At 39.6% G+C, this 273,064-nt stretch overlaps 4 protein-coding genes across 11 annotated transcripts in view; all 4 read right to left on the bottom strand.

The window, feature by feature from the left end:
• Positions 1-6,635, bottom strand: part of yme1l1a (YME1-like 1a) — a 12,383-nt gene extending 5,748 nt beyond the window's left edge. Inside the window, exons 1-9 of one of the 2 annotated variants that reach the window (XM_017700328.2) lie at positions 6,471-6,635; positions 4,646-4,789; positions 4,148-4,331; positions 3,094-3,189; positions 2,456-2,565; positions 2,115-2,262; positions 1,757-1,864; positions 253-426; positions 1-147 (exon numbers count right to left, since the gene is read on the bottom strand). The exon at positions 1-147 is cut by the window's left edge and continues 6 nt beyond it. In XM_017700328.2, the coding sequence (XP_017555817.1) occupies positions 1-147; positions 253-426; positions 1,757-1,864; positions 2,115-2,262; positions 2,456-2,565; positions 3,094-3,189; positions 4,148-4,331; positions 4,646-4,789; positions 6,471-6,503 (1,144 nt within the window). In that variant the 5' untranslated portion in view covers positions 6,504-6,635. The remainder of the gene's footprint in view (positions 148-252; positions 427-1,756; positions 1,865-2,114; positions 2,263-2,455; positions 2,566-3,093; positions 3,190-4,147; positions 4,332-4,645; positions 4,790-6,470) is intronic. The other variant, XM_017700329.2, reaches the window with a different exon arrangement.
• Positions 6,636-7,085: 450 nt separating this feature from the next.
• On the bottom strand, positions 7,086-21,880 carry LOC108428940 (cytochrome b5 reductase 4). 3 transcript variants are annotated; one of them, XM_017700326.2, is made up of 17 exons: positions 21,630-21,873; positions 19,106-19,224; positions 18,567-18,720; positions 16,681-16,781; positions 16,358-16,442; positions 14,425-14,460; positions 14,221-14,293; positions 14,041-14,098; positions 13,834-13,927; positions 13,707-13,739; positions 12,685-12,807; positions 12,442-12,582; positions 12,091-12,231; positions 11,789-11,939; positions 11,035-11,121; positions 10,694-10,855; positions 7,086-9,271 (listed from the first exon to the last, which is right to left on the bottom strand). In XM_017700326.2, exons 1-17 carry the CDS (start codon positions 21,742-21,744, stop codon positions 9,217-9,219), a joined length of 1,728 nt encoding a protein of 575 aa, XP_017555815.1. In that variant the 5' UTR covers positions 21,745-21,873; the 3' UTR covers positions 7,086-9,216. The 3 variants fall into 3 exon arrangements, with proteins under 3 accessions (XP_017555815.1, XP_017555816.1, XP_037393249.1); XM_017700327.2 differs by lacking the exon at positions 14,425-14,460 and having other exon boundaries at positions 21,630-21,876; XM_037537352.1 differs by lacking the exons at positions 7,086-9,271; positions 10,694-10,855; positions 11,035-11,121 and adding an exon at positions 11,137-11,561 and having other exon boundaries at positions 21,630-21,880.
• A 42,500-nt stretch (positions 21,881-64,380) lies between these two features.
• Positions 64,381-88,747, bottom strand: sim1a (SIM bHLH transcription factor 1a). Of its 3 annotated transcripts, none has more exons than XM_017708222.2 (13): positions 88,449-88,747; positions 88,081-88,161; positions 87,609-87,982; positions 81,747-81,829; positions 80,836-80,925; positions 80,586-80,694; positions 80,418-80,503; positions 79,826-80,025; positions 78,590-78,696; positions 77,288-77,435; positions 69,806-69,971; positions 67,634-68,039; positions 64,381-67,205 (listed from the first exon to the last, which is right to left on the bottom strand). In XM_017708222.2, the coding sequence occupies exons 3-13, from the start codon at positions 87,781-87,783 to the stop codon at positions 66,514-66,516; spliced, it is 2,262 nt and encodes a 753-aa protein (XP_017563711.1). In that variant the 5' UTR covers positions 87,784-87,982; positions 88,081-88,161; positions 88,449-88,747; the 3' UTR covers positions 64,381-66,513. The 3 variants fall into 3 exon arrangements, with proteins under 3 accessions (XP_017563711.1, XP_017563710.1, XP_017563709.1); XM_017708221.2 differs by having other exon boundaries at positions 87,609-87,992; XM_017708220.2 differs by having other exon boundaries at positions 87,609-88,161.
• A 2,601-nt stretch (positions 88,748-91,348) lies between these two features.
• On the bottom strand, positions 91,349-241,217 carry ascc3 (activating signal cointegrator 1 complex subunit 3). 3 transcript variants are annotated; one of them, XM_017708223.2, is made up of 42 exons: positions 241,139-241,217; positions 236,879-237,026; positions 235,639-235,789; positions 232,915-233,498; positions 223,868-223,988; positions 213,428-213,626; positions 208,936-209,071; positions 208,175-208,300; positions 194,558-194,761; positions 193,974-194,114; positions 179,566-179,730; positions 171,945-172,121; positions 171,780-171,851; positions 153,542-153,676; positions 137,691-137,882; positions 136,994-137,218; positions 135,527-135,646; positions 135,135-135,299; positions 134,431-134,517; positions 133,073-133,249; positions 131,485-131,710; positions 130,270-130,424; positions 128,275-128,373; positions 119,286-119,454; positions 118,002-118,222; positions 117,819-117,904; positions 117,256-117,422; positions 116,338-116,483; positions 115,260-115,380; positions 114,944-115,086; positions 112,046-112,183; positions 111,748-111,868; positions 111,531-111,663; positions 110,628-110,753; positions 104,951-105,062; positions 104,015-104,149; positions 99,587-99,811; positions 96,489-96,640; positions 94,621-94,771; positions 93,501-93,707; positions 92,606-92,781; positions 92,254-92,401 (listed from the first exon to the last, which is right to left on the bottom strand). In XM_017708223.2, exons 2-42 carry the CDS (start codon positions 236,966-236,968, stop codon positions 92,254-92,256), a joined length of 6,624 nt encoding a protein of 2,207 aa, XP_017563712.1. In that variant the 5' UTR covers positions 236,969-237,026; positions 241,139-241,217. The 3 variants fall into 3 exon arrangements, with proteins under 3 accessions (XP_037393101.1, XP_017563712.1, XP_037393100.1); XM_037537203.1 differs by lacking the exon at positions 241,139-241,217 and adding an exon at positions 240,833-240,936; XM_037537204.1 differs by lacking the exon at positions 241,139-241,217 and having other exon boundaries at positions 91,349-92,401; positions 236,879-236,968.
• Positions 241,218-273,064: the final 31,847 nt, after the last annotated feature.

The following is a 273,064-nucleotide window of genomic DNA, read 5'->3' on the forward strand; positions in this document are numbered from 1 at the left end:
GGTTCCTGATGCGACTTGCTCCAACACCTACAAACATCTCATCAAACTCTGACCCTGATGCATAGTAGAATGGCACGTCTGCTTCCCCTGCCACTGCTCTGGCAAGCAAAGTCTTTCCTGTACCAGGGGGGCCCACCAAAAGGACACCTGTAAGCAAGTTTAGAAATGGAAACAAATAGAAACTATGATTTTTCATCTTTTAAGAAAAGAGAACACACCTTCTATTCCGAGGGTATCGTTGGGTACCAATACCTTTGGGTAGCTTTCCACCAAGTGCAGTGAATTTTTGTGGATTCCTCAGGAACTCAACAATGTCCTGAAGCTCACTCTTTGCCTCTTCGACACCTTTAACATGCTCAAAGGTGACACTCTTCATTTGGATAGGATCTAGCGCAGAATCCAGACCAGATGTAGTACGGAATCGAACTGTTAACAGAAGAAGATATAAGCAAAGGAAAACAACAGACTGCAATATGGCAAAGAGACATGTTTCAGAAAACATCATAATATGATCTGCAGATACTGCAAACTTGGTTGGTAAAATCTTAATAACTAATTAAAAATCCACTAGGGGCTAATCAAGACAACAGTACCAGCCAACTGGCAGACAAGTTCTAGATCAGTTCAGTGGAAATTTGTTTTACAGCAAGATATACTAAATATACAACACAAAAATAAAAACATCATCAACACACAATAAAGCTCATACATTAAATCCAATAATCTAAAACAAGACCTTTCACAAATTTAATAGCCCTATAGCCTTGGGTATGAAAGAGTTCTTCCACATATTACTATTTACTATTGAGAGCCTATATCTGCATCCAAAAGGAAGCTGAAACTCTAAATTAAGTGGATGTTCTGGAAAACTCTATCAATCTCACTTTCTGAGTAAGGTGTCATTTAAATGAGCTTTGACAACACCAATTATTGCCACCTTAATGGCTTGTAGCAGGCTAAAAATCACTAACACCTGATCAAATTCAAGAATATATCTATCTTGGTACTGACTTCTACAATCATTTGTATAAAGAACATACAAGAGAGGAGACAAAACACAACCCTATGATAAGCCAGTTGAAGAGAGAAAGGTTTGAGATAAATTAATAAATATATCAACCCTAACTTGCTGTAGTCTATACATTAAAAAAATCCATAATTCAGGCTGCTAGGCTAGAACCAATATTAAATTATACTCAGAGTTTATTCACTAAGATTTGAAGTTTTACTGTGTTAAGGCATATGAGAAATCCACAAACAATAGTGTTGCATGAGTCTTTGGACCTTCAAGATGTCTATAAAGAAGTTTCAGCAGAGTAACAGTAACACTGTCTATGCCCTTAGCATATAGAACCGATAAGTGGAAACTTAGCCAGACAGTAATGATGGACTACACACAGCAAACAGAAGACTAGTAGGGTTTCCAAAGTAAATTTTATTTTTTATAATTTCTTGAATTATTAATTAATTTCTTTAATTACTAATTATTCTTTATTTAATTATATTTGTTTTCTTTCAGGCATACTTAAAAAATTAGCAAGATAGATACTTTGTATACATGAATACAGTGTATACAGTGAATGTTGTTTTGCCCACTCTCTACTTGCAGCAGGGATATACATCCGGTTTGTTAGTACAGAAAAAAAGGTCCAGAGCATTATAAAGAATAAGCACTATTTTTTCATCAAAAATAAATGATTCAGCATAAATATGATATGCATGCAAATATAGGGAGTAAATGAAAAAGGAAACAAACCAGTATCAGAAAAGGAGCCTTTACCCGAGAGAAAGGGGGTTCTTGAGAGACCATAGATGCCAACAAGTAAGAGGACAAGCAAAATGAGACGGGTCCTCTTAAGTGAATCTGTCAGAGGAAAAAAAAAAAACATAAAAATATTGGTTCCCTTCATTACTTTCATTATTTCCTTCATTGGTTTTGCTACATTTTATTCATTTGTAAAATCAAAGAGCTCCCATTACCCATTTATTACACAAAAATTCCTTTGCAATTAACTTGACCACAACCTATATCTTACTCTGTTCAAAAGGGTAAGGCCACGAATGGAAATGCACACATTTATGACACCACAGAAAAAACAGAATAGAGAACATGCCTTGTGTTCTCTGCATTAGGACTTGAGATTTCATAAAGCCTTCTGTGAAACCAGTCTTAAAGGCATCTTGTTGCTTCTCAGGAAGATTCTTCTGCTTCATTAACTGGTCGAGGCTTTCTGCTTCAGTTTTATCCCTCATGAGGAGACTCTGATAGAGAAAAACACACCAGGATGAATAAAGGACATAAAGACTGCCAAAACTTAAAAAAAAAAAAAGAGAGATAGGTTAACTCTTCTTTGCAATCCAACATCAAAGAGTTATCACATAACAATTTACTATCATATATAAAAAAAAGTGTTTAAATATCTGACAGCTCTACACCACAGAATGGGTCACTAACCTTCATGAATGCTGGAGTGTAGCCCTCAGGTTCTGCAGGACTCTCATAGCTAGACTGCAGCCTCTTAGTCTTGGACCTCAGAGTCTTGAAACCTCTGCTCTGGACACAAACTTTACAAGGAAGAGGAACAAAAATGAACTATATTACATACGCTCAGTGGCGGCTTTTGTACACCCGTTCAATAATAAATAGCTGACCGAGTTGCACGACTTACTGCATTATGGCTATCGTTTCAAACCGAATCCAATACAGCTGATGCTGATAATAATTTAATTTATTTTATTTTATTTAAGAGACCCTTATTAGTCTCACAATGGGGAAATTTCACCTCTGCATTTAACCCATCCATGAAGTGAAACACCACATACACTCTAGTGAGCACACACACACACTAGGGGGCAGTGAGCACACTTGCCCGGAGCGGTGGGCAGCCCAATCCGCAGCACCCGGGGAGCAGTTGGGGGTTAGGTGTCTTGCTCTAGGACACCTCAGTCATGTGCTGTCGGCTCTGGGGGTTGAACCGGCGACCTTCCAGTCACGAGACTGGTTCTCTAACCTCCAGCCCATGACTGCCCCAAGTATCTGCCAAGTATCTGAATATATGGGCCAGGGGTGTCATAGTTCACAGTTCACATTACCTTGTAAACGCTGAAGATCTAAGCAAACTGCCTGAAGTGGACTTTGTCTATGGAATAGAGGAGAACTGAAGAGTCCTGGTCTTCTGTGAGAGAAGCCTAGTAAAACATAAGTATGGACTGTCACTTCCATTAATGAAATAAGTAACTCAGCAAAGTCACTATGACCCTACTTTTTAACAGTGAAATAATAAAATTATTTAATGTGAAATAATAACAGTCATCAGTTACCCCATTACTCAAAACATATGTTAACATGTAATACTGCACACAAATTATTCACTTACAGGTATCTTTCCTCCCCACACAAATCTGTGGAACATATTTCTACTTAACTGTCACATAATGCATAAAGTCACATCTCTGAAAAACATTATGACAACACTCTATATGAGAGAGAGATAGATAGAGAGAGAGAGAGAGAGAGAGAGAGAGAGAGAGAGAGAGAGAGAGAGAGAGAGAGAGAGAGAGAGAGAGAGAGAGAGAGAGAGAGAGAGAGAGAGAGAGAGAGAATACTTTTACTGGTAGTGCCTGTCCATGCAGCATTAAATATCTGATCAATGTCACATGTCATTTGAACACTGCCTGACCATAGTAATGTAATGCTAATTGTAATGCTGTTCAAACATGCTTCAACACTTTAAAACTTGTTTTATGCTGAGTTTAATATGTTGGGGTGAAAAGAAGTATGTGCTATAACTTTTACCCAGGCAACATTTTATGTAGAATGATCTAATCAACAGAGTTATCATAGTAGAGCACAACCTATACCCTTATGTGCTCTCCCATTTGTCTGCAAGTTCTTTTAACTGCACATGTGACCTAAACATTTGTACCAGGATTTACATATACACAAACAAGCAGAGCTTGGAGTACAAGGTATAAATAACTTTATACTTGTCATCAGACAATGCATGTTAATACTTGGTATGATTAGGGTCCAGAACACACTTATGTGGCCAAATGTTAATGGAATACGGATAAATAATTTCTGGACATTAAGTGGATATGAGATGCAAAAAAAGCCAAGTGTAAATAGGCTCACAAAAAATCATACCATGTTTATTGTGAAAGAAGGAATCTGTAGAGATGTGAGATGTTTTCCATCTTGTGGACAGATGGCACACACTAGATTCTGAGCTTTCCTCAGAAGCTAGTGTGGGTAGCAGCCTGTTCAGCAGCTCATTTGCTCCATTCAGTCTCAGCTCTGACAAGCCCAAGTCCTTAAGGTTTAGTTTAGGCTGGAGGAAAAAAAGTCAACCACAGTCAGGAACACCAGTACCTTGTGAAATCATTACCGTTCATACACAAAATCAGAAACAAACTTATGTATAAAGAAATGTTCCCATTACTGTTATATTCTTGAAAAGCACCAAAATCTAACATCATGTATGTATTGACCACATCTGTACATCTGTGCTTGTCCAGGTTAAACTGTTTGTTTATTAATTCTTATCAGCAATAAATAAATACATTTTAAAAACCCAACAATGCTCAATCAGCAACTACAGAATAAGCAGTCTCAATTCACAAGATGTTTTGTGATAAAGCATACCTGTCTGTCAGTCTTGTTAAGAAGCAGTTCATGCTCTGGTGAAATATCTCTCTGTAGACTCTGAACTGAGGTAGTAGCAGCAGAGGTGGCTGAAGTTTTCAAGGAGTGAAGGGCGTTGATAATATGAGTCAATGGCACAGTTACCTAAAAGGCAGATTATACATGGCATAAATGCATGAGATCATAATCCTCTGGCCCTTGAGTACACAAAATAAATATTTTTCAAATATAATTACACTAAACACATGCAATCATCATGAACACTGGGAATCAGAGCAAACAGGACATTCTGATCTGCGTCTCACATTCTAATGAATGAGAGTGAAACTGAACATATTATTATAACTACAACACGCTTTTCAAAAGCCATAAATCAAAAATATCAATCTCTCTATTGTTTTGTATGGTTTGTTATCACTGTTTTAGAAGATCAACATTTGGCACAGGGACTGTTCACTATGTAATATGTAGTTTTTAAGTACCTTTCTAACCCGAACATCTGTAACTGTCATGACATAATTAAAAATCTGTAATATTAAAATATTTACCACATAAAAAAACTCAAAAATGGTCCAGAAACAGAATATACATACTGATCAGCCATAACATTTGTCACCTCCTTGTTTCTACACTCTATCAATTTTATTAGCTCTACTTACCATATAGGAGCACTCTGAAGTTCCACAATTACAGATTGTAATCCATCTGTTTCTCTGCACACTATGTTAGCCCCCTTTTACCCTGTTCCTTAATGGTCAAGACAGGACCACCACAAAATAAGTATTATTTGGGTGGTGGATCATTCTCATTACTGCACTGACACTGATGTGGTGGTGTGTTAGTGTGTTGCATTAGTACGAGTGGATCAGACACAGCAGTGTTGCTGGAGTTTTACACACTGTGTCTATTCACTATCCAGTCTATTAGACACTCCTATCTTGTTGGTTCAGCTTGTAGATGTACAGAACACAGAGTACAGCTCATCTGCTGCTGCACAGATTGTGCTGGGCATCTTATGTGTATGATCTACTTGTGCCAGCGCAACACACACTTGCACACTACCACTACGGCAGGTTCACTGCAAAATACACCCGCTCTGTGAGGATTCTGCCCATCAAAGATCAGGGTAGATTGGGTTAACACAGTATGCAGAGAAACAGAAAAAACTCGCTAGCGTCACACACTTTTCTCCAGCTTTTTAACTAGTTAAATTTCATTCAACTGATTGGAAACTGAAAGCGCACTGCCACTGTCTTCATGTAGCTAACCTACGTTACTCAACACAATGTTAGACGCTGAAATGTCTGAAAGCCTCCACGAACCAAAATATATGCCACAATTTAAATATGTACATGGCCAGGAATACAGTAACGCTACTTTCCTTAGTTGGTAGTGTTAACGCCAGGCTGTTGTGTGTTGCATAACTGCCGTAACTGTAACTACTGGCTGTTCCAGATAGCTGAACTAACGTTACGTGCCAGGACAACTTCGCTAGTCAAGAACAGGACAAAGCTAGCGACTGAGATATGATATACCCAAGGACTGTTTATCTTCGATAGAAATAAGTTACTGTCATATATGTAAAGCGTGTAGAAAGCAACACATTTGACGTGAAACGTAACCACCTACAGAGCTACTTAGACAAAACCTCATGATGGCCAGGTTACCGCTAAGTTAGCTAACCTAGCTAAGTTAGCTAACGCTAGCTAGCAGACTCATGTCTGGATGCCGCTGCTAAGCGCCAGCGGTGGGTGTTATATTATTATTATTAATCTTCAGTCAATGTGTACAGCGGGCTAAAATATAGTTTAAGATCGTACATTACCTGAGGCTGAAAATACGTCGTTAAAAAGAACATTATTCAAAACGGCGAGCTAACTCCTCGGGAAAAAATGAACGTCCCTCAGTCTGCCGTCCTTTGGTTTCCCCTTTAAACGGAGCTAACCCGCTAATGCTAACGCCGCCGTCAGCCTGCTTCTGCTGCTTTCGCCTCAAAACCCAACAACAAAAACACTGCCATCTACTGAACAACAGCGCCCGCATGACCCCAGCACTTCACTAGAACCTTCTCTGAGCAAACTTCCTGCCCTCCGTTCTTTTTAGGTTCTTCCCTTCTGTTTAGTGACCACATTCATTTTCAGAAGTGAAAAGCAAAAACACGAATAAGAAAAACATACAAAGTTACTCAGGTTGGAAGGAAGGCTTTCTCCCCTCCAGTAAAAGCGCGAAAGCCTCCCTTAAAACGAATGAAAATGACTCAGCGAGCTGTAGACTGGATAAACTTAGCCCCGCTGTGCCAGATCGTTCTTCTCTTCACTGCCACAATGAAACAATTTACTGTTTTGGGACTCTGTCTCCCCCAATTTTCCTAGGTTTATTAAAAAGAAAGTGTCCCATAACCCCAGCCTCACTCAACAATGTGGTGCACCAAGCAAAGATGTAAACTTTATTACGAATTTATTGTTGTTTTTGAACAATTGAATATACATACAAAGAAATGTAGAAAAATAAATTCTAGTGCTTTTAAATGGAATTACACAACCTGAATCACCCAAAAGAGCCTCTAGAAATGGTTCTACTCACAAGTCAGTGACACACCTTTTGCAATTCTCTGCCAGTTTGTAAATTACACTGCAGCTCAATAAATATTTAAATAAATGAAAGTAAAACCAAGATTAAAGCATTAAGTGTGATTTGATTTGAAATCGCTAAATATAGAGAAACTTACTTAGATTTCTTTACAGTGGTAGTGACAAGACGTCACAATGTCTACTATGCAAATACAGCCATTTTACTATCCAAAAACTACCAGTGAACCTACATATATCATCACTGATGTACGCAATGTTTTACATTTCTCTAGAATTTCACATCAAATCGTTCTCATCAAGTTTTTAATTATGCACAAATGTAAAAACAAAACCTTTAAAATCTCCTTTTAAAGTCAGAGAGAACCTTGTTTCACAAAAAATACAGTAACCCTCATCATTTCTCATCAGCAAAATGAGCCAGGATGAACTTCTATTTTCAACATCTGATCTTGAACTGAAAGCTCTACTTATGTTTCTAATCACTGGATAATTTTACAGCATTTCTATATTTCCATATTGAAGTTTCCTTGTCATGTTGCAACTTATTTTTTAATTAACCTCCTAATCTAGTCTGAGTTTCAATTAATACTTTTGAAATGACCACCACCCTACATTTTCTCATACAACACAAACATGTCAATACATGCCTTATTTTTCCCACTCAAAAAATCCACCTTATTTATTACTTTTAATTGTCCAAACTCCTCGCAACCACACAGATAAATAATTTAATAGATAACAGAAGATTTACACACAAGGGAAGCATTGCAGCATTCAGTTACTGCACAGCATAGGAAATAAAAGAAAAAGCAAATTTACAGTGATGACTGGCCCACCTATGCTCATATAACGCACACAAATAGGCCAGCCAAAATACACAGTACAGTACTGCATGTTTATTGTACCACCCGTTTACTGTTGCTGGCAAATGTTACCCAAGCACTTCTAATATGGTGGGACTAAGCACACTGCGTTAACTGGCAGTGAAATCTGTCTGAAACAGTCTTCAGTGGAAAGCGAATATTGGCAATATTGGTATTTATGTCATCCTTGCCTTTGGATATGGGCACGTAATAGATGCATTTTAAATAGTTTAATGTATTGCCTCTGGCGTCTCTATGACAAGCTTCACTTTCTTCACCTGGATCAGCTGCTAGATGTTCGCAGGCTGCTGCCACAGTATCTGTGAGTTAAACAAAACTGGATGCATTCAGAATTACGGATTGACTCTAAACTATATAGCAGGAAACCCAAGGAACATCACTATGTCTAAGTAATCAAGTCCCCGATGTAAAAAAAAAAAAAAAAAAAAAAAAAAAAATTTGCAAGCTGTTAAACACTAGAAGTTTTCAAGCTTTTGATGCATCATAAATAAAGTCAAAAAGGTTTACAAATAAAAAATAACAAACTAAGTTGTTTAGCTCCAGGGTTTACTGTGCAAGATTATGCTTTTCTCAAAAAGCTCATGAGCTGCATTTTAGAACATGGCCTACATGTACCACAATTACATCTGTGAGTATGTAACTGCAAGCCATACTTTTGAGCAGACCAAGAGTAAATTAATTACTGGATAAATTACACTTTATGAAGCTTATTCACGTTCTAATTGCAATTATTTATAATTCCACTTTCAGTGAGTATTTATAGCTTGCATGGGTTGAGTACTTTCAAAGATTGACAGATCTGACAGATTAAAATACACTTTGAACCAGTGCTATACAATTTCTTCACATGAAAAAATAAGAAATAAACATGGGATGGAAGAATGGACAACAGCAGCCTGAATTGCCCTCTCACATTGTTCCCCATTGCTTGGTGCACAGAAGTTCAAGAAAATCATGCATTATGTAAGACAGTGCCTTCTGCTCTTCAGTGGAAACCTCACATCAGTCATTGTGAGATATGAAGTGCTTTTTTAGTCTGATATGCATAGAAATGATCAGCACTACAACAAAGCCGCTGTACACTTGAACACAGGAATCATCCCTGGAAAGCATGTATCTCCTCTTCACTGAATCCCTGCTGCCTGACCAACCTGTAAGAAGATCAGATACAGAGAGATGTGAGGGCAGATATATGAAGGCTTAAAAGGAGATGTTGAAAGTTTACATGTTTTTCATGTATTTATAACACGGTTATAATTCCAACTTATCTTTATCTCTAAAAACTAAATAGGCTGCTTTTGTTACTGCACCTTTAATACAATCCCTGTTCTGACTGGCTGTCCTGTAATGTGCCTCATTCAAAAAGCAGTCCTGACAAGCTTCAGTGTGAATGGGTGGAGCTAAACTGAACAGGTGGATCTATGTACTATTTTGGTTTTCATGACATCATAAAAATAATTAATTTAAAACAGGCTGTTTTTGCAGCTTAGTTTCCATTTATGGACTGAGGAACAAAGTGTCTTTATAATATAATAAGCATCATTATAATAATCTGTTCACAAGAAAGTGAGGAAAATTTGTTTTCCATGATATGAGCCAAATAAGTCTAAATGAGTAGAGTGTAAAATGAGCTTGATGTTTCTCTGTGCTTATTTGGAGTAAACAGTTAAGGAACTACAAAATCTGAGATGCAGGCTCTACATCGACCTTTAGGGGAGTACAGAGTTCAGATATCTTATGGTTCTTCATAGAATGCATTACGTTAGAGACAAGCTTATTAACACATTGAAAATCTTTATTTACTGTATTTTTAAGCCTTTAAACTACTTAAATATTCATTCTGCAGCAATAAGGCATAAGAGGCAGTGCATTTCTGTGATTTTCCCACATCACAAAGTAAATCAGTGTAATAGCCTGAGTGGTTTACTGGTTTTTATGCAGTGAAAATTTCACATTAATACAAAAACACGCCTCAGTGTTGTGCTAAAACTGAAACTTTCCATTCTATAATTATCAATTCAGAGCTCAGGAAGAGATGATAAAATACATGCATGTGTGAAAATGGCATCAGAAATGTATCTCTTATAAGAACCAAAACAAGTCTGTAGAGAGGAGCTGCCAGAGATGATTGATGTCTGTGGCATGCCCCTCTAGGCACTGACGGCAACTGCGAGAGCCTGCTGGAAGGTGGGGCCTGAACATCGAGCGGCAACGTTCCCTCTCATCTGGAGCGCTAATAAGGATGCTGCTCAGGACTCGCTGCTTGCCCTTGTGCCTCCTGTGGCCGGCACTGTCGTCCTCCTCCTCCTCTAGCCCTTCTTCAGCGGAGCTCCGGATTTGCAGTCTGTCCCCCACCCACTTGTGGCTCTCTGCCTGCTATCCTTGCCGGGGTTCGTCGCCGCTTGGGCCCTGCCTTCTGGCAGGCTCTCGCAACTGCTGCCGGGGCCCAGGGGGGCGGGCGCACACCACAATGTCATTGGTCCATAATGTTAAAGACAAATACAGAAATCACACCACAGTTAATTTAAAAGTGGACCAAGACTGAACTCAGAGTTATGAATTGTGATACTCACTGTACTGCTAACTCAGTGAAACCAGTGGGCCCGCACACACATACTAAGCACTTTGAGTCTTCTGGTCTATCCAGGAAACCCTGTAGCATGGTGGCCTCTACCTGTCCTCTTCTGCCCATCCACGAGCCTGGAGGCTCTGAGAGGACATATTCAACCTGAAACCTGACACAAATGCAGTGCCATGTTCAGTAATTTTGGAGCAGTCAAGATTAGCATGGGGCTCCCTATAACATAGGAAGCACTGGTACTTCCCAAATGTAGTCACACATGCAAGATGCAGTTAATCACTAACAGTTGTTTTCTAACTGTTATTAAGTGAGGTGCTAGTCAATGGCCTATACCTCTCCTCCTCTGCACACAGCTGCTCCAACTCAGAGTGCCATAGTATGTCCCTCTCTTGACGGTTGAAGAACATGAGCTTGGTTTTTCTAAAAGGGCAACAAAAACATGTATGGGCTTAAGAGTTTGATTACGTGCTCTGATGGCAGGAGAAAGAGCAAAGGTAATTCGAAAAGTTCAAATGACAAAAAGATAAAAAAAAAGTTTAATACTAAAAGATAGCAACAACAGAAAAAGAGCAAAACAGCTACAGAAACTACAAATATCAAATAAAATTCCTCAAATCCAAAAAAATAATAATTTTTACACTTGCTTCAGATGAATAAAATTTTGATGACAAAAAGATACGCAATAATACACAAAGGAAATGCATTTGTAAGTGTGAATAGAATAAGGTCACGCTTTCTCCTGAATGTATTGGCTTTTGCTCAGCTGTAGTTATAAAATATGACAAAAGGCAACAGGGACCAACTGACTAATGAAGAAAACAAAGCACACTTATCTTGTTAGAAGAAGAAACGTAACAGTGCTTTTAGACAAACAGTGACAAAACAGTAATAAAAACAAACAGCAAAAAGAAGTTGCTCAGTATTAAAGATTTCTTTGTAGATTGTGTACACATTTTGCTAAACTGTTTTACACTCTACAGATGTAGAGTGTTATTCTCTTCTACAGAGCTTTTTTGTGACACTTCAATTTCATGCATGAGTTTAACTCAGCTGAATGGAAACCTGGCATATCTACGTAGCATCTAACCTGACAGAAGACAGGTCCTGTAGAGCCAGGCGAAGGAGGCGAGCCATAGGTGTGAAACCAGTGCCAGCAGCTAAGAGGTACAAATGAGTGACATCACGCAGGCTACGTAGCGTAGAGGGACCATCTGGACTGCTGATGGACAGAGAAGCTCCTAAAAGAGAACATACAGGTAGGCTGAATAATGAACGGTACAGCAACATTGTCCCAAATGTTTACTATTACACAGATGGTAATCTAAAACTAACATTTATAGATAATTTGGCTGTACTGCTTGTGCACACATGCACAACCTTGTGGCTCACCGATATCAAGGCTGTCTAGATGTGGGGTGAACAATCCATCAGGATAAACTTTAACCATGAGATAAATATCAGAGCTCACTGTTTTCTTCTGTGGCATAAGCACCTCATCTACTGGTGTGTAGGGTTTTACAACATCGCTACCTGTGTACAAGGAAAAAACTTTCACAACTCAAAATATTTAAGTAAAAATCTGTTTGAGTGAAACAAGCAGAATATGTATGACAGGCGTTCAAATGTTTAAGTACAAAAAACTTTTTGTTTGAGCAAATTTTGTTGTGTATCACAGAATAAGGTATGAATCTGACAAGAGCCAGTCTATCTCAGTAACACTTGGCCTAAGTGAGGCATTACCCTGAATTGAGGCTTTGAGGTAGACATGTCTCCCAACGGGGACATGCATGTGCGTTCCAGGAGGTAGTCGGAAACAGAAGAGTTGAGTATCATGTGTAACTTCTTTTTTTGAAACCAACACACAGTCTCTGTAGAACAGTCCTGCATTCAGATTACAAAACATTTCAGTTATTTGTAACCAGTGGTTGCAAATTAGCCAGAGTTTCCTTTTTTTCACATATGGAGCAGTAAACTGGCACTTACCACGATCTTTACTCCGAATAAATGAATCATGGGACTCTAGGGGTTGGCCCACCTGTGTCCACTTGGCATGGACCACTTTGCGCAGGCACACCTGAATCTTTCCAACCGAACTGACTGTCTTAGCTACAACCACAATGGGAATGAGAGAAAAATATTAGGACACATCTTTGTCACTCATTTTTCAAATACTGATATACCTTCAAACAGATTACATAAATATTTACTGTCAACAGTATTTTCTATTACTGCAGCTCTTCATTAAAGATGACAGTGTAAAAAACTGTGGGTATCAGTCAGGGCTGGGCAATAAGACAATACTTACTGTTATCATGAGAAATGACTTCACAATATGCTTTACATTTCATGGATATCATCAGTACTTAAAAAAAAAAAATATATATAAAAAAAAATAAATAAAAAACACTTCTCAAATGCATGTTTAACAAAGAGTACAATTAGTGTGGATTAATTGGAGTTCATGCAGCTCACGATATAAAATGTTGCATACAGATCACTGTATTCATAATTTTCAACAATATTTAAGGCAGCACAATTGGTTCCTTTTTGTCAGCTTCAACTTTGTTCAGATGCCAAAAAAATACTGTGTAACACTGTATATTATGAAAATATGTTGAAGTATTGTGATACTGTATTTTTGCAATATTGCCAACCTCTGTATTACCTATATGGCTAGGAATTTGGGGAAATTTTGGGGAAAAGGAAGTTCAGCTTCGAGCCAATGAGTGTAAAGCTGTTTTTTTTATTCTCCACACCTACTTGGTCCTTGATTGAAATTTGCACTCTGTCAGCTTGGGACAACAGTACAGAGCCTAAAATGCAGCGTCAAACATTTTGTAAAGCTCTACATAAGCAAGAACAATACATTTATTTCTGTCTAGCCAAATTATAAATAGAAAAATAGATGTTGGCAATGGCATTGAACACGTAAGCAAATAATTTGAAAAGCTAAATTCAAATCCCACATCTTATTATTAAGAAATGTAAGAGGAAAAAACACTCACTGGCAACAATTTCTTCTACTTCATGAGAAAGGCCTAAAAAGAGACATGTTCAAGATTTACTTTATTAAACACAAGTATATCCAATGTTATTTAAGTAAAACAGTCACAAACTGATTGAAATACTAACTCCAGTGAAGCAAATATGACCAACTTCCCAACAGTATCTCTATTCGTAGAATGTTGCCTTGAAGGTCCACCACTGAACAGCCAGAGTTTGGGATCTGACAAGGACAGAGAGAGAAGAGACACAAAAAAAAACCAAAGAGAAAGACATAGAGTAAGGTTTAAAACATGAGAGTGGATCGACATGAAGCATACTGTAAAAACACCCTACCTTCCGCTTGGTATAAACAACAATAGTAACTGTTTCATCTGTTTGAAACCAGTCATATCTGTAGGAAAAGGGGAAAAAATAGTTAAGATAATTACTGAGGCTGCTCCCTGCAATATGGAAATACATCTATTACCTGACACATGATAATTTTTAGTTCTGAAATATAGAATTAAAGAGTACCGAGGCCGATGGTCTTTAGCTGGAAGTGGGACTTTTGCTGGCTCTGGCAACAGAGGAGGAGGAGGGGTGATCCCTATGAAATAGATTGTTAACTCTTGGTAAATAGCAATTTGGGAAAAATAAATAAATCATGTAAATATTATATATATCACACACACCCCATATGCAAATATGTATTCTTAAAATGGAAGTCTGTGGTCGTACCATTTACATGTGTATGCTCCTTTTTTGTTGGCTGAGCTGTGAGAGCATGGAAACATACAATGAGCTATATGTACTTAATACAGTACTATAATTAATCTATTTATGTTGTTATAAAGGGAAAAAGTACAATTCAACATCTTGTTTTGACAAAAAAACTACACAATGCAATATATTACAACAACAATAATATTACAGTTGCTATAAATAAAGTTGTATTTCAATATTGCAATGTATTACAGTTCATTCAAGGACAACAGAGTTGTAACACCAACACTAAACTGAACTAACCACAAAAGGATTTGCCAGCAAAAAACAATCTGTTCTGAATAACAAAAGCAAACAGTTATCCTATCAAACAAAACATTACTCCTTTGATACATTCAAAGACTCTGCTATGTCACCGTTACCCTTTGTAAATCTGCCCTCAGAGCTAAGCTACATGCATAACAAAACTGGCCATGGTAAACAAGTAAGCACTTCTTACTGAATTGTTTAATCAAGGTAACAATAAACCACAACTCATGCAACTTCTATTCCCATTCATGCATTTTCTTCTCCAAAAATGTTTAAAAAAATAAATAAACAAACAGCAAAAAAGGCTAGACAAAAAATTAATATGACGAATAGTCAGCTTTGTTAGACCATGTTCTTAATGAATCCAATGAATCCAAAAATTTACAAGGTAATGGAGAGGAGTATAATAAATGGTAGAATATCTGGTTTTTGTTTAGGCCTTAAACGGTTAAAGACAGAAAAGAAAATACTAAAATGTCTAAGGATAAATTAAGTGTGCTGTGTCAACAAAAATGCTGAAGAAAGCTCTAATTATGGCTTTTGATAACCCTTTCCTTTTGATTACTGGGGCCCCCGGAGTGCACTGCATGGTATTTTCAATTAGGGATTCATCCATACCAGTTTTTTCAGACCGTGTATGAGTACGAGTACATACTTTTTAGTACTCGCTGATACAGAGTCCAATACCAAACTGAGTAGCCTACTTAGAATTACATAGTTGTTGGTTTACATGAGTACAATGTACCTTTAACATCTTAAATCTTTAAATTCTAGGGGAGGGGAGGGCTGAGAAAAGCAAGGAAGAGACTGAAAGGTCCCAAAAAGTATCTTGTCTTAATCTGTCTATGGGCTGAGAAGCTGAGAGGTTTTTGTGTTGTGTATAAATAAAACACAGCTCTCGGTCTCCACACCTGCTCCCAGCGTCCTTACTCCACCCATCCTTAAAGTTGTTACAGCAACCTCTACACACAACTCTGTCTACAGACTGTGTCATTTAAACCAACACGCTGTGTGCTGAGTACAGAGCAAAGTGGCTGAGAAACTATGCAGTGCTGCTAACATGGTGCACTGAAGCTAAAAGCCAGACACTGATGTACAGGGTAGGACAACACAGTCATTCTTTATCTTGTTTAAAAAAAGTCACCATATTAATATTTATACCTCACTCCTGTTTTCAATTAAAAAGACTAAAGTTGGCATACAGGGACTTCGGTAGGAAGTGCTGACTTCTTTTCAGTTAAGTTGACCTATGTGTCTCCACCCATACTAGAGATGCAGTGGTAACTGCGTTTGCCTATGTGTTTAAAACGTTATAAAATCCTGCAGTGTATTACTGGCGAGAATCTGTCCAGGCAGAATGTTTAAAATGACTGACAGGTATGAGTCAGACTGTCACAGAGTCTCTTCTAACTCTTCTCTCTGTGAGCAGAGCCTCCTTCACTGTGTTTGTTCATTAGCGTAGCAGTGCACACTCGACTTACGTCACAACTGGTGTCAGAATGTTCATATCAATGAATTTTTATTTAGTATGAGCAAAGCGTCGGATACTAATATCAGTACTGAAGCATCCCTAGTTTCAATGCTGAAAATGCAGCTAATCTCTTTGCAGATAAATGACATTACTAAGGACTTGACGTACCTTTAAGGACCATGCTGGCCTTCACCACCATTTTACCCACAAGGCACTCTTTCAGCATGGACTCATAGTTCACCCACCGGTGGACCTGTCAGTGGATATTATTTCATTAATTACTAATTTTCTTATAGGCAAAATGTTGATGTATCATCAATTGTCTTTGTACCATTTATTAGTAAAGCTTTGCATGCACAGTATTCCTATTTATTTAATACACATTTGCTCTTCTGCAACTATTTAGCAGCTTAGCATGCCATCAAACTGGGTAACAAAATATATTCACATCATATTCTTATTGGCTAAAACTTAGCTAGTTCATTATTTACCTGGTCAAACAGGTCAGTACCATCCATCCCAGCAGCCCTCATTAGTTCCTCCTCTCCACCAGGGTGGAAATCCATATAGGCACTCACATTATACACCATACCTGAAACATAAACACCCACATACAAACCATGACACAAGACCACACCATGACCTCATTGACAAGTACAAGCTTGTCAAAAACAGAACATAACAATTATTCTTATGTTATTATTTATGACGTTATCAAACACAAAACATTTTTGAGTCATAAAGCATGAAGGCTAATTAGAAGTGCGAAATCTGTACGTTAAGCTTTTGTAGGGTTCAGAATATTTAGATTCAGTAAGGCAAACTCTCTGTGTATTTGTTTAGTTTGGTTTATTTCAGAAGCATGTTTTAACAACATAATGTGTAGGCTTTAATGACCATTGGATTATTGAAACTGTATACTCTACTCCTTTGATAAAATTACACATGGTATACTTTTACAGGGCTTCTTAACCATTTTCACAGTGAGACCCTTTTTTTTTTTTAGTTAAAATTATTTGGCGACCCCCTTTTTGCCAACCCACCTCCTTAACCCACATAGACCAGTATACTCCCCTGCCGAGTATACTCCCACCAAGTTTCTTAGTGTTCACCTAGTAGAGAACCTCATCTGGATCCTGAACACTAGCTTCATAGCCAAGAAAGCCCAGCAGCATCTCCATTTCCTGCGGATTTAAAGGAAGCTCATCTCCCACCCACCATCCTTACCAAATTCTACAGAAGCACCATAGAGAACACCTGTATTACTGCCTGGTTTGGTAATTGCTTTCTCTCTTCTACCATCTGGAAAAAGGTACTACAGCATTCGGGCCTGCACAGCCAGACAGTGCAACAGTTACTTTCCACAAGCCATCAGATTCCTCAACTCCCACAGAATGAACTGAAGGACACTGATATAGACACACACCCATATACAATAATTAGGAGTCCATCTCACTCTCCACTTTTTGCGGTTCCACTTTATGTCTTTGACGCGGTATTTAAAAATAATTATTGCATTTCACTGAAATACCTCACTTGACATAACTTATATACCTGATGTTGGTTCTTTTTTTGACGCCGTTTTGCACATTTTACTTCTATTACAATATTGGCAGCTAGAATTACTGTATTACTGCTGCTACCTCAGTGATTGCTATGTTCACTATGCTAATCTGCTAATATGTCACAGTATGTTACATCCTCCTTAATACAACTCTATATATTCTCAGTACCGAGTACTTATCGTTTTTCATATTTATTACACTGTACTGTCTGCACTTTGTATATTGTGTTGTTTTACACTTGTGTTCCTGTGTTGCACCATGGTCCTGGAGAAATGTTGTTTCGTTTCACTGTGTACTTGTATACAGCTGAAATGACAAAGCCTCTTGAACTATATACACATTACAAAAATTACAGAATAATAATAATAATCAAATTGTAAATCTACTTACTTACTGGGTCTGTGTTCCTTATCTAGCACTTTGCCACAAAAAAAAAAAAAAAAATATTTGGTGGCACTGAAAGAATGCCTCATGACCCACCCTCAGTATTGAGCTTACCCAGTAGATATTGCTAATCTACATTCTTTCTTCCATGGCCTGTAAGTGTAGCCACTCAGCAGAGCTTATATACACTCATCAACATTATTTTCTCTTTGTTTGTAATGTACAGGTCTTGTAGCACCTAGAAATACAATGGTTTTTAGATGAACTTGTCTTTGTGTCCATAATACAAAATTAGGTATAAGAAGAGAGGAGTGAAGCACACAGAAAAAAGTCTTGAAAGAAGGAAAACAAAGGGTCCTGAACTAATCAAATCAAAGGATTCTTTCAAATTGGTCACACAGCTTGGTTGTTTGAGAGAAAGCCTGTACCTCTGATGCATGTCCAGCAGTCATTTCTTGTGTTGTGTTTCTTTAGTTCCTCCTCTGTGACCTCAATCAGTCGCCCTTTCAGTCCAGTCAGATCGCGTCCACTTTTTGTAAGACGTATCCAGTCCATAAGACTATGGCCTGGCTTCAGTGCCACCTACATCAAAGCACACGAAACCTTCTTAGTGATGACACTCCTCACACGTGTCTGGAATCAACCTAAAATCAATCAGGCAATCTTCAAAAGTCACTGTAAGCTTACACTTGACTGAATAGTACAGTCCGATTCAAATGAACTTTAGAATGTCCTATAGAAAGTGTGTAGCATTTACTGCAGTGCACTAATTAATAGTATTTGTACTACAGTACAGTCGTTTTCTTATGGGTTCCCCTTGAAGCCCAGATAGATGGCAACAGGTCTAGAACCAACACCAAAATAGCTTCAGAAAATTGTCCTATTTAATAGACATTCTGACAAACCGTTTCCTAACAGGACAGAGAGGCTGGCACAGCACTAAATGATCAAATCTAAGCAGGAGGACCTTGTTTCTCGGCTGTCCTGACGGAGCGACGCGCTGCTGAGAGCTCATTGAGGGAAATGACTGGGGCGGGACGTTCAGCATCTCTGCTCTCCTAAAACAGACCAGACTCCGAAGAAAACCTGTAAAGAAAACTTTGTCAATAACCAGCTCTGCGGCTACTGATTTTCTCCGGAAGAGTCATGTCGAGGCTGACGACAGGCTGCTTCCTCTAAAGCAGAAGGAGAGGCGGAGCAGCGTTTGTCCATGTTTATATTATCACCGTGAGTGAGCAGCGCAGCTCAGCTCAGCTCAGCTCAGTCTGCCGCCCAGCACTCTCAACCGACCGAGGACTGAGGACCAAAACCAACAGATACTGCAAGTACACGTGTATATGAAGTTTACCACCTTCTGACACCTCAGTCTACTCTTCCTAGAAACAGCAGAAGTAAATAAATTAAACTGCTGACACAACCGCAACACTGTTTTGGTGGGTTGGTATAAATGTCGCGCAGATATGACGACACGCTACTGCGCCCTCTAGAGTATGGTTGCAGTATAACAGTGCAGTTTTATTAACTCGTTCATGTCTAAAATGATTTTTTGTCAACATCTCTGAGCTTTTTTGTCAAATCCTTGAAACTGATAGGACAAAAGTCAGTTTTAATCACTAAATTTATTATACTGATTAATTTTAGTTGAAGGGGAAAGGGGAGTACTGATTTTAAGGGGGGAAATGAGCATGAGTAAAGGTTAAAACGTCATATGTAGTCAAAGAAATTAAATTACTGTTAGATGATCATTCAAGGTACAAATACAACCTTTCTTCACTTTGTACCAGGGGTCTGTCAGGAGTCAAAGTGCTCAGAGAAGACAAAATTTCTTTTTAAAATGTATTTTATAACATTATACTATATTTTGTTATCAAAATGTCTAAAAATAGGGAAATAGAGAATTTCATTCAAAGTTATATATAAAATTAGATATAACATATAAATCTGTTCTCTCATTGAGTGAGTCAGTGAGGTTAGGGTAACTTTGTGACAGGCTAAATCGACCATCCTCATGGGCCAACTTTGGCTTACAGGTCACGCTTTGGGCAGCCCTGATTTAGACCAGTCAGAAGTTCTGTGATATTTTTTTCTTACCATAACAAATTTAGTTTTTGAACATAAATGGGTTAATCATAGATAACTTTGTTGTTTACAAGTCATACTGTTTTACAGTTGTATATATCCTAAACCACTATATCATCAGTAGTTTGATTAGAAGCCACATTATTACTTTTTAAGACTGTGATTCATTCATAGTACAAGTTGTGTGTGTATGTGTGCACACTGGCCATGTGGTGGGGGATCTGTGGAATATTTCGCTTAACAGAATCTTAACAGTTTCATCTCAGCACAGGTGGAGACCATCTGGATGACTGAACATTTGATGAATCAGACAGTGAAACTGCTCTCACGACATTGTCCATAAATTGCCCTTGTTATTTTGGCCTCTGTGCTGGAAACACACTTCATTTATGTCAGTTGACAAAGACATGCTCAGAAGCACCCATATGCAATCTGAGATAAATGTTATAACAGCTTTGAAGTGAGATGATTTACTTGATTATCATCATTCAACTTGATCGATTAAGTGTGTGAAGAAGAAAAACAGCTGTGTAGTATAAAGAAGAAGAATAGAAAAAAAATGTGCTGTCCAAATAGAACAGTAGGCTTAGCTTTTAACTTTTTCTCAGAATAGATTATTGGTTGAGGAATGAAAAAGGAAAAAAAGACAAATAAACAAACTTAAAAGCAGGGTATGAAGAACCTGATGAATGCAGTAACATTAATTTCAGTATGACATTTTCACACCACGATAGACTAGGGGTGGGCTATTTGGCAAAACTGTAATATTCTGAAGCTTAAAGACATTTACTGATGTGGGCTTTAGACTAAAAAAATCTCTCTTTTATGCTTTAAGTGACCCTGTAACTGTATTATGTTTATTTTAATTTTAAATGTATAGATTATTGAGCATTCCACTTTGCCATTATCAAAACAATCATGGCACTAACGAAACGATTCAGTAGTGAAAATATTTGCCAACTCAGAAACGCTAGCCAGTGCCTTACTATCAACTCTACACACATGTGAAATCATAATATTTTTCATGAATGTTTTGATAGTGACAATTCTTAATGTTGTACACTGATTTTCAGACTTTGGGACACATTTTCTTAAAAACAATGAGATATAACTGCTCACCATATGGCCAAGATAAAAGGGATGCAGTTCCCCCCACCCCCCCATAGATACCCCTTCCCTGAGGGTCACTATTCCTCAGTCTTTCCTGATCTAACACGCTGACTTTCAAACAAAGTAACTATAGTTGTCTCAGGCTGGAGCACATAAAACATTGACATATGCTTTGTAGTAAACACTGCTGTGGTTTATCCTATTTAGAGGTAATTGCTGAGTAAAGGCTGATTTACTGCTAAACGATTGTTTCACGCTGTGCATGAAACACTGAACAAAGGTAAAAGAACGGTAAAAATTACCTGACATTGTATTAGAGATGAAAGACAACACAAACGATAACGTTCCTCTTTTTTCATCTTCATAATCTTCCTCTTCCTCCTCCTCATCATCATCTTCCTCTTCTTCTCTTATCATTCCACTATTTTTACTAAATGGCCTCAATCCACCAGGATGTTACAGGTACAAAGTGCTAATCATCAATTATTGTGGATTTTACCAGTCTTGTCTCACCAAGTTTGTCAGTGTGCTGTTACCAATTACTAAGTGTCTCATTATAAATAAAGATTAGATAGTACGCCTGTAAACAATGCTTTTCTGATCACTTGCAGACCCTGCTGCAGTGCTAATCAGCTTACAAGTGTCACCAATAAGATGTGTGCGACAAAGCCTCAAAGAGAACCTTCAATGTAAAAGTCCCTAGTGAACTTTCAATAGAAAACACTATTGCCCCAACCGCAGTAGAAATTCTATTGCTGCAACTGCAGTGTATATTCTGTTGTTGAAACAACAATTTACATCATTTTACTGTAAATGCAATATAAATTCTATTGCTGATAAAATAGAATAATTGATGCCACTGCAGAATAAATTCAGTACCTACAGAATTTATGAAAAAGCAATCATTATTTGTAAGAGAATGGGGCTAATTGGTAACACCCAAGCTCTCTAATACTTGTTATTACACAACAGCACAGCATTTTGCGTCCAAGTTCTCGAACAACACATTTATTGCAGCACAACATGGCAACGTAAGGCAGAAAGTACTTGGCGAATTCTTCTGGCAACTTCTGGTATGTATGGTGATTCATAAAATAGTGCAGCGGATATGGTGGAATATATTTTATAGATGACTCTGCAAGACTGTACAGATATCTGCTCTGAATCCTCATACACAGTATGACTTACCCTCTGTGTTCATTTATGAAAACTAAGGAAATTTATGACTGATGTTTCTTACTGTAATTTCACTGTTTCCATTTCTTCCTTCAGTTCTTCTTACAAAAGTTCAAATGAATAAGACAGGACTATTTTACCAACTGGTAACACACACACACACACACACACACACACACACACACACACACACACACACACACACACACACACCCGCACACACACACATGCGTGTGTAAGTAGATGTGGGTGATAGCTCATGAATGCTCTGCTGGACAGTAATGAAGAGGAACGTCTGCTGACGAGAGAAGCACCTGTTCACAGCAAGGGGGCAGGAAGACCCAAGCCTGACACACAGACATACATGTCCAAACCTTGCTGCAACACACCAAGATCATACATTTCAGACATGAGACACTAACTAAGAGGATATCTGTCCACTGCATGGTAACTTTAAAAAAGGATCAAGCAAAGAAAACATACATTCACTGGGCACTGTATATGTTCTGGAGTTTTAGTCAATGTGTTCACTCACTGTCCACTCTATTAGATTCTCCTAACTTGTTGGTCCACCTTGTAGAACATTATGGGTAGAGCCATTAAACCTAGTCCTGGACTACACAGTATATTTCACTTGAAAAAGAAAATATAGATTTGTAATAGGCTTTTCCCCTAAGAAATAAAATTCTAAAAAGAGATTTCCTAAATAACTTTGTAGTTTCTCCTAGACAACAGTAAGAATCTGATGACCCAGGAGCCTTTTGTTCAAGTCTCCTACTCCTCCGATATTTCTCCTGAGCAAAAGAACCCAATAATCTCATGTGTCTCCTGTTGAGTTTTAATAGAGATCTAATATTGTGCTCAGATTTGCCAAAATTGTAACACTCATGTTTATTTACATCAGTAGTAAAAATAAGAACTATTTCTCATCCAACACTAAAAATCTTCTCAGTTTTGATGATGCATTGTACAATGATAACTATAACTATTACTATTTTTAATCTGCACAAGAAGTGTCTAATGCTCTTTCTCCTAATGAATTAGGAGACACTAACTAAGAGGATATCTGTCCACTGCATGGTAACTTTAAAAAAGGATCAAACAAAGAAAACATACATTCACTGGACACTTTATATGTTCTGGAGTTTTAGTCACTGTGTTCACTCACTGCCCCATTAAGACATCAAAAAGCAACGTTTGACCAATAAAATGCTCAAGCACTGCTTTTACATAGTCATCCACTAGATGGCAGTAGTCCTCTAATTTCCACAATTCAAGGAATTCCACTATATGCATGAGATGGCAGTCAACCATTGCAATAAAGAAACACTTCATTTCATGGTTGAGATGATTTTGAAATCCTCTTCTTAGCCAGCCCGTTTTGCGAATCATTGTTCTGAAGAATGTGAGATTTTCTATTGCTTTGAGAAAGGATTTCTGGGATCTGTGCACTGTTGACTTAACCATGACGCAATATTGAAGATGAGGGGAAGAGGGAGGCAAATGTGTGAAATAAGAGGCAAATAGGGGCCTCACAGCTACAGTTAAGTTCTGTGAGAGAAGATAAAAACCTTCTAACGTTAACAGTTTGTATGTTGTTTATGCGTCTTTATGGGTTGCTTGTACCTGGATCAAATGGTCGGTGAGCTGATGAATATGCATGACTTTGCAGTGTTGTGCCATATTGGAAATATAACACACCCGGGGAGGCTTTAGTGGGTTTTTGGAGGCTGTTCTTTAGCACATTCTAAAGTGCTCAAGCACCACTGAGGGGAGTAGCACAGGTAACAGTGTGATTGGTCAGGTCAAGTGTTTACGCTAGAGAGAGCAAAGCGAGAGCAGTCTTTGCTCAGCATCCTCTTTGTCTGCACTTAGTCAAAGATCAATGGCTCAGTGATGAAGCCTGCTATATTCATCCCAACAATACTGGTGGCACCTCTCCATAGTGGGGAACTTACATGCTTTTTTAGGAGGGGATAAAAAGCACTTGTTTGGATAAAACGCTTTACATTGTAGCCTCATATTTTCTCTCTCTCTCTCTCTCCCTCTCTCTCTCTCTCTTTCTTTTTGCCTCTCTGTCTCTCTCACACACACACACACACACACACTAAATCTAAGTGCAACAGCACAGGGTAGATAATTACAATTTCAAAACCATTTGCCAGATCATTACCACCTAATCCCCTGTTTCATCTGATGAGTCACGCGTCTCATTTAGCATGGCGCTGGACAGCTCAGAGCTTTTTTTCATAAACACCACTGTCCCTCGCCTTTCCGGCCAAAGGGGGCCGCGGGGGCAGGCCAGAAAACGCATACACATATGTGCACACTGATACATGTAGTTACTCACAAAGTAAAGATCTGGTAAGACTTGACACAATTCTCTTTCATTCTGAGTTCTTAAGTGAAATGAGAAATCAGGAGAATGCTCCATGCCTTCTGTTTCATTTAAGGCAATTCGTGACTAGTTCCAGAGTGAGTGCAATGGCATACAATGGTTTATTAGTATTTATTTTTCACCTTGTTGAAGTGTATATTTTCCAATGAGTCAATTTTAAAGCATTTTAAAAGGATTCACTTCAGTTTCCACTCAAATCATTTTTAAATTAAAGAGTTTAATTCCAAAATGTTGCATATACATTTTTTCTAACAAACACAGGTTTGAAAAGGACTTCGTCAAAATATGCATGTGACAATAAAGGCTTCATCATCATTTTTTCTTTAATGAAGTAATAAAGGTGGTGTTCATTGTAATAGAACATTGTTATTTCTTGTATTTGTAAAGCCCACTGCCAACAATGCTTATCAAGAAAAAAAATAATGAAAATTACTTTTAATGCATTTTGTAAACCCTTTAATTGTAGCTTGGAGTCAGTGTTTTCTCATCTGATATTATCTTCTTAAAGCTTTCACCCAACAAAATTAGAACCTGTTGAATGTGATGCATCAGCGCTGACTACTCAATCGTTCACCATATACTACATGTGCCTTTGGTCTACCTTGTGTTCAAGCATGGACAGAGTCTCCATAGCAACAGTGCAGAGCAAATCAAATTTATGAAAGGGCTGGCAGCTTCCACCAGTCAGTGTCCAAATATTGTTGAAAATATTTTCTATTGTCTTTTCAATGTTTGACAGCATCAATAATCTTCTTGTCACATTCGTGTTTCCTGGTCTGAGAAGGTCCATTTCAGTATAAGGCCGTCAGTGACATTAAACTGCCAAGGCCGTTTTCTTATTCCACATCTGAAATTAGTATAAAGAACGTGACATGAAGCCATGACAGATGGCGTCTAAAGCTCATGCTTCTTTGTAAAAACAAATGGAAAACAGAAAACATAAGACTTAAACAAAATACATAGACAAAACAACAATTAAATCATATTAATCACTGGCAAAATATTCAGAAAATGCTGTCCCAAGTTTTCATATTACTACAAAAAACTAAAGCTGTATCCAAAATTGTTCACTATTTATAGATGCTGCCATTTTGCCGTTTAATAAATAAGGTAGAACCAATGTATCCAAGGGGATATAGGATACCCATAATGCACTGTGTTGTTTGGTTTGAAGATTCACAAGCAACTTCTCTGAGTAGGCTTAGCAGCCCAGCTGCACAGGCAATGTCTCCACAGAGCTCTCCTCAGACCTGTTACGTATGTCAGCGTTCCTCATCAGATTCCGCAGTTATATTTAGTGGACTAGGGGCACAATGTTTATAGTGTTTACTTGGCATAGTGTCAGAAATTGTTTTGTATATATATATATATATATATATATATATATATATATATATATATATGTGTGTATTTTGTTCCCAATAATATACAGTAATCCAAATTTTCTAATGTAGGTTATAGTGATAGGGGCACAATTTTGGACACAGCAAAAGAGCTTTAGTCCATAGGCAGAGCGTTATTTTAGTCACACCCCTGCATTTTAGAGCAGAAAGTGAGACTGCATCCCTGTCCCTCAAGACCACTTAGAGAGCAGTTAGATCCCATAGTTTTGTGGTGAATGTGTACCAAAGTCTGGAAATCAGTGTGTAACCTTAAGAAATGTCACTACCAAAATACACTTTTTTGTGTTTTAAAGAACAATATTATGTTTTTATGTATGTACAATCATCTACTGCCTAGCGTTTTAAGCTATACTCACAATTAGCTAAAATACTGAAACAGTCACAACCAAAACATTTAGTAAATGTTCAATAGGGAAATGATTGCTTTGGTAGTGACAAAATAGATTTATTTTAATAAAATAAACATAATTAAAGTATAAGGTAACTAAAAGCAAAAGGATTTTAGTCTAAGTCAGTTGAATGTCCAAAATGAGTTTTCAAATCTGACTTTGAATCAAGTCAGTAGAATGATCCATTTTTTATTTCTGTGATGAAAAATGTTCACATCTCAATAAATCAATGTGACTATATATGCCTACAGGTGTAAACATCCTTTAAACATATTCATCACTTTCATCAGAGTCTCTCAGTATGACATGTTATTGTTAGTCATGTGATCAGTCAGTAGGAAATTCACAAAGGGATTTTGCCAGCCTCTCACATCAGTAGCCCACGTTTCACTGGCCTCCACTTTGACCTCTTAACCTCCTCCTGAGTGACCATGTAGACCAGACCAGTGTCGCCACCATGGCTGTATAGGCCCTTTGAAACGAATGGCTTCAGTCCAAAAGGGCATAGCGGACCCCGAAGCTCAGTAGGTCAGAACTCAATAAATCACATTTGACTTGTGACCTAAGGATCAGAGAGGAGAGAAAGAGAGATCAATGACCCGGTCAATTATGCTGTCCCTCAGAACTGTCCACCTTTGCTCTAGGTTGCATTTTGTTTGTGGTGTCTAATCTGAGGAAACAATGTTTGAAAGTAATCGATATATGACAGGAACCTCTGTCTATCTCATGTTCAAACTGTGTTGCGCTGACACTCATCACACTCATCTCAATGATAGATACATATAGAACCAGAGACTGATGTGGTGGAATTCATTGCTCTTCCATGGGGAGTTCTACAAGAATGTGTTAGTCCTACAGATGACCCTGCACACCATATATAATGGAAGAGGAGGAGCCAAGCAAGGCTGCTACAGTTTGAAACTGTAAATAAACCTCTAAAGTCCAGTTGAGTTGAGTTGAGACTGTGTAGTCAGTGTAACACCCATAATAGTAACTCTGGGTCTATGCTGATTTTTCTCTATGAGAAAAATGAATGGCTTTTTTGAAAATGGCTGCTTTTTTGCCCTGTGGTAAAGAAAAATGTTCCAAAGCTGATGCGTTTTGCTGTGCAGACACTCTGAATGTTGTCAGATGCGCTGAATTATAAGGTAATTGAGGAGCCAAGATACGACCAGTGCTGTATGTAAACTAAAACTACCAATCTCACCAAATATACAAACCAGCAAGCTTTGTTAATTGTGGTAGTTGGGTTGGTTTAACATTAGTAGCCTATAATGGTGTAAATGGTGTATGGTGTTGGTGAAGTGAAATAGTGGGCTTATGTTCATGCAGTGTCATTTCAATAACGTGCAGGAGCGCTAACTTGCCCGTCGCATGTATGTTAGCATGTATGCTAAACAACATCAGTATTCAGTGGGTCCAGTGAAACTTGGGTAAAATTTACACAGGACAAAATGTATCAAGTTTTTCTATACCATAGGGTACAGAGGAGGCCATTTTTAAAACGCCAGTTCCTATATTGCCAAGCTGCCGAGAGTGATGCACAACTTCAGAGGTCTATGGAATTAAATGTGTATTTCAAGAACTCAATTTTTGTGCAACATTATTTTTGTTAGGCTTGTTTAGCATTTTACAGCTAAGTATTTCTAAATGTCATAAAGGTATCTGAGCATATGATAGCAGACTTATGTTGGCTAGCATATACTAACTACTTAGTAGTGATTCGATAACATAAAGTACTGCAGAGTAACTTTCTCATTTAGTGTTCAATTTGAGATGAAACAGCCCATCTGAAATGCATGGTGCATAGTGTAAGAACATATTGCATAATGCCTAAATTGAGAAACATGGATGGTGTATATGCCCACAGAAAACTGAGCCATATCCCCTATAATTCACTACTGCTGCAGCTGTAGTGTCCAAGCTAAATGAATGGAGGTTAAACAGCACAGGATATGAGGGTGAAGTTATGATTGCAGCCTGATGTCAAACATCTTCTAACTATGACAGAATTTTTTTCCATGAGTTACAGCTCAGAAATGGGATCAGAGCAGCCATTTTTCACCACTTCTTGTCATGTACTGGAAATTATTGTCTCCCATTTGGTGCTGCCCGTCAAAGAATGTTGGGGCATTTCAACAATATGTGGCTATACATCCTGCAAGTATATTTCCACAATTTACTCAATTATATTTTATTCCTGTACCAGAAGGTTTAATATTGTTTTTCTCCCAAGACAGACAGACATACTGGTTCACACAGTCAGACACACACACTGAGTGTTGTAGGGTTCGATGGGTTGAATAAATAGTTATGTTTTGTTGTAATCCCTGTAAACCCTGCCACAGCCTCGGCGCTCTGTAGAGATGAGAGCTGTCACTCACTGCCTTAATCTTCCTCTCTCCTCTGCCACCGGCTGATCCCCTTCCTGATGTAGCTAATTTCCTTTGTGTGTGTGTCGGTGTGTCAGAAGAGGAGAGGGAAGTAAGGAACGGCAGTATTTGCAGAGAAGAAGAGTGATTGTACATAATGTTTTTTGTCATTATTATCTTATAAAACAGGCATAGGGGAACCCTCAGATCCTTTTAGCCAATGAGAAAAGGCCTAAAGATTTCAGGGAAACAAAAAATACAGGTCTGTAATATTTAGTTTATTTTTGTTTTAATAGAATTGTAATGTCTGTTGTATTTATATTCTGCACATATTGTAGTAATACTAATTTATTTAATTCAGGTGCATTTTGGCTGAAAATAATAAGGTTAAAATTTTAAAATGCTTAACGTAACATTGTCAAATCAGGAATATTTCTTCTTGTAGTATCTAGGTAGATACAGCCAAGTAAGCTCTCCTATTTGTTATGCCTTCAGGAGCAGGACAGAGTTTTTTTTTACATATAAAGCATAGCATAATAGCTAGCATAGTAACTAGCATCATTTAGGAAGTGGCAGTGGAGTCACATTTTGATTTCCTATGACTGGGATCAATTTCATGAGAGAAAAAACTCACTCTAAGCCTTCTGGGAGTCTAGAAATTTCAGCAGGTAGGTTTCTGTTGACATTTGTATGCATATTGTGGTGCATTGAATGAAAGAAATATGTGGTAAATATCAAATAAAATTGCCAAAATTCATATTTATGAATAGAATATTGCATGCTTGCTAGAGATGCATACATATTTTGCAAATAAAAAAGAAATGCAAGAAATAAAGATGGAAACTAATTTGCTGGATAAATCATGTAAATGCTAATAAAATAAAGTCATATGACTGATCAGATGTTTCTATTTTTGCCTAGTATAAGGATTTTAGAGCCATTACATTTGTGAATACATTCTGTGTCCATGCTCTTTTGATGTAAAATACAACCATAAAATTAAACGTAACAGCCACAGAGAAGTTGCTCAGCACTAAAGATTTTTCTGCAAACTCAGTCCATAGTTTACAAAAGTGTTTTTACAAATGTGACATAGAGAGTTTTATTATCTTTTAAGGAGATGAAAGGCATCACCTTATTCCCATATTTTTGCAACATTTTTACTATCTGGATGTATAAAAATTTGGCTACTGGCTGTAAGTATGAATTGTATTCTAAACTTCAGTCAAATTTCAGTCAATTGTTGGAAGTAAAGAAATCCCATACTACACAGGGCTCTTTCTGAAAAAGTCACTGTAAAACTGCTGCACACAAGGGAAAATTAACATCTGTTGAAGCTCCAAATACTTATGCAATGTCTTTTTAAAGGTTCAAATGTCCATATTTAATCTAGAATGGTTAAAACATTTACATGTGCACAATCATTAACTTAACACTAACATACTATTATAAATCACTTATGGGCACCAGCAGAAATAAGCATTATCTTAAAAGTGTTTTTCCTTAATTTTTTGACATTTATGGCCCTTATTTAAGGTCTAGCTCCAATAGTAAGCGTTTGCTGGTGACTATACAACACTGTAATTGTTGCTGTCATAAGAAAAATGTTTTTGAAATAGAAACTTTATAGGAGAAGGAAAAAATCTCTTGGCTTTAATTTACAGGAATGTTGTGAAAATTTCTTATGGTCCATTTAGCATGTAAAGGAAAGATGCCATTTCCAAAAAATGAAATGCCATTCCCAAAAATTCCAAAAAAGCTATCCTACATTTTATTTACTTTGTTTTTTCCCTGCTGGCCACTTGTGATGTTTGTATAGGTTTATTTACCAAAAACATAATTTTTTTCATCTAAACTCAGTTTAATCCCTTCAATTGTTTTGTTTGTTTGTTTGTTTGTTTGTTTTTTTGTTACTGTGCCTTTAAGATTCATATGTAAATGAGCTCTGTACTGATTGACTGCCATGTTTTTTACATCATTCAAAGAACAATCTGGATTAAAACACTCCTTATAGCCTCACCATTAATGCTGTAGACTGAATAGTTGGATGCATGTAGATGTATTGGTTTTTGTAACATCAAAGAATTCAAAATAAGCTGTTTTTGCAGCTTTTTTTCCATAGATGGACTGTACTGACTGAGGAGTAAATAGTGTGTTTTGAAACTTTGACAATGTCTGCACATGACAACAACCTAATTTATTTAAAAACACATAGGAAAGAAAGCTACACATTACATGTACACTAGAGCTAAAAACATCACTAAGCTACTTTCCTAGGTGTAAATGCTGTCACTGGCATAGAACACTCAAGGGTACACAATCAGTATCTTTAATTGTTTTCAGTTATTCCTGTAACTGAATGTAAGTCCTGTCTTAAGGTATTTTCTTTTATTTAAAAAAACATTTCACTTACCACTGAAAGTACAAAAATGCACCCCAAAAATGTAATATGCTTTGTTTTGGCAGTGTAGGGGCAGGACTGCCCACTGACCTCTGCTTATCACAACCCTGGAACAGTGTATAAGTCCAGCATGGGATTGACTTTTCCACACTGTATTCACACTTCACAAATTATTAACAAGATGAAAATTCTTTGCAACATTCAACAGTATACTTCGGTACCTGTTATATTTCAGATGGGTTCTTTATCCCTTCATTGATGCAAAATACTGGAGAGTCTGTGAAGGGAGGATTTCATTACTGTAAAATCCCCTGAGGAATCACATACTACTGTCATTTGTGGTGATCAGATAAATAAAAATTAGCTATACTACCAATGAGATGTACTTCGGCTTTCTTGAAATTTTACTGTATTGAGTAAGTAGTGTCTTGGCCTCTGCCTGATCTGCTAGTAGTTATGAGAGATGAATAGAGGCCTCGCCTTCTGTGAGCTAACTTTGATTCTGCTGTATGTGTGTGTGTGTGTGTGAGTACTGCAAAGGGTTAAGGCATATGTTCTGAAACAACAGATTGACACTGGCCCCTGGGGAAGATAAAAAAAAACGACTTTACGGCCTCAGTAAATGCTGGCATCGTGTGTTTTTATTTACAGAAACTTTCTTTGAACTTCAACTGCACATACTGCGAACATCCTACAAAAGCAGCCTGAGGCACTTTAGTTTTAATTAATGAAACGAAACACCAAGGAATTACAAAGCAATAGTCATATCACAACCAGCAGGATTTAATTGGCCATTAAAACATAGATATGATAGATCTATTAGTAGCACATTCAGAAGAAAACGTCTAGTTAACGAGAGCGTTTTATATTGACGTTAAATAGTATACAATATCATTAGTCAAACAGTATGACCTCCTTAAATATTCAACTCTCATGCTAATTAGGTGAGGTTGACAAACTCTGTTGTTTAGAGTGGAACGTGCATGCCTGCTGGCAGGCCTAATCAAGAGCAAAGGGCCTAATAATCAGTCAAGCTAATGCTATTATCCCTCCCACACTCTCCCTCATTAACCTACCTTTAGGAATGAGAGATGCCATTCAATGTGCACAAACAATATGGGGCAAAAAACAAGGAGAAAAAAAAGGAGCCTCTCGATTTGGTGTGTTCTAATGAAGCACAAGCATACAGCCATTAACTGTAATTGTTTGACCCATTTTTTTTTTAACTTAGCATTTCAAATCATGGGAGGGAAAGAAAAGACTCATCTGGGAAAATTGTGCTGAGCTTTGAGTGCTTCATGTGGTTGAGAACATGTTGAGTACACATGGTTCAGGGAAGTGGGTAAAAGTAAATTAAAGGTGCATTACATCCTTTTAAAATGTTGCATTTTATTTGCAAGAAATAATCTTAAACTGCAGAAGTTGTCGTTTCTGCAGTTTAAGATGCTGTCATATGATTCCTGGTTTCATGTGTATTGTTGTGTTTAAGTATAAACAAAAAGCTGAAATTTAAAGAAAGAAGCATTTACATGCAAATTTAGTGCATATCATGAATAGATTAGTCAAAAAAGGCAGATACCAAAGGTAAAGGACCAGCAGTTAGTATTAAATTATATGAGTATGCCAAATTTTAGCATATAGTACATATTAGCAATGTTAGCAATTTTGAGTAAAATCTAACTAATTGAAATGTTCTTAAATGGCCTATAAGAGAGAATTAATCTATAAAACATACTAAACATATAACATGTATATAATGAACTGTAAATTGCCATGAAAAATAATAGAAATATTTACTTATTGCAGTAGAACAGTTTTCATAAGCATATTATGACTGAAATTGTTTTCCAGTCTCAACAGTATGTGGTTTGCTGCAGGTTGGTTTGAGCATCAGTTATATATGGTTTAAATGACTGCTTAACTTTAGTTTAGTCAAACTCCAACAAGCTGTTTAAAGCTATTCCAAGCTAATTGCAGTTTACAAAGAACATATACAACAAAGTTTTCTCTTTTCTACAGAAGAGTACTCTTCAATTAATTGTGAAATTAATCATTTGGTGTGCCCACTTTCTCCAAATTACTCCCACTGGATCTCTTTTGGTAAAGTAGCAGAGCGGATTGAAACCGCAGAGCAGTCGTCTACCCAGACGTTTGGGGTGAAATGTAAATCATTTGCATTTAAGTGCAATAAATGCACACAGATGGAAGTGCTTGCATGTACTGATCCAATGGCCACATTGTTTCACATTTTACTTCACTCCTTCCCTTTTTTCATAGTAAAGGTTTTCCTCACTTTTGTTACCAAATTAATCTACAGTCTTATACCTAAAAATGTATTGAACATTTATACATCCTTCCTTGTGCTAGTGAATACAATGGAAAGTATGCTGTTGTACTGGCTGAGGTAGAGCCAGCTCTAGAGTTGAGATTTATGCCTGGAAGGCACGGAGCCAAGCTGAGTGTTAATGTGAGCGGTGTGGAGTGAGAGTACGGCTGGCAGACACTCTTTATTGTGAAAGAAACAAACTCCTCCACTGGCTGTTCAGTAGAACAGTAGCACTGTACCATAGCCCACAGCTGATAAAGAGATCAAATCAGAATCATGTGTATTTGTCATAAACATTAAGGCTTATTATTTTCAGCCTAATATTTTGCTCACTTTAGAAAGGGAAGACATCACACATGAATAATTATGTAGTGACCCATGTAGTGAGAATCTAAATTTTTTTCTATTTTAGAATCTTAAAAGTAGATTTTTGTACCTCATGTCAACCTCTCTCAAACAGCTTCATGAAGAGCCACTTGGAATGGTTTTCCAAAAGGACTGAAGAAAACAAACATCTGCAGAGACCATGTTGGGTGCTATGTTTTGCAGCGCATTCTACAAAGACAATATTTAAAATATTTTCTTCATGGAAATAAATTCATTCATGCCCTGCACCATTAAGTACAAGTTCTTTACATTTCAGGATCAGGAGAAAAAAAAGTATTGTCAGTATTCAGTATTTTTCAAACTTATTGTGTTCACTCAATGTCTTTATTACAGCTTCCATTAATTTACATAGTATTTGTTATCAGTTTAAACTTCCAAAGTTCAGTCTATTTTCTGCTTCTCAAGATCCAGGTACTCCCAAACACATTCAGCAATGTTGATGTCTGGACTCTGGGGTGGTCAGTTCATTGTTCTAAGAACATCAGCAGCTTATTTGATTGATTGGCAAAGTTTCTTCTTCTTTGCCGATTTCCTTTACTCAGTAACATCTTGACAGCTACACACTCTTTCAGACTCATAGTCTTGAGGTGTCTTCTCACAGTGGAAAGATGGACAGAAAAAACCTGTGGATTTTTTCAGATCTGAAACAAAAGTGCCACTTTAATTTCTCCTCTCGCTCAAATATGGAGGCTTTAAGTAATACCAGGTCTTACACAGTTGTTAGGAGTCCCCTTTCCTTTAAATATTTTAATCATTATTTTGAACTCCAGAATTAGTAAAACGCTAAATAAGTTTATTCACTTATTTTATCTTCCCCTTCTTTATGCAAGTCGATTATCATAAATAAAATCTCCTTAAAATGTATTCTGGAAAATTTTGTCCATTTTGACTGAAAATTAAATAAATAAACAATAAATAAATAACTTTTGCATAGCGCAGTATATAAAAAAGTCTCATGTTTTGTCTGGTAATGTAAGTATAATGAGAAAATTTCTGATGCAAGAACCAGAAATGACAATGATAATGACGTTACAGTGCAAGATATACTATTAGCAGGTTGACTTTGTATTTTGCCTACATGCAGTCTAGCCAATTTAATTAATAAGAGAAGCTGCCTAATTGGCTTTGCCCTGCCTGCTCTGCAGATACATCTAAATAACCACATATATGCTTAGGGAAATTTCACACCTATCTCTAAATGCACAGAGGCTCCCCATACTCAGGCTGTGAGTGAGAATGTGCAGGTAAACAGGTTGACACTGTGAGCACAGCTGAGAGTGCTTAACTCCGCTCTTGCTCTCTGCACAGGCTCACTATTGTTCGCCACCGATGCCTGTGGCTGTTTTCCTCATGAAAATTAAACCTCATTGCACTACATGAGGCACCAGCTAGTACACCAGCAAACAAGCCCCCCTCCACCCCCTGCACGGACTGCTCTGTCCCTTCACGTGTACGGCTCTTTTCTTTCTTCTCCATACTGAAGCTCTCCTCTTTGAAACCCTTCTATTGAACACCCCTAACTCAACACTCAGGCCGAAAGAGAAGTGTATGTTGGCTGACTGTGAAGATGATTGTGGTTCTGCAGTATAAGTCTTTCTACATAAAGAAGCAATGACTGATTTGCAGTTCTTATTTCTTTATGTAGACTGCAAACACTGTTTTTTGAACAATTTATAAAACATTGAAATAGCCGTTTATCACATAACAAAAGAAATGTAATATAATTGTGAGCCAAATTTAGTTTTGAGTTAGCAAAGCTCTAAAAGAGTTATTTGTTTTCTACTGTTGGGTAATCTGTATATCAAATTATAGGTTGTCTTGTTTTCATATGAATGTCTTCACATGATCAGAGCTGCTTACTTCAAGTATATTTTTAAGAAAAATCTGCATCAGAGTTCTACAAAAGAAAGTAAAGACAACATGGACAACATCTACAACTGCCATATTTGGTACATACAATCTTTAAAGGATATATCAGTGATATTTTAATAAGATTGTACAGTCATTTTTTAAAAATACATTTTTATTCAAGAAGGAAAAAAATATCCCAGTGAAATCATACATTTATGAATGTCTGAGGGTGTGGAATAATAAAGTAAAATGCATATTTATACAAGTGTTTTTGGCTGGTTATTATTCCTAGTAAGACTTTCCAGTGGGCAAGGTCTTGGAAGCGTATACTACACTTACATTTAAAGTCAGTTTGCAGGGAATACCTTATTAAGGGATTCCAAACTGTAAAAATGTATTGGTGCTCTTCTAACTGCGCATTTTATCTTTTCTCATTAAAAAATAAATAAAATAGCATCAGGTCATTGAGTCATGTTGATGCTTTTAGTGGCTTGGGTGATTTCCATTAAAGTAGTATTCTAACCAACAGAGAATTGAAGACATTTTTTTTGCATTTCATCAGTCAGTGATGTATCACACTGCTACATGTAAATCATCCTCACAGGAGTTACATCCTCTGTAGCTTCCCACTAGTCATAATTGTGACCAAAAATGAAACTTATATTTTACAAAACAGTTTGTGTCATGAGCCTGTCCAAAGATTAAAATTAATATAATTCATTAGTGACGATTTTTTTTCACTCACTGGCTTATTGAACAAATGAAGATCTTCTGTCAAAGGTACAGATTAATTTTTTAAAGAAATATTTTATCATATCATGAATTTGAAACTTATTTTTTGCCTTGTAGAAAAAAAGCTAGAAGTGCAGATTGGTGAGACAGGAAGTAAAGTTAATATACATGTAGTTCATTAAGCATATAATTACATTATTGCAGTTGAATAGTATAAGAAAACAAAAGTAAGAACTCTTGGCTTCTAAGTGTTAAAGTCTTTGCTCTAATGACCTGATGCTGTTAGTAGCCATAGAGGAGAGCCTCCAGATGTTCTAGCCAAACATTAAGGTCAGCAAATTGGATGACAAGACTTAAAGAAGTTCATCATAGTTAGTGACTTGAAACGTGTTGCTATGGCATTAATAAACTCAATGTTGAGCTCAATGAAAGCTCCCTAAAGAAAGATCCAAACTCCATCTCCATTCTTTACTCTCTGTGTAATTATAAAAGTCAACACGCTTCTGAAACAACTACCTGTGACAGAGACGAGTGGATACAGGGCAGTGCAGAGGTTATTCACTGACACAAATGAAATGGAGCTTGAATGAACTTGTGCAATTCAAATGTGTCAGTCAATCACACCTAAATAAAATAAATCAACATGATTTATGTCTTGTGGCAACTGTGTTGTTTTAACACATTTTATTATGTGCAACTGAGTGACACATTTGAATCAGGCAAATTTAAATGCGGATGTATAACAATGATCATTAGTGAGCAGAAACAAAGGCACAGATGGTAGATAAGAGTCAACTACTCTTAAGTCTTGTACCTGTTTAAAGAACAGTGTGGTTGATTGACAGCTGTCTGCCAGGCTGGCATTCCGCCCACATACCACCATCTGTCCGCCCTGGCATTTTAGAGAGCCACTCCTTCTTCTGTAAGCCCACTATCCCTCTCTTCTTCCTCATCCATCTCTCCACTCTTCCTCTTTAACAAATGTCAATTGAAACAAGTAGACAGATGATACCAAAGACACTGCTACCCCCCCTCCCCACACTACTTCACACACCCACACACACCCACTCATCCAACGGCTCGCTGCACCCCAGCCCACCTCAGCCCAATAGCAAACACATGCCTGGCTAATCAGCTTAGTGTTTAGGGCCGACACTCTCTCTTTCTCTCTGTCTAAGCTGGCCCCTCCGCCATCCCTCCAGTACCCCCCACCACACCAAGACGCACACACACACACACACACACACACACACACACACACACACACACACACACACACACACACACACACACACAAACTCCCTGCAACACTTTGGTGCAGGATTAATATCTAATTATGTCAGGTCACTCGTCCAGATGGACCCTCGTTCGTCCCTTTGTGTCCCATTCACCTCTCACGCGAGCCCTCTGACCTCCCATGTCGCTGTGGCAACGTGTCTTGATGTCCCTCCATGGCCAGGCTGGTGGGGATGAGCCACGCAGGACCCTCTCTCTGAGGGAAGAGCACTGAAGCCCCCAGTAGTTGGTATTCTGGGCCCATCACACGCCTGGTTAAGCCCCATGAATAGATGGATCTGCAAGGGAGGGTGGCCATGGCCATGGCTCTCTGTGTCTGGTGCCAGACAGATGGTTCAGAACACAGAAAACAAGCATTCGTTTGAAGAGCATCAATGCCCATAATGTGCTCTTTTTTCTCTCATTAATGATGGAGAACATAATAGTAGAGAATTAGGCGATCGTGGTGTGAAAGGAATACGTCTGTGAGAATTTGCACACTGACATGAAAAGGCAGAACCCCCCTCTTAATGCTGCCGCAGTGCTGCCTGCATAGACGCACGGACAGACGCCCACACACCCACACCCATACACTTAAAAGATAAAAGACATATGTGTATCCCAAAGGACATATGTGTATTCCGTATTTCTGCAGTTACGTGTAAACGTCATAGCATGCTGACTATAAAATAATTAAAAACAACTGTCTAATGCCAAATGTCTTAAACATCTATTCACAAATAAGATTCGGTAAGTCAGAAAGAGCACGTTTACGTTGGCATCCTTATCAAAGCAACATACTGATGTAAGTAGGCGGCTAAATGGGTCAAGAAACAATGAACTAAAATATTCCATCTGAGCAAATCAAAATGGCAATAATTCAAATGAACCTCATACGGCTCTAAAATTTGAAGCAAATGTTTTTGGTAGGAAAAACCAAGTTGACCACACATTTGAAATAAGAAAGAAAACAAAGCATAGTATGGAAGTTATTCTTGGACTCATTACATTGCACACTGCATGTTACTGCAGAACACTAAAGTATCATTTGAGTAGTTTGGAATAAAACTGCCTTTCATTTTCTTTTATACATTTGTTACATTAAAGTGCACTTGCTGCTTTGAAAGTACATATTTGGGCACATTTAGAGGAAATTTAAGGACATTTGAGCTGCTGTTGTCTCAGATGTGATCTGCTAATGTAGATTTTCAGTATGGTCACTATAAGAGAAGCAAAAACTCCTGATTTGGAATGTATAAATAAACTGGATGGATGGATGGATGGATAAGTAAACATTAGTAAATCACATAACTGGGAAAGATTTTGTCAGTAAGATCCACAGAAATCAAGGTAAATTTTCCCTTGTTCTCTTGATGAAAAACAAAGTAGAGTATTATGTAAACAAACATTTGTTAAGCTCCTTATCTAAAAATTAAGCATTTATTTGTCCACTAACAAATAAACATAAACAATACATTGTGGTTTCATGTCTATCAGCATGTTAGCTTTATCACTTCCAAACCTTTCCTTGATGAAGTCTAGTTTTTACTGTCTAGTACCTGCCTCAGCTAATCAGTTCTTCATTAAATTAAATCAGGTATGCTGCTGACATCCATGCAGCAGCTGGAGAGTACTGAGACGTCTGTTCTTCTAAACAATATATTAAACACTCCTGTATTTTAAAAAATCAGGGGACTTTTCATCACATTTAGATTTATTTGTATTTGTTTGGTTTTACACATACTGCACAGTAAAATAATTGTAAACCATTTTCTCAGCTCTCTTACACTTGTGCAGAGTACTGTACTGTAAATGTGCAACAGTACAAGAAGAAGAAGAACAATAATTTTAGATCATCGAAGAAAATAATTTACATATACAAATAATTTATCAATAAGCAATTCTTTAGAATGAATGCAAAAAGTTCACTTTATTTAAAAGTGCGTTTATGCTAATAGACATTAGATGCTGGCAGATATCAACCTGAGAGGTCTTTTGGAAATGTATTTGCATTAGAAAAAGCAGACTGTTTCAGTTGGAAGGTTGGAAAATATCTCCAGAATGTGGCCATCAGTGCTGCCAACTACCAGCATTACAACACTGTGGTGTGCCACCGAATTCAGTCATTACTGTCAATGTCATACTCATTAGTAAAAACACCAAAGACTTCAAATGTTCTCCAAATGCAAAACCAAGACATCAGATGCTTTGTGTATAATTCTTAAGAAAATAGTCATTTACTTCTACCAGTGGGTATGTAATACAACAACCAGGGAGCATGTAGCTATTGGGCCAAGTGGAGATTTTAGAACCACAGACTGATACTGCAAATAAAATTATAACTGAATATTAGTTTAAAGCAGGAGATCCACTGTCTCATAAATGAATAATGAATGAGTAGCTATGACACTCTCTGTGTTCATCTATACCAGTTTATTAGAAAAAATAATCAATCAATCAGGTATATACACACAGTCTGAAATTCTGCACTGCAACATACTTGCAGTATGACGTGTTTTTTGGACACTGTGAGCTAAAAAAGTAACAAGTAGGAGAATGAAGGGATGAAAACAGTCATTGTGGTTTAGAGCTTCTCCAGCTCTGCATCACACAAGTTTCCAAATGTTGAAGCACAGAAGCACAAAACGGATGGGGTGAGGTGGTGGGGGGATGCAAGGGGGGAATGCTGATTTCTAAACCATCAAGCATTATGTAGGTCTACAGCTCCGTGGACATGCCAAGGTTAAAATTTCCATTGCTAATATGAACTTTGCATAAGTGCTTATAATGGTAGCATCCCGTCTGCCTGGTTATTGTTTTTCCACTAAAGTAAAGCAAAGCCCTGAAAATTCCTGGGCAAATATAAACTTTGCTTAAGTACTTATATGGCTGTTTTTCTCCCCCATATGGCGGCCAAAGGCACAAGGCCCAGAGAGAATACAAAGCAGCTCAGCTAAGCCAGTCTCCACCCCCACACAAAAGACACAGCTCTTCAAAGGAGCAAAGTCCCTTTAAAGAGTTAACAGGAGCGCTCAAGTTCTAAAACGTGACAGTGTTTGAGAATGCTTTGCTTCACTAAAGGCCTGGGAGCTCAATCACTTCATCTTAGTACTGAATCTAACATAACTGAACTGGAGAAAACGGAAAGGATGTGAACCACAGTAAGTTTGGCATATGGTTAGTTTTGGTCCTTCCTTAAAGGTGTGGGATACTGAAATGACAAGATTCACCCCAGTGTCTCCAGAATATTCCAATACACAGCTTATATTCTCTAAAATCTATTAATTGCAAAGGATCCAGAAAAAAATATATATATATATTGAATTCATATTAAAGTATGAGCTGTTCATAATCCTTATCGAACACGAGGGCTTTAGTGTGTATTTTGTTTGGTTTGTAGATGTGCTGCCAACCCAAATAAAAAAATATTTCTTCACTAGTTTTCTTATTTCTGCTTTTACTTGAGAAATATTTCCTAATTTTATATATTTATTCTTAGGTTATTTTTTTTTAATTCAATGATTAATGCTAAGTTATCAAAATGATGATGTTATGTGCCTAAATCTGCCACCTCCTTTGTGTTTATTATATACACATGCATTATGTAAATCCTGTGACTATAAGATGTGGTTTTCTCGCTACTCTCAGGTTGCTTGTTTTCATCAAAGCAGCTTTGTCATTCAATTCATCATCCAGTTACCCATCACCCAAATATCAGTTATAACATAAAGAAAAGGGAACATTTTACTTTATTTTCTGACATATCAATAGCACAAAAGCAGAAGAATTAGTGATGCTGGAGAAAAAAAACGATGAAGCGGAGTACAAAAAAAGGTTGACACTGAATGAGCATATGTGTCTTTCTGTATGTATGCATGTGTTCCTTGGTGCCTGTGTGCAGATAAAAAAAAGATTAGTATTTGCTGATTTTCTGTTTGGTCACATCAGGTGACAGGTCAAGGGAGATACATCACATCCTGATGGGTACATGTATTTTTCCTCCAGCAGAATTAACATTGTGCAACATGAAGAAAATGATGTTGAATGATCCAGTTATGTTTAAGCAGCAGAACTGAACCTGATTAATAGCAACTAGAATCTGCTATTTTTAATTTTTATCATTGTTAACTGTTTAACCGTTATCCCATGTACAGATAACAGAAATTGCCTGGTTTAAAAGTTCATAATGATCGTCTAACTTATTTTCAAGGCCAAAATGAATGACCACATTATATGGTTTATATTAAATTGTTTACATTTAAGACAAAAACAGCAGCTAAATTTAAGAGCATGCATATGTGTTGGACACATAGTCACATCATTTCATGTAGAATTCAGTCAGCAGCAGTAGCTGCAATGTTGACATGTGCTGACATTAAGCAGTGAGTGTTGATTGTACTGTCTACAGTATAACAGTGAGAGTGAGATGACAGCCCGTCCCTCTTCCTCAGAGAGTGTGGTAATTACCCTGTTAATATATTAGTGCACTGCATCGATTACCTGGCTAATCCGATCACAGGCATGCCATTGATCCCTCATTGAGCGTGCCAACAATAAGCACTTTCAGCAGAGCACCGCTCAATAGTGCTCACACAATGGGCTCTCTCACAGCTAATTGGCTAAAATAAGCCAAACATTTTGCTTTCTCTAGCTGGGCTTGGATCAATGGAGAGCATGAGCGCTGCATTCAGATGACTTTCTTAACCATCCATGGCCTGTCTTCCTCTCTCTCTCTCTCTCTCTCTCTCTCTCTCTCTCTCTCTCACATTTTCTCCTCTGTCTTATTTGCTCCTTCCCTGTCTCTTTTGCATGCTCTCTCTCTTGTCTCTGTCTCACTTGCTCTTTATTTTTTCTCTCTCACTCTTACTCTTACTCTCTTTAACTCTTGCTCTCTCTCTCTCACTCTTACTCTTACTCTCTCTAACTCTTGGTCTCCTTCTCTCTCTCTCTCTCTCTCTCTCTCTCTCTTTATCCCCCATTACTTCCTTCCTTTATCCATTCAAATCTCTTCCCATGTTCTTTTCAAACTTTACATCTCCTTTCTTTCTCTCTTCTCCCACTTGCTCTTGCTCTTTTTCTCCTCCTCCCCCTCCTTCTCTCATTCTCTGAGAGGTCCATGTGATGTGCAGCTGGCAGCTGGAGTGGTTGGAGCAGCTGAGAGCCATAAATCAGGTACAGGCAGAATTCCATACGTGGCGTTGGCATGCGCACTGTCAGCCATGAAATAAAGACGTAGCGGAATAGAGGGTCAGAGGTGCCAGGGCCACACCAACCCCTTCCCCCAAAGAATCTCACAACAGCCACCTTCACTCTCGACTGCCTGCTCAGCTCCAGTCCTCCTCCCCTGATGCCGTGGTCACTGCAGGTAGCCGGATCAGGCTTCCAACCCCTGTGGCTCAGTTTGTCTGCTTCACCATACAATAATTCACAGCTTGTAAGTGGTCTGTAGTCTCCCCAGTTTTAGTAGATCCTGTGCTGTCTGAGTGCAGGTCACCCTCACTATACGACAGCAACCTGACACTGAGCCACAGTGTCTGTAATGATGTCAAACATGCTTTGCTTACAAGTGTTCTGCTCTGATATACTGCCAGAAAAAAGCTACTGTCTAGGTACATTTTGTTTATTAATGGAAAAACAATGTAAATGAACCCTAAAAGTTACAACAGTGGTTTTAAGTTCCAACTGTTTACCTTAAATAAACTTTCCCAATGGAAAGGTATGTATTCGTGCCATCTTATGACCTATTTTATAACCTGTTTTAAAACAGATCTATAAAATAAAAAACATGCAGACAAGATAGGGTGTGGGGAGACAACACAGATTAAAAATATAATTATAATGGAATATAGTACAATTCTTTTTTTCATAACTGAAGATACGAAGACATACACTTGAGGTTTAGCACCTTTTTTTCTGAGAGTGTATCACCTCCTTGTAGAACAAATAAAATCATTACTACAAGCCTGTAAGGGAGCTCTATCAAGAAGGTATAATAGGAAGAGTTGCAGAACATTATTTTTATATATATATAAAATGTTGGCATTTTTCAGTTTTTTACATAATTTGAAAGTATCTGTTATTCTTTACATTTGTTTGTAAAAGTTACGCAAAATGACATGGGAAAAATTCTGGTTCCATTGACTTACATTGAAAGTGAAGTATGTTTTTTCCTTCTCCTGTAAAGTTTCTATTTTGGAGATACAAGGTATATATATATATATATATATATATATATATATATATATATATATATATATTTGAGTGTATACATCTGAAGGGGTTAAATAAGGTATATTTAAGGGGTCTTTTGAGGGGTCTTTGAGAACTTTCAGTTTTAATCTTTGGCCTCTGAAAGGCTGTTTTTAGTCAATACTTTGAGAAATGCCTCAAAACATGCTTATTTAATGAAAATATTGAAAAGTATGAACTATCCTGCCTGATGAACGTCATTATGAGCTCATGAGATGCAAGTTTGATCAATCACATCATTCATGGTGCTGTTAGATTGATAAAGGATGTAATTTGGTGGTGTGTAACAAGGAAAGAAATTGTGTGTACATTTCAGTCATGCTTTTCTATGTTTGTGTAACAACAGATAAAGGTAGTTTCCATTTTAATTCGAGGTGTAAATAAAAATAATGAAGGAGCATAAACAGAAGATGGTATTCTAATCATAAATTTACACAAAGAATGAACAGTTACCGTCCCAAGACCAAGGATAGCATTGATTTTTCAACTCAACTGCTGGTTTTGCTTCTGCATTTTCTGTAAGATAATGAAGTAACCTGCAACATAATTATCACACATAATGAAATGATTACCAATATTTATCTGTGCAGTGATAAAGCACATGGTGTTTCTCACACACTCATGCCAACACTTTTCAGAAAATCCACAACTCCAACTATCCATCACTTTCTCTTTCTGCGGAGGTTTTAGTCCAAGGGTTTGGTGGTTGTCTGAGTGGGGTGAAAGGTCAGGGGTTAAGGGTCACAAAGGGCTTTGTTTGTGTTTGTCCACTTATTGTCTTTGTGAGCCTGTTTGTTGTCTACGTCTCAGGAGCTGAGTGTAAACCTACAAAGAGTGATAAGAAAAATGGCCACAACCACAAATACATACAGGCATTTATCTGCTCACTTTCCCTTATCTCTTTAACAGTGTTTTCTCTGTCAACTGCATGCCATTAACATTGTACTCTCTCTCTCCATGTTTGCTTCTCTCAGTCAATCACTCATGCATAAATACACATGCGCTCATATATGTATTACACACTATGAAAAGCAAAAATGTGGATAAACAACATAAACCAAGTCTATGAATAATAAGTGACTCTTATTGTGGTGTTCCATGTTTGTTTAATTGTAAACAATAAAAGTCACACATTTGTAGTCCATCCAATTATGCATTAGAGGTCTTGTTTTGATGTGTGCAAAAAAGCTGAAACTAGAGAACTGAGAACACTTTAAAAAGTGGCTTGTCAGATCTGCTTAAAAATTGTTACATGTGGTAACAAGCAATTGAGCTTTTAATTCAACTCAACAAATTACTTTGAAAGAATCACCCATTCAAAGTATTTATTTAGGTTGAATAAAACTAGTTAATTTACTTGTTACCACATGAAGTCATTTTAAGTAGATCTGATGAGTCACTTTTTACATGTACGGTTATCATTTGAAATATAACAGTATTGAACAATATATATATATATATATATATATATATAAATACATAAACTGCCACCCCAAAGAAGGCTGCAGCAACTGATGATAGGGACATTGCTAAAGTTGTGATGGAGAAAAAAAGAAAAAGAAAACAAAACATCCAAAGAAATAAAAGTCAGTCTACAAAGTGCAGGGATGAAAGTATTAATATCCACCATTTGAAGAACACCTCAGGAGAAAGAGAATACTACATTAGGTAACATCTCACCAGCACCAGAAACAGAAGGATGCCAGGCTGGAATTTGTAAAGAAATACACAGATGAGCCAGAAGAGTTCCACAGCTTTTTAGACAGATCTAAGTCCAGGTTTTTAGACTGATGATGTAAAGATTTATATTTATCAAACTCATGGGAATAAAGTGTGGAGGAAGAGAGGGACTACAAATAATCATAAGCACACTGCTTCATCTGTTAAGCATAGTGGAGGGAGTGTCATGACTTAAACAGGTACAGATGCTTCTGGAACTGACTCACTGCTCTTCATTGGTGATGGTAACAGCAGAATGAGTTCTGAAGTGTAAATTAACGTCGTCACAAACTGAAAGAGATTCTGAATGTCTGGTGCTGAAGTCACAGAATTGAGGCAGATCTTACAGGTAAAGTGTTTATGATCAAATACTAAACTTAATTTTGCTTTGAATTTATTTATCCCAATACATATGAGAAGCTGAATTTGAAGAAGTGAACATAACCAATAACATTATGAATGATTTATGCTGTTTGGAAAACATTGCCCAGATTTGGAATACAAATTATATCTATATATATAATAAAATAACATTTCACTTTTGTCCCAATATTTCGCATATTGTTGCTGTCCAAAGGAAAACATGTATCTGTTTATACAACCCCAATTCCAATGAAGCTGGGACATTGTATAAAACATAAATAAAAACAGAATACGATGATTTGCAAATCCTTTTCAACCTATATTCAATTGAATACACTACAAAGACAAGATATTTAATGTTCAAACGTAGAAACCTTTTATTATTTTTTGCAAATATTCACTCATTTTGAATTTGATGCCTGCAACACGTTCCAAAGAAGTTGGGACAGGGGCAACAAAAGACTGGGAAAGTTGATGAATGCTCAAAAACACCTGTTTGGAACATTCCACAGGTGAACAGGTTCATTGGAAAGAGGCGAGTGTCATGATTGGGTATAAAAGGGAGCATCCCTGAAAGGCTCAGTCGTTCACAAGCAAGGACGGGGCGAGGTTCACCACTTTGTGAACAACTGCGTGAGCAAATAGTCCAACATTTTAAGAACAACGTTTTTCAATGTGCAATTGCAAGGAATTTAGGGATTTCATCATCTAGAGTCCATAATATCATCAAAAGATTCAGAGAATCTGGAGAAATCTCTGCAAGTAAGCGGCAAGGCAGAAAACCAACATTGAATGCCCATGACCTTCGATCCCTCAGGCAGCACTGCATTAAAAACTGACATCATTCTGTAACGGATATTACCACATGGGCTCAGGAACACTTCAGAAAACCACTGTCAGTGAACACAGTTTGTCGCTCCATCTACAAGTGCAAGTTAAAACTCTGCCATGCAAAGCGAAAGCCATATATCAACAACACCCAGAAATGTCGCCGGCTTCTCTGGGCCGAGCTCATCTGAGATGGACTAACGCAAAGTGGAAAAGTGTCCTGTGGTCTGACGAGTCCATATTTCAAATTGTTTTTGGAAATCATGGACGTCGTGTCCTCCAGGCTAAAGAGAAAATGGACTGTCCGCATTGTTATCAGCTCAAAGTTCAAAAGCCAGCATCTCTGATGGTATAAGGGTGTTTTAGTGTCCATGGCATGGGTAACTTGCACATCTGTGAAGGCACCATTAATGCTGAAAGGTACATACAGGTGTTGGAGCAACATATACTGCCATCCAAACAACGTCTTTTTCAGGGACATCCATGCTTATTTCAGCAAGACAATGCCAAGCCACATTCTGCACATGCTACAACAGCGTGGCTTCATAGTAAAAGAGTGCGGGTACTAGACTGGCCTGCCTGCAGTCCAGACCTGTCTCCCATTTAAAATGTTTGGCGCATTATGAAGCACAAAATACGACAACGGAGACCCCGGACTGTTGAGCAACTGAAGTTGTACATCAAGCAAGAATGGGAAAGAATTCCACCTACAAAGCTCCAACAATTAGTGCCCTCAGTTCTCAAATGCTTATTGCGTGTTGTTAAAAGGAAAGGTGGGGTAACACAGTGGTAAACATGCCCCTGTCCCAACTTCTTTGGAACGTGTTGCAGGCATCAAATTCAAAATGAGTGAATATTTGCAAAAAACAATAAAGTTGATCAGTTTGAACATTAAGTATCTTGTCTTTCTAGTGTGTTCAATTGAATATAGGTTGAAAAGGATTTGCAAATCATCGTATTCTGTTTTTATTTATGTTTTACACAGCGTCCCAACTTCATTGGAATTGGGGTTGTACATCATTTGAGCAAAGTGGCTGTCCTTTACATTCATGATGAATGGACCAATATAAATGCTCCAAATTCACTTGGAAGTTAAGCTTTACATTAAAGATTCACAACAGTATTGCCTTGTCCTGTAAAGTTCTAATTTTGGTGATACATTTTTCTTTGGAGAATGATAATATACAGTGACAGTGTATGATCTTAGTACAAAACAAAGAAAAAAATATTGGTACATACATTATAGATTAGCCTTTTTTCTCTGCTTTTATACAAAGTAAGGTATTATTGTCTTGAAAATGTATAAAAAACCCCCACCCCCTGACACACACGCACACACATGCGCACACACACACACACACACACACACCTGTTATAGTTTCTGCAGTACTGCCAAATGCCAGTAACACTTCAAAGACTAAAAATCAAACAATGACTAAGAGCATGTCTCCAGTTTAATGGCTGGTGGTTTCAGCTCATGGCTGATGATACTAAGTCTAAGGCCTGCAAAACTGGAGGTTAACCCCACATTGTAAAACACACTCTGTGCTCCTCTGTCTCACGCCACCTTTGAATGTGAACAAAGGGCCAGCTTGTCCAGGGATAAGTCCAATCAGCCAGGGCCTTCCTCGCCCACCCAGGCCGATGACAAAGCAGAAAGATCACATACACACAGCGACCAAAATCTCACAACTTACATAATCCCTCTCACTTCTGATACTGCCAGTCATGAAAACAAAAGAACAATTTCATATATGTACTTAAACTGCCTTGTCCTCCCAAGAAAGTTCAAAGTTTTAATGTCCCTCTCTCCAACTGGCCCTCTGGGCGGAATAAAAGAGACAAAGGTAGGGAGGGGGGAATTCTCTTTTAAAGACTACCTTGGCTGTTCTTGTAGACTGTTCATGGAATTAAGGACATGTAGAAAAGTACCCCTGCAGGGCAAATCTGATGATAAAATGTCACTGACAGTTTTATTGTGATCCAGGAGTGTCCTGATCCAGCACTTCCCTCACCCCGGCCGTGCAGGCCGTGCAGCTGTTATTATGGTGGCAATTAATGGCTGCTCACATGGCCAGCGCGATTCGATATGTCTCCCCAAGAGAGAGGATCAGAACGTAAATAACAATGTTTAATGAGCCCTCTGATTTTAATAACTCATGCACATACTCTCCACATCTGCCAAGTCACTCACAGCAGTGCCCTGTGTGAAACAGTAAGGCTTCCATTACAGGTATAACAAGGCAGACTGCAGTCAGCTGTATGATGTCTACTCCACAGTACAGAAGTTACAGTGGCAGTTAGGCCAACAAAAGAGGACAGCTATCTTCTATCCATAGGTCTGTACTCATTTAGACATGAAAAGTACTTAAATCTGGTGTACATACTGTAAATTCTCTATATTGTCTTAAATTATTAGTAAAGTGTTTATTTTTACATAAATGGCTGCAACTGTAACAACTGCAATTTCCCCCTGGGATCAATAAAGGAATCTGAATCTGAATCTGAAAAGAAGAAGCTGATCCACGCTCAACATTTTCATTCGAAATTTGAAACTCTATGCCATCTAAAACACAGAGAAAAGTCTAAGACTTCTCTTTAGGCTCAAGGGATAAAAAAGGCAATGAAAACAACTCAGATTTCAAGAACAGACAAAACAAGACCTTGTCCAGTGCAAGCAAGATGCATGCATAAAGCACCCAGTGTGCTCAGGTTCTGTAATTCTGCCGTTAGTAACACTAAGTGAGTTACTTTAGTTCGTAATAAAATGCTTCCAGAGAACTCTTATGACTGAATGACTTACGATCTACTTCCCAAGCCTAAATCTCAATTGAATTTGCAATGGAGAGACAGCTTTGACATTTCAGTTTTGTCGAAGACTAGACTTGATCCATTCTTGTGAGGCCAGATGTGATCTAGTAACGAGATCTTCCAGGGACAACCATGAGGTATTTTGGGCTAAATGTGGGTTGGATTGTAAACTTAATATGATGGGAACTAAGAGTAAAATTTCTAAAGGCATCCACCATCTCATGAAGACAGAGCTTAAAGGATTCAAGGATTCAAGGAGATTTTATTGTCATTCGCATCACATGGTACATGAGGTGGAACGAAATTAAGATCTCATGGTCCAGTTTACACCCAAGAGCTGTTATTAAGTAGGGGGCAATTATGTGTTCATCAACATGTTGGGCCTGTCATTAGCTCCTGGATGTAGCTTAAGTTAGCATGGTTAAAAAGTCTGTCAGAAATCTTCAAATAAGCATGTAGAACACACTAATTGTGGTAAAAATAAGCAGCACCTTTTAAAATGGACAGTTCTGTTAGGTAACATAAGCACTGTGTCATTGATTGTATTCTAGGTGTCAACTAGAGGAATTTGAGGTGGGTGAGGTGTACCCACGTTACCCATGTTTGCCACAATCCAGCATCAAAAGCCAATAATGTTATCATGATAGTCAAAATTATAAAGGAATAGTTTATTTTCCTTTTTCATTCTAATCATTGTGTAGCCTAATTCCCTTGTAAACAGAAGAGTCCTATTTTGCATTGTGTGAGGTCAGTCCCAGCACATTCCTTTGAAATGGACTAACAGTTCTTAGGCAAACAAACTCAGACAGTGTTTGTAGCTGTGAGTAGCTGCATAGTTGTGGTTAGGTTGAACCAGGCTCGCCAGTGTTGATTAGTCTCACCATCCAGTCACTATGTGTGCAAGACTCTCAAAAACATTTTTCACCTTCTTTTATTTCCAACTCATAATCTATCACATGATTGACGGTGTTAAGGTGATATGATGCAATCAGGTCTGTGCAACTTTGAAAGATATGTACACGGTCTGTTCTTTCACACCAGTGATGAGGAATCAATCAGAAACAGGACTCCTTCAGAGCTGGGTCAGGGCAAGCTGGCCTCTCCAGAGGTGGTGACAGGTCCACACAGCAGACAGTACTGATCAATGCACCTGGAATGAGGCCTGGATTGGCAGGGGGGGTGGCAATTGGATTGAAGAGGATAGGTGGAGAGAAGCGAGGGGGAGTGTGATGTCTCTATTCTGTCTGAGAGGTTGTCAGGTGTGTGACAGTGTGGGAGTCGCTGGCAGGCCTGCCTTAGACACCCCCCATATCAGTATCACATGCACAGGGGCTGAGCTGGGGGGAGGGGCCTAAAGCAGGAGATTGATAACTGTTAGACCACATGCAGGGCCAGCTATGGAATGCGCCTGCAATCTACACCCCAAAGATACATAGCCACCCAGTTACTTATTACAGGGATCCGGCTACTAAATCACTCTCCTCTCATTTAAGCTGAGCCTAAAGATATTCTAAACACTTTAACTTATTCATGAAGTAATTGCAGTAACACAAACACTCACTTTGCTAACAAATACCAATCACAGTTTTAATTTATGCAAATAATTAACACTAATTGAAATCTTTAAACAACTGTTGCAAAACCTAATTTAAATTCCTTGCCCAACACACACATTACTCATCACATGACATTTTTATATGCAGACATTTAAATCTGTTTTACATTTTCTTTTTATTTATTGTGTGACCTAAATGCATCCAGTATAACTTAATGGTAAACATGGCCAAGGACCCTGACCATTCTCTAAAATAAGCTATTAAATTTGATCATCCACACATTGATAACATCATAAGATCATAATCCATGCTAAGAGATCTTATATTACTGTGTTTTCTTGCCTTTTCATGTATTGCACAAGAAGACTGCAGGGGTGAAAACATATGGACAACCAAAATAGTCTGTACATACCTGTGTCTTGAGTGTCAAGTGTATATGTCTATACACTTACAACTAAAGTATTTATAATTTCTCAGCAGCCCATGGATCATAAACGATTTACCAGTTCACCAAATACATTATGATGCTGCATTCCATACTCATGCTTCAGGAATATGCATACATTTATGTATATGTTTATTATGCTTTGCCATCATGTGTATATGTGTTCTTTTAAAGTGTTAATGCTTTAGCATGTGTAATCCATGTTCGTGATGTGTAGCTGGCTCTTGCCTTGTCAGTCCTCTGAGCAATGCAGACATCCTGTCTATAATGGAGCATGTCAGAGCCAGGAGGGGTCAATTTCCCCTTGTGACCTTTTTAGCACCTTACAACCTTCTCAAAAAAGTCACTTTTTCAAAGATTGCACGCAGTGACTGACACATGGGGAAGTTATGATTCTCTGAAGAATCTGCTCTTCTGCCCATCCAAAAACAGATATATTGAAACTGTATTCCAGTATGTTCTATTTATAGTTTGGAATATGCTGACAAGCTATAACAATATATTTCGTTTTCATAGCAGTTGCTCACGCTCCTAGTGCCTCTGGTCCTACCAGTAACTTTCTTCTTCTGTTTCCAGAAGTCAGCCTCCATCCACCCAGTCCTTTTCTGTTCTGTTTAGCCCCTTCACAGGATTCTGATTTTCTGTTCAACTATAGAAAGAACAAAGTGATAGAAAAACAAGGATGAGAAATATACAGTGTTAATTTAAGTTTAAAGTCCATAATGAATAGAAATCTAAAACAATCAATGGCCCAGTTGCTAAGTGCATTATTCAGTAAGCATTATATTAACTAGGATGTTGGGATAAAGTCTAAATGAATGAATAAGTTAATGTTTCCATTCATTCATTCGTTCATTCATTTTAGTTACTCAATTAGTTAGGTGTCATGTTTTTTTCTGATGATCAGAATCTAGGGATACATCAAAACTTGCCATGGAAATGATATATATGTTGTTTTTTTTTTAAACAAAAATGTCTGAGAGGGGTCATGAAGTGCACCCATTTTATGAGGCGTGGAAATTACCACCTAACAATTACATCTGAAAAAAGGAATACTTTCTTGAAGTAAGAACTAAGAACTTAAAACGATGCTGAACATTTTGACTGCACGGGTGACTTTCTGGCCTCTTCTGCTCATTTGCATGACATCTTATGTCCATCATTTCTCTATCCTAGTAGCTAAGAAACGATCCCAAAGAAAAGCAAGAACAGAACTTTACTCAGATTTGCCTTGTCCTGAGAGAAGTAAACATGTTTGTCATAGTGCCCATGTGGGACATATGCTTGGAAGTGCATTGGGTTATAGACATTGTGTGCTCTTGTTAGCAAAGTAAGCTGCAGCAGTAGCAGCAGTTTGGAGATTATTTGCGCAGGTGGGAGCTTCTACTGTCATTGCAGACATAAATCTGCCAAAGCAGGGTACATCTGTATACTCAGCTCACATGGCCAGTTAAGCACCATTGCTACTACCTGACCTCCAGCCCAGACATTTGTACTCATTCACATTCAATGCCCAGTAATAGGAAAAAATAAACAAGAACGTCAAATACCTTGTGAGTGAGTGCACTTGTTCTCTCTACATCTTTAAAATAAAGCTCTCACTCAGCCAGGTTCCTCACATGATTGTATGGAGCAGATCAGGCTGAACAGCCTGAAAAATATTTCCAAACTTCTCCTCATGGCAGCCCAATATTATCTGTAATCATCATTCCAGTACCTGGTTTGGCTAATCAATGCTTCTTTATGTTAAAACAGGCATGCTGCTGATGTAATTTAACAAATGCATATGATGGCTGGGGAACATTGAGGAGAACTATAGAACCAAACCTTTTTCTTCTAGCTAGCTCACACCATAGCAACTACTTTTTGAAAACAAAAAAAAAATATTATTGTTTATTTTATGACATTGCTACATGTATTCCAATGTTATGTAATGCTTTAAATACTTGCTGCTGAGATGAAGTACTATTTGCTTAAGTGCCTAATACTTGCACATTACTGCATGATCACTTATTTATCCAGCAATTTAGCCCTCTGTTCATGTTGAAGTTATAAGGAGTGTTTCAGCCCAGACTGCTTTATGAATGAGGCACAATAGAAGGTATCTAAACAGTCTTAAAGTCATAGTAGTGAAAAAGGCTTAAGGGAAAAAGAGAGGTTGTAAAACTGCACACACATCTTAGGAGAAAAATAAAACATAAGAAAATGCACAGTGTGAGCCCTTTAAGATGTCTTGTTGTCCACAGCCCTCTGAATAAGAGAGCTACAATTATTTTGTCAATGTTATTGCTATTTATTCACACATTTGCTGTTGTTGGTAGCTTAGCAGAGTTGGAGGTGGAAACACCCTGTGGTGCGAGTGACCTTAGGTTATGCAGTCAATAAACCCCCACACTCAGGGCAAGCCGTAAAACCCATTTACACACTTCCTGCTTGCACTAATGTCTAACTCTACATATTAACCTCCAATAACAGGCACTTAAACAGGCTTATTCTTGACCATTCCAATGCTGATATATTTTAGTACGTGTTGGTCGCTGAGGTTAAAGCATCTTTACTGCTGGTGTTTCATGGCTGTACATGACAAAATATCAGGGTCAATTTGGGGACCGCCTCAGGTGCTCAATTCAGAATGTAATAGGTGCTTTCTGCTTACTGTTTGTGCAATGAGGTATTCACCCATTTGTAACTGTGTGTGAGTATCTCTCCCTGTACACACAGCTGGTTGCAAGGTGTGTAGAGGGCAGCCATGGGGAGCAGCTAGAGTAAACAAGGGCAGTGTGGGGCAGCTCACCTCCCCTGTCTTACCTTTCTTGTCCAGCGCTAACAAAGCAAGACAAGCAGATGGTCCCACATCTGGAAGGGCTCTGCTAAGAACCTTAATTGACTTGCAGCAAGCCTGTTTGTCTTCTTCAAGAGGCTGCACCATTGCACACCCTAAGCGAACTGTAGAAAGACAATGGGGATCAAAAAGCATGGTGGAAAAAACGTCAGTTTTATCTATCCAATCAATGTCTGTGTACAGAAGTACATTTGGTTTCTGTTGATAACTGTTCATTCTTTTGATGGAGATGAATGATAAATCCTTCGACCAGACGCTGATAAGGGCATTGCTGTAGAGACGTTACTTCCTTTTACATGAGAACTTTAAATAAATGAGGAAAGCGAGCTTGACCTGCAAGTGTTTTGAAAGCATACTAAACATTCTTCAGTGCAGTGGGTTCCCAAATCACAGAGCCTGTGTACAAAATGCTGCTCAGTGTTATATCACTATGGTGAATGGACACTATAGTGTTTGCCTGAAGATAAGAATAAGTAGCAATGGTTTTAAGTTTCAAGTATTTTAAGCCACAGAAAAGGAGCTAAACAGTGTATAATTCTTGAAATGAAATTCTTGGTAGCAAGTCCTAGAACTGCATAAATATATTACTGCATGAAGCAAGGGACATTAAAAACAGTAAATTGTTCATACCTTACAGTATAACACAGGAGAGTGCATACATTGTGCAATACATTGTCGCTGTTGGAACAATACCTTATATTTTCATAAAAGTGTCTTTACATGAGAAGGGAAAAAAAAAATTCTTGACTTTTATTGTAAGCTAACACTGTAAAACATTAAACTGTAAATTACTGGCTACCAGTTGCTTCACTTTCACAGTAATTTACTGTAGAATTTTACAGTAAATAATAGTTAAACCATGTGTGACTCCACAGTTATCAGGACAACAAGATTACTGTGATGTAGTTGTATTCTGCTGTACACTTATGGTAGCAAGTTGTTATTAAAATACAGTAGTCTTCTGTAATTCTACAACAACCATAAATGTAGTGCAACTCAGTAGCCAGTAATTTACTGTAAATTTACAAATTTTATGTAAAATACTAAAACTTGAAGTCTCATAATAAAAGCACTTACTTTTTGTACAATACTGTACAAAAAAAGGAGATACATTTTGTTCTGACAGTAAGGACATTACCCACCCACAAAATACAAATAATATACTTATTATTATTATAATTATTATAATATACTTAGTTTTGATATTTTAGGAATAGAGATTTAAAAAATTACAACTGTATTGACTGTTAAAATTTTAAATGGATCTAATGCAACCAATCCAAATGAGTTGATAGTTTTATGTAATTGTTACTTTTTTGAAGGTGAGAAAGGTGGCAAATAATCGACTCCTTTTTTAGCAGATGAAATCAAAAGGAGAACATTCAGAGAGTGAGCAGGGAGGCTACAGTCTCTAATGGACGAGTGGAAAAAAGTAAAGTGTGCCTCCCGGTTGGAAACCCACTTGCTGTCAACGTTAAAATGTAAACCACAAAGGCCTCTGTGGCGGCCAGTGAAAAAAAGCCCTTAATGTGATGCAATCTCTGTAGAGCTAATCTCTAACCATAATCAAAGCGAGGTGTGGGGAGGGGGCGAGAGAAAAAAAGACTAAGAGCTTTGAACAAGGAGCGCCAAATGGTGTGTGCAATTAATCTCAGATCCTCCAACACAAAAAAAGCAATTTGTATGTTAAAGAATGGGAGTAGTGGGCCACCAGTACTGGTGAGACTCGAGGGATGACCCCCAGGTACCCTCAGCACCAATCTGTTGCCTGCTGAAAACTGCCTTTAATAAGGCGCCATGTGCCGCATGAACACTAAGAAGCGGCTGTGTCTCAGTTGGGAAGATAGAGGAATCTATCTAGTCTCTCTCTCTCTCTCTCTCTCTCTCTCTCTCTCTCTCTCTCTCTCTCTCTCATACACACACACAAGCTGTATGGATACGGGCTTACAGGCTGTGAAGACCACTTGCTTTTGTTATCCATTATCTACTTTCTCCTCATACAAGCAAGGCTGCTCTGACTGCTGTCACCTACTGCGCTCTCGTGGTGTTTGTACAGACAGATGGCCACGAGGACCCTCCACCCTCTCCCTCACCCTCACCCTTAACACTTACTACAGAGCCCAATTTTCACACATTTAAATTAACAAATGTAGATCACAGTTAAACTTCTAGGAGAGTCAAAATTCACATATTTATATGCTTGATAAAATTCTTGACTCTAAAGTCAATTTTTGAGTAATGACCAATCTGTTACGTGTTTAAAAATGTCTTTAAAACCTCTGATTACATACTACACAGATTGGTTTCGCCCAGAAAAAAAAGGAAATTAGCATGGAACAGTGCAACCGACCTGTAAGCAATGCAAAATCTGAACGGCCTGTCTTTCTTAAAACTGAAATATCAGCATCAAACAGTCCGACTCTAAACTGAGTTTGACTCTAAGCATTAATTAGAAGTTACTGTTTTCATCTTTTTTAAGATTTCACATTTAATTGATCATTAACAGTGATTCAACAAAAGTCCTTCAGAAGAGACCAAACACGGCAAATTGATGATAGATATAGATTTCAATGCACTGTTTTTGAATGTTCAATTTTTCAGTTTTTCAAAACTCATTGTATGAAAGTTTAACCAGCTTCTGACTAAACTATGAAAAATATTCCTTCATATTTCTTTGAAAGACTGAAAACAAGTCTTCTGAAAAGAATGGAAACTATAACACTAAAAATTGGATATTATATTCAGGCTTGTGTGTAATTTTCGGAAAAAAAATGTATATTACTTTTTTCTGACATTGAAAACATGATTAACTTAAGGTTTTTGCTTTGGCTGGAAATTATATGAAATGAAAATAACCTTTGCACAATATTATATTCATATTGTATTTATGTGGGTTATTCCCATTCACTGCTGATGAGTAACTAAATTCTCTCATGTAAAAATATAATATACATTTCAATATGTTTCATTAATGTTTTCTAACATATTGAGAGCAATTTCCAATACTGCGCCCTTATATGCACATTTCAGCAACTAGATTCAACTTTGATTCATTCAGACACAGACTACCACAGTAACGCCCTTTTTCTTCTCATCTTTTATCTTTTTTTTGATGACTGAAAAATGATGATGAATTTGGTGAACATATATCTGCGACTGCACCTCATCAGAGATGCCCATACACTTCTCTTTTAATTAAAGCGTCACGGAATAGAGACCAATACAATTAAAAGAGGAGAGGAGAGCCTAGGCGAATCAGCCACCGCTCGCTGTGCCTGCCATACGTATGAAATTAGCTTAGAATAACCCTGCAGTGCTAACTTTAATTAGCTTTGAAAATGGCTTGACCTGACAATGTTTTCTTCCATTTTCTGGCATGTTTTGATCCACACTTTGCTGCGGTCAAGGGGAAGGAGGTGACTTTTCTTTTCTGTCTGTCACACGCCCACTCCTGTGCTCTCTCACCTAAGCAATCCTCAGCTAATATAGCTCCAACTGAAACCAACCCATCTTTGTGTCATAGTAATTAAGAAGTGATCTCTCACCATGAGGAGCTCCACAGCCAGACCTTACCCAAGCACGGCTACAGCAGCCAAGACAGACAGCAAAGCTTTTACGTAGTGGGCGGCACACTGGTAGATTAGCGAGCCATCAGTGTCACAATCAATTCTTTTACATTCATCAACCTGTTGTAACAACAGAGATTAATTGGTGTGTAGTGACATTTTACACAACCCAGTGCATATGGTGTATGCCAATGCCAATGCTTTCTTTGGGTTTGATTTAATTAGGCAATAAACGGCCCAGCAACACCATCTGATATTTTTTACAGATCAGTTTTCCCGTTTGTTGCCTTGGAAAGGTCTTTACGGACAACTGACATTTAAAAGAACCATTTATTACTGGCATTTGGGTAGACATCTGCATGACAGTGTAAGTAGGAGTAAGTGTCCGTGATTTGGATCAGATTCACACAAGTGGTCTTGTATAACTGGCATGTATTTATGGCATTGCTCTTGTTTTATGAATAACATCGTGCCCATCCCATCCATGAGGGCTCATAAAAGCAAGGCGAGCGGATGAGAAAGCTTTGCCTGTGCTGTCAGACTTAAGCTTCGCTTACATGTGATGAGAAAGAGAGAGAGAGAGAGAGAGAGAGAGAGAGAGAAAGAAAGAGAGATGAGCCTGCTCTGCCTTGAGAAAACACAGTGACACACATACAAATGCACGCACACACACACACACACACACACACACACACACAGCAGGAAAAGAAGGAAGGTGTTCCGTTTCAGGATCGGCCAGTATTAGAGAGGAAAGGTTGTGAAAATAACACCCAGGCACAAGCTGTTCAGAAATCGTGCGTGAAATTGTGAACAGAGGGATTAATGGGACTGTAAAAAGAGCATTTAAGTCAGGCGCGCACACACACACACACACACACACACACACACACACACACACACACACAAAGGTATGCATGAGCCAAGAGTACTGTAGCTCAAGAACTGCATATTATGGCTTGGTCAGGGTGGTCAGGGTGGTCTTCTGGACAAATAAAACACAAATAAAACAGACAAGATCCCAAAAAGAGGCACCAGCAAAAATAGATTTACTCTTATTCTTATATCCAAAAGAATAATAGAAAGGATAAGTATAAGAGATCACAACTGAAATCAGTGATCCGTACGTGTTTTTTGAGGAATAAGTGTTCCAGGCTGGATCCTTTTAGTCCTCTGCTCACCATGTGGCTGTTCTCAGCTCATCAATCCATCAGCATGAAAGAACAGTTCACATCTGCGACACACCTCTTGTGTTATCTCTGTTGGCAGTCCACCATAACATATTGCTATCATATATGTTATTTAGTTTTATGTATCGTTTCACACATTTGCACATTTGACTGTGTGTACTTACATATACAAGTACTATTTTGATACAGTTGTACTTTTCAAATGATTTCAAGTATATTTGTGTGAAATTAATCTAGTAATAGAAAGTACAGAAAAAAATGGGATGAAATGGGTTGATAGGGCAGGGGATGAAATTGACTTCATAGACTAGTTTTAGACTATGGTAATTTAGACTCACTTAAACTGTGCAAATTGTATTGTGGCAGCAGAAAAAAAAGCACACACACAAAAAGAACCTATAGCTCTGTCTGTCTGTCTGTCTGTCTGTCTGTCTGTCTGTCTGTCTGTCTGTCTATCTATCTATCTATCTATCTATCTATCTGTTATATGTATCACATGTATATATAATAAGAATTTTCAAAGTGATAAGAGCTCTAAACAAAATCCTATGCTTAACCCCAGTAATTGAAAAGAAATGTTTTTGTCCAAAAGTGCTTTATGAATCAGGGCCATTTTGCTAGTCTTGACATTGTAAGTTATCTGTATTTGCCTCTGGTTGCCCTGAAAATGCACAAAAACAAACACACAAATACACACACACATGCGTGTATATACATACACGCACAAGCATTCTTAACGGTAACAGCAGGGGCTCACCTGTCTGGGCTGAGCTACAACGAGCCTCTCTGGTTTCGGACCAGGGCATGCTTCTAAGCCTGGCAGTAAACAGCATGGGATTAGTCAATCTGCATTTGCGCCTTCTTGTCTTTCTTTGGGGGTGACAGCACAGAAATGTACACCTTCTGTTTGGCCACTCTGGGCTTTTTGGCAACTGTGACAGGACATCATGTTTCCACTTCTAGAAGTCAACTGACAGAAGGAGGATGAGGCCTTATGTTTGCACGAGATTACATCACAAAGCATGAGAGAAGGAAACGTGCATTAATTGCATTTTGTTGATTTCCTAAAGAAAATGAAGTTGGAGAACTTAATGTGGCATTTTTCTCCATATGTTGGTGCACAGTTTCTATTTATTTGCTGACTTCAACATATTATACATATATTACATATCACACACACATACTCATGTGTATATACATATACAATATATATAATTTCAGCATATGTGAAATTTTCTAGTAGAAAAGACAAAATGTGCACAAAATGTGCATAAATATTTTCTCAATCCAAAATATACATGCAATACATGTCAACATTTGTGATGTTTTACCATATGTACCTACCTGTATCAAAATATGTATAGGTTCTAATAGGGAAGAAACATACAAGTTAATATGTTTTCCAATACCCAAAATATATTTGCAATATATGTGAGTTCTTGTCATATGGAAGGCAATATATTTCCCCCTATTCAAAATATATGTACAATACCATATTTTACCACTAAAAAATTCAAAATAATTTTCTTTCTCTGACATTTACCTTCATGCTTCCTTCTTCCCATACATTTCAATAATTTAATATATTACATTGAAATATATTGTTTTCTGAGTTGATAAATTACACACAATTACACACAACTAAATTGATTATTATTAAGCATCAACCTCTCATGAAACAAAAGGCAAATGAGGATAAGCTAAGACGGGTAACCCTGCAGGCCTGGGTGGGTTTTTGACGACGCTGTAAAGGTTTCACCATTAAAGCAGCTCTGTGAATGATTACAGGATTGTGTCATGGATGGCTGAATGTGGAGAGGGATTCATAGGCTCTTCAGGCAAAGGTGAGAGAGAGGAAAGGGCTGCAGCTCTGCCAGTGAGAGCCTTAACGCCCCGCTGATTCGCGCTGCTGCCTTGCCCATCCACACGGGATGGGAACAGGTTACAATTGCGCCCATTTCCTCTCATGTGCTATTTTTCTGAGATTACAATCTCCTGATTCATTCAGTCAGAACACTGAATGAGTATAGATAGCGGCCAGCCACTGAATGGAGGAAGTGTACTGTAACTGGGTTTCATTTCTTGAAACTAGGCTTCTTGGATAGAAGAGCGGGAAAAGCATTCAGATCTTGGAGAGCTCACAGGTATTTATGTTAATGTGTGTAATGTTTGCGTACGAGCAAAACAAAAACAAAAAACACATTCAACTTTGAAGAAAAGCAGCTTTTTTCACTTTACCAGATGCCAGTGGCCAAAGCCAGCAGTCCGACGCAAATACTAGATATTCCAATAGTGTTCCTGGCAAAGACCCAGAGACAAATTTCCTCTTCTACGGGAATAAATTCTAGTGCATATGGTGCAAGACTTGTCAAATGCAATCACATCGCTGTTGTAGCTAACAGCCAAAAATCCCTCAGCCAGCGGCAGCGGCTCAGCCCAAAACTTACAAACATGAAAACGACCTTTCCCCCAGACATTGTTCAACAACCATTGAGACATTGCCTGCTTTTCAACAACACCCTGACACCAAGTCTCAAAATTCAGTCGGCTTTATATAGCTCATGTTAAATAATTCATCCTTGGTCCCCTCTTTCATTCATGCTATACTGGTGACAAACCTAGCACTTTTCATCCATATTGAAACATTTTCCTGCCCGTTTATTTTTAGTCATATTTGCAACAAAGGGGGATTTCTAAATACAGCTGATAATATAATGTGCATCCCAAACATCAACTGCCACTAACATTACAGACCTGAGTCAAAACCTACCACATTCCCCACATTTGAAGGGCTATTAATCCAGGTTCTCTAGTGAGCTCACATTCAGATTTCCTGTTCTTACAACACTCACAGGCAGCTGTTGTTGAATGACTGGGTCTCAATATGCTATGCATTATATACCACGGGACTTAAGTGGTCCATGAGGGGCTAAATCACGCAAAGAATGATTTTAGCACATGAGCAGTTAAACTATGTACATTGCTTTATATGTTTATCTATATAAATAAAGCACATATATTGTACTTACTCTGCCATGGTACCTTACAATATACTACAGCTTAAGTGTGTCATCATGCACAAAACACACCAGATCTCACTTGTGGAGTAAAATGATAATGAAACAAATGCAAAGCATTGGCTATTTTTACCAAAGTGCAGCTCTTTCGAATTGGCAATAAATGTGGGACATGTGAAAGTGAATGAGATGTAGACTGAAAAGGGAGAGACCAGAAGGAGGCTCCAGCTCCACCAGCTGTGAGAGGAGACAGGTCAGAGGTGTGTGTTAATGCTGTCTGTGTTACTTGCAGTTGCCTGGCAACACATCTGTCAGGACAGCACAGGCTACCTTCGCTTCTTTCACATTACACATGAAATATGGAGCAAAAAGCATACAGGCCACAATAGATGACATTCGACAATAACGGTTCAGGCTGTTTTTTGGAAAGCTTTTCCCTCAAAAACGCCCTTGTAATAAGTGCTCTGAAGGAGTGTAGATTCATGTGATGGGGTTGGCAAAAATCACTACAGCAAACAGTAAACATCTATCAGTGGACAGAAGAAAACCCGCCCTTCTTTGTTGACCTCTCTGATCCCCAGTTTAGTTGAGCCTAATTGGAGATCCTTCTGTATCGATTTTCATCTGCTCCTTTATTTGAAAAAGCAGCCACACATAACCTGGGGCCATTTATCAGGCTTCCAGCTGAAATGGACGGCTCTGAATCTTCTCAAATTGTTTGCCAAAAAATGATTAGAGTGAAAATATATATATCATTTCCAGTTTGAGGTATTGTTTTTTTTTTTTTAGGAAGCAGAAGTTTCTATTTTCTCTGAAGGAAAAAACTATTTACCTGCTATTTAGATTTAGTAGAGGGAGGAAAATACAATCTCCAAATTAATTTTCCACTATTTCTTTTAAATAATTTGAAATATCGCCATAACACTGATGCTGATCATTTATATTGACAAGCAATTATTGGTTGCTTATTGTCAGGGTTTTGACAATATTCATACATCATGTTTTTTGCACTGATTTGTTACAGATGTGAAGGGTGAAGATTAATTTACTAAAGTAGCTTGGTATTTTGCACAGGTTACAAGGGCATCAGTGTATTGCTGAAGGCCACATATTTACAAAATGTATTATGTTCATATTTGCAAAATTGATTATGTTCTAATGCTGTATTTGTAATTCAGAAACATCAGTCTAGCAATTAAATATTCATGATTTTTTTTTTCAGAAAGTGCTGACTTTCATACTTTCATGCTTGTGCTCTTACCATATATATGTATATTTCATACATGCGCATTTTCACAAATATATAATTATATATTTATATAGTTTTATTTTGGTATTTGTATTTCTGATTTTGTATTTAAACAGTTGTAATTTTCATTTGAACTAATTTGAATGAGATCTTTTAAAGTGCAGTCACACATCTTAGAAAAAGTAAAACTTCACTGAACATTTCTGCATGTTTGTCTTATTCAGCTGGAAGGACGGGTTAAAATGCTTAAAATGTCTCTATCACTACCCTAATTCCTTTGTCCTCTGTCTTTTTCAAATGTGCAATCAATAAAACAAATAACCCTACTAATGAATATATTATTACATATTATTAGTACAATTATCAATATATATTTGAAAATTGTTGTTGTAATTACAATATAATAAATACTTTATAGTGATTAAAAAAATAATTCAAGAAGACACACTGGTTTAATTGGAACTATATTTAAAACCAAAATGAAAACCTTTTTTTTTTCATTCACATAATAAATACATTTGCCACTTGTGCATCAAAACATATTTGAGCATATTTACATTATAAATAAATTTAGAGAAGGATTTCTCTTGCTGTGGAAAAAACAAACAAACAAAAGAAGTGAGCCAGTTTCTCCCACCCAGCAGGCAGAGAGCAAGGGAACCTCAGAGCGCTCCCCTATAATCGTCCATCTGCATCAGTCAGTCTCGCATCCCCTTGGCTCCCTAACATGTCCCCCAGCAGCACGCATACTGCAACTCCTCCAAGTGAGTCCTTCGGTCCTTCTGTCCTTCATCACTTCACGCTCATTCACTCCAGCTCAGCAGACTGATTCTCACATCCTGCCTCATCAGCTACAACCTGCAGCCACTTCATAACTCACTGAAGAGCAGTCCCCCATCATGCCATGAGGGTGAAATAAAAGAAAAAGAGGTCTTTACAATTGCATAATCTTTGTTGCCCTGCTAATAACTGCCAAACACAAACTGCAGCTTCAGAGCTGAATTTCCAGAGAGTGATTTAAGTGGGGTTGGCTTGGTTTGGGGTAATGCTGTGAAATATATTTTGAAGTAAAAAAAAATCCAGTTTTCTGATACTTATTTTAACACCCTGCACAATGTGTGAATCTGACATACAGTTACCACTCACACGCTTCCACAGGGCACAGAACAACACGCAGGGTCAAAATGGTTTTGTACAATTATGAGCATAAAAACAATTCAAGAACATCATGCCTTTGGGCTATTGTGCCAATTATAAAGAGTATTTTCCTTTTTCTATTAGCCATAGTAGTTTCACGGTTACTGGTGTTTCTGTGCATGACAGGGAGGAGACTACAGTTCACATGCTCAAATGCAGTGGAAAATAATGATGTATAGAAACGCATCACTACCCACCATACTGAACTGAGCACATAACAGAGAAATAGACCAGGGTGGATTCTTAGTGTTCTGTTCTTTATCAAGTCTTGCCATAAAGTAGAAAGAATAGCACTGTAACTATATTAACTATACTAACTATAGGTGAATACTGTATTGCAGCATTAGTGGTACACTGCAATTTCCCTTTTACATATAAAAATCCCTTTTATGGTCTCATTTCATGACCTATAGAAGCTCATGAGTGGTAATTTTTGGCTAAAAATATTTTTTGTGGAAAAAATAGAATTCTCCTTTAAAGTCATTATCTAGCATCTTGAACTAAACAGTTTTGAAAATCTTGGCCTAGTGTTACATCTATAATTATGGCAAAAGTAATGATATTATAACCTTCCAGTTAAACTCATGAGAGAAAAAAATCAAAAAGCTATTGCCTACTGTAAACAGTTTAAACATATTTGATACTCCTTTGTATATTTATGCTGCTTTTCAGGCAAAAAAGATGTTTGTTCTTGCAGCAGTAAAATTTCATGTCTTAATATCATTCTCCTTCATACCTTGAAGGGGGGTTAAATTAAGACAATGATTAATTGTCAGGGAGAAAGACTAAAGAAGACATGAAGGCTTTAAAATGGTAGCACTCAAATGCATAATACAAAGGAAATTTGACACATTTGTCAAAAAATGGAAAATGTGACCTAAATCATTATGATCCTTTGAGACAATCAGGTCATTCATTCTCTTCTTCATGTATGGGAAAGATGAAAGCAGCAACAGTGGCTGTAAAGACATGGTAAATGCACTAAAATTTTTGTCAACTCACATTCAATGTAATAACATACTAACATTTTAATTATAGGTTTGTCTTTTCCCCAGACACAGGTATTTGGAAAAAGTCAAGCTAATTACTCTGACCAGTTCCTTCCTCTACCAGACTGTGTACAATTTGTTGCATTAAAAAAAAGAAAAAATAACCACATTGTTTCTGCTTCGCTTGTAAAATAGTGGTTATGCAGTGTAAAATATTGATTATTTAAAATATTTGAAGTTCCTCTGAACTGCCTTTTAAATGCATGAATGGAGTTCCCTTAATATCCTTTAATACTGAAATCTAGAATTCATCTACAGCAATGCAAATAGGAACATAAAAGCTCTCAAAACAGACAAACAAACAAATGAACAAACAAAAAAACAAATTCCTGTTTAGTTCCGTGGGGGAAAAAAAACAGTGGGGGCGAGCCCAGTCACGGCAAGTGTGTTGCTAAGCGTCAGCTGCCGTTCGAGATGATGACGGAGGTCCCTTTATGGCTGGGCGGCTGCTCGGCTTGCATGCGCAAGTGAGAGGCCATTTCATAGTGTGAGGAGCCTGCACAGCCCAGTGAGTAGCCTCTGAAGCTGTCTGCCTCATAGAGGTGCTCCAGTGTGTAGCCTGTGAGGGAATAGGCTGCGTGTTTGTCCAGGTACTGGCGGGGGTGGGAGGGGTAGAGTGCTGGGGTGGGGGACGTGGTGCAAGACCCAGTTAGGGCTAGCTGGTGCTGGTGCTGCTGTGGAGATGACAGCTCAGTCTGCAAAAAGTCTTTGGCTTTGGCCAGCCGCTCAGAACCAGGGCTGCTGAGGCGGGACAGAGGGGCAGGACTAGGTGCAGGACTGATCACCTGAGCCGGCCCCCGACACACAGAGCCCTGCAGGGCCGCCTGGGGGAACTCTGGGCTGAAGCAGGAGCCATGGCTCTTAGCTAGGCCATTCGCAGGGCCCAGTGGCTCTGCGTTGCCCTTTCTCAGCTGTAGTCGGTTTTCTTCTTCTTTTATCATCTGCTGCGTAGCCCGGATCAGTGTCTCAATCTTGCTGGGCTCCTGAGGACTCGAACGGAAGTGGTCCCCACGGTACCGGTCCCCTGAATCACTGGCCGAGCCACCATCAGGTGAGCTGACTGCACTGTCCTCGTCCCAGTGGCCCCTCACTGCAAGCAGGAAAAAGAACCATTATCTCTGTGTCAAAATATATGTTCGCAGGATTGAAGAGGCACAAAATTCCATATCGCAGCCTCAGATGCTCTACCTTCCAGTTAAAAAACAAACATAAAAAAGCAATTGATTACTGTAAACAGTTTGAACAGGCTTGATACACCTTTGTATATTCTACTTTGTAAGTAGAAGATTTTTATGCAAGAGCAACTGAAGGGAAAATCAAAGTATATAAAGGTTTTGGATATGAAACCTACCAGACTCTCTGATAATAGAAGTCTGATCCGTGAGACTACAAACGTGATAAACATGACACACATCTGATATTTGTGTGAATTTACAGTGTGAATACAAAAACTCAGATCTTATTACATCACACTGGAACAAATTTCACACCTTTAGACTCACTCTGACTTAAACTCACCATGCAGGCTGTGGATGGATGCGATGTGAGGCATAATACCTTCATACCCATCTCCATTCTCAGGTGGAGATTTGGGTAGAGGCAGGACTGAGCGGGCTGCACCCCACCACGCCTCTCGCCCGGCTTGAGGAGTACCCAAAAAGTACCTGCCAGCCTCACATCGCCCCCGCTCGCAGGCCTGTGAATGGTTGTGGCTCTGGTGGTCAGCAGAGGCATGGTGCTCCTCAGAAAGAGGCAGACTGTAGCAAAGTGATCGTGGCTCCGGGAACTGGCGGTAGACGCAGGATGCATCCATGCTTTCATTCTGCTCCAATAGCTGAGGAGAGGCGGAGTCAGTGAGAGGGCTCCCGCCCCACGGGCTACTGTCCTGATCAGACTCAGAGCGCTCTGTGTGGAAGCCTGGGTACTGCACAAAACCACACAGACAAACAAATCAACACTCACTGAAACCCATCACTAAATCTGCATTGTACTGCTTATCTATGTTCCAGCCCATATCTATTGTTCCTATAGAAAAATGATTCCCAATTGTGGGTCCATAATTATCATACTTTTCAAAGTATATATAAACACACCTATGTAATAATTTATTGGGAAATATTCCCATGTATTTCGTTACATCCCATGGTATTCCCATGTATTTAGTTACATCCCAACCCTGGAAACATCACTGACTGAGCAATGGAAAACAACATATAAAATTAAATAAACGCTTACATATGTGTTATTAAATCTAATCAGAGGGGAACCCTCAGGTCTCCACTATAAATCTGTAATTTTTTATTTAATAGAATCATCATGAATTTTATATTTAAACTTTGGTGATACTCTTATATAATTGTTACATTTTGCTTGGAAATAAAAAGTTTAAATTCTTGAAACCCCCAACAGAAAATTACACAATTAGGATTTTTTTTTTCTCTGTGGTATCTAGGTAGATAGAATCAAGCAAGCTCTCCCATTGGCTAGAAATTTAGGAGCAGGACTGAAGTCCTATAATATAATTAATCAGTGACAGTGGAACCAATCATCATCATCATCAATCACATTTTAATTTACAACAGGGGGAACCAATTTTGAGAAGAAAAGATCAATGAATACAAAAATGAATACAAAATTCTTAACATTATTTTGACTCTTATCACCTGCCTCAGCCCACCACTGCTTCTACACTTCCACTGCCCTTTCATGACCTAAGCCAACAACTCACCAAATCCCAATTACAAAATTTCACTATTAAGTGAGTAGCTATGCGATAATTTAGTTAATGGCATGAATATAATTTGCCACAGAATGCGTGCACAAGTCCAAACACCAAAGCTAAGCTTTTCAGTCAACCCTCAAAGGAGTTTATTAACACATAGATTAATAACTGGCTCATCACAGTGATCTGTCAGTCTACTCAGGCTTATCTAAAAATGTAAAAAGCAACAGTAGTTTGAATTCTGCCTTTACAAAATGTAGCTTGGACCAAATACAGATACTTAATTTCTGTATTTTAGATATGTATTCACAATACTTGTATTCCATTACATTCCAACCCTGGTCCTAGATACATCAATAACTGTGTCAAAACACACAACAGTAGTGTGTCAACAGTAGTGTGACCAGTGCATTTCACTCATATGCTAGTATTGGAAAACTACATGCAAGATAAAATAAGTGTTAACATGCATGTTAGGAGCTTCAAATAAAACATAGAATGTGTTTTACAATCTTCAAATGTCCATCTTTAATCTAGAATGACCAAAAAATGTCCATGTGAATCACTGCTAACATACTACTAGAATCCCATAAGGGAGTGTGCAGAAATTAGCATTAGAGTTATTTTTACCTATTTTTGACCAAATTTGTTTATTTGTGGAATGAGCAGAAGGTGTAGCTCTAACAAACCTGGTTTGCCATACCTAATCTAGTTGACTTAACCATGCTCAGCTCAAAAGTAGCCACTGTTGCAAAGTTTGTATAAGCTTTACAGAATGTTGCCAAAAATCTCAGTCAACTTAATGAAACATTTCAATATCAGTTGTCAGGTTGGAGATACCAGGGACAAATTTGTCACTCTACTGTTAACCCAATGATACAAAAAACAACTACCTTCAGAAAAAGTTGCGTATTTATTTACGAGAACTTTTGCCATGTCATTTTCATACAGTTTGAGTGTATACTCACATGTGAGTAGGGGGAGAGTCGTGTCTTAGGTTTGGTGCGGGACACCCTACTTTTATTCCCTTTCCTGCTGTCGCTGATGGGGTTGGAGGGGCTACTGTAGGTGAAGGCTGGCTTGGTGGACGTCGCTTGGTCTAAGGATAGCTGTAGACCTTTATACTCTGTGTCCCTGTTGAGAGAAAAGACAACATTACAGCTGAAGCTCAACAGGTATTGCACTCAGCAAGATTAAAATCAATACTTTCATTACACGAAGGCAAGGTCTCCGGCAGAGTGGTGTGTGATGTTGTTTGTGCAAGTGTGTCTCCAGTGTGTTTTTGTGTACCAGGGCATTTATTTCAGCTCTTTCAATGCTGTAAATGTGAGCCAACATCTGTTTGGTAATTAAGACGCAGTTGCTCATTTGTGGGACAATGACGTGTATGTATGTGTGTAAGAGAGACAGAGAGAGAGTGTTTGTGTGTGTGCGCACGTGTGTGTGTGTGTGTTTGAGAGGAGGCGGTGCAATTGGAAGCCATTGTTTCTCCTGTAGGATTGGTGCAAGGCTTTTACAAACACATGGCAGAGGGCAAGCGTCTCCGTTCAAATACACAGTGAGATTAAGAGCTATGTCTGGCTAAATCAAGCTCACAAGCAGATCCCACATGAGGCATAACTAGGAAATGGGAATTGATTTCTGAGTAAAGTGTGGTATGGATTTTGCTCCCTATGATGAATCAACTCGCAGACAAAGAAAACTGTGTCCAGAGAGCACGCCAGCCAAGGATGGAGCCATGTCCTCCTCTAGAGACCCTGCAGCATCACTCCAACAATATGTAGACACGTAGCAATGAGCACAGAGGGAAACATCTTGAAAGGAGACAGAAATACACACAGATGCAACAGTTTTTCTACAGAGTCAGAGCATGGGATCATACGTACACTGTTCAAAAGTTTGGAATCACTTTGCTGTTATTTTCTTCACTTTTAATTTAGACACTGTAGACTGAGATACTACAAGCTAGAGGTATTTCAATCTGTTTTACTCAACTTTCAATTATTTGAGGTGTAAAAAGGAAACATTACTAAATGATAAATAATAGAGTGTGATTATTTATTTCTGGTAATTTCTTGCTACATTATTTGCCTTGATTGGATCACCTCTAGACATGTGCCAATACAAAACATGCAATATCACAATAATTACTTAACACAAAAACTACAATTACTTGTCATTTTATAATGGTTTATGATATCACAAAATTGCATTAAGTAAAAAAAAAACATACATAACACGTACAATTTTGTAATCTTGATGGACATCATATCTTTGATTTACCCTTGATTTTTCTTTTTTTCAGGCTGGGTGGAAGACCTTTTGTACTCTAGATAGCACTGAGAGTACATTTAGCATGAGCTGTGAAGGTGCTCAGATGAATAATACACTAAAACAGCTGTGCATCAATTCACAATACAGTCACAAAATGCAGTGACAGGATTTCGAAGTGCCCAAGATCTTATTATTGAATATGGACACATGTTTACTCACTATCAGTATTCTGGGCACTAATTTTAGTATAAGTTCATTCCCAATGTTTTACTGCTTTCTTAGTCAAGGAATCATCTACGGCTTTGTTTGTAATTCTGGACACATCTAAAGTTTCAGGTCTCAAGTAGCAGCACCATAATAAAATGATTTAATGTGTTTATCTGCAACAGTTTTGCTTGTATTTTATTGAAAATAGTGATCTCAAACTGTGAATTGTGATTCCAAACTTGTGAATGGATGTGTTATGTTTTGCAGGAATTTTCTAACCCCAACAAACTTTCCCAAATCTTCTCTAAGTATTCCAACTTTTCACTAAATCTATGTCTCCACCAAAACTCTATCCCTACCTCTCAGATTGTTAGTTCTGACTGTAAAGCTGTTTGGTGACAATCTTGCCTGTAAAAAGCTCTATACATGTTGAATTTAACTGAACCTCAGTATCCAACAGGACATGTTTTGCCCTTTCAGTGTGAAAACATGAAATATGCAGGGCCACTCATAGGAATTTTGGGGCCCCTGAAAATTTCATGCATGGGCCCTTTGCTTAACTTGCCTTAACAAAATCCGTCACAACATTAAAACGTGGCATAGTTCACCTAACGCTACCTTTTTGTTTTAGCTCCTCAATTCCAACTATTACCGTCATCTGTAGATACAGCAAGTTGAGAATTTAAACAACATGCCTGCATGAAACTGGCTGAAATAATGTTTTTCTATGAAAGTATGCTTCTCTTTAAAAGCACCGCATCTTTGCTGTCAAACCATAATTCTATAATGAACTGTTTCTGCATAGTATAGAACTCATTTATCCAGCTATAAATCACAGTTAAATCCTAGAGTTTAGAGATACTCTGTTTTTCAATTTTTACTTTATCCATGTCCAAAGATAGAAGAGGAGATTGCAAGGTTTCCATAGCATACAATGTAAACACCAGATTACTTTCTACACCGCCTTCTACACCTCTATACTTTTACAATAAAAATAAATAAATAAATAAATAAATAAAATACTTATCAAAGTCAAGACCCTATTTTAGACTTTCACACTATAGGTTACTCCTGCTGTCAGATTTTTGTCCTGAAACTATATCGAAACTCATACTTACACACTTACATATGTACACACACACCTACATATCCTCTAAAAAATGAGTGAGCCATAGTCTCTTGGTAAATAGGGATCTATATCTAGGGTCACAGGCCATATACAGAAGTCAAAACAGTCAAAAGATTTTGCAATAGAGTGGCCAGTCTCAGTTTCACAATACACACACACACACACACACACACACACACACACACACACACACACACACACACACACACACACACACACACACACACTCTGACTTCACACCTCCTACTGCAGTCAGTGAGTGAACAAGCATACATTCTGATAAGAGTCATGATAAGAGGCCAGACACATTCACCTTATTCTGCAGCAAACATAGATTAGCTTTGCAATTATGAGACAACACATGCACACATGTGGAAGGGTCAAATAGGGAGCAAGTCTCGACATCATCGCTTATACTCATGAGAGCAAACCCTTCCTGAACAGACTTTCTCAATGGAATAAGCGCACTGATCCATGAATCAAATGCATGCATATCATAATGGGGAAGGAAAAGAACTCTCAGCAACACACTTAGCAAGCTGTGCGCTATAAACACTCATCATCTTTACAGCCTATTAATTAAAGCTCATAAACACTTCGTTTTATGACTGTGAGCTTGGGGAGGTGTGTGAAGCTGTTGCCAGCCTCACATCAGTGTGAACATGCACCACCTCTATTGCTTAATGGAGGCTTTTATGGACTGCAGTCATTTACATCTGCAACAAGGAGGCTGAATAGGCCCAAGCATTGGCACTGGTTCCATAGTGCTTCCTGGACGAGTGAAGGCAAAAACACAACGTTTCACTCATCCATGCAGCCCTCACTCTCTTAGCTTGACATGAAGGATGGCTCCTCTGCCAGAGCCTCTTCATTCTTTCCGGAGAGTTCCAGTGGAAAGTTTGTAGTGATAATGCATCTGCTTTATCAGAATGAATGCATGACAAATAAATCAGCCCTGACTCCCTCCCTCTGCCATATAATTTGTGTATGGAGCAGACACACAGCTGGGCATGTTGTTTTAAAGAGAGAGAAACTTCCCACCTGAGAGCAAAGCACTATCACAGCCACACCATGACCCTCTCAACAAAGAGCTGAGGGAGAAAGCTATGAATCCTGATCACTAGCAGCACAGAAGGGTTCTAAGAGTATTGCAAATACCTAACAGTGCGTTTAATTTAATTATGTAATCACACTGCCCAAATATGACCAGGATGTCATTTTACAACAAGTTCAAGTTGGTTATTATTACTTTTCCAAATATGTTTTTAAGAGCTCAAATGTATCATCTCTATTTTAAAATCTTGCAACTCTGAGAGTGTAAACACATTATAACAAATTGACCGATGTGAATGTTCCAAACGGAACAATGTTTTGTTGTATAAACTAACAGCACTGTGCAAAAGTCCCAGACCACACTTCATTTAATTGCTTTGGAGTCAAACGAGCATTGAATAGTATAGAATAGAATTTACCACCATTTGTCACTGTGTTTGCAATCTGTGGAATTAGACCTCTGCATTTAACCCATCCATGCAGTGAAACACATTTACATTTACATTTATAGCATTTAGCAGACGCTCTTATCCAGAGCGACTTACAAGAAGCATACACCCACGTGCATGCACACTAGTGAACACACACACCAGGGGGCAGTGAGCACACTTGCCCGGAGTGGTGGGCAGCCCTATCCATGGCGCCTGGGGAGCAATTGTGGTTAGGTCTTCAGTCGTGGACTGTCAGCCAAGGGCTGGTTCCCTAACCTCCAGGCCACAACTACCCAATTACTAAATGTGTTTTGGATTATTTTGATCAAAATAAGTAGAAAATGCAACCAGCTTTTAAGACTGAACTTTGGAACTGAAAAATGTCCTAAAAGAAAACATGATATACTAAAGGTAAAAAAGTGTAATTTTCTGTTACATGTGTGTATGTTTTCTCTGTTCTTTCCTGGTGCTCAAAAATGAATAACTTGTATCTTATGGCCATTTTGAAAATAAACGATACTAAAAGAGACAGAATTTACAGCATTTGGCAGTCGCTTGTATCTAAAACAAGTACATTTCAGTCTTGTTATAGAGGTACGCAGATTTAGTATTAAGAGTCTTGCTTCCAGACTCTTATTCGCATAGCCTAGTGTGCTTATCTGGGCTGGGAATCAAACTTCAGTCTGCTGTGTGGAGGGTAATACTGTTACCAACTATGCTACTTCGAGAACAACGATATGTATTTCATAAAGTATGTTTCCTACTTAACCATGTCCAGATCCCTGTGTTGGAAGCCTCTCGCCACACAACAGCTCCACTAATGTAGGGATTAAAGGCCAATTCAACTTCTCCAATGTGTGTGGAGCGTGCGGCTGCAAACTAATTTATGCTGCTCATGCCAGCAGGTGTGGGCAAGGTTGCATGACCAGAATGACGCTGACAAAGCGGAAGTGTACACTCACCACCAAGTCTGCACCAAGCAAAGTTTTAAAGCTAGAATCATGTTCCAGAGTAGCACATAGTGCAATTAGCTGACAGGAGGACACATCTGGTGGGTTACTGGGGGTCATCATGGCTTCATTTTATAGGGCAGTACAGTTGGTGGTCTCTCTTTTCTCCTTTTGAGGCAGCTCTGGCTCTCTACAGTACGGCAGTCATAAACTGGCTGGAGCACCAGGCTTTGTCACGCTGACTCCTAATCAGTGGACTCTTGGGCACAAACAGTACTTGCTACAGTTGGGACTCAAGCATACTTATTATTACTTATTTGCACATAGACAACACAATGGCTTTAACCAGTGATGCTTCTATACATAATAGTTTGTCTCTATGTACATGCATTAGCACTAATTAGACCAATTCAGGCTAAGCACTCTTGAGAAAAGAAAAGAGATATACAAATAAACAAACAAACAAACCTGACTGAAAAACTGGAACACAAAAGCAATCAGACCAAGTGAGTAATCCAATATATTACGCTACTAATTCAAATTTTATTTATGCAGATTATAATCAACACCTAATTCTGTTTTAGAGATAATCAAAGTAATGTAAAAATGAGATATATGGTAAGCATGTTGCATTGCTGTATGGATGATAATTAACATATATGAAGATATAGGCAGCATGCACTCATTGTGAAACCCTCCCAAATACCCACTCATACATCTACTCATGACGATCTATAAAATATCTCATAAATTGGTCTAAATGTGTTTGAGCAAAGAAAACACAAACATTCAAACGTGTACAGCATGGGCACAACAGGACTGGGATTATGAAGCAGTAGACTAAGACTAAGCAGTCTTTCATGGAATTCTGCATATACAACATTTGATGGAAAGTGTACAGATATCCTTTGCCTAGACTATATTTACATATACAATTAAATATTTATTAATAAATATTTAACTCCATTTATGAGCACTCAGCTAAAGTTGACACCTGCTCTGTGGTTAGAATTAGGCTTCTCATGGAGGCAATGGGGTAAGAAAGCGTGCACTGTACTATTGATGCTATACTTAGTCCTGACTCAGTCACAAGTTACAACTGTTCATCCATAATTCCTTATAGCACCTATAAAGTTGCTGTCCCTTATACAGTGGCTACTGAGCATTTATTTTAGAGGCTTGCACAGCAATGTTGTCATACTAACCTAATATATAACATAACATAAATTACTTTAAAGGTCCTTATTCTATATTTTTATTATATTTTATTTCTTCCTCTGATGTCCACTTTTAATGGCTGCATAGATTTATGTACCAAAAACAGTCATGATTCATTTCTACATGACCGTGTCTTGACATGTTAACTCCAAAACTCTTAAAGAAAAATATATGTAAATGATCTCTGTTTTGATTGGCTGTCTCATTCGAAAATCAGTCAGAGCTACAATAAATCTTCATAACACAGCATTAACATCAATGGAAAAGAGTTCAACTGCTGTAGGCTGAATAGATGGATAAATGGAAATGCGCTGCTTTATGATATCAGAAAAACTGAATTCAATTTGGGATGTCTTTGCAGATTAATCTTCATATTGATGCTGTCAAAAAAATCTCCAATGCAGTAACATTACAGGAGAAGACAACATGTTCTTTACATTTATTGTAAAGAGATTTTATTCTAAGCAATTTTGAAAGCATTTCTGTTAATCCATTCACCATGAAATTGTCACAAAATGTAAAAACAGCTGCTGTGTGCAAATGGTGTGGAAAAAACCCTGGAAAAATGAAGATACTTGTTGGAGAACAATGATATAGTACAATATTAAATATATTTACAGATAACTTCCATGTATCCATATACCTGTATTACCATAGGACGTGGAGTATTCTTCAGGTTTTGAAAGACTAAAGGTTTTCAGGTCATCTTAAACTCCAGATTCTCTTTGATTTCACAAACAAACACATTTTTTATAACATGGGCTCTTTGTCTCTTTAATTTTCTATTTCTATCTTTAGCTGTTAGGCAGAAGCGAAGAAAACCATTATATTTCAAATGCAAAAATACTTCTGAAACCAAACCAGGGAAACACATATTAAATCAGGGATTACAAATGGATTACGAACTTGTCAATCTGCATGACAGCTTTCTAATTACGCAATTATCCTCCCTTAATTGCTTAACAACGATGCATCAAAAAAGAAGAAAAAAGGTGGTGCAAGCGCTAATTAACTGTAACTGCAGGAGAAAAAGTAACCACGAATGAACACTTTTGGAAATGGGGTATAAGTATAAGTGATCCTGATATTCTTTGTTCAGCAAGTTGTTTCATTTCTGAGACACAGATAAAAAGACTGTGCAGGTGTGTTTTTCAACAGCAGTAACAGTAAGAGGTGGGCAGTACTCACGTTAGGACATAGTTTACGCTGACGATACAGTGAGGTCTGGAGGATCTGCTGTTGTGCACAATTGTTGCATAGCTCTGGACCCAAACCCAGCCCCCCTCCTTAGCCAAGAACCTGTAGTACTTTGTAGTGACCTGACCTTTCACCAACACTGCAGAGAGAGAGAGTGAGAGAGAGAGAGAGAGAGAGAGAGAGAAAGATGAGAGAGAGAGAGCGAGAGAGAGAAAGAGAGAGAGAGAGAGAGAGAGAGAGAGAGAGATGAGAGAGAGAGCGAGAGAGAGAGAGATGAGAGAGAGAGCGAGAGAGAGAAAGAGATGAGAGAGAGAGCGAGAGAGAGAAAGATGAGAGAGAGAGAAAGATGAGAGAGAGAGAGAGAGAAAGATGAGAGAGAGAGAGAGAGAGAGAGAGAGAGAGAAAGATGAGAGAGAGAGAGCGAGAGAGAGAAAGAGAGAGAGAGAGAGATGAGAGAGAGAGCGAGAGAGAAAGATGAGAGAGAGAGAGAGAGAGAGAAAGATGAGAGAGAGAGAGAGAGAGAGAGAGAGAGAGAGAGAGAGAGAGAGAGAAAGAGAGACTATATTATTAGACACAATCCTGTACAGTTTGTATGTACAGCTCTCTCTGTCTTAATCTCTGTCTGTGTCACACACACAGAAGTAATCACATATATTGTTGCACCATTTCCTTTTTTTTCTTTCTTTCTAGGTTTGTTGTTTTTTTTGTTGTTGTTTTTTTTGCACAAAAATTTAAAGCTGGACTGTAAAAATGAAACAAGATGAAAGATGTTGAAACATTGTTTGACAAAAATGTATGAGCTAAATAAAACATGGTTTCTTGTTTCAATATTGAGTACATTTATAGAACTGATAAGCATTTATTACAGTATATTTGACAAAAATATGACATTTTATATTTCAAGGCACTGAAGAAAAAGGCACTGGGAAAAAAACAAAGCTATTAAAAAAGAACAAATATGGTCATATACACAAGTTTGAACACACCTGGCCAAATTATATGGGATGTTTTGTTTTTTTATTTTTTTATTTTTTGAAGTTTCTAAGTGATTAGTTAGCACATGTCTAACTTTCATCAATTTGAGGGCACAATTTATACATTTTTATAGTTTTTGCTGCGATTAACATAGTGGAAAACAACTAAAACAAACAATAACATTACTGTATTGTTTTATTTTTTCCAATATATTAAATTCAGAAAATAAACGCAATTGTGCATTAAAATGTTGCTGTGACTGGAGTGTGTCAGGGCCGAAGACAGCGAGAGGAACGAGCAAAAACAAACCTAACTCACACAAGTGGTGTGCACAGCGTAGGTGGAAGGTGTCACAGCTGTGGACGTGATGGTAAAGAGTCTTCTCTATTAAGTCCTGTGGCTCATAGCCAGTAAGCTCTGCCACCCTGGCAAACAAACATGGAGGATAATAATTATGCTGCCAATGTGCACACAAACACCTGCACACACGCACACACACACACACACACAGTAGGCCAAATTTGTACAGATATCAGCACAAAATAACAGGTGCACATGCACATAGATGACGGAACACAAATATACAAAGAAAGCTGCACACACAAAAACAAACAAGCAAACATGTATGTTTGCACACAGAGCTGAATATCTGTGGCCTTGAGAACTGTATGACACACATATATTTATATGGTCTATTATGATCTGTATTGAGGTGCAGCATTCTTAAACCCCAGAAGATTGTACAGAACTGTACACAAGTTGTAGACAGCCATGAAAATTGTCTAAACTATTTATGCTGACAGTAAATGTTTTCTGCCTGTAAAAACAAAGTACAACCCTAAACATAAATACAGTAAAGTATGACAAGAGCAGTCAAGAACTCCAGGTTGGCTCTTGGTTGCTTGCTACACTCCAGCCAGTGCATGTGCTTCCTAAATTCCATCAGCAGCACTCCTGCTAAGTTTAATAAAGGACTGATTAGCTGAAGCTGGATGGCAACAATAAATACTGGAAAAGATTCAGCTAACACCCTGAGACACGTTAAATCACAATGCAATGTTTCTACATTTATTTGCATTTTTCCAATGTATATTTTCATAAATTATTGTTTACTGCCAAAATTAATGGCTTTACATCTCAGGATTTTTTTCAAATAGCAAAGAATTTTTCACAGTACTCTAGATGAACCTACAATTCTGCAAGGCCTTCTAAACAAAACCATGGCTTCTGAACAAAACCATGCATCTCCAAAATGACATTGCAATTTTTTTCTGTAAATTAATGTAAATATTTTTTCCCCCAAAAACAATTCTAGACCGTTTCTGTTGGTCAATTCATAACGAAATGTTCACACAATGAAAGGAGCAGCCACGGTGTTCACATGACATATAAAAATAAAAGAGAAGCTCTATGGTTTTGATATGACAGCGATGATATTAATTTCACAGCAATTACTGAACAATTTATAATAGCTACTGAATAATGACTCTTAGGATTAATATCTGAATAACAGCCCTAATGCTCATAGTTAATAAGATGGTGAGTGGAATCTACCTGGAGTCCAGGAAGATGAGCTTCATGTCCAGGCTAGCTCTGAACATGAACATGTTGCTGTGGAGCTTGATCTCTGTCACTGCACTGGGGGGCAACGAGTGGCCCACAGCTACCAGCCCCACGTTCTGGTAGCAGCCATCAAATGGAGACATGTCCAGACTGTACTGTCGTATCTTTAGGTAGCCACTGCAGTGGATCACCTGCAGGAGTAAACAAACACCCCCCACGCACACACACGGTGAAATAACATACACAAGCTCACAGCAAATCCCACCTATACACACAAATACAATACATGCTGCTGCATCAAGCAACCACTGCTGGATCTCTAGCTTCATCATGAACACTGATCTGCACCATTCACAGTTATTGATCTCTGTTTTGCCTAGAATTGTTTCACTGTTGAGCCACAAGAATGGTTACATGATAGTATCTTCTAGATTCATTTATCATTTTATTATAATTCCAGTTTCATCAGCAGAACTATATTTTTCCATTGCTGTAATTTTCTGAAGACTTTATTTTTTATTGTAACTGAGCAGTTAAATATAAAGATCTCTAACAGGTGGAAAAATTCAAATTTCGAAACTACCTTATATCCGCCACAGGTGAGACCTGCATTCCTCTTGGCAAGGACGCATTTCATCCTCAGAAAGAAAGAGCGCTCCATTTCATACTCTATGAGAGAGTCGGGGGGGGGGGGGGTTAGATGATGAAGGGGGCTCAGGGAGAGTGTGTGTTTAGTGTGATCGCTCTCTACCTTGTACGAAGTGTGAGTGGTAGGGCTGGTGCGCGGTCAGTACCGCGGTCATCTCATCGTGGTCAGCAGGGTGAATGTACTCATAAATGCTGTTCCCCGTCAGCTCTACCTGTTAAAATGAGCCTCTGTCATCCCAGTCAAACGCGCAGCGCGCGAGCTTTGCGATTAAAGTACAAATAATAAAGTAGGAGCCTGTAACGGAAACTCAGAGCAGCGCTCAGAGCAGAGGAGGGCAATCAGAGCACTTTACCTGCGATAGCCCCAGGTGCACTGAGGCGGTCTCAGAGATGTACATGATCTTCCCATCAGGAGCCACCACGAAAATAAACCCGTCCAGGGTCTGAAACACACACACACACACACACACACACACACACACACACACACACACACACACACGCACACGCACACACACATATTTATACTCAGTATTTTGAGTATCAACAGAAACGCGCAGTAACGCGGCAAGACAGTATAACAGTATAACAGTATAGCAGCAAGGCAGCAAGGCAGTAAGACAGTATAGCAGCATAACAGTAAGGCAGTAAGGCCGCCGTCAGCGGTTTATTTTCCGAATCAAATTTCCATCTAAACGTGGCAAAATACATTAGTAAATAAACTTAAAATAAATCCCAAACGTTGGCAAATATCCCCAAAAAAGTCAGAGCTCAGGCCTCACAGGAGAGATCCTCCTGTATTTTTAGCTATTAAAAATATTCCATTTTGAGCAGGTTTGTCTGAGCCTCAAGGCTGATACACAGACAAACCAGCTCAAAATGGAATATTTTAATAGCTAAATTGGCTTTGAGCATTATTTACGAATCCTAACAGTTCATAAAGATTTATCATAAACACTTGCGAAAAAAAACATAAATAAATAAATAAATAAATACTCAGCTAATGTTAAACGTCTTGATTTGCACGTCTACAATGAAATGGAACTAATAGGCAGAATATTCAAAATACATAAAATACTTAAAATAATCCTCCAAAAACACACAGAAAAAACAACAAGAAAATGTTTATTATTATTATTTTTATTTAATAATAATAATAATCGTATTAATAATAGTAATAATAATCGTATTGATATTATTATTATTATTAATAATAATAATAATAATCATAATAATAATAATAATAGTAACAAAGCTCTCCTACCTGTAGTAGATGTGATCCCAGCTCGCGGCCTACATTGTCCAGAGAGCTCGCTCTGCTCACGTGCCCCCATGATTCCCCTAAACCTGCAGCGCATTATTCATTACACAATTACACATCACCTGTTTCTAGAGGCCGGTAATACATTCAATCATCATCATCATCATCATCATCATCATCATCATCATCAATATCAGCACTATTATATTATTAGTGATTTATCATCTCCGTGCTGTTCTTGTTGCTGTTATTATACTAGTTCAGTTAAAGAGAGAACTCGCTCCAGAAGCCTCTCCGGCTGCTTTAGAGGAAGAAGGCGGTATTTTGGTATCAAATTGACTGTAAACATGATTGTAAAAATGCAAATGAACTCAGTAAACCCGGAGGAACCAACAAAACTCGATAAGACAAACAGGGAGCTGCTGTCCGCTCCATAAGCCCTTCCGCAATCCCCATTGAAATGCAAATCTCTGAAAACAAACACGCGCCGTGCGAGGATCACAGCAAAGCTCCGATTCCCATTTTAATATTAACCAAATATACACTTCAGGTTTACACAACAGAAACAATCTAATTATTTCTTAACCACAACTCAAACACGGCCTGCGCGCGCACCGCCCCTCCTAAAATATCACACGGTACCGAAAAGACAGCGAGGGGACAGCGGGGAGACAGCGAGGAGACAGCGGGGAGACAGCGGGGAGACAGCGAGGGTACAGCGAGGGGACAGCGGGGTCAGTCTGTCAGACTGTTTGTGCTACAGTCCGGTGTCTAAGCCTCTCACAGGCCTGTACATACAACAGAACACTAATAGGGCAGTACTTAGTTTAGTGGACACAGCTGGGCATTAAAGTTTCAGCTTTCTGTGGAACCTCGGGCTGCAGGTTTTGTAGCCTTCTGTTAATTTCAGGTGCTTTTTGAGGGCCTTTTTGTTGCGGGTCGCTGACTCTCTGTAAGTCCGAGTGCATTTTTTTCTTTTTCTCTCTCCCCTGTCTGACCCCAGCAGGAACACGGAGCGTCTGGACACGAGAGAGTTTAGATAAAGAGTAAATGAGCTTTTGTAAAGAGAGGAAATCAGATGAGAGCGGCTCTCAGGCTGAAGCGGTGAATGGAGTGATCCACTGAAGCTCTGCACACGGAACCTTTCAACTGCTCGCAGCGCAGGAAAATTGCATCCATCTTACAACTTACAGGTTGTGCTGGAAAGACTCCAGCTCGGCTATAATAACTTAATTGTGGGCACCAAAGCAACCACCGCGCTGTTTCTGTTAACAGTGCGCTTTAAAACAGCTGCAGCGCGTTCCTGGAGAAAACTACATTGAGGGGGGAAAACTGGCGTCTCAAAAAACTAAATCAACTCGCTGCAATACAAATTTGGAGCTCGCTGAATTCCAAATAACGATTCAGCAGAACGTACAACGGATTGATTTTCTTCTGTTTACTTACAACTTCAATTAACTCAGACACTAAAACGATCTTGCAGTGTATCTGTTGGTTCAGTCAGCAACATCAAAACCAGGCGGGAACCATTAAATTCGCTAATATTGTGCACCGAAAATGTAACCGTTAAATACTTAAACGCCTAAAAACAGGTGAAAACATTTAAAAGGTCTCAAAGTGTGAGCGCGGAGTGTGGCGTGTTACAGGGAGTGTGTGTGTGTGTGTGTGTGTGTGTGGTGAGAGGACAGAGCGGTCAGAGCGGTCAGGTGAAGAGCAGGGAAGGTGAGCGTTAAAAGCAGCCCATAAATAACAGCCGTAAAGCAGCCGCGCCTTCCTTTAGTTTTCAAATAAAATTTTAGTGGCAATTACGCAGAACATTTTCCTCCGACTACTAGAGGAGTGTCCTTACACAGAGAGTTCGTCACACTTCAGCAAAGCCGCATCACGCGCATTGTGCACGCGCTGTGAAGGGGAGGAAGAAGATAGGGAAATGATGGCCAAAGCACATGCTGCACAAATCTGTCCGCCGTAAAATGTGATACGGATGGCGCTCTCCAGCGCGAGACTCTGTCTGCAGAGCACCCCCGACACACACACACACACACACACACACACACACACACACACACATACACACACACACACACACACACACGCACCCACACTAAGTATTCAAGCACGCGCTTTTTACCTGCTGCACTCTCACCTGTTTATTACCGATCAGGAATGTTACTTCAAATGTAGTTTAAATACAATAAAAATATCTTTATGAAACTGAGGCAGTTTATCAACGTATAGTAAAAACTCTTTGTTTATGTGTGGGTGTGTGCGCACGCGCGCGTGTTGCACTCGAATGTACACATTTTAATGTAATATCATTAGATTCTTATTTTATTATGTTTAATAGAGCCACACGGCGCTGATGAATTCATCCAACTACTTACCCTTATGAATACGCTGTGCTGTAATAATGTAAGGAACTATAAATAATTCTATAGTGCTGTAGAATAATATTACTATATAATATTTTCACCTCAATAGAATATTAATGTAGCACTATAAGACACTACTACATCAATATTCTACTGAGGTGAAATTATAGGCTAATATTATAAGATTATGTTACTTAAGATACATTTTCTGTAATTAACTATAAATCGTCTGAATTTACTGCATGAGATTCCATTTGAAATCCTGTAGAAATGAATCAATTTACTGTTTTTATATAACCCCACTGTCTATAAAATACACACGAAACGAGGGAATACCGACGAATACCGACGAGTCGTGTCAGAATAACATTCTAATAAAAATAAAAGGAACACCTGACAATTATATACTATTATAATAATAATAATAATAATAATAATAAAAATAATAATAAAAGAAAGACGTGGGAAAGAAGCTCCCGCAGACTTCATAACATTTATACTTGAAATAAGAGCAGAACCTTTGTTTAGTTGACGGACTTGCTGTTACTGAGGAGTTATTCTGCTGTTACTGAGGAGTTATTCTGCTGTTACTGAGGAGTTATTCTGCTGTTACTGAGGAGTTATTCTGCTGTTACTGAGGAGTTATTCTGCTGTTATTGAGGAGTTATTCTGCTGTTATTGAGGAGTTATTCTGCTGTTATTGAAGAGTTATTCTGCTGTTACTGAGGAGTTATTCTGCTGTTATTGAGGAGTTATTCTGCTGTTACTGAGGAGTTATTCTGCTGTTACTGAGGAGTTATTCTGCTGTTATTGAAGAGTTATTCTGCTGTTACTGAGGAGTTATTCTGCTGTTATTGAGGAGTTATTCTGCTGTTACTGAAGAGTTATTCTGCTGTTATTGAGGAGTTATTCTGCTGTTACTGAGGAGTTATTCTGCTGTTACTGAAGAGTTATTCTGCTGTTATTGAGGAGTTATTCTGCTGTTACTGAGGAGTAATTCTGCAGTTACTGAGGTGCTATTCTGCTGTTATTGAGGAGTTATTCCGCTGTTACTGAGGAGTTATTCTGCTGTTATTGAGGAGCTATTCTGCTGTTACTGAGGAGTTATTCTGCTGTTATTGAAGAGTTATTCTGCTGTTATTGAGGAGTTATTCTGCTGTTACTGAAGAGTTATTCTGCTGTTATTGAGGAGTTATTCTGCTGTTATTGAGGAGTAATTCTGCTGTTATTGAGGAGTTATTCTGCTGTTATTGAGGAGTTATTCTGCTGTTACTGAGGAGTTATTCTGCTGTTATTGAGGAGTTATTCTGCTGTTATTGAGGAGTTATTCTGCTTTTACTGCTAGGTTTTTCTGCAGTTATTGCTGCGTTTTTCTGCTGTTACTGAGGAGTTATTCTGCTGTTATTGAGGAGTTATTCTGCTGTTACTGAGGAGTTATTCTGCTGTTATTGAAGAGATATTCTGCTGTTACTGAGGAGTTATTCTGCTGTTATTGATGAGTTATTCTGCTGTTACTGCTAGGCTTTTCTGCTGTTATTGCTGAGTTATTCTGCTGTTATTGCTGAGTTATTCTGGTGCTATTGCGGAGTTATTGCGCTGTTATTGAGGATTTATGCTGCTGTTATTGAGGAGTTATTCTGGTGTTATTGTGGATTTATTCTGCTGTTATTGCTAAGTTATTCTGCTGTTATTGCTGAGTTATTCTGCTGTTATTGCTGAGTTATTCTGGTGTTATTGCTGAGTTATTCTGGTGTTATTGCGGAGTTATTGCGCTGTTATTGATGAGTTATTCTGCTGTTACTGAGGAGTTATTCTGCTGTTATTGAGGAGTTATTCTGCTTTTACTGCTAGGTTTTTCTGCTGTTATTGCTGCGTTTTTCTGCTGTTACTGAGGAGTTATTCTGCTGTTATTGAGGAGTTATTCTGCTGTTATTGAGGAGTTATTCTGCTTTTACTGAGGAGTTATTCTGCTGTTATTGATGAGTTATTCTGCTGTTACTGCTAGGTTTTTCTGCTGTTGTTGCTGTGTTTTTCTGCTGTTATTGCTGAGTTATTCTGCTGTTATTGCTGAGTTATTCTGCTGTTATTGCTGAGTTATTCTGGTGCTATTGAGGAGTTATTCTGGTGTTATTGCGGAGTTATTGCGCTGTTATTGGGGATTTATGCTGCTGTTATTGTTGAGTTATTCTGCTGTTATTGCTGAGTTATTCTGGTGTTATTGTGGATTTATTCTGGTGTTATTGTGGATTTATTCTGCTGTTATTGCAGAGTTATTCTGGTGTTATTGCAGAGTTTCTGCCTTGATTCAATCATGGCCCTACAGCTGTCAGGCGCTGAAGACCCACAGTGTGATGGAGCACCGCGAGACCTCATGAGATCTCTGCTCCACTACGGTAAAGTAAAAATCACCAACATCACATGTTCCCATCTCCAAATTCTCCCTTCTGAGAAAAAAACCCTGAAGGTCTGAATGATCTCTGACTGAGGAGTGAGAAACGTTCTCTGGAGTCCCTTTCTTATCTGCACGGCCGCGTTTCTTTGTCTTTTTAAGGTGTGTGCTGTGGGTATGTGGGGGTCTCTGCTGTATGTTGGGGGGAGATGAGCAGGTTGGATCGGGCAGTGCTAATTGGCGAGGCTCGGTTTCAAGCACGTAGAGAAAGCAGGCCTGTGAGAGCACAGCAGACCTGGAATATGACCACTAATCGCCTGTTAGGAGCTGTATGACCGCCTGAGTCTGAACACCACACACACACACACACAGCACGCTTATATTTTTATCTTTTATATAAAGTAAGAAAAATGTGTTTTGATATACTTTTGCGATGCTTTAAAATGCGTCAGAATACATTACGTGTATTATTATTAAATACACATTATTCTCCCAGTGGCATTATTATTATTATTATTATTATTATTAATAATAATAATAATAATAATAATAATAATCATAATGCCACTTGGAGAATAAAGGAGCTGAAAGAGATGTCACTGAAAACACCAGACAATAAGTTTAAAAGTAAAATACAGATTACAAATATAATCTGTATTAAAATATAATTGTAATATACATTAGTCTATTACAAATCAAGAAAGAAAGCTCCCTGTTTACCGTATCGAGTTTTTCTGTTTCCTCCGGGTTTAATGGGTTTTAATTAGCATTTTTACAATCATACGCCTCTGATCGTTATGATTATTATAATAGTTGTTGTTTATAATAATAATAATAATAATAATAATAATAATAATAATAATAATAATAATAAAATAATAATAATAATCATAATAATAACAATCCGACAACAAAACAATAATAATTCATTCCAGTGTTTAGTTTCTAAATGTAAAGATTAAATGTAACTTTTTGAACACACTATAATGTTTGCATTTCCGAGTGTTTAAACTCTCAGTATCACATTTCTGCACTGTTTTGTGTGAGGGTGTGCGGGATCCTCTGAGCTGAGCCCCTCAGACGGCTCGGGTGGAGCCTCCTTACCTTCAGGAAACACTATTCTCATTTTCAGGTAGCTGGTGGTTAGGCGGATTATGGAGGCTTTGTCCAGCTGAGATGTGATGGCCGAGGGCAGCGGCAGCAGCTTGGCCAGCTCATAGAACTCGCTGTTCTCTTTCTCCCGCCGAGTCCGGGCGGCATTTTTCGACTTCTCTTTCATTGTCCTTGGAGCTGAAGGGTGTGTGACACCCCTCCAGTGTCTGGATCAGGCTTTTCCACAAACCGACAGCAAACCGCACACATGCACCTTCAGCTTTCAGCGCAGTTTCACCATCATCCTGTGACCGCACCGGCGCCCTTCACTTCTGACCACGCAGCTCACACATCCTCCAGCGCCCTCCAACAAACACCCAGCCACTCTGAAAACGACTAGTATTAAACACAGAGCGACACTGAAACCTCATAGCGAAGGAAAACCGCAGTGTTTAAAGAACTTCATCCGCTGCGGGACGCTCACTTCTTCACTCAGGCAAATCCACTCAGGCCCAGCGCTGCTTCATACGGGGAAAACATCCATCCTCAGAGTAACAACACAGCCCTGAAACGAGAAAACAAGCCCAGAAAGCATGTCATTTCAAATCGTACATTCCAGCATAGCTCTGAAAGAATTTAGCGTGAGAATAAAGAGGACAACAGATATTACAGCAGCTAGTTACTCATTAGCCTTCACGAGTCCACTTCTCTAACTACACTAACCAATGGACATGTTTCCTGAGAGGACACACTAGAAAGCATTTATAAAACAGTCGGAAACACACAATAACTGTCTAATCTGTAAAATAACCTTTATATATCAACAGTTTTACAGAGTGTAAAAAACTTCACCTTTCCTTCCAAGTCAAACTCTCATTTCCTCCTTCTTGCCAGACCGTCCCACAACACGGAATATCCACACTCCCGTTTCACGGCACACAATTCCAAGACAAACGCCGGAAAAAAGGGCAACATTTTATCCACAAATGTCTGTTGGAGGAACGCGAGAGTGTGTGTAAGAGAAAGAGCGAGAGAGAGCGAGAGCGAGAGCGAGAGAGAGAGAGAGAGAGAGAGAGAGAGAGTTTCGTGCCATTCACTGCCCCAAACTCTCCAGCTCGTTTCTGCTGAGCGGTCCGCCCCCCGTTTCTCTCCTACCAAGTCCTGCTCTTATTGGGCAAATACGGCCTTGTTTTTGTTTTCCTACCTGTATTCTGACAGGCTCTGTTGACTTCACTGGGATTGGCGCGTATTGTTTCGCCTCTCTGCGCTACGATTGGTCAGTACTTCACACTCAGAAGCCGTCCGCCCAATCAGGGCCAAGCCGAGCGAAGAGGGCGGGGCCTGCCTGGAAACAGGTGGGGAAAAAAGAAAGTGCCAGTCCCCAGTGTGCGTTCAGATATGAGCGCTGAAGTGAAATGTGGGTTTGTGTGAAAGGCGAAATCCTCTCCTCTGCGCCGAAATACATTTGCGTCTAATATTTAGGCGCGCGCTCTTACGCTAATGGTCACCTCAGAAGCGTCGACATCAGGTCTAGAGGGGAACGTCTGCAGCAGTGAGGGACCCTGAAGGTCGCGACCTGCTGCTGATTCCTGTCATTCACTTCAGAACCTCCAGTGCGCTGATGGCTTCACCAGCGCCTGTTTAGGTTTGCTTGTTTGTTTGTTTAAAACGGAGGGAAAACATAATAATAACAATTGTCTTATCAATAAGTTTGCCCTAATTTTACCCGGTAAAGACAAATGTTGTCTTTTTGGAAACAATATTTTTTTAGCTCATCAAAAAAGCGGGCGAATCGTTCTTAAAATAAAAATAAAAATACAAATAAATACACAACAGGGTAACGGGTATTCGTTCAAAAAAGCACTAAGACAGAATTTAATATTAAAAGTATATCTAAAATATATAAATATATAATATAAAAATTACACTATTTGATATATTTATAATCACACACACACACACACACACGTATAGTGGTGGTAAGTCGTGCGCAAAACCTGAAGTTTGCGCATCCCTTGTGTTGATTTTCTAAGTGACAATATGTTAACACATCTTCTAGAGGGAACACACTTCGATATGGCATTTATGTTGACAAACAGATTTATCAACTACACAACGCAGGAAATACAATATGCTTCCAAAATCCAATATCCCCAAAAGACAAACTTTATTTAGACCTCTAGCGCACAGAAACGGAACGTCTGCTAAAGGTTTTTCGCTTTAAGGCAGGTTAGTCGAAGGGAATCCGCGCCGTATTTAATTTGTGCATTCTGCTCGTGTTAGCGGCGGTCTTATTTGAGGAGAAGAGCGCAGAAGCAGTGATTAGGTGAACAAATTGCAGACTCCCCTCCTCCTCCTCCTCCGCTGCGCGCTGCTGAAGGGCTTTGTCTTCGGGCTGCTTTCGATACGGATGCCCCTGCGCTAGGAAATCACCTGCAGGGGGGAAATGAGGCGGGCTGCGGCGGACACACGGCCGGGCCGCGCTGCCTCACCTTTTCCTAAAGCCTCAATTTACTGGCAATTAAACGCGCCGGTGCAAAAGAGAACAGTTGAAAACAGTCGAAAATATGAAGTCTGGAGGAGAGAGACTGGCGGCGGCGCGGCGCAGGAATTAGATGATGGCGACACTTTAGCTCGCGCTTTGCCACTCCAGCCTTTAATTGAGCGTAATGAGGAACGGCCATTTGCATCTGTTACCGAGAGACACCAAAACACAGAGTACGAGATAGCAGACCAGCGCCATTCACAACCAAACAACCAACGTCGGCGTTAGAAAGTTGAGTTTCACCTACAAACACTGGAAAGCGTTTCAGAGATCAGGGCCAGATCCTTTATTCCTGCAATCAGGGGGCGCGGCTTTGCACGGTGACCCACAGCTTCAGCTCAAAGGTTGCAGAGTTCTTCTGTTCCTGTGTCCGGAAAAATGCTGTGGTTTGAGACTAGATGTGTGTGTGTATGAGACTTTACGATTACTGGTCACAGCGCACACATGGCCCTACAGTCAGGGAAATGCGGGTCAGTGTTCAGGTGATGGACACTGACCACACTGAGATTCTTTAGGGAAAAGTTAACAACTGCAGGAGACTCTGAACCACCACAGCTTCAGCTAAACGCGGACACTAAATGAATCACTGAGTATCAACACCGCACAACTGCGGAAAGTCACTGAATAAAAAACTAACACGTCAAATAAATGAATGAATGAATGGAAGCGGTACGCTTTTTCATATACTTACACCAGGGACATTTGCTCAAATGCTCCATGATTTTGTCACTAAGTTATGAAAGCTAGTTATTTAAAAACTACTAATGATCACTGTATGATCATTGTGGATGCTTTGCAGATGCTTTCTTGCCTTAAGTGACATTCAACTTATTCAATTTAACTTTTCCCCAACTCAACTGGGATTCACCAGAGTGTTAATAGATAAGATTAATTTAGTGAATATATATTAGAACATTTACTATAAACTTTATGAAGCATTACCACTAATTAATATAAATCTGTGGTATATTATTATAGAAACCTGATGCAAAGCTGTGCAGGACTAGTTTTTCTGTAAATATCTTTAAGATTTGTGTAACAAACCAAGAAACACACACTTACCAGCAATTTTCAAAACAGCCTATCAACAAATAAACATGATGGCCTTTCTGTGCATGAAAATGCAAGGAAAAACATGAACACCTTCATGATACATTATTCTATTATAACACTGCATAGTACAAGTCAAAGAAGACTATTAAACAAATGCATTCATATCCCTTTATTTCTCAAGCAAAATTATTAGAAAATTTTGAAGAATATGCAAAACATCCTAAATTATAAAGAAAAAAATGAAATATGAGAAATGTTTGGTAGTTTAGCTCTGAAACCATCAACTTGACAGTACATCTATATAACATTTGTCAGAACATTCTTAAATGATTTAAGGCAAATTATTTTAGCCATTACTTATTCTAAACCCCTGTTGGATGAGTTTGGCACTTGTATATCCCAGAGGTTTTCCACAGCAGGGTGTTGAAGGATACGGGAATGGAGAGGGATGGAGAGAGAAAGTCGCAGAGAGAGAATGACAGAGAGAGAGCGAGAGAGCGAGAGAGCGAGAGCGAGAGCGAGAGCGAGAGATAGATAGATAGATAGATAGATAGATAGATAGATAGATAGATAGATAGATAGATAGATAGATAGAGAAAGAAAGAAATTTCACAAAACAGATGTGACAGTCTGGCAGTGGTAGAGTGCAGCAGTCACTCACAGAGGAGCATGTTTTACACACCTGCACAGAATTCCTGACCGCCTGCTCAAATAAATTCTCTCCAGAGGCCTTCTGCTCTAACAGTGACGTCATGTCTGCTCCTGCCCACCTCATGCTCATATGCATGCCTTCTCAGTGTCCTCAAAGCTGGATTAACAGGTCCAGCAGTATCATACAAATGAATAAGAATGATGCATTTTGTGTCATAACGGCAAAATGCTAAGAAAATCTTTCTATTCTAATACCAAGCAAACTCACAGTAGCTTTTGTATTAGTTTAGTTCTAAGGCCATCTTGGTCAGCCCAGCCCAAGTTCGGTCACACCTGTGATGCTTTGTTGTCAGAGGTCTTCAAGGAGTACTGGCCTGTGCCAGAACCACACGTGTTCCAGGGTGGAGGTCACTTAAATGACATGCTGCTCATGCTATCAGAGACCTCAGTGTTGACCTGGGCAGAAATGCTGGCGGGGATCACATTCAAGTGGATGTCATACTGCTGATCCAAGCCCAGGTAGCTATCGCTCATCAGATACAGTGTGTAGATACACCTGCAGGAGAGAAGAACATTATGTTAAAGAGAATTGGACTTTATTTACTATTGATAACCATTTGTCTACTGCTAACCTTTATGTCTGTGCTAAATGTTCCTGTGCTACATGGTCCTCATGCAACACATAGCTGTGACAATAAGGAATTAATAAAAAAAAAAAAAGTTTGACACTGCAGGTCTGAGGACATGTAAAGCAACTTACTTCCGGGTCTGCTCAGGCGTGAAGAAGGCCACAGATGCTACGCTCCGGTTGCGAACATATCCTACACGTTTGACTGCCAGAAGCTCCTTTTTCTCCACCTCTCCAAGCACCAGGAACCAGCCTTCATCCTTGGGCTTAGGAAAACGTGGAGCATGGGCTCTAGTGTCCTGTTTCCTCTGCAAGTGTTCAAAAAACTCAATCATCACAGGATATTCAGATGTATTTTACAGTCACAAGCAAAATGGCCAAAAACGAATGATGTGACGTATACTGTCCTAAGAACACACCTGCCTTATGTCTTTCCTTTCATACTATAGTACAGTACATTTTTCTACAACAGTTCTCTACATGAGAACTTTACAGGAGAAGGAAAAAAATTCCTTTTTAAAATGATTTAATATAATGAGATTTTCTTCCAGGAAACTGACCATTTCTATCAACATATTTGTAATAAAATGTCCACACAATGTAAAGAATACCTGGCATTTTCAATTAGTGACAGGAGTCATGAGGTTTTGATACAACAGTGACAATGTATTTAACGCATTAACACGCCAGATCTATTTCTCACAATCTCTGATAGATGTCTAAAATTAGATACTGTTTTACCTTCTGGATTTCTGCCCTGTACATTCTGCCTCTGTTTATCTCATTTGTTTAATCACGACTCTCATCTCTTTATGGGTTGCAGAGGAAGGATTCCCTTTATTGAGTCTCGGATTCTCTCAGTTCCTACTTCAGGCTTTTAGAGACTTTTTATGACACTGTTGCCCTTGGCTTGCTCATTAGGGGCTTAGACTTGGATTTCTGTAAAGCTGCTTTATGAAACCATCTGCTGTTTTTTTTTTTTTAAAAGGGCTATATTAATAATATCGAATAAAGAGAAAGAACTCACTCTTTGCTGGCCCATGTTAAGTCGCTGCAGGGACACCTGAAGCACATACTCCTGGTCAGCATGAACGGGCAGCCAGCTGCTCTGCTCCCTGATGTTAGTGATGCTAGTGGACAGAGCACGCTCAGTCTGCTCCTCACAGCCCTCCCACCAGCCTTTTACACTAAGACTCACCTCCACCACTGGTAGGTGAGCCAAAAAAATCCAAGCCTGAGAGGGAAATAAAATAAAATACAAATCTAAGGCTCACTTAACCTGGAAAAGGGTTTCCAGATTTAACAAGCGATGTTTCAGAATTGAGAATTATAATGAAAGGCTACAGCTAACAGCATAAAAATCTGTTTTTTGGTAATATAAGAAAACCTCATTCATCATCTATGGACATTAAACAGGCCATGTCATACAAAATTTAGAAGGCCATCATATTAATGTCATTTGTGCCTTATGTGATGATGCTAGTACCCGGGGAAACAGGAAAATAATAAAATATTAAAAACATGTGCTTGTTGTGTGAGACAGCCTGATGGAGAGTGACAGTGCTTGGTGGCGGCAGCTCTGTCAGTATTAGAGACATGAGAGGGGGGGAAACAGCACAGATTCACCCTGCCAAAGCTATTTATGCGAGGATTACATTTCCTCAGCGAATCAGACGAGGACGCGGCGGCGCATGTGCTTATTTAATTAGCAGGGCCGGGGGTGCTGAGGGGTGTATGGGGAAGGAGGGGGGTGGCTGGAATACTGATGGGGAATGAGCACTGGGCTCGCCGCTGTGCCCGGACGCTCTCATTACCGCCACAATTAGCACTTAGATTGGAGCGCTAAACCCTCTCATTTGGGAGGTAATTGGGGATCCTGGTGCTACCTGAGACCACCGTGACCGTCTGCTGCTTCCTGCAAATCACATGTTTGTGTGTGTATGTGTGCTCTTTGGTATGTGTGGATATCAGAAACAACCAGGAATAGCTTCAATTCGTTCAATTATTCAGAGGCCAACATTTTGTCAAAGTCTCTCAAGGTACCACAAATATCATGGCAGTGAAGGAATCATCTAAATGATGGGTAATGTCTAAATGACCATGTCATTTTTGGGTCCAGGAGTGCAAAGTGTGTAAAGATGTTTTACCTGAGAGATCTGTTGTGGTTGAAGCTCCTCCCTCACCATAGCTGTGAAGATTTCCTCTCTTCCCTCACAGGCAGCCATTAGTTCAGGAAGCACTTCGATTGGACCTTGATAACCCCTGCCTCCACCCTGCCCACCTCTGGAGCTCCATCTCCTATTGTCAACAGCAAGGGGAAAGGGCAGTCACATGACCATCTTTCTGCCAATCCTCTGAGGCCAGCTAGGCCCCGCCCCCTCATCCTGCTGTCTCAGCATGGCAGGAGATCCTGCCTGGCTTGATCCTCCTCTTACCATTTTTATTGTGTTCCTACAAAATTACACTTCACCGCAGGATGCAGCCAAACTGAAACGCATTATGTGGGTAAGAGAAAATCCAATGCCAACCATGGCTGTGTGTGTGTGCGCACGTTAAAAAGAGAAAAACTACACTCAGGCTGTGTTTGAGGCCGTCCGGAGGACAGTGCCTGCTGATAACTGATAATAATGGTGTTTGTAGAGTCTGATAAGAGACAGTAGGGGGATTAGCCACTACGTCATGCAACAAAGCCATAATCAGAGCACCACAGGTGAGAAGTAGCTCCCCTGAGGCCACTGCTGGCAGGAAGTGAACATACTCTCTGCTCTCTAGCAGGAGCAGCAGGTAAGGCTATGAATAAGTGCAAATTTTCACATTAAAGCAGAATTCCCACTGCCAGAGAGAGGTTTAGAAAGACTGTGACAGTAATGCCTGTTTTTTCAACAACAGAAATGCAAATTTTTACATTTTCCAACTGAAGTCAGAAGTCAAAGACCCTTCATTTATTTAATTTATAGTCAAAACTGCCAATGAGCACGTTATTAATTTTTTTATATATACGATTAGATATTTGCTAGTATCTAAGATTAGATCCTATAATCTACTTGCTTAAGGAACAAAAGTCAAAAGAATAAAGGTTCAAAAATGGAGTTCAAAAAAATAATTAACAGGTATAGAGAAAATGAGACTTTTAACAATCATGTTATACCTGTTATACTGCCAGTGCTTTCATCTTTGAAAGATAGAAGAAAATCAAGCTCCACTTTCGCTTCAGACCCACAGGTCTTTCTGTTCATCCTTCCACTGTAAAAAGACAACTCACTGAATTGTATCAAAGGATGTGTAGCTGTCTAAAAACTGTTACTGAGTAAAGGAAACAGACAAAAAATAAATAAATAAAGCTTCTGATGTCCTCAGAACGACAGACTGAACTTTGGGGGTGTGGAAAAATACTTTGTATAGATGTGTCCAGACACCTCTTGTAATGAATAAATTCAACTTTAAGGTACACTTGCTGCTGACACAGGCTTTTAGCTGCACACATACAGCTTGTACAAACTCTACAGAAAAGCACTGCCATTAGAATGGGACCCTCTGGAGCAGCTACACATGAGCCTAAGGTCAACATGTCCAATGCTAAGCATCAACCAAAGGGACATAAAGCTACCCAGCACTGGGCTGTGGAGCAATCTAATTGTGGTCTCTGGAGTGATTGAGCCCCATCCAGTAGTTTTGAGACGAGTTAGAGTGGTGTTTTGTGATCCGGAACTGATCATCTGACATCAGCACCTGACCTCACTTATGATCTTGTGGCTGAAATGCAATCAAATCCTCACAGCAATCTTCCAACATCTAGTCTCCCCAGAAACTGTTGCTACAGCAACGAGGGGGACAAACTACCTATCAATTCCGTTAATTTCAGGAGAAACATCAAATGAGCAGGTCTACAAACTCTTGGGTATGTGCAGCATTAATTTCCAAATTCATTTTTTAATACTCTCAAAATAACAATTTCAAAGGTCAACTGGGAAACAGTGTTAGAGGTGGACTGTAAGCTAATTTGTGGTCTACGCACCTGAAGAGGTAGAGGTTCTGTTGTTCAATATGAGGCAGGGTGAGCAGAGAGGAGTCATGAAGCCACCTGGCCTGAACAATCATCTGTACGAGGTTACAGATGCTTAGAGCAGACACCAGCCAGCCCTCGTTCGCTGCCACGTCCAACATAGCCTGCAGAGGCAAGATAGAAATTACAGCTGCTTTCTTGAATAATAGGACTAACAGTAGGATACCCATACATACATACATACATACATACATACATATATATATATATATATATATATATATATATATATACACACACACATACATATATATATATATATATATATATATATATATATATATATAATATGCATGCTATTCAACTCATAATTAATCGATTATCTAATACTCAGTACTCCCTTTCATGTCTATCCCTCTTGTCCTCAGCATAAGGTTAAAGTTTGCTGAGCTCAGCTGCACTAACAAACTTAATTAATCAAAAAGTCATTTCCTCAGTAACTATGTCTAAAAAGCACCTTGAGTGCAGCAGCAAGCCCAGCGAGTTAATCAAAATGCTAATGCAGTACAAATTAAAGTTGTGATTAACATTTCACAGTAGCTGCTTGAGCAAACTGATGACAGCAATGGGCTGATGTCAGCGGAGCCCCTGAGAAGGAGGGGTGGCCAAGTGGAGAAGTGAGTGTAAAACCAGAGAGAATAAACGAGGAAGAGAGAGGATCACACACAAGCACTGGGTTTCCATTTAACCTGTCCACTAAAATTCCTCTCCAATGCTGCTGGAGGAAAAGGCTAGAAATCTGCAGCCCTTACAGAGCTGGAAGCACTAGCACAGCCTTAAAGCACCTCATTAGCACAGAGATGACAGGAATTATTCAGCCAACTATCAGCGATCCACTTCTCAAAGCCACCACTAATCTGAGACTGTATGCAAAGTGTGTGACATGTGACGTGCAAATTTGTAAAGGCTTGTGAAAGCTATAAAAATAGCTATATGTTAAAAAAAAAAATAAAATAAAAAATACAATAAATAAAATAATAATATAAATATAATAATAAAAATGTAAACAATTTAAATTAAATGTGAAAAAATAATCAATATGCAACTGAATCACTATGTGATTGAAATTCTTTAAAGATTAATTTCAGTTGCTTCAAGGTAAAAACAGGAAAAAAGACTTCATTTTTGAGATGGAGAAGCACACCATCTCGTAGTGACTGTATACTGACAGAGAATACCGGTATACTACATTTTGATGGGGCACAACAACACAAGTGAACGCAGTCAGTAGAAATGAAGACAAAATCATATCCATCCAGACTAGCTGACAAGAAATTGGCTGGACAGTGTAGTCGACTGTGCTGGTTAATCCTTAGACACCACTCCATAGTTAGCTCAGCTGTTTGCTAGGAAAGGCTAGCTTGGATCCATGCTGGGAAGACAGGCAGCTGCTGGCAGAGGAGCTACAACCTGGCACAGCGGGAACCCAAAAAAGTAACCACATGGACAAGCATAGCCAATCACTCTCAGACTCACACACACACAGCCTGTGGAGAATCACCAGTGCATCCACAGGCATGGACAATGGCTAACAGATTCCCAGACCAGAGCTGTTTCCAGAGCACGGCTGCCAGCATAACAATCGCCACAGCACACATCCTCAGAGCAGGCATAGACAATTGCCAGCAGATTCACAGGCGTGCCATCGGGCATGAACTATCAACAACAGGTTATTTCACCAGCAGTGGTGTGGAGGACTGAGTACTGGTGTGGTTAGCCTTTGCTTTGGGTGCTTTTATAATGTAGCCAGAAATCCGACGACAACACTGCAATAAATCATCTCTGCACCTCTGCTATATTTCTTTTGGCTCACTGCAGTGTTCAAGGAAGTTGGTGTGCATGTATACACTGTGCCAAGAGTTTGTTGTGGTCTTTCAACACAGTACATCATGTTTATAACCACACCAACACATTCAATCAAAGCAGAAAACAAAATAACTTTAGCTTTTCATGGAAGTAAAAACAAACAAACCAACAAATCAATAATTGAAATATATAGACTTATACCATATGTATTAAAAACCCTTTATGGATATGTATTTATGATATATATATATATATATATATATATATATATATATATATATATATAAAAATAAAAATATATGTGTGCGTGTGTGTGACATTTGCCTCAGCAGGAGGAGGCAATGAGCTGTGCTGTTGTTTTAATGCACATTTGATCTGTGGAGGGAGCCTGCTGTTAAACGCTGTGTTGTCTCCAAGGTGCTGTAAGTGTCTGCACTCACACTGTATTTATAGGCCTCCGGACCCAGGCATACTAACAACATCATGAACCAGCCACATGAATAATTGCCTCTTAACAGCAAGCCTGGACTTCCACAGGGAAAAGAGTGACTGCATTTAGTTTATGTAAAGAAATAACAAACAAAATCTCTTATACATCTAAATAAACATAACAGATTAATTACAGGTCTTTATTAAGCAATGCTCATCTTTAACAACTTTCCTTTTGTATCTTTAAATATTACAAGAAAGGAAATTACCCAGTCGCTACAAGGAGGTACTTTTGTGAAATAAGAACATAAAATTCGCACATATTTTATCACATGTGGTGAGACAGGTCTTAAACATATGTTTGATGGCTCTTTATAGCTAACTCTGGATCAGCATAGTGATTGCTGAGTGGACTTTCAGACATCATCTAGATGCCCTCAGTTCACACAATGATAGACAAAGCCTGATAGTCCAGTTAAACAGACTTAGGTCAGGTCTCAGCTGTCAGAGGGGATGAATTTTCCTTCCTGATGGAACATCCAAGAGGTCTTCACCAACACATGGAAATGTGCTCAGCTCCATCGTCCCCAGGCCTAGCATTGATTTTATGATGTATGAAAGCAAGCAAATCGCTTTGATGGCAATGAAAGCCCCCAGATGACGGAAGCGAGGCTGCAGGACAATGTATAGGGGCTTGGATGGGCTCCATCACTATTCTACATATGCCAAGAGGACGCACAAGACTCACAACAACAATGGAAAGCAGACATCATGCACAGATCATACTGCAGTAACAAATCCACATGAACACTAACCTGGCAGATCCGGATGGCGTTGTCCAGGACGGTCTTGGTGTCCGTGAGGTAATCGCTGCAGGGGACCTGGGCGCGGCTGAAGTGGGCCTGCAGCAGCAAGTGGGTCTTGGTGTGGGCGCTGTCGTAGGAGTGTGGGTTGACCTGCAGGGGGAGCCGCTGGGCCAGCTCGCTGTTCAGCTGGTCCTCATTGTGGCGCACCGGCAACTCTGCGTACTCCTCTGCATCCTGAGTACAAAAGGAAGGGAGGAGGGCAGAGGTCAGCTGAGGGGGACAGTCTTAGGCTTGGCAGATGAGTGAGAGCATCGGAAGGAACAGCTGCAGCCATAGCATACGGTGGATCAAATCTCTCTGCTTTTATCATACAAGTGCTCGATGCTGCTTTTATATCTAATGTGAAAGACAGGCCTCCCCAGCCTTTTCTGGTCAGATGATACTAGGTTTAAAATTGCAATATGTTCAGCATGGAATTAATCCAAGAAAATTCCCTCTTGCCTCTAAAATATGTGAGAGTATGGCATGACAAAGAATACCTTCAAGGCGATTACATGCAAACTCTGCCACCTTTTGGAAGAACTTGTCATTAGCACACAGAGCGCATACATGGAAAATGTTAGCTGAACTCAGTACAACGTGCCAGTACAGCATGAGTGCAGTGTGCTTGCTTGCTGCTATAGGTCATATATGCAGACGCACGAGTTCTTGTGTAAGGCAGTTCTTGTCCAGCTTTTCTAATGCACACTTGTAAGTAGAGGCAGTGGGGCACATTAGTCACAGCTCTGTGCTCCTCTACCTCCATCCATCAGCGCTAAAGCACTGGGCTCAAACGCCTCAGAGCTGGGAAAGTGAGAAATGGTGGAAAAACTGAGAACAAAAGAGCATATCGCTACATGATTTATTTGCTGAGGGCATTGAGCTCGCATACAGATGGACAGAAGATAAAGGGAGGGAGCTTATCTGTAAACAGAAGAACTGACACCAAGCTCTCGCACACACTTCTCCATCTCAGGTGACACTTGCATACTCAAAAAGTTGAGTAAGCGTTTTTGAGTTTTTACTAAGTTCAGATTCTTTTGACTTGCTGGTTTGATATAACTCGTCCTTGGAAAGCAATATTTTTGAACAGTGGCATCATTAAACTGTACAAGCATTCACTGACATTTAGAAGAGTAAATAGACTTTAAATGCAGGAGGAGGGAGCCAGGTTGAGACGGCAGCAGGCCCCTCAGAACAAGAGTTATTGTAAAAGAGAAGCAGTGGAAGTAAGCGATCAGTTGGGTGTCTCATTATGGCCACGCCACAGTAATTAGAGGACATTGAGGGGCGGTAGGGTTTTTGTGCGACTGAAAGGGGGGAGTGATTTGAGGGTATTGAACCCCCCGGGCTGGGGTGGAGTAGGGGCTGGCAGAGGTTCAGCCTACCTCATGTCATGCTTTTGTTACCCGGTCTGTGGGAGGCTTAAACACAGGGAAATGTTAAGGGACAGATAGCTGGATAATAAAGCAGTGCACACTTTAATTGGAAGATGTGACCTCTCCCTGCAACCCAGCTCATAATTAACACAGCAACATGTGCACTCTCTCTGCCATTGACAAACACACGCAGGGTTCATAATCATATACACCAATAACACTTCCACTGCTCACAGCACAAGTAGTTTTCATTAAGTCAGACAAGACATAATTTACGTTTGTTATAATGCAGATTGTAACATTAAACATTATTTTCCAACATCACAAATAAACATCATTTTGTAGGCAACATCTTTTATGAGGAATGGTGTGGATTTGATTTTCATTCAGAAATCAGCCATAAAGAATGCTTACAAGAATTTTATGGTACTGTGAATTTGTTTTAATTTAGTATATTCTACCACTGCAGGATTAAACAGGGTATGAATGTTGATATATAATTTAAGTGTAAAACATTACACAGTCTGTTACAGAGAACATCAGTAAAACACTGACAAAATACTGAACTCTGACTTCTTATAGGCCACTTTAGTTCCAAGGTTACACATTATATAAAAATACAAATGTTGCATTTATACAGTTAATTTGTATAATAATTACAGTTTCATGAATAACATCACAGACAATTTTCTACAACACATGAAGCTATCATTAATTTTATCAAAAATATATTTCGCTAATAGTGGACTTGACTTAGTAATTCAAAAACACCTTCCATTTTTTTGCCCAAAATGACATTTGATTTCTGTAACACCACTGACAATTTTTTATTCTCAAAAGAAATGTATATATATATATATATATATATATATATATTTATAAAATTATTTAAAAATAGGACAGATAACAAGTTGAATTCAAAATTATTATTTCACATTAAAAAAAGATTTCAGCATTTGAGAAGTCACTGTTGTGACATGCTGGTTTTCACTCACAACATATGACTAAATCACTACATAAAAAAATTCAAAGAGAAGTGATCAGATTTTGTGAGTTAACTTAGAAATAGAGCAAAAAATACACAAACATCAACTTTCTGCACTTTATTCGTATTTTGATCTCATTTTTATGGCTTTAAATTTGTGTGACTTTTTGCCACCACAATGGTAGATTGACGCATCAACAGAATCACAGCAGGAAAAACAATTAAAAGTTAAAAAAAAAAAAAAAAGCTGACCAACTGATGTGGATTTGAGAAGTTATTTTGCAAGCTGTCTCAAACAAAGTATTTATAGAACATCGCACAGCAGCTCTGAATGTTTGAGTAGTCTCGAGAGAAAGCACTCGTGCTAAATTGCAAATGCGTCTCATTAAAAACAAAAACAAAACTTTCCCCTTGCAAACTCACAATAAATGAACTAACTCAAACACAGGCCAGATTGCATCCAAAATAGATGCCCTTATGTATTCATTCAAGGAATGACTGAGTTTATCCATGTGCACATGTCTGAAAATTCCATATCAACAGACAACTTTACTTAAGGTTTCCAATATAGACTGCCATTCACTAAACCTTCCTATTGCTGTGCTTCCTATATGATGTGTTAAAAAGTAAACTGCTTTTCAAACAGAGCTCTATGATGCTGGTAACGAAACATAAAAACAGGACTTTTAAAGTCCAACTTAGCCATTGCATCATGCTGCCAGAATGAATGTGCTTCGTCCCTGAAATCACACAGACACATGATACTTTAATTTCAAAAAAGATTTTGGCAATGTTGTTTGACAGCTTGCCTGTCGATTGGCTTCTCTTTCAGCAGAACTCCTACTACACGTGTGTGTGTGTGTGTGTGTGTGCGTGTGTGTGTGAAGTGAGACAGATGTGATGTCACTGGCCACCGGTGAAGTGTGAAAGCGCTTTATGTCCCAATTATGTCAGCAATCAGCGGAGAGGAGCAGAGCCCCGAGAGGACCAGCCCACAGAGCAGGAGGAACCGGTGCTCTAATGAGGCGAAAGTAAAGATGTAATTTTCACACTAGCATGGAGAGCTGCAATTGTGGCTGAGTGTGTGAGTGTTGGCTGTGCTTATAATCCTCACTGAGATTGTTGTGGTGGAAATAATCATTAAGCAGGATATTGGCTGGAATGTACCACTGAGCTGTGGTATAAAAGAGCAGCATGTTATATCATATGTCATATAAAAAATATGGAACTTTTATCCATTTTTTTTTTCTTCCAACATTTAACTTTGTCAGTTTCCCTTTACATTATGTGAACAGTTTATGATGGATGGACTAATAAAAATGGTCCAAAATAACTGGAATCAAATCTAATTAGAGTAAAACAGAAAAGTTAAGAAAACCTAAAAGTTAAGAATGTTACTTTGCCTCTTCTACTAAGTCACAATTTCAGATTGTTATGACAGCGATCATAAGAAGAACAAGAGTAACACTTGTAAGGCTGTGTAGGATTGCACAACACATTAATATGCCCTATATGAGCATGTAAAAATATTTATTTCAATATTTATTTATTTATTATGTACTTCTATCAGGTGTCATTTGTCACAAAGGTTGTATTTGCCAGCATTGATGTCAAGTTGATATGACGTCTACATCATTTGACCCTGATGTGTTTCTGACATTAGCTTGTGTTAGGACACTTTCTGGGGTGGAATGACAGACTTTGTAGCTCAGTATGTGTCACTGACACAATGCTGATATGACACAGCCTACCGAGTCAGACTGGCTGAATGAAAATGAGCATTGTCTGTAGCAAACTGTTTCATTTTACCAATTCTAAAATGTATGCTATGTCACATCTTCAACACTATGTCAACTGTTGTAATGTGAAATCATTTCATCCTCAAAAAAGTATCGTCATAACCTGATGTTAGAAAAAAAAATCCACGTCATCTGACATAGATATTACATCAACTTGACATTAAAGTGGTGCCCTGTCACCATTCCCTGCCTACGATGTGTTTATGCAGAGTCTATAGGCTGCGAGTTCACTCACTGTGAGGATGGTCAGCAGCTCATGGACCGGAAGCTCTGGCTTCAGTTTCTCCTTGAACATGCGAACAGTCTGATGCTTCAGATAATAGTAGGAGGCAATGCGGCCGTACGTGAGAGGTACAATGGTGCGCTCGTCCTGGAGGTGAAGACAGATGTTATAAACAATAAGCAGTAGTTGGGCAGCAGAGGCTAAGTGGGTTAGGCATCTACACCAGAATGATACTACTTTCAGTCCCATCAGGGTGATTTGCAAATTCTAAAGACATGATCTTCCACCAATAATGAAAGTATTATCCAAGACCTAATCAGTTACACCCCTTTTACTCAAGGGGTTTTGCTACATAAAGTGGAAGCTTTAGTTTTTTCAAAAACAAAGGATTATTGTGTGATATACAAAAAAATGAATCACAGAGAAATCTAATATGGCCTTCCTGGGTACAACAGCTTGAGCCCCTGAGGACCTGGGCTCAGCAAAGTGCATCTGTTAAAAAGATGTTCAATATTTTTTCCATCAAGACTGATTGGTCCACTTAGTTGGACATCTGTCCATCGATCATCTGTGTTTTGAAGTCAATCACATAATTCTAGACCTAGTTAGGATTTTGTCATTTTTAAACCCAGATAGGGAGATTGCAATGTACATATGACATACAGCTACGGACAAAGCCTTAACACTGGTTAGAAGAGAATGATCTACTCCAAAATATTTATAAATGGATGAAAAGTCGGTTAATGGAACATTTTGGTAAAACTTGGTACTATTTGGTAATATTAAACTGCTAATAATGAAGTAAAGCAAGTAGGTGATATACTATGCAAATAAAATCACTTTATTAATCAGTTGTTATTGGCCTTTTCCCACTGTAAGCTATGCTGCTAAATGTATGCAAAGTATTCCATTAATAACTTCTTTAATAAAGTAAGTAGACACACATACCTCTTGTATTTCCATACAGTAGGAACATTCCAAATCTCTCAGGCTTCGTTCCACAAGATTGGACAAGAACTTGTTTATAGTCTCATGGCTTGTATCATCCAGATTGTAGTAGCTTTAGATAATGGAGGGGAAAAAGCATTAAGTGTAACCCAAACAAAAAAGCCTCAAGCAGTATTTATCTTTAAACAAAATGAGAAAAACTTTCATGAAGATTGTATAACTGTTGTTCAAGTTTTACTGACTTCTGAGCCAATAAACAACTGAATGAATAACTAATACACCCTTGAATACCACTTTTACAATTTTACTTAAAGCAAAACAGCTGCCAGCTTTTGCAATACTAGCTGGCTAGCACAAAATGCCACACATATTTTGCAAGACCCATGACCAAATCCAGCAAAAATGTAAACTGCTATCAGGTCATCTAATAATATCTAATACAATACTCTGAATGCATCTGTGAGTAAATATTTTTTCTTTTCAGATTTTCTGAAAAATACTACTAGTACTATGACTGAAAAATTACTTGGGACAAGTACTTTTACCCTACATAAAATATTAATAAGGTTAATTCTAAATTAAACCAAATTAAATTTAAACACTTTTTAAACAACAACAACAACAACAATAATAATAATAATAATAATAATAATAATTCATTCAAATAAATGTAAAAGTTGGAAAACAGCATTTGACACATTTTAGTAACAAATAAGGACTCTTGGTTTTCACAGATATGCAGAGACCCCTGGAAAAAAACCTAAACATTAATATAGCTGTTGTCTGAAGAAAACCTCATATCTCCATTTCTGACTTGAAAATGCCCATTGTCCTTGACATTGTATGTAAATTTCATAATGAATGGACTAAATGAAATGACCCAAAATTATTTGGAAAAATGTGGTTCCATTGACTTACATTAAAACTAAATAAATAAAACAAATAAAAATATAGCCGCAAGGAGCGATGAGCGGGTCCAAGCACTCATAACCACAAGTAGCCCTAACTGGCAACTAGGAGCAAAAGCTGTTCATAGATATGAAACAAGCAAGGCAAGTCCAAAATTTGTCAAGATTGTCCATGAGAAAGAGAGAATGAGGCTGACCATTGGTGAGTTTTACCTGTTTTTGTTCATCTGCAGTCCAGAAGGATTTGTTAGCTTCTGGCAGCCATATTGCTTAAGGATATTCAAATGTTTTTGATAATTATTGCACAATCCTCTTTTCTGAATAACGTGACACTAGTGTTATGAGGATCAGTGAAGAACTCAGAGACTAGATTGCAAAAGGAGGTTTTGCACATTATGCAAATTAGCTAAACATATGAAGAAGAAATGGAATGTTTTTGTAATCTGACATGTTAAGAATGTCCCAAACAATAAGTCCAAAAAAGAACTTGAAAACTCATAACACTTGGAAATGCGCCCCCGTATGGCCAACTGGAGGAATTTTTATTTTTATTATGTTGAGGGTTGCATGATGACCTATACATACTCTTACAAATGTGAATGAAGTTTTGTGATAATCAGAAAAGGCATTTATAAGTTCCAGTTCTTTAAGTAAATTGTGTTCTAATCCAGAAGGGTTTGTTGGCTTATGGCGGCCATATTTTATTGATAATTATTTACCTAGACACAATACTGAATATTTCTAGATTAGTTTCAAAAAGTTTGCATCAAAAGCCAGAGACTAGTTTGTAAAGCATGGTTTTCATATAGACATGTGATTCATATAGACTTTTAGACAAATTTGTAATTAGGTCTTAATAACATCCTCCCAGTGGCCAAATCTGTTGGTTGTTAGAAAGTGCCTATATAGAGACACTTTTCAAGTTTCATGATGATTAGTCAATGTTAAGCCTGTCAAAGCCCTGCCGAATGCTGATTGGCTGATGGTGGCCATTAATTTCAATGTATCAAATTGGCCTTCAAGGTTCACTTACAGTATGTGTAGTAGATGATGCATGCCAAGTTTCAGTTTGATCGGATGCACAGATGCTGAGAAACAGTTACAATTGGCAATTGCCCCACCCCCTAAAGACATATGCCCACCAAAATTGAAAGGCATCCATGGAATCTTGTCTTGAATAAGCATATGAAGATTCAATGTTTTTTGGCTAAATAATTATTGAGTTAGAGTCTTAAGTGAATTTGTATTTTTGTCAGAAGGGCTAATTAGCATTTGGCAGCTATGTTTGCAAATATCAAGATTTTTTTGATAAATACTGATAAACAGACTTTCTTCTGAGTTTTCTGATACCAGAAAATTGAGTGAAAACTGTAGGACTAGTTCGCAAAAGTAGGTTTCACATTTTATGCAAATTAGCAAAACATTTAAGTGGGCGGAGCTAAATGGTACCAGTGGCAAAGTTGTTTGGCTTGACTAGGCATGATGCACAAAAATTTTTTTTGTTTTTTGTCTGTGAACATCTCGGTTTAGAAGTTATGAAGCAAAACATGTTTTGGTGCTCTATAGCGCCCCCTTTGGCCAATCTGGGTCATTTTTGCTGCCTGGTGAGATTTACAAATTACACCTACCCACCAAGTTTGATGTCTGGATGCCTTACGGTCTCTTCTCCACAACATGTTTTTCAGGAGAAAAGGAATAATAATAAGAAGAAGAAGAAGAAGAAGAGGAAAAATCTGAGCAAATGCAATAAGGTCCTACGCACATGCGTGCTTGGACCTTAATTAAATTAAAAATTACTTATCCATACAATGTACAATTGTTAACACAGCTACCAGCTTTAATTAATGTTTACCATTAAGGTGATTGATAAAAACTATTTCTCTTCTTGTCTACAGGGCTGGTTTGGAGAGGGAATTGTTGCGAGAGCTGAATGAATGATGGGCAGCATTCAGCTTGCTCTGTGTGTGACTCCTTGTGAACACCTCTCTGTGTGATTAAGCCATTGCCATTATCATTATCCCAATTTGGCCCCTGATGGTGCTGAGCGCCTGATCAGTGCTCTTTATGGGACCCCCGGGGGCCTGTGCTTGCCTCGCCTGCCCAGAGAGACAGAGCATGCAGCGCGGACCACCCCAGTGAATCATTGCTGATAAGCGATGGCTAGTGTCAAGGTGACTAGTTCAGCTTGCTGCAGCTTTAAATAATCGTTGGATGGAAAGATAGATGGGGACGCAAACATGTCTTTCCGTTCTCACTCTCACAAATAATCTCCACCCACCCACGCTACATGCTCACACACACACACACACGCACGCACACACACACACACACACATACACACACACATACAGTCCTCTCACATATCAGAGTTAAGGTCTAATTTTGTAAACACATGGCAATTTAAGAAAGTATGTGCGGTGTTCCATAAGCAGTTATTTGCTTAACAATTCACTGCAGAGTGAGAAATTCTGTAGTTGAGCAATAAACAAAAAACAAACAAACAAATAAACTAATTACATTTTGGTGATTTAAAGTGAAAATAAGTGAATGCATTCTCTATATATTCTTTTGATTGTTTTTTTCTGTAAAAATATATTCTGTGACAAAAGTTACTAACTGATAATGTTGCTACCATAAGTGTTCATCAGCTTCTACCTGTGAATGATGTAAAAAGTTCACTACTCCTGGGCAAAATACACCTTTATTTCAAGTACTCTTGATGAGACTGAAGGTAAGCTGTGAAAATGAAGACCAAAGAGAATTCTAAGTACATTAAAGATAATTAGAGAAGTATTAGAGATATTAGAGACAGGGGAGATAACTCAGCTTTCAGCAGGACAGAGGCTACAAGACCATGGTCAAAACAACAAGGAGTGGTTGAACAACAAAAAGAATGCTCTCTCTATGGAGATATGAGGTTTTCTTCTGACAACAGCGATTATATATATATATATATATATATATATATATATATATATATATGGAACACACACACACACACACACACACACACACACACACACACACACACACACACAATAATTAAAACCTCCTCATTGTATCTACACATGCTGTTTATTTCAACAGCTCCTCTTTCACATGTTTCTACAATTACAGACTGTAGTCCATCTGTTTCACTGCATACTTTGGTGGGCTCCCTTTACTCTGTTCTTTAATGGTCAGGACCCCCACAGGACCACAACAGAACGGGTATTATCTGGGTGGTGGATCATTCTCATCATTGGAGTGATACTGACGTGGTGGTGGTGTGTTCATGTCTGTTGTGCTGGTACGACTGGATCAAGCACAGCACAGCAGTGTGGAGTTTGTGAGTTTTAAACACTACTGGACTGAGAATAGTCCACCAATCAAAAATATTTTGTGAACAGTGGCCTGCAGGCAGCATCCTGTGACCACTGATCAAGGACTAGAGGATGACCAACACAAACTGTGCAGCAACAGATGAGCTACTGTCTTTGACTTGACATCTACAAGGTGGAACAACAAAGTAAGTCCGTCTAATAGAATGGACAGTGAGTGAATGTAGTGTTTAAAAACTCAAATTCTGTGGAAAATAGTTACATTCAGCTCAAATAAACAAATAATTGTGATCAGGTGATTATGTAATAACTGAAACAGCCCTACTGGACAGATGACTAAACTTTTAATCTGCCTGCACACACACAAAACAAAGATTATGTCTGGATTTTTCAAAAAGTGAAAGAGAAGTGCTTGAGCCGAATACAGTGAATGTTATGCTGTTGCATGAGCTCTGTCAGGGCTTGCTAGACCAGAGAGGGCACAGTCGGGCCTAAATGTTTAATGTGAGCTGACAGGCGTGCAAATGCCAGCACTGTGGAATGTTCTGGAATCATCATCTAAATTCATAACAGATGTCTATGCTGCCCTATATGACCCCTGGAGTCAGGAATGAGTTTGTTTGTGTGTGCGTGTGTGTAAGAGAGACACTCGGGTGTGTGATGTTTTATATCATGGTTTGAGATGTCAGATTGAACTATGGGGTGGGCTGTGCACTATGCTCTAGTAGAAAGTTGTCATGGCAACACAAGGAGCAAATCAGTGTGAGGAGTCTGCAGAAGATGTTTCCTGCATCTTGGTCTGTTCACTGAGGGTGGACCGAGACTAGGTAACTGCTGCTATGACAATTAGCCAATTAATCATCCAATCAGTCCTTACCAATTACACTACCTGTACCATAGAGCTGTATTTGTTTAACACAGTCATGGAGTAGGAGCCATTAATGCTTCAGCCTTCCACACATCACCATATAAACCAATCTGGATAACCGTGGCATTTACAAGATGTGTTCCATAAATCTACAACAGGCAGGAGACAATTTCATGGAGTTTGTGTTTTGTTAGAGGCCTTACAAGAGAATCTGACCTCCAAAAAACATAAACTCATACATGTTTGTACTGATGTTGGTGGATATTTGGCACATGGCCCTTTGAGCCTTTGTAACTTTTTGGGTTCTTTTAGCCTCTGTGATATTTTTTTGGTGGTAATAGTAATAGTAATAGTAATAAAATAGTAATATAGTAACAAAAAGTGCCTTTTAAATTTAACACTTCTATAACAGCAGACAATATTTTGAGAGTGATTAATTGAGAATCATTACAATAACAGCATCTCAGCTTATGTTAAGCATAACACACATCACCCAAGTATAACATTAAAAGAGCTGTAACACCAGATACAAATTAAAGAAGCCAGTGTTCCCAACAGTTGGCAGTGTAACAGATTCATACCTGGGGTTCATAACGAGCCGACGGAAAAAATAAGTCCAAGTGATGTAATCCATGGCATCCTGCTTGGAAGTGATAGTTCCTGCAGCTATCTCTGCGTTCAAGTGATCAGAAAGCACGCCAAGGAGGCTACAGCAGTATAAGAGCATAAATTACATGGTGGTCTCTGCATACTTTACAATATTCAGTACTGTGTATACAGTTTGTGAAATGCAAATAAAACAGAAAGCAAAGGGCAAGGCACAAAATCACTGACAATTCCTGTGACCTTCGATAGACCACTCTGCATTAAAAATCGGTATGCTTTTGTGATGGATATCAATACAATATTTGTTGCTGTATCCACAAATGTAAGTCAAGACTGCGTTATGCACAGCAGATGCACACCATGTGTCAACAATGTCCAGAATGTCACTGACATTTCTGCTTATCTGAAATGGATTAATGCACAAAAGAGACATCACATGTATGGTGGAATAATGAGATAACCTTTCAAAATAAAGCAGAAAAATTACCAGCGTAAAGTTTAAAAGCCAGGATCTGTCATGGCAAAGGTAAAAAGATACACATTTTGAAGCAACATGCGAGGCCTTTTAGATTAAGTCTTTTTTAGGGATGCCTATGCTTATTTCAACACAACAATGTCAAGCTGCATCCTGCAAGTGATACAACAGCATGGCTGTGTAATCAGAGAGCATGGGTGCTAGTTCGGTCTCCCCCTGAAAATGTGTGGGGCATTATGAAGCACACAAATGTATGTTATAAGGTATTGCATGGTTATCAATTTAATACAGGTAAAATATTATTTATTTATCACAGCTGTCTATTTTATTAGCATTTCACATATTGTTTAAATTTTCTCGTATCTGAGGTTTTACACTGATAAAGTAACTGCATTATGCTCGCCTGGACTCAACGGGGAAGGGCTCATAGAGAAACTTCTTGTAGAAGTCTTTTTTGATGTCATGTACAAGGATGACCGCTTTGCCTTGGTCATCAAACTGTGGTCGACCTGCCCGCCCCATCATCTGTAGCACATCTACAAAAAACAATGCCACACAGTGTGTCCAAAACATGTATCAGCAGTAATGCAGATAAAAACACCAGTGAGCACAACTGCTACCTGTAATGGGGTAATCCACGTAACGGTGAGTCTTCCCATCATAGTATTCTGTACCCTTCACAATCACAAGATGGGCAGGGAAGTTCACACCCCAGGCCAGAGTGCTTGTTGCAATTAGCACCTTAAAGAGAGATAACATTTTTAGTTAACTGTCAGGAAACAGACTGCAGCTGCTAAAACAATAAAATGATCATATTTGATCCTGGTTTACTGGCTGACTTTATCATTTATGAAATAGCTAATCATTTTTGCACCTGACTAACAAAAACTGCAGTGGTGGTTCAGAGTATGCTTGCACCTGAATCTTGCAGTTGACAAACAGCTCTTCCACTGTCTTCCTGTCTCTTTCATGCAGACCAGCGTGATGCATGCCAATGCCAAAGGCCAGTGTCAGCTTCAGGTTCGAATCCCTCACTGTGGCAATTATGTCGGTCATCTTAAAAAACAAACAAACAAACAAATAAATAATAGTTTAAATAATAGTATAAAAAAGCTAAAAACCTGGGCCTCATATTACTTATGACTGTAACTATGGCAGGCCTAATGGACAAACTTTTACTGTTATTTCACAGGACGTATATGACTTATAATTCCAGCAGGAAAGGCTGACTGGCTGGAATTATTTACCTCCAAGACACATCTTTTGACAAACTAGTGAGGGCTATTTTTTTGTGCATGGATGTTTTTACCCAAGATCTGATCGTCCGCCACATGGAGCTCTTCATTTTGTTATTAGTTTCAAACAGCACTTCTATTCTTCTCTTACAGTTCCAAATTGCCACTGAAGTTTTACAAATTTGTCAGTGGAGAAAACATTATTAACTACCCTTTTGTGAAAGCTCTTTGTTGCTTTGAAACCTTCCCATTCACGGCAAAAGTGTTCAGTTCATCCTCGTGAGATGCCACACAAGTTAACATCTCTAATTATGTTACTGTGGCACTGTGCTGTGGTACCCTTGGAAGGTAAGATCACACAGTGACAGCGACAAACATAGCCTTCATTAATGACATTACAGACCTTAACCATTAATATAACACTGCATATGATTTTCTATATTTGATCATGAAAGCTGAGTATCTGATGAGATAGAAAAGTGAAAGAAGAGAACACACACACACATACATATACACACACATTTTATATATATATATATATATATATATATATATATATATATATATATTTATATATATGCACCGATAGAGAGGGGAGTGGGCCAGCCAGGAGGGGAACAGAGGAAGAGGCAGGGGGACCCCTGCTGGGAGACAGACAGCTAGTGCCAGTGGCCTGTCACTCAAACAGCAGGGCCTCCAGCTGCGGCTACACGGCCCAATGCAGAGCAGCAGCAGGGAGCAGCATATATCACTGGAACACACACACAGCCCAGCCATGCTCCTTAAGCCTTAAACACGCTTACACACGCATGCAGCTAGTGTTAAAAATAGCTGCCACCTGACAACTTGACAGATGAATATACAGCGTAGTAGCATCATTTTTATCATTTTGTCAATACACATTATACATTAAGCCCTAACCAAGATTTCTTAAAAAATGTTGCGACATCATTTTTAAATGAATATTGGTCACTCCACTCCCAAAATATCTATCACAGCTGCTTAGAATAGAAAGCAGTAAAATATATAATGTCAGCGAACCACAGAAATATCTACTAACGGTAAAATTGACAATGCTGATTAAATGCCATAAGAAGATGTATTCACATAAACTACACTAAGGGGCGGCGTGTCTCTCACACAGCATGGGTGGATGAAGAAAACAGATTGCTAACAGCACGCCACCCTTGTAATCATCTCACAGTCAGATGCTGATTAACATACTGTATTTGCACAATAGAACCAGGCTTATTGACTTTTTGACTTCTCTGAGTTCTCACATAGTTTTAGCCTATAAGTTAAGTTTGATGTAGTATGTGAACACTGTTTAAGTTTTTAAACATACCCTTCACTCTCCAGTCTGCACAGTCTATGAATGGAAACTATGTTGCATGTACATACATCCACCCATCTAGCCTGCAACAGTTTAGCCCTGCCCATTCATGTTAGGGTTATAAGGAGTGTTTCAGCATTGACTGCTGTTCAAATGAGCAAATCAGAATAGAGCTGATTCACATATATCAGTCGAAGTCAACAAAAACCTGATTAATTTTGAAGGGATAAAGAAAGGTTAGAAAATGGCCACATGAAAATGACTTGCACCTGATTTTGGTTTTTGAACTCTCACACTAATTTTAAGTACACCTCAGAAAACTTGTAGGATGTGGGTCCTTTATTATACGTTCACACAAAAAAGCTTTTAAATAACCACCAAACAGAGAAATAAGGAATTAAATGATTGATCATTTTCATATGAACAGGGAAGAAAAAATCTAGATGCTAAAACATCCAAAGTTAAATACTTTCTTAACATCAGCTGTTATGTGTGTTTACTACTTACAGCCAGCTGACACACACACATATACACAGTTAAGACATCCAACACATTAAGCATTACATTGTCTGGTTATTTGTAAATGTGTGTAGCTTAAAACACACAAGTATGTGTCTACAAATGCATTAGCTATTTTACACCTCAGCAATTCAGTGATTAAACTTGAGTGCATTCATATGTACATATGCGTGCATTTCTCTAAACTTGGCGTAGAGAATTATCACCCACAGGAGGCTGCTTTCATGTTTTGATTGCAAGTGGCTGATTGCTAGTACAAGTATGCAACATTTTTTCAAAAGCTCTGTAATTGAGTGCTATGAAAATATTAGCATACATTTCTACTCGGAAACCCAAAAGAGCTGTTTGCTCACATCTTGAAATGATCTGAAGGTATGCAGAAGAAATTTAACAGGAGATGACACCAGCTTTTCCAAGCTAATGTCTGTCTGAGTTGACTCTGTAATCACAGTAAAACCACAGCTTTAGAAATACAGAAGGAACTTCAATCATATCTAGCCTCAGGAGATCAGCAATGAAGAGGAGAGTGAATAGAGGGGAAAGGAAGATGTGCTGTGGAAAGGAAAAAAAAAATCTTGTGACATTGTGTGTGTTAATGGGAGGGGCTATCTATTGTCTAAAATGTCTCCATGTTGTCACTAATAAGTAGTAAAGGTTTATGGCATCATATAGTAACATAACACAATGGAGTTCATGCAGTCTTATTGTAGTACTATAGCACAACCTGACCTCTCTCTCATCCTGGTGAAGCCACTGTTTAGGGTCATCCTCCGTGGCCAGAAAAGCGATCAGGTCGAGCGCTGTAAGACGCGTCTGCCTTCGAGATGACACAAAGATCAGAACGGGCTTTGCGGGGGAATGACTGCGAATAGCTGTAAAGAAATACATTTATATTAGGAATAATGGTTATGTGCTTGTGTGTAGCACATCAAGTAGGAGAATCTGGTTGTTAGAAATCATGATCATCTCAGTGAAATAAACCTGTGACACTATTTTCTGCATGTATGTGTGTGGGTCTACAGTGGGACGGACTACAAAACTGTACCTTGGAAAACGGGCTTGTTCATGCTGGCCATGCGGGGACAGTAGTGCTGTCCAGGAAAACCATGGATGTGTACCTCCAATGGGACAGGCCGAACTGAGGGCCGGAAATTAAACAAGCCCATCTGAAAGAGAGAGAGGCAGTGAGGGAGGGAGAAAGGGAGACAGAGAGAGAAATGTAGTGACCAGCTGGCTCTGTGCCTGACAGTGTGGCCCATCTGGGGGTAATTACAGCCAGTCATTGTCCCCTGTTCTCAGAGCCCCGCTCTCACACAAGTGGCACAGGCCTGAGTGCGTGTGTGCACATATTTAAAGGGCTGGATAATGGATTGGGCAGGTAATGCCGTGCCCCAGTCCAAACAGCACCAAGCAGATTTATGGACAGCCTCTGGCCCCCTCCTGCCACTATCTATCTGCCAGCACGACGTCTCAGCAACCGTGGAACAACGTTTACATAACCACTGCTGCCTGCACTGTCTAGAGCCCTGCTACATGCCCCGAGTGCCAGCGTTCACAAATGCACACACAAGTGCACGCATAAAAGCATCTGTCCGTCATTGAGTAAGTACAAGAAAGTTTGTATGAATATTAGTCAGAGAGACTTTGATTTTCCAAAGTAAAAATGTTAATCACTTTCACTGCATGCACCATCATAGGCCAGACTCATTAAACACATACAAACCCCAGGAATCTAAACTCCTTAAACTTCAAAGGCCTGTATGTGAGTCCAAACTTAAAGTACTGATTTTTATAACTTCATTAATTTACAAATTAGTTATTTTGTAGCTTCTCAATAACTATCGTGTTTAAATATTGTAATTACCAAACAAAAAGTCATAAGATTAACAACTGTTAAACAGATGTAGGAAATGTGCAAACTTTCAATGAGCATGCATTTTGATTTAGGCCAAAAATAAATAAATAACATGCTGGTAATCATATGCAATTCAGATCTTGGAAACTTTTCCTTACATGTGAAAGAAAGTTTTCAAGGAACAAACAAAACTAGCCAGTCCATCTACGGTGGAATGAGATAAAATAAGGTAAGTAGATGGAAGTATAAGTTGCTATGGCGACCTTACCTGTCCAATGCCCAGCCAGTCCGCCAGGTCCCGTGCATTGGCCAACGCCGTGGATAAGCCAACCACTCGAACAGGCTTGGAGGTGTGTGATGAGATGAAGTTGGTCCTGGACACAATGACTTCAAGAACTGGCCCTCTGTCCTCCCCTATGAAGAGACATGGTGGTGACATAATGCAAATTAGGCAAAAACAAATCTACACTTACTGGGCACTTTATCAGGTACACCTACCTTGTTTCTGAAGTAATTTTCCATTTTAACTGACTCACTTTATCATCATCCACATAGATGTGCTTTGTAGTTCTACACTTTCAGATTGTAGTCTGCTGCAGTGGCACGAACTTTACTGACATGGTTGGAACATGGTTTCCACTTACTTTCCATTTTATTAGACATATGTACCTTATTGGTCCACCTTGTAGATGTAAAGTTGGAGATGATAGCTCATCTATTGCAGCACAGTTTATATTCATCCTCTAGTCATCCTCGAGTCCTTTATCACTGGTCAGCTTTGGACCTCAGGATGCTGTTGGCTGAATATTTTTGGTTGGTGGACTATTCTCAGCGTAGCAGTGATAAGGAGGTGTTAAAAAAACTCCAGCAGTACTGCTGTGTGAGATCCACTCTATGTAGCGCACACACGCACACGCGCACACACAACCATACCACCACCATGTCAGTGTCAGTATCGCTGCAGTGCTGAAAATGACCCATCACCCAAAGAATACCTGCTTTGTGGTGGTCGTGTAGGGGTCCTGACCTTTGAAGAACAGGGTAAAATGGACTAACAACAGATGCAAAGAAACAGCTGGCCTACAACCTGTAACTGCTGAACTACAAAGTGCACCTTTGAGTAGATACTATACTTAAACTAGGGTGGAAAAGTTTTACATTGTCCCATGAACGTGTATCCGTTTACCGAGCAAATGGATCTCGTCAATGATGAGAATTGACACTTTCTGGACATAGCTGCGGTTCTGCCAGCTGCGGCTGACTCCATCCCACTTCTCTGGTGTGGTGACAATCAGGTCTGCTTGTGCTATGGCCCGCATATCCGGTGTCACATCACCTGTCAGTTCTATCACTCTACACAGAGAGGGCAGAGAGGGAAAGGAAGATGTGATAAATACACACATTGTGGATGTGACATCAGGTGCACTCTGTTAATTACACCATCTAATGCAATCTCATTGTATGTACACCAAAGGTCACAATCAACCCACACCAGCATGTTTGCATCAAACGTCACACTCACAGCTCTAAGCCTCTTTCCTGCCAGCTCTAGTCTCATTTGCAGTTTGTGCAACAGCATGGACACAGTTAGATACAGACTTTTTTATTCATTCAAAGTTTTCTCAACATATCATGACAATTTCAAAACTTAAACAGAGTATTGCAAACTGAATAAGGCATTAAGCTGAGTGCATGATTACACCCCTGCTGTTCTGGGATTCTGAGGACAGCTGACTCAAATGAACTCACTTCCTCCCAAGCTTTTCCTCGATCCTGATCTTCCAGTCTTCTATCCTTTCTCTGACCAGTGCTTTCAGAGGAGCGATGTAGACCACCTGCAGACACAAAACGTAAGCATTGACTCCATTAACCAATCATATACAGTCAGAATGAAAACTAATAAAATAAAGAACAAGAATCACAGTCACAGACCTTGGAAGTAGGGTACTTGTTGAAGACCCGGAAGATGGCCATCTCTGCAGCGATGGTTTTTCCTGAGCCAGTGGGTGCCCCAAGCAGCACGTTGGTGTCAGTGTGGTAAAGTGTGTGGAAAATCTGTGTCTGAATGGGGTTGAAATGTGTGAACTTATACAGGCTTTCATACTCCCTGTTGCCCAGAGCTGTCACAGGCAGTGGCTGCAGGTCCAGGAGCTCTGTGAAGACCAAAAAGGATTTCAAACATTAATATAAATGTACTACAACAATAAAATGAAGGTCCCACCTGTGATCATATAATGTTCTTAATCATACAGCCTTGTAACACAAACAGTGAGTCTGTATTGGGCACAACAAAGGCTAACACTTGTAGGAATGGTTTTGAAATTAGCTGCTAGTGTTCCATCCTCATGTGGCAGACAGCATTCATCAGTGTGTGGATTCTACAAGATAATCATTATTGTAATGCTGGCCTAGGCAATACTGATAATGCAGAGGACTGCATTATGCAAAGGAGTTCAGTAACCAATAATAAAACTTGATGATATGCTGGTGTTTTGATGAGTCAAGGCATTTGCATGACCCAACAATAAACAACTTTGTAAACAACTTTGAGCAAATTAATGGAGCCTAGTATTTAACAGCTGGTTTTAATATATATCCTTGCTTGACAGAAGTCAGAGACTTAATTTATTGAATTTCAAAAATTCTAGAGATTTTTCTAAGTTGATCTTTTAGCAGAATTGCACCATTTTCAGGAGATAATTTAAAAAAGAAAATTGGACTCAAAATCACTCTTCTACCCAGTTATTTCAGATCTGAAAAAAGGCACAGTTGTTTCTGTCCATTCTTCCACTGTGAGAAATGTAGCGATGTGTAGCTGTCAAGACACCCTTACTGACAAAGAAAAAGATGAAAAGGAAGAAAAATTTGAAATTCAACTAAGAATTTAGAATTCTCAGTGTAAGAGTTTAGACCTCATCACGGAATGTGCTTGGTATTACTTGTTACTTGATTATGAAAAACGAAGACAACTTCCAACTCAACAACTTCTCTCAAAAAGAATGAAATCTGGAAAAACGCTAAAGAACTGAAAAAATTTTATCAATTTAGTTGAATACGCTTTACTTATTTGTTAAAGAAATGTTTTCTGCTATTTTTCTTGATGTTTAAATGAAAAAAGTTGTACTTAATCATCATTTTGACCTGAAGTTAAACAAAAATTAAGTGTGGCAACATAGTCTTGACAGTTTGTACATATCACGCAATTCTGAGACAAACCTGTGTGGGGGGGGTGTCTCTCAGGTAGGATGAGGTGCTGGAAGTTGATGATGCACACAGCTTCAGAGCCTAGCCAGCGGTCAGACACAGCGCGGATGTAGTACTGAGAAGGCATGGGCTCAAAGATTGGGATTGTGAACACCACCTGCTGTGGCTCCCCACTTACCACCTGGGGAAGGAGAGAGAGAGAGAGAGGAGGAGGAGGGGACAGAAAGGGGTAGAGAGAAAGAGAGAGAGGGGGAGGGAGAGAGTGAGAGAGAGGGAGGGAGGGGGAGAGAGTGAGAGAGAGGGAGGGAGGGAGTGAGGGGGAGGGAGGGAGGGAGAGAGCAAGAGGGAGGGAGGGAGAGAGCAAGAGGGAGGGAGGGAGGGAGGGAGGGAGAGAGAGAGCGAGCGAGCGAGCGAGAGGGAGGGACGGAGGGAGAGAGAGTGAGCGAGCGAGAGAGAGGGAGGGACAGAGGGAAAGAGTGAGAAAGAGAGGGAGGGAGGGAGAAGGGAGAGAGTGGGAGAGAGTGAGAGAGAGGGAGGGAGGGAGAGGGAGAGAGGGAGTGTGTGAGAGAGCGGGAGAGAGTGAGAGAGAGCCAGAGAGAGAGGGGGAGGGAGAGAGTGAGAGAGAGGGAGGGAGGGGGAGAGAGTGAGAGAGAGGGAGGGAGGGAGCGAGGGGGAGGGAGGGAGAGAGCAAGAGGGAGGGAGGGAGAGAGCAAGAGGGAGGGAGGGAGGGAGGGAGAGAGAGAGCGAGCGAGCGAGAGGGAGGGACGGAGGGAGAGAGAGTGAGCGAGCGAGAGAGAGGGAGGGACAGAGGGAAAGAGTGAGAAAGAGAGGGAGGGAGGGAGAAGGGAGAGAGTGGGAGAGAGTGAGAGAGAGGGAGGGAGGGAGAAGGGAGAGAGTGGGAGAGAGTGAGAGAGAGGGAGGGAGGGAGAGGGAGAGAGGGAGTGTGTGAGAGAGCGGGAGAGAGTGAGAGAGAGCCAGAGAGAGAGGGGGAGGGAGAGAGTGAGAGAGAGGGAGGGAGGGGGAGAGAGTGAGAGAGAGGGAGGGAGGGAGCGAGGGGGAGGGAGGGAGAGAGCAAGAGGGAGGGAGGGAGAGAGCAAGAGGGAGGGAGGGAGGGAGGGAGAGAGAGAGCGAGCGAGCGAGCGGGAGGGACGGAGGGAGAGAGAGTGAGCGAGCGAGAGAGAGGGAGGGACAGAGGGAAAGAGTGAGAAAGAGAGGGAGGGAGGGAGGGGAGAGAGTGAGAGAGAGGGAGAGAGGGAGTGAGAGAGAGGGGGAGGGAGGGACAGAACGAAAGGGAGGGAGTGAGAGGGAGAGAGGGTGGGAGGGAGAGAGTGCGGGGTAGGGTGGGGCAGAGCGAGAGGGAGGGAGCGAGAGGGAGGGACGGAGGGAGGGAGAGAGGGAGAGAGAGAGCGAGCGAGCGAGAGAGAGGCAGGGACAGAGGGAAAGAGTGAGAAAGAGAGGGAGGGAGGGAGGAGGGAGAGAGTGGGAGAGAGTGAGAGAGAGGGAGGGAGGGGGAGAGAGTGAGAGAGAGGGAGGGAGGGAGAGGGAGGGAGAGAGGGAGTGTGTGAGAGAGCGGGAGAGAGTGAGAGAGAGCCAGAGAGGGAGGGGGGGGGCAGAGAGGGAGGGGGGGGCAGAGAGGGAGGGGGGGAGAGAGGGAGGGGGGGATGGAGGGAAAGAGTGAGAGAGAAAGGGAGGGAGGAGGGAGAGAGTGATAGAGAGGGAGGGAGAGGGAGAGAGTGAGAGAGAGGGTGGGAGAAGGGGGAGAGAGTGAGAGAGAGGGTGGGAGAGAGAGAGGGTGGGAGGGAGAGAGGGAGGGAGAGATGGAGGGAAAGAGTGAGAGGGAGGGAGTGAGGGACAGAGCGAAAGGGAGGGAGAGGGAGAGAGTAAGAGAGAGGGAGGGAGGGGAGAGAGTAAGAGAGAGGGAGGGAGGGAGAGAGTGAGGGGGAGGGTGGGACAGAGAGAGGGAGGGAGTGAGAGGGAGGGAGGGAGGGAGTGAGAGGGAGGGGGAGGGAGGAACAGAGCGAGAGGGAGGGAATGAGAGGGAGGGAGGGAGTGAGAGGGAGGGACAGAGGGAGAGAGGGAGGGAGGGAGAGAGCGAGGGGGCGGGAGGGAGGGAAAGAGTGAGGGGGAGGGATGGAGGGTGAGACGGAGAGAGTGAGGGAGAGAGGGACGGAGGGAGAGAGGGAGTGAGAGGGAGGGAGGGAGAGAGTGAGGGGGAGGGTGGGACAGAGAGAGGGAGGGAGTGAGAGGGAGGGGGAGGGAGGAACAGAGCGAGAGGGAGGGAATGAGAGGGAGGGAGGGAGTGAGAGGGAGGGACAGAGGGAGAGAGGGAGGGAGTGAGTAAGAGAGAGGGAGGGAGGGAGGGAGGGGAGAGAGTGAGAGCGAGGGAGGGAGAGAGTAAGAGAGAGGGAGGGAGGGAGGGAGGGGAGAGAGTGAGAGCAAGGGAGGGAGAGAGTGAGAGAGGGAGGGAGGGAGTGAGAGAGAGGGGGAGGGAGGGACAGAACGAAAGGAGTGAGAGGGAGAGAGGGTGGGAGGGAGAGAGTGCGGGGTAGGGTGGGGCAGAGCGAGAGGGAGGGACGGAGGAAGAGAGAGCGAGCGAGCGAGAGAGAGGGAGGGAGAGAGGGAGGGAGTGAGAGGGAGGGAGGGAGGGAGTGAGAGGGAGGGGGAGGGAGGAACAGAGCGAGAGGGAGGGAATGAGAGGGAGGGAGGGAGTGAGAGGGAGGGACAGAGGGAGAGAGGGAGGGAGGGAGAGAGCGAGGGGGCGGGAGGGAGGGAAAGAGTGAGGGGGAGGGATGGAGGGTGAGACGGAGAGAGTGAGGGAGAGAGGGACGGAGGGAGAGAGGGAGTGAGAGGGAGGGAGGGAGAGAGTGAGGGGGAGGGTGGGACAGAGAGAGGGAGGGAGTGAGAGGGAGGGGGAGGGAGGAACAGAGCGAGAGGGAGGGAATGAGAGGGAGGGAGGGAGTGAGAGGGAGGGACAGAGGGAGAGAGGGAGGGAGTGAGTAAGAGAGAGGGAGGGAGGGAGGGAGGGGAGAGAGTGAGAGCGAGGGAGGGAGAGAGTAAGAGAGAGGGAGGGAGGGAGGGAGGGGAGAGAGTGAGAGCAAGGGAGGGAGAGAGTGAGAGAGGGAGGGAGGGAGTGAGAGAGAGGGGGAGGGAGGGACAGAACGAAAGGAGTGAGAGGGAGAGAGGGTGGGAGGGAGAGAGTGCGGGGTAGGGTGGGGCAGAGCGAGAGGGAGGGACGGAGGAAGAGAGAGCGAGCGAGCGAGAGAGAGGGAGGGACAGAGGGAAAGAGTGAGAAAGAGAGGGAGGGAGGGAGGAGGGAGAGAGTGGGAGAGAGTGAGAGAGAGGGAGGGAGGGGGAGAGAGTGAGAGAGAGGGAGGGAGGGAGAGAGGGAGTGTGTGAGAGAGCGGGAGAGAGTGAGAGAGAGCCAGAGAGGGAGGGGGGGGGGGGGGGTCAGAGAGGGAGGGGGGGTGGAGGGAAAGAGTGAGAGAGGGAGGGAGGGAGGAGGGAGAGAGTGAGAGAGAGGGAGGGAGGGAGTGAGAGAGAGGGGGAGGGAGGGACAGAACGAAAGGAGTGAGAGGGAGAGAGGGTGGGAGGGAGAGAGTGCGGGGTAGGGTGGGGCAGAGCGAGAGGGAGGGAGCGAGAGGGAGGGACGGAGGGAGGGAGGGAGAGAGAGAGCGAGCGAGAGAGAGGGAGGGACGGAGGAAGAGAGAGCGAGCGAGCGAGAGAGAGGGAGGGACAGAGGGAAAGAGTGAGAAAGAGAGGGAGGGAGGGAGGAGGGAGAGAGTGGGAGAGAGTGAGAGAGAGGGAGGGAGGGGGAGAGAGTGAGAGAGAGAGGGAGGGAGGGAGAGAGGGAGTGTGTGAGAGAGCGGGAGAGAGTGAGAGAGAGCCAGAGAGGGAGGGGGGGGGTCAGAGAGGGAGGGGGGGGTGGAGGGAAAGAGTGAGAGAGGGAGGGAGGGAGGAGGGAGAGAGTGATAGAGAGGGAGGGAGAGTGAGAGAGTGAGAGAGAGGGTGGAAGAAGGGGGAGAGAGTGAGAGAGAGGGTGGGAGTGAGAGAGGGTGGGAGGGAGAGAGGGAGGGAGAGATGGAGGGAAAGAGTGAGATGGAGGGAGTGAGGGACAGAGCGAGAGGGAGGGAGAGGGAGAGAGTAAGAGAGAGGGAGGGAGGGGAGAGAGTAAGAGAGAGGGAGGGAGGGAGAGAGTGAGGGGGAGGGTGGGACAGAGAGAGGGAGGGAGTGAGAGGGAGGGAGGGAGGGAGTGAGAGGGAGGGGGAGGGAGGAACAGAGCGAGAGGGAGGGAATGAGAGGGAGGGAGGGAGTGAGAAGGAGGGACAGAGGGAGAGAGGGAGGGAGGGAGAGAGCGAGGGGGCGGGAGGGAGGGAAAGAGTGAGGGGGAGGGATGGAGGGTGAGACGGAGAGAGTGAGGGAGAGAGGGACGGAGGGAGAGAGGGAGTGAGGAAGGGACGGACGGAGGGAGAGTGAGAGAGAGGGAGGGAGGGAGAGGGAGGGAGAGAGGGAGTGTGTGAGAGAGCGGGAGAGAGTGAGAGAGAGCCAGAGAGGGAGGGGGGGGGCCAGAGAGGGGGGGGGGGGGGTGGAGGGAAAGAGTGAGAGAGGGAGGGAGGGAGGAGGGAGAGAGTGATAGAGAGGGAGGGAGAAGGAGAGAGTGAGAGAGAGGGTGGGAGAAGGGGGAGAGAGTGAGAGAGAGGGAGGGAGAGATGGAGGGAAAGAGTGAGAGGGAGGGAGTGAGGGACAGAGCGAGAGGGAGGGAGAGGGAGAGAGTAAGAGAGAGGGAGGGAGGGGAGAGAGTGAGAGAGAGGGAGGGAGGGAGAGAGTGAGGGGAGGGTGGGACAGAGAGAGGGAGGGAGTGAGAGGGAGGGAGAGGGAGGGGGAGGGAGGAACAGAGCGAGAGGGAGGGAATGAGAGGGAGGGAGGGAGTGAGAGGGAGGGACAGAGGGAGAGAGGGAGGGAGGGAGAGAGCGAGGGGGCGGGAGGGAGGGAAAGAGTGAGGGGGAGGGATGGAGGGTGAGACAGAGAGAGTGAGGGAGAGAGGGACGGAGGGAGAGAGGGAGTGAGGAAGGGACGGACGGAGGGAGAGAGGGAGGGAGGGATGGACAGAGGGAGAGAGGGAGGGAGGGATGGACGGAGGGAGAGAGCGAGAAAGAGGGAGGGAGGGACGGAGCGAGAAAGAGGGAGGGAGGGAGGGAGGGAGCGAGAGAGAGGGAGGGACGGAGGGAAAGAGTGAGAGAGAGGGAGGGTGTGAGAGGGAGAGCGTGGGAGGGAGTGAGGGAGAGATTGAGGGAAAGAGGGTGAGAGAAAGAGGGAGGGAGGGAGGGAGGGGAGAGAGTGAGAGCGAGGGAGGGAGAGAGTGAGAGAGAGGGAGGGAGGGAGTGAGAGGGAGGGGGAGGGAGGGACAGAGCGAGAGGGAGGGAATGAGAGGGAGGGAGGGAGTGAGAGGGAGGGACAGAGGGAGAGAGGGAGGGAGGGAGAGAGCGAGGGGGAGGGAAGGAGGTAAAGAGTGAGGGGGAGGGACGGAGGGTGAGACGGAGAGAGTGAGGGAGAGAGGGACGGAGGGAGAGAGGGAGTGAGGAAAGGACGGACGGAGGGAGAGAGGGAGGGAGGGATGGACAGAGGCAGAGAGGGAGGGAGGGATGGATGGAGGGAGAGAGCGAGAAAGAGGGAGGGAGGGATAGAGCGAGAAAGAGGGAGGGAGGGAGGGAGGGAGCGAGAGAGAGGGAGGGACGGAGGGAAAGAGTGAGAGAGAGGGAGGGTGTGAGAGGGAGAGCGTGGGAGGGAGTGAGGGAGAGATTGAGGGAAAGAGGGTGAGAGAAAGAGGGAGGGAGAGGAAGGGAGAGAGAAAGAGGGAGGGAGAAGAAGGGAGAGAGAGGGAGGGAGGGAGAGAGTGAGGGGGAGGGAGGGAATGAGAGGGAGGGAGGGAGTGAGAGGGAGGGACAGAGGGAGAGAGGGAGGGAGGAAGAGAGCGAGGGGGAGGGAGGGAGGAAAAGAGTGAGGGGGAGGGACGGAGGGTGAGACGGAGAGATTGAGGGAGAGAGGGACGGAGGGACAGAGGGAGAGAGGAAGGGACGGACGTAGGGAGAAAGGGAGGGAGGGATGGACAGAGGCAGAGAGGGAGGGAGGGATGGACGGAGGGAGAGAGCGAGAAAGAGGGAGGGAGGGATAGAGCGAGAAAGAGGGAGGGAGGGAGGGAGCGAGAGGGAGGGACAGAGGGAGAGAGGGAGGGAGGAAGGGACGGACGGAGGGAGAGTGAGAGAGAGGGAGGGAGGGAGAGGGAGGGAGAGAGGGAGTGTGTGAGAGAGCGGGAGAGAGTGAGAGAGAGCCAGAGAGGGAGGGGGGGGAGCCAGAGAGGGGGGGGGGGGGTGGAGGGAAAGAGTGAGAGAGGGAGGGAGGGAGGAGGGAGAGAGTGATAGAGAGGGAGGGAGAAGGAGAGAGTGAGAGAGAGGGTGGGAGAAGGGGGAGAGAGTGAGAGAGAGGGAGGGAGAGATGGAGGGAAAGAGTGAGAGGGAGAGAGTGAGGGACAGAGCGAGAGGGAGGGAGAGGGAGAGAGTAAGAGAGAGGGAGGGAGGGGAGAGAGTGAGAGAGAGGGAGGGAGGGAGAGAGTGAGGGGAGGGTGGGACAGAGAGAGGGAGGGAGTGAGAGGGAGGGAGGGAGGGAGTGAGAGGGAGGGGGAGGGAGGAACAGAGCGAGAGGGAGGGAATGAGAGGGAGGGAGGGAGTGAGAGGGAGGGACAGAGGGAGAGAGGGAGGGAGGGAGAGAGCGAGGGGGCGGGAGGGAGGGAAAGAGTGAGGGGGAGGGATGGAGGGTGAGACAGAGAGAGTGAGGGAGAGAGGGACGGAGGGAGAGAGGGAGTGAGGAAGGGACGGACGGAGGGAGAGAGGGAGGGATGGACAGAGGGAGAGAGGGATGGACGGAGGGAGAGAGCGAGAAAGAGGGAGGGAGGGACGGAGCGAGAGAGAGGGAGGGAGGGAGGAGGGAGAGAGTGAGAGAGAGGGAGGGTGTGAGAGAGAGGGAGGGTGTGAGAGGGAGAGCGTGAGAGGGAGGGAGAGAGGGAGGGAGAGAGATGGAGGGAAAGAGTGAGAGGGAAGGAGAGGGAGAGAGTAAGAGAGAGGGAGGGAGGGAGGGGAGAGAGTGAGAGCGAGGGAGGGAGAGAGTGAGAGAGAGGGAGGGAGGGAGTGAGAGGGAGGGGGAGGGAGGGACAGAGCGAGAGGGAGGGAATGAGAGGGAGGGAGGGAGTGAGAGGGAGGGACAGAGGGAGAGAGGGAGGGAGGGAGAGAGCGAGGGGGAGGGAGGGAGGGAAAGAGTGAGGGGGAGGGACGGAGGGTGAGACGGAGAGAGTGAGGGAGAGAGGGACGGAGGGAGAGAGGGAGTGAGGAAAGGACGGACGGAGGGAGAGAGGGAGGGAGGGATGGACAGAGGCAGAGAGGGAGGGAGGGATGGACGGAGGGAGAGAGCGAGAAAGAGGGAGGGAGGGATAGAGCGAGAAAGAGGGAGGGAGGGAGGGAGGGAGCGAGAGAGAGGGAGGGACGGAGGGAAAGAGTGAGAGAGAGGGAGGGTGTGAGAGGGAGAGCGTGGGAGGGAGTGAGGGAGAGATTGAGGGAAAGGAAGGGAGAGAGAAAGAGGGAGGGAGAAGAAGGGAGAGAGAGGGAGGGAGGGAGAGAGTGAGGGGGAGGGAGGGAATGAGAGGGAGGGAGGGAGTGAGAGGGAGGGACAGAGGGAGAGAGGGAGGGAGGAAGAGAGCGAGGGGGAGGGAGGGAAGAAAAGAGTGAGGGGGAGGGACGGAGGGTGAGATGGAGAGATTGAGGGAGAGAGGGACGGAGGGACAGAGGGAGTGAGGAAGGGACGGACGTAGGGAGAAAGGGAGGGAGGGATGGACAGAGGCAGAGAGGGAGGGAGGGATGGACGGAGGGAGAGAGCGAGAAAGAGGGAGGGAGGGATAGAGCGAGAAAGAGGGAGGGAGGGAGGGAGCGAGAGGGAGGGACAGAGGGAGAGAGGGAGGGAGGAAGAGAGCGAGGGGGAGGGAGGGAGGAAAAGAGTGAGGGGGAGGGACGGAGGGTGAGACGGAGAGATTGAGGGAGAGAGGGACGGAGGGACAGAGGGAGTGAGGAAGGGACGGACGTAGGGAGAGAGGGAGGGAGGGATGGACAGAGGCAGAGAGGGAGGGAGGGATGGACGGAGGGAGAGAGCGAGAAAGAGGGAGGGAGGGATAGAGCGAGAAAGAGGGAGGGAGGGAGGGAGCGAGAGAGAGGGAGGGACGGAGGGAAAGAGTGAGAGAGAGGGAGGGTGTGAGAGGGAGAGCGTGATAGGGAGGGAGAGAGTTAGAGAGGGTGAGAGAGGGTGAGAGAGGGAGGGAGGGAGGATGAGAGAAAGAGGGAGGGAGAGGAAGGGAGCGAGAGAGAGGGAGGGACGGAGGAAAAGAGTGAGAGAGAGGGAGGGTGTGAGAGGGAGAGCGTGATAGGGAGGGAGAGAGTTAGAGAGGGTGAGAGAGGGTGAGAGAGGGAGGGAGGGAGAGGAAGGGAGAGAGAAAGAGGGAGGGAAAGGAAGGGAGAGATAGAGAGGGAGGGAGAGAGTGAGAGAGGGTGAGAGAGAGGGAGAAAGAGGGTGAGAGAGAGGGTGAGAGAGAGGGAGAAAGAGGGTGAGAGAGAGAGAGGGAGAGAGAACAATTCAGAGAGTGTTACATGAATTTTTTCTTTGAAATAAAACAGACTGAATTTCTAAGGCAAGGCAATATGAAATTATTGTTTTATTAAATTTGATTAAACTTTTACAACAAACTCTACGTGGATTCCCCTCATATCCTACACTGAACAATTCTTACCTTGATACACAATATAAAACTTGCTATTTGGTTGAGATGTATTTAGTACAAATAATCAAAACTGTACTGAACTGAATAACTTATTGTTACATCAAAATCACCAATAAATAAAGAATATTTTTGTCTTCAAAATAAACAGTTCAGATTTAGCATCAGGTGGTTCTATTGTCTGGTCCTCACCTGTTTCTTCTGCAGGAGGAAGTACTCAGAGTGGTAAATATGGTCATTGATGGGGTCCTCCACCCACAGCCACCACGGCTCTCCGACTGAGCCATGCACCTGGGGGAGAGATAATGAGGTGGAAGGCTAAAAAAAGTGGGTGTGACTTTGTGTGCCATATTGCTGCTCATCTGAAGAATGATCCCAGAAAGCATGAGGGCAGGTTGTCTCTTATGAGTGCTGAGGGAGGAAACTGTTGCAGCATTCATAGATAAAACTGTAATGAGTTTGTGGATAGCGAAAAACATACACTCTTATCAGAAGCCCAGTGTACACGGTTGCTGCTTTGCATCTGAAGAGGTCTGCGGAGCTGCTGTGTGTAAGTTTACACTGAGATCAGTGCTAAGCTTTGGGGTGTTTTGTTACAACTCTCCCACGAGCCGAGCACGCACCACTAATCGGACGCAAACATTCATCTTCCCCATTCAGGCATGCCTTCCTGGTGGCGCTACAAAAGTCCTCCAATTCCTGCTGGAGCTCGGCTCAAGCTATGCCCTAATCTGGTTCTAATCCTGCTCTCCTTTCTCCTGGGAATTTCTCTCAGGTCCAACAACATGACAATGTAGGCCCTGAAAACATGGAGGACATGTTCAGATTAAGCAGATATGAGCATAGCTGAACTCTCTACTGGAATTAATGCTGACAGATTAGACAAGATTTCTTAATCTGAATCTCTAAACCCAAAATCTAAACAGCCCAATTCAGATTAAAACATTGAAGGCAGATGTGAATGGGGGCTATTCTCAGGGAACTAGCTCAGTATAGCATGTATGCTTACTTTGAAAATACGTATGGAGTTCAGAATCATGACACAAATCAGCCTGACAAGCAACTTCACTCCCGGGAAGATAATTAACCAGGCAAAAAAGTAGAATTGATGACAGTAATATTAAGAGGTGTGAGTAAGGTCAGATGAGAAGTTTGACAATGTAAAAAAAATTGCAGCTACTACTTAATGAAGTCTGTTTATTTTCAAAAGCAAGTCTCCCTGCAGCGGGATTGACACATGCGCCTTGAGTCGGCTAAGAGCAAAAAGCAGGCGAAACACACGGACAGTTCAAATCCACAGGCTGTTTCCTTTTAGCTGCTTTTCCACAGCTAAAGATCTAACATTGTGGCATGTCACCTACTGTACATTTCTGATTAAAGAGAATGGGAGGAAAAGCAGAAAACTAAAATCAAACTAAAATGAGCACACAGATCTAACCGGAGATACATACAGCAAGACCAAGCAAAGTAAATAAGAAAGAAGCAAGTAAGCAAGAATGACAGCTAACAGGAAAGACAGCAAAGGAAAGGTAGCAGGATAGAAATCAAGAATGAAAGATAGTAGAAAAAGAAACAAGTAAATGACCACTAGGATTGTCAGCCTGCAGGGGTATATGCCTAGTAAAGCATTATGAATGTCAGTAATGTACAAAACAAAACCAAACAGAAAAAAAACAAAAAAAAAAATGTTTAAAAAACAGAATGTTTCGGCAATGATGGGCTGAGGCTGTTATGAGCAAAAAATGTGGATGGGGTGGGGGCTGAATCAGGGGCCAGATGCTGGCTGTTGAGCTGGAAGCTCCTATAAGGCACTGGAGTGAGACACACAAGAAACTGCACAAGAAGGACACACAGGGTCCATCTGGGGCCCCCTGCCACACACACACACACACACACACACACACACACACACACACCCTTGTCTCCCACTCTACAGAACAATAGCAGCAACACTCTGGCCATTCTAGCCTCTGTGATCTTAAACAAGGGGAGGGAAGGACAGATTAAGCCTCCCTTAAGCTTCACTAAGCCAAGATAGGGGTACATGTGTGTGCGCGTGTGCCTACACCAGCATGTAGTTTCAAGTAATGCAAAGAAATATCTATTTGCACCGTTGCAGAATACGGCAGATGCTCCAAAGACAAAGCAAGCATTATTTTCCGCACAGGCTGCGGTTGCCATAGTTACCTGGTCATTCCACCTGAAGTCGGGGGTAATGGTGAGGCGAACGCGAAGGACAGTTCGTGTGATAGGCTGAATGGTAGCCTCCATCAAGATGGCAGGAATCTGGTGGACACACTGTTTCACCTTCAGCCCGATGTTCACATGGTGCAACATGTGACCTGTATCCATAGACATAGAGCATTTCACTAAATCTCTTTTTCACATGCATTTAAACAGTCTTGTGCAAAAATCTTTAAAAAACCTCATTAAATTAAAAAAATCCAGTCAAAATGGCCAGTAATTTTAAGGTCCTTTTTTGACCAGAATTGACTGTGATATTTCTGAAGAGTATATATCTAAGGTAAACCACTTGCAGCAAGACACAAAATCAATAAACGGTAACTGAAAACTATGAATTCCAAAAATTATTAAAATGTACAGAGAAAACGGGACTCCTAACAATCATGCATGACCTGGCAAGACCACCAAAACTGCTCCACTCTTGCTTTAGATCTGAAAACATACACAGGTGTTTCTGTCCATCCTTGCACTGTAAGAGGACAACTCAACACTATGGGTCTGAAAGGATGAGTTAAGAATTTGTTGTGTTACTGAGAAAATTAAACCTTAACATCACTGAATGTGTCTGGGATTACTTGGATATAGAGAAGCAGAAAATACAACCAACTTCTAAGACTGAACTTTGGAGGTGTGGACGATATAATTGCAAATGACTTTTAAAAAATAAAAGTCTCCCAAAAAGCAGATGTAATTAAGTCAAAGTGTTTACACAACAACTACTGAAATTTTTGATATTTAGTTGTTGAGGCTTCTATGTAACTTTCAGTTAAAAACATATATTCCGATTTGTTCCTGAAGCTGAGAAATGAGGTGAAGCTTGTACCTTACAGGCCTCTGAATTTGTACAGCACTGTAAACATACCAGAACACTTATCACTAATATAATACTGTTTGATGACAATCTCCTAGTTTCTGAAGACCTAAAGCAGGGTTGAGAAAGTCTGGTCCTGGAGTCTAGCACAGTTTGGAGTTTTTCCTGCCCAAATGGAGCTGATTCAACACACGTCTTAATTTCTAGGCTTTTAATTATGTGCTAAAGGAACAGAACATTAGATCTCTATGACTGGAATTTCATGCTGTTTACCTAAATAATTTTACACATCATAGGATAATGCACAGTTCTGGTGACTGAAAAGCCTAGTGCTACTGCAGACTGACCTATCTCGTCCTTCTGCATGTCTTTAAGCTTGTCCACAGTAAGCTTCCTCTCCTCCAGCCTGGACAGCACAGAGCTGGGCAGTGTGGTAAATTGGCGCAGGGGGTGGGCCCAGCCCCACAGACGCTTGTCAATCACTTTGCACAGGTTTAGCAGTCTGTAGGTCATTGCCGGCCAGCGCTTCCTCAGAGCGATCTCAAAGAGCGCTCTCACAATACGAGCAGCATTCTAGAACAACATTCAGAGCAACCATGTCAATACATTACCAAAGTATACAGATAAAACAGAAGAGGTAAAAGGCAAATATTAAATATTATAAGAAGCAACGAAAACCATTTTCTTTTTCACTGTCAGGAATTTTGAACATATACAGTCAAGTTCTATAGTTCACAGGCTAAATGTTTCCTTGTTTGATTGGTATGGTCTGAGTTATAGAGCGTTTGTAAGGTCTGACGGGGGGGATCTATAAGTTGTGGCTGAATTCAAATAGAAAGGTAATGGATGTCACTGCTCTGATTGATTGGTCTTAACTTGCCCCGATCAACTGGCCAGAACAGCTGTTTTGTGTGAGCATGTGTGTGTGTTGGGGGGTTGATAGAGGGGACACCTGCTGGTCCAGATGTTCATCTGCTGCTGGTTTACTGGCCACAAGGGCCACCAAGCTCTTTCATCAGCCTACACCAGCAGTCCTTCTCAATGGCAACAGAAGAGCAGGACGATCCCTGTGATCCCATTTAAAACACTCAAATGGAAACAAGGCATGGCAATTGGGTAATGTGCCTTCATAAACCTTTTTCTGCTCATGGTCAGATGAGTCTTGAAGCCTGGGTGATGGGTTGTGAGGGTTTCACATGAGGTGAGGAGTTCTTACAGTGCTCCCTCAAAGCCTAGAGTAAAGTCTAGGATGAAGCTCAATTGAGATCTTCACCTTCTCACAGTTGCTAAAGCTATCGAGAAGCTATCTGTCTCTTATGGTTATGTGAGCAACCGCAGGCAGGAGCATCAGGGATGGCTTTAGTCTGGATTTAAAATCAGATATGTTTTACTCCACAGCGAAGGGCTGCTGCCGGATCCCCGGCTGCTCATCTGAAATCAGGCGAATTAGGAGCAAAGAGGGAATATGCCTGAACTATTTCAACTATTCAGCCACATGGAGCCAGTTACTGCGGGAGAGCTAGATAGATGGCTTCTGCAGAGGACATGAAGAGACAGAAGGGGGTAGACTCCCTGCACAAAGGATTTTTACCTCTTAGTCACTGTGAAATATCGGCTGGGCAAAACATAAATATTAATAAATATAATATTAATAAGTTATATCCTGAGTTTAGTCAAAACACTGGTGGGGATGTGAAACAGCAGGTAGTGTTACTTAACTGTACACACACACACACACAGTTAAGTGAAACTACTGAACTCACAAGATACTGTTTACTGTACTCTATACAGAAACATGAGGGGATGATATCATTATTAAAGACATAATAACATACTCATAAAGGAATGTATACAGCCTCCCTTGGAGAAAATGGTTCAAGATATAATGCTAGAGATGTCCTGTTGACAGTGTGTGTTTGTGCGCTTGTGTCTCACCTGGGCCACGTAAGCCAGGTCGGAGATGAGTGAGAAGCTGTCCACCTCCCCGCGGCCGATGTAGGTCTGCAGCAGGATGTTGATTTTCCCGTAGCCATTCTCCACTCCTCCAGCCGCCGGCAGCTCGCAGAAGCTACACAGCAATGTCTCCAGCTCTTCCATCTCCTCCTCACGCACCTGCACACAGCACAAGGCTACAGCACTGCATCTTCATATGAAAGTGAAAGCACATTAAACAAGACCGAAACTTATGATGCACAATGATATCAGAACGGGTGGGTAATATGGCAAAAACATTATATCACATATCAGAATATGTTTTCTAGTTATCTAGAAGTTAAAGTTCTTTTGTAATTACACAAGTATTCAGTTTTTAAATACTTACCATATTCACAATATGCTTACAAAACCATATTTCTCATTACAATTACAAAATGTATCACAATGACAATAAAATATCAATATGTTTCCCACCTCTAATCAAAATCATATCAGTATTGTCAGATACTAAAAAATCAGCATTGGATGGATGTTTAGATTTGACAAACATTTCAAACTGATATTGGATGACATGTTTATCATTCTTCAGAAGAGCAGAATGTTTAGGCTATTTTGGGCTACTGTGCTAAAATGTCTGCATTTTGTTCACTTTACTGCATTTGTAACCATCAAAAAATCAAGCCAAAATGTATTTATGTAGCACTTTTTACAAGCAGCTTTACAAAAGTGGCAAGGAAAAACTCCCTAAGAGCATGAGGAAGAAACCTTGAGAGATCAAAGATTCAAAAGAGGAACCCATCCTCCTCTGGTCAACACTGGATAGCAAACAGTAACAAAATAATTATTTAATTACTCTGTAACACTAAAATATATTGTTGCTGTCGGAAGAAAACCTTGTATCTCCATTTTTGGCATTTTCCAGTTTTTGACATAATTTGAAAGTATCTGTTACTCTTTACATTGTTTGTAAATTTTATGATGAATGGCCTAAAAAGAAATTACCCAAAATGAAATGGGAAACATTCTGGTTCCATTGACTTACATTGAAAGGAAAGTATGTTTTTTCCTTTTCCTGTAAAGTTACCATTTTGGAGATTTAAGGTTTTCTTCCGACAGCAGCGATATGTAGATGTAGCTTAATTTTCTACATTTTAAAAATGTTTATGTTTCAACATCGGCAGATGTGCACATGAAACAATACAATATCGGAAACTGGCTTCAAACAGCAATTCTGAAAAAGGTGCATCCATATGAAACCCTGACAAGCCTGTTGTTAGTGTCTGTTACATTCTGTAAAATCCAATTCCAAAACAATAACAATGTATATGCAGTAAAAAGAGAGGAAAGTGACCTCTTACCTTAACCTGCTCAAATTCCTCTGCTTTAGAGACAATACTCAGAATATCAGCTTCTGTTTTCTGGGCGTTGAAAAGCTCATTGAAAGTCTGTGAAAGTTGAATTTTTTTAGAAATCAATTATCAATCTAAAACAGCTGGTCTCCAATTTCTGGTCCAATTTCCAGACAAGTCATACTCTTTTCATAATTCATATTTATATTCAATATTTAGCCAAAAAAAACAGAAAGAAGTTTGAAAAGTAAAATATAACCATCTTTTCTGATTAAACATATGCTGTTATGAAATTTAATTCCACAAGTCTAATTTTGGTTCGTTTGAGTTATCACTTTCCTTTGCACACATGTATGGAAAAAATAATAATAATAATAATAAACTAGGTTGCACTGTATAAACTGATAGCACAGTATCTACCATGTTAAACTGTATATCAAATAATAAACATTGGCAATAATAGTAACATTAGAAATCCAGGTCCTCATTCACAGCAGACCACAAGTCATGCATGTACCATGGTAGCCAATGGTGCTATTAGTGCAACAATGACTTTGCGGTGCTGGACAGAAGCCTGGAGTCCTGTCCAGCTGTAGTATCAGTAGTAATATGCTACTGAAAACAGTGAAGTAGTCTTACACTAAGCTTAAAGGTTCCACAGGACCCTTCAACTGTAAATAAGCAATGTGTGGGAAATAATGAATCAGGTATACCTCTATGGTGTTATACTTGATGTAGAAATGACTGGCAGTTCTGCCAAGGTCAGTCGAGGCAAAATAACCAGTCCTTTCCTCAAACCGGATCATACGAGCCTTGTCCAGCTTCCTCCCAGCCTCCACCACTAATTCTTTCCTGTAGAGCTCCAGGCCTGGATCCATCTATGAGAAACAGTATTTTATTTCACTTATAAGAGGGCTCTGAGTGTGAACTATTGTACAGAGAAATAGAACATCAACTATATTCTGGTTTATGACAAGGTACAGTAGAGTAGGGGGTTATCACATCCACATATAGGTCAATGGTAAGAGAAATGCCAATTCTAGGAACTGGAAATGATAAACAAGGTAAAACGTGTCTGGTCTCTGTGGGCAGGCCTGAAGTGTACCTGGTAGGCCTTATGATTAATGCCATAAACCAGTGGATTGGCTCTCATTCGTACGTAGAGGTAGGTGTAGCTCAACCACTTAACAGCTTCTTCAACATTGGTAACAGTTCCCAAAGCCACCTGGGAGAACAAGGAAAAACATGCAGAAGAGCATATTGCAAAACATCAGCTGACGTTCAAAGTCATATAGCACGCTGAGAGAAGAAATGTATACATCATATCTTGCTGTGAAGATGAGGCCAGACATATTGTGGTTAGACTGCACCACTTTGTGGACACTTCTGGAACTTTCACATCCTCTATGTTTTGCTACACTTTGCTGTTGGATGCTGCCATCAAGTGGAAAAATGAGGGACTTACCAAGAGAGGATTATGGTTTTACTCTTTCTATTCCTACATTTATTATCATAACATTTAATCCTAAGATTGAATTCTCAAGCATCAAGCAAACAACTAACAATAATTGTGATAATTGATTTCTCATGGCTTTGTTTAATCTATTAGTCAGGAAAATAAAGTGCAAATCAAATTTTTTATGTCACACATGAAGTTATAAAATATAAGGGTTAACCCTTTTCTTTTTCACAATGCTCTTTCAGATACAAAATGCCTACCCTATCTTCCATATCACATTTGCAATCGACTTATCAGATAAGCAGATCTTCTGCATTCCCCTTAAAATGCTATTTAAATCATTAAAGATATAGAAGCAAAATAGAAACAACATCTGAACAGCAAAATTTAAAAGGTACTATTATGGAGGTAGTCTGATTGTACAATAATTTTGCACTGCTATTTAAATGATTTCTCCTCTAATAATAAAACAAAGACAAATCAGTTTGTGTGGTCAGTAACATTGTATAATCAAACCTGATGTATCTGAGCACACAGAAACAGCCCAGGTATTAGGTTGAGCCATGTTAAACTACACATATTGCATGCAGTATTTTGCAAAAGCTCCATTTTCAATGACCCAAAACACTATTTTCATGTGGAAAGGAGGCTAAATGCAGATGTATTTTTTATTTATTTATTTTATTAATTCCATAAGCATGAGGTTAAGCAAGTATGTGTAGATTAGCACCCTAGAAAGTGCAGTTTTCAAACAAAAGCTCATTTATTTTGCTTGCTGAAATGCAAGTTGTTTATATATTATATAGCTATTATATCATTGCTGTTTTTTTTTTCTTAACTTAGAGGATGTTAAAATGAAGTGTCTGTAGGTTCCCTCTGCCAGTCAAGTGACGTCAATTGGAATCACAAATGCCATCAAGTCAACTAATCAACCAGATTAGTTGTCAATGATTTTTTATCATCAACATTACTGATAATGCTGATTAGTTGCTGCATGCCTAATTTACATTTTCATTTTTGTTTAAATGTGTGCACACTGTTAAAAAGTTATGTTTGCAGTTTGTTTGGCTTCTGTGTTACTTGGATGAAAAATTTCTCAAAGGGCTGCAGTACCTCAGCATTGAGGTTATCAGCCAGGCTGGCATGAAACTGGCTCTCGATAGGGTTCTGCTGGGTGAGGAGGGTTAGGTAGTGGCTCAGCTTGTCATGAGTGGTAATGATGGTGCCCTCTCCATACTTATCAAATTGAGGACGGCCAGCGCGTCCAAAAATCTGCATCACATCCAGGATGCCCAGATCCACCATGGCACCCCGTTTGGCATCGTAGATCTGCGTGCCCTGTTGACATCATGAAGTAGATAAAGAGAGCCGAAGAGTCTCATCAATCAATATCATGCCTGTTGAAATCAGCTGATATCAAGGATATATGTAATTATCAATATATATATAATTTGTAATCATTATCAGTATAAAATATATAATATACACACAAGTACGTATACATATATATATATATATATATATATATATATATATATATAAAAATCAATATATTTATTTACAGTAGCAAATTCAACTAAGTGTGCACATGAGAATATCGTGTTTACACAAAATCACTTTATATAAAGAGAATTTACAAAGCAAAAGAAAAAGAAGTGATAAATGTCATATCCGTTGAGGACAGAAGTGACCAGATTCTGTTTGCAGTGAGGCTGAATTCATATTTAGTCTTTTTGTTTCAGTGGATGCTCATGCATACATAGGCAGTATGCACTGTGATATCTCCACACAGAAAGACCTGTCCTCTCACCTTTATGATGACTGCATGAGCAGGCAGGTTGACACCCCAAGCCAATGTGGCTGTACACACCAGGACCTTTAGGTAGCCCCTGGAGAACATGTTCTCCATCAGCGTACGGTCCTGCCGCAGCATCCCAGCATGGTGGATCCCAAAACCATCAGGGAACATCTCCCTCATCTGCTTATTCCGTGAGCGCTGCACCTGTTAGGTGAAAACAGATCCACAGATATATTCATAAACAAGCAAACTCATCATTTGCAGCACACTATTCAAGAGAGATCATATCTGCTGGTAACAGGTGGCATATTTAAACCAAAATTCATAAAGCTGTAATAACACCTAAAAGAGATTTTCACTACACAGGCATTTTATGGTTCAATATAGTCAAAATTAGACTGGCTTTATACAGTGAAACAAGCTCAGAGAAAAATATAAAGATAAAGACAAAGTTGAAGATAAAGATAAGGACAAAAAAAGGTCAAGACAATGATGAAAACAAAGGCGAAGAGGAAGAAGGAGAAGATGAAGACGATAATGAAGATGTCGAAAAAAAGATTATGTAGAAGGTAAAAAACAAGGTCAGGAAGAAGAAGAAGAGAATGAGGAAAAAGAAGATGAAGGTGAATGTAAAGATGACAAAGAAAAAGAAAGAGGCAAAGATGAGGAGGAAGGATGTGAAGGTGATAATGATGAATAAGAAACTAGGAAGATATCAAAAAAGATGAAAAACAATGAAAGGAAGGAGGAGAACAAGTAGACGATGACAACAAAGACAATGAAGAAAAAGGAGAAGCAAAATTGGAAGATGCAGAAAAAGATGAAAGATGGTAAGAAGACAGAAGAGATTAAGGGAAAGACAAAGACAAGCAAGGAGAAGAAGAAAAACAAACGAAGAAGGAGACAAAGACAGAAGTAGAACACACAGACACCAAGAACATGAAGAAGAACTATGCTGCTGTGTCAAAACCTGTCGTCTAGTCTTTGTTTTTTGGCAGCTTTCAAGTAAAAATGGGCAAGACTGAGGATGGTTTGTAGTTGTGGCAGATGACTAAAGAGGGGAAAACCCAAACGTTTTGGACAGCAAAATACAAATATTTTTGTTATCACTGATGCTGCTTGTGACGTGCATGTATGTGCATTTGTCAAAGACATCCACCCACAGTGGGCTTTAATGAGTGTGGTGATTGAGATGTTATGTTGTGTTGACTGGCAGTGAGGGTCGTGACCTATCCTGACAGTAATGGCCTCCTCATCAAAAGGTTTTATCTCCTTCTGCCTCAGTCCAAATAGAGGTCAATAGCAAGCAGGCCCCATTGCCTTTGAGAGAGAAAAAAGCCCAGTGCAGACAGCATCTTGCTCTGTCTCTCTCCTTCTTCATCACGTTTCACCCACACGGAATACCAACTATAGGTGGCCCACCAGAAGGCAATCTCACTGCACTCTCACCACACTCTTCTGTCTGTCTGCAATTGTACACCCATGTGTTTGTCTTTGCATTTCCTTGAGCCTCCACAAATATTCCCCTGTCGTGCGTTTTTTTTTTTTGTTTTGTTTTTAAAAGAGTTTCTCTTCTCAGTCCTTTAATGAGCCTTGTTCCTTATTCCTTGAGGATATCTTCCTTCCTGATAATCAATGCGCTCATCCACACTCAATCAAAAAGCTGTCTGTCATTCTTCTGTAACAAGCTGCTTTTCGCCATTCAGTAACAAGCGGTTTATTTTTGTCAGTTAATGACAGGTTCCATGCTGCCATTTGCCATCCTAAACCACTGTTTTCCTGTCTTTAGAGGGCTGTCCTCTCACAGATCATTGATTACTTCCGCTTTTTTGGGTTTTTTAATGAATTGCTGCATCGTTTGATGTTTATCCCAAATAAAAAAAGTATTATGTGTGTGTATATATATATATATATATATATATATATATTTTTTATACACACACACACACACACACACACACACACACACACACACACACACACACACACACACATATATACTTTCCTGAATTGAGTCACTATTTATTTCCTGTACATCCATTTTCACACAAATGTGAGACATGATTTATTTCTTGGCAGATTTAAAATGTTTTAAGGTAATGAATGTAGCTCAAAACATATTTGAAAAATGACAACCAAACCCAGTGGGTGCAGTCAGGTCCTGTTAAGTTTGGACAAATATCTCAAGCTTTAATATGAGGCCACTTTTAAACTGATTATATTCTAGGCACTTTCAATATGCACAAAATGTTTACTGCCATACTTAGCTGAAGTGTATACATATCTGAAGTGAAATTATACAAAGTAAAATTAAAACACATTTTGAAAAAGTGGCATCATAAATATTTATGCATATCTGTGCAAAGAAATGAGAAGCATATGTGCCTGAAGGCAGACTCAGCAACTTTACAACTATAAAGAGGCAGTTGTGCCATCTAAGCTCTGTTACCATAAAGCTGCAACAAGGGCATAGCTTGGGCACTTCTATTTAAAAAGAGTAAAAAACAGTAGTCACCAAACAGAATACAGAACAGGGCCATTGGCTTGTTGTTATTATTATCATCTTTTTTTTATGCAGCTGTTGTAAACGTAAAGCAAAATGTGCAATCTCGCCAGAAGGTCGAGGCTATAGACTCTAATTGAAATGCTTACGATAAGGTTTGCTTTGAGGTGTCGGCGAGCGTTAGGCCTGTGTTATCAGATGTTAAGTTAAAGCGAGGTGGGAACGGCCTCCTCTATTCCGAAGCTGGATTCGAGGTGGCAGCGCGTCGGCGCTCTGATCAAGCCTGATTAAGGCTTGCTGTGGAGAGATCATTTCCCTATGCACTGTGCTGAGGCCCGAGCTGCCTGCCTCCCACCCTACAGCAGACACCGCTGATTACCTATTACACAAGCTAGAGCAGAGAAGACACCAGCCACACTGCAGCGGGACACTACAAAGACACAGATCACCTCTGCTCACGGAGCTGCGCAGACGGCATGGACGTCACCCCGGCGTGAAAATGCAGCACAGATAACAACGGCCTCCTCCGTAACCCGCATGTCAATCAAAGCCCACCAAGCGCTAATCACTCGGAATAAACTAATTTACACACCAAAGAACTCATCTAGCTCCCAAATTTGCAGAGAGTGCGGCTCATCGCTGATTTCAGGGCCCTTAATAGTCATAATATTTCTACTGATGGTTTGACAGAGTCATTAACACTGCATGAGAGTAGTGGGTGAGCAGGAAGTGCTGCCACTCAAACATACTCAGGCTCTATTCTCCCTCCTCTCCCCTACTCATCTCCCCTACTCTATGCTCAACATAAGCTCTCAGTAGTAGTTTCCCCTCTCAGAATGTTAACATCACCTAGTGAGTGCTTAAATACAAATGTGCATTTTGAAGCAGGATGGACTTCCGAAGTCTCCACATTAAAGTTGTAACTGCTTAATCATGAACACAGGCATAGAATCACTCATTGTGGTTCACTTGTGTTGGATGCAGAGGATGCACTTTTCATATTTTCAGGCTGCATTGCAAAGGCTTTTAAAAAATAATTCTAGACATCTGAAAAAGTTTTCCAGTTAAGCATGATGGCTGGCCATAACACTGGGTGGGAGGGCTAAAAATTAACACTTTTTCCAATTGCTCACACTAGTGTTGTAGTACTTGAGTCTGGTCTCTGTCTCGAGACTGCTCTGTAAAGCATAAATTAATGGTCGTGGTCTTGTTCTGGTCTCGATATCATATGGACTGAGTGCAATACATTCTTTTGAAGTAAGAGGAAACAGAACTTTTTCTTATAGCATTACTAAATATAAACAATTTTCTCTACATGTTTAAATGAAATCTGTTCACTACTACTTGAGGATCTAATTGGTCCAGATCTGGTCTCAGTCTTGACTTGGACTCACCTACAACACTACCTCAAACTTTGTAGCATCACAATTAAGAGTCCCTTTTCAGCTACAGCAACAAAGCAATGAAATGAGCTTGTCAAGCTAGACAACTACACTAGCACAAGTGTACCATTACCTAATGGCTACATGGCAGCATTGCTAACATAAAAATCACATTATATTTCACAGCAGCATTGCACTTTATCAATGACAAAATTGACAGAACAAGATTTAAGTTCAAGTAATTATTGAAAGACTCTGTAAAATTGCACCTGCATGTCTGTCACAAGTAATTATACACTTTAATTGGTTGTGTTACAAGCTCCAAATGTATGTGCTCAGCTGCTATAACAGACCATTAGTTAATGGCTAACAAAACATTGTAAACTCCAGAAGGACACTAAGAGAAAATAGGATTTTTGCAGTGGTGGAGCAAATTAAATAAATTCTGCTTTAAACATCGCCATATAATGACACTCTCATACTTTCACTGTATTTGACTCAGTGTAAACAAAATGTTAAAATCCAATTTTAGAACAGGACCTCTCTGCCCAACCTAGTACTGACTGCAGATCGCAGGCAGGCAGAGCTTAGTGTTGTGAGATTACAAATAAAAAAGCCCAAATGAATAATCAGTCTAGGGAGCATTTCACTCTGTGTAATTTGTCACAATGCATTTGATATGGAATTAAGGCTATGTGACAGCTTCTACAGCTTAGGCTAGATACAAATCAGTCCCATCTTAGCCAATCCATATTTTTCTTACAACCTTTTGGTGGTGCTATTGTTGTTAGACCCATAAAAGTTCAAAACCATCACCTACAATCTAGCTATTTGATAAAAGTAAGTACAAAAATGTAAGTGCCAAAAATGACATCTTTTGACAGAGAGCCACCCCCACCGTTAAGGCTGTATTTGCAACTGCAAAGTATATCAACATAAATAACTGAAGCACCAAAAAGTATATTTTACACAGGCTACTACAGCTCAATAATGCCCAAGTTATGCTACTGAGTACACACAAGTACAGTAATTGAACTCTGAGGGTTGACAGTTTGTTTTCCCCCACCACACTGTGAATCAGCAATCAAAACACTTCTACTGTCTGATTTGTATGGCCAACACTTCTTATAAGACAAAAACACAGACAGAGAGAAGTGCTGGATGTCTGAAAAGAGTTTATTTCTGGATGCGTGCGCTCTTCCAGCACAACATTCCACTCTTCCTGGGTCACTCTTTGGTCTTTCTAAGCAGCGATGACAAGAATGCGGCGTGTCTTGACGGCATTTGATAATGACAGCCTCAGGTGGTGATATAAAAATAGTAGAAACCACAGACAATCGATGGAAATTAATGAGCTAAATCCTGTGCTGTAGGCCCGTCCCAGGTGGCTGAGGGGGGCTGAGCAAATCGACAGAAGCTGATGAGCGCCTTTGAGTACAGAGCACTTTCACCATCACAGAGGAAGCCTGTCAGCCTGCTGTCACACCTGCCGTCTCCTCTATCTGTACAAAAAAAAAAAAAAAGCCGAACTCCACCCGAGCTGTCCAACCCAACCCCGTGCCTTGTGCGTGCAGCAGGCCCGTCTTTCATCCACATCAGTGTGCCATCATCAGCTCCACAAAAACAGCACTGCAAGGCTGTCTCAAAGCACCCTCCCTCTACACAGTGGAGTGAGTCACTGCTGCAGAAACCCTCTCTCACTCACACATTCTCTCTCTACACAAATAAAATCAAAGGAGTGAAGCTTTATTAGCATCACTGTCAAAAAACACATCACCCATGCATTCTAAAATTAATTGAGGTGATGAGACTAACAGCAGCAGAGAATTTGATAAAATTCTCATAAAAATGGAAGTGCAGTACACAGACTTAACAGATGTTTCAGAATTCTATTACCAACAGTATGCCTCTGCCGTTCTCTGGGCTGAATACAAGCAGTTCCCTGCAGTAACAGGATCTGACCACTAGATGTCTCCTGTCCTCCATCTACAGTGGCAGAAGGTAGGGCTGTTGGTGAGTGGTGGGTGACGGGTGTGGGGCAAAGGGCCGAAAGCCAGGGCTTTGGTCCAGGAAGGCGGGTGCTGAATGAGGTATCAGGAAGGCTGCTGTAGAACAGAAAGGAGACGCAATGTGTGTCTGAGGCAGGTAGTGGTCACGCCTGCCAGACAAAGCTGACGGAAAGGGACAGGGAGGGTCCCAGAGAGAGCTACAAATTGCGGGCTTCACCCCCCCCCCCCCCTTTTCTCCTCCCCCATCTCTATTTTCAGACATATTTTGGCTTCATTCACACAACACAGCCTTCCCTTCAACATGCTAGTAGCTATGGTCAATCTACTACAAGCGTCCTCTCTCTAAAAGAGCATACAGGCTCCTCGCAGCCAGTACAAGATGCCTTCCTCACAAGATCCCTTCAAGCTTGTTAATCCGCAAAGGCTTCAAACAGTTCAGGTACAACTGAGAAACATATTAAGCACAAAGAGGGAACTTGCAAAAGGTACCATTTTTTTAAAGAAACTACAAGTGGTTGTTCAGCATTCTACACAAAAGCTGGGTTCAAAATACCAAAACAGCAATATATCATACCTCAACTGATATTTTCAAAGATATTTCTGAATCTACTTTTAGACAGGGTGTCTATTGTGAGATAAACCATTATCTGAGAATGTGACTTTTAGAATCTATTCGCATGCAGTAAAGCCATATTATTAATACAATGTATCATAGTGTAGCATTCAATACGAGCTTCTCAACTCAATACGCATAGGTATCGAACAAAACATTCAACAGACTGGAGTGAATAAAGTACTCAGTTTAATACTGATTATACTGCATGAAGTACAGCAAAACGTAAACAAACAAGCTCACAAAGAAGGCAGACCCTCCTTCCTCTGAAAAAGCTGCTTCATCTTTGACAAAACGTCAAGAGAAGGAAGGAAAAGCACACTCATTGTAAGAATATATTTGCCTGTGGCTAGTGCATCATTATAAAATATTGTAGTTTTATAATATTGATTGCCCTAAAAAACTAAATAGATACATTTTAACATAAGGCAAATTTTCGATACTCCCTATTTTTGCTGTATCAAAGAAAGTATTGAATCAAGACGTCACCATATCATATCAAACAAATCGCAATTTCTGTGAATCGCTATACCCTATGTGCCATTACTCATAATGCTCCAGCAATACAAGGGTCATAATGAGGCTTATTTCTAGGCTTCATTGCAAAATTTACAAATCAATTCACAATTTACTAATCAACTCATCATCACCCTAGTTAACAACGAAAAGGGGCAAAAATGTATTTTAAGTTAATGTTTCCATCTTCAGTTCATTAGGGCATTAGAAGAGACAATGTTTTCTTAGATAATGTGGCACCGTGGAGTTTTGCCTAAACCATTCAGACTGATCTCTTAGCGGCATGGAAACACTAAATTAAAAACTCTGCTTTATAGTGCCCTGATGCGCCCTCTCATAAAATTATACAATATGATATACAACAATATAGGGCTAGGAAATTTGATAATATTTATCATCATTGTGATAAATTACTGCATAATATATCACAATATGCTTTTCTGATCATGGATACCATGAGTACTTCCCAACTGCAGGTCTGATTACAGAGACAACATAATTAGTCCTGTTTCACTGGATTTTGTATAGCGCAGTCTGTGAAATGTTGAATACAAATTATAGGATTTATATTTTTTTGATAGCATTTTTTTAAACATGACACTACTTTAGCTTTTCTAACTTGTCAAATGTCCAAAAAAGTAAATATTGTGACATATCGTGTGCCATTAAAATGTCTTAGAGTCTTGTAAAATTAAATTTGCCATATCAATCATCTCTACTGTGACACACTATCATACATTAAGGTACACTATGATATCTTGTACTGTTACACTCTTGTTATTGTATATGTCTGGTGAGATGCTCTATGTCATGCTTCATTATATAATGAAGCTATTCTAGTGATACATATTTTATTGTGAAGTTGCTGCTAATGTCAGCCCTAGCCATGACTGCAGACTGCACTGAGGTCACAAACGCGGCTCCCACTACTTCGGAGCAGTGTTTTTCATCTTACCATAGAACTACTGACGCACTCTGGGATTCGAGTAGTGTTGTGGCATATGCAGTATGTTAGCGATAATGGGTTGCTGTGTGCTAAGCAGAATAAATGGGCTAGGACTTGTGGCAGGGCCTCGGACTGGGATCCCCATCCATCATTTCTATTTATAGACCCAAGTCCTTCAACCAGCTCATGCTCAGGACCCTGTACAGAGTCAACTCCTTCGCCTCATGAAAATGAACAAGCATCAACACACACTGTACGCACCACAAATGCACAGCCATTTTTTGTGTTGTTTCTATATAAATAGACCTCAAAGTTAAACAAATACTAATAATAAAGACACATTAATCACAATACTTGCTGAATGGTGGCTCCTGGTTACTTGTTTTTAAACAAAATATATTTGCCCTAAACAACCCCTTTCTCTCACTCTTCCGCTCTCTGTCTCGCACACACATACACATACACACACTCATTTGGAAATGCACTTAAACGCCCATGCACATCCCCACTCAATTAGAAACTTTTGCTCTTTAATAGAGAGTGCTTTGCATAGACAGCAGCTCAATAAACAGCCATTATTCCTGTGATTTCCCACTATTACTTATTCAAGTGAGTGCATTAAGATATCTAAGCCTGATTGACAGCCTCTTCAAACTAAGTGATGGCGCAAATTAATGAACAGCGTAAGGGAGATATGTAGTGGGCTCACTTCTGACTTTTAAAGCAGGATAAATAAGGCCAAAAAATATAATTGACCTTATATGTGCTGTATTTTTCACTGCGCATGCATACTGGGGATTAAAAACAGGTATAAATATTAATGCAGGGCAATTTCCATAAGCAAATAAGCAGTGTATTATCAGAGGATAAGTAGCGCTGAGGCTCAGGCGGACTGCAGGAGATGCAACCTCACTAAAGTGCCCACTCTAACTCACCTTTTACTGCTCGAGTGTAAGCAACTTTAGCATTCTTTACTGGTGAAAGGCTGACAACTTCGGCAGTAACACATACAACCCAAAACGTTTTCACAGGGTCAACTGGGCTCACTTTCACTTCTGAAGAGCAGAAAACCACAGACCCCAAAACTCTCCATCTGAGAGAAGCATTCAACCTGGTTTTGATGCCTCGCCACACTTCTGAGTCATGACTTCCAGTTGCTTCTGATGCTTTGTTGGTTTTATTTTAAAACAGACATATATAAGGAGGTAATAGCCTTTGTAAATTATAGATACCTACTAATGAACATACACAGAACATGGATAGTAAAATTATATTAAGATACCAAACTTTTTTTTTCTGTGTAAAACATAACCTTGCCTGTCCATGTTTGTGCTCAGTGAAAGAAATAAGACCCATGTGATGTTGTGCATGTATTTATGCCTGGCTTATAAAAATAGAAAGCAGATTAGAGAAGACACTGAAAGAAGCATCTATCTTGGCAAAGCTCCTGGGACTGAGGCAAAGGTTATTAAATGCATCACTCTGCCTTCTGTTGGGAGATTTAAATATGAAGTTAGTGTTCATCACCTTCCCCAGAGAAAACCAGCTCCACCTCTGTGTATTTACACACCACTGATCTCATCTATAACACACACACACACACACACACACACACCCACACACACACACACACACACACACACACACACACAGACCGCCACTCCACTCCATTAATAACGCACACACGGGTATACATATACTGCACAAGTCAGAGACCACCCCTCATTTATTTCATTTCCAGTCAAAACCTTTAAGCATAAGTTCTTTATTTTTAGTGTCAGGGAAAAAAGCAGAAATATGTATTTAACAGAAAATATCACAGAACACAGAATGTTTCTGTATTAATGTGTCCACTATTTGTCTTTATTAGAGCGTCCATTCTCTTCAGGAGACTTGGTTTCAGTCTTTCAAAGAAATCCAAAGGAATGATTTTCCACAACGTCAGACTTCAGTCTTAGACATTGGTTGCATTTTCTGCTTCTCACAATTCAATCCCAACAGATTAAATGTTGAGGTCACAGTGGAAAGATCAACCAAAACACAGATTTTTTTCAGATCCAATGCAACAGTGGAGCTTGATTTTAACATACCTCTCAAAAATGAGAGGGGGGGGAGAGGGGGGAGGGAGGGAGAGGGTGGGAGAGGGGGGGAGAGGGAGGGAGGGAGGGTAGGGGAGAGGGGGGGAGAGGGAGGGACGGAGGGTAGGGGAGAGGGAGGGAGAGGGAGGAAGGGTGGGGGAGGGAGAGGGAGGCAGGGTGGGGGAGAGGGAGAGGAAGAGGGAGAGAGAAGGAGAGGGAGAGAGAAAGAAGGAGAGGGACAGAGAGAGTGAGAGAGGGAGTGAGAGAGGGTGTGAGAGAGGGAGGGAGAGAGAGAGAAGGGAGGGAGAGAGGGAGAGAGAGGGAGAGGGAGAGAAGGAGAGAGAGAGAGAGAGTGAGAAGGAGAGGGAGAGAAGGAGAGAGAGAGAGAGAGAGAGAGAGAGAGAGAGAGAGAGAGAGAAAGAGAAAGAGAAAGAGAAAGAGAAAGAGAAATTTTGCCTCTTCAGCTCCTTATTGATCCTTTTCTGCCTGCGTGCAGCCGGGATGACTCTAATCCATCACTGGCCGCTTTTGCTGGCCCCTCCAGCACGGACTACTCCTAATGAAGCCAGAACCAGTCTCTCCACTGCTCACTCCTTCTCTCTAACTCTGTCTTTCTCTTCACTATCGGCTGAGCACAGTCAGCGCTGCAGGGGACAATACTGACTTTAACACATGCACGCACGCACATACACATGCAGTCTCTTCAGCCTTCTCACTGTCGCCATTTCTGACCAACAGACCAGCACCAGCGTCTTTGCTCCTGATAGGGCACAATGGCAAGATGATAGATGAGAGGAACTGAAGAGAAAAGTCATTTTTAGGGTTGTCTTTTTTCTTTTTTTATGGAACAGGACTAACACGGACAAGAAAAAGGGGGAAAATGGAGGGGAAAAATGACAGCTTTAGACACTTTTGACAAATCTTTCACTGCTCACAAGTGAGGACTTCAAGCGTATTTTTCAGCAGCAGGTTCCATTTAAAATGGCTTTCTGTAAGATTCTGAACAACTCCCCCACTGGGTGTGCAATAAACTTCAACAATGCCTCCCCCTCCTCTCTCCTCAGAGCTGTAATGTCCCTCACAAGTGTTTGGATCTGTTACCAGTGTTTTGAAAAGACTGAATGGGCTGTACAGATAATAGGTATGATCTCTGTGAGGACACCTGGATGTAGAGAAATCTCAGACTGGAGAGTGTAAAGTGAGCCTGAGCTGTAATGCCTCATGGCACTGTCAAAAAATACAGACAGGCAGCACTGAAACTCTCTCACAATGACAGACATATGTCACATATACAATACTGTGCAAAAGTCAGAGACCCCCTTCATTTATTTAATTTCCAGTCAAAACAGTTACAAGTTATTTGTATTCAAAAATCCACAGGTGTTTCTGTCCTTCCTCTGTGAAAAGAAAATTTTACACTATGGATCTGAAAGGGTGTGTAGCAGTCAGGAAGCTGTAACTGAGGCAAGGAAATGTGTCAAACAAAGAGTCCAGACCTCAACATCACTTAATGCATCTGAGATTGGGATCCTCAAGAGCAGAAAATGCAACCAACTTCTAGAACTGAGATTAAGACTGAAAGAGGTACTATTTAAGTGGTGGATCATTCTCAGCACTGCAGTAACACTGATGTGGTGGTGGTGTGTTAGTGTGTGTTGCGCTGGTCTGAGTGGATCAGACACAGCAGTGCTGCTGGAGTCACCGCTGGAACGAGGATAGTCCACCAACCAAAATAATCCAGCCAACAGCATCCTGACACCACTGATGAAGGAATAGAGGATGACCAACACAAATGGTGCAGTAGCAGATGAGCTACTGCCTCTCACGTCACATCTACAAAGCGCACTGGAATGGTAGGAGTGTCAAAGTGGACAGAGAGTGGACAGTGTTTAAAAACTCCAGCAGCACTGCTGCATCTGATCCACTTGTACCAGCACAACACACACTAACACATCAGTGTTACTGCTGTACTGAGAATGATCCACCACTCAAATAGCACCTGCTCTGCGAGAGTCCATGGGGGTCCTGACTGCTGAAGAACAAGGTAAAAGGGCACTAACACACCATGCAGAGAAGCAAATGGTTCTAAATTCTAAAATTCAATGTTCATTCCAGTCCATTCATATATACACACATATATATGTATGGGTGTGTGTTATGGCAAGCCAAAAAGGAAATATTTAATGATTTAATTATTGCTTTTGTGTATGTATGTATGTGTGTATATATATATATATATATATATATATATATAAGCATTAATTAAATCATTAAATATTTCCTTTTTGGCTTGCCATACCACATATATATATATATATATATATATATATATATATATATATATATATATATATATATATATATATACACACACACACATACATATACATATTTTATTATATCTTTTCAAGATATAATATAAGTCTATAGAAATGAAACTTGGATATAACTTAAAGTAGTCAGTGTACAGATTTTATAGCAGTAGAAATTTACTGTTCTCTAAAATTAACTCAACACACAGCCATTAATGTCTAAATAGCTGGCAACACAAGTGAGTACACTTCACAATGAACATTGTGTAAACATTGTCCAAATTGTGCCCAAACATGGATTACTGGAACTGTGTCCTGTGGTCTGACGAGACCAAGATAAACTTGTTGGTTCAGACGGTGTCCAGCATGTCCACCAAAACATCTTTGTCTCTTGCCTACAGTCAAGCATGGTGGTGGTAGCATCATGGTCTGGACATGCATGAGTGCTGCCGGCGCTGGGGAGCTGTGGTTCGTTGAAGGAAACATGAATACCACCATGTACTGTGACATTCTGAAGCAGAGCATGAGACCCTCCCTTCGGAAACTGCACCGCATGGCAGTTTTCCAACATGATAAAAACTCCAAACACACCTCCAAGATGACAACTGCCTTGCTGAAGGTAAAGGTGATGGACTGGCCAAGTATGTCTCCAGACCTAAACCCAACTGAGCACCTGTGGGGCATCCTCAAGCGGAAGGAGGAGGAGCGCAAGGTGTCTAACACCCACCAGCTCATCACGAAGGAGTGGAAGAGGATTCCAGTAGCAACCTGTGTAGCTCTGGAGAATTCCATGCCCAAGAGGGTTAAGACAGTGCTAGATAATAATGGTGGTCACACAAAAAATGTACACTTTGAGCACAATGTGAAGTGTACCCACTTGTGTTGCCAGCTATTTAGATATTAATGGCTATGTGTTATTTTCAGAGGACAGTAAATCTATACTGCTATACAATCTGTACACTGACTACTTTGTTATATCCAAGTTTAATTTCTATAGTCTTGTCCTATGAAAAAATATAATAAAATATTTGCAGAAATGTGAGTATACTCACTTTTGTACTCATGTCCAAATATTCATCAAGTCTAAAATTTGTTGTCACAAATCCTGAATATATTTCTTCACTTTGTCAATTCCCTCCGTTTTAAACTTTGAAAAATTCTAACGTCTGAAAAATAAATCATTTTTAAATGGCTGTTTTGACTAGAAATGATCTAAACAAGGGGTAGTCTCTGTATATTCCTCTCTAACTCAGCACATTAAACTGCAACTAGCACCTTTTAAGCAGATGTGCTCAGTAAATGTTTCTGAATGAACTGTTACCTCAGAATCATGAACCACTAGTTAACTCAAACAAAAATGAATAATTGATACAACACAACATACAAAGACCACACTGTAATTCTAAAACAAGACACTTATGCATCATGTTAATGTTGACTGTTAGATATGCATTAACTCTTGAGCAAAACCCAATAAGCAGTGAAGTTCTAAGGAAAACATGGTTTGCAGCTCCTGAAACGCTGAACACTCAGCTGCTCCCTTTAGGAGGAGCCCTTTCTCAGAGACTAAGCAGCTGGCCTCTACACCTGAGCTGAAAGCTGCCCTCTGTGGATTTCTAATTGCCCGCGCTCACCGTCTAATACACCGGTGTTGGAAAAAGTTTAGTGCCGCACCTTCAGGGTTCATTTTCAACGAGGCCAGGACCGCGTGGCCTTCGCAGCCGCTTCCTTGGACTGTTTACCCCTCTCCCCTGAGGAGCCAGCGCTAGCGGAGGTGACTGACCTCAATTTCTCTCCCTTTCCTCCGCTTTAGCGCTCATGAATAAGTGCTCATAAATAACTCCACTCAGTTCATCTGCGGCCGGCCCCAGCCCGGGTAAAACTCCGCAGAAGCACATCGCAAGTTCAGTGTGCGATGAACGCTTCGGCCTTGCAAAAGGCGAAAAAAAGAGGGGGGAGTGCCTCCGAATCATCACCCAAGGGAGGACATTACAAATTAAACACACATTTATTACTTTGCCTGGCCACTGTATGCTCAGAATAGTGGACTGTCGCAAGCTGTATTTCTCACAGTCTGGAAATACTGTACTGTACTGAAGTGAAGTTTATAACATGCTGTGAGTCACACAGAATGCTTTTCACACAAATCTAAGTTGATGAAGTGAATAAAGTCAATGCAGTGTTTTATTTACTTAAAAATAAAAGTTCTCTGTAACCCTCTGTTCCTGTCTAGCTGACAGGAAATGAAACACTAAAACCACCACTGTATACCAGTGTAAGTTGTCTGATATGATAATGTGTGATTACATTAGGAAGGACACTTTGGCAAGTAAAATCACTAACTTGGAGGTTAGGGAACTGGCCCTGTGACCGGAAGGTCACCGGTTCAATCCCCAGGGCTGACAGCACATGACTGAGGTGTCCTTGAGCAAGACACCTAACCCCCAATTGCTCCCCGGGCGCCGTGGATAGGGCTGCCCACTGCTCCGAACAAGTGTGCTCATTGCCCCCTAGTGTATGTGTGTATGTGGTGTTTCACTTTACGGATGGGTTAAATGCGGAGGTGGAATTTCCCCGTTTGTGGGATTAATAAAGTATCACTTTCTTACTTATTACTTTACTTACCCTCTTCACAGTTAGCTAATCTACTAACTTAACATCACCAGTTACATCATACATTAGTCATGCAATGAAATAAAAGTTCTTAATCAAAACCAAATTTACAAACTAAACCAAAAAATTAACGAAGGGGTTCTTTTTTGTATTAATGTAATCATGCTGACGATGCTTCAAAGGTGATAACCGCCATGCTGAGGAATGACTAAGTGCTAAATATTAAGAGTTGTAAAATTGTGGAAATATAATACTTCACAGTTTCCCAAAGGCATCTAAGGCTGAATTCCAGAGTGCTTCTTCTTTAGCGATACATAACACCCTGCCTCGTGGAGGTAGCTTTGAAAATCCTGCCTAGCAGTCTAAACTTTGGTGTTTGTCCATTAAAGAAAAAACATCCATAAACCTCTAAGAATCTAAGAAATGTATGTTTGCAGTTTCAAAGTCAGGGTAAAAAAATACAATTTAAGCAATTTCCATTAAAGAATCAGTTGATGTTAAAAAGCATGCAATTTAAAGACAGCATAGAACACCATTGATCTGCTGCTGCTATTTGAAAGCATTTGTGCTGACCAGCAAAGAGTAAAGAGAAGTATTTTTAAGAGAAGCAATTGCCCTTTTTCATTGCCATTACAATTATCTGCTATGTATTTGATTCTGACACTTCATTATAGACATCTCTATCCATATCAATTTACAACAGCAGGTCAGTATTGCATGAAGAGTCTAATCTGAGTACTTTTACTGGTATTACGGTTGGTATTGCTGCATGAACAGGGAAACAAACTGTTCTGCTAAAGACTTTAAATCAGTAACTGAATCAAAAGCATTTTTTGGACATCCTAAGAAATCCATTTGTGAATGACCTTTGTGATCAAGGCTTTTGCTCACCTGCTTTTCACAGTGTCCATAATCGGGCCCTTGGTCCGCCTGGAAGAACGATGACTCCCCTCGGTTCTTCGCCATTTCAATTAGACTCATGGCTGTACGCACAGTGGAGTTACGGGCATGGACAAACACCATCACCTGAAACACATGTTCATGGGGGTTACCCACCAGGGCATCTTTAAACACTTCGATTGGCCCATATCAAATATTAATTTATGAAAGCTAACATATGGAAAAATACATTAAACATGGCACTTTACAGAGGATTCTGTCAATAATAGACTGCAAAATCCATTTCTAACTTTGTTTTGTGGTATGATAATTACTAAAGGTCTATGGGTCTCATTCTGCCAGCTACTCAATTATGTGAGAAAGAAGTCATGTACCTCCCCCACTTTATTCTTAAAAAAAGGAAAATAAATAAAGAATAAAATAATGACATGATGGGATTAGATTTTCAGTAGTATAATGAAAAATGCAAATAATAAAATTGTCTAACAATGACTTCCATTTGCAGTTAACAGGTAATGACCTGAGCACAACAAGAAATAATGGAAACAACCTAAATAAACATACAACTAAATCAAACAACAGGATAACCAGATAGGGTCGACGTAAGTGACTGTTACGGTCAAATTCAACCCTTAGTAAAACATTGAAGGCATTCAGTTTTAGTAAATTGCTGATACAAACAAATCTGCCAAAGTAATCCAGCTTGAAAGCCATTGTCCATGACGAAGCATGAGAGAAGGTGAGATGCAGGTTAGTTGTTAGCAACTAACAAGAGACTGGAAATAACCATAGCGTTCTACCAGTGCAGAAACCTTCATTCTGCATGACATCTACAACAACAGAAGGGCACAGCAGCATACACCTTTTGTTAAAGGACAAAGGAGGAGTGTAATCTTCCTATTATACTCAGGCTGCCCTTGCAAAACAGTCAATACCCCAGACAAAAACAATCAATAACAGAAATACAAGACAGTTATGAGATGGTAGCAAAAGGCCTCTCTGCCCCTCCTCTCCTGCATCCCTCTTGTCCTTTGAGGACATCATAAAGTACTGTCAGTGAGAGAGGAAAGCATGTATACACATTACATGTATGTGTGTGCAGGTGTGTGTGTGTGTGAGAGAGAGTGTGAGAGAGTGATAGAGAGAGAGAGAGAGAGAGAGAGTACAATTCTTGTACTGACACAACACCTCTGCACTGCTCACGCTGCTATGTATTCTTATTTTCCGGGGGGGAGGTAAATAAAACATAATAAAAAAAAAAAAAAAAACATAAAAAAACATAAAAAAAATAATAAAACATTGTTCTCTGCTTCAATATTCTACTTCACCTCAATCACACTAGTATAATTTTTCTGTTTGTATTAACAAAAATAAATACAAGTGCAATTTTGCAGTTATTTACAATATCAATTCCATATACATCAGATGTTATTATTATTACTACATTATTTTATTTTCCATTTACAACACTAAGCATCAGTCTTTCGCCACAGTTTCTAGTTAACTGCTAGAATAACCAAAATTATCACTGCTGACTGAATGAATGAGCAGAATGAATGTTTCAAGCTTGCTGAAGAAAACAAACCATATGGTCTGGATACGCATAGAGGTATAACATTGTTGTCTTCGTGTCTCCATTTTTGTCATTTTTCTTTTTTTTTTTTTTTTTACATAATTCGAAAAGGCCAGGTGCGCTTTTGATGTGTCTAAATGTGATAATGAATATACTCACAGAAATGGTTCTAAATTACTTAGGGAAAATTATTCATCCATTTACTTCCATTAAAAGTTAAGAACGTATCTCCTTGTCTTTTAAAGTTACCTTTTTGGGGATTGAGATTTTCAACAGGAGATTTGAGCAACTGTAGCAGACTTGAATTCACTATCAATTTTAAAAAATAATTAAAGAAACCAAATGAATAAAAACAAATCAAAAAAGCTAATTTAAACATTCAAATATTACAACAAAGCTAGCAATGCCATTCCTTATATATGTAACATTTAGTCTTGAAAACAGGTGCCCTGATTTCTTTACAAGTGATTCTGAAAGTCCTCTATAGAGTATCTGGAGACACTTTAATGTCTCTAATAATACTTTAATACTTTTTTTTTCCCCTCAAATTTTCTCCTCAATTTAGTACTCTCCAATTCCACCCACTAGTTAAGACTCCCTCAATCACATGATACTATCAACTCTAGGAGGGCGAAGGCTAGCAACCGGCTTCCTCCAAGACCTGTGAAGCCAGCCATTGTACCGCTAACACAACGTCATTGGACAGCCGTACGTGCTCGAAGGAAACCGACAACCGCCAGTTCTGTTACGTCAGCCAACAGCTAGTATCATGCTGAGTGATGGGGAGAGAAGGGGGGTCAACCTATCCACCCAGAGAGCGAGGCCAATTGTGCTCTCTAAGACTCCCAACCACTGATGTAGCATCACTTGTGAGCTTCTGATGACAGGGCCAGCGCTTAGATGGTTGCACCACTCGGGAGCCTGACACTTTAATTTTTATTAAACTACCTGGTGAAACACTAGGATTATGATTTAAGATTATGTTCAGAATAAGGTTTAGATTTTGGATTGAAGTTATGTTTAGGTTTAGTGTTGCATTAAAACAGAATTCAACGCACTCAAAGCTCAGTTGCATTTAGTTATGTTAGTTCAAGACAAAGCGGGCAGCTACAAAGCATCTACAGATGCTTCTCTCAAAAATAAAATATTACCATGGTATCTGTTTGGTTGTGATGCAGAAGCAGAAATTCCCTAGCTGGTCTAGCTAAGCATATAAAGCACTGCTTTGAGCATGTACTCTCCAAGGCTATTCTTCTTCTTCTTCTTTCGGCTGCTCCCTTTAGGGGTCGCCACAGCAGATCATCTGCCTCCATGTTGCCCTATCTACTGCCTCCTCTACTTTTACACCAACCATCTCCATGTCCACCTTCACTACATCCATAAACCTTCTCTGAGGTCTACCTCTTCTCCTTCTACCCAGCAGCTCCATCTCCAACATTCTTTGACCAATATATCCACTATTCCTCCCCAACACATGTCCAAACCATCTCAACCTGGCCTCTCTGGCTTTATCTCCAAACTGCTCCACCTTCACTGTCCCTCTGATCTGCTCATTTCTAATCTTGTCCATCCTTGTCACTCCCAACGAAAATCTCAGCATCTTCATCTCCGCCACCTCCAGCTCAGCCTCCTGTCTTTTAGACAGAGCCACAGTCTCCAAACCATACATCATAGCAGGACGCACTACTGTCTTGTAAACCTTGCCTTTCACTCTTGCTGCTATCCTTCTGTCACACATTAGCCCTGACACCCGTCTCCACCAACTCCATCCTGCCTGCACCCTCTTCTTTAGCTCTTTTCTACACTGTCCATTGCTCTGGATGGTTGACCCAAGATATTTGAAGTCATCCACCTTTACGACCTCTACTCCTTGCATCTTCACCTTTCCACCTACCTCCCTCTCATTCACACACATGTATTCCGTCTTGTCTCTACTGACCTTCATTCCTCTCCTCTCCAGTGCAAACCTCCACCTCTCCAGATTCTCTTCCACCTGCTCTCTACTCTCACCATAAATTACAATGTCATCTGCAAACATCATGTTCCATGGAGCCTCCTGCCTGACCTCATCTGTCAACCGTTCCATCACCATTGCAAACAAGAATGGGCTCAAAGCTGATCCCTGATGTAACCCTACCTTCACCTTGAAACCATTTGTCACTCCAACTGCACACCTCACCACTGTCTCACTATCCTCATACTTGTCCTGCACCGCCCTAACATACTTTTCAACTACCCCTGACTTCCTCATACAGTACCACAGTTCCTCTCTTGGCACCCTATCATATGCCTTCTCTAGATCCACAAAGACACAATGTAGCTCCTTCTGACCTTCTCTGTACTTCTCTGCCAACACTCTCAATGCAAAAATTGCATCTGTGGTACTCTTTCTGGGCATGAAACCAAACTGCTGCTCACTGATCTGAACCTCTCACCTTAGCCTTGCTTCAACAACTCTTTCCCATACCTTCATGGTGTGGCTCATCAACTTTATACCCCTGTAGTTACTGCAGCTCTGCACATCACCCTTGTTCTTAAAAATGGGGACCAGTACACTGCTTCTCCACTCATCAGGCATCCTCTCACTCTCCAGGATTTTGTTAAACAACCTGGTTAAAAAGTCCACTGCCTTCTCTCCTAAACATCTCCATACCTCCACAGGTATGTCATCTGGACCAACTGCCTTTCCATTCTTCATCCTTTTTAAAGTTGCCCTCACTTCCACCTTACTAATTCTCAGCACTTCCTGATCCACAATCTCTCCCCCCATTGTCCTCCTCTCTCTCTCGTTTTCCTCATCCATTAGTTCTTCAAAGTACTCCTTCCATCTACTCAACACTCTCTGTTCACTCACTAGTACATTTCCCTCTCTATCCTTTATCAGCCTAACCTGCTGTACATCCTTTCCAGCTCTATTTCTCAGTTTAGTCCTTTACTCCTTCTTTACTGTCCAGCCTCTCATACAGCTCATCATAGGCCTGAGCCTTTGCCTTTGCCACCATTCTTTTTGTTATGCAACTAGCCTCACAGTACTCCTGCCTACTTCCTTCATCTCTCTGGTTATCCCACTTTTTCTTAGTTGCCTTCTTCTTCTGAATACTCTCCTGGAATTCCTCATTCCACCACCAACTTTCCTTGTCTTCTTTCCTCTGACCAGACGAAACACTCAGGTAGCTCCTCACTGCCCCCAAGGGCCTGTTGCAATTTTTCCCTGAACTGCCTGCAACCATCCTCCTCCTTCAGCTTCCACCATCTAATCTTTGGCTCTGTCTTCACTCTCTTCCTCTTCTTTGTTTCTAATCTCATTCTACAGACAACCACCCTATGCTGCCTTGCTACACTTTCCCCTGGTACCACTTTACAATCTTCAATCTCCTTTAGGTGGCATCTCCTGCTAAGGATATAATCCACCTGTGTGCACCTCCCTCCACTCTTGTATGTCATCCTGTGTTCTTCCCTCTTCTGAAAATACGTGTTCATCACAGCCATTTCCATTCTCTTTGCAAAATCTACAACCATCTGACCTTCCGCATTTGTCTTTCACACCATACATACCCAGCACCTCTTCATCCCCTCTGTTCCCTTCACCAACATGTCCATTGAAGTCTGCACCAATTACTAATCTCTCCTCTCTAGGGACACCATCTACCACTTCATCCATCTTACTCCATAATTCCGCTTTCTCCTCTAACCGACAACCAACCTGTGGTGCATATGAACTGACCACATTCAAAATTACACCATCAACCTCCGATTTAGGCTCATGATCCTGTCTGACACTCTCTTTACATCCAGAACACTTTTCACAAGCTGTTCCTTTAGGATTATCCCTACTCCATTTCTCTTCCTCTCTACACCATGATAGAACAGTTTGAAACCACCTCCAATGTTCCTGGCCTTGCTTCCTTTCCATCTGGTGTCCTGGACACACAGAATATCTACCTTCCTTCTCTCCATCATGTCTGCAAGCTCTCTGCCTTTACCAGTCATTGTCCCTATGTTCAGAGTCCCTACTCTAACCTCCACACTCCTGCCTTTCCTTCTCTCTCACTGCCTTCTAACCCACCTTCCTCCTCTCCTCTTTGATGGTCTTTGACCTACAGTAGTGCAATTTCAACCGGCACCCTGCTGGTCAACAGCACCGGAGGCGGTATTTGTTAACCCGGGCCTCGACCGATCCGGTGTGGCAATCATATTTGTGATCCACATGATAGTTTTGGCACAAGTTTTACGCCGGATGCCCTTCCTGACGCAACCCTCACCATTTATCCGGGCTTGGGACCAGCACCAGAAGTACACAAAGTAATGGCTGGTTTTCTCAGTTAGTTCATATATATTTTTGCCAAACATTTATGGTAAAAGCTTTATATCAATACAGCCATTGGTGGACAGTGGACTCCAAAAGAGTTCGCTGTGAATATAATTTACTCCCTTCTTTTTAAACCTAACACAGAAAATGGCTTAACGGAATGAAATTTTGTCCTTAAGGTCAGTCATTCAGTGATGAGGGCAGGGTAATTGCTGTCAGTTTCAAAAATACTTAGAACCATGGTGACATAGTCAACACTTCTCTACTTTCTTTTCCTTTGCCGTTTCTTCACACACACACACACACACACACACACACAGACGGGGGGAGCTGGAGCCTATCCCAGCGGTCATTGGGCAGAAGGCAGGAAACATCCTGGACAGGTCACCAGTCCATCAAAGGGCTGTTTCTCTAATCATGATAAAAATACAGAAATAAACAATTCATGGCTGATATTTTGGCATAAAGGTAACAGTGCTGAAGTCTAACAGCACAGCTGAACACATCACAGGAATATGTCAGTAATGCATCACTACTGGATTGGCTTTGATGAAAAAGGTGGCTAAACTATGTTTAGGTGGGTTAATCATTCAGTCATGGAAAGTATAGCAACAAGTGTGAGACTCCAGTAAACCTGCATACCTCCATCTCTAGGCATATGTTTCTACTACAACCAATAAGTTTTATAAATGAATGAATTAATGAACACACAAATGACTGAAAGAATGAATGAATAAGTGTTGATGCCACAGTGGTAGGTTTGTAAACACATGCAATATTGTGTTTGCTAAGGTTTACACATATGTGATGTTAAAGAAGCTAACTGTTGTAAACAGAAACCTCAAAAGATTTATGGGATTTTGTGCAAACATGTAGGTGCATAGTTTCCTGCAAGTCGGTCTGAACAGTAGGTCTCAAGCATATCCAAAGCTAAAAATCGAGCAATTTACTGTCCAACAAACATTTACGATATTAGATGGTCACAGGACCATGTAATTGGGAGCCCGTTTCACAGCAGGAGGAACGACCATCTATTTAAGATTAAAGACAAAAAGACGTTTAGAGGCATACAGCAGCAGACAGAAAAACTATTTTCAGTCTGCTGAAAAACTGAAGAGCAAAGGCCTACAGAGCTTTCTAAAGAAGTACGATGAATATAAAATTGAAGCCCAGTTGCAGTTAAAAATGCATGTATTCAGCATCCCTCAGAGTGTAGTCAAACATATATATGCATACAGTGTCTCTGTGACTTTTATAAGCATATAGCTCATCAGGCACCCTCTATTAGCAAAGTTTGTGCATTAACTTTGTGTGTTTCATAACTACATTTTATTTATTTACACACTGACATTATTTGCATTTTTACTCACTTTTATTTATTTCAATGGTGTCTTTCATATAGTCTCAATGTTTAAGCTTTACTGTGCTGCTTTTCTTTCTTTTAACCACATGTAAACTGCTTTAAGATGCTTCTCTTACATGAGGGTCTACAAATACAAGCCATCATCTTAGTCTAACAAAGATAACAATAACAGCAAAAGTAACAATGATAATACTAAGTTGATGAAGACAATTACAAAATGAGAAAATATATTTACAACAGTGGCAAAAGTGGACTGACTTTGGTTCACTAAGTTTTCATTTCATTTCATTTATTTCCTGCCTTTTGCTTCCTACTGGAGCGACACCAAGAGGGACACAGTAGAGACCCAGCAGAGTCCTTTCTTTTGTTGGGGGGGGGGTGTTTGTTTTGGGTTCTTTTCCCTCCGTCAGTACCTGGAAACAGACCCAGCACTTTGGCGTTTATCACAATAATTAGGGCCCGCGGATAATTGGTAACTAATTAATTCATGATTGCTAATTTAAGGACAGCCTTCCAAAAAACCCCAAACACATCCTTGAACACCTGCCAACACGTTTCTCACCACCGCCCACAGCAATCTGCATTTCCTCATTGTGCTGCGAAAAAGATAGAGTGGGAAAATGCTCAAATGAAGAGAGGATCTTGAAGAGACTCCAACAGCTGTTCAACAAGCTGCTTTTCTAGGGTAACGACAGTGACAAAGTCTGGTGTGGGTGTGTGTGTGTGTGTCTGGGGTGGGGGGTGGGGGGGTTGTTGGGGGACAATGAAGGTCATAAAATTTAGTGACGCTTTTTGTGACATTATGCACCATGTCCATGAACAATTCTGCCAGCAATGATGCTTAATTGCTTTAGAGGCATGAAAAGCTTGCATTTTCTGGCCCCCAGGCTTGAATACACAGAAAGGATGTCAAACAAAGCTGTTGCTTTCTATGCTAGAAAAATGAGACATTTACTTTCAAGAATATGACAATGTCCTTCATGATGAGCATGTGGTCAATAACCTTACACTAATGCCTCAATAATGCCACTAAACTACTAAACCCTAAATTCAACATTTCAACACGGGTCAGGTTTCAGTTGGACTACAGGCTCTAACCATGGTCATGGTTGTGGAGATCACCTTCATGTCTTTAAAAGAGCAAAGGAGGAACAGAAGCACAGAGGAAAAGGTCTCAGCCATGAGGGATTTCATGGATGTGTAGCTGAGGCAGTACTGCATGTGGATGACAAGCTGCTGTCTGGAGAAGCAGCTCAGAGGAAAGCTGACCCATCTGAGGCTATCTGTGCCCAAAGACTGTATACAAGCTCCTGCACTTTCCAATGCCACATAAGCCATGTGACCTTCATTTCATATATGCTTCTCTATTCTGTATAATTAAAAGATGAAGTGCTGTCCTAGTACTCACATTAGAAACAAAGCATTTATTTCATACAGTGAACCATATGGACTACTAAGCACACTATTGCTAAGGAGAATACTGTAGTTTGACTCACGTACAGGCAGGGTTTGTTTGAATTTAACAGAAATTATTCATTGTCCATGGTAGTCCACCTTGTAGATGTAAACGAAGAGATGATAGCTCATCTGCTGCTGCACAGTTTGTGTTGGTCATGCCCTAGTCCTTCATCAGTGGTCACAGGACGCTGACCACAGTGTCTAATAGAGTTGGCTGGATATTTTTGGCTGGTGGACTAGTCTCAGTCCAGCAGTGATAATGAGGTGTTAAAAACTCCAGCAGCACTGCTGTGTCTGATCCACTCAGACCAGCGCAACACACACTAACACAGCACTACCACATCAGTTTTACTGCAGCGTTGAGAACGATCCACCACCCAAATAGTACCTGCTCTGTCAGAGTCCATGGGGGTCCTGACCACTGAAGAACAGGGTAAAAGGGGGGCTAACAAAGTATGCAGAGAAACAGATGGACTACAGTCTGTAAATGTAGAACTACACTGTGCACCTATATAGTAATGGAGCTGATAAAATGGACAATGAATGTAGAAACAAGTAAGTGGTTATAATGTTATGCCTGATCGGTGTATAACTAAAAACATTTATATATTATTCAAAATATAGTATATGTGGAGCACTGTGCAAAAGGCAGGGAGTCAAAAGAAAAAAGTGAAAGACATTTTTTCCCAAAATAATAAAAAATAAAATAAAAATCTTTTTGTAGAATTTACTACAAAGATGTGGAGAAAATTTTTTAATTAATTTATTTAATTTTTAAAAAATGAACATTTGACGTGTGGAGTAACAGTTTATGGACTGATGAATAGCCAACTTTGAATACTGTACTTTTTGAGGATTTAACAGGAAGTGTGTAAAAATATATGCACATTTCTTTGAAAAATTGAAAGCAATCACCTAAAAAGAATGGAAGCTATACTAAAGGCAAAGGGGAAACACACTAAACACTGAAAATTCTAGTATTGTGTTTAGTTATTAAGACATCTGCGCAATTTTCTGTTAATTAAATGTTTTCTGGCCTTTTCCCAAAACTTCAACATGAGTAAGTTAGACTTAATGGCCATTTTGACTGGAAATAAAATAAATGGAGGATGGTTTATGACTTTTCCACATTGCTGTATCCATTTGTGTATTATAAAAAAAAACTAACATGAAACGAACACTTGGTTGCATGGGGAAGAGACGAATGAGAGCGTAACTAAAAGCCTGTGCCACAGATTGTAATGGCTGAAATGCTTTTCAGAATCAGTGCAATCTATAGGACACATTCTACCTAAAGTTGGCAATTATGGATAAAAGCAACATTACTCTCCACCTTTCTTCACAGAGCTCAAGTATAATGCAATCTCATAGAGTATGGCTTGAGAGTGGAGGCTTGTCTGACATTAGCAAAGATACTTCAAAAATGAGTAAAACTCCAGTACCCAATGGCTTTCACTCTCCTCTTCTCACTTACTGGCCATAATGGAAACTGCTCTTCAGAGACTATGTGCAGATAAAGCAGGTCTTAGTAAATGTTTTGAGTGGTAGACCGGCTGCAGCAGGATTAGGAGCTCAGATTAACACCATGTTTCTAGAGAGGATTTTCTCTATCTTCAAAAATGCCCCAGGAGAAGGACAGTGATCTTTTGAATCAGCTGACTTGTGACTTTGTTCATGAGAAGGCCTATGAGGTGTAAGTGCATCTGAAGCACTGCCGAACGTATCGGTGGGACCGTGTATGTCAACTGGAGGACACTCATCGCCCTGCAGCAGAATTGAACACCCAGCTGACTCAACCACAAACCTCAGGCTCAAAGACTCCTATATGAACACTTAGTCATTTAAAAGCTAGGTCAGTCATACTGATCCATATACTCTCTCTGAGGAGAGTGCAAGGTGAAACTGTCTGGACTCTAAGTCAACTTAATTAAACATAATATTCTGCAGAAAAGTGCTACTATGAGGTTTAGCTGTATTGTACTGCTTATGATAAGACCTTCATTGAGCACTGCTTCTGTCTAGTTAAAGATACAGAAAGGCTTACAGTAGACACTGTTTAATCTGAGAAAACTGGCATAGACCATAGTTACTAATTTTACTTTCAACACAGGCTCAAAGAAAGTACAAATACTTCAGATGTGAAAAATAACCTTGTTGACATCACTGCTAAGAAATCTGGATTTAAGTTTGAAAGAAACATAAAAGGGAGAATTACTGTTAAATACTCTTAGAGATGAAATAAACTGTTTTCCAAACATCATTCCAAACAAAAAATCTGACTGATATGAGGAATAAGGCAGAGTTTATGTGCAAATCTAACTCATTCTGCTTGCATTCTGAACAACACTGGCGATTGCTAAATGCAGAACTTACAGGCTGTGTGCATGAAAAAATGCCAAATGGCTTCTCTTCCTCATGCATATTGAGGGGGCACTGTGCACAACGTGGGAGGATTGCACAAAAAAGGTGGTGATATTACACGTGTAACCCATTACATATTCCGATCGATTCAGTAAAGTTTGAGCAACTCGCAGCAGCTGGTTTTGCATTGATTTTCCTACATTTTTTTGTATTTTATACAGTCATTTCTCAGTAAGCCAGATAACATAAGACCAAATTTCAGGCTTGTACAATAGCAATGTGCCTCAGTTCTTCTGGACAGTCTTGACTTTGGGCTTAAGTTATCTGGCCAAGAAATCTTGCTTTGTGAAATACCGGTGAGCTGTAAATTTATGTTATGATCTCAAAAATGCACTGTTAAAAGACTTTCTTTAACAACAGGAACAGAAAAATGGTTTGATGGAGGCATGGGTGCCAAATGCACCAAAAGTAAGCTTAGAATCAGAATAAGACTGTAAACTCTTGGGATCAGGTGTACATGTGTGAGAAGACATGGCCTCAATATGAGCGCAGAAGTGTTCTCATTTCCCAATTGTTCTTTCTTTTTTTTCCAGCAGAAGTAAAAAAAAATATCTCTGTGGAATGTTTTAGGAAAGAACTTAATTTATTAACATTTCTTCATCACTGAGCTTTAAGTATCTGTTCAGTCTCAAGCTTGCTGATGAGCTTTAAAACCTTGTGCCTCACAAGTGAGTAGTTAATGGGTGGGGTCATACCCACTTTGCTTGATAAGCAGTCTTATGCCGTGTTCACGTTTGCATCTGTTTGAAAAAACAAAGCTCTGCGCTTCATGGCTTGTACAAGATGATAACATGAAGTCACTGAAACACTGTCATGAACACAGCATTACTCGATGTGCCTGTACTAGTATGGTCATCTGGCCCAGAGAGATAAAGAAATAAATATCTTTTAAAAAGAAATTTGATAAACTATTTACATTAACCTCTTTCTAGTATTCTATCCCTCATTTCTATCCCTTCCTATTTCTCTTTCTCTCTCTGTCTCTGGAATAGAAAAGAATGGCTGCAAAGGGCCAGAGACCTCTGTAACAAACATTATTTATTGGGTCTTTTTATCGTGGAAAAGCTGTAAGGGAGCACAGGCTACAGTTGCTACTGGATTCCTCCTAAGCTTATTAAAGTTCCGTCTGCCTTCTGTCTGCCGGCCCAGGTCCCAACAGGGGGGCTAAAGGGGGTATTTCATAAAGAAAATTCCATCCATCATGCTCCCCGATGAAATTAATATATGTCACAGGCAGTTCTGACAATTTAATATCAAGCTGAGAGAGAAGCTCCCTTCTACAGAGCTCTGGCAGCATGCCTGAAACTCACAGATATAGTGGAGACATACATATTCTGCTCTGGTCTGCTCTGCCTATACAAATTGCCTCATTCTGTGGTCTGGTCGCACAACATGGCTTGCTTTTTATAAAAATGTCAGTTTGAAATATAACATCAGCTTATGAAACAGATGCTGGATTTTGTATGCAAAAAAACACTTCATAATACATTATTATTATATTTCATTTCATTAACAAGTGTACATAAACACTGCACAATTATCACGCAAGGGCAGCAGAGTTTTAGCTCTGTGCATGAGTATTTCCAGTGAAAGCGCATTCTCTTTAAAGGCTCACTTGACCAGCACTCACAACTGATGAACAATAAAAACTGGCTACAGTGGACTGTCTTCATTACAGGGGTGTGGAAGGATGGTTCTCACCACATGGTCAACTTACATTTACTGAAATTTATAGATGTAAGAGTAAAAATAAACAGTTGCCTGAGGGAGGTCTTTATTTCCTCCTGCTTTTTAGTATGAAATTCTGAAAGCAAACGCTGCATGAAAAATGCCAAAGCTAGACAGAGCTGATCAGCACTGCATGACTGCACAGGCCCTGATATGACTTTGTCTTCGCTATAATGATGGTACCGTCATGATAATGAAGGCAAAGCCAAATCAGGACTACACTGCATTACGATTAGGGAGACGCAAACAAACGGGATTTATATTCTATAACATGATTGCATGCCCCATGCAAAAAAATTCTCACGCTACAGGCTGGTTCTACCACTGCATCATTTCTGAATTATTTGTGGGGGGTTTGGTCGAAATAAAAATCTATGTCAAATATTGGCAACTACTAAGTAGTCAAAGGCAACCAACTGATTTAAACACGTAATGAAGATATGCATACAGCAAGTGGAATGCAGATTCTCTAGCATATGAAGAGAGATTCAGATGAGCCTTTGGGGTCAGTTTAGCTTCTGGTTATTCTGTATCATGTCTCTCTGTCTTTCTCTGCTTCAACAGTATTCAGGTAGTACTAATGCTAATTAAACGGATTAAAGAATTTAACTACCTTGCCAAATACAGATTTTTTGTGCACACATTCTGCTGAAGGCAAATGTTGATTATTTCATGCTGGCCATCATTTCCTTTTCAGAGCTAAAGGCCAAGAGGTAAGATTGCAATATGCAGCCTCACAGTCATAAAGAATGTAAGATTTGAGTATGAGGCCAGCAGAATGTAATTAAAAAAGGGCTTTATTCTCCATCCATCTCAAATCACTTCACAGAATTAAGAGATGTTCTAATGCACTACTCCAGTAATATCATGGTATCCTAACATCATATGTTTGCATCTGCACAGACTATTGAAAATTTATTTATTAAAAAAAAAATAAAACTGACTATCATTCTTTTGGCTAAATAGCTAGCCGTGTGCACACGTATCTCCGTGTGTGTGGCAGCAAATTCAGCATATGAAGCAGAAGGACACAGGAAGCTCATTACTCAGAGCAGATGGGCAGAAGAAGAGATGGCTGAAACCACAGCTTTCCCTTTCCCTTTTGAGTATGTGAGTGTAGGAGATGAAAGGGCATGAGGGGCAAGCAGATATGCACATACACACATGCAAGCAAATACCGCACACACGCAGGCACCCAAACACACACACAAACAGCAGAGTGCAGGGCTTACAGAAACAATATAACGTTCATGGTTACATGATTTAATACTTAAAATTGTTATCTGCTACCTATCTTTCTAAATGCACTCACTATGTGATTAATCCATTAAACTTTGTTGCTGGATTGAAGAAGAAAAAAGCATGTTAGTAATTTGCCAACAATTTATGGGCACTTTGCATGCATATTTTTCTCCTTCTGCCTCTCTTATAGTAGGAAACAGAGCCTGACAGACACTTATTTAAATGCATTTATCCCCACAGTGTTTTTATTTGCAGCAATCAACCACTTCATGTGCATCTTCTTGTTTCTAAACTCATCAACCATTTTATCAGCTCTGCTTACCATATAGCTGCACTTGAAGTTCTACAATTACAAACTGTAGACCTGTTTTTCTGCATACTCTCTTAGCCCTCTTCTACCCTGTTCTTCAAAGATCAGGACCACCACAGAGCAGTAATCATGTGGGTGGTGGATCATTCCTAGCACTGTAAGGGACACTGATAAGGTGGTGGTGTGTTAGTGTGTATTGTGCTGGTGCGAGTGGATCAGACACAGCAGTGCTGCTAAGGTTTTAAACACTGTGTCCACTGAATGTCCACTCCATTAGACATTTCTACCTTATCGGTACACCTTGTAAAGTCATAGATAGTAGCTCATTTGTTGCTGTACAGTTTGTGTTTGTTAACTTCTAGTCCTTCATTAGTGGTCACAGGATGCTGTTGGCCAGATATTTTGGTTGGTGGAGTAGTCTCAGTCCAGCAGTGATATTGAGGCATTTAAAACCACTGCTGTATCTGATGTACTTGCACCAGTGCAACACACACTAACACGCCACTACCATGCTGAGAATGATCCACCATTAAATAAAACCCATGGGGGTCCTGACCATTGAAGAACAAGGTGACAAGGGGGCTAACAAACTGTGCAGAGAAAACAAATCTAGGTGGTAAGTGGATCTTATACACTGTACAAAGAATGCAGATACAAGGAGGTGCACTTAATGAAGTGGCCAGTCACAAAAGTGTACAAATGCATATAAATATAAATTAACTTTTTACTGAAAGATTTTATTAAAGCTTCGCAAAAAAACAGGGTGGGGATGCAAGACAGAATTCCAACATTAATGTCTGGTGTGACCACCATTTGCCTTTAGCAGCACAACTTTATTTTTTAACAAATTGCTGCAAAATGGGACAAATCCAAGTGTTGCAAGTCATTTTAAGGGCTTCCTAGTTTTGTCAAGGGCTTTCCTTGTTTTCCAATAAACTATTTTATGACTTTTGTCCATTAGATTTTTTAGTAGCTTTTAAAACTCTGATTACTCAAGTATTAATTTTTGGTAGATTATTCAAGATAATAATGGTTAGCTATTAACACTGACCATGTGGCAGTATTTTCGCTGCATAAGAGGTTTCTCCTAATTTTAAACTGAGACTGTCCTAGCCGTGCACATTAAGTAAAGGATTAGAGATATTAAAAGACTTGTTCTGCAAAAAATAAAAAAAAATAAAAAAATCTAACTTACACAATTTTCAACAGACCCCTGGGGTCTGTTGTCCAAATTTTGTCAACAGGTGGTGAGTAGAATTCTGACTGCTCTTTACATGTATCATGATGTGGAAGAACATGGACACCACAAGACAACATTTGTGATTTCTGTTTCTTATTATAAACAACTGTTAATCTTAAACATTATCAAATATCATCAAGACATTTCTTTATTAAAAAAGAAATAGCAGAAATTGTGAACACAGCGGAGTCAGATTCTGCAGGGCAGTTCTAAAGTAGCAAAAGTGGCTGCAAGCAGCTTTCAGCTTCCACTCAATTTTGTTCATTTTTTATAGATATCAGCTTGTCCTATTGTGAACCACACTTAAACGTTGGTGTGACCTTGATTAAGACCTGTATGCAGTATGGGTGAGTTTAGAGAAGTTCTGGGCACCTATTTACAGAAAAGATTCAGCAAACTACTGGCATCTAGCATTTGTTAGCAGCATTAGCCTCACAGCTGCAGTGATAAACAAATGTTTTCAAATGTTTTCATCAAAATTTCATCTGAGTCTCTAGTTTAAATGAGAAACTGGGTAAATTCCAAATACCCTGAACTGATGTTATTCCAAAATGACCCTTTATAGCAGCTCAGAATTTGAGAACAAATAAACAATTGAATTCCACAAGAATAATATGAGACTAACGCATCACAGTGATCAGAGTACACAATTACATTTCACAAGCTCACTTTACCCTGTGTATAGAGATCACAGGAAGAATTTGTTTAGTCCAAAGGGAATATTCAACACAGTACACAGGCAGTGACTACAAAAATAAGGATAAACAAATTCTTGAGTGGTATATAATTGGCTAAGAAGGTTGTATTCTATCACTGGGACGCAAGTTCGATTCCCATCGATGCAGCCCTAGTGCACTCCTGGCCTCTGTGTTGTCACAGGGCTGGAAGGATGGCTTAGCTCCTCTGTCCCTGTCGATACAGGGTGACCCAACTGTGGTATTTGTTAGGTCATGTATAGAGAATTGGAAGGTTAGTGCACCTATAATGTTTCATGAGTGGCACATTGAAAAAAAAGCAGCGCCAGCCTACACGTGTCACAGAGGCAGCATGTGTTAGCCCTTATCCTCCACACTGGTAGCTACTGTGAGATAGGGGAAATACAGATAGCAGGAATTGGCAAAGACTAACCGAGGACATTGTGCAGAAAATTGGGTAAAAATTAAAGTGTAACACAAATCCTCGATTAAATCAACTGGGAGGAAAAGTGAGGCGAGTGAGCAACAGAGATAGTTCTGTCAGCACAGATGTGGTTTGTAAGTGTCTTCTTGTTTAGTGATTTGTGCGATTCTGAAATTGAGTTCAGCAAGAGGCACAGGGCACAAATTGCCCCAGTACAGAGAGGTCGCAGTGCTGCTACACAGTTTCAGTGGCAGAAGTCCAGTGCTGAGAACAGACTGAGACACTCTAGTCTGATTAATAAGCTATTAGCAGCCTCTGGACCCTTACTATGGACATATCCAGCCTCAGAACCTTTCATACCTGTCAATTTAAAAATTAAAAAAAATAAAAAAATAAATAAATAAAAACACACAAAGCTGACAAGAGTCACTCTTTCTTTCAGTCTCTCATTTTTATTTTCTATAGCGCAACATCTAAAAGTAAATAGTACTTAGGGCACAAGACTTTCAGGTAACAATAGTTTGTGTACAACACTGAATGAGAGCTTATATAAAGTAATTGCTAACCAGTGACCTAAGTTTAGGAGTTTTGCTTCTCTTAGGTCCCACTGTCTACGTTAGTTAAGTGTCTACCATTATACTAATTACTAGTTACACTGCTAATTATAATCAGAAAATTATGAAATATAAATATTTTGTGAGTATGGCTGATTTTAAGGACTGTTTAAGAAATAACTGAGGCTGCATAATTTATATTACATAACGCTATTTGAATTTGTGATAAACAATTGTTATTAATTGGTATATTTCTTAAACTTAACACATTACCAATACAATGTTTTATTACACACTTCTATAACCTAAGAAAAGCTGCATTAGTCTGCATTGAAGTCCCTGTAGTTGGAATGTTAAGAGGTTAAATAAACAAAAGAACGGGTGAAGCTTCTGGGACTCTTACCGGTTTTGATAGTTTGTGATAACTTTGTTATTTTTACATGTTTTGCTCTCTTTACAGAACTTTTTTTATTATAAATGTTTTCTGCATGGTAAATGTTTGGTTTGTATTTTTTTCTTGTGTTATGATGGTGTTTTAACAGTTCACCAGTCTCAGTGTGCAGTATAAAAATGGAAGTGGGCAAATGGAGCAGGAAGCCATTCAATCCATTGAATAAAATGGTTTCTCACTGATTATAGATATCTGCTCAATATTGACTGACAAATAACAGGTGAACAATGATAGGTATACGTGATCAATAATGAGTTATCATTACTGTATACTGTATGTTACTGTATTACATTATGAATGCTACATCAAAAATTATGCAAGGCAGATCTTTACTATATGGCTTTAGCTTTTAAACAAAGCATCTGAGCTTTTTTATACATCACAGTTTTTTTCAAGAACTACGAAAAAAAGTTCTCCAATGAGTTTCTCGCTCATGGCATGCATACACACGCACACATTACCTGATGTCCAGCTTTAATTTGCTCCAGGACCTTGTCATAGCAAACCTCTTCCATATCATGAAGCTGCTGAATCTGAACACACAGAATAGTTAATCGATCAGTGAAGTCTTTCCTTAAACCATCTTCATTTAGGATGGTGTGTCATGTATGGTATCTGTATTTTACCTTATTTGTGGTCTTAACGCCCACAAAGGTTTGACCAAGAGGAACAGGCCGAAAGCGGCTGTCGAAGAAGAAGAGGCCGATGTATGGGTTTACATGCAGGAAGGATGCCACATCCAGGTAATTGGGCAGTGTGGCAGATAGTCCCAGTATACGGATCATACTCTGAGTCGACTCCACCTGCAGAAACACATGATACAACATCAAACTCCCTGCCAAAGGCAGTTTTTACAACATTATTTGGCATTTATAATGCATTACTACAGAAGTGAGGTAAAAAAGTGTTACTCAATATCAGTCAAGAATAACTTCCATCCAGAGTAAGGAATGAGGAATAACAAGTATATTATTTCAAGCTTAATGCTGATCATGAACAGCTGCATACATAATGCTGCATTCCAGAAAGGAAGACCAGGCAGCTGCAAGAGAAGGAGAGTAAAATGAGAGAAAAAGGAGAGGAGCAAGGGACAGTTAAGAGAAACAGGGAGTGGGACACAGAGATGGGGACAAGGGAACGAAGAAAGAAGGTGAGGGGGAGAGGGAGAGAGAGGTGAAGAATGAGAGGGAGTTAGAATTGGAGGAGAGAGAGGGAGAGAGAGAGAGAAACAGAGAGAGAGAGAGAGAGAGAGAGAGAGAGAGCGAGAGAGAGAGAGAGCGCGAGAGAGAGAGAGAGAGAGAGAGAGAGCGAGAGAGAGAGAGAGAGAGAGAGAGAGAGAGAGAGAGAGAGAGAGAGAGAGCGCGAGAGAGCGAGAGAGAGAGAGAGAGCGCGAGAGAGAGAGAGAGAGCGCGAGAGAGCGAGCGAGAGAGAGAGAGATCAGGAGAGAGAGCGAGCGCTCTATCTATGTTCCTCCTGTGGTGTGGTTGACAGAGGAGATTGGTAAGGTCTTTAATATGATGCAGTAGCTGTCAGAGCAATCTAGATATCGCACAGCCAGTCCTTGCCCATAGGTGTGAAGCAAAGCTAAAATACTCTCACAAGTGCCGTCTTTCTGGGAGTATGAGTGGAAGACAGCCACAATAACATGGACCATGGTAACAATAAAGCACAGGCCACTAATACTGTATTATTGCACTACCGACTATCTACAAAATGCCAACTTAGTTCTCAAATCCTGCAAGATTCACAAATACTTACACTGTCAGATAAGATACTGTAAAGGTACAATAAGGATGAGCTTAGTGTTTTAGACACCATTTGCAGAGACACTGCTCAGTGTGGAAAACAATAAAAAATAATCTTAGACATCTTAAAGCATTTCTTCCCAAGGTACAAACAATGTAAATGTTATAATAGTCATCAGAATAACCATTTCATTGTCTAATGTTTTAAAACAGAACAATAAAACAAAAAACCTGGAGTCAAGACAAGACATATAGTTAATACAATTAAGGAAGAAAAAAATAAATAACTCACACACACACACACACACACACACACACTCACAAAAAGTTAGGGATATTTGGCTTTTGGGGGAAATTTATGGAAAACCTAAAAAGTTCACACTACAGTGATATTACATCATGAAAGTAGGGCATTTAAATAGAAGCATGCAATGGTGATTTCCTCATCTCAAACAATTTATTGAAACAAAAGCCAACAACAGTGGTGGGTATACCATACAAAAAATGTCAATGTTTCAATAACTTGTCATGTGTTCTTGGGCATTAATTACAGCTGGACAACAACATCTCACGCTGTTCACAAGTTGGCTTATTGTCTGCTGAGGCATGGCACCCCACACTTCTTGAAGGGCGGCCCTCAGGTCATTGAGGTTCTGGGGTACAGAGTTACGAGGATTAATGATGTTATTCAAGTAGTATGGGCTTGTCACTGTACAATTCACAAAGTGTAGGGCAGTTCTGTATCGTATATATATATATATATATATATATATATATATATATATATATATATAAAAAAAAGGCAATACTCAAATTAAATATTCTCATTGAATCAACAAAATCACACAAAAATCATCAATGGAAATCAAATTTATTAACCAGTGGAGGCCTGGATTTGGAGTCACACACAAAATTAAAGTGGAAAAACACACTACAGGCTGATCCAACTTTGATGTTATGTCCTTAAAACAAGTCAAAATGAGGCTCAGTATTGTGTGTGGCCTCCACATGCCTGTATGACCTCCCTACAATGCCTGGGCATGCTCCTGATGAGGTGGCGGGTGGTCTCCTGAGGGATCTCTTCCCAGACCTGGACTAAAGCATCCGCCAACTCCTGGACAGTCTGTGGTGCAACGTGGCGTTGGTGGATGGAGCGAGACATGATATCCCAGATGTGCTCAATGTAGTGTATATATTATTTATATATTATGTGCATATATATATATACATATATACATACACACACACAATCTTCCATAACAGGGTTGCTGAAGATATACCCTTGAGTGTAAGCAATACTGCCCGTGTGAGGGTTCAGTACCTTTTTTTTCTGAGAGTGCACAGCAATTTCACTTTTCAAAACATTAAATGTGGCTTGAAGCCTTGATTTAAGGGTAACACTGGTTTGGGGTCAATGTCCTACTATAGTAACCCAGCCAAGTCAAAGAATTCTATTACGGCAGGGTATAAGTGCAGACAACAGACTGAGCTAGGTGCTTTGTTTAATAGGGTATTTTTTTATTTTGATGTGTACCTTCAGTCTGATGCATAGCAACAGTCAAATTTGCTATTTGCAAATTCTCAAATGCAAACTTCATAAAACTTCTCTGCCTTAGATCATCTTCACGTACTTAAAGTAATAACAGGCAATGAAAGCATTTCAACCACAACCATCATTTCATATCCATTTGATGTGTTTCACCTCGGAATGAAACATATGACACTTTTACAGTGTCTCCTCTTTAAAAGCTGCACAGCTTATCTTCATAAACAATCCTGCTGAGTGCACTTTTATGTCTGAAAAGTAGTGATAATGATCCTCAGAGGAAAGCTGTGACTTCGTCCAAACTAAGAAGGATCTGAAAAGGGCAGGACGTATAATAAAACATGCTTACTGCCTGACATACACTGCGCCAGACTTCCATTTCGACTGCATCCTGCCATTATCGATTTTGACCTAATCGTGGACATTTTGATAACATGAAACAAAGGCCTCAGTATATTTTTAGTGAAACAACACGTGTGAGGATTATGTGAACTTGAAACTGCCTTTACAAATACATAAGGTCACATACTTTCTGCATTTTTCTTTTAGCTGATCCATGAATGAGTGAATGATGGCAGGTCTATAAGCCACCCAATCACAGGTACCGTGATAGGACTGTCTTGAAGCAGAACAATTCTAGGGTTGAGTAATGTGTGAGAAGTATTGTAATTGTAAATCTATTACACTCCATATATTAAAAAAAAAAAAAAAAAAAAAAAAAAAAAAAAAAAAAACACACAACGCCATGTAACAAAACAAAATAACCCCATTTTGGATCCACCACCATACGTGTTTGTTTCCTTGCTGGCATTCTTTTCTGCGTGCTCTTCTTTCTATTTATTTTTCTTGTTTAATTATAGCAGAGGCTTCTCACATAGGCATTCTAAATAAGTTGTTGTCACTGAGGTGCCATCTAATAGGAGCTTTAAAGACTTGATGACCCCATGACATGCCAAATTTTGCAACTGTGATCCCCTCACTGTGTATGGGGCAAAATAGCTTTATCACTATTCTAGATGTTTGAAATTTGTATGAATATTAGCCCTGGGGTGTATTTGCATTTGTATATTTTCAGGGTTTTAGAGATCTTGAAGGCTCACGTAATAATACTTTACTTTTGTATATTTACACTTTCGTCATACTTTCAGAGTAAGATCGAGTTGATAAACAACAAAGACAATGCTTTTAAATCTTTTTTCTTATCATTACCAAGAGTGACATTAAGTAATAACACAACATTGTATTTTATGATTATGTTGCATTGAAAACATGGAGTCAGTCACATTCACTACTATTGTCTGCAGCCAAGAGGAAAAACATGAATGATCAAAACAAATAATGCTGCTAATAAAATTCACTTATGCCACCACATGCAATAATCATACAGCACAGGAAAATGGCTTTTCAGAGTTGGAAGTCAGTTTGTAAATCAGCAATACATGTAGTTGTCTATGTGCTGCTGATGCTGAAATAATTAAGCCATCCAATATCCAATATAATGTTCCTGATCATAAAAACTTGAAATAGCCCATCTGAAAGTGACCAGACTGGATGAAAGTGAACTGTGAATGACCCCATCAAAGGGCTTCAGCTAGAACAGCCTAAATAAGTGTCATGCTTCACTGACTCCAGATTAAATGGAGATGTACCTTAAGATCGAGAAGCAACACTGGCTGAAATGTATGTTAGGATGGAGAATGGTCTAGGTGCTAAGAGATTCTGCAATCATTATACATCAGCCTTGTTTTTGTTTCTCTCCTTCAAAGTAAAGCGTTGTCCTTCGGCTAACACAGCTTCCCCTCTCCTCTTCCATCTTTTATTGATGAGGCCACTCATTTTTCTATTTCTGCAGGCAACATTCTTGCTTACTATGCGTGATCTCAATAATTCAAAGTCCTTCCAAAAATTAATAAATAAATAAATAAATAAAAATAGTTGGCTTTTAAATATGATTTTGCGCGCACACACACACACACACACACACACACACACACACACACACCCTAATTTAGCTGGAGAGGACAGGCAAGATGATTCTGCAATAGTGTCGGACTGTGATCTGGCTACTAACAAACATTGTCCTTTAGTATTCAGAAACTTTGGGGTTTTTTTTTCTTCAAGCCACAGAAATTATAACCTAAACTACAAAGTATCATCAGCAAAGACGTTTAAAAAAAGACTAGTTTTTGTTAAAATATGAAGAATGTCAAAAGTAAATAAATGATAGCTAGTTTAGTTGAATACATCAAAGATTTATGCTAGGAATCTATGACACCTTGCCTCAACTAGCTGTACTTTTCACATGGCAATTAGCTGCACTTTCCATATGGCCAAAGAACAAAGATACCTGAGAAATGACATGAGGGAGTACTTTAAAGCGCATTAAGAAAAATGCAAAATTCACTATTAGAGATATACCAGAGAGTGTAATGAATCATGGCAAAAATATGTAAGTATAGCAGTCTTTATCTCTGTACACTAGATACTGATGAGAATGACAATAAAACTAGTGAGCTCAGAACCTCAAATCTGTTTGCAGTGGTGAACTCTGACAGTGGTAGAGGAAGAACATTGGCCAAGGAACATTACTCTAGCCATCAACCCTTTAGGCCATAGACTGATAGCCAAATTCTGTGGAGTGGAAGTGATCACAGTTTCAGCATTCCTGTTGTCTCATGTCTTCCTGGAGGACGTACTTAACAGTGGAGAGTGGAGAACCTGCTAAGTCTCTTCTACACTGGTCTTTCTCATGTTCAGATGAGTCTGTAGCCCTAAAAGCCTCTCAATCTTCCACTCCAATCTCTTTAACTCGGGCCTGACTAAGCTCAACTCGCCCTCAATGCGGTCCAAGATAAAAATAACAAACTAGCCAAATACAATCCAATAAACTCAATAAAATGAATGAATTTAAAAATAAAATTGTAATGGTGAATAATGAAATGAATGATACAACATAACAATTATATTTACTCTACTGTATTCTGCATTATATCCTTAGCATCTACTTGACTCTTAAAGTCTGTAATTGAACCTGTACCTGAACAAGCGGGCTACAATGTCAGTTTTTACAGTAACATGCGGTTGATGAGCAACTATTAATACATTGTTTCCACCTACTGGATATATACTGAACTGCAGTAACAAACAAATTTAAAACTATGGTTAATTATGAAGTGTAAATATTATTTTTTTTTATGATTTTATGAGAATGAGTATTTGTGTACTCATTTAGAATTGCCAACAAATATTCAAAGCCTGTAAATTACTATTCAGAAAAGCCCCAATATGTAAACGTACGCTCATTGATTTTTTTCCCCTACATTTGAGATGCAGTGGTTTTGGTTTGCATTACATTTTTTAAAGGCTAAATCTCACACTGCACAAAGCACATGTCACTTACAGTAAGAACTCAAATGATACTGCAGTTCACCGTTAAACCTTCCAACCCTAGCCAGTTGCTGTTGTGGGTGGGTTTTATTAAGCTGCACATAAGTAGAAGGTGAACCAATTATCAACCAGGTAGGTATCAATCAGGCCCTGCTGAGAAATACCAACAGGTACAGAATAATAAAAGCTCTTTTTCTCTCATTCCTTCCATTCACGCTGTCCCAGCCTGCTTCTCTCTCTCTCTCCATTTCTCGAAATAATTAAATAAATAAATAATAATAATAATAATTACAGCATGTTATCACTTTCTGCTTGGAACAGAGGAAGAGGGAGGAGGAGTGGATCTGCTGAGAAGCTTTGTCGCCAAGGAGTGCTTACTCTTCCCACAATGCAGCACTTCAGCTCATTTATTAATTTCCTCCTTGAGATTGACACATGACTGCGGCTCGGCGGAACGGAACACGGATATGGGACACTCCGGAACGTAGGCTTCCATCTCTCTGCCTGTCAGGATTTGCATAATCACACTAATATCCCAAACGGCCAAACTGATTCCTGTAAGGGGCCCTGCCAATCATCATCAGCATGGCTCTGTCACTCAGAGTGCACACACGTGCAGGTGTGTGGGTGGGTGTTTGTGTGTGTGTGTGTGTGTGTGTGTGTGTGTGTGTGTGTGTGTGTCCACACTTTTATACATACACACTTATGCATCCAAACAAAAAGAAGCAAATAAGTATAAAAGAGCAAATAAATTATTACAAATATTATTACTCTTCCTACTAAGTGTACTCTATTATAGATTCTAAAGTTTTTTTATTCACAGTACTGTGCAAAAGTCAGACATCACCTTTTAAGTTCTTCATTTTCTAGGAGATACTTCTGACTAGATTGGATATAAGATAACTTGCATCAAACAAAAATAAATGAAAGAGCAGGAGTTTGAAAAATCTGAAAAGAGTCTGAAAGGATGTGCAGCTGTCAAGGAAACAGAACATTTGCAGATCAACCAAAGAAGGTGCTGGAGTTCTCAGAACAACAGATGGAGTCCAGACCTCAACATCACTGAATGTGTTTGAGATAGCTTGCATCATCAGAAGAAAGAAAACACAAACTAAAAAAAATCCCCTGCAGACTTTTTTGAAAAATGTAAAAATGTCCATGAAGAGAATGGCAAAGGATGCCATAGTAAATACTGAAAAAAAATGATTTCATACTTAGTTATTGAGGCTTCTGTGTAATTTTCTGTTAATTCAATACCTTGTACTTCTTGGCTGTTTTGAGTGGAAATTAAATAAATGAAGAGAGGTCTTTCTCTCTCTTTTGCACGGCATTATACTAAATTTCTTATGGCCTACAAATTACCATGACTCAATGTAAGTACTTTAACAAAGTTAGAAATAAACACTAATGAAGCTATTCTATGACACAAAGAAGAAATGAAATAAGTATCCATAACTGTAACTCACTATAATTCAGAAATATAAAGTCCAAAAATGGAAAACTATGCTTTATAGAAAAGAAAGTATTTAAGGCATGCATTCAGAGCTGCAGAGAATATGAGAGACTGACCTGACGCAGCGTCCTGGCTACTAGGCTTTCCAGGACAGGCCCTCTGTCCTCATGCAGCAGGTGCACCTCATCCAGGATGAGCAGCCGGACGATCTGGGATAGCCCCACATCACCTACACTCTTCCTTGTTACCACGTCCCACTTCTCAGGAGTGGTCACCAGCATCTGCAGGACACAGACATCAATGTATCAAACATAGCAGGCATTGAGTGGCCCATTTGAAGATTGTTTTAGAACAGTAGTTCTCAACAGGGAAGTTCATGGGACATGGGGGTCATGGGACAGTTGTTTTCGAGACTTGATTGAGAATTTTGAGAATGATTTTCCATTAAATCTCCCACATCAATGACATCACATGAATATAACAGGCTAAAATAGAGCGTGGCAACCAGAGGCGCATACACTGAGATGCAGGGAAAAAGAAGAAGTCTCTAACTGGTATGGCAGTGCCTGGTAGCACTCATCCAGTAGTTAGCATAGCAGCTAATTTCTCTACTTTTTACACTTAACAACACTGTGATTTTATATATAATATATCATAGCTGCATATGCAACAAAATCTATAAAATGTAGACACAATGCTTTTAGGCGATTTGGCAAGTAGATATAGAAACAACTACACACAAACAACCGTATGTCAAGTGATGTGATTTGAGAGCTGTTCTACATTACTGTAGAACATTACTGTAGCAAGCAAAACTAAGATTTATCATAACAGTTCAAATATCTTTGTGATGGTTTCATATGTCATGCATCTTAAGAAAGCAGATACATTTCACACTCATCTAATACAGTTACTGCAACGCAATTAAACAACATTTTCGACAGAAATGTACAACAATGCATAATTAATAGCCCGAGAGCTGTTTGCCAACATGTCGGAGAGTGTGGAAATTCCTATTAAACACTTTCAGTAAAAGCAGTTCATTAAATCCTCTCTAGTTTGCATTTAAATCAATCTGCCTGGCCATTAGAGACTGGCGCCGGAACAGAAAGCGCGCCTCTGCTGTTAATTAGACTGGCGCTAATCTAAATGGAAGCCCTGGCAAACAGGTAGCAGGGCCAAAGTGCTCACTTTAATTACAGTACAAAGCCAAAAAAAAAAAAAAAAAAGTATAGGACTTCATAGAGGCTAACATTGTTTTTTTACCCCCCCCTCCCCAAATACTTCCTAGCGTGATAACAAAGCCACCCTTCCATGTCAGTATCACAGCGATTTGCCCAAACCAAGACTCTGTTTTCTCAGCACAGACAAAAATGCACATGCAGCATGCATGAGGAAGCAGGCTTGTGAGACCAAGTGCAATGTACAACTGTCTGATCACACTTTCTGAAAACAGAGCAACAAATTCTGATTGCTGGCTGCTCCTTACAGCTGATTCTTCTCAAGTAGCCCGTTTCAGCATAGCAGGTAATGTGGTAACACCACACAGAAGGCTGTTTATATCAGGGAAATTACATGCACTTGAGTTTCTGTTCATTAATGTGTAACCTCTGCTTGTTCTTGCCATGGTTTGGCAGTTCTTTTAATGGTTTGGTCATTCTTGCTATAGTTTTAATAAATTGTGTGTTTACAGCCTATAAAGAACTTCTTAAAATAAAATGGCTAAAGCTTACCATCAGGTCAGCCTATAAGCCACTGCTAATGTAGCTTTACTTTACTATTTTTGTAGTCAATAATAATAATAATTATAATTATTATTATTATTATTACTACTACGACTATTAATAATAATAATGATGATGATAGACTTTGTCTTTGTTTTATATTTTTTCCCCTTTAATGTAATGACAACTTCAACTGCTTAAACCTTTGTTCATGTTTCATGTGAAAAGGTGTTTGCAGGCAGATGACTGCAAGCAAAAATAAATAAAATTCTGATGATACAGAAGTCATGCAAAATATTTAATGTGATATGGACATGGGCTAGGCATCGAAAGAAAACATGCTAAAAAAACACGGCAAGAAAAACAGTCGTCCTACTTGACTGGTAATTCACTATACTATGGGTATAGTGAATGAACCATGGTGAAGCAAGTGCTGCTCGGATCAAAAGCTATCATAGATCATGATGGCAAAGAAAGAGGGCTGCCACAGGATCTCAGTCATTCAGAGATTGTGTTGTTGAGCGGGTCTGGTGCACAGCGAGGGGATGTCTTGGACTTCTGAATGAAGTGCAAGAGAGTACAGTGGAGGAAGTGATGCGTGCAGTCATGTGGAAAGCTCCTAGTGGCCAGGTCTGCTCTCCAAACACCAGGACTTATCTCTTAATTAAGTCTGTGTGTCTGTGAAGCTGCCTCCACACCAAGAAGCCTGCCACTCTGTTATTACGCAAAGCAGCAAATATTTACTCACTTCCCCAGGGCCAGAGGAAGACATGTGCACGTGCATACACACAAGCGCGTGCACGCACACACACACAAACACACACACACATACTTACACACAGCCGTCACTGCTGCCAAATGCTTGCCCACCCTGCCCACTGTTTCCATGGTAACTATAATCAGTCTTTAGAGTGGGCAGAGAGGGAAAGCTAGTAGTTCTTCTTTTTCTAGTACTGATGCATTGATGGTTTGTAAAGACAAAGTATTAGCAAGGAAAATCCATTCAAACTATAGATTAACTGTCCTTGTGATATAGAAGACTCCAACATTAAAGAGGCAGAAAGGAAGGCAGAGGAAAAGAGAGAAGACAAGAAGAAAGAAGAGCAGCAGAGACGGAAGACAAAAACTTAATTGCAATTCTGAATGACATGTTGTTGGTAGGGCGGCACGGTGGCGTGGTGGGTAGCGCTGTCGCCTCACAGCAAGGAGGGCCTGGGTTCGATTCCCCGGCCGGGTGACCGGGGTCCTCTCTGTGTGGAGTTTGCATGTTCTCCCCGTGTCTGCGTGGGTTTCCTCCGGGTTCTCCGGTTTCCTCCCACAGTCCTCCCACAGTCCAATGTAGTCAGGCCAATTGGGTGTGCTAAATTGTCCCTAGGTGTAAGTGTGTGAGTGACTGTCTGTGTCTGTGTGTCTGCCCTGCGATGGACTGGCGACCTGTCCAAGGTGTATCCTGCCTTCCGCCCGAAGGCTGCTGGGATAGGCTCCAGCTCCCCCCCGCGACCCTGACGGAGAAGCGGCTTGGAAAATGGATGGATGGATGGATGTTGTTGGTATTTCTTTATCTTGCAGTAATTCTTGAGAGCATCAACCGTAACTCCATGGCAGAGATGCTACATGGTAATTCTTATTTTTTGTGTGCTCATTAGAGCAGGCCAGGCTCTAACCCATCCACTCCATTACGGGCTCACTACTCAAGCTCTCAAATATAAAATGAATGTACAGCACCACAAAAGCATTTAGTACTTTACTTGCATACTCCATCTCTTCCACAGCTCTATTTCCAGTCATTCTGAACTCCCTACCTTTCAAACTCTTGATCCTCACTTCACAATATCTGTTCCTATTTTGGTAGCCCTCCACAGAACCCTATAAAAATAGCGGGAAACCCTGACTGCTCTCAGATGGTCTCTTCCTTAATAAGAGTATAGTGAATTGAATTCCACTAGCATATAAAGTATATTAGTAAAACTGTTCTTTTTCCAGTTTCCAATTTACTTCAACAAGCAATGAGAGCAATAGTGGCTGCATATTTCAAACAATGAGTGCATATATGCAGTCAATGCTTCCAACTCCTCCGCAACTGCAGCCCTCTCGCTTTCGTAACTCGCTCATACAGTTTGCGTGATCTTGTAAAAATGCATTACAGTGCAATTTAGGGTTAAAAAAAAAAAACCAAAAAAAAAAAAAACCAAAGGAGTCCACTGATGTGTCCCTCAGACACTTTCAAGAGTCTCTCATTTATCGTCTTGGAGGAATCCATCTCAGTTTTCACATTTAGCAGTATTTTTGATTGGTTAGCACAATTCAAACATTCAAAGTAAAGTTTAAAGCACATCTATGTGCCAAAGTTTCAACATTTGATGTAGCCTTTACCTCAATGACACAGCAAAAAACAAGTTGCACTGTAGATGATAACATTTAAGCATAACTCAACATAAAAATAACAGCATTTCCAGTATAAAATGTACAGTGAAACATAGTGTGGTAGGCATGGTATCTTCAGGCACTTACAACTGAAAATGCAGGTGAGGGGCGCACAACTCCAGTTCTGGAGGGCCAGTATCCAGCACAGTTTGGTAATTTGCTAACTGTGTAGGATACCAGCTCTCCAGAGTTGAGTACCCCTGCTCTAGGCTATTACTTCTGATATCATGCATTACCAAGTGCACACAGCTGACATAATGCTGCTGACAGGTGTCACTCACATTCAAGTTACTGCTCATGTGACAAGCGCTGTCAAAAATGGCCAAAAATTACAAACACAAAGGTCTGAATTACTCGATTACCTGTTTTTGTTATTATGACCATATGAGGGCAAACCAATGCAACAAGAGTGGTACATCCAATTCAGTTGAGTTCACCCTCAAATTCACATTCCCCTTCACAAATCAAGTCCCCAGGAGCGCACATTCACAGAGCAGACATCAGCAGCGAACAACACTGCAACTATAGAAGTGAAAAAGGTGTAAATCGTCCCTTTATCAACAATTTTATTATAAATTCAGGAATAAAACTTTTCACTCATTCTGCTTTTCGTTGTTTTAATGTGGGTGTCCATGACCATGCCTTATCAGGGGGAACATTAATTTGAAGAGGAAGTGAATCGGATGCATTTGATTGCATATTTTCAAGATGTGCGCTCAGATTGTCAATGCTGGAATGGTAGGCTAACTGTAGCTTACGTAGCTTACATAGCTTGCATATAACTTCATCCTAAGGTTCCACAATTTTGCTGTCTATTGACCTTTAAGTGCTCCTCCAAAGCATTTTCAAACTGGATTTTTTAAATCAATTTGAGTGCAAATCACTCTCTGCTGCCAAGTTGTGTTGTGAACTCTCTGCCATCATTACCATACGGTTGTTGCTGAATAATACTGTCCGTAATGCAGCGCATTTCTGCAGCGGCCCAGACCCATGCAAGAACTCAGGCAGAGAGCTGCAGCAATCCTGCTCTTCACGTTCAAATGTCATTGATAGCCCTAGTTGTGAGACATCTCACTCAAACTTTAGTTAAACATTTACATGATAGTTTCAATGAATGGATCATGTTAGATTCTTTTTTTTGGTTCCAATATCCGATCCAGTGATTTTGGCCAGTATCAGCACACCTCTGTTGAAAACCACTGATATACACAAAGGAATATAAATATATATTTTTTCTCAGGTGCCTCAAATTTTTTTCTCAGAAAAAAAAAAAAATTTTATAAAATGAGTGGTAATTTATGCCTCTCCTTGTAAAACACCTAGTATTTGTGGTTTTTATCCAATGTGGTTTTCAATTTGGCTATGCAATACTTCATTTTGATACATTAAGCGTGCTGCTGACAGTATTTAAAAATGCATGCATTGGTGGGCGGGGCCAAGGAGAATTCTAGTGCCAAACTAGATCTTCAAACTAGCTCACAAGACACCAACTATTATTTAAAACAATAATCAACTGTTACTCCATCGTTACCATATTTCTGTTTGTTAGTATTTATTCTAATTATATATAGCAGAGGTCTTTTGTCTTTTTTTCAGTCTTTTTTTCTTGAGTAAAATTCTGTTTACTCAAGTAATCATCACAGTTTACATTTTTTTATTATTATTTTTCATTAATATGTTTTTAACAGAGGAGTCAACTACAGCACATCTCAAATGCACTATCCCTGCCTCTCAAGTTCAGAGAACTGAACATGGCCAAAGGCTTTCCAAAGCCACTTTGCCTGCCAAAACCAAAACCCCCTCATTCCAAACAAATGCAGAGATGCCACAGTCCTGGAGAGAGCTGCTCTTTCAGCGTGTAAGTGGAGCTGGACCTGCAAAACAACAAGCTGCCTCCTGAGCCCTGCAGGTTAAAGCATCAGCAGAGACACGAAAACACACAAACGCTTGCATGTACACGTGAGCTGAGTTGTGCTGGTAGCAGGTGTGAGGCAGCATTCTTGCCACTGCTTTTCTGCCACATCAAATTTTACATGAAAACCATGTCCAATTTCCTCCATCCAAAAGGGTTGATGCAACCAGAGTGGCTCTGCATGCTGCATCTGTCCTCTTTAAAAACAGCGAAGCATTGTTTACTGGCTCCCTGACACAGGTGGGGGAGGGAGCAGGGCTCAGGAGGAGATCAGCGAGCAAAGGAGACAGAAGGTTAGTGTTCGTGCCCTCTCTCTGAGCCTCATTACAGGAGTAGTGTACGAACACTGAAAAAGAGCCTTGCTGGGCATGGTCAGACTACACTGCTTCACATCCCTGCTTTTCAGACACAAAGAAACAGAAAGCAAAAGAAATACAGTGAAGCATTTATCAGCCTGTTGTTCATTTAGAAACTTCCCCCTCATAGCACAATGGGAGTCCTTCTACATCAGTGTATCAGTATTGCTTTTACATAATACGTATTTTTAGTTTTAGTGGCCAAAATGTGGCTAACAAAATACACAGAAAACTGCATTGTATGTGATTTTTGAGTGCTGGTGTAACTTTAAGAGAACAGAACAAAATACATTCTTTTGAGAACCAGTACTTAGCATGAATTTCAACTTTATAAATGCAAACTTAATTACCATCAGAAACTCTGATATATTCAGAAAATACCTTGATAAAATTTTCTCAATACCACCCAATGTGCAAAAGTCGCATGAAGTTAAATACCTCTCTGGAGATTAAAAGTGGGATTAGCTTCATTTCTGAGATCCACACTGATGCTTAAAAGGGCTTTGGGATTATGATACATCCTCCGAAGTCTTAAATGCAGAACACACAGAGAGACAGTTCAATCTATTTCTGATTGAACATCTAATTCCTAAGCCTGATTCAACTAATCAACCTCTTCAGAAAACCAAGATCAGGTGGATCAGTTCTGCTAGACGTTTTTGTTTTGTTAGTTAGTTCTACAGGTAGACATCTCTAGGAGGGGGACCCCTGTTTTATTTCTTAAGAATGTTCAAAGACTCACAGGCTGAATGTCATTTTGGCATCTTTAGCCTCTCTCTCAGTCATCCACCAGACTGAACATAGAACTGAATATATATATTTTATATAATTTGCTTTTCCTTACTTTTAATGTCAGTCAAGGTGAAGATATTTTATTCCAAGTCATTTTAAAGGTTTTCTATTGGTCCATTCTATTGGGGCAGTCATAAGCTGGAGGTAAGGGAACCGGAAGATCACTGGTTCGATCTCCAGAGCCGACAGTACATGACTGAGCTGTGCTTGAGCAAAGCACCTAACCCCCAACTGCTCCCTGGATGCTGCAGATAGGGCTGCCCACCGCCCCGGGCAAGTGTGCTCACTGCCCCTAGTGTGTGTGTGCTCACTAGTGTGCATGTGGTGTTTCACTTCATGGATGGGTTAAATGCTGCCATCCAAGCAACGTCTTTTTCAGGGACGTCACTGCTTATTTCAGCAAGACAATGTCAAGCCACATTCTGCATGTGTTATAACAGTGTGGCTTCGTAGTAAAAGAGTGTGGGTACTAGACTGGCCTGCCTGCAGTCCAGACCTGTCTCCCGTTGAAAATGTGAGGCGCATTATGAAGCGCAAAATATGACAACGGAGACCCCGGACTGCTGAGCAACTGAAGTTGTACATCAAGCAAGAATGGGAAAGAATTCCACCTACAAAACTTCAACAATTAGTGTCCTCAGTTCCCAAACGCTTATTGAGTGTTGTTAAAAGAAAAGGTGATGTATCACAGTGGTAAACATGCCCCTGTCCCAACTTCTTTGGAACGTGTTGTAGTGTGTAGTGTGTAGTGTGTAGTCTTTGTAGTGTGTTCAATTAAATATAGGTTGAAAAGGATTTGCAAATCATCGTATTCTGTTTTAATTTATGTTTTACACAACACCCCAACAATTGGGGTTGTGTGTGTGTGTGTGTGTGTGTGTGTGTGTGTGTGTGTGTGTGTGTGTGTATATATATATATATATATATATATATATATATATATATATATACACATATATACATATATATACATATATATATACACATATATACACATATATATATATATATATATATATATATATATATATATATATATATATATATACACACACACACACACACACACATACACACACACAAAGACAAAAACAACTAGTTTTTAAAAATTGTACGTATGTGGTCAGGTCATATAATAAAAAGCAAGCTCAATAATGTTCAGTTTTTACTTAACTATTGTGTTTTCATTCTTTTGCTCTCTTCAAGGCTGCACTTAATTAGGAAGCATAAACCCAGTTCCTCTTAGGGCTCCACAGGGATCAAACATGCAAACCTCAAGTCTCTATTCAGTAAGAACATTATAATGTTCCACATTTCTAATAATTTGTAATATAATTCTTTTCACAGTGCCATGCACTGTAATTGAACTGCCAGCCATGCTTCCTCTATTTTTCCCTATTCTGTTCGTTTTTAACTTGTTTTTATATCTAAATGCTAGCACCGCCCCCTGTTACCACAAATTCAGTTATCAATAAGCAAGGTATTTGTATAGTCATGTGTACACTATATCAGGCATTTTACAGTACAGCAGTTTCCATGGCAACAACTAAATGAGAGAAAAGATGATGTGCTGAGATTCAAGTGCTAGAGACTGACAAGCTCTCGCAGAGAGAGAGAGAGAGAGAGAGAGAGAGAGAGAGAGAGAGAGAGAGAGAGAGAGAGAGAGAAGAGTGAAAGTAAAAGGAAGGACACAATAGATGAAATAGCTGTTGGGCTGTAACCTGCTGCTTGTCCTCAGTACAGCTAGAGAAAGTGATCTGATGATCTCTGTTGATCAATATCTAATGATCACCTTCCAGGGCTCAATAAGGCATGCTCGTGCCTGATGCTCTAATGCCCTTCTGCATAATTAACCAAAGCTACACAAGACACCTTTGGCAAAAGGGCAAACACACAGCTTAAACTAGCCTTGAACTTAAGAAAGAAACCACAGAGATAACAGTACAACCTAGGTAACACATTTCTCACACAGAAAATTACAGTGTTTACAGTTTTTACAGTATGTAGTTCTGAGCTATTTTATATTGATAAATAACTATTTGTTTATCACTGTTTATGATTTCACAATATTGTATCAAAAATGAAATGTGTTCAAATGTCATGTTTATCAGCAGTATGTGGGTGCAATATCTACAATAAAATAACAATTAAAAATAATAAATAAAATCTGTCCATATAATGATATTCAAAATATCATCAACATACATGACTATCTCAGCTTGAGAACCCTGTCAAGGAACACTGCAACCTTTACTAAGAGCACAAAATAAAGCAAGGAACATAGAACTGGGACCTCCATAAAACATCATATCCTGTGCTTTATCATATAATCATTATTAATATTCTACACATATTAAATATGCTTAATGTAGAAACCTATACATTATTATGAACCTTTGTTTATCAAAAACACTCAAAACACTCATTTCTGCTAGCGTGTTTGTGAGATGGTATCACTAAGCTAAGGGTGGTGTTTTCTTCCACACTTGCTTTAGTACTACACAGTTTTGTGTCTGCACACAGACTTTTGAAGATGAAGCATTTAACAAACTTCTTATTCATTTTTTGTTTGACTTTCCAATGAATCTTTCAGTAAATAGTGAAGGCTTAACTCTGTTAACCTTCAGCGGTGTGCCAAGCTGCTTGTTAAACAAAATCCAGGTTCTTAAGTGAGGTTAGGTTCAGTATGTTTTCTCTGTCTGCTCCTCCTGCCATACTGTGGCTGCATCTGTTAGTGATTGTTTACAAGCGCTGCTCAGATGAGAGGCTGTATCTATATGAAGAGAGCATGACAGTGAAGTGGAACCAGAGCTGCTCTGCATCTCTTAAAGATCTTAAATAAAACTGTACCTTGTTTGACTAAAATGCAGTGGCCATGAAAACATTACATGCATGTTAAATATTGCAATATAACGCCTTCCCAAATACCAGCAGGTCTAGCTGTGGTTGACCATTATTCGTCACCAACAACTCACATTTTATCCATTGATTTCCCAAACAAGAGAAATTTTATTAGTAATCATGAAATATTACTTTCAATATTACTTTCAAATGGCTACATGCAAATATGAGGACACACATATAACCATACGCTTTATAATAAGATAGACATTCTGAGTTAAATTATGTTTCACTAATTTATTAAGTGAAAATAAGTTAGCACATCCTCTAGAGGAAAGACACAATGGCATTTTCCTGAAATTTTTAGTGCATGATTTCTATTTATTTATTTGTTGAGTTTTACATACAGGAAAAAATAAAAACATAAAATCTCACATGTGCCACAACTTTTACACATATCAGATTGTTTTGAATGTTTTCCCAATGTGTTAACATCAGTAAATGTGAATTAAAGTGTGCAGGAGTGTGTTCTCTGTAGAGGATGTGTAACTTAAAATAAATAAATAAAAATAAATATCTGTTGGAAATATGCAACATTTTCACATTCTATATTATTTTCAACAAAACACTAAAATACAAAGTCTCAGTAACTGCTGTGTGTGATGGATAAAGTCAATTTTTTTTAGTGTACCTATAGCCAAATAATCCAGGGGGTGTGCTAGTGACAAGTCCACCTTTTCTCTTTCAACAGCAGTTCTATCAGCATTTCTCCTTCTCTCCAGGGCCCTGTGCCCCCACTGGTTTTGGGAAATGCTGGTTTAAATAATGACACACTGTGTCTGGGCTCTACAACAACCAACACAAAGCTGTGTGTCTGGAAGTAACGACCCCCTTCCTGCCTCTGCTCAGAGCTGCTTCCACAGGGCTCCTCTGAGCAGTCTCCAGTGCAGTGAGCACACAGCTGCAAATTGCTCTGTATTCTCCCTGCTGCTCACTGCAGAGGCACCACCCTTATTCTTTTGAGGAAGCATGTAAGCGAGAGAGAGAGAGAGAGAGAGAGAGAGAGAGAGAGAGAGAGAGAGAGAGAGAGAGAGAGAGAGAGAGAGAGAGAGAGACTTCCCCATTTGTTTCAGAAAGATGATAAAGTGTCACTTATAAGGTACAAATACATTGTTCGATCCACTGAAGACTGCGGCATTACAGGAAAAACAGAGTTGGGTACTGCAAACTCAGTTTGCAAAGATGGTAAACTCCTGAAATCAGTGTATTTGAGTTTCTATCTGCTGTCATTAGTATGAAGTAGTGGTCCATGAAACTAAATATTTTAAAATAAATTTAACAGTCACTACCAAAAGAACTCAGAAGTCTAGAAAAAATAATTAATCCTCCTTTGTCAAATCAAGTTGTTCGGTCAGCGAGCATTTTAAAGAAACTACAAACTACATAATTTTTCAGTTTTTATTTCATATAAACTATTTTCTTTCTATAAAACACCTTTCCATTCCATTTCCAACACCTGGGAAAAATACACTGAGGTCATGGCAGGTTGCTCAAAGGCCATCTAGAGTTTTCTATTCCAGGATTGGGATTTCTGTCAGGATTAAACACCAAAAGTAAGAAGCAAACTCTGGGAAAATACAGCAGAGAACATGCTTCATTCAAGCTGGAGATTCACATTTCAGTACAACAGGGCCATTAAAAAAAAAAAAAGAAAGAATTATGTTACAAAACCTGCCGCCCACAAGCAAAAGGCAGGCAAACAGAGAGACGGAGCAAATCTGCCGTGAAGAAAGGGAAACTCAGGGTGCAAAGCTGGCAGACACGTATCAAAAAAACATATCAGAACATGTTTACCATGTACCACACGATGTCAAGCATCTCAGTGTAAGAGTCCTTGTTAGAATCGTGTTTCCCCACCTGTAAGACTGCATTTGTTCACATCCTGCCCATTCTGGAAAGCATTCTGCACAATGTTCCAGTTTTCCAGTTTCATGAGAGGCAAAGGATCTCTTTTTGAGAGGTGCTCTGTCCATTTTTTGTGGAGCAAATTACATGGCAAAATTCCCTAAAAAAATCATTAGTTTTATCATTTTAAAGCAATTTAATATTGATCTAACATTTTGGTGCCGTTTATTTGCTTCACGTTTGCTGGAAATGGAAATCAAACTCTGTGGTTTACAGATTTTACCCTTCACCGAGTTGCTATCATGTTATCAGATTTTTTGGGCTCTGACTTTTCCCATTCTTCTATCTGAACCACCTATCATGCTTAGCATTTGTCTGCTGATCTTAAAGATTCTCTGTGTAAATTTCGAGCCATACGCCACCTACTATGGATCTGTGCATTTGAATATTTTGCAATTCAACTTTACTATCAATCCATACAACAGCTTACTTCTGTTCAAGTTCTCTCATCCAGAGAAAAGGTGAGGGAGAGTAAAAAAGATTTTAAGAGAGGATGAAGAGGTGAGCTAATATTTGGCTGAGGCCCATGGTCAAAGTGTGTGCAGAGAGAATGATTTTCTGGATCTGTGTTTAAGAGACCTGGTTATCAAGCCCTTGATCATGAGTGTGTCTGAACCCAAACTGATCTCTTTACCAGCCTGCCGCTTCTGTCTTCTCTTATCTGTGGAGCTGCGCTCCGATGAAAGCAACCATACCCTCATCTCATTACCACCCAAACCCAGTCTGACAGCACGCGTCCGTGAGCACATACACATGCCGATTCCCTCTAACACACACACCTACACCATGCAAACACTCATTCTCTCTCTTTCATTCATAATAGAGGTGGAAATTATTTGCTAGTTCTAGAGTCAATAATGATCCTCTAAACTGATTATGACTCCTAAACAATCTAGAAGTCAATTCCTGATGGAAAAAACAGCAAGCTTAAAAATTCAATTAAGTGAGCAATCAGTAAATGTAATACCACATAATTGAGGAGGCAAAAGGCTTTAAATAACATTTTCAAACAGTTAAGTGCAAAACAGCTACTGATGGTGTAGCACTGCTGTTTCCTGTAAGTGTCCGGTAGAAAAAAGCAGCAAGTGGCAAAGAGGGCTCTGTTTCACAGAGATTCAAACAAATGGAAAATGTGCACAAATCTGTTTCCATCTAGCATTGCTGCAATCCCTACTGTTAAAAAATATAGTCAACTCCAGAACTCTGGATCCATTACCATTCAAAAGTATGGAATCTGTTTCCATTTAAAAGTCTGTGATTGCTATTCATTAATACAAAACCATTCTGGTAGCAGATAAATGTGGTTTGGGGAGATGTGAAATGATGTAGGATTTATAACCATTTTCATACATGGCCACATCCCCCACCCCTCACACATTTTTAAGGGCTCAAAAGCAACCTGTCTTGTCTTCAGCAAGTGAAATGCATGCTTGACTGGACTGAGGTCAGGTGATTGACTTGGCATTTCACTTAAAGTCTTAAAAAAGGGGCACGGTCCATCTGCACTGTGAAGTGCCATCCAATGAGTTCTGAAGTATTTGGGTGAATCTGAGCAAATAATACACCTCTGTAGACTTCAGAATTCATCCAGCTGCTTTTGTTAGCAGTCACATGAACAAATACAATTCAGTTCCCCCAGCAGCCATACATGACCACTCCATAAAGCTACCTCTGCCTCCAGATGAGATACTCTGTTTTAGATAATGAGCAGCTCCTTCTTTTCTACTATTCTCTTCCCATTATTCTGGTGCTAGTAGATTTTTGTCTCATTTGTCCATAAGATGTTGTTCCAGAACTGTACAGGCTTCTTTATATGTTTTTTGGTAAACTCTAACCTGGTCTTGCAGTTTTCAAGATTTGCCAATAGTTTACATCTTGTATTTACTCTGGTGAAATCTTTGATTGTTGATTTTGACACAGATATGCCTACCTCCTGAAGGGCGCTCTTGAACCATCATACTTGTAAAGGCTTTGTCCATCACGAGGGAAGAAATTCTTCTGTCATCCAAGGCAATTGTTTTATATGATCTTCCAGGTTTTTTTAAATACTCAACAGTTGATTTGACCACACGTTTTTGTTATTTCTCTGATAAGTTTGCTTTGATTATTCAACCTTAATGATGGCTTCCTTGACTGACAGTGACAGCTCTTGACTTCATACTTAGAGTTAACAGTAACAGATTCCAAATGCAAAAACATAGATCTTTTATCTACTTACTTGTAAGTGTAATAATAAAGGAGCAACACACACCTGGCCACAGAGCAGCTGAGCAGTCAACTGTCCAACTACTTTTGAGCCCCTAAAAATTGAGTGAGGGAAAGAAAATCCAATTTGGATATAAATACCCTCAAATTTAAGCCGAACATCTGCACTTCCAGACGGTGAATTATTTCAAATCCAGTATGTTGTGGTTAGACAAACGGTAGAAGAACTGAATCATTCATACTTCAATCTAATTAGTGGCATTCTACTTTTTTTCTCTCTGCATGAGGATACACATGTCTCTTACCTGAGTGCGGAGGATCTCCCCTTTGGTCAGCTGCATGTCTCCAGTCAGCTCTTTGACAGCGATGCCCAGTGGCTCCAAGCGTTTACTGAAGTAATTAGTCATTTCGGCAGCCAAGGCCTTCATTGGAGCCACATATACTATCTATAGATGACACAGAGAGAGAGAGAGAGAGAGAGAGAGAGAGAGAGAGAGAGAGAGAGAGAGGGAGAGAGAGATTGATAAATGAGTGATCATTACAGTATGGTTTGTTCCTTGGCAACCTGCACAATACAACATTTAGGGAAATATGAAACAGACCACTAAGACTGAGAAAGTGTAATGGTGATGTATGAACACTGTCCATCATCATTACACTTGCCATTGTTTGTGTTCATGTGCTATTCACAGGATAGGGCACCCAATTACACCCCTCCCCAAACTGTGGAAAAGCTCAGAGAAGTGTCACAACCGGATTAAGGTCCGAGCTTTCATAAAAGGACAAAGAAGCACCAAAGGTTCTCCCGTGAGCTCTCCACTAGGTATACGGTTCTCTTAATTAGAGTGGATAAACAATCAGATCCGTGTGTATTAAGACAGAAGTATACCTTGAACTGGTCCTTGCGGATGACCCCGCCAGGCTGCAGGTGCTGGCGGATCTCGTGCAGAACAGTGAGCATGGCGATGTTGGTCTTGCCCGCACCCGTGGGAGCGCACACCAGCATGTTCTCATTGGTGTTATAAGCCGTTTCGAACACAATGGACTGTATCCTGTTCAGCTTCTTCATTCCCTTAAACACCAACTGCCCAATCTGGAAATAATGAAAAAGTAAAAGCAAGACAGAAAGAAAGAATGCAGGAAAACAAACAAGCAAGTACAAAAGAAAGAAAGAAAAAAAAACAAGAAAACAAGAAAGAAAGCAACTCAAATAATAAACCAAAATCTCTGAGGAATGTTTCCAACACCTTGTTAAAAGTTTGCCATGAAGAATTAAAGCAGTTCTGAAGGCAAAAGGGGGTCCAACCGTTTACTAGCAAGGTACCTAAAACAGTGTACCTAATAAAGTGCCAGGTGAGTGTGTGTGTAAGTACACATAACTGAATGTAGGTGATATCAACTGTGGATCATTTAAATATAAAAGCTCAATTAAGTAGAAAGATGGAAGCTAAAGAGTGATGCTGGTGAAGGATTTCCACAGAGGCATTTCAGGACTGAAAGCCTTCCAAGATTTAACAAACTTGTTCATACCAGCTGGGTATGTCTACAAGTGTGAGACACATATGGTGAGAGGGAGAAAGCAACAGTGCAAGAACAGGAGTAGCCAAAACCTAAGTACCGCACCACAGTCCAGAGCTAATTAGACTTCTAAACGGTTACTATCATTGCAGTCCAATCTCTTTCCACTTCTATTCAAGGCAGGCAACTTCTAAAATCTTCCTGACATACAAACAAATCATGTTCCAAACTAATAAACCACCTACACTCTCTGTCCAAGTCAAAGTGAGATCCAAAACCAACATTGGCCTCCACTGAAATATGGCAGACCAATTACACTCCAGCAAGCATTTCTCAGTGCGTTGCTTGGAGGATGTTCAGCACTAGAGCAAACGGCTAGCAGTCAAAAGGCCATCAAGCCATGGAGGAGGAAACAGTTCCGAGTGGTGTCGCGGGCTGTCAATCAAATCTGCCCACGCTGGCTGGCTTCGCCATGACAACGCACCGGGGGTGACAGCCTTCAATCTCAGCAGAAGTATGATAAGAAATGAAAAGGCCTTTCTGAAGGCTGCTGCCACAGGGAGCAGACTTAAGCAACCGCTGAGAGGGGATATTTTTCACTGCATTCCACTCAGACTGTGCGAGTAGGCTGAGATCAGCAGTGACCCAAAGTAATAACACATGCAATTAATAACTCATAATTCTACCGGCAAAACCACTGGGACCTGCTCGCACCGGCTCCTAAGAAAACCTCAGCGAGAAACCTGCAAGTTAGCTGGATCTTGTTCAGCAGGAAGGCAACTGAGTTCAACAAATCACAAAGATAGCAGGGGGGTGAAATCCACAGTTTGTTCATTCACTCATGTAGAAGAATAGATAGCACTTCTAAGTGCTAACCTCTCCTTTAACCACCTGTCCCTCTCTCTCTTTTTCTCTCTCTCTGCCCTCCTCTTTCACACAGCTGGTCAGGCATGCTTTCGGCTCAGGAGGCGGTGTCATTTATTTAAGGATTCATTAAAAATATGTCACCGCTCTCCTCTCTTCCCTCGTTTCACTCCAACGCTCATAAAAAAATCAAAAAACTAAAGTGTGTGGGTGACTTTTTTGGAGCAGCTCTAGGGCCAGCGGAAACGGATGCCGCGACAGAAAAGGTTATTAATGCATCAAAGAGCAACTTTATTAGAATCCATTTAATCCAGACAAGGTGAAGGACGTTTGCAAGGTGAGTAAATGAAGGAGTTCGGGTCTCAGACAGGCAGACATGGCCATTGAAGAACACCTTCATCAAGTCTGTGAGGAGGGGGGCATGCTAATGATCGGGACAAGATAAAGCAACTGAGCTTTGCTGCTGTTACAACCATCATAATACAGTAACAATCATCATCGCCATCATCATCACCATCATCATCTGCAGCAGCAGTAGCATGTTCTCTTGTGAGTATAGTGGATAACTATAGAAAGGCACATTTACTGCCATTAGCCCTAAATAGCAGTGGGTGTTCTCGCATTTCTAGAGCTGCTCATAGTGTGCTAGTAGCGGCAGGCTTTTTTAATGCCCCACTCAGTAAACAAGTGGAGAAGGTAAATTCTCAACCGCCTCATGGCAGCCCAGCGATACCAGTGTCTGCCTTTCTAACCAATTATTTCCCCAAGGGGCAGATCCTCAGAGCACCCACTTATAAATATTCATGCCTGAATTAGGAGCTCTTGTCTTCTCCCCTTCACTTCTCGCACAGCACTGTGTCCCTGTGCCCACCAAACTAGCCGAACTTATTTTAACAGCTCCCTTCGTTTTGATTTATCTACTTCGTCTGTTTGTAACAAACGGCTAAGCTCCACACACTCTTTAAACATGCAAATGCATGCAAATGCATGCATGCCCCAATCTTCACCTTGAGGTAATGCAAACATGTTGCAAATATGGACTCGCCATCATGTAATGATCTCAAAAAAAATGTTTCAGGTTCCACTTTTCCCTTCTCCCTCTGTTCTCCATTCTTCCAAAACACATTTTCTATTATTATGCAAATATATGCATGCTTCCCCTTAAACAGTAAAAGCGGACCGGTCCCTTTTTCAGGAGTGCTCCCGGAGGTGCCAATGTACACTCTGCAAGGTAGCGTAGCCCTTAGCTAAGCCATCTGCTGACACACACAGTCTGATAAACTTAAAGCAGCTAGGAACACTGTCACACATATGCTAAAAGCAGCCTTTTTAAAGCTCAAACCACACCAGGCTTGCACTCCTCTGGTTGGTAGAACTTTGGTAATCATTGTACTAAACAAGCTTATGATCAGCCCCCCTTGAGTGAGGATACAGAGTGATTGTCACATTGGCTGCCTGTTAAAATTTGTTCAGCTTTAAGCTAGAGAATAAATCTAACATCACCAGGCAAGGCTCCAATTCAATTAAGCCAACAACACAGTGTCAGACTTTGAGCGCCTGATGTTTCGAGGAGTATATCTCTCCTGGAAAACGCTTGTGCCGAGAGGCCAAACTCAGCTTTATCCCTCACACTTCATGACTCCCTTGGCTTTCACCAACAGTCTTCTTGAGGTTTTCACTTGGTGAAGTTCAGCAGTAAAAATGAGCCTTAAAAACAGAGTACATGCAGTTTAGTCCATATATATTTTGACAGTCACACATTTTTTGGTATTTTGGCTCTCATGCACAATGGACTGAAATCTATGAGGTTCCAGAATAACAGCTTTAAGTGCATGTACATCTATATTACAGGAACTATATAGGAATGGCAGTACTGTGCAAAAGTCAAAGACCACTCTTTATTTATTTAATCACCAGCCAAAAGGACATTAAATGCAATTTATTCATTGCATCAAAGAAAACTAATCTGAAGAAATCTAAATCTTCCATTATTTTCAGGAGACTTGCTTGCAGATTTTAAAGAAATCTGTAGTGACATTTTTCCACACCTCTAGAATTCGGTCTAAGAAGATGGTACAGTTTTCTACTTCTCATGATCATATCCCAAATACATTCAATAATGTTGATGTCTGGACTCTGGGGTGGTCAGGGGATTGTTCTGAGAACACCAGGAGCCTATTTGCCTGATTATTTTTCTCTTTTTTGTCTATTTTGTTTTCTCAGTAAAAGCTTATTGACACACCTTCTTTCAGGCCCATTGTGTTGATTTGTCTTCTCACAATGGAAGAATGGACAGAAACACCTGTGAAGTGGAGCTTGATTTTCTCCTCTCTTTCAAAGATGAAGGCTTTAAGTATTGTTTATCTAATGGTGACAGGTCTCACATTGTTTTTTGGACTCAAGATTTCTCTATATTCTTTGTTTTTTCTCTTTCTCCTTCTCTCTTATGGAAATAGATTATTTTATATGAAATCACCTCTAAAATATATGGTGAAAAATTAATAACTTACTTTTTAGCCATCTTGACTGGGAATTAATTAGGGTGGTTCATGACTTTTGAACAGTGGTCAAATATAACTGGACGAATGACAAGTCATCAAAGATCATAAATAATAGGTATAATTAATGATTTACAAATAGCACCATGCATGAAATAGAGGTGATCACATACGGTTTAAAGTATGTACAGTTTTGCTTTGTTGTTAGAAAGTCTACAGTCTTAAAATCTCACTTGCCAATTACAGCTATTTCTGACTGAGGATTCAAAGGTTGGTGGGCAGGGGGTGATTAGCTGAACAACCAAACTGTGACGATAAAAATCTTTCAAAAGAAGAACAGAATGTTGCTTCTGGAATTTACTCTAGGGCATTCAGTTTGTGCTTGCAATCTACTAAAGGGATATTGTAAGAATAAGAGTCTATAAACATGCATATTTAAACCGAATGAATATGCAAGGAAGTACCATCATCATAGAACCATATTATCTACAAGCTCTCCTATGTGAGTGTGAAGAAGAGGGCCTTGTGGTTCTCCTCTGTTCAAACTAGTCCACTATGTGTCCAACAGAACCCGACAGTCTAATTAACTGTGTGGATGCACAGCCATCAGGCCATATATGATGACTAGGGGGGATGGGAATATACCAGCAACCCACCAGTGACTTTAAACACACTAATTGGACCCTCATAGATCCCTGCAATGATTTTATAGCAACTCTCAACGCCCCAATCACTTTGACCTGTTTTCCTGACTATACTGGTTTTACAACTCTAAACTCTGAACACAAACACTAAAAGCAGACATTTTGTTACTTTCAGACAAAACCTGAACCATTAACCTTTTTGGTCTACTTTTCAAAAGATACTGAGGACAGAAATGACTCAAAACATGGCTCACTTTTCACATTTTGATCATGTTATCTTAGATCTAACTGGCCAATAACATTAAATACTATCCCTGTTCCAAATAATGACCATGAACTGCATTTGTTCTGTGTTTAGGGGAATGATTTACTCTCAGAATTCTCTGATGGTAGTAGACTCATCACCTTCTCAGGCTGAAAAACTCATGAAATCTACTCGATTTACATAAATGGCATTTTCATTATTGAAAAAACAAAAAGGTTTCACTAAGAGGCGATAAGTCTGCATGTATGAAAAAAACATGCTGGTTGCAGTAACTTGGAAGCTTACCTTGACAAAGTGTGTATATAGTCCACGTCTGTGTGGGAGTGTGCAGGGTGTGCGTGTGTGTTAGTGTATGAAATTGAGAAGGCGCATGCTCGTGTATATGTTTAAGCCGCTGCAAATTATTAAATTCTCAGTGTCGGTAATAGAAAACTAAGAGATATAATTGTTGTTGTCTGCATGCTATCCTTTTAATTACTTTTTGGTTCCATTTCATTCCATTTGAATTGACAGCTTGATCAAGTTTTAATTGCAAGTTTTAGCAAACAGCTTATCTGCCTGCCTCAAGCCCACACAGCACAAAATGACCTGCCTGAGCGACACACACACACGAAAATGAATGCACACCAGTGCATAAATTAAATTGACTATTTTTCTTTTTTTTTTTTTTTTTTTGGGGGGGGGGGGGGGCAATAACGTAAATACACCCCCCCCACACACACACGCGCGCGCAGAAAAACATAGACCTACACAGCAGATGCACTGTATCTGACAGACTAAGAGATGCAGATGCAGCAAACAGGAGGCCCATTCATTTCCCTTCAGCAGAACTGCAGGAAGCGAATGAGAGAGAGGAAAAAAGCAGGGGAAGAGAGGAGTAATTTATCACCCCATCCTCAGGCAACTGTCCAAGAAGAGCCTAAATCCTGCACAGAAACGAGAGCAAATGCAGCAGCTCAGTGTCACCCAAGAAATGGACAGAAAATGCCCATCAAACTGCAGCTATGTTTAAGCACAACTGCACTGAAAATGAACTTTTTACATGCTGAAATTAACCAGATATGTAAAATATTAATAAAAGGCCCAGACTGTCAAAAACTGTAAGGCCATTTTTGGCCAACATGCAACATTTTCGCATCTCCTTTCAACAGGAAATGGAAGCTGCCAGAATGGGAAGATGCTGTAATGTTTCTCAATACTCAAATATACATGAAAGTTGATTGAATTCAGCTCTTTGACAACCATCACTGACATGAGAATGCAAATACAGCTGGATATGAGAAATGGGGTGAATCCTTCAGAAAATATAAGCTACAAGTGAAACAGGAAATTTTTGCAGAGAGCTTTGAATCTCACCTACTAAAAGAGAACCCAGTTTCATCACAGCTATAATGATGAGAGGAAACTAAGTGCTAATATATGACAGCAGTCATTTTTACAGTGACAGGGACAGTATGTCATCTGAGACTTCAAGACAAAAGACATAGGAGTCAAAGACAAATGCTAACCAAGTGTCTGACCTTTTAACTTGCAGCACTTCACATCTGTTCTACCAAAATTCAGAACAACAAATACTTTTTTAATTAGAAAATTATGTGCAAACATCATTTCATCATTTACTCCCTCAATTCAGGCTGAGCATAGTCAGGATGCTCTTGCATTCATGCTCTTGAGAATAAATACAAAAGGAAAAGCTTTAATTGTTGCTAAGGATTTGGACCTGATGCATTCTTTTTTCCAGAATGATTTCCCATCCAGTATTTTCTTCTTATATTAGCCTAAGGCTGCTTTCAAAAGGAACATTCTATGTGCTGCACTGACTGCTCATGACCAAGGCAAGCTTCTTTCACACCACTCATGGTATGAGCAGTGCTCACCAGTTGGGTGCAGAAGTGGGTGGGGCTATCTGATTAAACTAGCCTTTCAGGTAGCAACATGAACTGCCAGATTTACCTACTGCTCTCCTATTAGCCATGCCAAGACTTGGTTGAAGCATAAGTTGAAAGCATTTTAACTTTATAGGACCCTGCGTGGCAGACTCCGTTGTCACTGAGCTATACACAGCGAAATTCCACATCTGTTAGATTCATCACATTGACAACAGCATGTTGGAAAGTGCAGTAATGAATTTGTCATGTTTGCTACTGATACCCATGGACACCATTACGCCATATCTAATCACTATAGAATCTTTACATCGGGTACAGCTAAGTTTCTTCACAATCACATATTGCATTTACAAAAGTTATTTAAACAACCCTCCACTGAAAAGTTCTTTAAGGAATCAAAGGTGATTCTTCTATGGCAAAGCAACATCTAAATAATCCTTTCTGGCACCTTTATTTTTAAGAGCGGAAGAGCAGCATGTTTAAAAACAAACATTGTACCCTATTACCAGGTTTCTGCCTTTAAGACTGATATAAATGATGTCTATTCTAATGATCTGTCCTGAAATACCCCGTATTCAAAAAGCACAGACAGCTGAAACATTTCTTATAACTTCATCATGAATGGATGAAGCTAAACTGCTGTAAGCTGAATAGATGTATATAAGAAAATGAGTTCGATCTTGCAACACCACAGAAATCAATTCAAAACAGGCTGTTTTTACAGCTTAGCTGCAGTAGACAGACCATATGTACTGGGCATAGAATGGTATGTTCTGATATTTTAACAATGCTTTCATGATATATCAAACTTTTTTTTTCTTTTAAATAAAAGGGGAAATTAGTTTTGTCCTGACATGCACCCTATAAAGTACTTTATTGCTATGGCTTATATACACAGACTTTTTTGGAAAAAGCATCAGGTCACAATTTCTGAGCAAGTTCTGCCGCCAACATAAACACCTGTGTTCACTCAGTTGCTTATCCCTCTGAAGGCTTAGCTAACAAACTTCACTTTATCAGCTAATAAACTAATACAACAGCCCTTAAGGCGGCGTGGGGATTCCTCCCAAAAGAAATGCTGAGGCCAAGTGGACAAGAGCAAATCGGTATTGAAACAGCTGACAGAAAAAGCAGCTCACACTCGGCACTGCACTCCCATGTGAGAGAGCAGCTCTATAGGAATACCTATAGGAATTTGATAGCTCTTGAGGTGACAGTGGCATATGAATTTTATTTTAAAGCTTTAAAAGTTACTGTACATGAAAATTATATGAAGCATTTTGAAAGTTTTCCCAGTTTATTTTTTGTCCTCTTTGTTATGCAAAGAATAGTACATTTGCCACGTCTCAAAGAGAAAATGATACAGAGCTAATCTACACTGTGCACTTTGAAAAGGAAGAGTCATGTGTCACACTAAGAATACATTCAACGTTAGCAGGAGATGAAATGTTAAGTATGGTTTTACTGTCACTGTTTATTTCTGGGGGAGATGAATGTGCTTTATTTATTAGCATACCTGTATTAACAAACATGCCACACACAAGGATGGATGCAGGCACACATGCACACAGTGGCGCACTAAAGAACTGGTTTAAAGGGAAAAGGGGAACAAGAAAACAGGGTTAGGAAAGGCAAGCAAGGAGGATTAATTATGGATGTGTCTTTGTTTCAGGGCATTCTGCCAGCAGCATACACAATCTAGTAGAAGTATGTAAGATGTAGGTAGCACAAACTAACATGAGGAGGCTCTGCAGGTAGGTTTGACTAGAAACTTCATAGCCCTTTGCCTGTTTCAGCATCTAAATGTCAGCACCTACTCTACCTTCTCATCATTGCCAGTCCATGTGGGCTGAGCAAGGTAGGAGGTGCTTGGTCTGCAGCTTTTACAGTAAAATGAGCAGATAGTTGGAGTTAATGACTCTTGTTACTGACACAAAGAAGAATGCTTCTGACACATGCAGTTTAAAATAACATCCACTCATCTACAACATTTCCATTGCTTCTTGAAATGCATTAAGATCATTAAATTTCATTAAAGCAGTCCGAGGCTGTCTACTCCTGTTTGAGGCACACTAGCCCTGTCCGTGGTGCTGAAAACAATTCTTATCAACATTTGCAGAAGATGTGAAGCTTTAGATAGACTTGTCTAGAAAGGTCACCGCAATTGAGCATAGAAAGATAGAGTATATGTCAAAGCAGTGTTTTTTCTCCTAATTATTTGGAATTAAAGCTAAGAAAGTGAGGCAAGACAATCGTCTTAGTATTTATGACACTGCATTTATTGTGAACAAATGTTTTCCATTAACTGAAGAAAGTGTCGATGAAAATGTTGTGTTGTGAAAATGAACCCATTTATGTTCATGTGAGAGGGGTCCTGTATATACGAGTATGTGTAGAATTCTGCTACAACCCCAAAAGGAGCTCCACATATTTATTCACAGAAATTAAGAAGGCTTTTAGTGGTGTGACGAGAGCAGGATGGTGGGCCGTGTGATTCATTAGTTAAAAGGGTCCCTAATAAATTCCCCACTTTTAATGTTTCACAAAGCTATTAAAGGCACACTGAACCGCTATGTCCCTGTTGCCCATTATAGCTTTCAATAAATGACAATCACACAGCGCTTAAAAAGAAAAACAGACAGCCTTCTCAGCCTGCCTCTCAAAAGCCCCTAATAGCACGTAAAGACTTATTAGCCGCTCCGCCGTGCTGCTTTAGAAGAGCAAGGCACTTTGTTTCGGAGTTGCGGGAGCTTTGCTAAATGAATAGAGCTGCTTCTCCACTTCTATTAATTCGCAGAACTCAGCTTAAGAGCCTCCGTATCAATCTCTATCAGGCTCATAGAGGAGAGGGAATCTGTTCAGGCTTCAGGCGGATACAACTTCACCAAAAAGATAATTTTTTTTTCTTCCCAAAGCATAAGAGTACGATGATGAAACTTAAGCAATAGCATACTTTCCGATGCATTCCGTCTTCTCAGCACTCAGCTGGAAATGACTGCCGTATCGCCAAGTTCAGGGCAAAAGGCGCATCATTTATTGTGCTGTAGAGAAAAGGAGCATGCTCATTGGTTTAATTAATGGTTTCCTGAGGAGGAGGAAAACACAAAGCTGAAAATTAAGCCCCAGGGGCAGGAATATAAATCTGCGCTGTCTGTTCCAATTTTCTATCGCTTACAACGGAAAAAGAGAGGTTCTGCCTTTCTGCTTACTCTTCTACTCGGAACGTGCATTCTTTTAGACTCATTGCAAACAACATCCTCTTGGGGGCAGGGCTGGGTCACAACTAAAACTCTAAAATCTAAAGTCCACAGAGTTTGATGTCCATTGCAGACTCTTTAACTCTCAGCCGAAGTGTGAGGAATTCGAGTTCTTTTCCAACAATGGGGATGGCTGACATTTTTTCTTTTCCAGAAAGTTGGTCTTTATTTTTCTTCTGTGTTCTTCAAACAGGCAGCCGGCAGGTCAGGCATTTGACATTAGAAAGAACAACCCCCAAGCCCCCCCCCACACACACACACACCTTCCATTAGGGCACTTGGGCGACACTTCCTCTACTTTACCTGCTTCTTCAGAGTAGTTATTATGTTTGACGTGAGTGGCAGCTCCTAAAAGCCACCGCTTCAAGCTTCATTTGCTCGTCCGGTTGAGTGTCTGCCGTTCACACGTGCTCGCTCAAGCGTTCAGGTGGCTAAAAGCCGAGGAGTCTGGGCACGGGTGGTTGGAGGGGCACTGAGGCCTCAATCAGGGGAAAGAAAAGGGGGGAAAAAAGAGGAAGCAACCTCTCACTGTGATGATTCTTAAAAGCTGAGAGCTTAACATGGATTCACGCTGATTTACACCAGCTTGCTCTAACAATATGTGTATGTGGGCATTTTCCTGACAGGAGATAGTTGCTGCTCAGCCATGGCTGAGGCAGTATTCTGAAGGCAGATTGTGTATGACAGCTTGTGTGGTGAACTGTGTCTTACCTAACTCTCTCTCACACTCACACACATACCTGCACCTGAGCCTCAACCAGCAAACATCACAAATACAACAAGCGTATCAAAGGCATGACTAATTAATCCGCTCAAACTCCAAAATTTCACTGATCGTTGCGTCACACTCACTGATCCTGAGAATGAGGACGCACCCTGTATCTCACCCGTGATCGCACGCCTGTCATTAAGATTGATGAATTAAAGAAGATTAGCGCGCTGAGGGAGAGACAGAAACGTGACGTATGGTATGCAAGAACACTCTTAAAAATAAAAATGCCAAAAAGCATTATTTGGAAGGATGGCGTTGAAAACAGGCTTGTTTTCATAACGAATGTTTTTAGTGATTTCAATTGTAAAGAATCATCAAGTGAAAGGTTCTTTAGGGAAATAAAAGTGGTTTTCTATGGCATTGTTCCAAAAACTCTTTGAGCCTCAAGGAAGTGGAGGCCCATGCAGCCTGCAGCTGGCAGCCTCTGAGTCAGCACTAGCGCTCAGGAACAGAGAGTGAGTCTCCCTGCACATCATGTAAAAACAGCGATTTTTTTTTTCTCATGTCAGTCAAATATATTTTTTTCCTGTCAAAGTCATGCTGATATTTCAGCAGTGGTCAGAGGTAGAGCTGTTGAGGCGGTAATGCTGGGTTTGAATGCTGGATTGGTAGCTAGCCTGTTCTCCACCGATTTATTTAGATGAATAAACAACAGTGTGCTGGCTCGCGAGCTGTGCCTTCAGAGCAGAGAGAGATTAGTTAAAACTGCACCAGTAGTTAAGACTGCTACAACTAGTTTATCACATGTTCAGATATAGTATATAGCAGTTTTTGAGCAGCTTAAAAAACTTCATATAGAAAGTCAAACAGAATGTAAACATTCTCAGCCCCTCATTTACTGACAGTAGTTGAGCAAAATACTGTTTTTTTGTTTGTTTGTTTTTGTTTTTTAAGATAATCTTATTAAATGCTTATCACTGACAAGTTCAAACAGCAGCCTTAAGGTTGCCAGATTGTTTAGGATCCCATAGATAAGCATTTTATGCCACTTGCTATGACATTCTTTTTTATTAGTGATGTATTGCCAGTACCTTATAGTATTTCAAGTTTCATTAAAGTCATAAATTATTTAAATTTATTTATTATTTTTTTTATTACAATAATACTACTACTACTACTACTACTACTACTACTACTACTACTACTACTATTACTACTACTACTAATAATAATAATAACAAATAATTATATTTTAAAAATAATTAAATTAAAGTGTAACCCATCTTGAGCTTTCCTTTTGCCAATTATTATGGTTTCTCCTTTCAGTCATAAAACGCTACAATTCACTGTTCCTTCTCTATCAAATGGCTGCAGTTTGTACATCTAACTTTCCACACTACTAAGTACTTAGTAGTACTAACATATACATTATGCTGAAGGTACATTTATGTAATAACTGTATTATGACTTTAATTTGCAGGAAGCTGTAAAAATGAATTAGTAATTCAAAACCAATCACTGGGTCTTTATCCCAAATCCGGGCCATACATATATTTTAAATCTGTGGGAGACACTTTTTAGGGTCTGTCTATTTGTTTAAGAAAAAACTGTTAATGTGAGAAAGCAGAGAGCTGTGTAAACTCTATTAAGAGCAAACATTTCCCACCAGTACCACTACACTAACACATTCTGCTCTCAACCTCCCACTTCACAGACATTTACATGTACACACACCCACAAAACACATTTATATACAGTGTAAAAATGAATGTAAATTAAAGGCTGGTTGTGGCAGGCGAATCACAGTAAATGTTACGCTCACTTAGCAGAATGCTTAGGTACTTCAGGAAAGGATAGGAAGTAAACATTACATAGAGGGAAATACAATAGAGGGATGTGAAGGGACATCTAACACATGTCTATGGCAAATTTGAGGTAGCAGCTATTCCGTTGGCACAGTGTGAATCTACAGTGTCAAAATGGCAAAATGTGCTGGAGCCAGAATGGATCTATATTTAAGATGTGATGCAAGTAGTTTTGCTGATGAAGAAATGTGTTTATTATTAAGTTGTTATTTTTAATTTCCATAACAGTACTTGGATACTAGGGCTGGGCAATATGCCAAAAATCTCATGGATAATTGTTCCTGATTCTTAGAAAACAAAAAGATTTAAGAAAAATATTTTAAAGGTCTATTCTATTTACTTAAATCTAAATTATATTTCATCCAAGTCCTTTCAGACTTATGATATAAAGTATTTTTTTAATAAAAGAATTTTGATGGTAAAATAATAATAACATTCACTCTACAGTCCAAATAGTACAAACAGTAAATATATGTAAACTTACTAAATTAAAATTGTTTGTGATGTCATAAAATCAGCACATTTACATACACCTGCTTATGCAACCTACAGCCGTTCAGCTCTGATCACTCAGATTGCATTTATAAGGACAAACTGCTTTTTGAATGAGGCATAATAAACAGAGGGCAGTCAGTCAGAAGGTCATTTACACATATCAGTGTAATTTTAAGGGATAAAGAAAGGTTGGAGACCACACATGACATAGGCAAATTTCAGGAAAAGTTCGGGAAAGTTCTAGAACAATGTATTATATGAGCCCTTTAATACTATAAAGCAGTAATATTATCTCACAACTATAAACAGTCAAGATGTGACAATGTACAGTGCCACGACAAAAGCCTGTAGTGCCTGAGAGCATGATCATAGAGTTAGGCAAGGCACTTGCATAAACAAAAGACTGAAGTCTAATTACTAAACCAAATTTAAAAAGCAAGTAATGTACAATATGTGAAAGACTGAATGAGAGGGGAGCAGAGTGATTGTGAACACAAACCTCATCAAGGTCTGAGATGTAGACAGGCTTCTCCTGGAAGCCGATGGGCATGGGCTCATTGGGTGGGATCTCAACCTGCTCAAACATCTTATTATTCTCTCTCTGGATGCCCTCAGGCAGCAGCATCTGGCAAAAAAGCAGAGCAGCAACAGCAGGCTGCATTAGCCAAACCCAGTTACAATTTACCACCTGGCAAAGAGACAGAACCATTACCATCCATTAGCTCCCCACAACCCCGACAAACTCAAACACTCGCAACTGGAGCCAAGGCCAGTCACCGGCCTCCAAAAAGACCGCTATTGCATATGTCATGCTGTCCTGGGCTATGCTTTTATGCTTTCCTTTTATATATGTAAAGCTGAGCTGATGGGAGCTGTTGGGAGCTGTTAACCAAATAGCTAATGCCAGACACACATGCACACATACAAATCACTCACACAGGCTCGCTGTGTTACTTCTGCTAAAACCCACCTGTTTATCCAATCACAAATAGGTGCTTAGGCATATCACTGAACAGAGAATATTCATTAGGAATTAACATGCAACTATTATGAAATAAGCTTAGAAATCACAGCTTCAAATGACTTATCGAATGAGAATGCATGAAAAATCAGCCATGTCGCATGATGTTGAGTGAACATAACAGACCGAAAATTCAGACTATTACTGAGGATTTAAAAATTTTTCAGTTTTTCTATTTTTTTACATAGTAAACCTAAAATCAAGGCAGCATCAATGGTTGGCTTACATTAACGTCTTACCTTGGCCCCTCCAATGAAGGCAGAAGTCTTAGTAGCCTCAGCACAGGAGTCATAGACATGAGGGTAGCGAGGGCGCTCGTATTCTCTCTGACGGCCTAACACTGGAGAACGGCGGGCAGTCAGCAAGGCCTGCTCCCTGTGTGCACACACACACACACAAACAAATACTGAATCAACACACACCAAATAAACATTGCACAGACACAGGTTATTGGTTTTCACTGAGTGCTAGTAGTTTTGAAATTCTAAAACATGGAGAGACCTTGAAGCCGCCTCAAACCTGAAAAGTTTTATCCAAACCAAAATAACACCAGAGAACATTCTTTCTGACCCAGTCTGACCAAGGACACAAAGTTCTGAATTTGAACCTGCCCCAAGTCTCATAAAACTCTGTCCAAACCCAACAACCACCATCTGGAGACCAAATAAAACTCCTTATCCCTAACAACAACAGTCAAGTCAGTTTCATTTTCACATACCTATAGTGCTGTGAAAAAGTACTAGTCTTGTAAACTCCTACATTTTTACAATTAGTCACACTAAGTGGTTTCAGATACTTATTCAAAATGTAATGTGAGACAACGAGAACACAAGGAAACAAATGATCAAATGATCAGTTAATTTTTAAAATGAAAAAAAAATGCAACACATGACCCATGTGAAAAGGTAATTATCCTCTAAACTTAACAACCTGTTGTGCCAACTTCAGCAACAACTGCAAACGCTTCTTATAACTGGAAATTGGTCTTTCACATCACTGTGTAGAAACTCTGGATCGTTATCTTGCCGCATTACCCAATGACATTTGAGCTTCAGATTATGGACTGATAATCAGATATTCTCCTGCATGATTCTGGTAGAAAGGAGAATTCATGGTTCTGTCAATTATGGCAAGTCGTCCAGATAGTGAAGCAGCAGTGAAGTATACCCACATCATCATACTACCACCACCATGTTTGACTGCTGGTATGTTATGTTTGCAGAATACTGTGTTAGATTCACACTAGATGTAACAAGACCCCTGCCTTCTAAAAAGTTTTATTTATTGCAATTTTAATATGAGGTTTGAGAACTGTTGAACTGAATTGTCATGAACTGTTCTTGACAAATGCAAGACAAGCCTTTATGTTCTTCTTGGTTAGGAGTGTTTTTCACACGCAACTCTCTTGGATACTACTTTTGACCAATCTCTTTCTAGTGATGAAAATCATAAGCACTAACTTTATCTATGGAGCGCAAAGCCTGCAGTTCTTCCTAGCTCAATCGTCTCTTGGAAGAATTTTGGCAGACCTGCCACGTCTGGGAAGACTCAATATTGTGCCAAGCTTTGTCCATTTGGAGTACCAGAGCTTTAAAAATGGCTTTGTATCTCTTTCTAGATGAACATATTTCAATAATTTTCTCTCATCTTTTTAGAATGCCTTAGAATGCCTTTCTAGACCTTTTAGCCAGCTACACATCAATGGAAAGGTTATAATGAAATGATGTTTAAAGTCAACAGGGCTAAATCCATTTAGTTTAGTGGGTCCCTAATCAATAAATTAATTTATAAACAGTATTTTGTTTTTACTTAGATTGCCTGTGTCTTATATAAAGATTTGTTTGTGTCACGGTTGGCCCCTCCCAGTCCTGTCCATGTGTTCTTGCTTTGGTTTTGTAACTCCGCCCCTGATTGTGTTCACCTGTCCCTCATTGTTCAGTGTATTTAAGCCCTGTGTTTGCCCCTTGTGTTCGCCAGTCTTTGTATCTGGTCTTTGTTTGATGTGGATTCTGGTTCTTTGTCATGTCTGTCCCCCAATCTGTACGTATCGGCTCATTGACCCTGGACTGTTTTGACCACGACCCTGGATTTGCCCATAAATAAATCTCGCTTATCTCAGCGTGTACGTCCGCCTCCTCGCTCCTACAGTTTGAAGATCTGAAACTACTAAGTGTGACAAAAAAGCAAATACAGAAGAAATTACAAGGGCACAAATATTTTTTACTTTTCTAAAAACAGTGTAACGATGACTGCCATGATCAGATTATTAAAGACAAAAAATACAATGTGGCTAGCCTTATAGTTATATAGTTAGTATCAGTTATCCAGTAGTTTTTAATTGTACTTTAGAGAATTAATTCATCAATTGATGCCATCGTACAATATGTCAAAAATGTTTCATCTGGATAAATTTCAGATAACCCAAGACAATGTTCTCGTCTACATGCTGTTCAAGGATCTTACAGATTCCATCAATCCAGTATACCAGATCATTTCAGAACTGTTTTTTTTTTCTTTGTTGGCTTACTCAACTGTTTTATTTGTTTCTTACTAATCTGACAATAGTTTTATTTGACTGTTTTGATTTGTTAATCTTTTTTGTCTTAAGGTTCCCTTTTTTATCTTTATTATCTACGTTTTTTAAAATAATTCTTTGCTAAACTTTCATAAATGTATATTTGCTCTTTTCAATCTATTGTTTTTCTGTATAATGCTCAGTTACACTGTAAAGGAGGCAACCCCAATGCACTCAGAGTTTAAATAAAGGGTGACTGATACACTGATTGATTAACTGTACTGAAAAAGAATAAAATACAGAAAAAACTACAGTAGAGGTAAATATTGAGGAAAGTATTTTAAGGAAGATGGGCCATGGGAAACTGAATGTAGAAGTTGACCCAAGCTTGACAAGTACTTATAAAAATTTTGTCTGAACCAGACTGAGCCATAAATGAATAAAGTCTCAACAAGTCCTGAATAAAAAAGCTCCAGCAAAACTACTCCAGTATTCCCACAAAAGCAGCTAAGTGATTGTAGGCTTGATCTCGACACAGCAACATACATCGAAGACGTTTTGATAACATGGGTGTGACAAAATCGACAAACATTACAAAACAGAGCTGGACGAAAAGAAAGATTAGGGCTGACTTTAAACCTGACAGCCCCTGTGTAACTTGCCAGTTCCTATACAAAGCAGAAAGGGTTCTGAATTGAGCATGTCATTCTTAATACATTGTGGAAATACACACAAGAACAGAACAGATTCCATTCTATTGTATTCCAGTCTACACACACTTCAAACATCACTGAGGAACTGAAACTAATACTACTAACCTTCCAGCGACTGGCTTTGCAACAGTGCCAAAACAACTCTTGATCTTATGAATAGCAACTAAGCTGGGAACATTGCTCCTCAGGTTCCTCACGCAACCCATCTGTGAACTAATCTGCAATCAGATCTGCTGGTGGAAATCTCGCTCAATTGGGACTTCATACATTATGCGACAGAATTCAAAGTGCACGGAGACACCAAGGCTCAGCTTGCTGAGCTGAAGTGACCTTTGTGCTCTGAAGTTCAACTACAAATCTCTCCAGTTACACTGAGCATTGCTTAGAACAGGGTCACAACTGTTACTTGATGAGGAATAAGTGAGCCTCTTTAGGGTCCTCTTTAAGTCATTACACATTGTCCTTGAATGAAAGAGTTGCCAATCCAGACAAATGTTATAATACATGGGCATCATTTACAACTTGTGACCGTGAGACAGGGCACATTTTCAGAAGTTCACAGTATCTGCAATGTGGAACTATAAGCAAAAGGTGAAAAGATTTAGAACCCACATTGTCAGGAATAGCCCTAGAAGCAGCATGCACTATAAGCCATGCAGAAAACACGTTCAAACAATATTTGTAATACTGTAACCAGCCATGCCACACAACGTCTGTTTATAACCAACATTAGCAGTAAGAGTGTTTAAAGCTAACTCTGTATTTTTTTACTGTAAAAAGGTTTTAAAAAAAGGCCAAAATTATACCGTTCTAGATATACAATAAGATACATATTAAAAGGACCTGGATCAGATTGAAGAAGTAAACACTGGATTGGGACATCCCTAACAGTATGTTTAACACCTAATCAGGTAACGTAACCATTTCCTACCTACTGACTGTGCCTACATAACGTCCAAGTAAAGACGTAACACTGTTAACAAATAATGATGCAATAAAAATACTGTCCAAAAATTTGGCTAAATTCTGTGTGAAAAAAATGACAAAATCAGTGACTGCTTGTGTTTATTCTTTGTTGACAGACAGATGCACTGGATGAAAGAAGCAAAGAGAGGGGAGAAGTGTAAGGTACAGCTCCAACAAGTGTAAGGTACAGCTCCTCACTGCTAATCTTTTCCTTTATGTTTCAGCAGATTTGGCCAGGCAATAATTTTAATTAAACAGATCACTGCTCTTTTTATGTTCTGAAATTAATCTTTCAGCAGGAAAATCTAGAGGGAAAAACTTGACTAAAGGTTGGATTTTCAAATTCATCAGAGATTTTTTTTCACCTTTTTCAAGGGAAGAGACTCTGATGAAATATGTAGAAGGGTGCCTGTTTCTGTAGAGGGACCAACACTGAGGAAAAAAGGAAGGTATGAGAGAGAGAGAGAGAGAGAGAGAGAGAGAGAGAGAGAGAGAGAGAGAGAGAGAGAGAGAGAGAGAGAGAGATCAGGCGATTACCTCTGCAGTCTCAGCTCCTTAGGGTCAAAATGGAACGCAGCTTCAGAGTATTCCCCGTCATCACTTCGTTTCTCTCTCTTCCTCTCCCTCTTCTCCTCCCTCCGGTAGAGCTTCATCATCTGCCTCTCCTGTTCTGACTGAATGGTCACCTGACAGCCATATGTGGGCTTAACTGTCTCAGTGCTTTTAAGTATACCATCTGTAAAACAAAGACACCATTTTAAAGACAGTAAGAAAGACACAATCACTAATCATTTTCTTAGGCACTCAGTCCCTTCCTGAAGTAATCCTCGTCATTGTTATACTACAAGCACTGTTATTACTATGTAATAATATTGTCAAAATACAGGGTGATTCAAAAAGATTCATACGATTTTAAATACTATATTTTTCCAACCATGAGCTGTCGAGGAACCAATCACATACCAATTGAAAGAGGGGGTCATAGAGTTTCTGACTGCCACCGGAAGATGGCTCCCTCCAGTCTGCAAGGAGATGGTGACCCCTGAGCAGAAAGCGCTTTGCATTCTCCATTTTAATAAGAGTGAATCCGTCATAACTATGCAGTGTGATTTTCATCAGCAATGAACCTTCAACAGCTCAGAGCATTCGTTGTTGGTTCCATAACACTGGATGATCTCCGAAATCATGATGAAAGAGCTATGAGTACAGTGACACCAAACATGCTCAAGCGAGTATGAGATGAATTTGACTATGTCTGTACAGCTAGAAGAGATCATATAGAGCGCTTTTAAAATGACATATTAAACATTATGCTCACTTAAAACATTTACAGTTTACTGCATTCTTCTGTAATGGTTTACAAGTGAAATAAATCATTTTGAAATCGGATTAATCTTTTTGAATCACCCTGTAAATAAGCTCAGTATATATTGTAGCATGGTTCCAAACTGAATACAGGAGCTCAATTGTGATAGATCCAGTAATAATAACATGTTTGTTTGTGAAACTGAAACAAAGTGCTAACCACATACTGAATGAAGCAAAAGAACTTACCCCTTAATATCCCCACCTCATTATATCTTAATGCTTATTATTCAGTAACTACAAGGAAAGCAAAGCGAACTGGCCAGGTTATTCTTAAATTATACATGTGAGCAGCAGAATCCTGGACCTGCTGGTCTGAATAACTGACTGATTAATTTATTAAGACAATTTTGTGTTTTTAAAAGAAAAAGCCCTGTCCACACCTTAAAAAAGGCATCATTTCAGGATTTAACACTACAAATGTATACATGAGCCATTTCTTGTGTGAAATATAACAGGAGCCTTTGAATTTCACAATCTAGTCTTGACGGAACCACCTGGCAGGTGAGAAGTCTGAGAGTGATGCACCCTTTCAATTCCAAACACAAGACATGTGCTTAAATTCCCTGAGATGCTTTGCTGTGGAAGGAACATTACAAACACACTAAAAAAAAGAAATACAGTTACTCAAAACGCCACTACCAAATACACCCACATGAAGCAATCTGTAATACAAGACTGATAAAATACAGCAGAGAAGGAAGAAAGGGAAAGTACTGTAGAATATGAGCAACCATATATCAATTAGCATATAAGAATATGACCTAAAATAAGGCTACATCGCGGGCCTATGTTGCCATATTGAGAGCTCAGGATAAAGGTTAAATTATCCATTACACCACATACTGTCTGAAGCACAACAGCTCAATAAAAGGCCAAGTCTCTCTTGAAGGCAGATGAAATGTGATGATTGCACTTGGGCCTTGGCTGATTGTCTGAATGATCTACTCTTTATCTTCGGTAAAGGCTCGAGCTTGGAGCAGCCCCACTTTCCTCTCATCTTCCTTCTCTATCACTGACAAGTAAAGTAGTCTTAAGACAAATACAAAAAAAAAGGATTCATGGAAAAAAGCACCTTGAGGAGACAATGCCACATCTTACTGTTCTACAAATCTAAATATCTACCTTTTGAATTTTTAAAAGAATACACTTTGAAATTTGAGAAAAAATGCACAGTGAAGTAACACCAAGGTGAAGTGCAAGTTCTCTTGTGGATCACACTTGACTAGTAATAAACTTTGCAACAGCAAAGTTAAAACTCTGATTACAATTTCTTCCGAACATTAAACTGATGAAAATTGCCAATATTATACGTCTACACACTATAGACTAATATTCATCTAGTTAAGTGTCTTTCATAACAGGTGTGAAAATGATTTGTGCTTTTTCCAAGACATTATTCTGTGTGAACTTGCCTCCCCCCTGTTAATTAACAAGAATTTATGTGAATCGTTCTATGATTCATGCTCATACGTTTCTTAGTTGATTCAGTTATAGCTCTTGTTTCTGATGTGAAAGAGTTCCAGCCTGGGACAGGGAACAAAGCAGCAACCAGTGCACTTTCAAAATAGTTCATGTCAAGTTTATTTAAACAGCCTACTAAATTATGTGACAAGGCAAACATTCGAATTTCAAGCAAGCTCTCCTGTTACTTTGTAAAACATTAATTGTAAAGCTCAAAAAATGGCAAACAGCAGGAAACCACTTGATCCACATCACCTTCACAACTGGAGGCAACTGTGGGCAAAGGCAGACTGTCAGTTTGTCTAGCTTCCCCAAGGTGTCACCCTGTTGTGCACCCAGCGAGGGAAACAGAGCGTGCCGCTCACCAGCAGCTCCAGTTACACAGACGGAGGCGACTCAGCTTTCCAGACGCATTATTACCGATCTGGCTGATCTAACCAGACGCGTTCTAGTCATTACAACAATGTTAATTATGCAAAGGGCTTGTTTTAATCGACATTATTAGCTCGTAGCTGGACACCAAGACATCTTTGTCCCATCTGCTTAAAATCACAATGCCTTCAAAGCCTTGACAGACAACAGTTACTAGATGTTTATGCAGCTAGAGGCCACTGGGGTAAACTAACAAAAACAGCAACAAAATATGATTGAATATTAATGTTAGAAACAACAGGGACAGGCATTTCTTCCCTCCTAAACAAATACATTTCAGGGAAGAATGTAACCAACACTATCAGACTATAATAGGATTGGGGAGAGTGTGAAATTACCCAGGTTTGCAGGTGCAAAGCCCAGTTATTTTCTATTAAATTAGCAAAACTGTCAGCGATACGCTGACACTGCTCAAATGGAGGGCCTGGGAGGTATAATCCCTAATCTCATTGACTCTCTGGGAAAAGCAGGTGAAGCAGTTTGCTCACCCAGACAGTAAGAAGGAAGTACAGCAGCACAGCAATGAAGTGCTGGAAGTTATGGAATATGCTGTAGTTGGCCAGTACAGACAATATATAGCTCTGGACTAGAGATGGGCATTTGAACCCTTTTTTTGTATTTGAATATGAATGTTTTTAGTTTTGAATATTATAATATTCAATATATTATTATTATGAATTAAAAAGATCACAGATTTTAGCATAACCTGTTCTGTACCTGATTAAGTGAATTTAGTGATGAATGTGATTTTAATATACTTTCAGTTGACCTACACAATAATAACACAAATTTCATAAAGCAAATTGATCATGTTCCTCATACATGAAAACTCATAAGCAGTGAAAAAGATCAATTCAGAAACTAAAGGTTCTGTAGAGGGTCGGACTGCATCCTTCTTAGAAGAAAATTTTAATTACTTTCTACTTTTTAACAAATGACAGGATATTGTATATTTTTTCAATTTTTTCTGTCACAAACTATCACTGACATCATGGAATACCAATGTACATCCATGTCCATATCTACAATCTGAACACATTATATTGATTCTGAAAGAATATTCATGAACATAAGGTTTTCACGCATACAAAGGCATCTCTAAATCAAGAACGAGCTGTTTGACTTCTCAGGAAGATTACCCATTATACTGAACCAATCAATACTACACCACTAAAGTTGCTAAAGGTATTTCTAATCAGGAGGTCTGATGCATCGCTTTTCAGAGCAGTACGAATGTTCTGCTTCAGAGAGACATATCGAAATGGAAAGGGACAGATAATAGATACCAATTTCAATAGAATCCAAAAGGCTTAATTACAAAATGTATATTAAGAAAAACACCAAAGAAATCTCTCTTGAAAGGCTGAATTAAAATCAATCAAGACAATCACAAAATGATGCTAGCTAATTCATTTTGTCCAAAACAAAAGGGAAGAATTCCAAAAAGGCAGCACATCCCAGTAAGTCTGTTCTCTATTGCCACAGACTAACAGGCATTAATTAAGAATTAACTGAGGGTTAGACCATAATTCATCATGTAACCTCAACATTTGCCATCATGTCAACAGACCCAGGAAAAAATTAAATGAACTAATGAATAATTAAAGATAATACCACCCAACCTGAGAAATACTGCATTGTGTAAGTACTGAAATGTTAGAGATACTACACTGAAACTTGACCCCTCTTTTTAAAACATTATCTGAAAGTATGCACCATAGAATATAACAGCTTTGTAGTATGCAGATATATAGGATCGTTATTTATCTACAGCTCCAAGAAAAAGTGATTTTTTACATGCTGCTACCAGTCTGTCTGTAAACAGCTGTTTGCTCTAACTGACTCAAAGCTATTGATTTATTACTGCTAGCATCACTCCAGCCACATTACTCGGGCCTCCAAAATAACTACAGCATACACTCTGTTCTTATTCTGAAAGATGTCTAATTGATGAGATAGCTATGAATTAAATGAAATCCTTATGAAACTGATTCTAAAAGCATGCCTTCTCTGGCCATATGGTCTTGCTGTAAGTAGTGACAGTTCTAGAATACAGCCAATTTTATAGCTTTAAAGAAAGCATATCTGACAAATTATATTCTGTATAGACACTTATTTCCAAAAGTGGTAATTTAATCACTGTACAAATGGTTTAGAGAAAATAAATGCCCATGCGAATTTCTTTACTTCTACATGAAGTATGCTACTCCATATCTTTGGAACAACCCTCTGTTGCTTTCTGACATAAGGCACCATCAATTCAGTCATGTCGCTATCTGGTTTTGGTTACATCTATAGGCACAGTTATTTTTAAAAAAGCTAGCTGATCTTTTTTTTCCCCCAACAATATCTCCTGACTGAGAATCTTATCCTGAGCATTGCGGTTCGAGGCTTGTCCACCCTCTCGCTCACGATTGCCCATCAAAACTCAAAAGGTTCTTTTGAATTTTTCATACAGTCTGTGACACCCTCTCTACCTCCGTGCGATTTCCATCTCAAAGGCAACTCTTTTCTTTGGCGCTGCATTTGGGACACGGTCACGTCTATATCCCCACAGCCCCCCGCTGACACCAGCGTTGTATGGAGCTGCACCTCTTTCTCTACTCTTTGATGTGTCTCTTTTGCCCACAACTTTGGCTTCATGGTGCAGGCACATGTGCTGCCCATTAGACTGTGTGCGTCTGAGGCTATTTTTTGCATCACTGTGTTTCTGTTACTGCATCCTCAAACCCCTGTGGAGCAATTATCCCTGTGGAGCAATAACCAAGCAGAAAAAAGGAAAGGAAAAGAAAAGAAAGCAATACAAATGGGTAGCTTTCCGAATCTGTATTTTCTCTTTGCATTTGCAACTCTAAAAGGGCAATCGCCACTTAAAAACATCTGTAAAAAACATTTCAATGGCATCCAAGCACCTTTTGCCAATAGGGGGTGCCACTGCAAATCCATAACAAAGTTTGCACAAAGTTGGTTTGGACAGTTACTGGCCAGATTTCTTATACTTCAAGAGAACTGGCTGTTGATAGCAGTGTGCTGTACGTTGTAGAAGTGCTGCATGCAAAATTCTACAGGCTAAATAAACAAAACTTGTACTAAAAATCTTGTGAATCTGAGGAGCACGCTTTTAAAACAACCTGATTATAAATTTATATGAATGGCAAGTTATATTATATGGGTAATGTGCTCATGGGAGAAAAGCCATAACCATAAGATCAACAGATTATCAACATTGTTAATATAGCTAACAGTAAACAAAGACATTTACTAGAAAGGATATTGCTTTTCATATCTAGGAATAAATAAGAAAGAAAAACTTCCCAAGAATTGGGAAAAAATTAAACATTTTTAAAATTGGACACTATTTTGAAAATGTTCAATTAATCTACCCAGCTAAATTATACCATTCCATGAATTTAAAATAATTTTTAAAACTCTGCTGCTCAGTTAATTTCCTAGCATCATGTTTTGTCTCTGCATTGTTGCCTCCAGACAAAACAAAAACATCATTCTAGGACTCTGAAAACTGAGTTTATAGAAAAGATTCTCCAGGGTGCAGACTGAACTTCTGTTTTCTGTGTTTTGTGTAGACTTATCTTTTTGGAAACATTCATCAGATCATGTGCGTGATCAGTGCTGTCTTGCTTTGCTGAGCTTCAAGACTCTCTGCCTAATGGCTAACTTCTGTGTGGTCAGTGATAACTGGCTGATTACGGTGTTAGCCACCACACAAAAACAAATTAATATAGTGTTCTGCACTATTTACACAGATTAAAATAGCACATTCAAGAGTAATGCAAAATGTCGGTTGCTATGCCCTTGAAAAGTCCTTTTGTTGTTCCTGTATTTTTTTGGAATTATGATTCAAAAAGTTTTTATGTTTAAAAGAGCACTGTGCAAAAGCAGAAATGTCAAACAAAATGTTTGCATAATGTTAAATGCTAAATGATACTTATTGACAAACTACTAACTGCACGTTTTCTTTCCCTGATTAATCAATTAATCAAAGCCATAATGGAAATGTTTTTGTGGAAACAATTAGTGGTTGCAGACATAATAATTAATATAAGGCCACTGCACTGCACACTTAATTTATAATTTTTTTTTTTTATGCCACACATCCATAAGATTGTTGTCAACAGTATTCAATACTTGGACCACACAATAACAGCTTGCACATATGTAATCAGCTCTTGACAATCCCACACAATAAAATCACACCTCACTTCATGGGATGCAAAGAGTGGGCAATTTAATCAGCAGCTTTTAGCCCTTCGTCTGACCTCTATCCATGGTTGTCAAGGTAACTCTAATCTCAACAGCAGTCTGGCAAGTGAACTTTTTGACTAGCCAGAAGCCCATTAGTTGCAGTCCATAGTCCATGTCTGGCGCCCCATAATTAGAGCATATAAAGCATAAAAAGCATACAAAATATCATAAAAGAAAAACAGAATAATTTGCTACCTTTGACTCAGAGATACGAGAAAAAGAAAGAAAGAAAGAGACCATGTTAGCTTCTTTACTTCCACTTTTCACCACTGCAAGGTTAAATCAACACAACATGAAAAGTAAAATATCTATATAATAGTAATATTTTGTAGCTATGAGAATAAGTCAATTTTAGATGTGCCCAGAATGATGATTTGACATGTACACGATTCTAAAAATGACTGAGAAACCTGTAGAAATAAACTAAAATACATTAATACAGAGAATGCCTGATCTTTGAAACGCAGCAAAAAAAAAATCAAAAGCAAGTAAGTTTACATATAATTATTTTGAATAATTACAGTACAAAATTTATAGAATATAACAACTCAAAGATTTAATAACATTTGCTGTTTAGTTTATAACATTATATCTGCACTGTATAGGTTATTATTGTATAAAATATAATAATAACAATAATACAAACAAATAATTCCAAACTTTCCAACTGTAGTGTACATCTACGAAATGTATAAAAATTAACATAAATGCTGTTTTTAATCTTCCCTGATCAGTAGATTTGCCTAAATCTGGATATATTTAGAGTTAATAAGGCTTATGCCAACCAGTAGAACCAACAGATGCAAACCAACAAATCGTTGTTGAAACAAACTCATGTCTGCAATACAGTGACTTTTTAGAAGAAAAACTTCCAACAAAAATAAATGTCATGTAATTTATCCACAATAATAATAATAATAATAATAATAATAATTCATCCTCATCTGAAAGTAGAGAACCAGATAAGCTAAATAACTGAGGCAATTAACCATTTTTATAATTCCGTTTATGAAACAGCATTGCTTCTCACTCAAACAAATGCCATGGTAAAGTATCATTACCTTCCTCAATAAAATATTTCAGAATAATGATGTTCAGTTTACACAAGCATCATCAACCACACATTATCAATGCACATTACAGACAAATCCAGCAATCTATTCTGATTATCTCTGATGAATGTCTAACAGCACTGCCACACTGCATGAAACTATTGCAATATTTTTATTATTTTATGTGTGTGTGCATTTTGTATTTTCCATTTCTCATATTTGTTTTGAATAAAAATGTGTTCTACCATTAACAGAATGCATTTTCCAATTTCATTGTTTTGACAGCACATTGAACAGTGCTTAAACAATGCCCACTTGAATAACTATGTCTGTTCACACCATCAGAGACCTAAGGCACTTCAGTAGTGGCCTCACGTATCTAGAGCTTTATTTCCAATTTAAGTTTATATTCTGAGCTCATACAGATGGCATGCCTGGAGTTATTACTTAAATACAATACTTAAATGTATTATAGCCTTTACATTTTGCCTCAAACACTCAAAGACTACAAATCAAAGCACTTTGTCCTTGTCTGCTCAACACCTTATTTCCAGCATTTAAAGGATCAATACTGCACTGAAAAAGAAGTATTTACTTGAATTCCAACCAAAGTGTGGTCAGATCAGTAGGGCAAAAACCAAACATGTAGAAAGCATCTCCATTATCACCTAGCTCAGAATTAAGTCACAGAAAATTCTGAACTGGACCTTAAGATTTTCGTGATGTGGAGAGGATAGACAAAAAATATAAACAGCTTTCTGATGTAAACTTTAAACAATGGGATTTGCAGATTTGGGGGAGATTATTACAACATTTCTAAACGATTTGTGTAATTTGTCCTCATACTGGTAAAGTTCCTTGCAAAAGTTAGGGATGTTCTGATCACCTCCATCCTGGGTTAGGGCCAATCCGCGCACATAATGGACCAGGTATTAGCTTCATTAAGCCCTATCAAGTTCCAATGTTTGGTTCTTTTTTTCTTAACAAAATACACTCCTACAATACTTTGACTGGGAATTCACCAGTAATATTAAATCAAGAATATGTAGTGTCTAAGAATTTAAGCATTTATTGTACATTTAACTTTCCTTGAAGCAGTATGTTCAGTAATTTTCCGTTATGTTCCTAAACTTGCATTAGACATTTTAAACATATTCAAAGCAGATACTGTTTATTTCTTCTCATTTCAGTATCAATAAAATATGTAAATTGGCCAGGGTGCAAAAATATACACAGGGTGGAAACAGTCAAGATTTATTGTTGGAACCTCATCTGTAGAGAGGTGGGCTTTTGGCTCATTACTTAGTTAATTAGTTGTTTGCTTGGATGTTTATTGGAAATCCAAAGTGTGTCCTAAACAGCCTATTTCTGGATCATTTTTACATTGAGAAATTCATTAAAAATTATCTTTCCATTCGAAGATTTTATAATCAACCAATACATGCTTCAATCTAGTGCATTTATGCATGCTTCAATCAAGTGCATCATACATAATATGACTTTTGTCTCTGCTTGACTGCTTTTTTCAAGAAGCTTAACATTACCAACTACCTTATATTGCGGGTCTCTGACGCCTTTTGCTAAAGCTCAAAAGACAAACAAAATTCATGGCACATTCACTAAAATTACTGTTAACTATCGACATAACAGTAAACTACTGAAATACTAAACCACTCTTTCATGGTGTGATCTATTGACAAAAATGCCTAATGTCACTTTTAGATTAGATCTAAATACCTAGCTGGCTCACAATGTATTAGGAGATTAGTTAGCTTAGTATCAACCATTACCTTACATTTGACTCTCAATAACTAACAAGCTCATTTTTGGCTCATTTATGGAAATTTCCAGCCATGAACACAAGTCTTCAAGTAATATTAATGACATCAAACAGACTAGATATCCAAAGCGAACAACCTCTTACACTACAAATTGCAGAATTTCTTGGTTGCCTGACACACTTTGGGGATAAATTGGCCATGGAAGTAACAGGAAATAACAATGGTTTTAACAAAAATGCCATCAATAAAAATCACCATTTAAAAGATGTAACCACTACATCAGTGGAGTCCCAGCAACAGCATGCCAGAAGTGTTAAACAACAAAAAAATGGTGTTAATAATTGATTACATTAACAATGCGTTTACTGTGAACCACTAATATATGTAAAACACTACATTTACACACACATTAAATACACAGCATACCTTTAGTAAGTACAGAATACCTTTGTGGCACACACAGCATATAATATCCTTTTGGCTGTTAGTATTAACAATATTGTTGAATCACTACCCCTACATGTTCCACCAGCTGCACCATTATGTACTGGCCAGAACCACTCTAAGCTTGAACAGCTTTATGTTGTTATTATGGAGCACTTTGTTTCTACACAACTCACCTGGTGGGTAGCTGAGCTTGTTATCAGGTGGGCCAGACAGGAGAGAGTCCACAATGTCTGACCTTCTCTGAAGAAGTACAGAGATCATTTCAAATCCCTCAGGGCCAAGAAATTCAAACAGCTGTGTGTACAAAAGAGAGAGAAGAAGTGAGACTCATCAGAACCAGACCATAAACGTGAGATAAATTAATAAATTCCAACTGCAGCCGGAACATGAAACTTTCTGTATGCCAAATGTGAGCACCTGGCAATTATCATCCCCCACAGCCCTAAGTCTGCAGCAGAATCTCATCTGCTGCTCAGCCTGCTGAACATAGCCACCTGGCACTTAGCACCACAAAAAACACCAAGCAAAGCTTTTAAAGCCAGCACACAACCCATGTTCAAAACGTTGAAAACTTAATGAGCATTTGGGGGGGGGGGGGGACTAGCCACTAAAATACTGTGCCATGCTGTGGCCTACATGCATAAATCTACTCAAATGTTTATCAAAATAAATAAATAACTACAGTGCAGCCTGTGGTGACAATTACTGTCGCTTGGCTCCATACACTGGGCTTGAAATGAAAAAATGACTGAAGTTTAAATGCAGAATGTCAGCTTTAAATTAAGGGTATTTACCTCTACATTGGACAAACAACAGAGAAATCAGTTTTTTTTTTTTTCCATATGCCCTTTCATTTCAGAAGGCCTTTAGTAATTAGAAATGCTGGTTCGGTTGTGTCGCAGTCAGCTGTGAGTAAGTCATATAAGATCATGTCTAGAGTTGATTCTAGATCTGGGATTTGCATCTAAAGTCAGATGCTTTTGTATTTCAACATAAGGCCCAATGCAATTTGATACATCTTTGGCCCCCTATAATAAAAAAAGTTGTAAGTCAGAATAAATCAGAGACATAGCCAAACATTATGGGCGTCATCACATCACATCGTGTCTACACAGGAAAAAGTATCCAGTCACCCCTTGTAATTTATGAATTCAGCTATTTTAAGGTGTACAGTTGTTCAACTACACAGACATGCAGCTTGTATAAGCCCTTTTAAAGGCATTGCCAACAGAATGAGTTACTATGCCAAATGCCAAGCATCAACAAGAGGGTCATGAAGTCCCCCAGTATTGGGCTCTGAAACAGCAAAACTGCACTCTCTGCAGTGACATGGCACCATCCCATACCTCTGGGATGAACTGGAGTGGCATTTGTGATCCAGAACTAATAATCCAGCATCAAAATTTGACCTCTCTAATGCTCTTGTGGCTGAATTCAAACAAATACTCTCAGCAATATTCCAACATTTAGCCTAAAGTCTTCTCAGAAAAAGTAGACACCTGCAGCAAACAGGGAAAAACTCTCTTAATACCCTTGACTTGGAAAAGCAGACTACAAATGTTTGGACATACAATGCATTTAGCAAATTATTAGGAAGGAAAAAATACACTGGTGAGTATAGCAATGGCAAACAAGGTAGCGAAGTACAGATCATAATAGAGAATAACCAAAAAGAAATAACAAAAAATAAGATACAGGCTCCAAAGACCATCAACACATTAGTAACAAGTTTCACCTGTCAGGGCTATAACCGAAACATACTATATAACAGACATCAGGCCTAAAAAGTGACATATTTTTTACTAGTCAATTCAACCTGTTAACATGTATTTCACTTACTGAAAGCAATGAGAACAAAAAATTATTAACCTGGCCAAAGACATTAAGCAGAATTTTGTAGCAGTCACTTTGGGTCACAGGTTAAAAAAACACAATTGCATCCAATTAAGTAACTGTGTCCTCATTAGAGTAAGTCCAAGTTTAGAGTTTCCAGAATTCGGATGCTAAAGCAAGCATACTTCACTTCTTCGTTTTCTTTAAATATGTGAAGATAAATACCTCATTTTAATGGGAGCAGCATACTTGCTCGTACTTGAGACATTTTGGGCTAAATGTAGGTGAGTAAACACAGATTCATTAGGGTGGGAACAAGCTTACAGTGAAATTTTTTAAACTAATCCAACTTTTATGAAGGCAGAGTTCAAAATACGGGGAGACTGAATGCATCATCGTTGTCCAACAGATAACAAGCCTATCATTAGCCCATAGATGGAAAAACTCCAATTAAGCATGTAGGTGTGCGACACATGAGCTGAGAACACATTGCATGTGGTAAAAATAAAGAGTTTAATTCCAGAATTCTGTACCCATTCGTACCAATTTTTGATAAAATGATTTTTAAAACAAATAACAGCTGGAATTCAATGGAAAAAAACATCTTTCTTTCCATAACAAAAAAAGTGGTATTAATTATAGCTGTGTGTTGGGGGCGCTCTTAAATGCAAAAGCTTAAAAAGTTCTCTGCAGATGTGTATTTTGCCTTAGTAGATCACATCTGGCCTTGCACTAATCAGTCCTCTTCTTGAAGAATATATGTATATTTTTCTAGTGTATTTCTAAACATGAGGTGGTAATTCAAACAAACCTGCAATTTCTGCTTGGAATTCAGGAATGAAAGCAAAGGTGTTAGATCTCTTTCACTGAGCCATTCAAATCAATCAGGATGGGAAACTCAATTCATTCACATTTTCATTTCAGCTAAAGCCAACACTACTTGCTGCACAAGGGAAGGAACTTCTTCAAAGGTGAAACTAACTGGAGGTGATGGGAGGTTATGAACTAAACTCTAAAGTCACATTTTCTAAAGTCAGCAAACTTTCTTGAGGAACGAAATGCATCTGCTACTGAAAATATTCATATAGGGGGGTTAAAAGATCTGTCTCATTTTTTACCCGCAATATGAGGGAACAGACACTGTGGATTCTCCAGACGTTTTGTATCCATACCAGACCTAAAGTTCTTAATAAGGCACCTTGATGAAGGCAAGCGTCGCCTCTGAGACTTTGTCAATAGTGTGTGGGCATACTTGTGCATGTGTACATGCATATATTTGCTGTTATGTAGCTTGTATGTTTTGTTTGTTTTACTGTCCTGTCCACCCAGAGGACATTTTTAAGTTCTTTTATTTTGCAACTCTTCTTTTATGTACCCTCCTAAGTTTTCTTTGTTCTACACAAGCTCATAAATTCTGTCCATCATGTCTTGGCAAAATGTAACCCTTGTTAAAAGGTACTCTATAAGGATTTACAATAGGAAGCTTTCCTTTAGGTCACTGTGGACAAGACAACCCTTTACTTTTTGAAGCTCGAGAGTCTGTAGAGTCAGGTGGTCTTTAGACATAGAAAGCTTTTCAAAAGAAGTGTTCCTCAATTACAAGCTCAGTTTATGGCATGCAGGCAAATTCATTTTCTTATGCACATACACAAATTAAAATATATCTTTGCACATGTATTTTAACAAACAAATCTAACATATGAATAACAATTCTGAATCCATATGAATTTTGAATTCTAACGCAATAAAAGTGAAATAATCTGCTAGGATATTTTCTGTTATTATTGTTAATTGCTGCCAAGTCGGTTCCAAGTCCTGGCCACCGTATGGACAGTTTTAAAACTCCAGAATATCCTATGCTCATGATTTCTCTGATTGTGTCTATCCATCTCAGTCTGTGTTTCCAGTGAGAGAGGAGATTCAAAGTGGTCAACAACTCATTTGTTTGTTTTCTCCGCCATCCAAATTACTCTCATTTGCAATACCAAATTTCAAAGGCATTAGTATGTTTCCTGTACTGCTCTATTATTGTCCAGTTTTCAAATCCATAAAGAATAACAGAAAAAAGACCACAACCTGGACCATTCTAATCTTTCTCAGCTAAGACACATGATTGCATTTGAAGATCTTTTCCAGCTCCTTCACCCTTGTTCTCCCAAATGTCAGTCTGTGTCATATTTCTCGAGTGTTAGATCCTCTTTCATTGATAACCGATCCAAGAAGGCAAAAACTGCCCACCACTTCTGCATTTTCATCCCCAATGGTACAGTTAGTGTACCATCTTTTGTCATCATCATAATGTTAGTCCTGACTTTCATGTCATATGCATACCGAAGGTTGGTGATGTTTCTTGCACCATCCTTTCACTCTTGAATCTTCAATCATCTCTACTGTAATCTAAAACACTTTAAGCTACAAGTTAATTAAGCTACCATCTTCTCACAGCTCTCTCTTACTTTTCTTTGGCTTCAAAGATATTGTATGTACTTTTGCAGCAAATGACATTTTTAAAAGTACAATGGGCTGTACTCTTCTTTTTTCCCCCTTCACTACCATTGTTAAGTTTAATGATAGTTAGTGGAAATGCTTTTAACCTTGCTGATGACTTTGGAGTAACTTGCAGGGAAAAGTATGGAAGGCCTAGAAGACAAAGGGCATCCTATATCTAAAGATGTCAGTGCAGGAGTTCCATTCCAAATGTCAACTACGTGGGAAACATTAAAACATGATATAGCTCAAGTTCAATACCTTGTACTTAAACCTTAGGGGATTTCGAGGGGTAGGGTAAAGGACAACAAGGTTGACTCATCACGGATGATTAGAAAGAACAAAGAAATTCAATGAGGGGAGAGTATGAAATCACTGTACCCAGGAAAAAGTTTGAGAGAGGGTGAGGGTTAATGTTATTATTATTATTATTATTATTATTATATATACTATTATAATATCAATTTTATTTTTATGAAGTTGAAACATGCAAGCAGTCTATCATTCAAATTAGCTGATATCGCACTGTAGACTGTTCAATTCCCTTACAATGCTAACTTCATATTTAACTGACCTTAACTCTGTCTGACTGTGACAAAGCAACAGGTCTCCTGCTCAATGACCAATCAATCTGTCTGCCCAATGCTGTTTCAACCAGTGATTATGTACTCAAGTCCTGGACACTGCATGCTACTACAGTTCATAATAGTAGCCAGAATCTGTTGCCTGAATGTAATCATCAGTATTTGTAACATGAGGACTGTTGGCCTTAGAAGAAAACTTCTGTGAGTGATTCTGTATTAGGGATGGGAATCTTTAGGCATCTCACTATTCGATTACGATTCAGAGGGCTACGATGCAATTATGAAATGATTATCGATGCATCTTGAGGCATTTTTTTTTCTATACAGGATTTCTATTTTCCTACTGTCTGAGGGCTTGGTACTTTTAAAGCAAAGCATTTATGATAGTCCACAATGAATTTACTTCCAATATCTTTTATTAATAAACCAAATAGAAGTGGTTTGGTAAGTAAACTGGAAGGCTCTCATTTACTGCGCATGTTTGGAGTACATGATACGCTGCTGCCACTCATCTGCGACAAAAGTTACGGTGAAATAAGATCTTGGCTCCTAAATGTGCAACATAACGCGAAAGCCCTTGTTCTCAATGATGAGAACAGACAAAAATCCTTGTAATAATAAAATAAAATTATTAATAAAAGTAATAAAAGTTGTGACAGAGTTTGTTGTTCACTAATTCCCTTTGTCCTGTCTGAGCAGGGTGGAAGCATTCACGTCTCTTGCTCGATGGTCCTCTGGTTGGCAGCAAGTACCGAGAAAACGAAATACAGGTTTCCCCTTCAGCTCCATAAAAGCCAAAATGCTTCCATACGTAAGCTCAAGGGTGGGCAAACTGCGGCTGTTTTACTGACCACACAGATTTTTAATAGTAAATGGTCTTAAACGCTGGAGTTAATGTGGCGTACAACCGCTAATTCACCTAGCGAGTAGCTAACGAAAAGGCAAAGAGAAAGATTTGAGACGAACACCCATAATTTGGAGACGAATATATGTTTATAAATCACTCCTGTTTTCCTGCTACGTTTCATCTGCAACGTGGAACTGTTAAACACTACAAAACGTGAAGCCACTTCTCATTCACCAGCTTGTTTGAATTTACCCGTTCCACCTTAAGTGGTGCAGCATTCTGACACCTCAGGCACCATTTAAAATTCGAACAAGAAGCTGGCGAATGAGAAACGACTTCAGCCTCGTAAAATGTAGAACATTGAGAGGCATTTTACAGTAAACTGTTCTACTTTTGTGGAAAAGTTTTCAGCTGGTGATGCAAGAAAAGTGGCTACAGCTGAGCTAAAGATTAAAGCAAAGTAAGTCTGCGTTTTTGTTCGTATTATATTTTCAGCAGCCTGTACTAGCACATTAGCACATGCCGAGACACATACAACCAAGATGGCAAAATGGACTCAAAATGTTGTGGCTCCCAAGGTGTTTTTTTTTGTTGTTGTTGAAAGGACAAAATGATTCTTATAAACGAACAAAACATGGGGGGGGGGCCCTGCACTAGCTTTTAATGTAGCATGCCACTACGGACTGTCCAAGCGTTGCATTTCTGGCCTTTTGCGTTCCGTCAACAATTTCGAAAATTGATTTTTGATGTTTGTGAATAGATTCAGAATCGCCCATCTTCCACATCGCGATACATCTAAAAATCGATTTTACCCCCCACCACTAGTCTGTATTAAGAAGTGAAATTCACATATATCATATGTTCGATTCAAAAAGGTAACAACATATTTGCCATATATGCTATTTGCAAGAGAACGATATGCACCTGTTTCACATGAAAGCCCGTGGTGTAAGTCAATATTAATCATGAATTTCATGAAGCCAGTTAGTTATTTCAAAACTAGCTAGTGTTACCTTAGTGTAATGTTATCTACATATCTGAATAACCAATCTGACCAACTCAATTACACTTACAGTCGCTAAGCAGTATTATGTATAGCACCAGATCAATGTCACCCATGACAATTTTGCTGTGACCAAAGACTCCTTTGAAAGCCAAAAAGGCCTCCTTCTGTGACCTTGCAGCACAAAATTCAGTTCAACAGGGCTGGACAGCATTTTACAGGTTTCTTACTCAACATGTTCTTAAAATCTCTAAAACAATAGTGTTTACATTTCATGATTATTCATATTTTTAGTATGTTCATTTCTGCAGTTCAAAATATTTCCAGCAACGTCACATTTTAGGTTTCTTTTAAGTATGTTTTAATTAGTTTACGTTCACAATTTTATTTTAACAAGTTATTTTTTTTGACTACTTTATCCTTTTTTTGCGGAAAGCAGTAGTGATCAGGACGCGCAAGCCAAGTTGAGCTCAGTCCTACAGAGTGTGGAGCAGAGGACTGAGAATGCTCTGGAGCTACAAGTCTGTCTGAATGCGAACAGGACCAACTTAGAAGCGGCTCGGCAGGTATACAGTTTCTGCTCATGCAGCCTGTCCCCCTGGCCATGGTGTCAGCACAGTATTCAGATAAGTTTTACTATACTCACACACTTGAGATGATTCACTAAATCTGTCATGCCTCCATGTTATAAAAACCTCTTGCAGCAAGTTTTGCAGTGAGCTTTTGTATTGTCATATGATAATTTAACAATTTAATCCAATGCTCCTTGCTTCTTTGGTTGCAATGGCCACACGGAAAGTGGTGCAGTCTGTTGTGCTCTGAGGCGATGCCTAGAATAAATTTGTGATGTATTCAACTAAACCAGGAATAATGCATTTATTTTTAAGATTTTCTATATATTAACAATATCCATCCTTCTTAACCACCTTTTGACCTAGTCGCCATTCATGTTCACTTGCCATAGTAAAAAACTGCATCCAAACACAATAAATCACTTTTATTAATGTTGACCTGCCTGCTCACCTATAATGGCAAAAATCCAGTTCACTTTAAGTTTTGCAAATCAAATATATTACTATCAAAAAAGTACTTTCCATCAACATTACTGAAGAAAAATATATATTGCACAGTACACAGTAAAATGTAACAATCGCACCCTTTTTGGTTTATTTAGCCTGGGCAATATCTAAAAATAATCAGCACGATATTTAAATAGTTAAAAAATCATGATCATTGATCATTGTTACAACTACAGTGTATGCAATGTTTTTTTCTTGATGGAGCCGTAAGATACGAGCTGAAATAGACTAGGATAGAAATGTCAGCTGAGGTAACTTACCTTTAGCATCTGTCTGTTTACCTAAAACACGGGCTGCCTTTCTCTGTGTAAATGTTAAGCCACATGTGATCTACAGATTACAGTCATGATTTTGGTTGTTTATGTGTAATAACAGTTCAACATTTTGAATTCACCTCCATAGTAAGCACAAAAACAGGACCTATAGCCAAACAAAGAGTTTAATTTAACATAAACTAAAGACACTGGTGTTGTCTCAGCATGTAACGTTTAAAATGTAAATAATAATCATTTTAAAACACATACTTCTATTAAAAACAATGGTTTTGAATTTTTTGGCACTTCATGACACAGTGCATCTGGTGTGCGGTGGCCTTTACAGAAGCTAGTTTTGCATGTCAAAGGTGTAAAGTAATGTACGTGTAAAATATAGGATATCGGCATCTGCATTATTTGGTTCACTAACAATGACAACATTTTGTGCTCAGGTTTTCCAGTTCAGCCTACAGCCAGCAACGCTTTGGTAAATACCAGCCCCCAGGCAGCTTCTGAACAGGATGGCAAAGATGCCCAAAGCCAGTTCAGTGTTCAGAAACAAGTGAGTCTTGTCTTATATATTTCCTTACTATTGAAGAAATGGAAAAGACAATATTTAGCCATTGGATATGCAGCTATTTGTTTATTCTATTTAAGATGACTGAGCCGTTTCATAGTCAAACCAATGCTTCCCAAAATTCTTCCTGGTTTTGTTGGGTCTATTAATGAAATCTTTTTCTTATATTTCATCAAATATTAAATCTATTCATAAAGCGTTTTTTTGTACTTTAGCTTGCCATGTTCATTCTAATCGTCTGGTCTAAATGTATTTTTCAAGCTTTTTTTTATAACCCAATAATCATGATGGTGTTTGTATTTAAGTTTGTATTTAACCAAATTTACCAGTTCAGCAGAAAAGTAAGGGAGCGATTTTCAGTGTAGTCAACTAAGTAAACAGGTTTCTTCACATCACAGGTATGATTTAACGTTAACTACTATCAGTGGGAGTTTTAGACACCAATAAATCTGCGAGATCTCAATATTGTCAGAAGAACTGATGTACTGTTCGGACCACACTTAATGAGTGATGTCTCTGAAAGAAAGGCAGTTGCTAAACAGTCACTTGATCTCACCTCATTCTGAAGTTCATCATCAGTCTTCGTGGAGGACAGCATCTCAAACAAGGAGGTACACAGTTCCTCAGCACTGGATGAGCCCATGTTGCCTCCACTCAGGTATTTCTCCACCTCTCTTCTAAGGATAGAGCTTTCGGCACTGCTCTGGCTCAGGGCACTCACTGAGCTTGCTCCAACTGTCTCTACCTCAGTCCTCCGCCCACCAACATGGTTATTCAAGAAGCTGTTGAAGTCCAAGCTTTGGCCTTCGCCTTGCTCCTCCTCCCAGGGTAGAGCATCCTGGGTGTCTAGCACATAGGAGTCAAAGGAAAAGGTAATGTTCCGTCCGAATGTAGCCCCTTGATCCACAGTTTTACAGGAGCTCTGTGTCTGGATGAAAGCCTCCACATGCGACTCTCCAAGCAGAGCCACCAGTTGGCCCACAGCAACACAGGATGCTTCAGCAGCTGAAGCTGGGAAAGGGCCAAACATCTGCTTAATGGCACGTGTCTCTTCATGGCCAACCTGGTCTTTGTTGTGGAATGTTTTAAACAAGTAGACTGCAGCACTTTCAATGGTGTCCTGTCCAAACTCTGTGCCAACTGAAAAATTCAGAAAGAGGGCAGGAAACACAAAGTGATTACTGAGTGGACTCACAAAATGAGAGTATCTCTGTAACACATGTAAGTGGAGATCTAAAACAATTAGGGCTCCTTTTTTACGTTTCACATGTCCAGTGGGTAAGAAATACTTCAACCAAATCTCAGCTAGACCACACTTTAATAACAGGAAAAGGGGCCGACTGTCCAATTAAAACAGAAAATGTGAGCAAGAAGAGGGAAGACAAGGATTTAGTGCAATTAAAATTCTCTCTCTACTGCACACACTGCCTATGAGTAATTGCTCATTTCTGTGCATTTCTAGACATTTTGTGTAAAATGAAACAAGTGTAGTTTATCTGGTTAAAACAAACTCTGAATGTATTGTTTGGAAACTGCAAAAAGTATTTCCTGTGTAGCGCATAGTGAATGTACAGTCATTTCCCGATGTTCAGAACACATGAAACATTGGTCCCGATTTTAAATTTCTTCTCCATGCCCCAAAGAACAAAGCAACAACAACAAAAAAAACTTCAGAATTGTGCTTGTGATTCAGAATTGCAACTTGGCTTTTATGTAAGGCCTTTAACCACACCTACATCTACATGAACTGTATTTACTGTATTCAAATGTATTTCTAGCACACTCCTGCGTGCTCACTGCATTCATTTTATATATTAAGTGCTTCTGATTAAATTCAATCAAACTGCGATTAAAAGACTGCAGAGTTCACAAACCAAAATGCACTTAAAAGCATCCCAGGACACTTATAAATAATGTAATATAATGAATATTAACATTAACATTAAAATGCTCTCAATGTTTTATAATACAAAGCATGCTGACTGGTGATAAATCCAACATGTATCCAAGTTTGTGACATTACTCAAAATTGTTTTAACTTTAACTTATATGTCCATAAGGAACATGTCTCACTTCAGCTGTCAGTAGGAACACCATAACCAAGTGTGTAGCTGCTGCAAAAGCACAGTAATGATGTAGATCACAAAACAGAACAGCTTACTGCACTTTTTAGAAGTTCAACATAACACAGGAACTGCTTAAGCATATCAGGAAATAAATATAAATTCAGAACTAAAGTTTGTGTTGTTTTGTTAATTAAGCTAGTCATAGGCTCCAGCACCCCACCGGGACCCTGAGGGAGAAGCTTCTTAGAAAATGCATGGATGGATTATGTTAAGGTTGACTAGTTATCCTTAAGATCATCCCAGAAAGTATTTCTACTTGGGTCATCTCTGATAAAGGGGGAGTGTCTGTGTTTAGCATCATGTGACCTCATGACTACACCCACCATTGCTCAGACTTTGTCAAAAAGAACTCTAGAATTGCAGTGTTTGAACATCAGAAAAGTCTAGTGCATAGACAAAAATACAACAGAAAGCAACAAAGCAGCACCACCTTGCTACACACTACTGCGGCTTTTATCAAGGACAGTGCAGCTACTCAGTGACAAAGAACACGGAAGCTTTCTGTCCTTCATACTCCTCATTCATTTCCACCAAAAATGTGCTACACGTGCTGTGACCAGAGTCTCTCTTGTATTCATGAGAGCTATGATGGGATTAGCAGCAGAGAGGGAGTCCTGCCATGTTTCAATCCCTGCCCTGCTGTTTTCCTCGCACCCCCCACCCCAGCCCAGCTCGCTCCCCCTGCCAACAGGATCAGAACAGTAATACGAGCAGTGGGAGAAGACTCAGCATGCAACTCTGTTTGACTAAGGCTGAATTGGGGGATTTGCATCTAATCTAATTATTAGACACATCAGGACAGCTAAATACTACTGTGGTGTGATCCACACCGAGCCATTACAAGTCCGGTCACCTCTGTGACTGATGAGGTTCAAAATGCGTGCAGGTTGGTAGCGTGAAGAAAACGACCCCAACCTTATGGTGGTTCAATTACACAAACACAAGTGTTAGCTAATTCAATTTCTTCTTTAATGTGCCGGTCTTGGCTGCAAAATGGAGCAGAGCAAATTGATGAAAAAGGAAAACACTTTCAGCACAAAAGGCTGGAAATGTGTTATGACTAAAACAACTCGAACATCTTCCAATCTGAATTAAAGTCAAACAGACAGGATTTGTCAAGAACATAATGTGCAGGAATGAGTTAAATGCTATACCTATTTGTTTTGCTGCTTGCAGAATGTTTTTCAGCTCTTGAGAAGCTGACTGTTGCTCCTTCTTCTCCTGGTGTTGTGTGAAGAGCTGCACAACTTTTGGCCATGTCAGGCCCTCTCTGGCAAACAGTTCCTGCCTCTTCAGACGCTTGGCCTTCAAAAGAGAACATTACATACATGCTGAGTTACACATTTTTAGAGAAATTCTTTTAAAATCAAACCATGTAGAACTACATATCTAAATGAAACATTATTATATAGGTAGAAGTAAACACATATTTAAATAGATTAGGAGTTTAAGTAATAAAGGAAGCAAAGTGTGTTAGCACCATGCCATTTTATCAGCACTTTGGTTCTTTCTACAACTTGTGTTATAGAGCAGGCTTAATTTTTTTTTTCTTTTGCTTAAAACAGCAGCTCAGCTGCTTTAAGGATTTAAAATTCAGAGCCAAAAAGGTGATTTAAGCTGATCAGAAGCACAATCTGCCACCTCGTAAAAAGCTAAATAAAAGCAAAGTCAAGAGACAGATTAAGGAAAAACAAGAGGGAGGGACAGAAAAAAGAGAAGGTGTCTGGCACGAGCACATGAATAAGAGGACTAGGTTAATAGAGGTACATGCCCAAGGACACCACAGTATAAGAGTCCTCCTATTGGCAACTGGTTGGTGGACACTTTCTGACACCAGGTTGGCCATGATCTTAATACTTCCATATCCACTGTTTTTTCTGTCTTGCATCTGATCATTAACATTGATTAATACCATTTATTTGATTTCCTTTAAACAAGACATTAAAAATGTGTTAAGGTGAAATTCTGTGATTTGGTTCAGCCTGGCTTCTTTTCGTTTAACTTGAAAATTGCCTTTTGTTTATTCATTAGTAGTTCTTTAGCCTCCATTTTGGCTAGATATAAGATATAAGGCTAAAACTACAAACATGACTATTTTGTGTGTCTATTTTAACTTCAAAACCAATACAAAGTCTAAAATTATGCCAATATTTCATGTGTTCACTTACAATGGAACCGGAACCCAAAATAAATGGTCTCTTTCTCTAATCCAAACTTCTTGAACGTACATTATGAAAACGATATCAATATGATAGCAATACATAAATTCTGGGCCACCACACTATAACAGATAGCAGATGTGAAATGAGTAAGGGAGAGTTGGACAGCTTTCTCATAAACTAGCAAGAGCTGAAACATTTGTCCTGAAAATAAGTTTGAGATGTTGTGCCTTGCCTTCAAATCATAAAGCTCGAGTGTGAAGTCTTCCTGCTTGCTGACTGTAGAGAAAGAGCGCAATGCACCGGTGAGCCGAGGAGGAGACATAGCTCTGCCACTTCAGTCGACCATCAGAGGCAGGATTCGCTCATGCAGGAAGAAGTGCCTGTTGGAGAAGAACAGCACTGCTGAATCATAATAGTTATGGGTGCTTCACAGAATAGGACTTATCTTCATCCATGAGCTAGCCTCCCTCTTGGCAAACAACTAAATGAAATTCCCAAGTTACATTCAGGAGTTTTTTTTCTCAAAACTTCTCTCTATTCACATACATCTGCTGTAAAATTAAAGATATGTAAATATGTATGCCTAATCAAAATGAATCATTAGTGGTACAAAGCTTCTTATGATTAGGTATGAGTGCTGAGATGAAAGAAAAGAGAATCCCTTGAGCTTTGATTTACAACTGGTCACAACTCAGCTATGAAGAGATCGTTTGATTGGACAGAGGGATTAAAAACTAATGACAGAACATGCAAAGGGTCAACAATCGTAAAGCACTGAATGTCTGTGTACACAATTAGCATACAAAAATTGCAATTAACACAATGGAACAAAATAGTTCATTTTAAAGTAAATGTACATTATTCATTGTAATGGCAAACTGTCATTTATTCCAGAGAGTTATTTAAATGACTGAGGCAGCATTTAGTAGTTCTCTAAACTAACCAGTCTCCTCATGAAGTTAGAAAGGAGGTACTTCTCAAACTGCCCAGATGTCATGTTTCTCAAACTATATCTATGGCGTGAAACTGACTTGAAAATACAGATGACAATCTTTTCCAACTTTCTCCTCCTGGTTTTATTTTTCTCCTTGTGCATTTTCATCTTTGTGTCCTTGTTCTCCATATACAACTAAACGTTGTGGATTTTAGTCTGAACATCATCGCACACTGCATGCAAGTAACAGATCATTCTAGAGGACATGCTAAGACAAAGGACAAAATCATGTTTGCATTTAGCTAGTTAGTTAAAAAATTAAAATAAATAAATAAATGAATAAAATAAAATACAATGCATATATATATATATATATATATATATATATATGTATATATATATATATATATATATATATACATACACATATACATACATACATATACATATATATATATACATATATACATATATACAAATATATATATATATATATATATATATATATATATATATATATATACACATATATACATATATATACATATATATACATATATATATATATATAAAAATATGCAGGCTCGCAGGCCCATAAGCCACCAGGCTTGCATTTTTTTTTGCTGCTAATGCCTAGTTTCAGTGTCCATTTATACCTTTTGAAGTTTGGAAGCTGACATGAATGGACATTCAAACTCAAAATGTAACCTCTTTCTACCAGGTATTCTGACATAGTGTCCACATACCCATACATACATACAGACACTCAAAATGGGTATTAGCAGCTAAAAGCATTAAAAAATGTGCAATATTGGTGGTTTAACAGACCAACTTCATTATTACCTCAATAACTCATCAGTTTTCTTTTTTTTTTTTTCCTTGACAGGAAAACTACTTTATTTATTTCCAGGTTTTCCAGGCACATGGAAACCCTTATTATTAAAACTATTGTTCAGTGGCTTCCTTATGAATTTGACTAAATATGGACTCAAAGTGTATAGCATATGACTGAAATTAATTTTCTATTCATAAAACTATATTTTGACTATTATTTCTACTTGTAAGTCAGTACATGGTTAATCTAAATTAGTAAAGTGGGTCAGTAAAAGAAAGCCTAAAAAATGCTTTACTCTGAAGTCTACTTGACTTGTGTAGAGAAATTAATTATCAGGCTTTGCCTGGGGACCTACATGTTGACTTATTTTTCTTACAATAAGAGAAAGTGGGCCATAGTGTACATTGTGGTTTGGCCTAACATACTTTCACTGATTTAACCTCAAACACAGGAGGTGGAGAAAATAATGGAGGCACTTAAGTAACTGAATCACATTTACAAATGCCACTAAAAAGAATGGATTTAATCATTTGGATGAACATCAAGTAGCATTATGGTCACCTATAAAAGAGATCTAATGTCAGCATTTTTACATGTGAGTTTTAAAAGTAACATGAAAAAAAGAATCAGCTTTCTTAAGAGGCAAAATAGCGTCCAAACCAAATCACTCACAAAAAGCTGCTAAAGTAATTGAAACAGAAACATATTCAAACATTAAACAAACCACATCTGTAAAAAGAAATACTGGTTGCAAATCAAAGCCCAACAGGGATAGACTGCTTGCTAAATGCCATAGCACTATAGCCACAGAATTATTCAAAAAATTAAATCCATGCCTTTCATCCAGTCTCAACAAATGCTGTGAGCTCCATAAAGTTGAAACATATGGCATATCTGCAATTTAATAATGTCTCATATCTATGGCCATTATACAAATAGGCATAATCTAGTGTAATATCTCCTTACAGATGGACAACTGATGACATGCTAACATTATAGCGATTAATGGTCACAATATATTTTCTTGAGAATGTTGCAAAGCTCATCAGAATCGCTATGGCACACTCTTGACAACAAGCTTCTTTAATAGAGAAATCTAATCCAAATGAAGCCCATTACCCTTACCAACTGTGCTATTTTTACTCACAGGATTAATACCTTGAATAAAAAATATATATATTATAATTAGTTTTTTCAGCAGCTTTTTTTTAATCAGAAAATTTTTCCTACATTTGAATGTGTTTATTTGTGCCTTCATCAGAAAATAGACATTTAACCCATTTTAACTGTAATTTTAAACATGACAAATGTTGTTGATTATTTGCAAAAATAAAATGTGATATTTGTATCAAGCTCTTTAACTGTTCTGGCTAAATCCTAAGGAGTTATGTTGAAATTTTGAGTGCAGGTCAATGTAATTTCTGCTTTCAGTCATATGGACGTCATTCACTATGGACAAAATGGTTAAAAGGTTCTTTCAAAAGGAAAGATCCTGAGGCTCAGCCATCTACAAATGAAGCAACCATGTACATCAGACAGAGAAAACCAAGTGTAAACCAAAAGATACAGTGCAAACATATACTCACTCTCAGCCCTAAACAAGCTCAAGAATGGTTTCATAAAAACAACAACTAATTTAATCAAACACCATTTTAAATATGACAAATATTGTTGTTTACTGACAAAAGTAAAACACGACATCACCAAAACCAAAGCATGATATTCTATTGGCAGACGTCCATTATAGATTATAACAGCTTGTGTCTGCACAATTGAATGTTTGTGGCAGCAATGAGGACACCTTAAAATATCTCAGTTCTCTAATAAGAAATGGTCTCAGGATACTTTTGGACATGTAGTGTATCTGAACTGCACCTTTTTTTTTGGGAAGTTCTGGACCACAGAGTACACAGAGATTTCAACCTCTTTTTCCCTTAAAGAAATGTAGGCGTTTTTTCTTGAAATGTGGTCCACTGTCCCACTAAACACAGTAAAGCTCTTGCATGACAGTATTCCGAGGACTGATGCTGTCTCGTAGGCATATCATGGCTTCAAAGTAAGGAGAGAAAAGGCGAAGGATGACCGCAAAACCCCGAAGAGACAGCTTCGGAAAACACCAACGCTGATAAACATCACTAATATCACTGAACAAGTTTTAATGGTCCTAACGGCGATGTAGCCCAACATCAGTTAACTAACATTCCAGATAGCATTAGCTGCTAGCTGTTAGCGTACAGTCTCTCAGACACCGAGCACAAAACTAAACTGTCATCATACGATATCATTAATTCATTGCTAGCTTCGTAAATGACTAATATCTGACGTAAATAAAATTACTACGAACTCTGTTACACTTTCGATTCAGCTCAGAGACTCAGGTGCTAAGCTAACTAAGCTAGTCTGGAGAGCGGACTCACAGGCTGCGAGAACAGCTAAGCCAAACCGGCAGACCGGCTGTCCGGTCTCTGCGCTCTTCATTCGCGTTAGGGTTTCAGCGACGTGAACAGACTTGGACACTGGAAAGGCTGAGACGCACAAACACTGTTAGCTGGTCAGCTAACTAAGTTAGCTGATTTGGAAGACAGAGTAATGTTACATGGCAATGTGCTTAACGTTAAATTACGTGTCAGCGTATTTTTTGTAACTTCACATGGCTTCCTGTCCGTTTTCAATGAAAAGTTAAATAAAGTATAAAGGTGTAAAGGTCCAGTGACCACTCAGACCTCAGAGTCTCAGCTTTCAGTCGCTCCGCTGTACAGCCAGGCTCAGCAGCTGTGTCAACTAGCCAACTCTGCACGCTCTGTGCCGGCGTGACACGCAAGGTTGTGTGGGTATTGTAGTTTATCATGGTGATGAACTGGTTCGCTTCAAATAACCATTCTCGGTTAAAATGACTACACTATCCATACAACGTGTAACGTATGCGGAAAAACTCGAGAAACTAGCGAGTCAGAAGTAATCGTTTCATGAAAGCGCTTGGACCAATTCCGAGTAATCCGTATGTGAATCTTGAGTGCGCTATAATTTTAACTAAAACACAAATATCCCTGTATTTAGATTTCCAACATACGATGTTTTATATTATGTATGTATGAGTCTCAGTATCAGCAGTTACAGTGAGACGCGTATCTGCTCATGTGGGTGGGCGTGTTTAAGACTAATGTTCTATTTGTTTAACGCTCTTTGTTAAATATGTTAGAGTTCATTTTTATTTGAGCAGTAAATTGCAGCATCAGCAAAATACACCTTTAAGCATAACGATGAGTGACATTTTTCAGGAGCACACAGGAAGATGAGTGACATTTTTCAGGAGCACACAGGAAGCTTCCTTACGTCTGTATTTATTTGCCTATACAGGTGGATACATTGGCCGTAAGAAGTTCTCTGCTTCCATGTGGAGGGGTGATTCCATGCAGGTTGTATTAAGTATTTGCATAATTCATGCTCTGTATTGCAGTGAAAGAACTCATGAAAACACAAAATCATGAATTCTGTCAAAACGATGAGATCGAAGGATACAATGCTGCTCTACGAAATATTATATAATAAAATAAACATTAAATGCTAGTTTTAGGCCAGAATGCTTCTAACTCTTTGTACAAAGTGACGAGCACAGGATACAACACAGCATGACAAAGCACAACAGTCAGAGTGAGGTATACAGTCTATGTTACTGTGTATGAAATTACTACACTATTACTACACTATACTACTACTATTATTTTATTGACTTGAATGCAAACAAAATAACGGGACATCAGAACATGCCCCAACACACCATTGAATGGCCCAGACCTGCAAATTTAGGCAACATTAAAACAGGACATCATAATGTTTAGATAATGACTCTTTCCCTCTGAAGATGTGATGTAATGACTGGTCTAAATCAGAATTTAACGTCTAAATCAAACCAAATCCTTTTCCTGTTCCCAAAACATATCTGATCCTTTCTTTCATGTCTAAACATCAAGTAATCACATCTAACAAGATCTTTTCAATTCTGATTTAGACCACATTCGTCTGCCCACGCAGTCACTTTACAGCCTACAGCGTGTCTAAACCCATGAATCTCATCAGGTATGCTAGAAAAATATGTTTTATGCATTTTGAATGTAGCTTCAGACTTCGATTGGAACTAGGGTTAGAATAAGACTCACGATGTTCCAAACACAATAGAGCTATATCAAAGGTTTTAAGCTCACACACTGCACAGTCATTTTGCACAGCACATCCGTGAACAAATACACTGGGATATTTTGAGTACACGCTGATCCCACTATGAGCTATGTAAATAAATAAGCCTCTGTTTCTCTGTAGTTCAAGGATTTCACAACTGGTTTAAATCATATTTAGACTAGAAATTTGTTCTGTTTTTTGTTTTTCTTTTCCAAAATGTATTTTAGCTTCCCCTGAAGAAACAAGACTGTAGTCCTCTTATATGTTCATATGAGAGAACACGTCAAGGTCAAATATTTTTCAGCAGTTTCCATCTGATTAGTCATCTGAACATATAGGACTTTATTTTCAAACTACATGACATGAATATTTTATGTAAGAATGCAGTATTTAATGGCAGGATTTTCGCATGTAGGAATGTAGGAAGCATGTAGGAAGAATGTTTCACTTTATATATATATCATATATATATATATATATGAAATCAAACTGTCCACTTGGGAAGCAACACTGATTAACAATCAATTTCACAGCTGTTGTGCAAATGGAATAGACAACAGGTGGAAATTATTGGCAATTAGCAAGACACACTCAATAAAGGAGTGGTTCTGCAGGTGGGGACCACAGACCACTTCTCAGTACCGATCCTTTCTGGCTGATGTTTTGGTCACTTTTAAATGTTGGTGGTGCTTTCACACTCGTGGTAGCATGAGACGGACTCTACAACCCACACAAGTGGCTCAGGTAGTGCAGCTCATCCAGGATGGCACATCAATGCGAGCTGTGGCAAGAAGGTTTGCTGTGTCTGTTAGCATAGTGTCCAGAGGCTGGAGGCACTACCAGGAGACAGGCCAGTACACCAGGAGACGTGGAGGAGGCCGTAGGAGGGCAACAACCCAGCAGCAGGACCGCTACCTCCGCCTTTGTGCAAGGAGGAACAGGAGGAGCACTGCCAGAGACCTGCAAAATGACCTCCAGCAGGCCACAAATGTGCATGTGTCTGCACTAACGGTTAGAAACCGACTCCATGAGGCTGGTATGAGGGCCCGACGTCCACAGATCGGGGTGGTACTCACAGCCCAACACCGTGCAGGACACTTGCCATTTGCCAGAGAACACCAGGATTGGCAAATTCACCATTGGCGCCCTGTGCTCTTCACAGATGATAGCAGGTTCACACTGAGCACATGTGACAGACGTGACAGAGTCTGGAGATGCCGTGGAGAGCGATCTGCTGCCTGCAACATCCTTCAGCATGACCGGTTTGGCAGTGGGTCAGTAATGGTGTGGGGTGGCATTTCTTTGGAGGGCCGCACAGCCCTCCATGTGCTCACCAGAGGTAGTCTGACTGCCATTAGGTACCGAGATGAGATCCTCAGACCCCTTGTGAGACCATATGCTGGTGCGGTTGGCCCTGGGTTCCTCCTAATGCAGGACAATGCTGGACCTCATGTGGCTGGAGTGTGTCAGCAGTTCCTACAAGATGAAGGCAATGAAGCTATGGACTGGCCCGCCCGTTCCCCAGACCTGAATCCGATTGAGCACATCTGGGATATCATGTCTCGCTCCAGCCACCAACGCCACGTTGCACCATAAACTGTCCAGGAGTTGGCAGATACTTTAGTCCAGGTCTGGGAGGAGATCCCTCAGGAGACTATCCGCCACCTCATCAGGAGCATGCCCAGCCGTTGTAGGGAGGTCATACAGGCACGTGGAGGCCACACACAATACTGAGCCTCCACTGAGTTTTCCACTTTAATTTTGTGTGTGACTCCAAATCCAGGCCTCCATTGGTTAATAAATTTGATTTCCATTGATGATTTTTGTGTGATTTTGTTGTCAGCACATTCAACCTTGTACAGAGCAAAGTATTCAATGAGAATATTTCATTCATTCAGATCTAGGATGTGTTATTTGAGTGTTCTCCTTATTTTTTTGACGTGTGTGTGTGTGTTTGTGTGTGTGTATGTATATATATCTGTCTCCTGTTCGAGAAAGCCGCTTGTTGCAAAATATGTGAAGTGAAGTATTTGCAAAATTACAAATACTTTCCCACCTCAATTAATGAAAAGTTAAGTGTATATATGAGTTAAACAGAGAAGCAAAAGGTTGAAAGACTGACTTGTTTATAACAGAGGCTGGCCAAATATCTTAACCATAGGCAAGGTCATTCAGAGCAGTTTTAATTACACCACACCAAATTATTAAACAGACAAAGCCAAGCAGCCTTACAGCAATATGAAAGCTAAAAGGCCTAACCATAGTTTACATTTAGATATGAATCATTACATTTGCAATGATCTACCAAACACCTACCTTGTGGTAACAATGCCCATTTTATGAGGTTCATCTAAGACATGTAGACTACCTTATACAACACCTCACATAGGTTTACACTTATAGACTTTAGACAGTCTGCTGATTAGCGTTTTAAATGGAACAATGACTATGGTAAAATTTGCAATTAAATCTATGGATAAGTCATCAGTAAATAGAGTTGGAAATGTGGTCAAACTGATTGCTTGTGCCTTAGTCTGATATTTAAAGATATATACATATATTATATATATATATATATATATATATATATATATATATATATATATATATATAGAGAGAGAGAGAGAGAGAGAGAGAGAGAGAGAGAGAGAGAAAACAGAAGCGCAACTGTAACTCACATTGCTCACAATGTCAATGCGGGAAAGTCAACATGCCTTCAAAAGGAAAAAAGCTAAGGAGCCAAATATCATTTAGGGAAGTATCAACACGAGAGAAACCTTTACAGCTAATCATCAAATATCTACCCATTTAGGAAATCTGCTAACTTATCTTCTCACAACAAACAGCGCATCTGTGTAATGCAGCCTGTACAGAGTGACGCATTCATGTTCATTGTTACCCGACATGTTTGATATGTTAATCGAAGTAACCTTTCATGTTGGGCTCACATGGCATGCAAAGGCAGTGTTTGGTAACTTTAGTTTCACTTTGATCATTACTTGATACCTTTCCATTACAAATCATGCACAAAAAGTAATGGATTTTGTGGGGCATGATGATTGACTAGTGGGTCCCATTAAATGACCCTTTAATACCAAGCCTGCAAAAAACATGAGAAAATCAGAAAAGTTTTCATCAGAAAAGTCATCCTTCACCACGTTCTCTACAAGTGGGTAAGTGCATGTGTGACATTGACCAAGCGAAATGTACAGGCCTGAATGCATATGTATTTGTGAAGACAGGTTTGTGCACCCTTAGGCAGCCCTACTATCATATCTCTCTGTGTAGTTGTGGACAGACTGTTCTTGCTGAAGACTAGTTAGGTTTAAGTAAAACCTCCATACTGCAGGGTTAGTTGTAACATGGCTTTATAGCTAAGCCACCTTCAGTAAACAAGGTCAAATACAGTTAATTTTGTCTTTTTGATCCATATATTTACACAGAAGAGGAAACATAAAACGGAGTTTCTACTTTATTTGGATCTCTAAGATGTTAGTATTCTGACATTAGACATTAACTGTTGGTAAAGCTGTAGTTATTCAGAAACAATGATCCATATTTTGATGAGTGATGCTTTTTATCAATTATTTCTATCAAGTGTTACAACTAACCCCCTGTTACAATGAACCCTACCCTCTGGGTAAATTGCAACATTGAGCTTCCTGTCATTTTCTGTGGAATTGTACATGAACAGTAGATGCTAGAAACAAATTTCAAGTGTTTTTTTTGTAGCAAGCATGTATATGTGTAAAACATGATTATTTTAACTTTTAAAATATTGAAGTAATTCAAAAAAAAAATTGTGTTAGGTTGTGACCTGTTCTCCTCTAAATATATTACTGCATTCCTGTCTCATTGGGTTTACATAGCATTTACAATTTCTCAGTGTGTGTTGCAGTCGCAGACACTAATTCACGTGTATCCGTTTGTATTTTTGCACATCGTAATGCACTTAGTGAACAAGTAGCTGTTACTTGCTTACAATTCCTCAGCAGCACAAACCAGGAGCAGCAGAGGGAAAGAAGCAGCAGACACATTGTTAACAAAAATAAGAAGTCTCTCAGAGCCTGCTGTATGGCCAGAATTCTCTCACGGGGGAGATGTTCATTACCTCTGTAAAACACCAGGCACTTACATGACGAGCCTGAAGCTCATTACAGCTGAAACACAGCAACCACCTGCATATCAGGAGTGAGAGTTTGCTCAATCTCTTCTCCCCTGTGCTCCTTCGCCACACTCTCCCTCCAGCTTTATACAGCATCCTCATTTACTTAACTGACCCTGTGGCCTAATACATGCGACTGCCCATAGCATCTAAAATCAAATGCAATGAAGAGTAACAGAAAGCAACATCTACTCCTCGGAGTCATTGTCAGTCTTACTGTACCATAGATCTATATGGGCTGATGTGTATTGTTATGATAATATCCGTCTCCATGGTCCCCTCTTCTGAGGACACAGATAAAAGCATGGGCCTATTGAGATGTGCTGACATTGTTCCCATTATGCCAGCTCTAAATTATTCCCTGTTCCTCTTCCTCCCTCTGTTTATTCAGACCTTTTGTTGTTTCATTCTGTAAATACAGCACTCTGATCAATATCTTCTAATAAAGATGAACTTGCAGCTGAAAGTATCTGTGAAGCTGAACAACACAGACTTTCTGGAACCTGAATGACTGATGAAAAGGGGGAAAAATGTTACATTCTTATAAGTATATAATGTTGCAACAAACAGGTCAGCTCCATCATCCTTTATTTTGTGGTTAGTGTGCCCATGGCATTAAAAAAGAAACGTTATAAAGCCACACTAGGTGCCAATATATTGGCCAGTGACTTTCATTGCATTTGTTTTTCATTGATTTAGTCTTTATTTCAGCAAGCCCGGCTGAGACTAGATGCCCATTCATGCTATCAAAGCTAGTCAACAGTGCCAAGAATGTAATTTAACTTGGTGCTTGGTGTTCCAGTGCAGATGCTTTGGAATTGTTGGTATGCTGGTCATGTTATTTTTAATACAATGAAAAAGTACAAATCCCACATAATGTATCATTAAAATACTTTAACTGCATGAAAGCATGAAAGCTGGCCAATTCATGTGTTGTTGATTTTCTAAGCCTAATTAAGTCCACATCCTCTATAAGGAGCACACACATTATAAAGCGCATTTACTGTTATTTGCTTAATTGAACTTTTTTGGGGGGAAAACACAAAAGAATTTATATTTATATAAATAAATTTATATTTATATTTATATTGGCACACTTTATATGTTAGGGATTTTCATTCCCAACATGTTAAAGAAAAAATTTGTAGAAAAGTGTCGTAGTGTTTGTTCCTTGTAATCAAAAAATCAGCAAAACATAATTTGTCCAGCAGTGTTCAAACATTTGTAATATGACTGTGCAAAAATTTTAGGCACCTGAGAAATTCCAATTTGGCTAAGTAATACTTCATTAACTTAAACCAATCGTAAACAAACTCATGGCTGGTGGTGTCAACTTTATTCAAACTAGCATAGAAGATTTATTTTTTAAAAAAGTATTTTTTACTTTAACTGTAATTTAACTGTAATTTAGCTAATGTATTCAAACAAAAATATTTAAACCAAAATTAGGCAACAAGGCTACCATGTATGTTTTATTTATTTATTTATTTATTTATTGGTTCTTTTTCTCTTTTTTTTTTTTTGAAGATGAAATACTTGCTGGCATGACTCCCCCCCTATTTGGAACTGGCGCTGTGCATTCACAGGATGTTAAAATAACAGTTTAGCATTTTGAGCATTAATATGCACAGGGCACACATTACAGCCTGCTGCCTACTAATACACCACAGACCCTGATAGAGCAGCATTCCTTGCTCTCAGCCGGAAGAATAAAAAAAGCCTCTCAAACTATCAGCTGCGGCAAACGGGGTCATTTGTTTGTGTCGGAACACTGCTGAACACTCTGCTAATGCGCTTCCAGAATGCTTCACGCTGCCGTCTTCCCCAGTTCTGGATACCTATCCTAATTATTCACATTCTGAATCACACTCTGTGGAGAAGGCCTTATCCCAAGGAGCAGCCACGACTGGATACATCTTAATAACTCACCCCCTGAAATCCGCCTTCCAGTGTGGAGGATCCCAACTTGGCTCTGAGTAGATTTATGTGTGTGTGTTGTATGTGTCTTATTGCTGCATTTAAAATGCTGTCAAAGCATGCTACCATTACCCACTAACACTGACACTGACAATTACAGTCAATGTTTTTGGTTATTTTAACACAATAGAAAACAAAGAAAAATGTAAAATATAACATTTATAATGCTTATAAATGTCTAGCGCTCAAAGTGGAGGTGAACTCTAAAGTAGGGTAGTGTAGAACTATGGTGGTTGGCACAAATGTTTAGCTGGAACAGTGTTCATTTCTGGGTCAGGAGGGCGAACTCAAAATTGTAATATGAAAATGTTCTCCTTGAGAAAATACATTATAGAGATGCTTCAGTGAGAGATATTGAAAAATATGTTAATTTTATTTAGTACAAATGTCAATCAGCCATAGTTTTGAAAGCCATTGATAAGTAATTTTAGCTAGTTAACATGAAGTAAACAGATGTGTCCAGATGTGGGTGGGGTGCGTTGGTACATGGCCAGTCTGTTAATGTAACAAGATGTTATGCTGAGTCATTTTGGAGCATTTCTCTTGACCCATTCATTGTGTTTTTTTCAAAATGTAAGGATCACTGCTGTATTCAAATGGTGTAGAAACATAAAACTAGACAAAAATGAGGTACATGTCTTATTTGTACCGTGATTATATATAAATTTATATAATACACTGAACATTTGTAATGTGGTAAAATATCCCAATCAGAATGGGGTGTTCAAGTTGTTATTACCTCTATGCTGTAGGCCATTTGATGATAAGTGAATTTAACTTGAGATGAAAATAACATAACTTTGAACACAAGCAGCTTATGTGTTAAGGTTATCTTTACTTTTACTCAAGTAAAGCATTTGTATTCTTTGTCCATCACTTTTCAATACAAGACATTGAAGTAAATGAAACATTAATAATGATTACTAAATGTTATTTGGTTGCCAATTAATGCTTAGATTTGTGATTTGATTTCACTGTTAGCTAATAAGAGATATTCGAGGATAGTCATTCATGTAGGGGCCAATGATATTTGTCTGTGGCAGTCTGATTATTTCTATTTGTCGCTTCATTCTTCATGTTGAAGCTTGTTGGCACAAGATGACTGCTCTACTTCTAGAAAACGTTTTCTGACAGTGAAAGTGTAAGATGGTCATCTTTCATGTGGTGCTAGTTGGATTATCCTAAAGTATGGTATGCCTTGAATATATGGCAGAGACCAAGAAATGAACCAACCCCCCCCACTCTTGTCTACCAGATTAGCATTCTAATTGTAAATGTGCTGTGCTGTACTGTATGGAGGAGCTGTCATTTTTCTCAAATGTTCTTTCATATACAATCATTGACCCAATTGTGGGAGTTAATGCACATGAAGACACACATACCAGAGTTTCACCTCACTGACATTATCAGCAGCACATTTCTTGAGCCCTCAGCAGGGGGAATATGACGCATACCACACAAATGAGAAAGCACTGCATAATGGATGACAGGATCGTTATTATTGTGAAATATATATTGCGTCTCTAAGATCCCAGTTTATTTTCCTGCATAATGCTTGTAGACTCTATATTCTCTATATTATATACATTAAAATGAGTTCTTCAATCAATAAAAAGAAATTAGTGTTACAATGAAGGGATTCAAGTCTGAATGAAATAAGGCTAAGGCTTAGACCTCTGACTTCCAGTGTCTGTTTGCAATGCCTATCATAGACATCATGTCTTGGCTTATTGACTGAAATTAGTCTAATTTAATGTGTGAGGAAAGGTCAAAATTTTCATTTCTAAGTAATTGGCGCTAGCCCTTTGGATGCTTTGGCCTCCAGTTATCATTTGTTCTCCTTTCTATTTATTTATTTTTCTCTTTTTCTGTTAATGTGCTGTCTCAGAAGGGATCTAGGTGGAGACCAGGATGAGTGGAGGTGAGTCTGGGTTAGGTGAATGCTGGCCATGATCAAACCCAACACTGAAGCTCAATTCTCAGTCACAGCTGCCTATGTCACCTCTTCCAGAATACAATTGGGCCATAAGGGTGTTTAAAGTTTAAAACAGCTCCACTTAACAGAATGAGAATGAAAGCTCACTCCTCTAAGATGTTGTCATCTTGTAATGGCCTCCCACTGGTGAAAGGCTAACTTCTTCATTGCAGGCAAGCTACAACAGTATCCCGCCCCATGTTTCTTACTCTGTCCTTGTGGTACTCCTCATATTTTTTTTACAGAAGGCCTTTTTTTCTGAGCAGTATAATGCTATTTTACTTACTCATCCATAAATGTCTATGTTAATGAGGTACATGGGGGACAATGTTTACATAGTCTAACCTAAATGTTGTCATTGTCTACAGAAAACCTTGTATCTCAGAACAGGAAATTCATATTTTTTCATAAACTTTTTAATTGTTCTATATGTTAATGTAACAAGATGTTATTTCAAGTACATTTGAGTGATTTATATTGGTCTATTCATCATGAAATATTTGCACAGTATAAAGAGCAGATGACATTTACAAATGGTGTAAAAAGAAAAAAAAAAAAAACAAATGCTAACCCAGCATAACCCAAAGCTAGCAAGCTAGACCACCTGTCTGCACCTGCCTCTCGGCCGTTCCTTCATTCGTGCCTTGCTTTGTCAGTCCATTTGTTCATCCATCCAGCTGTCCATCTGCACATCTGTTTGTCTGTGACTTTTTTAGTTCAGTTATTTTCACATAAAAGCTGGATGCTGATTTTAGTTCTGTATGAGTGGCAGAGCAGGCTAAGAATGTTGGACAGAGAGCTGCCAATCAAGCTGGTCAGTAGCCAAGCCCACACAGTTCTCTGTTAGGTCTGATCAGCAGTTTTTAAGCAATGTTTTATCATATTTTTAACTTAAATATTCAGTCAGGTTTGCTAGATGCTTAATATAACACTCAAGTTCATACAAATACATACAAATAGTATCATACAAATATTTTTAATATTTTTTGTTCCCTACGAGCTTAAGGCTTAAAGTAGAATCATGTAGGACAAGGTAGGCATTAAGTTAAGTCAGGTGAGAAATAAATGCATGTTGTCATTAATTGTTAAGTGGGACACTGGAGGTAGTGTCCAGTATATGGAGAGCTTTCTTGTTAAGGAGTAACTGATAGTCTAAGCTGCTTCATCAAAGTTATATTACAACACCTGGATCATCAGTCCACTAACTTGCACTCTAGTGTATGTGTGTATGTGTTTGGAACAGCAGTGGTAACAGCAATCTTAGCCTTGGGCTCTGTCTCACAAAGAAGGTTTTCTTGCTTAGCCAGCTAATTTTAAGTTTAGGTCAGTCTTAGGACCTTTTTTTTAACCCGGCTACAACACCAGCTCAACAGCTGGGTAGATTAAGTTCAAGAATTTGTTTGCTTCACTTACTGTATAGATGCACTTTGTAGTTCTACAATAACACACTGTAGTCCATCTGTTTCTCTGCATACTTTGTTAGCCCCTTTTTACCCTGGTTTTAAATGGTCAGGACACCTCAGGACCACCACAAAGCAGGTGCTCTTTGGGTGGCGGATCATTCTCAACACTGCAGCGACACTGAAGTGGTGGTGGTATGTTAGTGTGTTAGCAGTATTGCTGGATTTTTAAACACTGTATCCACTCACTATGACACTTCTATTTTGTCAGTCCACCTTGTAGATATAAGTCAGAGACAATAGCTTATACATTGCTGCACAGTTTGTGTTGGTCATCCTCTAGTCCTTCATTATTCGTCAAAGGTCACTACCCACAGGACACTGTTGGCTAGATATTTTTGGTTTGACTTTCAGTCCAACAGTGTTTAAAAACTCCAGTAGCACTGCTGTGTCTGAATTACCACCCAAATAATACCTGTTCTGTGGTGGTCCTGTGGTGGTCCTGTCCAATGATAAACAGGGATAACAAATTAGACAGAGAAACAGATGGACTACAGTGTGTAATTGTAGAACTACAAAGTGCTCTTATACCATAAATGGAGCTAATAAAATGGACAACGAGACAAGGCAGGTATACTATAGGTTAATGAACTAATGAAGTCACTGACTGGCTGGATCAGATTCTTTAGTGTCAGGTATGGGGTGTTAAACGCAGGTTGGATCTAAACTTTGCAGGAAAGTAGATCTCCAGCAACATGACTGAATAAATGTGAATAAAATCATGCAGAACGCTGTCTGAAAATGCTGAATAAAATGAGATGCAGTAATTGCTTTACATAAAAGATGACCTAATTCACCCATGGGTACAAAAGGACTTACAAATAGACAATCTATACTGTACTATACTGTACAAGGTACTTAAGTTATCCTCAAGAAAATAAAGAAAGAAACAAACAGAAAAGAAAGAAACGTCTCAGTTCATTGGTAACAATTTGCGACTGTCAAAATGTATAGGTTATTTGTGTGTAGCATGATTTCAAATATCATATCTATGTTTCAAGCCAGGACTGGTGACCTGTCCAGGGTGTATCCTGCCTTCTGCCTGATGACTGCTGGAATAGGCTACAGTGCTCCCCACGACCCAGAAGGAATAGTGAGTTAGAAGATGTGTGTGTATGCGTGTGTGTTTCAAGTCAATTTACCCTTAAACTAATAATGAATTAATAATAATTAACATTTTTAATTACTTTAGACTTGAAACAACATAGTATTACTACTAGTACTACTACTACGACTAATAATAATAATAATAATAATAATAATAATAATGAAAAACTTAATATAAGATAGTGAGTAGTGAAAGCATGAACAGCTCTGGCAAGATTGTCCTACTTTGACCGATGTAAGCAGTAACAGAGCTTAGAGGTAGGACTGCACTGCTAGTGTGAACCTTAATGAAAATGTACTGTTCAGCATGGAGGAGCTTCGTCCTCCAGCCTTTCAACTGTTTGCACTTTTCGATGATCAATCCGACAGAGACACAAATGAGTAGATTGATTTAAGCCCTCCAAGCAGGCAGACCCCACTGCACTGAGAAACTCCATCCATCAGCAGAGCACAATAGCTTTCTCAAGCGCATCGTAGGTAAGAATCACTCCATCAACCCAGGGATGAGAGATGGGGAGCTGAGACTAACTACAAATGAGCTCTCTCCCTCACACACACTAAGCAAGTCACCAGGGCAAACAGGGGAAATGCCAAAGAGAGGAGAAACAAAGAGCGTGAACGCTTACACTGCCACACTGTTCGTTGCACATTTGAGCGTGCTTGCTGAAAAAAAAATCAATAAAGATGCTAAATATGTAACAAAAATAAGCACACATGAAATTCCCCATATAATCTACTTATTGCAGATTTTCATGAGCATAGTTTCATGAGATGAACTGTTGCATGGCTGTAAGAACAAGTCTGGAACAAGAATGTGTCACCACTTTCAGATTATTATTTTAATTGAACAATACAATAAATTATTTGGTCAAACAGGATCTTATTTCTTATAAACATCTGCTTAGATGAAACAAATATGTAATGATCATCAACAGCAAGAAGTGATTGGAATTGGAGTAACGGATTAACACTCACATTAACAAAAGTCTAGATTGATCTGTCAATTGATAATGCATCTCCTTTCTGGCTTAATGCCTTGTTCTTAAAGATGATGACACCAAGGCCTCAAAATACATCTATTATCTGAGTGGAAGTCAATGGGAAACTAAGTAAAGGTCTTTTAGGACATTTCTTACTTTGTCTTTCGAACCAATCATGTAAACTTAAGAAATTACAGCACATGCTCAGTGATATTGTACCAGTTACTTTTACTACATGTCTAGTTTAGAGAATGATATGATTACAGTACTTAAAATTTCATTTTCAGCCTTTAGTTCTAGTTGCAAAATTGACCTGACTGTCGCAAGAGCTATTCTATCTGGAATATGTATAATCATAATTACATCAAATGTATTGTCTTAGATCTTAAAGATACCACACTTTAGATACAGTGCTTTAATTTTAACATTTTTGCAACAGGCTACAAGCGATGTTTATAAGCAAAGTAAAAGTAAACAATTCAGCACATTTAAATATGGTCCTTAATATAACTACTGGTTCTTGTATGCAGAGATCTGTCTACAAAATGAGGGAACTATTATTTTCTAGTTCTGAAATTCCTGGCTGTTGCTTTTCGTTGAGATGTCTAGATTGCTCAAGGTTGATGGTTCTTTTCTACATTGGTTGACATTTACTTGACATTACTGCAAAATACTTGCACCTTTAATATTTTGAACCGACTGATTAGTTGATGTGAACTTTTTTTCCCCAGATTGCCATAACACCGGTTCATTTTCAACACTGGCGTGGTGTGATTAAAATGGAGAAAGATGATCAGGCCTACCGAAAGTCTAGCATAGCCAAGCATAGCACAGGCAAATTGCATCTTATGCTTCACTACGCTGATATTCAATCACAAATGGAAAAACCATTAATAATATGCTCAGATATTTGAAATAATCTGTACAGTTGAAGAAAAGATGAAGAAGGAGTGTCATTGTTATCCATACATTTAATCTGCTCCTTTGTTGAAAGACTGAGTTCTGCAGCTTTGAAATCTCTTACACTGAAACCCTGAGCCCTTGCCAGTTTTTCTATTCATTTTGCTGCTGAAAATATAAATCAGTTTAAAACAATATTGGACTCTAAATGACTGATTCCACTGTCATAAATGTTTTAGGGAGAGCAAAGTGAAGCAATTTACCGTTCTCTTGCCTGTACAATATCTGTCAGGGGGCGGCTGGCCAAGGTGCTAGAGAGAAGTAAGATGTGGAGGGAATTTCAATCCAGACCTCCCCTGCATCAGCCCATTTCAGGGTCATCTTGGCTCCAATTTGACTTGAGTAATGCTTAGGGAGTAAGACTCCTTTCCTAATTCCATTTTCACTGTTATTCCATTTGAACTGAGGCCAAAACACTGGGTTCTGATGACACTACTATAGACTGATAAATATGGGAGGAACACTATTGAGGACAGAGTGACTTACTACTTCATGTTGGTAAATAGTAATGCTCTGTTTGGATGAGAACAAAGTAAATATATATATATGTTAATGTTAATATATATATATATATATATATATATATATATATATATATATATATATATATGTTAACCTCATTATCACAACAAAAACTCTTCTCAGCATGTCAATACAGGCAAAATTAGGCAGTTGCCTAGAGCAGCACTTGAGGGAGGAAAAGTGTGCCAAATTACTCTCATCTGTGAGGAACTTAATAAAAGTGTTAGTTATTTTACCAATTTTTACAAATTATTTTATGAAACTATGAGTTCATGTTGTAAGTGCATTGATTGGATGAGGAATATGTCAGTCATTACTGAGGCTGCCCATAACCCCGCCCCATCCATCACTAAACCAGTGCATGAATGCTGATTGAGGCATCATAAGTATAACTGTAACTATATCTTCACCATAACTGGAACTAGGCATTGTGGGCCTACCTGATAATTGCCCATACCTCAACTCTGCACTTTGCATGTGGAGAACCTATTAATCAGATACTTGCTATCTCAGGAGATCAGAGAAGAGAGTTAAACTAAGCTTTATCTTCTATCTATCTGCTTAGTGCCAAAAGGCTGATGAAAGCTCATAAATTGCTCCTTGTCATTGATCTTGAAAAATTGTATGTCAATTTCTTTTTTCCTTTTCAACATTGTTTGGGCACAAAAGTTGTCCTTTAGGTTGTGGGAACATTTTGTGATTAACGGACCAATAGAAATTATTTGTAATATGACTTGTCTATACATCAAGTTAAATTAAAGGTTAAGAACAGTTTTGCCTTCTCCTGTAAAGCTGCCTGTAAAGTAAAGATAGGCTATATACAGCAAATGGTCAGTTCAGATAAAATGTGAATTTTTGCTGGGTTGCCAAGAGTGGCACAAAAAGGCACATACCAGCCCAGCTCAGAAATAGTAACTTCATAGGAGAAAAATGTGGTCTTAACTTTTAATGTAAATTAATGCAAGTTAATGTAAGTTAAGATTTAATTCCTAGTCATTTGGAAAAATTTTAATTGAGTCATTCATCATAAAATGTGTCACGATTGGCCGCTCCCAGTCATCCATGTGATTTTGTTTACCTCTGGTCTTGTCCATGTGCTTCCTTGTTTTGATTCTCCCTGTTCTGCCCCCTTGTTTGTAGACTCCGCCCTTGATTGTTTTCACCTGTGTCTTGTTAACCCTTGTTGTTCTTGTATTTAAGCCCTGTGTTTTCCCTTGTTAGTTGCTGGTCTTTGTATGTTTTTTTTTCTGGCCTCCGTTGAGGTTTTGATATGACCATAATAAAAATGCCTCCTGGGCAGTCTCCGCTGAAAAAACATGGGAGAGATCATCTCTTGGGGTTGAACATTTTAGCATATCTTCTGTAGTCCAATATCTGTTCACATTTCTGAAGTAGGTCATTTTTTGACTCTGTAACAATATCGATCGCATCATAGTTCAAAAGTAGGCTTTCATGTTTTAGACATGTCCATCAAACTATTGACACTGGATGTTTCTTAAGGGTCAATAAGCAAGCACGTATGAGAATATATAGAGTCTGATCATTCTACGTGTTATGGTAAACAGGTTTGGTGCAGTTGCTCTTGAGTGTGGGTTTGAAGTTAGTAGAGAGTGTTCTGATAATGAATAGTGTGCAGTGTCTCTGATCAGAGGAGGCACAGAGCAAAAAGGAGCAGCAGACAAAAGACAGAGGGCATTGTGAGTGACAGATATGAGTAATATCTGGATCACAGTCACCACAAAACAGTGCATCAGACTCGTCTCTCTCTCCAAGAACAAAGACCATTTCTGTCTCTACACACAGCTTTGCTGTGACGGTTGCAGCAGAGGAGCTGAAAGCATATCTGGCTAAGACCAGAACATAGAGTAAAGTGATATTCTCTTTGAGTACACACGCAAATCACCATTTTTATTTTTTCATCTCCTTCTGTTTTTTTGTTTTCCATCTCCTTGGCAGAAAGCCTCTGTCCCTTCCTGAGCATGGCATACTGCCTGCTGGTGAGGGTGTTTTTTGTAAAGCCTGCTCTGGATGACGGGTGGGGGAGGGATTTGTGGGTAGAGAAGTAGCACTGGTAGAGAGAGGGGAGGCTGGCATCTCTAGATGCTTGAGGCAATTCGTCAGGACACCGCTGCTGTTCGCTTCTATCTGGTTCCCTTGCTATCTCTCTCTCTCCCTCATTCCCCAGTGTTCCTCTCTTTTACCTCCATCTCTTCTTAGGCCCTCCACAGTGTATACCTGAATTAAACATGGCTCCATATAATGCGTGGCTGCGATAGCAGAGCTAGATCGATAGGTTTTTAATCCCCTTCCCACAGCTCTCCTCTCCACTCAGCCCTTTTGGTCTTCTGGCTAAATGCACTGTGGCTCTCATTTTGATGTGTCTTCCATACCCACTTACCTGCTGGCTATTTGGAATGGCTCAACACTTTTACCTCACTGTCGCTGTCTCTCTGTCTTTCTCTCTCTCCTATACCGTTCCTCAAAGCCTCTACTCATCTGGTGAGTATCATTTTCTCCTTGTCGGAGAAATGGCTTCTTTCGAAACTCTTGTCTCACAGCATTATGGGTTTCATATTCCTGGCTATAGAGACGGCGCATTCACCAAACCATTTTTTATTATGGATCTTATTGGACCTTTTGAAGTCCCCACCATAAAATGCTCATTATTTAAAAGTCCTATAACCTTTTCCTATATCCTATTCCCACTATACACCACCCCCCCCCCACCCCCCCCGACTATTTGAAGCCAAATTGTGCTGTTTGTCTGGATTTATGTACCACAAAACAGTCATAATTTCTACTTGAATGTTTACAAAATTCTCTTTATTATAATTTGGGCCATTCAATTTTTTTGTTCATCATGAAATTCTAAGAGTAAAAGACTGTGCTTTTCAAATTATTAAAAAAAGGTCATTTTTTTGTTTATCAAGGTACAAACAATGTAAATATTCCCTCAAAGGTATGTGGTTTTAAGGTCCAATTGTGTACTAAGTAAAAGTTTTTTCCCCAGGTGAAGAGTATGTATTTGTACATTTTCATAACCTAATGTTTTAAAACAGAATAATAAAGTAAAAGTCTGGAGTCAAAACAGGGAGCATGGAGTCAATAAAACTTAAAAAAAAAAAAAAGATTTTAATGGATTATGGTACAGTTATGTTCCCTGACTTAAATGTACTGAGATGTACCCTTGAGGGTACCACTACAGTGACAAGAGGGCTACTGCTCCAGTGACAGTTTTCTGAGAGAGTAGGAAGTGAATAGATTGAATATAAACCATAAGGACCTGGCACTCTGACAAACTTGAAACTGAGCTCCATCTGCATATTGTAACATTTCGAACAGATTCAGACACTCGCAGATATAAAAGACAATGGAGGCTTTGCTTATAGAATCATAAGCATAAGAAAGACAAAATCACAATCAACACAAGGTGAACAATCTAAAAAGGGAAAGGCAAAAATGTAGTCAAAAATATAGGCAGAAGGTCAAAGTCCCAAAATAGAAACTAGGCAAACTGAACGGCAGGGCAAAAAGTACAAAGTCAAAGAACAAAGGCAAAGGTCATACACAAGAAACATATACCAGAATAAACCGTTTGAGGGATTCTCATGACAAAATATTCACAAGAATTTACCCAGTTCTTGATTCATCCTCTCACATTGTCCACTAGATTGAGGATGATACCCTGAGGTGAGACTAATAGACACTCCCATACTTTCAAAGAAAGCAGCCCACAGCTGAGAGGTAAACTGTGGTCCCCTGTTTGAAACAATATCCTCAGGTATCTGTAAGTGCCTGGTCTATAAATAATGTAAATGAAAATAGAAGAACAGGGGCCACCAGGCTTGTTGGGAATTCAAACGTCTAGCATTATGTAAATATTCAAAGTTTTTGTGATCTGTCAGCACCACAAAAAGATGATTCACTCTCTCTAGCCAATGGTGCCATTCTTCTGAAGCTAGTTTTACAGCGAGTAACTCTGTCTCCTATTCTGTAATTACATTCGACAGGAGATAATTTATGTGAATAAAAAGCCACCAGATGTAATTTCGGAGGATTCCCTGTGAGCTGTGACAATGCGGCCCCTATCCCTGTCTTGGAGGCATCTACCTCTACTGCAAAGGGTTCAAATGGATCTGGGTGTTTGAGAATGGGGCAACTGTGAAGGCTTCCTTTCATTTCTGAAATGCATTCTCTGCCTGTTCTGTCAACTTAAGCTTCTTGGGACTATGCTTGTGTATGGACGTAAGAGGTGCTGCTAAAGTACTAAAATTACGAATGAATCGTGGTAGAAATTGACAAAGCCTAAGAACCTCTGCAACTCCTTCACTGAGGACCGAGCAGGCCACTGGAGAACTTCATCTACCTTCTGATCATCCATAATGACTATTTGCACACTGATTACATGCCCAAAAAGGAAACAGATTCGAGATGAAATTCCTACTTTTCTCCCTTCAAAAAAAGTTGTTAACCAACAATCTTCTCAACACTGAACAAACATGTTGTACATGGGTAGCCATGAGAGAATACCAGGATATCGTCTAAATAGGTGATTATATACTTCCCAGACGTGTCTCTTAGGACCTCATTAATGAATGCTTGGAAAACAGAGGGGGTGATAGAGAGTCCGAAGGGCATCACTAAGTATTCATCGTGCCCCTAGTGGTCACAAAAGCAGTTTTCCATTTGTCCACTTCCTTTATTCTAATTCAGTTATAGGCACTCCTGAGATCTAATTTAGTGAAGTATCTGGCTCCCTTGAATTGTTCTAATGCTACTGGAACTAAGGGAAGAGGATATGGGATACTCTATTGTAATCTGATTGAGGGCACGATAATCTATACAGGGACGCAAACTACCATCCTTCTTCTTGATGAAGAAACTAGATGCAATGGGAGAAGTAAAGGGTCTAATGAAGCCTTGTTTGAGCGCTTCCTGAATGGAAGTATCCATAGCCTTTTCTTCTTCTTGAGTCAAAGAATAGATCCTAGCTTTGGGAAAAGTGTGATTATCTACTTATTCAGTAGCACAATCATATTCTCGGTTTGGGGGTATTTTGGTAGCATTGTTCTTGTTAAATGCCTCTTTTAAACCTAAATATTCTGCAAGGATTTGGACTGTGAGGTCCGCATTCGGGATCTCTACAGAAGTAGAACAAACAGATAATCAGGGTTGTGTGAGGCAAGACTGAAAACTAAATTCAGACCATCTGAGGATCATGTGATCAGTACAGGAAATGGAATGGTTATGTCCCTCTAACCAGGGTAGACCTAAAATTGTTTCGAATTTGAATGTTCCAGAATAGAAAAGGATAAAGTGTCTTTGTGTAGAGCACTACTTTGGACCACATGCTGTCCAGGGGTTGGCGCCTTATGCATTTGTGGTCTGGCTTGGCATTCACGAAGCTGATGTCCAGCTTTACAACAATACAAACATAGATTCAACGCAGTCTATCCTCTGGTGACAGACAAGAGGAATCACCCTGCATGGGTTCCGATGACCCCTGACCAAGGGAAGACATTCTTACCCTGGTGGCTAGTCTTCTGACATTTCTTTCAGTTTTTGGCTTGCTACGTTGGGGTATGAGATGATCAGCAAATGGCCAGAGTGATGAGCTGATCCAGGTTTAGGTTGCCATCTTTACAGGCCAGTTCCATTAATATATCTGGGTTCAGCCCTTGTTGAAACATGACAAATATCACTGCCTCATTCCAGCCACTACTAACAGCTAATATAACTTAGCCAGTAAATAATACATAACTAATTAGCCAGTAAGAAACTGAGAATACAAGGCGATGAATATGAGCCCAGCTTGCTGTTACCCATTCTAGAGCTTTGTCCGTCAACCGAAAAAATAATGGCTTGGCTTGATCTGAGCCGTTTGGGGAATTCTCAAAGTAAATGGAACACTGTAGCAAAAAAAACATGGCATTTGTCTGGGTCACCATCATATTTAAAAGGCGTGTTAACTGGAAAAACAGCGGATGTAGCCTCAGCCTGAACTTGAGGGCTAGTAACATTAACCTTTGTTTCGGCTAGGCTCATGTTCTGAAGCTGAGTGGTTAACACTTGCAATTAGTTATACCAACTGAGCCTGCTGTTCAGATTGTTGGTGAGCTAAAGATTCCAGGGAATGCGTGACTCCCAACAATACATGCTGGTGCATTCCGAGGAGTTGGCCTTGCTCTGCCAGAGCTTTCTGAAACGCCTCCAGGTCTGCCGTCTGCATTGGAGGCGAGGTATTCTGTAACGTTTCAAACAGATTCAGATGCTCACAGATCACAGTCCAAGGTTGTCATCACAAAACAGGCACTGGTCAATTCGAGAAAGCATAAGGAAGACAAAATCACAATCATACCACCAGGCAAACAGTCCAAAAAGGGAAAGGCAAAAACATAGTCAAAAATACAGGCAGAAGGTCAAAGTCCCAAAACAGCAACTAAGCAAACAATCTGAAAGGCAGGGCAAGAAGGGCAAAGTCAAAGAACAAAGGCAAATGTCATACACAAGAAACTTATGCTTATATACTAAACTAGGTTTATCATATGATCAATAACACATAACATCAATAAAATGCTAATAGGAGTGCAAAGTCATGTGAGGAGTCAGGTGACTTCCCGGTGGTTCTGGAAGGTTGAGTCCAGGTGAGTATCATTGTTAGTTGGCTGTGTGGAAGTCATGTGATCTCCCAAAGGATTCTGGGAGATTGAGTCCAAATCCAACGAGGCACATATCAAGTTCAATGTAAAGACAAGTTTCTAAAATAAATTTTTAAAGGTGAAAAAAATCTCCTTTTCTGTCCTTATGCATTAAACTATATCCAGTTGCAAAAGACAGAAAAACATCTCTTTGTCACCCTTAACTCAGTGAAGATATTTTCTCAAGATGTCATTTTCTGACATTTCTCTAAAGGTTGTGGCACATTACTTGGTGATATGATTTAATGAAGCTTGCAAGTCTTGTGGAAAGGATGAATTTTGATTAAGACTCTAGTCCAAAGGCCTCAGGCTTGTTTACCCTCAGGCCAACGTCCCTCTATGATATGTTTTGAAAATGTGAGCAATATGGAATGTCTGTTCATATTCAAAGGTCAAAAGGTCAATTTCTGTAATGGATCCCCTCCTTAGGCATTCTGTGCAGGGTACTGACTGCTTATTGTTACACAGAGCTCATGCTGAGCAGGCCCATAGTCAGAATCTCTCCATATCCGAATCTCTTTGGAGTCCTGTGCTTTGCTAACTCTCACTGAGCCCGAGAATCGTTCAGCCTAGCATACACAGCCTCAGCGAAGAGGCAGAGAACAAAAGAGGATATTCCATCTGCTGTAATATGAAGTGGCACCGCACAGAGCAATTCTAATTAGTGTCAGGGTCGACTAATTATAGTCTGTGAAGAAACCTTTAATTTCACATTATTGTTGAGGCTGGATAGGGGTGGAAAATAGTAAATGAAAAATAGTCAGTACTGCAATTTTTCTATCTTTGCCTCGCTCTCTCACACACACATGCTTATGCCCACACACACGCACACATACACACTCTCTTATCCCTCCCTTATCCTACATTTCTTACTCAATTCGTTTTTACATTATCAGTTTCCAATATCTCTTTATCCTTTAAAACTGTAACTGTTTATGTTGTTCACACACTAACTTTTTATTTTTGAAAAAAAAAAAACTACTCATGTGCTTACTTTGTTTTTTTTTGCATATTGTTGCTGTCCAGAGCAAACCATATATCTCATTTTTTGTCAGTTTTTTCTACTTCATTTAAACACACCAGCTGTCTCTTACATTGTGAAAATTACATGATGACTGGACTTATAGAAATGTTCTAAAATCACTTGGAATAAAATTGCTTTACATTAACTTACATGGAACAGTAAGGGTGTTTTTGCCTTCTCCTGTAAAATTACTATTTTGGAGATATTTGTTTTTTTTTTGGACAGTAATAATATTCATAACTGTATGTTGAAAGTATTTCGTTGCTTGGCTACATAATTGGAAATAAACGGTACAAAAATAAGCTTATAGTGCTGAGACTGATCACACTATGCTCTGCAAGTCCACATTATTTACACATCTTTCTGTGTACTATGTAAAACACAAGGTTTGCATTAATCTATATGCATGTCATAATTAGGTAATTATGCTAGAAGGCTTCCATTGTGTTTTGGAATCCTTGACAGGTTATGCATAGTGTGTTACTGTTTAATTAGATCTATTTTTATGATTTGCTTGACAAAAAAACATTTTTTCATAATGTGTAGAATTTGTAACAGTGCTACAGTGTAAGTCAACACGGTAATTAGAAAATACAAAGGACCCGTTTAACTAGCCAGCTAACTGCATGTTTCCTCAGAGTGGATGCTGTGTTGTGGTAAAGCGAAGATCTCAGAAGGCACGTTTGGCAGCTCATAGTCAGGCTGTTTTCTTTAGCTTGTTTGAAAATGAATGAAGAAGACAAATCAGATGAAGTATGTTCCTTGTGTGTGCTGGTAATGTTATCCTCTTTCTGTCTTCACTAAACTTGGCATCTCTAAACTCATCAGGACTCAAAAAACTCAAATCCACAAGGGTTGGCACAGTATGTAAAGTGCAAATAAAAACAGAAAACAATGCTTTATGGACTGTCTCTTACAGGAAGAGACCTTTAATATCAACTTTATTAACATTTATAAATGTACCCTATTTCGAAATGTAATGCCTGCAACACAATCCAATGCACCTGGGCCCTAATTACAGCCATGAGTGCCATTAGGGAAGGGGGGCCTGAATCCTGAACACTGCCACAGGATAAGAGGTGATGCCTAGGATTCGGGGCTCACGCGCCATCCCTCACTCCATCGTTAAATTCATCCTCTCCCCGCTGTCTTCGCCGAGTTTCGTCTGGGCTCAGAGTTCAGGCCCCGCTTTCCTGCTGGCTCTTGTGGCTGTTATCAGGGTCCAGGGAACACTGTTTTGGAACTTTTCACAGATAAACAAGTAAATAGGTAACAGGTAATGCGATTATGATTTGGTATAAAAGAAGCTTTCACCAAAAAGCCTCAGCTGTCACTTTGCAAAAAACTGCCCAATAGTCACTATCGACAGTCTATAACATTATTAAAAGACTCAGACAATCCACAGAAATCTCTGTGCATAAAGGGCTGAAAACCAATAATGTATGCCTTTGACCTTCGATGGCTCAGATAGCACTGCATTAAAAATCGACATGCTTTGGTAATGAATATAAGATAAGACAGACTTTTATTATCCCACTGAGGGAAATTTGCATTGTTACAGCAGAATACATAGTAAGCAGATAAAGAGCAGTAAGTAGACAAAGATGTACATCATACAAAATACAAAATATAAGATATACTATAGAAATAAATAAATAAACAAGGCGTCTGTTAGTAGAAAAATATAAAAAAATAAAAATAGAATTAAGAGACTATACAAATTTACAGTAAACACATGCAGTTGTATGGATATTGCACATTTCTGAGCAGGTAATGACTGGATATTGCACAGAAATTGTAGATATTGCACAGTAATGATTATAGATATTGCACAGAACTTGCGTATGTATTGCACTTGTACCATTCTGTCAGCAGCAGATATTGCACATTAATTAGAGGTAGGATAAGATACAGGTCTATGTGGTGTGTTCTTGATAGAGTGCACTATGATAGAGTGATGTGTGAATCCACAGTGTGTTTATGACGGAGAGTGTCTGAGTCTCTGCTTAGGGAGGTTTTGGTTGTAGAGTCGAACAGCAGTATCTCTTTTCCGCATCGCAGGTGGAGAAGCCTGTCACTGAAGGAGCTGCCCAGTGCTGCAACTGAATCCTGGGTAAGAAGGGTTGTCCATTATGGATGCAAGCTTGGCCAACATCCTCCTCTCCACCACCTCCCCCACTGGGTCCAGCGCACAGCCCAGGACAGAATTAGCCTTCCTGATAAGCTTGTCCAGTTTCTTCCTGTCTGCTGCTGTAATGCCACCTCCCCAGCAGACAATACCATAGAAGATGGCTGATGCCACCACAGAGTCATAAAAAGAGTGGAGAAGTCCACCCTGTATTCCAAAGTACCGGAGCCTCCTCAGCAGGTGGAGTCTGCTCTGGTCTTTCTTATACAGGGCGTGTGTGTTGTCAGACCAGTCCAGTTTGTTGTTTAGATGAACACCCAGGTACTTGTAGGTCTTGCCAATCTCAATGTCCCTTCCCTGGATGTTCACTGAAGTGGATGAGGAGAACTTAGTCCTGCGGAAATCCACCACTAGCTCTTTGGTTTTAGCCGTGTTGATTTGGAGGCAGTTCTGCTGACACCAGTCCACAAAATTCCTTGTAAATTCTCTGTATTCCCTTTCATCGTCGTCTGAGATGTAGCCAACAATGGCAGAGTCATCAGAGAATTTCTGGAGGTGACAGGTTGAGGTGTTGTGGGTGAAGTCCGCAGTGTAGAGGGTGAAGAGGAATGGGGCAAGGACTGTTCCCTGTGGGGCCCCCGTGCAGAGTAGTGTTTCTGATACACAGTCCTTAAGTCGCACATACTGTGGTCTGTTGGTAGTCCATAGTCCATGTGATGAGATGATGATCCACCCCTGCTCTCTCCAACTTGCTCCCTAGTAGAGTGGGCTTGATGGTGTTGAAAGCACTTGATAGATCAAAGAGCATAATTCTAACAATGCTTCCCACCTTTTCAAGATGAGTGAGGGATCTGTGGAGTAGGTAAGTTATTGCATCCTCCACTCCAATGCCTGGCTGGTAGGCAAATTGCAGAGGATCCATAGCTAGTCCCATCAGTGGACGAAGATGGGCAAGAACAAATAATTCCAGAGCCTTCATCAGATGTGAGGTCAGATCACTGGGATGTGCAGTTTTTGTGATAGGTACTAGACACAATGTCTTCCAGAGTACTGGCACTCTTTCCTGTTTCAGGAAATAACCACATAAGCACTTATATACTTTGGAAAACTCTTGTTAGCAAACACAGTTTGTCATTGCATCTACAAATTCAAGTTAAAACTCTACTATGCAAAGTAGCCCACCAACCTCTCTGAGCTAAAGCTCTTCTGAGATAGACTGAGGAGGAGTCCACCTTTCAAATAGGTTTTGGGAACTAATGGACATTGTGATCTCCGAATGTTACTCACACAATGTTTAAAAGCCAGTTTTTCTCTTGGTGTGGAAGTGTAATAAAGCCAATGGAATCAGAATCAGAATCAGAATCAGGATCAGAATCCTTTATTGATCCCAGAGGGAAATAGCAGATGTTACAGTTGCAACCATTTATGTAAAAAAATAAACACTTTAATAATTTAAAACAAAGATAAAGAGAAATTTGCAATATGTACATGAGATTTAAGTTCTTATGAATATAGTAAAGTGGTGGTGACTGTGATAATAAATATTAAACATCTAGTATAAGGCAGTTTAAATGATTGCACCTCTGAGTTTTTACACACAATTATTATTACACATATGAACAGTACAGTTAGGTATTGAGTTTTGCACAGAAGAACCACACTTTGTGAATCACATACTGAGGGAGGAATTATAGAGTTTGAAGGACACAGGTAAGAATGACTTCCTGCGGTGCTCTGTGGTGCATTTCGGTAGAATGAGTCTTGCACTGAATGGGCTCCTGTGTCTCCTCACCGTGTCGTAGAGTGGGTGGGAGCCATTGTCCATAATGGCCTGCAGCTTAGACAGCGTCCTCCTCTCCAACGCAGCGAGTCCAGCTCCACACCCATAACATCAGTTTGTTGAGTCTGTTGGCATCTGCCACCCTCAGCCTGCTTCCCCAGCATGCAACAGCATAGAGAATAGCACTTGCCACCACAGACTCATAGAAGATTCTGAGCATAGTCCGGCAGATGTTGAAGGACCTCAGGCACCTCAGAAAATACCTGTATAACCCCCTTTATGTCTATACCCCCTCATATTTTTAACCTGTATATACTATACTTACTGTACATTTGTAACATACATATTTATATTTCTGCTAAGCACTTCTGGATGGATGCAAACTGCATTTCGTTGCTTTGTACTTGCGACATACGCAATGACAATAAAGTTTAATTCTATTCTATTCTATTCTAAAATAGAGACAACTTTGGCCCTTCCTGTAGAGGGCATCAGTGTTCTTAGCCCAGTCCAGTTTATTGAAAATATACACACCCAGATATTTGTAATCCTCCACAGTGTCCACACTGAACCCCCTGATGGACACAGGGGTCACTGGTGCCTTGTCCCTCATTAGGTCCACCACCAGTTCCTTTGTCTTTGTTACATTGAGCTGCAGGTGGTTCCGCTCACACCATGCGACGAAGTTCTTCACCGTCGCCCTGTACTCGTCCTTATTACCCTTGCTGATACATCCAGCTATTGCAGAGAATGGGTAACTTGAACATCTGTGAAGGTACCATGAATGTTGAGGGGTACATATGCATTTTGAAGCAACATGTGCTACCATATAGTTGACATCTTTTTCAAGGACATCCCTGATTTTTTCAGCAAGAAAATATCAAGCCATATTCTTCATGTTACAAGCGCGTGGCTTTGTAGTAAAGACAGTACAGATGCTGGACTGGCCTGTCTGCAGTTCAATCCTGTCTCCTACTGAAAACGTGTAGTGAATTATAAAGTGCAATGTACAACAATGAAAATCTCTGTTGAGCAGCTGAAGTGTTACAAAGACAAATATCTTGTCTATGTACTATTTCCAGATGAATATACATGAAAAGGAATTTCCAGTTGTTGCTGTTAGTTTTAATTCACTTTTTCCTTACTGTCCCAGCTTTTTTTTTAAAATTTGGGTTTACAATTAGTTTTCAGGCTGAAATAAACATTATTTTTACCCTGTAACACTTATTAGTAAAGTGCAAGTAAAGTAGTGAAATAAAAGTACTTTATTATAAATTAGCTTTTATAAAAGTTAAAGTAATATACTTAATTCCACTAAAAAGAGTACAGTAACAAAACAAAATGTAGTCGAGTACTGTAACAGTAATAAATATAATTTGTTGCATTCTACCTCTAACTTTCAATTGACATCAAACACTTTCAAAAAAGCAAGAAAAATTCAGTTTTCCATGATATGGGCCCTTTAAAACAAACTGTTCACCTGACAACCCACCTAATCTGAGTTACTAACAAACAGAGACATGGTGCTACACATATTGAATGAGCATCATATTTAAATGTTTGGGTCGTTCAATCTACAATACCTCATTCAGGAGAGCGGATCCAGAGAACATTTTACCTTCACCCAGTTATGGATTGACAGGAATTACTTGACTGTGTATGAAACAAGCTATCACACACATGTGAATGGGTTGATTGGCACTAATATTCGATCATTTCTGTTGACCCCAAATAACTTGTTGCTGTTATTTTAGCTATATGTTAAAAGTATCATTTGCTTTCATGTTTTCCACTAAAAGCCTTCACTTATTTGATTAGTTTACACTCACGGAGGCTTCAGGTTATGCCCTAGTGATTAAATCTGAATTAGAGAACACTGTGAAGCTGAAATTACATAAAACAAAGCCCTGGGGGGGCCACCATTTCACATCCACCATCAATAGTCAACATATATTTTTCCTGGATTGCAATTTCACACAATTACTTGGGGCTGAGGATGATAAGGGCACTGAAAGTCTCTTTCCCAAGCACTCTTCCCTCTATCTGGCTGTGTGTAATTCAGTTCTCCTCTCAAAGCCAGAGTATAACCAACCTTATTAGAACAGAGTGGAATGGCAGCTGAGGAAGGCTGCAAGCCTGAAGAAAAGTGAGTTTTCCCTTCTGTTCTTCTAATAACCCTTTGTTGTTTGTTGAGGAAGAACTAATTTCCTACTACAGTTTATTGGCATGCAACAAGCAGGTTTGATGATGTGATGATAATACCAATACTAGCTAGCGACCACTACTACCCCACTCCTAAATATGAAGGTTTCTGTCTGAATGGTTCTTTGCTTGGATGTATGGTTCTATATGCGTATAAAAAAAAGTTGCCAGTTCTTTGAGCGAAGCCATAAAGGAACCATCATTTGTTTCCTAAAGAACCTAGAAAAAAGAGATTTGTGAGTTTGAAGGTTTGAAGATCCTTTACACAATGCAAATGTTCCATACAAATTTAGAAAATTCTGTTGAAGTTCTTTAAACTTTTAACAGGTTTATACTTTTTTGTATTTTATGTATTTCATTTACAAAAAAGGTTCTCTAAAAATTCATCCAGGCTTTCTCTTTATGCAATCGTCAAAGTCACTACATTCATAGCAACTAGAGTTCCGCTGGCAGAACAGTGAGTTATGGATGACCTGTGCATTCATTCCTACTTCAAAATGTTCAATTTAGAGTCCCTGAAGGTGGTACCAGATACATCAGCCCTGAAAGCAGAGTAGGGTGCTGTGAGGAACCCGCAGCAGTGTATCTACATGCAGGACTTAAATTGATGTGACTAGCTAGTGATCTCAGTGTTTCAGTGTATAACAAAGTCTCTGACTCCATGATGATGGCTCTGTCCATGCTCATGCTGTGTTTGCCATATGACCTGAACGATGGAGGAAGGCAGGAGAGATGAGAAGACGGAGACAGTAACAGACATGAGTGAGATGCTTTGTGTTGGTAATGTGATGTTATTTTTACTGATCTATTTAGGAAGCCAACTGTCTGATGTGACATCTTTTCCCTCCCTGATGTTTCTGAGATGTTTAGTGAGTTTTAACAGTGATCACTGGGGAGCATATAATGTTCTTCTAAGGAACAGAAACAGGAAAAAGCAATTAGCAGTCATTAAAACTTTACAATGATTATCCTCACATGTGTCTGCCTGTGTGATTGGGTGAGGGTGAGAGAGAGAAAGAGAGAGAGAGAGAGAGAGAGAGAGAGAGAGAGAGAGAGAGAATAGATGGAGTTATAGGGAGTGTTACAAGCAATAGCATGGATAAGAACCAAGTTCCTGTAAGGTAAGTCAATGGTTCATTTGGTGTAAATGCACCAAACCGCAGTAACACACGGCCTCATATAATTCTTTGGAGACAATATAACTTGCAACAGATTTTATGGTTCAGAATCTCCTTCTTAGAATGGGACTTCTTAGGACTATATAGTAGTTATAGATAGATAGATAGATAGATAGATAGATAGATAGATAGATAGATAGATAGATAGATAGATAGATAGATAGATAGATAGATAGATAGATAGATAGATAGACCACTCATCCACAAGATGTTGGATGAGAGGGCGTGCCTCGCAATTTCTATTCTAGTTCATCCCAAAGGTATTTGATGGAGTTGAGGTCAGAGCTCTGTGAGGGTCAGTCAAGTTTTTTCACAACAAACTCACCCAACCATGTCTTTATGGGCCTTGTTTTGTGCACTGGGGCATAGTCATGCTGTGCTGGAACAAAAATGGACCTTCCCCTAACTGTTGCCACAAAGTTAGAAGCATACAATTGTCCTCAATTTTCTTGGTCTGTTGAAGTATTAAGATTTCCCTTAACTGGAACTGAGGGGCCTAGGCCAATCCCTGAAAAAATACCCCATAGCATTATACCTCCTCCATCAAACTTTACAGTTAGCACAATGCAGCCAGGTAGGTAATGTTCTCCTGATAGTTGCCAAACCCAGACTCGTATTTCAGACTGCCAAACAGAGAAGCATGATTCATCACTCCACAGAATATGCTTCCACTGAGTCCAGTGGCGGCATAGTTTACACAACTCCCTTAGCACTGTGTATTTTGAACTTAGGCTTGTCTGTAGCTGCTCGGCTATGGAAATCCATTTCATGAAGTTCCTGATGCATAGTTCTTTTGCTAATGTTGCTTCCAGAGGCATCTGGAACTCTTTAGTGAGTGATTCAGCAGAGGATAGGCACTGTGGGCTTCAAAACTCAGAGGCCCCACTCTGTGAGTTTGTGTGTTCTAATGCTTTGTTTGTGTCTAAGCTATTATTGCTCCTGGATGCTTGAACAGTTGACAGGGGAAGATCTAGTAAGACAGAAATTTGGCAATTTGGCAAGTAAGAAAGACTTTTGGCAGAGATGGCGTCCTATGAATGATTTGCCATGGTTAAAGTCACTGAACTCCTCAGAGGCCCCATTTTCTGCCAGTGTTTGTCTACCGAGACTGCATGGCTATGTGTTTCATTTTAACCATCTGTTAGCAATGGGTGTGGCTGAAACACCTGAACTCAGAAGTGGTGTCCCAGTACTTTTGTCCATATAGCATAAGTGCAGAATAAGTGACTGAACTGGACATTTGAGTGGATGCTTGTACGTTAGTGTATATGTTGCTTTTTTTTTCTTCTCATTGCGTTACATTGCGTTACAGTTCAGCTGGACTGCCTCACCACCCTCTCTGAGCCACGTCATCATCTCATCGTGACAAGACACCTTAAGCTTACTAATATCCGCCATCTCTAGGATTAGGAATGGAGGGAGACATAATGTTGTGGAAGGGCAGTAGGAACTGACTGCATTCAGGAAAAGGGGACCTAGTTGAGTTTTAATAATAATAAGAAATATTTTATTTGTTTATGTATTTTATTAGGATCTCATTTCGATTATTATTTTGAAATGATTATTTTTATTATTCATTCCTGTTTTTTTTTGGCCCAACTAACACAAATTAAGTGTATAGTGTGCATCACGTGTATAGTATTTTTTGCTCATTTATTTGTTTATTTTTTTATTGTTTTCTTAAACTACACTATTTTTAGAGATTTAATAGATTTAGGAAAGGATATTTTTAATGTCATTCAGGTTGAATGAAATCAGCCCGTCACTTTAAAGAACCTAGACTAGATTTATATTCATCTAGTGCTTTTAGTAAATAAGAGCATGTAGTCACATAATCACACTTTTCAGTGGTAACTACATTTTACCTCATTTGAAATGAGTTTTATTAAAATACATTGTCAAGTTGCTGAGTCAAAGCAGTTTAGTCAGTCAGTCACATTCTGTAGCCTCCTTCTGCAGGCCTCCATTCTGCCAGTGGAAAGGAAATTGGCTAAGATACTGTATGTTCTAAATAGTAACATACATAATTGTTTGTATCTCTGTTTTCAAATGAAGTAAAAGACTTTTGGCTGTATGTATGGAAATGTTGCCACTATGTATTGAGCTGCTTGTGAGCAATAAGAAGTGAAAGGAAAGGGCTGAGAACCCCTAACTGTGAAAACTACTCAATTCTCCACAACGAACATCATCATGACATAAACAAAAGAAATTGGAACAACAAAATCACATCTTTCTGTACATTTAAAAAAAATAAATGTGCCCAACTACCACAATGAAAACCGTGAAGAGCCAGTTTGCTCCTAGCTTTATAAATCAG

This window comes from Pygocentrus nattereri, chromosome 3 (genome assembly GCF_015220715.1).
Source record: "Pygocentrus nattereri isolate fPygNat1 chromosome 3, fPygNat1.pri, whole genome shotgun sequence".
Taxonomy (NCBI): domain Eukaryota; kingdom Metazoa; phylum Chordata; class Actinopteri; order Characiformes; family Serrasalmidae; genus Pygocentrus; species Pygocentrus nattereri.

Coding starts and splice junctions, on each gene's coding strand:
- sim1a (XM_017708222.2), bottom strand. CDS start 87,783: ATGAAAGAGAAGTCGAAAAATGCCGCCCGGACTCGGCGGGAGAAAGAG. Junction 68,040..69,805: donor GACTCTCCCCCTACTCACAT/GTGAGTATACAC, acceptor GGTTTTGTGCAG/TACCCAGGCTTCCACACAGA. Junction 67,206..67,633: donor ATCCATCCACAGCCTGCATG/GTGAGTTTAAGT, acceptor TCCTGCTTGCAG/TGAGGGGCCACTGGGACGAG.
- ascc3 (XM_037537204.1), bottom strand. CDS start 236,968: ATGTCTCCTCCTCGGCTCACCGGTGCATTGCGCTCTTTCTCTACAGTC. Junction 117,905..118,001: donor ACAAGTACCCTACTTCCAAG/GTCTGTGACTGT, acceptor TTGTGTCTGCAG/GTGGTCTACATCGCTCCTCT. Junction 115,087..115,259: donor GAACAAGCCCGTTTTCCAAG/GTACAGTTTTGT, acceptor ATTTCTTTACAG/CTATTCGCAGTCATTCCCCC.
- LOC108428940 (XM_017700326.2), bottom strand. CDS start 21,744: ATGATAAGAGAAGAAGAGGAAGATGATGATGAGGAGGAGGAAGAGGAA. Junction 19,225..21,629: donor CATCTCTAATACAATGTCAG/GTAATTTTTACC, acceptor TTTTCTTTACAG/GTTTTCTTCGGAGTCTGGTC. Junction 14,461..16,357: donor GGCCAGCATGGTCCTTAAAG/GTACGTCAAGTC, acceptor ATGCTCTCACAG/CTCAGCCAACAAAAAAGGAG.